At 39.3% G+C, this 288358-nt stretch overlaps 5 protein-coding genes across 10 annotated transcripts; 4 read left to right on the top strand and 1 right to left on the bottom strand.

Annotated features, from left to right (window-relative positions):
• Positions 1-18168: 18168 nt before the first annotated feature.
• Positions 18169-57930, top strand: cdon (cell adhesion associated, oncogene regulated). Of its 2 annotated transcripts, none has more exons than XM_056236779.1 (19): positions 18169-18478; positions 33504-33643; positions 33793-34071; positions 34865-35011; positions 35108-35251; positions 35531-35821; positions 36269-36538; positions 39443-39726; positions 40358-40532; positions 41573-41686; positions 42872-43078; positions 43441-43622; positions 46656-46761; positions 50162-50284; positions 52031-52222; positions 53475-53770; positions 54945-55024; positions 56769-57031; positions 57243-57930. In XM_056236779.1, exons 2-19 carry the CDS (start codon positions 33571-33573, stop codon positions 57395-57397), a joined length of 3381 nt encoding a protein of 1126 aa, XP_056092754.1. In that variant the 5' UTR covers positions 18169-18478; positions 33504-33570; the 3' UTR covers positions 57398-57930. The 2 variants fall into 2 exon arrangements, with proteins under 2 accessions (XP_056092754.1, XP_056092753.1); XM_056236778.1 differs by having other exon boundaries at positions 43441-43634.
• A 34999-nt stretch (positions 57931-92929) lies between these two features.
• Positions 92930-171766, top strand: bcl9l (bcl9 like). Of its 5 annotated transcripts, none has more exons than XM_056236785.1 (9): positions 92930-93280; positions 153072-153136; positions 154741-155145; positions 159633-159758; positions 165731-165905; positions 166204-166288; positions 166677-169104; positions 169620-169877; positions 170054-171766. In XM_056236785.1, exons 3-9 carry the CDS (start codon positions 154830-154832, stop codon positions 171274-171276), a joined length of 4611 nt encoding a protein of 1536 aa, XP_056092760.1. In that variant the 5' UTR covers positions 92930-93280; positions 153072-153136; positions 154741-154829; the 3' UTR covers positions 171277-171766. The 5 variants fall into 5 exon arrangements, with proteins under 5 accessions (XP_056092760.1, XP_056092761.1, XP_056092762.1 ...); XM_056236786.1 differs by having other exon boundaries at positions 92931-93280; positions 159636-159758; positions 170051-171766; XM_056236787.1 differs by having other exon boundaries at positions 92931-93280; positions 166680-169104.
• Positions 171767-172620: 854 nt separating this feature from the next.
• Positions 172621-175857, bottom strand: LOC130071867 (C-X-C chemokine receptor type 5). The gene is made up of 2 exons (XM_056236780.1): positions 175828-175857; positions 172621-173886 (listed from the first exon to the last, which is right to left on the bottom strand). The coding sequence occupies exons 1-2, from the start codon at positions 175855-175857 to the stop codon at positions 172792-172794; spliced, it is 1125 nt and encodes a 374-aa protein (XP_056092755.1). The 3' UTR covers positions 172621-172791.
• Positions 175858-178008: 2151 nt separating this feature from the next.
• ddx6 (DEAD (Asp-Glu-Ala-Asp) box helicase 6) lies at positions 178009-195535 on the top strand. Its single transcript, XM_056236777.1, has 14 exons — positions 178009-178142; positions 181860-182467; positions 182552-182615; positions 186136-186240; positions 188762-188891; positions 189018-189164; positions 189272-189366; positions 189469-189591; positions 192308-192436; positions 192548-192664; positions 192843-192906; positions 192985-193086; positions 193199-193383; positions 193470-195535. Exons 2-13 carry the CDS (start codon positions 182265-182267, stop codon positions 193372-193374), a joined length of 1455 nt encoding a protein of 484 aa, XP_056092752.1. The 5' UTR covers positions 178009-178142; positions 181860-182264; the 3' UTR covers positions 193375-193383; positions 193470-195535.
• Positions 195536-197523: 1988 nt separating this feature from the next.
• On the top strand, positions 197524-214195 carry treh (trehalase (brush-border membrane glycoprotein)). The gene is made up of 15 exons (XM_056236781.1): positions 197524-197600; positions 197992-198092; positions 198187-198334; positions 198600-198687; positions 199264-199364; positions 199770-199862; positions 200174-200290; positions 200405-200527; positions 201749-201798; positions 202709-202909; positions 204420-204637; positions 205063-205174; positions 207395-207507; positions 213340-213393; positions 213831-214195. Exons 1-15 carry the CDS (start codon positions 197524-197526, stop codon positions 213966-213968), a joined length of 1734 nt encoding a protein of 577 aa, XP_056092756.1. The 3' UTR covers positions 213969-214195.
• Positions 214196-288358: the final 74163 nt, after the last annotated feature.

The raw sequence follows: 288358 nt of genomic DNA, 5'->3' as shown, positions 1-288358 counted from the left end.
TCACTAGTCGCTAATCCGCTCCAGCACAGCCAAACCACACAGTCCAGTATTGGCTTACCTGCTGTGACCAGCCCAAAGCAGCCAATGAATATTAGCATGTTTGTTTTATTGTGTGTGGGTGAGAGATCCTGAATTTCATCGGAAACACTTTGGGTCTGTCTATGTGACGGTAGTTGAGGTTTTGGCCATTGCACTACGTTTGACCTCCAGGAAAATATGCACTATATCAATACTGATGTATTAACAAGCTCCTATTTGAAGGTTGGATAACAGCCCATCACTATGTCCCTCTGCACATTTTGGCCCAAAGGGTGTGCCAACACTTTAAATGGACAAAGGACGATTATTATGTCTGAACTGAGGAAAATTACAAGCTAACACCAGTTCCAACTCCATAAACACGATTTTGATCTAAAAAATGCCATTACTTCATCGCACAACACTTTGACACATGTGCTGTCAATACACAGTTCTGACACTGCGCATAAAGTCATCTGTGTGATGTGAAAGCCTTTCTTAAAAGCATTACCTCTACAACCAGGCTACTGTGTACCTGCATATCTGCTACCACTCTTTAGTTTCCGCCACACTAGCCACCAAACATCTCTCTCTCTCTCCATTTATTACCTTAATTTAATGAGGGCTTTCCCTTCGTAACCTTTCCAGACTGATTTATTGCTTGCAATGCTGAGATCAGAGAACCGGGCGCTATAGGGCACTCTAGGACACCCTGCTGGCCCTTCCTGATTCCAAGCACTTGGCCGATGTAGGATATGTGACTGCAAACGTGGTGTAACTCACAGCTGGGCTCAACATGGTGAGAGGTGTGAACACTCGCCTCTTAATGAGGCAAGAGGACAAGCGGTTTAGAACACAGGTCAGAGGTGGTGGGAGCGGGGCCAGAGAGGCTGGCTCTAATAGAGGGGAAGTGAATTAATGGAAAAAGGAGATTAGGACTATGTGCCGTAACTCTTGAGAGAGACACATTGTAGGTGTGGAACCGGACTTTTGATGATAATGCGTGCCAAAACTGCAAAGCAATTTATTTTTCATTTCTAGCAGCTGGAACGCAAGAGAGCTACACTCTTAAAAATAAATGTTCCAGAAAGAGGTTTAAAGCCCTAGGCTATAGGAAAATCATTTCAAGTTTCTATGTAGTTAAAGAAGAACCTTTTCAAGTTCTTTAGTTAGCATCTATATATTGATGCTTCAAAACCCCATTTATCTTACTGAAGAAACTATGTAGGCGTTCATAGTTTTGTCAGCCACACAAAATCTAGTCCAAATCAGAGCACATATTTGTAAAGAACCAACAGCTCAGGACTGAAATGAGAAGTGACTAATCATATGAAGATTCTGGTCAGATTTTGGGGCTGCATGCAACAACCGAGCAACTTCCATTGAGCTACATGGGAATATATATTCTCTGTACCTTCTTAATTTAAAAAAAAAGATCTCAAAAACCTAATGCAATGAGTAATGTAACTTTTTTTTAAAGAGACCATTCTAAAATGTATCTAAAGAAGTTGACCAGATGCATTCGGGAAGAGAATTAGACATCTCTGAAAATGAGAGCCTGTCTAAAGCCCTGGTAAAGCTGTGCTAAAGATGTTCCTCATCAGTTCCCTAAAGGTTAAGTGTGTGATCAGGTTCATTTCTGCTTATATATGGGGGCTGTAAGCTGGTGTAATCGCTAGAGAATGGGGCATGTGAATGCGGTGTTGTTTTTATGGTAGAGGGCTTTGGTTCCTGGCTGTACAATGATCAGCAGGGTTGCCAAGGAGAACTTGTTTGGACAGTCACGCCCCCCAAAACCAAAACTACACCATTGCAATCAATTTTACACTTGAGGAACGTCTGGACGCCCCCTCCATGCATAGATGACACACATTTCCCATGAGCCACTTGGGCTGTGAAATCATGTCAAATCATGATACTTGTGAGACTCATAATCAGACCTAAAAGCAAACTGAGGTTGAAACTTGTGCTGTTTCTGTAATCAGCAACGATTTGACACATAAAAAAAATGGAAGGGGAAAACAGGGATGAGACAGGACTACGTCAAAGGGGCCATGATTCCCTGATTTGTGGGTGCCTGTTACCCTTTTCACCCAGAATGCTTAGCCTCTCGCCCTGGATCATCTCAATAACTCCCTTCCTCTGACGGCTCCCAGCAGCACCATCAATCTGTCCTGCACCGGGATAAGAAACTGTCCTGTCTCCTGCCTTACCTCGTCTCTATTTCACCCGATTTGTGCCGGGGGTCAAATTTCCAATGTGAAAGTTAAAACAACAACCTTGAAACTGCAAAACAGCAGCAACATCTCATTGCCTTAACAACATTTCTTGTAGAAAAAGATTCATCTACCAAGTCATTTTCAAAGGGATAAACATGCTGACCACAGAATGTTTTGTTCAGTGAATTATTGGTTAAAACCATCACAATTCGATTTGTTTTACAACGAACAAATTCCGTACTGTAGGGTTTCCACTTCTCCAATATAAAATCCTGTAGTTGAGAGCAAGAATACCAAAAGAGAATGACAAGCATTGCATTAGGCATTATGAGTGGATTAGCTACATGCTAATGACTTGCCCGCTCGCTAATTTTATTGGAAATGTAGTTATGGTATTAACTTGAGACCCTTATATTCTATACTACAAAGACAATTAGGCTTTGCCAATAAGCTGAAAGACGTTTTTTGGTTGTTGTTTCTCTGAGTATACAACCGGTTGCCGAACAAAGTTGTGTTTAACCGGTTACCTGACCTGACTCTGTAGTAGTTTTACAGAGACGTCAGGACAGCACTGTTTTCGAGAGGAGCAGGGTTACAGCAATAATCACGCTGTGTGGGCTATGAAATACTGTGAATGAAAGCAAAGGCACAAGAGAGAGATAACGAGACTGAGGTACTGAAGGCCGTGAAATACGTGCCTCAGTGGAAAGCGCTCTTTATTTACTTTTAACAGGCCTGTAAACTTACTTTCAATGCCCCAACCAGGACACCATAAGCCTGGGCTACTCAAGCCTGTGTTTCCAGCAGTCGACAAGAGAGTCCGGTCATTGTTTAGTCTGTTCTTGCGCTCGGCCACTGGGCAAGTGATACTATCTCATATGCAGAGATATTATAAAAATACAAGGACTATCAGGGGCTTTTTGAGTTGTTTTTCTTGGTGACCTTCTGTCCTGCAAAACTAATTTGAAACAGAAGCTTCTTCAGACAGTTTCATCTCTTTTTTTCTATGGCCGGCTGTCTCTCTATCCACCCCCAGGGAGCTGCAATTTATGCCCTAGGAACAGGCACAGAGAATGGGGCTGAAACAGGCGCAATGGCCTGGAAGCCTGGAACCGATTGTCCACGGGTTGAGAGGGTCTCTCTGGTGGTGAGTGAGGCGAAGAGAAAGAGAGAAAGCATGGATGAGACCATTACAGAGAGACAGTGGGAGAGAGAGTGAATGGAGATTATTATGAAGACATCAGTCCGGGTCTCCGGTTTCACATCTGCCTAGGATTCCTGCCTCACATCCTGTTGAAGGGAATCTTTTGTCGCCAACATGTTCTAACCCCTCGCCTTACACTTCCTCACGCTTAAAACCCTGACAAAAGTACCACGGTAATACCATTTTATAATACTGTGGACCATAATGACAATGCCTTATTATTGCTTAAAATACTTTCATGTTTAAATGCCATGGTATACGAGTATAGTTATCATACAGTACTATGGTATTTATCAAAATACCATGGTGGTAACACAATACTTTTTACAGGGAAAAATTGTCCATGCAATAAAACATGCTAAAAAATGCAAAAGATAAAAAAGAAACTGAATGTTTTGCAATATGCAGTGGGCTCCATAAGTCGGAGATCACATTGACAATCTCTTTTAAATATATATAAAAATATATTATATTAAATATAATTATAATATAATATAATTTATATATATATAATTTGAAGTGGATCAAAACCTTTCATCAAAGTTATACATGAATTTTTAACAATACCCGTTCTTGTCTTAGGACAACTTTGATTAACTTTTTTGATCCACTTCAAATGTTGACTACTATATATTATATCTACATATTATAATACATATTATATGTATATGTATATACACTCACCTAAAGGATTATTAGGAACACCATCTTAATACTGTGTTTGACCCCCTTTCGCCTTCAGAACTGCCTTAATTCTATGTGGCATTGATTCAACAAGGTGCTGAAAGCATTCTTTAGAAATGTTGGCCCATATTGATAGGATAGCATCTTGCAGTTGATGGAGATTTGCGGGATGCACATCCAGGGCACGAAGCTCCCGTTCCACCACATCCCAAAGATGCTCTATTGGGTTGAGATCTGGTGACTGTGGGGGCCATTTTAGTACAGTGAACTCATTGTCATGTTCAAGAAACCAATTTGAAATGATTCGAGCTTTGTGACATGGTGCATTATCCTGCTGGAAGTAGCCATCAGAGGATGGTGGCCATAAAGGGGTGGACATGGTCAGAAACAATGCTCAGGTAGGCCGTGGCATTTAAACGATGCCTAATTGGCACTAAGGGGCCTAAAGTGTGCCAAGAAAACATCCCACACACCATTACACCACCACCACCAGCCTGCACAGTGGTAACAAGGCATGATGGATCCATGTTCTCATTCTGTTTACGCCAAATTCTGACTCTACCATCTGAATGTCTCAACAGAAATCGTGACTCATCAGACCAGGCAACATTTTTCCAGTCTTCAACTGTCCAATTTTGGTGAGCTCTTGCAAATTGTAGCCTCTTTTCCCGATTTGTAGTGGAGATGAGTGGTATCTATCAGCTTGAATCAGTCGGCCCATTCTCCTCTGACCTCTAGCATCAACAAGGCATTTTCGCCCACAGGACTGCCGCATACTGGATGTTTTTCCCTTTTCACACCATTCTTTGTAAACCCTAGAAATGGTTGTGCGTGAAAATCCCAGTAATTGAGCAGATTGTGAAATACTCAGACCGGCCCGTCTGGCACCAACAACCATGCCACGCTCAAAATTGCTTAAATCACCTTTCTTTCCCATTCTGACATTCAGTTTGGAGTTCAGGAGATTGTCTTGACCAGGACCACACCCCTAAATGCATTGAAGCAACTGCCATGTGATTGGTTGATTAGATAATTGCATTAATGAGAAATTGAACAGGTGTTCCTAATAATCCTTTAGGTGAGTGTATATATATATATATATATTATATATTAATATATATTTAATATATATATAATTTAAACCTCGAAGTAAACAGGAAATTTTAGGATATTGAAAAAGTTAAAACAAAAAAAATTTATGTAAAATGAAGAAGAAACGTTTATGATTCTGCACTAGGTCATTTATCAAACAAGCACATTTGTGGCATTGATCATGTGGCTTCCTTTGTACAGACGGTCAGATGTTCTTGTTTCCATTGCTGCTGTCGTTAAAGCAAAAGAGACAAACCAAATACTAAAACATTCTGAAATCTACGTTATATTTGTTCAAACGTTTTCACAAATGATGTCGCTATGTTTCTGTTTTCACTCACACTCTGTGCTGTAACAGTTTTCTATTTGCGCTTGCAATATGCTATGCATGCATTCATGTCTGTATTCTCAGTCTCTGCAATGCCTGCATGTTTGCATATGTTATTGCTTCTCAACCCCATCCAACGTGCCATATCCCTGTCCAACCAAAACTCTGAGCAACAGGCCTGCAGCATAACACTGAGTAAACACGCATGACATTCACTCAGCAGCTGGGAATACTGCTACCAACGCCACAGACCGGAGCAAGAACCATATTTAATGGGCAAAGAAAACATTTGGTCTCACTTGGCAAGCAGGGTGTGTGCAATGCATGAGAAGATGTCTGTTCGTTATGAATATATTTTCATACCAGAGATACGTAATATAATAATACGATTTTATAAAAAATGTCAAAGTAAATTTTAATCTGCAGATAATATGCTTTACTTGTATATTTTTATATATTTTACGTATTCATTTATATTTAATTTAATTTATTCCTGTGACACAAAGCTGAATTTTCAGCATCACTACATTACAGTCTTCAGTGTCACATGATCCTTCAGAAATCATTACATTTATTTGTTAAATTTATTAAAGCATTTATTAAATAGGAATATTTTGTAACATTATATAATTGTCTTAAATGTCACTTTTGATCAATTTAATGCATCCCTGATGAATAAAAGTATTAATTTCTCTCTTTTTTAATCTCACCACAAATGTTTGAATTGTTTCCACCCTTTTCAACATTGATAATAATAAGTGTCTTGAGCATCAAATCAGCAAATATAATGATTTCTGAAGGATCATGACACTAAAGACTGCAGCAATGATGCTGAAAATACAACTTTGCATCACAGGAATCATTTTTTTTTAAATTGATTAAAATAGAAAACAATTATTTTAAATTGTAATAATATTTCACAATATTCCTGGTTTTACTGTAATTTTGATTAAATAAATGTGGCCTTGGTGAGCATACGTTCTTTCAAAAACATTAAAAATGGTAATTTCCAAACTTTTGACAGGTACTGTATATAGTTTGTACTTAATAAAATAATAATAATAATAAAAAACCCACCTTACTAAATACTAAAGTTATTCAATGATGTAGTAAACCTCTGCTGATTGACAGACGTCACAGTTCAGTGCAGTAGATGCGAGTTCCTGGACTGAACTCTCTTCCCCCATGCAGTCCTTCACGGAGCGACACGATGGAAAAGCCATTGTTTGTTTAACTACTGTTTTATGGAATACCTAGTGACAGGAAGTTCTTAAAACAGCAGCAGTTACTATTTATATAGTGTCCCTTTTGGAGTAAATACTCACTAAAATCACCTCCTCCCCCCCGTCAACCACACACAGACCCAACGGGACACCCCTGCACTGAGGAATGCACCCATTCACAAGCTGGTGGCCATCTTGAAAGCTTGCCTCTCACTTCCTGTTACCATGACAACACCCAGCCGCCTCCGACGGGTGTGAATGAGAGCCGATAAGCCCTCTCTCTCTGAGTGTGTGAGCAGTAATCCCACTCATGTTCAGCCCATTCAGAGTCACAACCACGACGGTATTTAGCCGTGTCTGCCTCCTTTATTGCTTTTATTAGTTTGCCATTGGTCGGCTGCATGACAGCTAGTAAGTGATGTCATCTAATTACTTCACTCGTTCTGTGTGCCCTTCGAATGCACCCTCAGGTTAGGTTCACGCAGAGCAGGTGTGTGTAGCGGGTGTCATCAGCTGACGGATGTGATGAAAAGAAGGCAATACTTCAGTTCGAGGGATTAGCGGTTCAATTAGAAGCGGGAGTCTGAAACAGTATTAGCATATGTGTGTGTGTGAATGTTTGCCTATGTGATGTGCTCTCTAACCAACCAATTACTTGTTTTTTGCAAATGAATGGAGGATTTCAGAGGTTTTAAGAAGAGTTTGTTGGCATCAGCAACGGTGTGAATAAGAGTCGGAATGAGATTATATTTGTGTGTGTGTGTGTGTGTGTGTGTACAGGTTTATATTACTTCATATTACAAGGAGTAAAACCTGATATCACCTACATTGTAGGTGAGGGAAATGGATTAAAAAAACATAAATTATGTTTTTTTATGAAAAAGTAAAAATGCAGAAAGTTGTGTGTGAAGGGTTAGGGTTAGTGTAAGGGGACAGTATACAGTTTGTACAGTATAAAAACCATTACGTTTATGGAGAGTCCCCACAAAAATACAGTAACGAAACAAAGTTGTGTGTGTGTGGTTCAGGTATACCCTACAATATGGAGACATATTGTTCTTGTGGGGAAATTTTTTGGTTCCCATGAGGAAAACAGCTTATAAATAATAAGTTATGTTTTTTGAAAATCTAAAAATCCAGATAGTTTTCTGTGATAGGTAGGTTTAAGGGAAAGAATATACAGTTTGTACAGTATAAAATCATTATGTCTATGGAAAGGCAACGTGTGTGTGTGTTTATGAGCTCCTAATCGAACTCTAATTGGGGGTAAAAATGTCCCCAGAATCTTTTAAAAATCAGAATTTTTATTTATTTATAAATTATTTGTAGCAATATTAATTAAAGTATTAATTTCTTTAAAAAACAGTACAGTAGTGTATATGATTAAAATGAATGTTAATTCAAGCTAATCTTTGTTGACAGAATTGTGACACTTTTAATTACCACAGAAAATAATCAAATCTCCACGTAAAGCGTGTACAGTAATGCGTTACAGTGCGAATTTATAGAGACAAATGTTCTTGTCTTTTTGTTAACGCACAATTCATTGCAAAAATGTATGTTTGTTGAGCTTTTAAAGTTTCTAAATCAGCAGTTTACTGGTGCATTACTTCTCTAGAAGGAACAACCATTGGTGAATACAGTACTTTACTGCAGATATTAAGTCACATTCAGAAGTTAAATTGGGATTTTGGAAGATTATATTACATGATATCCATCTCCAAAAATCAATTACCCATGATGCAAAATTTATGATATATGCATACATGCTAGAAAGAAAAAAAAAGAACAACATAAACGATGGCCCAAACCATGCAAATTTGCTATTTTTATATTTGGATGCTATCAGGGTGCATTTAGTTACATTTTATTTTGTGATTTAACTAGAACCTGGGGAGAAAAAACTGGACTGGAGCATACCAGAAATGGAACAGATTGACACACAAACTGCTAATATACATATTTGTATCCAAAGGACACTGATCCAGATTGTTTTAGCCCAGTTTAAGAACAGTTGACAAGCGAGTGTATGCGTTTATACTCCTTCCTGTCCCCCACAGCTTCCATGTGTGTATCTCCGCATGTTCTCACACACATGCAGCCGTGCGAGTGAGTGTGTTGTGATGTTCTCAGGAGCCCTGCGCTATAAATCAGCGGAGAGGTCAACTCTGCGGGACTGAAGGAGACATTACTGAACCCTGTGACTGTTCACTCTCTTTACCTGCTTTCTTCCCCTCCGTTTCCCCTGTTCCACATTCACTCACTCCATCACGGATGAGCCCTGTTGTGTCATCCCTTTCCAGCTTATCTTTAATGATACCCTGTCTACAATATCCATGTAATGTCCTCCAGAGAGGAAAAGACAGAAACTTTTTTTTTTTTAAAGCTGCCTCATGGCTGCATGTATATGTTACACAGTTGCATTCTGGGAAACTTCCTGATCACACAAGAATATGCCTGTGGTTAAAGTTCACATGTGGATTACATGTGTCCTTCACAGAGAATCCTGAAATGAATTGCAACATGCTCAGTGAAAAAATAAATCCAAGATGGTAGACCAACACACTCTTAATTCATATCTATTTTATGTTTTGGGGAAACTGGTGGCTAATTATGAATTCGTACAATCTCATTTATACGTTTTTGTACAATGGGTTTAGGGATGGACATTCATGATTATTTTCTTCCTGGAAATCTTACTTTTCCATACAAATTCATACAAAATTGCAAAATAATGTTATTAAATGAGAGAAATGTTGATTATAAGCTTATATTTAAGTTACGATAAAATATATGTCAGTGCAATAAGTTTTTGTTTTACCCAATACATATTTGTATTAAATAAATGTATTGGTATTATTGTATTGTGCCTTTAGCTTAGCAACAAGCTAATGCTATAGTCTATTGAAATCAGTTCAGTCTCCTGCTTGGAGAATTATTTGTGTAGCGCAAAAGTTGCTGCCATCTATAATGTTCAGATTCTCTAAGTTTATCACAGTGCATTCTGGGATTGCCTCCTCTTTGAAGGTGAGTAGGTGATGCTTAAAATTTGGCCAAAGCAAGGTAACGTACAATGTAGCATAGGCTAACTTACAGCTTTTGTGAAGAAGCGCACCTATGATGCCTTAAATCGCTGTCTAGAATCTGTCTGGTTTGAAACAGAACAGTTGTTGTTTCTTAACAAAGTGTAGTTGGTCCGAACATAATGATAGGAGGAGGGAAGTACATAAGGCAAACACTCTGCGGACTCTCCAGGGAAAGAAGTGGAGTGTGTGTATGTGAACGAATGACTTATGTTTGAGGCCGAAAGAATGTGTGTGAGAACAGAAAGAACAGAGTGCAGAGAGATGAGTGAATAAGTGAGATGTAACATACTGATGAAATTCCCTGAGAGGCCAGAATGGATAATACAATCTCAGGCAGTGATGCACAAACCAGATGGGTGGGGTGGGGGGGTGGGGGGGTCGTGGTGTTTAAATCCTCTCTCTCTCTCTCTCTCTCTCTCTCTCTCTCTCTCTCTCTCTCTCTCTCTCACACACACACACACACACACCTGTCTGAGTTAAGATATATGGCCTTCCTGAGGGATATTGGTTACGTGTGTTGTACAACAATAAAGGGAGTTTCTTTACATACTGTACTGCGACTTTTACAAAATGGGTTTAATGTTCAAGAACTGAGCTCAATAATTGGGCATTATATGATATGATAGATATGATATGATTGACATATTATATTATTGTCATATTGCAATTGCAAAGATTAAACAGGATTTAGACCCACATTTTGTAATTATTTGGAGCAATTAATACTGTATATGTGTTCAAAAACTAGTACAGTATAATAATATAGCTTTTTATTGTGGGATATACATTTCTTTATGGGTATATTAGTAAATTAACTCTGTGTGTAGTATTTTCCGTTTTTTTTTTGTTTGTTGTTAATTAAGTAATTTTAATAACCTTAAAGGGATAGTTCTGTCAAAAATGAAAGTTTTGTCATTGCTTAGTCACTTTCATGTTGTTCCAAACCTGTATGAGTTTCTTTCTTCTGTTGAACACAAAAGAAGATATTTTAAAGAATTTTGGTAACCAAACAGTTGATGGACCCCATTGACTTCCATAGTAGGGGGGAAAAATACAATACGCTGATTTCACGCAGCTGCCATTTTGAAATGGCTCCGGTGGGAAGAAAACCGGGAGTGTCGCCTTTAATCATAGGAGAGTCATGGCATATTGTTGTGTTTAATGTAGAAATTAGTTATTCTAAAAATGTACATACATTTCTTTCATATTTTAGACTATATACAATGAAATTCATTTATAAATAAAATATTTTTTTTATATATAATTCAGAACGTAAAAAAAGAAGCAGGAACGAACTATATACATATCCTATATTGGATATTAACATCCAATAGTGTAAATCGCGGCAGCAGCTTCAGGTTGGTAGTCCAAGGCACTGTTGTCTATCTGTACTTCCGGGGTTCTTCCCACCGGAGCCTCGCTTTCGGTTTCAAAATGGCGGCTGCGTGAAATCAGCATATAGAAGTCAATGGCTACCGTCAACTGTTTGGTTACCGATATTATTTAAAATATCTTCTTTTGTGTTGAACAGGTTCATTTTTGGGTGAAATATCCCTTTAAAGGGATACTCCACTTTTTTGGGAAATAGGCTCATTTTACAACTCCCCCAGAGTTAAACTGTTGAGTTTTACCGTTTTTGAATCCATTCAGCCGATCTCCGGTTCTGGCGGTACCACTTTTAGCATAGCTTAGCATACATCATTGAAGTGGACAAGACCATTAGCATTTCTAAAAAAAAAAATGACCAAAGAGTTTCGATATTTAAAACTTGACTCTTCTGTAGTTACATCGTGCCGTACCATGAGTGCAGCAGGCGTAATGATATGACGCAGCGCCTGAAAATAGTTCCGTTGTGTTGACAGAAGGTGGCCTATTTTCAGGCGCTGCGTCATATCATTACGCCTGCTGCTCTCATGGTACGGCAGTGAAGTTTCTTGATTATTACGCAGGAATGAGAGTAAAGTTCCTAGCCATATCAGCCTAGAAAATCGCAACTTTACATTTTCCGTCGGTCTTAGTGCACGATGTAACTACAGAAGAGTCAAGTTTCAAATAGGAAAAATATGGAAACTCTTTGATAATTTTTTTTTTTAGAAATGCTAATGGTCTTGTCCACTTCAATGATGTATGCTAGCTATGCTAAAAATGAACCGCCAGAACCGGAGATCGGCTGAATGGATTCAAAAACGGTAAAACTCAACAGTTTAACTCTGGGGGAGTTGTAAAATGAGCCTATTTCCAAAAAAAGTGAAGTATCCCTTTAAAGCCAGCATTAAATGTACTTTAATACACTTAAAGTCTGGTCGTACTGTGCATTATTCATTATTCCAGAAAAAATATTTATATTTGTAGTGTTTTATCAAAAAGTTCCTTTCTCTGCCTCTTCAATGACTTTCCTTCTTGTCTGATGTCACTTTTGAATCACCCTCCTCTGAACCCGTTATATAGTGAACAATTTTAACGATCCAACCAATTTCACATGGATAAAATCATGAATAATCTATTTCACAATGCAAAATGGGTTGAAATGCATTTTATGTTGATTTGACCCATTTCTGCTGCTGCATTCCACTCTAAAAAAATTATATTCAAAGTAACTTTATATTTATATTATTGTATTCCAAATTCATAAACATTGAAATCCAAGCCCGTACAGTAGGATGAGCTCTTCCAGAAAGGATTTAATAAGCTAACCTTTGACATAAGGACACACATTCCTGTGCGAGCTTAAGGATTCTCGCAGGTTTGATTTAGCTGTGTACTCTGACCTCTGACCCCTGAGTCTAACCCAAAGCCCTGATGGCACTCCTGCTATCTCTAATGACCTTTTGATAGTGGGAGAGGAGGAGAGACAGTGGAGCATCACGGCCCCCACTGGAAAAGTAAGGAGGTCTTATTTTGGGGTCTGTTTGTGTTTTACAGTTCCACAAAAGCAGGTGTGAATAAAATAAAATAAAAAAAAAGTCTAGATCATATTTCATTGAATAAAAAAAAAAAGAAAAAAAAAGATTAATTGGCATAAAATCATTGCTGTACTACAATTACTAACATAATGTATAAACATTTTACATTTTAAGTATACTTCATTGTTTTTTTAATTCACATAACTCTAATGAAAATAAGATTCATTAGCATTTTGGTAAAATGTGCGTAATTTTCTTGAAAAAAAAAGGCTACAATTTCTATTTTTAAGCTATTTTTTTCTTCTTTTGATATTGGGGTAAAATATGACCTCAAAAGGTTTATTTGTAAAAATTCAGGGGAGGGGACTTTGATGAGTTCTGTTGACATTGTTATGTTTTTCAGTACATTAATATTTACAAATTTCTGTGTTCTCACTCGAGTACGGCCGTACAAGAAACCAGTGATTAAAGGTATAAAGTTGGAGCCATAGATTACTTTTATGATGGATGGATGTGCTTTTTGGGGCTTCAAAATCTAGGGTACCATTCACTCCCATTATAAAACTTGGAAAAGCCAGAATATGTTTTATTATGTTTTTTTCGTATTTGTCATTCGGTGGCTCTGAATTGTCAAAACACCTCTCAAAAGGCTTTCTACGGATGCGAAAAACGCAGAAAATCAAACTCGATCCAAATTATTTCATGACGGACGAAAGTTTCACAGGCAGTGTGTAAATGTGATTGAAACAACGTGATGTCGTATTTACTTTTTAACGTGTGAAAATTTCGGACTCGGTGTGCAAGGACCTTAACTCTGATTGTGTTTGGCTGAAAGAAGAAAATCATATAGACCTAGGATGGCCGAGGGTGAGTAAATTATGGGATTGGGTTAACTTAATTTTCCAAAACATTTGTTTTTAGAGTGTAGGCTTTAAAAAGTCAAAATGATACCAAACATTTTAGTTTAAGATTAGTCCAGAACTCATATTTATGAATAAAGTAAAGGCTTTTCAGAAGCGCACATGGCCATCAGAATGGTTACTCATTCTGAACTGACATGTTGGTATGAGAAACCGAGACTGCAGACCAGAGGGGAATCTCTGTACCGGCTTCACTTCCCAGCATGGCTCCGGCCTCTCTAAGTCTCTCGCTGCTGTGCCTGACCCCCTCCAAACTCTTTTGAATGAAGACCCCTGCTCGCTGTGGACTGCCCGCTTTCTGGCCTTTCACATGAGACTGTGTCAAATTATTCCCCTCGAACTCCCCCTCCTCTGAGCAGTAGCTCGCTCTTTCTCACGTGCACGCACACACTCCCACCAGCGCAAAACACAAAGCCCGGAGACAAGGAGGGCAAAAGAGAGGTAATGAACTAGAGGAGGAAAGATCTCCGACCTGAACAGAGAGATGTAACATACATGAGCAGTGTGTGGAAAAGGTCTACACTTACTCTCCAGGAGTCTGGTTCATGCTAACAGCTTTTGATTTCATTCCAGGACCTGTCGAATCCATGCAGCCCAACACACAGGCCTTTAGAGTCAGCGCAGGGCTCACGGACAGCATGCTGCTCTTGGCTTGGGCTGAGCTTTCTTCCCTGACAAAATCCCATTCAAGAAGACGAAAAGCTCAGAGAGGTGAGAGGAACGGAACTGTTGTGGGCAAAGGCCGATAATATGGACTGGAAAAAATGTTGAAATCATGTCCAGAACCACAATGTGTGAGGATAATTAAAGGTACATTCTTATAAATAATGGATCCATTTGGGTGTTTTCGCAGCGATGCCATAGAAGAAGGACCGTTTTTGGTTCCCCAAAGTATCTTTCAGTGAACAGTTATTAAAAGAACTTTTTGATAATCTAAAGAATGTTTTTCCCACTATAAAGAACCCTTTGTCCAATGGAAAGGTTCCATGGATGTTAAAGGTTCCTCAATGAACCATAGATGCCAATAAAGAACCTTTATTTTTAAGATTGTAGATATATTAAACATTAAATGCAAGAAAATATGAGTTGTTGGTGGTGGTCATGCAGGTGTTGCCAAGCGGTCAGGTGTTCAACTTCTGAGTGGTTCGAAAGAGCACATCAAAATTCCATGCTAAGATAATAATTGCTATAATTATATTATATTCCTATATGGCTCAGTTTTCATTAATATTTCAGACTGATCTCATGAAATGGCGTATGTATGACACGCCAATTCGTATTTCCATTTTTGGCGTGCTATCAACACGCATAATCGCTTTTCAGCGTGTTTATCAACGCCTTTGACTTAACGTTATATTACTGTATTATGTACATATAAATATATGACCTACCCCAACCCCGTCCCTAAACCTACCCGTCACTGGGGTTAATACCATTTATGAGTCTTCTCCTACCATCCTAGGAAAAGAAATATCGCTCCACAGATGTAGAATATAGATTTTGCTTCGTTTCGCTCGGACATTTAACGGCGTACACATACACGCGGAATCACTCGGACGTTTAATGGCGTAGACATACACGCAAAAGATTTCGGCGTGGACATACACGCGGATAGCTCAAAATGCGTATAGATAACACGCCACTTGAATTGAAAGTGGCGTGTATGTTTACGCAAAGTCATGATGTCATGTTGCATATTTGCCCTTTTCATTGTTACCAGGCAAAAAGTCTTATCACAAGGAATTGGTGATACATTTTACTTTTTGATCCAACATCAAGTACTATCAAGAATTATATAATTGATATAAATACCAATACCTGTATAAAATTGTAGAACATTTTAGTGATTTGTGGGATTAAAATGGGTTATTATGGTCATCAATATTAAAAAACAAATACTGACATTACTCCTTTGTTTTCAAAGAGAAATAGAAAAAACAGCTCTTTTAAATTTTAATCATATTTGACAATATTACTGTTTTAGTTTATTTTTGATCAAATAAATGCAGCCTTGGTGAGTATAAGAGACGTTTTTCAAAAATTTACAAAATAAATCTGAATTATTCCAAACTTTTGACTGGTAGTGTATGTCTATAAGACTATATACACTACAAAAACCAAAAGAAAAAAAAAGAAGAAGAAAAAAGTCATATTTAGCTTGGTTATTATTTACTGGAGTATGAAAATGCTTATTTTATCACTTTGATAAGCACCAAACTGTTTCGTTTATATGAGCCACTGGAAAAATAGTTCCTTCTGAATGCAACTATAGGTCATTTTTTCCAGTTCAAAGTTTATAATATGCATTAACATTCAGGTTAAATAAAAAAGAAAACTCTAGTATTATTTAAAAAATACATATTTTTATGTGAGGATTGATCTGGTCATCCCTACTTCAGCACTCGCAATGTGGGACGAGTTACATGCCAAATGTTAATATACAATCACTATATAGGTATGGGCAATAATAATAGTGCTGCAACCACCACTAACAAGTTTATAAGATTTGATCATTATTTCACAATATGTATTGACAACAGCTGTAAATCTGTTTCAAATAAAAATCAAAATGGGGAAAAGTGGGGAGCTGGGGGCATGTTGGCATGTCCAGATCCTCTCAAGCAGAATAAAAAGCAACAGTTGTCAGATAAGAGGGCCTTCACACTCCAACAGCTCTCTCTCTCTCTCTCTCTGGTGTCAGGAATCTATAGGCTGTTCAGCTTGGCCAAGACCACAAACATTATGTTTCTCTGCAGACCTGGAAGGAACTGAATCACTCCTTCCACTGGAATGGGCTGTCAGAAGGCAGGCAGCACCTGCTGTCCTCCGGTCCGGGTGGGCCGTCCCATCACTGGCCAAGTCCAATTATTACATGTGCAAAGATGATTAAGTTATTTACACATGCCCATACACAGAACAAATGACTGTATCACACACAAGCTCAGACACACAGCACATTCTGGCTGTACACACACACACACACACACACACACACACACACACACACACACACACACACACACAAACACACACCAGCCAGTTATTCCTCCCACACCTGAACTTCTCCCCACACACACACACACCCTCATCTCACAAAATAGTCCCAGCCAAACAACATAAGCTACGTCCAACCAATGATCCTGAGCCCAAAAAATGATCCACAGAATGTAGCTTAAACAAGGCAACACACTCGTTTTAAACAGGCGCTATAAAAGCTAATGCTATAGTGGCATGCTGTTCTTAATCCATGTTATGGTCTTTTTAAACTCTGTCCTTTTTTTGTAACTGTCCTTGTTGGTGAATGACTGAGGAATGTGCTCTGTACAAATATATCACATTCTTCCTGAAAACTCCTGCATTGCTGAGGATTATGGAGGCATGTAAACAGGGACACCACCTGCCAATCGCAACCACATCTGCCTCAGCAGCGCTCAGTAAAAGTTCACCTTATACACAGGCTTAGAGCAATGGAACAAATATGAAAGAAATTAAATGAACTGTAGATGTAAACTGATAGATCAGTGAAATTTTAAAACAATTAGTTGCAAGACAAAAATAAAAAAAAGCTATTTTTAAGGACTATCCTGTTCTTCAAGACTGTTTAAACATTTTAACATTTTAAGGCTTTGTCAAGCCAAACACTTTTCATGTTAAAAATTACACGAGAGAGAGAGAGAGAGAGAGAGAGAGAGAGAGAGAGAGAGAGAGAGAGAGAGAGAGAGAGAGAGAGAGAGAAATACATTTAATAAATGCATATAAATGCTGTTCATTGAACTCTCTATTCATCAAAGAATACTGAAAAAAGTTCTATTTCACTATATTTCCACAAAAATGTTAAGCAGTGATTTCAACACTGATAATAAGAAATGTTTCTTGAGTAAATCAGCATATTAGAATCATTTCTGAAGGATCATTATGATATAATAATGATAATGATGCTAAAAATTCAGCTTTGACATCACAGGAATAAATTACATTTTAAAATATATTCATATCGAAAACATTTATTATGTTTTGTAATAATATTTTGCATTATTACTATTTTTACAGTATTTGTATGTACTTTACAAACGTGTAATTGTTTTGTAATAAACCTTATTGTAAAGTGTTACATTTTTTAAATTAAATATCCTAGTATTGTTTTATTATTTTAGTTAAAACCAAGCATATAAATATCACTAAGTTACATTTAAATACATATTGAAGTGAAAATAATTCCAGTCTGACAAATGCAAGCTGAGGATGATTGGGTTAATGTTGGGCATGGTGCGTAATATTCATTAAAGCGCGCGCGCACACACACACACACACACACACACACACACACACAGAGGCAGTAGAGTAGGGCAACCCCCTGCATACTGAAGCTCTGCCCTGCTGCTGTAGGGCTGGAACATTCCTGCTCTGACGACGAGAGCTCTGCAGAGCAATATGATCCCCTCTCTCACTCTCCGTGTGTGTAGAAAAAGACAGTAGTAGTAGAGAGAGAGAGAGAGAGAGAGAGAGTAAATGTGTGCAGGGGAAAGAGAAGACAAAGTGAAACAGTTAGACGAGTAGGGTTCACTTACTACGAACTTCACCGGGACCTGAAGGTTTGAGTACGTACTTTGACTCGGCTGCGGTCACGCGTCTGTGCGTTCTGGACAGAAAGCAACGCAACGGCATATCGTTACTCCTTTTCCCGTTGTTTTGCACTTTGCGCCCGCGTCTAATGGAGGGCCCCGTACGGATCTGCTATCAAGATAATGTGTTTCATTGCTAGTGTGTCCGGCTGCCCGCAGCTTTTGCCCTCCTGTAAAAGGTAAGAAAATTTGGAGAGGCTTCACACACCGCCACAGTGAAGAGCTTCTTCCGCTGAAGTGTGTAACAGTGCGAAGAGTTCATGTGTATTCACTAATTTATCCTGCACGAGACGCACTGCAAACACATAGATGAGGAGAAAGAAAGTGTTATAAATGATATTTGTTCTGGAATGCATGAAGATCCTTTTCCCCTCAGAACGTGTAGATGTGAAAACAAAGTTTTACACCAAACTCGACGTCACTGTAAACTGTGTAAATGTCAAAGTGTAATGTATTGGCATAAAGTTCCAAGTAAAAAAAAGTTTTGTTTTGGCATACATAAACACCCTCTTTCCATACTGTAAAGAGTGTACAAACAAAGTTTAACGTGTAGAAATCAAGTTTCAAGAGTTAATACAAACTATTTGAGTGTTGCAGGATGTACAGAAGTGTAGAGAAACAAAGTATTTGAATGTACTGTGTAAATTGTAATGGATGTAGAAACAGACATGTAAAAAGGCTGCATTAAACAACAATTTTTTTTTTTAAGTTTATAAACAAAGTTTCAAGAATTTTAAGTTTTTAGTGTTAATACAAGTTTACAGAGTGTACGTTTATAAGATTTTATGTTGGAGTATGAACACCTTTCTACCGAGTGTAAAGTGTGTTGAAAGTTTCTAGACTGTTCAAACTGTTCCTGTATAAAAGTGGCAAGTGTAAAAAACATTCTATCCCATGAATGAAACCACTTCAGTTTTCCTGAGTTGACTTACGTTTTTTTTTCCTGACAGTGACTTTAATCATAACTATAACCGTATGAACACAACATGATGTTCTTGTTGGCCTTGAGAGCACTCAGATTTATCTATGTAAATATGAAAACATAAAACTATTGGAAATGTTTTCCTCTGTGACAAGTGTTTTGTTTGTATTTGTAGTGTGGCCATAAGCACGTGTGTGTCTTCTAGGGAAGGTTTGGCTGTTGAATGCGTAAAACCTTAAACTAGTGTGGATAATCACTTAACATAACTGCTTTTTGCTGGCATTCCTCTGAAGTGTCTAAGTTGTCATCCATCTTATGTAATGAATGTATTTCTAATTGTACGTCTTTATTAACATGGAAAGAAGGTAATTTCTTCACCTCTATTGCAGTTTGATTTGAGCTATTTCTTGATGAAAACAAACCCCACAATATGTATCAGTCAGACCCCAAACACTCGGCTCTTTGAAACGAGATACCTGTGAGACAGAACCCATGTTTTTTTTTGTTTTGTTTTTTGTTTCTGGAAAATAAATAGCAATAGAACGAAATACAATAAAATAGAAAAATGGAACAGAGAATGTACAGAATTGGTTATTTTAGAGATGCATTTAAATAACACAAGTGTCATAATGACCTACTAGTTGAATTTCAGTCCTTGCAGATAAAATGTTTTTTAAACTATAACGCATTGATTGAAATATGCGTAAGATGAAAACATTTAAGTTTTTTTAAAGAGACAAACTGATGGAATTTACTCATATTTTAAGGCGTGCCGATAAGTTGGTTTAAAGTGATTTAAGGAAATATGTCGATATTTATAAAAACCTCTTTTAGAGTTTAAACTAACCCAAATTCATATTGAATGTCTCATAAATGTCACAGTGTAATAGATCGTCTTATATTTGATGGGTTGTCATATCTTTGGTATAGTCATAGGCTTTTGTAGATTATTTAAAAAAGAAAAAAAAGATTGTTTATTTGCATACTTATGTTTATGATTCCGGGAGCAGATAGAGGTTTGTATCTCTGTATTGTTCCTCCTGTGGGCGTAATGACTCTTTTGATCTTCTGCTTCTAAAGAGGCGTAAATGGATGCCTACATGTGGCATGTGAGTGGCTTTTGTGTGATCAAGAGAGGTTAGGACAACATGACTGCTGGGTAACAAAGCCCTCATGCTTTCGGCTCGGGAGAGAAAGAGACTGAGAGATCGTCTCAAGATACCAACACAATAAAAGATTTCAAAAGTGCTTTCCAGGAAAAGGCAAGTGTAATGAATGATCGTAAGAATGTGATTTTTTTTTTCATTCATTTTTTTCCCCGCTACATTCACAGCCTTTTACCAATCCATGTATTTAGCTAAAAAGTGCTGTGCAGTTATGTTGCGGTATTTTATGGGACGTGTGAAAGGCGTAGAGAATCAAGGGATGAGAGACGGACAGCGGAGTGAACTTTTATCATGTCTTTATTTTTGTCCAGGCAGGAATGTTGAGCTTGGTCTCTTTCACCTGTTGGCTCTCTTTTTTTTTTTCTCGACGATTTTCTCAGAGTAAACTATGTCGAGAAAGACAACTATGCTGATGGGTTAAACATATGCTTATCATCTCATCATAAACATAATCACTACACAATAAAATCTCACTTTGCACAGTTGGAACTGTCTAAATTGTTTCCTGTCGCTCTAGTTAGAGATAAAACAATGTTTAGAGTTCATAACCACAAATATATACAGCTTGAGTTGTTGTGTTTTATATGTATTTCTGTGGTAGAAAGTTTAGTTTAGTTGTTTCGGTCATTGGTTTGATCTCAATTCTTATAGCCTAACTGTACAGTTCAGGATGTCACTTTCCCTTCATATTGGGAACTAGCCTAGTTTTTGCTTCTTCTGTTATCAAAGCGAGTAGAAACGTACGGTAATTACTTTTTCAGTAGCTTGATAATGGCTCAGCTGTCTTCAAAACAGTAACTTTTACAGTACTTTCTTTTTTAACGAGTAGCCTTTTATTTTCATAATGCTATACATCACTGTTTTTATGTGTTTGAATTGCACACATAGCTTTAGAGTCGAGTGAGCTGAAATAATTAAACATCATAAAGAATTAGAAATTGATTGATTCAAAGGTACATTCATACCTTTTTTTTTCTTTTAATTTTTTTTCTTTTCTTTATCTGTTTAGTTTAGGCTGTCACTCTGTTTGAGAAACCCTTATTGTTTTGTTGCCAGAAAAATACAGTTCTGATAAAATATTGTATTATTTATATAGTTATAAAAGATAATGCTTATGTATCTACATGTATTACCTTTGAAGAACCTAAAAAGAGAAGGATGAAAAGGAAGTTTTCCGGTGCTATTCCTCTTTCACATTTGATCATTTACTGATAGTGTTTATTAAGCTCCCACATCTCAGATGAGATCTCCTGTTTCTGCCTGGCACTAGAATGATGCCCGTATTTCTTCACTGTTTCAAACTGACATTTCTTACATGGGGGCTGCACTTAGAATCTGGAAGAGTTGATGTTCCAGAAAGCAGATTATATTCCTGAATATTTTTCATTGACTCTTTGGGCCAGGCGGGCACCTTCAGAGAACCCATGCTCAGAGACTCTCAATCTGAGTTTTGCCCTGGAGGGGGGAACGAAAAAGCATTTCCTGTAACTCATCCACTCATTATTTAGTCGGAGGATTACTAGTTTCGAAGGTCACTCTTTTTGCACAACTTAGCATTTATCTTGCTAGATAATTGGAAGTACTCGTCTTCAGTTGCTTTTGCTTTCCCATTTTGTTCCTTTTCATGTTTGTAGTCAAAGTCCTCTTAGCTTCCTAATTAAAGTCCCCCTGTGGTGAAAATCAAGCTTTTAATGTTGTTTATGTCTATGTGGTGTTTTTAATTGTCTTTAAGACAAACTATGTGCAAATTCATAAGTCTGCAGTGAACCAAATACAGTCTCAAAAACGCAGTTTGAAATCGCTGGTGTTTCTGACGTCACAAACTACCTTGTAACCAATCAGGTCAGCGTGTGATCATCAACGAGTGGATCTCTGAGCTGGTGTGAGTGAGTGGAGGCGGGGCTAATTTGCATATTCATAGAACCACGTATACTAAATGAGGCAAGGGTGTAGAGTTACATTCAAGCTATTTTAAGGCATGAATCATTTTTTTTTTCAAAGAAAAAACGTTTAAATATGTCATTTTGGTGATCAAAGATGAGTTTTAAGGGATAACATTTTTGACTGCAGGGGGACTTTAAATGGCTTGATGACATTTTGTGATTGTAAAGTCATGACCCATCAGTGTTCCTTCACTAATTACGAGCATTTATAAATCATTAGAAGGGCATCGGTTATCCAGCGCAGACTGGAGCTAAACGCTGCAGTTCTATTTAGAGCGCTAGAATAATGTTTGGCCGTTTAGAGAGTTCTGGGTAATGATAAACACATGGGGCTGTTGAAAAGGTATGCTAAGTGGCCAATTTGAATGTAAGCATGTGTAATGATTAGGACCTAGTGATGGCCTTTCCAGTCATTCTGGTGGTCTGTCGTATTTTGTCGCAGTTTATGGGTTGAAAACTCTGCTTTAGATCAATACATGGGCAAGCACAAAGCTTGTCTCAGTAGTAAGGACTGTGGTTGTTGTGAAAGATCAGACCGGGGAGGAAGAGGCTGGTTAGTTTTCATAAAAGTGGATTTGGCTTGAAGGTTTATTTAGCTTTGGGCCATGAACTTTGCTCTCAGCGTCATTCCGAGATTAGCTATTGGATGGTGAAATGAAATTATTTTTTGTTTTATATAAGTGATCTAATTTGTTAACATTTGTAACCAAAATACACTTGCTTAATTTTATGAAGGTCAATGTGAGTAATGTATATGATGGATTTTCAATATATTGCCCTGCCCTCATTCCACGCAGACAGGACAGATGTGGTCATGCGGTGTGGCAAGCATACCGTCACACTGCATACTTAATCAGCCTCATTCTGATTAGAGGAACCACCAAACAAATTTGAGGTTATTTTTAATTGCGACCGTGACGTCTGACTTCAAATAGGATAAAGGATATTTCATAGAGTTGGAAGATTTCATGATGGTACATTTCACCTACCATAACTGTAGTGATACTGAGTTGGTCCACCACCCGGAATAATTGCCTTTAATCCCTGAAGTCCAGGTCTCATTAGTTCGGGTTAGCTGACAGCCGCCATCCTTTTTAAAGAGCCATAGGAACTGGAGAAGGATTACGGCTGGCTGCTAAAGCTTTGCTGATGTGATTTAAGGCCCTGGTAGCGGTGATGGATACCGTCCAGCAGCTATGTACATCGGGTGAATGGTATATCTCACAGGTTTTGCCTCTCGCTCAACAGATTGTAACAGATTAGAGCAAATTTTGCTCTAAAAAGATGATCCTAACACAATGGAATTCACTAGACGGAGACACCAAGGTCGTCTCCCACTGGTCTGAGGCAACAATAAGAATTTGTTTCTCATGATTCATTGCCCATCATAGTTTTAATGTCCTTGGAGTTAAACAGAAAATGTAGACCCGTCCTTAAAATCTACTCCTTAGATTTTACGCATAATTAATTGGCATACTAAACAGAAAAGCTGTACCTTCTGCTCACCTATGAGTTAGATTTCTCTTCAGCTTTGTCATTATACCTTTGCGTCACTGCAAATACAAAACTAACATAATTACAACTTTAATCGAGAGCAAAGAAAAAGTCAATGGCGGGCACAGTCTATTAAAATAGTTTAACTTTCAGAGCATCAAAGGTGTACTTTGACTCCTGTATGTAAGTTAACAACACAACTATACAGGAAGTTTACTCCTGTGATAGGTGTTGTCATTTAAACAAATTATGTTTCATTGTGTGTGTGGTAGGTCTACGACTAAACATGTTTTTCATTAAAGAATGACTATATTTTCACTGTAATCTAATCTTATTTTATCAGATTGTTCAGTTTCTGTGACATCTTGCATTGCTTTAACAACTTTCTTTAGTGAAATTTCCAAGCGTTGTTGGTATACCTTTACAGAAGGACACAGTTCTGTTTTGTTTAAGAAACCTCTTGTGTCTTTTCAGATTAGTTTGACAGGTATTTCTAAATAGAAAAAAGTTATAAATTCAAAATAAGCATGTTTGATATTTATTAAATTTGTTTTATTTATTTTGGATAATTATTGAGAAGAATGCACTTCTCATTATTTATCTATGCACCAATCGTCTTTCCCAATATTTGGGACAATTAGAGAATACTCACACGTGGCAATGTTTGAGATGAATTTCTAAACTGTTCACAGGAGAGCCCTGACCTTGTGCAGAATGTAGGAGGGGTTTTCTGCATCCTCAGCACCTTCCTGTTTTTAAGATTATTTTCTCTGAGACTTCCTGAACCGACCCTTCTTCACCAGCTCCTGTTCTCAGTCCAGCCCCTCGAGCAGTCAGAACCCTTTCTTGATTTTAGTTCAACTTGTTTAGTACCAGCCCAGCTACACCACAGCTTTCTATTTCAAACACTACAGCACATAAGCGACATCTGACATGGGTTTTCTCTACAGCTCAAGCAAGGCAACAGATCAGCAGGACTATATTAAGGCAAAAGCGGCCGTGGCTGGCTCCCCCCTTGCTCCTGACAAACAGACTGTTTGTTTGGAAGGTCTGCATAACTGGCAGATCAGAGCCTAAGGCACTGTGGGTACTACTACTACTGTAGTTGCCTGTGGTTGCAAGTGCCATTTTGAGCTTCGCAATGCGGGAAGAGGCAGCCCCTCTGGGGAACAGAGTTAAACGGTCATTTATAGTCTTTTTTACAACTGCTTCAGGAAACAGGAATTAATTACAGGGGTTAGCCCAAAGAAGGCCCTGCATTGTTACGCCTCTGACCCATCTATTTAGGACAGCCCAGATTAGATTAAGATACAGGATGGGAGATGCATAATATTTATGATTCTGAGACAGACAAGCTTCCTGGTCTGTGTTCGTAAAACCTCATCCATTTGTACTCTGAATGAGGCTTTTTATAAGCTTTCCCCATCTGCTGAAACCAATGTGCCATCGCTGTCCTCCCAGTAGTCAGAAGGTGTATTGCAAATGTACCGAATGCAAGCTGTATTATTATTATTTTGACATTTTATGATGGTTATGTGGGTATTGGCACCAACTGATTCCACTGTCCAGAATCTGCTCACACCTCCAGGTTAAGAGAACGGCTGAAGCCCAACATGACTGAGAGTTTAACAATCTGACATGAAGCCAGTGATAGCAATCCAGACAAGCACGTTTGTTGAACTCGCACCACACAATTTGTTTTGTTATTTTGGAAGCGCTAGAAAACATGACCCCTTGGCTTGCAGAGGACTACAAGACAAGCCAGATAAACATTTAGACAACCTAAATAGATTCAGTCAGAAGCGGTGTTTGGAGTAGATATTTATTTCAGAGCTCTCAAGCTTGTACATACAAGGCAGAGAGTTGGCCTTATGATTTTGGGGGGGTTTCAACACACTCAGAAAGAATAATTCAGTCTTCACAGCCTCTTAGATCTTATTTGTTTTTGGTCCAGGAGGATCATTTTTCAATTTGGAAAAATCAATGGTCGAAAAGGCACAGTTCTATACTCTTTGAACTGCCTCTTAGCCTAATCAAATATTCGTGATGAATCTTGGTACAATTACCTATATATTAAAGCTAATAGATAATGTATTGTTCCCTTCAGCTGATACACTTCAGATGCGCTCTGTTCACCATGATGGTTTTGCAGACTTTTGCTTTTCTAATCGGGCTCTCAAAAGATTATATAAAAATTGGGATTTAGATTTATTGGCCAATATATCGGTTATCAGCTTTCAAAAATAAAGAATTATCGGTGGTTGTTATCGGCCAAAATGTTCATGTTGGTGCTTTCCTAGTGAGTTTACAGTACATGTCTACTTATGAATTTATCTCTTACAGTCTTGGGTCTTGGGCCAGCATGAATGTTAGGGTGATGTTCCTGATCTTCATTATTTTCCAGTGATGATTTCAAGTCCTGCTGTCATCTTGTTTTTGTTTTGTGCATGCTCTGAATTGCAGCTTCTAATATATGTCCCTTCCCTGTGAGTCCTTTTGGTACAAGGCCAAAGACCTATCGTTGGGATACTGAGCAGGACCTGTTATGGATGGAGAGGTGATGGAATCCAGGAGGGCGAGGGAGGACTGAATCTAAGCAGAAGCAGAGAGAGAGAGAGAGCTAGGAGATCAAAGATATGCAGACATTAGATGGAAAACCACTAGCTGCCTCCAACTTTTCTGCAGCCTTTTTCCCTTTTGAAAATTAAAGTCTGTCTTTAAATTTGCAAGACATTTAAATTTGCAAAAGAGTATGTACAGAGAATGCAGTACATTCCAAATTCAAACCTGCATTTCCCACATGCGCAACCATAGCTCATCATGTCTAGAACATGTGCAGATAACTAGGCCACAGGTCTGACATGTTACTCTTTTCTCAATTCAAAGCTTTTGGAATTTGAGGGCTTGGCATCTACTGGAGAAGTCATCTAATGCTCTGCTGACTCTAACCTCCACACATACACACTTGCTCTCATCCTCCACTGCTTGCCTGATGAATCAGACACTCTTGGCACATCAACTTTGTCTCTCAGCATACCCGCTGGGCAGACAGAACCGCTGTCTCTCCTGTCTCTAACATTCCACCTCTCTATTAGAATTACCCTTCCTGTGTGCAAACGTCCCCTCGAGGGTTCTGAGTAGCTGTGAACTCAGCTGGAAGGATATTCTTTAGCTCCCACAATTCTGTGGGTGTTGTTAGCTATGCGTGTTGCTTTGCCACAGTTTTGGCTGTGGCCTTGTGTGGTGGGATACCCTGAGATCCATTTCCAGTGTCCGAGACGACCCTATTGAGTTTCAGTCCTCTGCCTAATCCCTGTTGTTGAAAACCTTGGGAAACAGCCCCCCTTACCTCTGCACCCCTCCTCTCTCACCACCTCCCTTTCCACACTACCTCCTCCTTCTATTCCCAGGCAAACAAGACGCCACAGAACAAACTCCAATTAAGAGGGTTCTTCTGTACTGTACTGAGGCTAAGGGTCTCCCTCCCACTCTGTCTCACCGGGTGATCTCTGTGCAGAGTGTTTGTGACCAAGGCCAAGCAGCCCGAGGCAGGAATTAGCACTGTCTCCCTGGTCTGAGGCCTGGCACTCATGGGAAGAAGGCGGAGGTAGACAGGGTTGTTGCTTCTGAAAACCCCCCGGGAGGAGAGAGGAGGGAAAGAGATGTGTGTTCTTGGTAAACAGTGCTTTGTTAGAGGTGACTGTCTGATCCCTGGGGCCTCTGTTCTCATTCCTCTCTTCTATCCTCCCATCTTTCCTTTCTCTGTTAACCACACCGCGGTCTCCCAGGCTGTGCCCTGTCACCCTACGAGTATCTCACCCCAAGGTCGCACGCACTTTGTAGACTCTGATGTGATTTCCTGTCAACAGAGAAAATCTGCGTTTTATGGCTGGGGCCTGCGAAGTAGCATCAGACTCCTGACGTAATGGCTCTACACACATACATGCTGACCCACTCTTTTACAACGCTAAAAACAGCAGTTAACAGTTAACCTCTGTTTGCTTTTTCTTTGGCACTGCAGCCTTTTACTGATAGGCACTGCCTAACTAGTCTGATTCCCATCTCTGTTCACTGTAAAAGAAAGAGCAATTGCTCCAATTTTAATGCTTACCTTACAGATGTCTCTGATTCTCTCTCCAGTTCCTCTTCCTCTCTCTCTTTTTTTTAATAATGTCTGCTCCCTTTAATCACTGCTCAGTTCAGAGGCCCAGTATTTCCATTCATTAGTCCCATCTGCATGGCCTGGAGCTGCCCTCATTCCTGCCACTTGGACCAATAGTAGCCTGTTTTTAGCCCCACTCGGGCCATCCATACTGTGCCTTGTTTCCCACCCCCACTTTCAGTCTCTCAGTCCTTCTCCATCTCCTGACCTATCTTGCTCGCCAGGTCTCTCTGATTGCACCAAGTCAAGACATTGTACTGTCACTTGACTGGGAGGATTACAAGCAAGGTTCACATAGTATGAGTTTGTCTGTCAGGCAGTATCTGGGGGAATGAGCTGAGGTTTGGCAAGTATTCACCTCCTGATAAATCCCCTCTTTTCCCCACTGGCCTTCCCTTCCTCACAGTCTCCCTGTTCTTCCTGTCTCACTTTTTTGTCTTTCTCTCACTGTTGAGGGGCTTACTTCATTCATTCTCACCTCTCTTTTTGTTTCATATTTTTCTTATTTTATTTTTGTAACCTCTGTGCTGCTTAATTTGCTCTCCTTCACCCCTCTCTCTCTCTCTGTGTGGAATGTTTGGAGAGCGACTCCTCTGTCAGTGTTTGTGGGGGGCAAGTGTGGACAGGTTTAGGATATGGCAGAGTATCAACCTCACCACATAGGGTCAGATCAGACTATCAGAAAAGATATTCACTCACTCTTGTGTTCTTCTCCTGCTTTCATGGTGTCTTCTGTTCTTTGTTCTTTCGGTCTCTTTCTCATTATGGTGCCCCACATGTTTTTGCTGTTTTGTGTGTTCTATTTTTGGTTATTTCCTGTAGTCCCTAATGACAATAGCCATACCACTTGTTTTTTTTGTTTCTTAAGACAAGCATTTGTGTTCATTTAGTTAATATTCCACTGCTAGCTTTCTTTGTTTCCTTGCTGTGATGTTCAGGCCTCCAGTTTTGTACCAGTCGTGACCTGTTCTTTAGAGCCTTGTGGGGTCTTTTGTCCATGTTTATTCAATATGACAGGAATCTGGGCAGAGGACTCATCGAGCACTGCCTGCAGAGAAAGACTCATTTATTCCCGTTAACACCTTTTTTTATAGGACTGCAGGTGCCACTTCCCGCCCTCTTTACATGCACACACTTAGGATTTTGTCAGAATGTTTATATTCCTTGCTCTCATCCTGTGTCATTTTTTGCTTACACTGCATCCATCTTGCTGCAAGAGTACCCAGCATTCTAGCAGAATGTTATTCCAGAGGCTTTGTGTCACATACAGAAATGAGGGTATCAGAGCCACCTTTTATTTTCAGGTATGCTATACTACACATGAATTAATGTCTGGAATAGTCTTGGTAAAACTGTAGAAAATATAATTTATTTTACGACAGATGCTTTTAGACATCCCAAGGAGATGAGTCTGTACTTTGGCTCGTCTCAGGTATGACCCTGGACTTACTCCCTCATTCCAGAGAGAAAACAGAAAGGAAAAACAGTTTTTGCTCTGACAACTGATAAGGATAGATTTACGATAATCAACTGCCTGTGGGTTTGTTAAACTGCTTTTGGATCAAGCTCTCTGGAAGCCTCTCAGAAAAGTACTCAGTGTGTGTGAATCCTCTCTTCTGGCTTGAGAAAGTCCTGACTCAAGTTCGTAAATGCAAAAACAGAATTCAGAGAGGCATGTATGAGAGGTCTTCCACAACTTTTGGAGACTCTAGGGAAGCCAACTGACCAGAGATCTGTCCCTGTAAATCAAATACCCCTACTGACCAGCATATGTTGCGTTTTGGGATGGGATGGGATGGGGTGCTGGAGGGCTATTGTCCCCACTAGGCTTGATATCTAGCTTGAGAAGATACTTTTTTGGTCAACCAGCTTCACAACCTAGAGAAACCGGCATGCTCTTGCCCACTAGCTTGACCAATAGCCAACCAGCCTCAACCAACATGGAATTTCATGCTAGTCTTAGCTCGTCTCTTTACAGCACAAAAACTCAGGACATCAGCTGTGCATGATTTACTAACAGTAACACTACCCAAATCCTTAATCTTCAGTAAATTGTTTTATAGAGCTAATCAAGAAGCTAACAAGAAGATTCCTTGTCTGTTAGTGTTTCAGTAGAGGGCTGCTGGTGTAATGAGATGGTTTCTAGTTGGTCAAAGCTGGTAATTTATGGTAATTAGCTGTTCCATACTTTTAGGCAGGTTCTTCCAGCAAGGAATGGATGGCCAAGAGTAAAGCTTTCTCAGAAATAGGTTAAAGAACTGCATTAGCAAGCATTCTTGCTCAAGTCATCTGTAAAGTGATATTACATAAATAGCACTGTCAGGTTAATGTTTGTAATTCTCTGTTAGCCCATTGCTTCCTTCTGCAATGTTTTCCCTTTGCCCTTAATCTTCTCTCTTTTGATGTGGCCTGTATGATGGATATCTTCAGCAGGTATAGGGGACTTCCCTTCCCTTCTGCCATCAGACATGTCTCGGCACTCCGTTACCCTCTCTGTCTCTCTCTCGCTATACTTATATCTCTGTTATTGAAGGCTCTAGACTGATCTAATTCCCTGCTGTCTCTCTTGCCTGCATTTAGTTGTAGCTGCCTGTCTCTCGCTCTCTGATAAAGGACAGCAGATATCCTACAAAGTGTCTCTCTGCCCTGAGCCTAGCACATACAGGCGGATGTCAAAAGAAAGGCACAAAGATAAAACATAGGAATGATGCTTGTGTTTCCTCTTCATGCCAGATCTGTTGCAGAGATAGCAAGAGGCACAGCGGCACTCAGATATCTCGATCCAGGGTTATACCCACCCCTCCAAGGGTACATACCATCACCTTCTAAGCATACACTCGTACACATGGGGCGATGTTGCCCATCTTTGTCTGTGTGTTTCATTCAAGGCTGTCGTTATTGTTGTAATTATATATTATTATTCTGGGAGTGAGAAGATTGTTTCCACTGATGGCATAGGGGCACTGCAGAGGGCTTGTTGGGACTCATGGACAAAGACACGCTACACTTAGAATCATTGGGCTGAAGAGCCATGTACACACACGTTTATAGCCACTTCATGCACATTTACTCTTGAGATCTGCTTAATTTAGACTAACTTTTGTAAAGTTTCTATACAATTTTTGTGTAGATTACAGAAGTGTGTAGATTTATTAATGGCCTGTCTGTCTTGCTCCCCTCTTGCCTGTCGTGGTGTATTTTATGTTTGTCAAGTGCAGACACTCTCCCCTTTTCTCACCCTGCTTTTTGGGGTGACCCCAAGGGGTGGGGCTATGATTGGCAGACACCCACTGACTTTCTGCTCTCCGGTGACCCTTGACCTCTGGTTTAGAGGGGGCGTGAGCAGGAGGCTGGGAGAGTTTATTATTTCCTGTGTTTCCTACTTCGTCTTCCTCTGAGTGGTCCCGTGGGGGGCGGGGGGAGATGATATGTTTGTATATGTTTGATGCTTGGAAGGAGTGTTTTTAGGTCACATTCTAGCTAAAATGCATGTTGGGAAGGTAGATTCATTCATAATGCAACGATTAACTAGATTTTTACATCCAACACTCATCCAAAGCCTGCGTCACAATGTTAAGGTGTTGTGGGTAGTTGACAAGGCATTGCAGTGTGGTCGCTAATGTTCTTGTGTTTTTTAGCACAATGCTATTAGGTGTTTGGGGTGCTATGAATGATTGCTAAGGAATTGTTATGTGGATTGTAGGGTGTTATGAGTGGTTGCCAGGTGGTTGACAAGAGTCCACTCCCTAGTTTGGTCTCAAGATATACGTAACTCATGCTTCAGTGTAAGTTTATGGGATTTTTTAAATTTTATTTAGCTCTTTTTATTGTTTAATAAATAGGACACTTATCCACACTAGGACACTATGCACAGCAATGTGCATAATTTGAGCTATCATGTCTTTAGCACACTATAAGAAATAGTAGCTAATAATGATGCTTGTCATAGCAAGCACTGCTAAAGAAAAATGGTGAAGAGAAATAAGCAACACAGGAGAAGGTATTAGTACGCTTTAATGAGTGTGAGTAAATTTGAGCGTGTGTGTCCTGTCACAGACCTGTTCAGCTCTAGTGGTCTCACCCAGACATCACTCCTTTAATTTGACCCAGTCGAGTGGCCTGTCCTTTGGGGTGATGTTGGGCTGGGCACAGAGCCCCATGGCACCCACAGTGTGAATATCACAGCTGGGTGGCCATTGTCCGCCAGCCCCTGGCCCAAACTACACTCACAGACCAGGAGCCTGTGATCAAAGGCCCTCCGGATTAACGCAGCCCAGATACAGAGGACCGGCGCTAGGGGAGGGATGGGTTCAAAAGCAAAGAAGAATGCTCCTAATTACACTCCTTTCACTTCTTTCCTTGTCTCACCCTTTGGGTGCTCCCCTTGTCTTCCTTTTAGGGCGTTTGATATTGTGTGTGAGTGTGTGAACGCCATGTGTAGACTCTTCAGGCTACAGTGAGTCTGTGAGAAAGCAGTGCACTGTGACAGGATAGTGATATTAAGAGTAGACCACAAGCAGACCCTTCGAATCAGAGATGAGCAGAAATTAAGGGGGCAAAAGAGAGGAAGGGAGAAGACGGATTGTAGGTTGAGGATGGGTGAGGGGGCATAGAGGTTCAGGAATTTCTGTTTCACCAGAGAAGCAGTTTGTGGGAATGGGTCATAGATCTGCAGAAATACATTTCTCATTGGGGAAAGTCTGTGTGAGAGGAATGGCTTGTATAAGGGGATGTGTCATAAAGATAATTAAAAGTATTGTTTAGGATTAACTGTAAAATGTTTGGTGTTGTTATTCCTACAAGCTGAATCCCTCAGCCAGCTACAGATGAAAGATGAAAACGGTGCTACTCGATATCTGTATAAAGAGTAGGCCTATATGTGGGTTGCTTTAATTATTGGTGCTTGTTCAGGCACTACAATTTTAGTGATCTGAACAAACCCCTGACCCTGAGTATTAAAATTCTGGACACTTTATCCCTCACCATTTGTGCTACAGTCATGAATATTACATTAATTTGTGTTTCTTTTTTAAGAGAGGTGTGCTATGACCTTTCTAAGTGATCAGACTTGCGTTTTTCATCTGGTGAACGATAATATAAAAAAAATCACATAGACTTGGATTGAAGGAGTAACCTAAACCATATCTTGGGAGAGTATAAGTATCGTAAAGACTTAAGACCCACAACACCCTATCACCCACTTACTTAAAACTACTTAGAGCAACCATAATTTAATATGGACATTGTTTTATTAGTTATTTTGTTCATTCTTTCTACTAGCATTTTTTATTGTTCTTTCTGATAACATTAGTTCTCACATTTTATCTGATTTAAATACATTTTATGAAGACAGTATTATAAAGATTTTCCTTCACAATCAACACAAAATGTGGCAAAATTCTACACATTCTATGTTTGGCTAGTAACTGCCTTTGTTGTCTTTAACCATGTTCAGCCTTTTCAGTCATCGGCCATGAATGTTTTTTAACATTTCTGATTTGTCTTTATGCATTTCAGGTGTGGAGTGTGTGTGGAGGGGGTGTGTGTTAGGCCCCAGGTCAGTGCACAGAGGTGAAACAGCGTCATGGAGGACGGTGGCCTGAGATTATTGTCCGCTGTGCTGTGTGTGTGCCATACCCTCCTACTCAACTGCCCATGTGAGTAACACACACACACAAAAAAAAAACGTTAGCACACACCTATGTCGAGCAATTGGAATTGAAACCACGTACAATGGTCTAAACTAGTCTTCTCCGCTGGTTTGAAGGAATAATAATTATGGATTATGGTCTGTTGTCTTCTTCAGCTGTTCTGTCTCTCTCTTTTCGTGTGGAGCCTCTCTCTGTGGTTCAGAAGCAAGGCGGAGCAGTCCATCTGCATTGCACGGCGCGTCCAGCTACAGCCAGACTCAGCTGGCTATTTCAGGGTCGACCACTAGACCCCAGCCACCAGTCTGGAGTGGAACTTAGTCCAGGCTCCCTCTCACTGCCATCCCTCCAACCGGCTTTCACGGGCTCCTACCAGTGCATGGCTCACTCCGAGACAGGCTCCATCATTAGCCGCCATGCACGAGTGCTCATTGCAGGTAGGCATATATAATCACACTCATAGTATGCTGACAAATACACTCTCTGCGCAGCTGTAAGAGCAACACTCCTGCAATAATGCACTTCAAAGAGGTTGCTGGTGAAGAAAGACAGGAAGTATCAGAAGGCGGATTTATCGAGCCATTAACACTGTTAGATTGGCCAACCATAGATGAGTGTTTGAAGGGAAGGAAATGGGTCTTTCTTTTCAGTCTGGCACTTATCCAGACACCTCTTCAGCAGTATCCTTAATGAGCCCAGGGTCTTCCTGTGTCGTACTGAGAGCTGATGCCGGGAAGGGCGACCTATCGGACGCAACCCCTCTGCGTTCGACCCAGGGTCTGATCAGGGTTGCAGATAAGGCTGCATTATTCAGTGGAAAGCACATGTTCTCTGCCACTCACAATCCAATATAAACACCTCATTGACAGAAGGTCTTTGTGTGAAGTGCTGCTGCTACGAATGGATATACCAGTTTATTACACAGTTCTCACAAATGTTTGAATCTGATTGGTCAGTTGCCACATTTTTGGTTAGATATTTTGTATAATGATTGTTGAACTTTATAACTTACCATCTGTGCTAGTTTCCGGTCTCTCATATAACTCCACAACTTCCTCCTCCTACTTAAAATCAACATTTTATGTTCATTTATTGGTTTACTTCATAGGTAGTCATCTAAAAAGCAGGATAATGTTCAATCAGCTGGTCATCTTGCAAAATAAACCCCTTCAGAGTTCTTTTACACATTGCTGTGAAGTGATTGAGTACTCTTTTGATTTCTTCATTCAGATATTGAGGAGTTTGCGGAGACCCATCGGAGATCATTTACTGTAAATAAGGGAGACACTGCTGTTATTGAATGCCCACTTCCTCGCAGCAATCCGCCTGCTCTGCCACGCTACCGGATACGTGGGAAATGGCTGGAACAGTCTACAGGTACAGATAAGACTGCCTCACATGCCAAACCCTCCAGAAGCACATGAAGAAACAATTGAACAATTTGAAAGTTTGTTTCTTTTGTCTATTTTTCAGATGAGTATTTAATCCTGCCCTCCGGGAACCTTCAGATTGTGTCAGTGTCTTCAGAACATCAGGGAATGTATAAGTGTGGTGCTTATAATCCTCTAACCCGAGAGACTCAAGTAGAAGCTCATGGCACTAAACTCATAGTCAAAGGTTGGTTGAGGGAACTCTATTAGTTTTTTCTCTAGGTATCACAAAGTTTTGAGAGTTTAACATCTGATTTCCCACATAGTTCATAGTTTTTATAAATTATGATGCTGTAAAAATGAGCAGCTAATATATTCTGAATATTTTTTTTCTGGGTGTGTACTGTAAATTAAAATTGAATGTAATATATCTGAAAGAATGAAGAATTATGTGTTTAGTAGAACAATCTTGCTAATATGATGGGAAGATGACTAATAAAACCATCGCATTCTTTCTTTCATGTAGATTCAGAAGGCTCTTCACCTGTAAGGATTGTCTATCCCATCACCCCTCGCAATCTTACAGTGGACCAGTCTGGATCTCTGACCCTTGAGTGTGTCGTATCAGGAAGTCTTTCTTCAAAAGTCAAATGGTTTAAAGATGGGGCGGAGCTTTCATTGAGCTCCAAATGGATGTTGTTGCATAGAAACCTGGTGTTGAATGACGTTCAACTGAGTGATGGAGGACATTATTGCTGCTCTGTTCTGACTGACCGTGGAGCTGTGGTCAGTTTCAACTACTCTGTGAATGTGCTTGGTAAGGAAATATTATTAATAACCCGTCATGTTTCCAAGGTTTAGGGTAGCATAGTCCATGTAGTTCAGGTTCCTCTCAAGTTCCTCAACCATTTTATTGCTCACTGCATGAAGGGCCTTAATTATTATTTTTCTATTTTTCTAATTATAAAATTTCCAATTTCCTACTTGGAAAATATGCAATAAAATAAAACATTATGTCAAACTTGGAAACTTGTCCATATTTGCTCAGTAATAAAACCTGTTAGCAAATGTTTGTACAACTGCACAACAAATGGAAGCATTGCCATTTTGTTTCTTTATACATAATTTCCGAACAACGACCAACAGAATGATTGGATGACGGTAATATTCAGAAGAAATATCCCACATCCCATCAGCAGTAGTTCATGTGGAGTATTATTTCATTATGTGTATAATAAATCCAGCACGCTTCTCCTCTTTACAGCGCAAGTAATCGTCCTGCGAGGTTTGTCAGATCAGGCTGTGACTGTGGGCTCCTCTGTAAGATTTACCTGTGCTGCCAGTGGTAGTCCAACCCCCAAAATCACATGGCTCCACAACTCTGCCCCTCTCTCGTCTTTACCCCACCTTCAAATCTCTGGCCTCTCCCTTCATATATCTTCAGTAATGGTTAAAGATCAGGGAATCTACCAATGCCTGTTTGACAATGGCATTAGCTCTGCACAATCGGCAGGAAGGCTCAGTGTTCAATCAGGTAAGCCGATACTCCACTGCACTCTATAGCAACTACCCAGAACACCCTAGCAAATAAATATATATATATATATTGCTTTTAACTAATTAATCACATTTGTTTTGTAATTAATTGCAAATAAATTGGACTGAAAACCTTCCCAGAGTAGTGAATTCGGGTTGAAGGGTCACTATAGAAATTTCTGCATACCAGGGTTACAGTGCTTGCGCCATTGTAGATGCTCAGTGTGTCCCAAGTTCATCTAACAGTGTGACGTTAATGACACAATTTCACGTGCTTCAGTAATTTATTTGCGTTAACTGATTTTGAATTAATTGCATGCGTTAACTTTGACAGTCTTAATATATATTATATTATATAATTATATATATATACACACACACATTTAAAACAGTGTTTTATCAGCAGAAGATACAGGTTTACCGTACAGTGAGTTGGGACAGTATATCCTTCCATCAGGGCAGAGAGTTTAGCTGGAGTTTGGTTGGAGAAGGGGGAGTTGGGGTGTGTGTATTTGCCTGGCAATGAGAAGGCTGTGAGAGTGAGCTTTGTGCGTGCTGTTGGGGATAAGCTCTTGGACAGCGGAATGTAAGGAGTAACTACACAAGGTTATGACGAGGACCAGACCACCCAGCTGTCAACATCACACACAACTAGCTCTATATTTATTAATACACATCTCTCTCACACACAGCCCTCCCCTGACCTCCTCTGAGGCTGTTCCTCAGCCTTGTTTTGTGTCTCCAAACATGATTGATAAGCTTAGAGATATGCAGACTTCAGAATAGATAAAATATGATGGAGGTCTTTTCCAAATGTTGGCTGTTGGCTCGTATCACTTTTTTCCTGGCTCAGCTACAAGAGTGATTTATTTTGCACTGATAAAATTCAGGTCAGTGTAAAAGCAGAGTTGTTTATGTTTAACGGCAAGATTTGAGATAGATATGTGATCCGTAGGCTGCTGGAAAAGGAATAAACAGCATTAGACGTGATCTGCTATTTTGCGATGGATGCTGATTGGACTTGTGTTCTTAAAAAAGACCCCATGAAATGTCTTGACGTGTGCTGTTTAATTTCCTGTTCTTGACGTGGTTTAATTTCCTTGTTGTTTTATAGGCTTCAGTTTGTCACAACCATTGACAATGCTATTCCTATAGCCTTTGCTATTCAAAGGCAGGCGGAGGGGCATAATTAATGTAGAGCGCATTTGATTGGACAGAAATGTGTATATGCCCCAGTGAACAAGTTTGTTTCAATGTTCTGCCCTCAATGTTTTCCTAGTAGATTATTAAATCAATTTTAAGGCCTCCAATATGCCTTCCTGGTGAGTTTGGATGATGTACAGCCCGAGCGCAGTCTGAGCCCTGACTGTTCCTCTCAAACTCGCTTTCTGTGTCTCTGTCTCTCCCTTGTAATGTTTATATACCCTGCGCGCCAATCATTAATGATCGTGCACATGTGAGTCAGAAAAGAGAAAGACCTACTGTACAGAAAAAGAGACAAGATCAAAGCATCAGAAAAATATTTACTGTATCTTGCTTTCATTAGTGGTGCTTGCTAAGGCACCATAGGTTTTTGAACAAACCCGTAACTTAAGTAAGTATAACCTAAGATTTGGCTCCAGTACTGTTTGTGCTATGGAAATGAGTACCTCATATCGCCTGGTAGATGATAGAATGACTGTGGGCCAGTCCCAATACCCACACTTGCAGTCTTTGCACTTGACCACTTGTTTACATACATGTAGAATTTAGTCCCAAGTGTTTAAGTAGTTGTAAAGACCACATGTGTGTAGAACCTTTGTGGAGCTAGTGTGCATTAAGGGCACTGAGCTTCTGTATTGTCTGACCTAGGACAGTCTTGCACACTTGTTTCCTGTTGCATGCATGCTCTTTCAAGTGGCCTCGGCCCCAACTGTGGGCACTGGGACAGGTCCATAGACTTATTTTGAAGGAGGAACCGGAGTCAGACCAGACTTGGAGGTGAGCGGGGTGACTCGTGCCAGTAAAAAGCTACACAATGTCCCAGTAGCAACCATGCAGATCACCCTAGCACAGGGGTGGGCAAACTCAGTCCTGGAGGGCCACTGTCCTGCAGAGTTTAGCTCCATCTCTAATCAAACACACCTGAACAAGCTATTCAATGTTTTCAGGAAAACCAGAAGGCTATAGGCAGGTGAGTTTTATCAGGGTTGTTAGAGCTAAACTCCGCAGGACAGTGGCCCTCAAGGACTGAGTTTGCCAATCCCTGCCCTAGCAACACCCTGGCAACCTCAAACAGAGTCCTAGCATTGTTAGTATTACTCAAATTCTGTTCATTCTTTTTAAATGCCAGGTGTAAGACAGTGGCTTACCCTTAAATAATCCAGGGCTTGCCCTATGGCTCAAACAGGACATGATTGGAAGGTGGTTATGTTGAGCTGGTGTATTCTCTCTGGTATTTTAATGGCAGATGGGTGGAATGTGTGGTGGCTGGCTGCAGGCCCAGTTTGAGCTCTAGTGTTACTGACTCTGAGGCTGTTTGTTTTGTAAGGTAAACCAGTGCCACACACCCAACAACTGAGAATGAGACCCCAAGAACCAGCAAAAACCTCACCTCTCCTACAACTGCTTTTCAGCTGTTTAGCTGGGATTATTCAGTTGCTATCTGACTCTTACTCTGTAGTGACTTGAATATTATAATGTGTATACAACACACACACAGTGCACAATTCTTAACAATTCTATATACAGTACAGTACTGTGCTTTTAATGTGATGTAGTTACACATTACATGTACTCACTATAGTAATAACAGAAAATTATGCCTAAGTTCAAGCAACTAACCTTAAACCAAACTCTAACCCTAACCTTACCCTACAAGTAGTAAGTAGTTAATTAATATTACATTTTTATTCCTCTACAGAACCACAGTCTAGTTCCATGTCTGGGTTTCCAATGGAGACACAGCCTTCTGTCCTCCCTATCCAGAGTGATGAGGGTGACGAACTGTTCCTCTCCATGGGTGAGGAGGGGCTGGGAGAAACTATAGGACAGCCCACTAAGAGAATCAACGACAAACCTACCCCAGAAGCACCAATCATAATCAGCCCACCGCAAACGCACAAACCCAACATGTATGATCTAGAGTGGCGAGCAGGTCGGGACTGGGGCATCCCTATCAATGCGTACTTTGTAAAATACCGCAAGGTAAGAAATCATAAAGTATGCTCATATATTTTCCGTTATTAATGTTTTACTGATGTACTTCTTAAGAGGGGCACAAAATGTAGACTATTATTACCCCGTCAAGAATGACTGAATCTCGCTCCACCCTCTTCTTTTTCCTTGGCGTTAGTTATAAGGTCAGATTTATAGCTATTAGATTTGAGAATGAGCACATAACTCATAACAACGCCCTGTGCCGTTTACTGCAAAGTCAGTGCTAACACAATTCAGCAGTCTTTGCCAGCCAAGAGCGTTTTGGTAAGAAGTTGGTCATTTCCTCTTTAAAAGCCTGTGTTTTCTTCAATAATAAGCTCCCTTGACTAATAAAACTGCTCTGGTTCTTTTCAAGATTGCATTGGCAGCGCTTGTCACATTGGCTCAGGAATAAATGACATAGCTTGTGCTCTCAGGAATAGTTGAGTGGGTTTATCTTTTGTTATGATTTAGAGTAGGACAACAAGAAAGAAGTTACTGTTCTTTGTTGAACTTTATGTGCAGTATGTGCAAAGTCAAACACAGAATATGAGGGTTGAAACGATACGGCCATGTGCTTGAGGTCTCTGCACACGGTAAGACTGTTCCCTGATTGCGCATGTGCTGTATGCCCCTGTAGGTGGACGACATGGGGAATGTGGTGGGGAACTGGCACACAGTGCGGGTGCCAGGCAGTGAGAAGTCTCTGCCCCTGTCTGAGCTGGAGCCGTCCAGCCTGTATGAGGTTCTGATGGTGGCCCGCAGCGCTGCAGGAGAGGGTCAGCCCGCCATGCTGACCTTCCGCACTGGAAAGGGTGAGAACATATACATAGTACTTTGAAAAAAAAAAAAATACAATACTGTGCAAAAGTCTTGCCCATGTTAGTATTTTCACCAAATTATTTTCACACTGCCCGGCCAAAAAAAAAAGATTTTTTTTGTTTTAAATAAGCAAATGCTCAAGAGTCTATGAGTGGATCATTATTGCAGTGATTATGTTTCTAGCATGTTAGATGTTTGGCAACAGTTCATCTAACTCTAATTGATGGAGTGTGTAGCTTTTCATTTCTTAAACAACCATGTAGGAAGACACATCGTGGCCATATTCCAGGATAACAATGCCAAGATTTATCAGGCTGAAATTATGAAAGAATGGTTAGGAGGGAGCATGAAGAATCATTTTCACACATGAAGCGGCACCTCTGAGTCCAGACCTTAAATTCATTGAAATTCATTGGGATGTGCTGGAGGAGACTTTACAGAGGGCTTGACTCTTGCATTGTCAATACAAGATCTTGATGAAAAATCGATGCACCCGATGAAAAAATGTTGTGATGTTATTTACATCAAGAGGATACATTTTTGGTCATTATTTTTCTTCATTTGAAAGAAATAAATATATTGATTAAATTGATCAAAAGTGACTGTAAAGATGTTACTTTATTTCAAATAAATTATCATTCTTTTTTTTTATTCATCAAAAAATCCTGAAAAAAGTGTCATTATTTCCACAACAATATTAAGCAGCACAACTGCTTTCACCATTGATAATAATAAGATAATTGATTAATAATAGATTTCTTGCTTACCAAATAGGCATATTGGAATAATTTCTGAAGGACCATGTGGGCACGTGAGCTTTGCCATTACAGGAATAAATTGCTAAATATATTAAACTAGAAAACAGCTATTTTAAATTCAGTTACTGTTTTTATTTTATTTCTGAGCAAATAAATGTAGCCTTAGTGAGCATAAGAGACTTCATTAAGAATTGTATTATTAATCATAAGGATCATGCTGTATCAGCATTAGGAATCAAATCGATTTTATTTTTCTTTCTTTCTCACTCTCTCAGAGAGAACTTCCCCCAGTAAGAATCCCTCCAAGGCTCCAATTGTGTCTGTTCCAGAGAAAGTGCCGGAAGATAAAACCACTAACACTTATTATGGAGTGGTCATACATGACAGAGGTAAGAGGACATTCCAAAACCATATTGTACCACCTCTGCTTACTAATTATCAGAAATTTAAATCCTGTCATGTGTCCCCTGTTGAACATAAAAAAGATATTTTGAAGAGTGTTCATGCTGCTTTTTTCTCCATATAGTGAAAACATATGGTGACCAGGGTCTGTTAAGCTCCTAAAAAGGACTACAAATTTAGTCTACACAACCTATGTTTTTATTTTATTTTGAGTCTTCTGAAGCCATAAAATAGCCTTATGGTCACGATAGAGTGGTGCAGGGATGACAACACGGGTTCTTCCCTCAATCCCTCGAGATTTTCCTATGGGGTTTTCTAATTATTATTTTTATTTATTTTTATTTATGAGTAAAATAAAGCCTGTGGTAAAAATAACTAGACGTTACTTTGACGTTTTATTCTACATCGTAAATTACACCCATACTGAAAACGCAAATTTTTAAGCAGTTATGTTTTGTTTCTTTTTGAAAATGTATTTTGCTTATAAGTAGCTAGATAAGAACGTTTGGGCTGTGAGTGTGTGCAGTTTACGTTGTTGAACAAAACGTCAAAGAAATATCAACGTCAAGTTAAGTTTACCACAGGCTTTATTTTACTTATAAAATGAAAAATCCCGTTATAAAACCCCGTAGGAAAATCACGAGGGAACCAGCGCCGAATTAGTCTTTCAGGTTTTGACTTCATCCCTGCACAACTCTGTAATAAGAGTGCATAAAGGTTCTTCAGAGTTTCTGCTTTTGTGTTCCATTACAAAATACGACATAAGAGAAAGTAAACGATGATGACAGAATCATATTGGGTGAAGTATTCTTTGTGTGTGTGTGTGTGTGTGTGTGTGTGTGTGTACACATTTAAATCCTAATGGGTTTGGGCCCACTGTTATTTGCCACATAAATTTTGCTCTGTCTTTCTCTCTTTGCTTGCGTCTCTGTGTCTATGGCTCAGAGCCCATTCAGTAAGTACTCAATTGACTCTGGCATGCTGTGGATCTGTTATGTGTGTTGGTTTATTTTATCTTCGTCTGCTCTTTTGGTCTTTTCACTGATTGGATGTTGAGGTCACATTGTGCACTTGACATAAAAGCTGCTGTTTATTTTTGGAAAACAAAATAATTAGGGTTTAGATTGCATTTACTTTTTACTAACTTCTGATTGGTTGGTTTCATCCCTAAGTTCCCGAGGCCCCAGATCGGCCAACTATCTCTATGGCAACAGAAAGCTCTGTCTATGTCACATGGATCCCACGGGCCAATGGTGGCTCTCCAATCACGGCCTTTCGAGTGGAGTACAGGAAACAAGGCCGCAGTGGTGACTGGATCGTGGCGGCCGATAATATCTCACCACTTAAACTGTCTGTGGAAGTGCGTAACCTGGAACCAGGTGAGGGGAAAATTTGTGAAACTGATTCCCAGGCCTAATTAATATTATTTAATAATATGATATTTATAGTTTATAATAACAATTGTTAATTAAATATTGTTATTCATATTTATTATAGTTTTGTCAAATAATAATAAGTATTAAAAAGTCATGGAAATTACATTTTAATATATTAATATAATACTAGTAATATTTTTTTTATTGACTTAATAATTAAAAACTGTGTGTGTGTAAATCCTGTTACATGCACTTGAAAATGTGAATACCTGAGAAAAAACATCCAAATCTGGAACATCCAAATTTGTATAAAAGTGGTTGGGGACATAAATGTATGATGGGCTTAATAAATCTTTTCATGACAGGTTCCACATACCGCTTCCGTGTCATTGCCATGAATAACTATGGTGAAAGCCCTGCTAGCGGCACCTCCAGGCCATACCAGGTCTCCTCGTCGAATCCACCCGTCTCAAACCGTCCGGTCGCTGGCCCTCACATCTCTTCCACTGACGCTGTCAGTGATACTCAGATAATGTTACGCTGGACTGTGAGTATACTTGTAAGCAACCACACGAATGCATTAAAATCACATTCTGTAACTGCCAAATAATCTAAAATGACTAAAATTGATTAGTTCTGACACAACCTGAGCTGCCCATCTAGCTTTTAATGCAGCGCATCATGAAGTCCAATGCTGACACAAAGGCTTTTACTAACAGTAGGCAACAAAATATGTTTTGGCTAAAATAAAGGCAGCTGCCTATAGAGGCGGTAGACAGCGAGGCAGCTCACTAGGTTTTGGAACAGTTTCTGTCAGGCACTCAATAACTCATCACTGAATAAACTGAGTTTTTCTATCATTCTATGCTTCTGTATGTGTATTATTAGCACATTAATCTTTAAAAGGGCCTCGCCACTTGTACAAACAAATGTTGTCGGGCCTGTTGAAGGAATAACACTGAACCTCACATTAGCAGCTCAGGGGTTTAAACTAGTGTGTGTGTTAATGGTTTAGACATATGCCTTTTATATCTAATGGCCAATTTAATTATACTCACATTTCACGCTTAATTCGAAAATGAGAGTGTAAAAACTGTCCAGAACTAACCACATAACAAGCCTCCCCGGTTTGTTCTTCTCTGCGGTGCCAGTTGTGCCGAAGTGTTTTTCAGCACGTTAGCAGAGTGTTTGTGCGTGCACTTTTCCAGGCTCTGTATAGTAGCTTTTCCCATCAGCCCCTGAGAAAACACCCCAGAATGCCCAATCAACTTACAAACTTATAATTGGCAGAGGTAAAAAGTGCAGTTTTTTTCCTGGAAAAAGTGTGTGTGTGTGTGGGGGTGGGGGTGGGGGGGTTACAGATTAGGAGGGCTTATCCAGCTCTAACGAGTGGAACGGAGTGAGTGAGATGAGCTATTTTTAGAAGACATGCATGAGAAAGAAAAGGTTTGCTGTGTCTTAAAGGAGTAGTAGTAGGAGTAAGTAACAATTTGCCATTTACTCATCTTTGTTATTTGACTTTCTATTGTGGAAAAATCAATCAATTTGAGGATATCATAATAGTATTCAACTTCTGCAGTATATTCCAGGTCTTCTGAAGTCATACAACAGCAAAATCTATGTCATTATTTACTGAAAACCAATCCAAACTTAAAGGGGATAGTTCACCCAAAAATGAAAATGATGTCATCGTTTAATCACCCTCATGTCTTTCCAAACCCATATGAATTTTGTTTATCTTCAGAACACAAATGAAGATATTTTTTATAAAATCTGAGAGATGTCCATCCCTCCATTGACAGCTACTCAACTACCACTTTGACAATTAAAAAATTATACTAAAAAGATTGTAAAACTAATCCATATGAATTAAGCAGTTTAATCCAACTGTTCTGATGAACAGATTCAATGTAGGATTCTGTTCACATTTAAACATTCATCAAGCACACATCAGATATGGTAAATGGAAGCTCAAGCATGCTTGCTTGAAGTGCGACAACCAATGAGGTTCATTCTCGTGTTACGCATCACATCTGAGCCTCCTCAAGAACCAATGAGGTTTGGTCTTGCGGGTCAAGCAGGTACGGTTAAAGCTGCAGTCCGTAACTTTTTTGGGTTAAAAATTTTTGAGCAAGTACATAACCAGCCAGTGTTCAAAACTATCTGCTTGCCGTAGCTCGATTCATAACGATTAGCTTGTAATGATGTTTTTAATTCCAGTGGTACTGGTGGATTTCCGCGGGAGATTCGAGCATGTCTTTGCGTCATTACGTCACATCTGTACACATAAAGAAGGAGTCTCGGCTAGTAGGCTATATTGCGTGTGAGGATGTTGGAGGTGGAGATGTATTGCCTTTTCTCACAGCACTTGATATAATTAAACAGAAAGGTTCAAACGACAATCACCAGTGACAACTGGAGATTCACCCGCTGTAAAATGCAAAAGACTTCAGACTTCGGGAGTGGCTACAAAAAAAAAGAGACTGCAACCGGACCCATGCGAAAACAAGGATAATATCAGAAGGTCATTAAATGTAGTCACGCAATGCTGATGTTGAACATTAACAATTTGAGAACAAAGTATAATTTGCACGGTTTGACGTGATATGATAAGCGATTGTTAGATTTAATCAGCGCGATTTACTGCAATGCTTTTTTCCCCTTAGTTGGTCAGAACAAAAGTGGATGTTACTTGCTTGTTCAGATGACATTTTCCAGTGAAAATTATTATATTGGTCATACTTCCAAAAAGTAGAATCTGTGATTCTGAATGCCAGTATCCACACCGGCGCTGACAGCCGCACAAACATTGGATTCATCCGCGCTGTGCCGTGCCGAGGCACAACCCACGTAAAGTTGATAATTCCGCGAATAACTGCGATTGCAGATTTCGAACAGAGATGGCGAAAAAAGAGGAAAAACTACAGACTGCAGCTTTAAGCTTCTCTTTATGTTCACTGATCAATGTTTTCATGTTAATAAAAGCATAAATTTAATCTGTTCATCATTTATACCGAACGTGTCTCTTCAGAAAACTTGGACTAAGCAACATCGTTTTGTGAATTAGGTCAACCGATTCTTTAAAAGGATCAGACTGAAAAGAATGAATTGTTTTTACTAATGGGACATTGCCTCTGACCGCTCCATTTTGATATTTTTAAGGTGCTTTTTTTGTAGCGTCCTTTCCCATTCACATTCATTGTATGTAAGAGAGCACCATGACAATCAGCAAAACATCTCCTTTTCAGTTCCTTGAAAGAAATAGTCATGTATGGAACGGGATGAGGGTAAATAAATAAAAACTGAAATTTTATTTTTTGGATAAACTAACTCTAAAATGTTAGCTATAAGGTTAGCCAATCATAACAAATGTCATTGACGTCTAGAAGTCTTAAAGGTACAGTACCCCAAAAAATGAATTCTAAGGGTCAAAAGTATGGCCTCTTTAAGTAAAAATGGATGTCTTGATTCTAGTAAACCTTTAGTTAAGTTCTGATTTTTGAGGGCATAATTGTTAGCGAGTGTATATTGAGGAAACAAAAAATATATAATTTGCTTTTTCTTTCACTCTCTTTCATAGTACACTCCCTCCAGCAATAACAACACCCCCATCCAGGGATTCTACATCTACTATCGGCCAACAGACAGCGACAATGACAGTGATTATAAGAGAGATGTGGTGGAAGGTGAGATCATGGTGTCTGTCTTTGCTCTGTTGTTGCTTTTATTACACGGCTACTTGCACAATAAATAAATAAATGTGCATGAAATTTTGACATTTTATTATGTGAGAAGACTCTTCAAAAAAGATACGAGAGACATGAAACAAACACAGCCGTAGAGTGCATACACAAACGCCCACTTTTTGTTCTGGAAGTAATTTTTCCATTCATTTTTCCCATTGGGATTTTAAAAGAAGTGTTACAAGCCATGAACCAAACCAACCAGCTATGAGGTTTATCACAACATTAACAACTTTTATTTGAAGCAAAAAAAAAAATTGATAATCAGACAAAAAGACAAAGGTATATATAATATAAAATATAAAACTATTCATTTAAAGTTGTTGATTATATCTAAATCTATAAACAATATATTTTAAGTTTATTGAAAACTATTCTTATATATATATATATATATATATACACAAATATTTAAGTATTTTGTGAGCATAGGGAGGTTAACTCGAAAACTTATTTCACAGTGCTTCATGGGAGTGGGCGGAGCTAAAGAGCTCTTTTGGCTTAATTTGCTCCCTGCGACTCTCTGATTGGTGGAATTTCCTGCACAGCATAATGGCTAATATAGTTCTTCACCATAAATTGTACTGTTAAACGTGATTAATTTTAAAATAAGTTGAAATGTGGACAGATTGCTTGCACAAAAGCCTATACCATCGATTAACAACCCCTGAACTCAAAGGTCTGACTTTAAACATTACATTACAAATCCCTGTGGAGTTTTTTCTTCTGAAAACTGATTGCTACGCTCTGCAGGAAATCCGTTGCGTGGGACAATGGTCAGTTATACAGTTTAGTAGTCATAACACACAAATATTTGACAGATAAGTGCTACGATTGACCAATCAGAATAAAGCATTACAGAGAGCCGTGTAGTATGAGCGTTTAATGTATATTCTGTCTCAGAGGGGGAGGGACAAGGAAAGCGTAATCTGTTGATTGATGTGTAGTGAGTCCTGCGCTCAGAGTAATGAGTCGGTGTAAAATGTGTTTTTAATAAATGGCTGCCGTACTAATGGGCCTGAACTGAAACCCAACACTGACCGTTCAGAGAGGGATTCGAGTTTCTGAGAGGAATGTTAACTGCCTCGCCTCTCCTCCGCCTCCTATTTTTACTTTTTGCACCTTTTCTCTCTATTCACATTGGCCCCTCAAACCTCTCCTCGTCCATCCAAACACGCTGGGCAGATAGGATGACCTCATAAGTCTCAGCTTTTACAGAAGTATCTCAGCAGTGTGTTGTATAGATTGTTGGTCTTAAAGTTAATGTGAAATGTTGTTTGCAATCCATTTTGCTTACATCATCTGAAAGTTCTCAGCAATCTACATGATCAAAACTGGAAATACAACTCACAATAATGTATACAATCTACTACATGCCTTCTGTCATTTGATGGATAGTTAATACTTTTTTAGCAAGAAAAGGCTTTTTCGTATAATTCTAAATATGTTTATCTTCAGATCATGGTACACCTGACTTTTTTCTTGTGAAATTTTACTGGTTTTTAGTAAAGATAAGAATAACTGTTGTGTGTGTGTGTGTGTGTTTGTATAAAATATATATATATCAATGACGATGTGTAGGCTACAGCTGCCCCATGCTCTCACACAGATTTTTGAAGGAAATCAATGAGATCAGCGGGACTTTTGCCTTCAAAATTAGTCATGGCATACATTACAGTCAGTCAGTTATGTTATTACCCTGACAGACCGAATAGAGTTACGTGACTCTGCGTTAAGCTGGATAAGGCTGAATAATGGATTTTTTCCGGTACGTTTGAACCTGCTGGGAGTCGAGGAGGGAAAGAAACAATAATTTGTGGGTTAAAAAGCTATTGAATCTACAGGAATATATTTTACTTTATGCAGTTCGCTACAGATGTGGTTAGCTAGCTCTGACTACCAGTAACAGTACGCGCTCTGACCATCCAATCAAAGGACGTGAAAATGCAGACGTTATTGTACGCCTGCTAGATGGCCCCGATGCAGTCAAATCGAAATCTGATTGGCTGATTAAATCTGACTGATTATCTGATTGGTTAAAGCAACAGTTTCATTGCCATTCATTTTAAGCTACAGGCGCCGCGCTATTGATTCTGAAGGCAGATTTCTTTGGCCATGGCAACACATGATGGCTGAAATATGATTGGATAAAAGCTCTAACATAAACATACACTACTGGAAGCAGCGCAACCAAGAGGAAAGCTATGAAATTAAGAGAATGGACTATTGGGAGTAATTTAATACTCATTCATGGAAAAAATATATTTAAGTGAAAGTCAGTGATTCTGATAGTGTTTAGGCCAGCAACGGCCCACCTTTGCTGTATACACAGACATTATGCAAACAAAAACTTTTATGTTAGATGCGAAATAATCGCATTTAATCGATATGACATTGTCTACAGATTCAATAAACTGTTCTATTTTAGAATATCAGGCTTTCATATGTCAGGGTCAGTTTCAACAGGGTTAACTTCAAATGCATAGGAAATAAGACTCAAACCTTGTGAGTTTGTGAGTCTTTTTGAGCGATTCATCAAAATCGGTTCACTAGAGTCATTTGTTTCTGAATCAGACTTCACTCGCTGTGATGTATTTTTTATTTTTGTGAACAGCCACCAAAGACAATGCACAAGAAGACACTTTTATTTATTGTACTTTTTGAGATACTCTAACGTTTTATCAATTCAGACTGCAAACTCACAATTTATATATAATTTATTTTATCATGTTACAGTTGTTTTTGCCAAAACACTGGTATATTATGTGTGCAACGGAAAACAAACTGCATCAAACAGCCTGCAATGCTTTTCTTATGTATGTGTCAGTCTGTAAGTGTTTGTTTTGTGTTTTCCTCTTCCATTATGCAGTACAGCAGCTGTTCGTTTAGTGTACAGTATGCCTTCACTGTATTAAAAAGAGAAGTGAGTTACACAAATAAAATATTGTGGAACAAACTGTAATTAGAGAGCTGGCTCTCAGCATACATGTGTGAGAGGCTGAGGCGAGCGGCTGCTACGATCTGTGTGTGTGTGTGTGTGTGTGTGTGTGTGTGTACACAGGGCCCTGAGTGTGTTCAGTGGGAATACTGGAGCCAGGCCAGAACAAACGTTAAGCTGCCTTATAAGGAGCCTGTCTGCAGCAAAGCAACTGTCTGAATCCGTCTGGGACACTGTGAGAATGAGAGTGCGAGAGTGTGTGTGTGTGTGTGTGTGTGTGTGCAAGAGAAAAATGAGATTGAGCAAATGAATTGTGGTTTGGAGAGAACAACACATGCTTTGAGAAAAGCCCTGCTCATTCAATAGTCACTCTCATTGCCTTCCTTTTCCCGCCTCCTCCCCCAGGCTTCAAATTCTTGCATATGATTGGTCAACTCCAACCTGAGACGTCCTACGACATCAAGATGCAGTGCTTTAACGACGGTGGCGAGAGCGAATATAGTAACGTAATGATCTGCGAGACCAAAGGTGAGAGGCTGAAGTACTGTCACAGGAATGCTATACTTAGCATGTAGACAGGAACCCATAAAGCCCCCGTGGTAATGACAGAGGAAAGCGAGCTATCGTTTTATTAGTAGCTAGACAAAGAGAGACATTGTGCCGCGTCTACTCGACATCATTCACTGATAACTGCCCTTAATGCAACACTGTTGAAATCAAACCAGAGCGTCATTCACAGCCAGAGCAAATACAAATCATGGAGTGCAAACAGACCTGCTGCTACCACAAACTTTAGGACTGACAACGGATGCATTGTTATATGCCAGCACTTACTGTAGCACTTAGTTAGTGGTGCTTTATTATTGCTTATACTTGGGGTCAGAGATTTGAACAAACCCCTAATCCTAAGTATTAAAGCATTAGTATTAAATGGTACAGAATTGATCCCACCCCATTAGTTCTACAGACATGAATGGTACATCAAATCGTGCAGCTTATTGAGGAGAGATGCACTGTTCTAAGCAATCGGCTCAAGATTGTTCACCTTGCGCTCAATAAATGGGAGGAAAAGTAATCCATAGAGTAGAATATTATAGAGACTTGAGGTGGGCTTTCTTGTGATTTAGATAACACTATAGAAATGATATAGCAAATGTGCTAAAGCTCACTCCAAATACTCTAGCAACCACCTAGAACACCTTAGAATTTGCATTGGAAAGTGCTAAAATCACTTCAAACACTAGACCTTATGCACCAGAGAAACAAGCGCACGGCCATCTTCAGTTTATTGTCTTTGAACTTCCTTTTTTGGGATAGCTCTGTATATCTCTATGGCATCACAGTTGAAGAGCAATTAGCTGGTGAAGTGGATTTACTTTATTTTAGAGTTAACGAAAGTTACCATGAGCATTGTAACGTTTGAAGCGGATGTCATAACAAATGTCAGTAGGCCGACAAGCGCTGAAAAGGGGCGGGGCTATATCATGTCTACAGCAGGTTAGCAATGACCTACTTTGATTTGAAGCTAAATTGGACAAAAAGACAAAGGTACAAGACTGTGCACTTAACAGCTTTAATGAGAGAATCCATTTAAGCATTGCAAATGATATAATTAAATAAAAAATGATGGGAAAATATAAAACTATTGAATAAAAGGTGTTAATTATGTATATAGTAACAGCATATTTTATGCTTACTGCAAAATATGCATATTTAAGTAGTTTGAGAGCATAGGGAAACTTATTCTTCATCATTCACAGTGCTTTATGGGAGTGGGCGGAGCTAAAGAGTTCATTTAACGTGATTTGCTTCGCCCTAAATCGCGTACCGTCTGAGTAGGTACCACATTTGAATTTGAATTGACTTTGCGGACGTTAAAAAGTATGCTCTATGTCGTATGATTATGTGTAATAAGAACGAAATTCGGACATTCGCCATGTTGTTAACGTCACATGACAGTTGCGTCGCTTCAGTGCCATTCACAATTCCTCTCCCGTGGCCTCATGGGATAGTAAACTGTCCATCAAATGCACACTTCAGAATCTCGCCGGAAGTAATAGATCATCCAGGGACTTTTCACCTACAGTTTTTGAATACCATGTATGAGTAAAAAAACAAAATATACTTGTTGAGCCCGGGCAAGCATCATTCCCTTCTGTAAATGTAAAAAAAAATTATTAACCAATAAATTTAGAGCTTGTGCTATATTCTCTTGAAAGACATCCAGATGTTTCATCCCCTCAAACTCACTTTGTTCTCTTTCTTTCCCTCCAGCCCGTCAACTTCCAGGTGTGCCCAGCCAGCGCCCCATAACCCCTCCAGGGTTTTCCCCTGCAGATACACCCAGCCAGCCGGGCGGCCTGCTCTACCTGATCGTGGGATGTGTTCTGGGCGTCATGGTGCTCATTCTGCTGGTCTTCATCGTCATGTGCTTGTGGAGAAACCGTCAGCAGAACAGTCTTCATAGTATGTGCCACCTTTCCTGTTTACTTCCTAGTTTTTGGGGCCACTGTGTACTTAGTGATTACTAAGAAAACTATTGAATTGCCATCATTGTAGTGTCCAAAAATCATTACAATATTTTGTTTCCTCATAATGTATATTTTGATGGTGGAACATGTTACTTTAAGTATCAATTTCTTTTGCTGCTGCCGTTATTATTTTATTGAGATATGTAGTAATGAGGCCAGCCGCGCTGTGTTGTTTTAGTTTATGCAGTATTTCTGTAAGGTTAAGAGAGGTTATGCTGTGTCAATAATGTCTTTATGAAATTGAGTTCGAGTCCACCTACTGATCCAGGCCTGGTTTTCATTGCCTCTCCTCGACTGCCGGCCCTTTGAAGTTTTCTTTCTTTCTCTCTTTTTTCCTCTTTTCCACTCTCAATGAGATTGAGTAACAGAGTAAACAGTGCTGGCCACAGCGGTGTGTATAAGTAGTAACACAGACACACCTCCCCCTGAAATAGGCCACAAATGGGCCTGCTAACTTTCATCACACACACTCCAGTTCACTGCTAGTCTGTTTGGCAAAAGAGTTATGTTATGTTTCATATTCGTGCGTTGTTTCTTCAGCATTTTTTGTACAATATTGACTAGTATATTTTCAGTATAGTGTCTACATTTTACTATCCATGTACACTATCGTTCAAAAGTTGGTGGTCGGTAAGATTTTTTAAACGTTTTTTAAAGAAGTCTTATGCTCATCAAGGCTGCATTTATTTGATCAAAAATACCGTAAAAACCGTAATGTTGTGAATTTTTATTGCAATTTAAAATAGCTGTTTTTTTTTTTCTTTAATATATTTTAAAATGTAATTCCTGTGATGTAAAGCTGAATTTTCAGCATCATTACTCCAGTCTTCAGTGTCACATGATCCTTAAGAAATCAATATAATATGCTGATTGTACTAGAAATTATTCCTATTATTATTTTCAATGTTAAAACAGTCGTGCTGCCTAATATTTTTGTGGAAACCGTGGTAATTTTGTTTAAGGATTTTTTGATGAATAGAAATATTTGAACATAAATGTCTTTAGTGTAACTTTGAACAATTAAATGCATCCTTGTTGAATTGAATTATTAAATTCTTTCAAAAAAATGTAATCTTTTGAAGGGTAGTGTATAATAATTACAGAAGAATTTGCAAATAGTTTTAGATGGAGTTTAGCATGTCACACATGCCATTAAAAATATACTAATGTAAGAATATTCTGTGTAGAATACGACCCTCCAGGTTACCTGTACCAGTCTGCAGAGATGAACGGTCATGTTCTGGAATATTCCACACTGCCCGGCTCCAGCCATGTGAATGGAAGCGTGCACACGGGCTGTGGACACACCGCTCCCATGATGCCCCAGGCCTGCCATCACCTCCACCACAAATTGCCCAATGGTCTGGCTTTGCTGAACGGATCAGGAGCCCTCTACCCTCCCGGGCATCCTCACGCACATGACGCCCCTCTGCCCCACAACACTATGGAGTACGATCACCCACACCCTCATCACCTTCGTAATGTGAGTAGATGTTTGTGCATTGTGCGGTTGTATTTAGTTTTTTGGTTCCCGTGCAGTGATATGGTAAACAGTTTTTGTGTTAAAGGTGTCACTATATTGTGGAATGCTGCATTGACCAATCAGCATCCAAGATTACTAAAAACCTTTTCTAATGTGTAGTGCAGTATAGTATGTACTGTAGCATGGCATGGTGCAGCAAGTTCATATTTAATTGTCTGGGTCATATTTTCTTTTACTTTGTGCATTTATGTTCATGGTTGTCTAAATGTACTCAAATTAAGTTTGATTAGACGCATAAGCTTGAAAGTGTTTTCTCCTCCCTTCTGAAAGTTAATATGTATATAAACTGTATATTTGGAATAAATACGATTTTTAATGTTTTTGAAAGTAGTTTCTTATGCTCACCAAAGCTCACTTTGATCAAAAATACAGTAAAAACAGTAACTTTTTTTTATTTGTTAACATTAGTTAATGCATTAACATGAACTGAGTGAGCAATATATTTGTTACAGTATTTATTAATCTTTGTGAATGTTAGTTAATAAAAATCGGCCTGTTTATTCGTATTAGTTAAAAGTGCATTAATTAATGTTAACAGATACAATGTTGGATTTTAAAAGTGTTTTAGTACATATTAACTAAAACTAATACATATGAATAAATATTGTTCATTGTTAGTTCATGTTAACTAATATAGTTAACTAATGTTAACAAATTAAACCTCATTGTAGTGTTACCAAAATCTCTGTTGTCCAATTAAAATGTCTTTTTAAAATATATTTTAAAATGTAATTTATTCCTCCAGTCTTCAGTGTCACGTGATCCTTCAGAAATAATTTGAATATGCTGATTATTATTGGTACACACTTAAAAATAGATCTTTGTTAGTTGTCATTTAATAATATAATATAGTATGTTGTGTTATAATGTAATATAGTGCAGTAGTGTAGCCTGATATAATTTAGTGTAACATGTTATTGTATAGTATGGTGTGATATGTCAAATACAGTATAGTAAAAGGCATTTTAGTCATTTTTATTCAAGTGGTCCATCTTCTCCCCTGTATATTTTTTGCTATAGCATAGCATAGCATTGTGAGACTGAAAGTAACTCAGTCATGTATAAGTGTAGTGTTTGAGTAATGAGAAATGAAATATGGCTTTTGTTGTTGCAGGGAGGGGGAATATACACGGCTCTGCCCCAGAACGATTCGTCCGACTGCATGAGCTGTCAAAACTTCTGCAACAACAACAGGTGAGAGAGAGGGAAATGCAATACTTGAAAAGTCAAGCCCAGTAGCTTGTTAATGTTTGGTGTTTACATGCCTGCAGAATTATGTTTTGCGCAGCACGCCTCCAGTCAGCAAACCAATCATCTGTTCCATCTGGTTCTCATTTCACCCCTGACCTGAGCTTATTCTCTTCTGGGCTAAACACACACACACACACACATACACGCATGGCAACTCCTCTCGTCGAGGCTTGTTTGTGTACTCTAGTGTGTCCGGCAGTAACAGTTTACACTGAACGCACCCTTGCTACAGTCTTAATGAGCGGAGTGTTTATTTAGCCGCGGCCGGCGGGGGAGCAGAGGGAAATCCTTCTGAATGGAGGCTGATATCAGCGCACTAACTGTGTGCATCTGTGCACACTTTATATCCCTGATTACTTCTCGAGTGCATGTGTATTTATACTCGCAGGTATTGTTTGTTTATATGTTTATGTCTACGTATGTGTGTGTTGAAGCCTCTCTGTCTTATCAGCATGCGCAAACACACAGAGACACTGTTGAGTCTGGTCAGGCAGCGTAGAGACTTGCGGAAATAAATCTGTGATCTCAGATGCGATCAGAGTTTGAATAAAGTAGAGGTGCTTGTTGCAGCTGGTGCACGGGCTCGAGCTGTACTGTAAGGAAGAAATTCATAGAAAAATTTAAATGCTCTCATTTACACATCCGCTTACCAAACCTGTATGATTTTCTTCCGTCAAACATAAAAGGAGAAATTTCGAAGAATGCTCATGCTGCTCTTTTGCATAAAACAAAAGTATATTGTGACAAGAGCTGTCAAACTCCACAAAAAAGCACCTTTGAAATATAATAAAGGTAGGTATGCACGATTTAAGTCAATTATTTGTTTACAATTACCATATTTTGACATTAAATTACCTTTGCTGTCATCAAATACTTAATCTTTAAAAGACTTTAATAACTTTAACTTAAATAACATTGTTAAATGTAATCTTTACGAAATATAAAAGGCAATTAAAAAAAATGAAATGGTTAAAATGCAAATCTCAAAATACATTTTTCCATACTGTGCATTATAATGTTGTGATGCCTAAATTCCTAAATTTACTCCAGTGAAGTATTTTAAACAATTGATTTTAATTTATTTACACAATATATTACAGAGTTTGAATATTGCTCATTTATTGGTAATTGGTCATAACATGAAAATAATAGTTTTAATATGTTGTTAAGATCCGTCACACTAGGTTTGACACCAGTCTGTTAAAACCATTCAAAAAAATTGTTACTTGAAGTAAAATAAATGTTAAAATGAAATAAAATTGTGTAAAAACAATGTATTTTATTTCTTGTAGTTTGCCAAGGAAACATTTGTCATTTTCATTTAGTTTTACCTTGATGTACTAAAATAACAAAAAAAAAAAAAAAAAAACTATATAGACAGAAAAAGACAAAAACACAAATTACTAAAACTTTATCTATAATTATAACTGAAAATAACACTGTTTCTCACACACACACACACACACAAAATTTCAATTCCATGGTGCTTTTTGGTCAAAATGATGTCCATGCAAGATTTGAGTAGAAATGCTTCATAAATTGAAATCTTGGCAAGAGGACATACATTTATAGCTTTGTTTTCATGGGAATATCTGGAAAATGTTTAGTTTTAAGTTTGGTTCAAGAAAGTCAAAGTTTACAGTGCAGTGGCCATCATTTATGTCTTGCGTTTGTGTTTTGTGGACAGGTGTTACACGAAAACCAATGGCACTTTCTCGGGCGGCACTCTCCCCCTAATGCACCGCGTGGCAGCGCGCCAACCCGACGGGCTCGAAATGATGCCCCTCAACCCCGTTCTGTCTCGCTGCCGTGGACGTGACAGCCCACAGCTCAACAGCTCCCAGGAGAGCGATTCAGCCGAAGTGGCGCAGGAGGGCAAGACTCCACCCCTTTCCCAGAATTCCCCTTGTCTGCCTGTGGAAACAAAGTCCACCCTCGAGCAGCAGAGAGGTGAGAGAGTTTCAGCGCTATAAAGAGCTCTCTGATTCACTCCACACTCCCTCTGAATGAGGAAAGTCAGTGTTTCCTCTTGCTGTTCAGGAAATTACTGCATTGGCAAACTGTAAATTACCCATCATGCAATATTATTTTACCTGACTAGACTGCTGCATACTGGAGCTGGTGCATAAATCTTTTCTATCTATTTGTGTGTGTGTAACAGGAGTTCAGCCCGTGCGGCATGAAGACTCCGAGGGTCCCGTGGTGTGTTGGGAACGGCTGGGACTGCCCGATCTGGACTGTAAGGAAAAAACAGCCTGGATCTCTACCGGAAGCTTGACTGGAGATTTCATCCAGCCTACAGTGCAGGAGGTCTGAACATATCAAACATGCAGACACTCTAAACAAGAAAGAGTACGAGAGAAATTGGGAACAGGAACATGGACACATTTGAAAAAAAAAGGAAATGGCTAGTGATGGAATGGTCAGAGACATTGTGTGATTTGAAGTGGACACCAAACTGACCGCTTCCAGAGCTGGAGAAGACCGGCGAGGGAAAGCAAGATGGAAATAAATACAATGAAAAGAGACTTTTATGCAAGGATGTGCAGAAAACTCAAAGGCTGAAACGATCCCATTTGTGACTTTTAAAAGTAAAAGCAAAAACTCTTTAGATGACTTATTTATTTTTTTGTAGTAGTAAAATATTATTTCATATGAATGTATCTGTTGTAAGAAAAAAAAGTTTGTCTTTTATATTATTTATGCTTTTTTTTTTTTTTTGGATGAGAAACTTATTTTTTTGTTCTTTATTTGTCTTTATATATATATTTTTTTTTTGTTCCACACAGTGTGGAGTTTAGCCATTGTATGTGTAAAGTTTTGTTATAATATAAAGAGAACATTAAGTATTATGTCTATCCATATCCTTCTCTAATGTTTTAATGCTCTACCTTACTATAGGGCTCTCGAACTACCGAAAATGGATGAATAATAACAGATTTATATGGCCCCTTAAAATGGATTATTGCACCCCTAAAGCACATATGGAACCTACAAATTTGATCGCTTTACTATAATCGATAAAGCAGCCTGAACTGTCCACTAAAGAAATATCAGAAATATCCACTAAAGTGTCCGGCAATTGCGACAGCTCTTTGAAGTTTTCCGGAGTCAATCCCGCAGCCTCCCAGCCACACCTCCTATCCATGCCTCTTTGTTAACCATACACAAACTTAAGTGCTTGATTGACCTTTGACCCTCCCAGAATGTGTTGAAGGGCGCTGGTCGTGTTCACGTCACGTGAGTGTTTTTGTTTGGTTGCTTAGTGGAGCTCTTTTACTGCGGTCTCCTCATTTCAGCTTCAGATGTGGTTTGTACTCAAGTTGACTGTCTACATAAGCAGACTGCCAAAGGGTGGATGGTGCATTGTCATGTTTTGCGGTCTTTTAACAGCTGATTTCAGGCAGGCACTGATGGATGGTTGGATTAAGAAGATGTTTTCATCATCATTTTCCTTTTTTTTTTGATATACAAGAGCTTGATGTACTATGAAAACATACCGTCATTTTCAGATCCTCCCTCATCCATAAAGAGTATTTACAGAAACAAAGCTTCAAAAATGAACTTTTTGCATTGACTTTTTGGCATCAACTAGATTTAAAAACACATTTCCATCATCCACATCAAGGACACCTATTTGGTGTGCACTCAAGGTGAAGTGATAAGGAGGAAGTTGGAGCTAGACACTTATTTCTTTAATGTTAAAGATCCCTCAAGGAACAACCATGATGAGAAAATAATAATTATATATCTCCTCTATGTCGATACCCTATACACATAGTGACTCCAGGCTACACCCTTCCTGTAAAAGCACATAGAAAGTCAAATGCAAACACTCAGAATGTGGTGAGACCATTGCCATTAGTGTGTGTTCAAATAAGTGGCACTGTCAGTGTGGCAAATTTTTTTTCTTTTTTTTTCTTTGCCATACAAAGCTTTCAGAAACTCCATCTACAGCTCTTCCCATATTAGAAAATAAAATGCAAACGTATCAGGTTGCTGATATAAAGTATATCCACTAACTTAGTTAACATTTTTTGTGTATTAATGCAAAAGTTATATTATGCATGATTGCCAAGTATGTGTTGCTTTTCACTATTTCCACAAGGGGCAGTATAGCAGGAATTAGCGCTAATCATCTGTTTTATGGTCGGTTTTTGCTGTTGTCATGGCAGAGCAACAGTTTGGAGAGAATCTTGCTGAACAAGTCAATGTTTATGGCAACGTACATAGATATTAATGCAGACATTTGAATGTTACTTTTTCACAGTACTGAGGTTTCTTACTGCCAGTGCCAGATGAACGCAAGAACACACATCAAGTATGTTTAACCAGGCCATGTGTTTACCGAGCGGTTGTGTTCACGTTTTTGCGTAAACATTGCTAGAAAAGAATTGCACCCACAACTTGCACTCATTTAATGTATTTTTGAAACTGTTTTAATTAATATTCACATTTCACAGCTAATTCTAATGTTATTAACTCTTTCCCCACCAGCGTTTTATAAAAAGTTGCCTGACACCGCCAGCATTTTTTTTATCATTTTCACAAAATTTTCATGGCCCCCCAAAATATTTTGTTGTGTGCATATCTGTCTGAACATGCAATATATCAAAAGAAAGAACAGTCTCTGCTTTTTAACAAAAAAAAAGTTGTATTATGGCTTTATCAACTCTTGAATTCAACAAGTTTCATAAAAAAGCAACATTTTGAGCAAAAGGCTGAGAAAAACTTGTTTTTCGGTCCGCTGATAGACGCTTGCTTTCAACGCTCTCGTGTGTATCTGTGTAAGCGCTCAGTGAAGAGCGTCATTGATGTATATTTACAACATGTTTTTGAAGCGCTGATCATTGTAGCCAATCACAGACATATTTTATATGCGCGTGAGAACAATGGGCAATCAGAGGTGTTTACGATTCCGCTCAACAGTGCTCAAAGTGTCACATTTTTTAGGTTTCAGAACCGAGTCGGTACTTTCGACAACACTAGACTATGCATCTGCTTAAATATGCTATCGCTTGTTTCTGCATCTTCTTCACATGTCTTTTGATCAGGAGATTTAGTACTCTTTCAGAAGATGCGTCATAGCACCCCCTACCATATAACAGTGAAATCACAGAAAGCGTTGTTTCATAAAGGGTGGAAATTTCCATCAATGGCAGGGAAAGAGTTAATAAATCGTTGATGTTCTTATTGTAACTTGGAAATAAGCTAAATGCTCTATGCAGATAAGGGGATAATGGCATGTTACCTAACTTTATATTCATGAGTTAACCCTTTGTCATGTCATGATATCATAACTTGCTCACTCATGACTGAGATGTTGTAGGCTGGTTCGAGTGGTTAACAGAGCTGGCAGCTTTTAGTCTCTCAGTCCTTGGTAAACCACTTCACTATCCTTCCATTATAGTGCCAACAGACATCCAGGCCTGCTGGATTGTTCCCCACAAACCCTCTGACACCATGAAGCTTCCATCTGTCATTTTTGGTTGGAAAGAAAAATGAATTGAGGAAAGACAGAAGGTCTTGCTGTTTTCAGATTGTGGCAAACCGTTTAGCGCACAATCCAGGCCACTTCAAGCTGGTTTCTTGAATTCTGGCTGAGCTTGACAGTGTCTGGACATTAAAATATCCCTTCTGCTCCACTGGGCTTCAGCTGGAAAACCAAAGTCAGGATCTAAAGAACAGGCATAGGTAGGCCCAGAGATCTGAGTCGTATCAGATCACACAAATGATATCGAAGCTTATCCTCCTGGACCTGTGAATTTGCTTTAATATGGTGAAGATGACTTTTAGAGTGGTGTCCTGTATAGCTTGAGCCATGAAGTCATTCCTGTAGCACAAATAGTAGAGGAGGATGCAAACAACACCAAGGTCATGGGTTCAATTCCCAGGGAATCCAAGAACTAAATGCAATGTGAATCGTTTTGGATAAAAGTGGCCAAGAGAATCAGAATTGGTGATTCTAAAACCAATTGATTCATTAATCCTGTCAGTCATATCCAACTCTTGGTGAGTTGTGTGATTCTATTCACAAGAGACTATCCATGAATTTTCTTGTTGATGACTTTTTCCAGGGTAGGTCACCAGGTTTTCCCCAACCCCTCCCTATTACATGGCTTAGGACTTACACATACACACACATTCACACCTGCGGGGAATTTAACGTCTCCAAATCACCTATACTGCATGTTTGTGGATTGGTGGGGAAAACGGAGCACCCGGAGGAAAAGGCCTTCCAAGGACCAAGGACCTTCTTGCTGTGAGGCAGCATTGCTTCCGACTGAGCCACTTTGCCGCCAACCAGTTGATACTAAAACAATTTGATACTGTCCTGCAGGGATGGGCAACTTTGGTCCTGGAGAGCCACTGTCCTGCAGAGTTTCGTTCCATCTTTAAAAAACCATACCTGTCTCTGCAGGACTGTGGTCGCCCATCCCTGTTCTACTTAGAAAGATTCCAGAAACAATGGATGGGGAAAGGACACTGAGAAAGAACAGGGTGACTGTGACAGAGAGAGAAAGAAGAAGGGATGTTGACAGAGGTCTCAGGTCATTTGATGAGATGAAGATAAGTTTGAGGACCTCCTGATAAAGACCTGCTTTTAAGTCGCTCTTTACTTGCCCTGCCTCCACCCTGTCCTTTTGCAAACTGCACCGCACTCAGAACCCTTATTAGGGGCACCATGGGAACAAATGTACCCATTGTCCACCCCAAAAATTCCTCCCCCAGTTTCTGAGTGGACCTGTTAGCGCCCTCTCCAACCCCCTCCTCCGCCCACCATTCTTCGCCTGTCACTTTGGCACACCCTGAATGAATGTAACACTCATGAATTAGGCTGTGTTTCTTTCTCTTTTCTTGTCTCTTGTTCTGAGAGTGGCCTGATTTGACTCAGCTTCCAAGCCGTTTATCCATGAGAGATTACAAAACCGCACAAAGACTCTGGGACTCTGGCCCTGCCCCAACCCTCTATTATTTTAGCCAAATTTCAGCCCCATAATCAGTGTTGAACAAATAAACTACCATTTTCCTCACCATGATCTCCACAGCCAACAGGAAATGTATGCACGACTTATCATGTCAGCTGATGATTGGGTTGTTATTTCATATGGGGCTTAAATTATGTATGGCTATCACTATATTTCTGTTGTGTGGAAGGGATAAAGGTCAGACCTACTTTACACTTCTGCCTTCCACGTGTCTGTTCTCCAGGTCACAATTAGACCAATGACGACAAATCACTTATACATGCGCTGACAGGACCAGCCGTTACCTCAGGCAACCTTCACAACATTTTCCGGTCCCAACTGACGCTGTGTGAAAGTCAATTCTATTATTTTTTCTTACTTTGTGAGGTGGGAGAAAGAGCCTGTCTTTCAGTATTGTTGCTTAGTGTCATTTTGCCAAGTATGATATAATTGTTTATCCTGGAACAATATTAATATCAACTAATCATGTCTTTCCAAACCTGTATGACTTTTTTTCTTCTGTGAAAAAGAAAAGGAGATAACTTAATGAATGAATTCCATACAGTGCCAGTACCTTGTGACTTTCTTTAACACAGAATAAAGTGTGAGGTTTGCTGATAATTTTCAAGTGCTTCAATTGGTTTTTGGTAAAAAAAAAAGCAAATTTAACAGGAACACTTTGGCAGTTACCATTTCTTTACTAAATGCCAGTTAGTGCTTCACACTCCAGTCCAGGAGGTGGCAGAAATGCACTCCTCTTTCTGAATTCTTCTTTTTCTGCCATCAGCTTGTTTGGCACCAAAACTTATAGGATTACGTAAAAAATGACCAGCTAGTCATATGTACTTTTTGTGCTGACTAACTTGGGTGCTTTTATTAAATGGTAAAGTGAATCACAGTGCACTGCAACTTTATTGAATTTACCCAACCGGATATAACCGGCTTATCAACCTATCATTTCCTTCTGATTATGGGTTAAGGTTTGGGTTGCGGTTTTGCAATAGAGTTAGCCTATGTTTGTTGATTCAGGACCATCTTCTACAGTAACTTGCAAATTTACATTCATCAATATGGTGAGTCAAATAAGAGGAAGCAAAAATATTGAAAGAGCAATAAGAACACAAATTTGTTGTTTATAATCTGTAGACATATCATTTTGGATGTGTTACAATTGTGGTGAAATCCCGTTGCTTTAGTATAGCAATTGCCAAGGCTGAATTCCCCATCATAAAAATAGCTGAGTTATGTGACCAATATTTATATTGGTACTTCTGGTTTTCTGACTGATCTATTGCAGCATGGAAGCCCAGACATGGTGGTTTATGGCTCCATAACTCAAGGCCAAAAGCTGTTTATTTCCCACACTAAGGAATAGTTATTTTCCTGGTGGTGTCCTACAAACAAAATATTTAGCAACACAGATATTCACAGACATATATGACTGTGTTATTGGCACCTTGGATGGAATAATGGAAACTTGGAGGACAGCTGTGTATGTGGTAGAGTCAGTTGGATGTGGGTGTTTAGGCCCTGAATTTTAGTTCAGTAGAAAAAAAATATGTTTTGGTTGAAATAAACACAGCAAAGAACAGCATTTTATTCGTATTTAAAACTCATTTAATGTATGTGAATATGTCACTCTTAGGGAGTTGTCTCTAAGCCTAACTGAATCGCAATGAATTACCTTCACGCAAATATTGAATGCTGTCACAAAATACGGTATATTGTCCACTATAAAAAAAACTGTGATTAGTTACATTCTACTGTTCTTGTTAGTTAAACTGCCCCTCAATCACTCTCTGGGGGCGGGGACCCTGACCCCCTGGATCTCTCTTCCTCATCCTGCAGATGCAGCTGGGTGTAGTAAAACATAACCTTAGGCGGTTCATCCATATCGTATAGGGCCTGGCAGGTGTAGACCCCCTCGGCCTCATCTGAGACCCCCTCGATCACCAGGGTAGTTGTGTTGGTGAGCAGGGAAATCTCTCCCAGGGTGCTGGCTAAGGCCAGGAGTTTGGTCCCCTGTCCGTGGTTGTAGGCCAGAGGCTCATTTCTCTCTGTGCCTGGCCTGGAGAAGACCCAGATGAACAGGGTGGGCATTTGGGATCCACAATAAAGGTGCACAGTGCTGTTTACTGCCGCCTGCACCTCTTGCCTGATGTACTCGATTTCATCAGGGTCAGGGATATCTAGACCTAAGCACACACAAACACAGTCTAACTGTAAATTTGTCAGTAAAATTCCAGAAGTCATATACAAAAGTTGTCTTAAAAACTTTTATTGTGAATCTCCTTAAGGTGAATCGCCCTTTAATTGGGTTCGCCAAATTGATATTTATATTGACAGCCTACTTGTTTTATTAAGTACCCTATTATCGGACACTTAAATCTGCGGAAAATTCATTAATAATAGGTGACAAATGCAGCTATGAAAAGGATATTTTCGCATTGGCAGTGCTAACCTAAAACTTGAGAAAGCCTAAAAAGTGCAAGCCCTGTTGTATCGGTCAGCAAAACAAAATTAACACCATCACAGATATTAGTTCCATATATTATATAATATTACATGATGGACATAAATGACAGTCTCCCTCATTTTACCAGGTTTGCAACTATTTAAAAATTGCTGAAAGAATGGCTGAATGTGCATTACCTTATTCAAATTAGGATTACATAAATGCACTAAACTAAAACCTGCGAAAATACAAACTAAAACCTGTGATGTTCTAATTGGCTCAGTTTGGTTTCATCATTAACAACATTCTCCCCAAGCAAATATTATTGCATCAATAACTAACAGGCATATCCAGAACACCCAGTTCTTTGTTTCCCCATTTATGACTCCACTTCAAACACGAACACTCTCTCCTCTTGCATTGTTTCAACAACTTTCTTGAAACACAAACCAAAAACAGACATTATCCTCCATCATCGTTGTGCCGCTCCTTACCGTGTACAAAAACCAAGAGGAAGCAACAGAGCAGGAGGGAGAATCGTGCGATCCCCATGGTGCCACAAACTTCAGGAAATGCTGAAAGCAGACCTACAGATGACAACAGGCATTTGGACAGTTTCTCTTCTGTCCCATCTAAACCAGAACCTTCCAATGAAGAGACTACTGGGACTCAGGTAACTGAGAGTACTTCATCTCAGTTACTTTAAATAATTTATTAGTGCCTCGCACTGCCCTGTTCGCATGGTTTCTTTCATTCTCTGCTGGTAGAGTGGGGTATAGAGTGTCTGGAGATGACACTGCATAATTCATTATTGAGCAGGGTGAGGGACAGGACTTTCTGAAATCCCATCTGACTGTTACCTGTTCAAATAAGTTCAAGTTCAGAGGAGTTCAGTGAGAAGAACACACATCTCCACACACTATTTACTTTGGTTGCTGGGTAACAATTTACATTTCTCAAGATAAATTCCTTGTTTAAAAGCCTGAATGTTTAGACCAAAGATAGATAGATAGATAGATAGATAGATAGATAGATAGATAGATAGATAGATAGATAGATAGATAGATAGATAGATAGATGTATAGATAGATAGATAGATAGATAGATAGATAGATAGATAGATAGATAGATAGATAGATAGATAGATAGATAGATAGATAGATAGATAGATAGATAGATAGATAGATAGATAGATAGATAGATACCATAGGTAGGCCTACCATAAAAAAAACTTTTTAAATACATGGTACCTTTCCATTGCACAAAAGGCTCTTTATAGAGGAAAATGGTTATTTAGATTATTAAACTGTACTCTAAGAAAGAAATGGTTATTTTAACCCTATTTTATTTTAACCCAATTGAAAAAAGTTACACATAGATCCATAGATGTCCAAAACTGTCATACAACTTTAAAGCTTGGGAGCACAGACTCAAGTCTGGTCTCATTTTAAAGAAGACCCTTGGCAGATTATTGATAACGTAAGTTCTAAAAAGTTAAAGAAAAAAGTTATAGAGGTTTAAGTTTATGAAAATTGAACATTATTTTATGAAACATGTTGAACTCCAAAACTGCAAGAAAACCAAAGCCATCAAGTTGTGTTCCAAATTTGACGTTGACATCTAAAAAAAAGATTTTGTTTGGGCGTTAGATGCCAGCAAAGCTCCACTGGTACACAGTGGATTTGTGATTTGCAGTAGTTTTTCTCTTTCAAATATTACACGCATACACATATACAAATTTACATACATACAAACCATACTCTGACATCCATGCCAACACACCCACACAATTATAGCTGCATAATTTATCCAATTGGCTCTATAATATGCAGAAGCAGAAAGCAAAAAAAACATCAACTAAGGAATAAAGTGAGTATTTGCCTTATAGGCCAAACCTGAGAAAATGGCACCATTTGGTAAAAAAAAATATTTTTATTTTATTTAGAATCCTTGCCAACAGAATGAAAGCCTATTAAAGACTCCATAGTTGTATAGCTAAATGGCCCTGGAATTTTAAATTGCAGTTTTAATGGGTTTCAATGGGGACATTTTTGTCCCTAAGGTCCAGAGTGGAACTATTTTGTGTAACTACACTCTTAAGAAAAATGGTTCTAAACAGTACCAAATTAGGGTTCTTCGGCTTGTAACAAAAACAGAACCCTTTTTTGGTGCTAAATAGAATCATGCTTTGAAAGTGCTATATAGAACCTTAATGGTGTTATAAATAACCTTTTCAACAATATTTATTTTCATTACTATTAGCATATTATCTTCATATTATTAATATTAATATTATTTTTTTTATAAATGTTTTATTAATATTGTTGTTGTTTTAGCCCTCTATCTGCCTGGACTTATATCTTGTTGCCTCTGTTTGGGTTTTACGCTTTAAAAAAACAGCATGTTCTTGTTCATGTACTTTTATTTTTTATTGACATGACAGATTATAGCAAAAATGACAGTGCTCTAATAACAGTTCTTAGCTGAATACATTAATAAATAACAATTGACATTGAACACGATGTGGATGTAATGGTGACCAAGTTCCAGTGAAATATCTTCACAATCCTCTCTATGATGTATTTAGTTACGTCCTTCATTATGTGTGTATTCTGAGTGGCAGTTTCTCTCTGCAGATGATGAGGTTATGATACATGGCAGCATATGAATTACATTGAGTTTAGAGTTACATTGTGTCTCTTCCATTTGATTATCTAAAAACAATTATGTTCATGAAGGCCAAAATTAGCAAAAATGGAGAGAATGAGCTCTTATCCATGTAAAAAGGAAACAGTGATATAAAGTCAAGGTAGCTTTAATGTTTTTTTGTGACTGGGTATCTTTAGGAGAAAAACATTAAACAATATGGATCATAAATTCCATATCTCTGTTACTTTGTGGAGAAGAGAAGATGAGTATCCTTAATTGAACAGAGCTGCTCACACTACATGTTCTGTTAAACTAAAGAGAAAAATACATGATTGTTATAATTTTTAAAGTTATAATTTATAGACATTTTTAGAAAGAAATAACTGACCTGTTGAGTAGGCCTATGTTGACAGTCTGTGTAGTAACTGTAGTTGTGTAGCTGAGCTCCAGCTTTGACAGTTACAGATTTGAAAAACAAAAAGGCGGGAATAAAGAACCCTAAACTCTAACACAAAGAACCATTTCAGCATATAAAGGGTTCTTCAGGACGATACAGTACTAAATAGAACTGTTACTACATGTAAAGAACCATAGTTTTGTGTAGTGTAAAATAGATTTATTAAAAGTAAATAGAAAAATTCCAATAAAAATACACACGTGCCAAAATGTATGTATAGTTGGCATTAATACAGGCAAAATGATACATAAAAAAAAAACATTAAAAAAGACAAAACCTGTTCACTGAAAGGTTCTTCGGGGAACCAAAAAATGGTTCTTCTATTGCATTGCTATGAAAACCCAATTTTGAAACTTTTATTTTTAAGAGTTTAAGTAACTTTTGACCAATTCCTTCAATTTTAGTCATGACATGTTTATATCAGTTTTTGCGGAGATATGCTTAAGTCGGTTGATTTGCACATATTGTATTGAACAAAATGTACTTTGGCAGGAACGCCACAATTCTGCAAGTTTACAGAAAAAAGCAACCCCTGCCGTTTTATTACAGCAGATGCTGCATCACACAACGACAATGATGAAAGGTAGATAAAAGGCAGAGATTCCAAAGCGGAGTTGATTTGTGATGAGTAGGATGAGTGGGCCTGCTTCAGATGGGGCGGACTGGCTGACCGAATTCCTTACCGGTGAAACACATCCCTTATTAAAGCAGTCTGAGACTGCGGAGGCCAGACACATCTGCTCCTGCAGACCTACAGCCCTGGGAGAGAAAGAGTGAGAGAGAGAGAGAGGCTGGAAAATGTGAGCAGTAGAAAAACAAAATGTTTTGGGGGTGTTTTTTTTTTTTTTCAAGAGGGGGGAATGGCAATGAGAGAAGATAGGATTGGAGAGATTGGAGGGGAAGGTACAAGTCTTATCTGAGGCCTGTTTGCTGGGTAAAAGCTTTCAGGTGTGGCGCTCCTTCAACACAGATCCGGCTGTGCCTGGCAGGGGGGTTGGCGGCACTGTAGAGCAGGCACGGCGCCAGGATTTCAGGTTTGGATGGGCCAGACCAATTGTGGGTGGGCCTTAAATTAAAAACGTTAAAACGTTATCCAATCACTGTTTAACCTAATAAAAGTTACTGACTAATATACTGCTATATTATCTGTACGCAGGGCCGGCTATACATAATATAGATTTTAATAGCTTGATGCTCTTTAAATATTTTGTTGCATTGTTAAAAAGTTTCGGTGCATATGGACGGAACTATCCGCGATCGCTCTCCTTGGTTCTGACCAAAGAAGAGCGCTTTGGAATCTCCATTACGCATTTACCTGGGCTGCGTTTCCCGATAAAAGAAAAAACGATGCTCTTTATAAAATAAGCACTTCAGAAATAGTTGAAATTGCATTTATTAGGACTCATGGGATATTATAAAAAATAATCTAAACTATAATAGCCTATATTTAGACTGTAAAAGAGGTCAGGAATGTAATATTTCCCCAAAACATAGTTTAGTTCTGCTCCTATAACATGAGGCCGAATATTTCACAATTCTTAATTGTTTTAAGTTTTCAACATGCTACATTACAGATCAACAACACTGCCCGACAGTTTCAATCAATAGCCTACTCGGGAACAGAACTTGTTCATTAACAACGTCATCTGTCCATTTATTTATTTTTTAATCTCACAATTCTGACTTTTTATCTCAGAATTACATGATATAAAGTGGCAATTGCAGGTTAGCTATAAAGTCAGAATTGCGTGATATAAAGTCGCAATTGTAGCCTATGTTATTAAGTCAAAATTGCGTGATATAGGCTAAAAGTGCGAGAAATATAGCTTGAAATTCTGGCTTTTTTCACATAATTGCATGTTTATCTCGCAATTCTGACTTTATAATAGGCCTACGTAATTGGGAGATATAAAGGCAGAATTGCAAGATATAAAGTGCGTGTTACAAAGTCAGAATTGTGAGATATAAAGTAAACTATGGGTAAAAAAGAGAAGCAATTGCGACTTTATTTCACGCAATTCTGACTTTATTTCACGCAATTCTGACTTTATAACATGCAATTGCGGCTTTATTTCACGCAATTGCGACTTTAGTTCACGAAATTCTGATTTTATATCTCGCAATTCTGACTTTTTTTCTCAGAATTGCGAGATATAAAATCAGAATTTCGTGAACTAAAGTCGCAATTGTGTGAAATAAAGTCGTAATTAGCCTATCTTTTAAAATGTTTTATTCTATGGCGGAAACAAGCTTCCATACTAGGCTATAGCCTGCCCTATTTAAGTAGCCTAAGGCCTTATTCCACATTATCTTCGAAGTTCGAACCAGCAGGCCATTCTGGGTTGAGCGCACGAGCCTGCAGAATGAGCGAACAGAGCGGAATATTCAGAAATGCGCTCTCCGCTCACATCCTCTGATCGGAAGAAAACCCGAACACCGTCTGCTGAACTTGCGCAGAAACATCAAGAAATAACCAGCTTAAAATTGTTTTTAAAAGTAAACATTTAGACTATTTTAGCACAAATTATGAGCTTAATTGGCGATTTTTTATAATTCTTGACAAAAAAAATTGAAGAAAAGTTTTGGGTGGGCCTGTTGAAAAGAGGGTGGGCCTAGGCCCGTCAAGCCCACCCATAACGCCGTGCCTGCTGTAGAGTGAGGCCCGAATCCCTATGAGGAGCAAAGGTCTGTGGAGATGATATAATGATGAATCATTATTAATTCGTGAAAATGTTCATACACAAATTTGTGCAAACGCATGCTTAGTGAATGAGACCCAGTGAATACTATGGGAGGCCTACTGGAAGATTGCTATATTCATATACCATTGATATTTACTTTAAGGTACCTCAAAATGCCATTGTATTACTATGGTAAAAATGTTTTTTAAAATGGAGACAGTTATTTGATGCAATGTACTAAGAGATAAAGTCAGCAAGACCTATAGCACAATCTCTGCCATTGATTTCCTTTTCAGTGATCACATAATGATTTCAACGTCTGGCCTCAGCTAAAAGGATTGCATCAGGATCTGTGTTTACACGGAGTCCAGAATGCCGTATCAGGATCAGATGGTGTTTGTGCTGTAATTGTTGAGTATGTGCAGATACTGTGTGTGTCATTAATGTCTCAGGCTGAGCTCTGTGTGTAGTTAATAATGTGCTGCGCTGCACAATCTCCCTCTGTGTTCTTCAATATGTAACCTGGCATTTCCTCCCCTAGCCGAGAGCTCAGTGCGTTTTCTCCTTCTTTCTTGTATCCCTCAGTACTTTCATTTGGGTTTGCAGTGTGCGTTCACACATCTCCTCTCATTTTCTCTCGTCTCGTCTTGACTTACTTTTTTGATTCAGGCTTTTAAACAAGGAATTCTTTTTTTGTCTCATCTCATTTTGTTTCGTCTCTTCTCAATTTTTCCCTCTCCTCTCCCCTCATCTTGTCCTTTCTCATTTTGTACCTTGTTTTCTCATCCTATCTCCTTTCCCCTCATCTTTTCTTGCCTCTCCTCAACTCATGTCAATTCTCATATTGTCAAATATCACCTCCCTCTTCTCTCCTCACGTCTCAACTCATTGGCATTGCTTCATCTGGCTTCTGCTCTTCTCATCTTATGTTTTCTCATCTATTCCCTTCTTTCCATTCCTCTTCATTGTCCCATCCGGTCTCCCTCTCACTTCTCATCTTGTCTCATTTCTCATGTTCTCTCATCTTGTCTACTCTCCTCTCTTTTCTCATCCATCTTCCTCGTCTCACCTCATCTCATCTGTTCTCCTCTTCTCTCCTTTTTGTGTCATTTTCTCCTCTTATTCTCATATTGTCTAATCTCACATGGTTTTTTTGTTCTCTCCTCACTTCTCTGATCCCCTCTTGTCCAGTTTCTTCTCATATTGTATCATCTTGCATGGCCTCCTCTTGTCTGGTTTCTTCTCATCTAGTCTCTTCTTCTCTGCTTGTCATCTCATTTTGTTTTATATATGTCTCGTCTCGTCTTCATTGCCTCATTTAGCTTCTCTTGTTGTCTCTTCTCTCCACTCGTCTCTTCTTCCCTTGCCTCGTCTCGATTTTATTCAAATCTATTCTCAAATTGTCTCGTCTCCTTCTGTCTCACCTCACGTAATCTCCCTCTTCTCTCATCTGATATTGTCTCCTCTCTTCTCATATTGTTTTATCTCTCGTAGTTGCAGTCACCAGCTGTGCTCTGGTTCGGTCGTCTTGGCCCAGTGTTTGAGGTTAGGGACAGAAATACAGGCATGATGAGAAAATAGAGGACGCTTGACGGCAAAAGTGGACGGCACAGCAAAGGCGGAAAAAAATAGCACAAATGTTCATAACTTGTGGCCACAGAAGGATTACAGAGGAGCCTGATGGGACATTCCAGCAGCATCAGATTAATCCAGACTAGCTTCAGGGAGAGTGGCGGACAGACCCTGCTTTATTCATTCCTAATTCTGTCATTACCGTAGCTGCTGACAGCTTCGTGTTTTGTTCTTACTGTACACACAAACCACATTTTCCCAAGCTCCACGCTCAAAGTTAGAGTATATTGCGTAATATCTTTGGCTGTCACATCAAGGGCAATACCGTTATATCTTCTCACAGGCCCTCTCAGCCTCCTAACGATGGAGAGGGGCTTGTGGCCTGTCAACAAAGTGTGTCAGGCTCTGAATGGATGAGCTTGACTGCTTCTCAAAGTGCCGTGGATGTTTTTTGTGGCTCTGCCAAGCGCTGGACACACTAGAGTGAGTTTTACAGGTCAGCTGACCTGCCACAGAGGGAGCGAGAGACCCGTGACACAGCGAGACCGGCCTGTGTGCGTATATGCGCGAACCACAAAACCCCGGAGACGTTTGCTTATGTTTCGGTGGAGCGGCTGTGAAGCGGAACGCAGGTTCACGTCAGGGATCGTGCACGATGTGTGTGTAAGAGAAGGGGCGGTCCAGCTGACCTAGAAAGAGCCAGATGGGAAAAAGCACCACAGAGGCCTTCTGCAAACAACATGTGGAAAGGCTTTGGCTTCTAATGTAGCGTGGAGCGTTTATATACTTCATGCAGACCGCCCTACTGTCCATCAGAGAGAAGAAGCCTCGGCGCTCGCAATCACGCCCGCGGTCGAGTGGCCGAGACGACCTCATCTTCTGCTTCCTGCTTCCTCTTAATCTTCCCGACCCCCAGTCGGAGAAAAAGACTCCCTCAGGGCCGTTTGCCTCAGCGGCTCCGCTTCAGCTGTTCAGCGTGCGGAAGTGCTTACCCACAATCCTCCCTGAGCAGGTGGCCCTTAACAGGCCTCTTTGTTTTCCCGTGTCTTGCCAAAAGAAGCTGAAGGAGAAGCTTGTGAAAATTAATTTCTCCCAACCCTCCCCCCTTTGGTTCACATCTTGGCGCTCTGCTCTTGGCTCTTGCCGGCCCAAATGTATACGAAGCATTCACAGGCTCCAAAATAGGATTTCCTGCACTTGTGTGATGTCATATTTCTCAGGATCCAAGGAAAAACGAGAAGCTCAATTTGAGAAACGCAAAGCAGCTCCGCTGGGACGTGGGCATAAACGTTTTGCGAGCGTGGCCGGTTTACTTAATCTTCAATACACTCCACAGTCCACACACTTTTCTCACATTCTCATTGACCCCTTTGTGATCCCTCAAGATGGGAAGAGTTTTACAATTCCTCCTTCGGTCAGTAGGAAAATATGGTATCTTTCTGTAAATGACTTCCTGAACTCTCTCTGATGTCTATCTCGTATCTCCTCAGCTCAGTGGCTGTGTTTTGCTCCCAGAGCTGCTTGTTTCGGTCTCAAAGCCAGTGAGCAATTATGTGCAATTGGCCTTTACAATCCAGTGCTGCTTCTGATGATCTCATGGATAAATGCCATTGGGATAAAGAGAGGAGATTAGGCTTCATATTGAAATCTGAAGGATAGCTGGACGGAACGGCCTTCAAAGAGATCAGGCCGGTGCTGTCCTCTCAACACCTGGCTAGATAACTGATGGAGGACACCATAAGGAGACATCAAGGACAAAGCTGAGAACAACTGGCACATCGACAAGGCAATGTGCATTCTTCCAAAGACACAGACAGGAGTATTTCAGGCTTAAATACATCTGTGGCATGCTGTCGGTTATTGCAGAAAATAATTTGCATTTGCATTTACAATGGAAGCATATGGGGAAAGTATACAGAAGCATGACTTAACGTTTAAAATAACAAAACTGTCAGTTTGTCCCTGATTCAATGCATGCATTTATGTGCGCATGAAAAGTTGCAGTTTGTACATACCTATACAGACTGCATTTTTATTTATTCTTAATCAGAAATAATTAACATTTTTAGAGTCATTAGTTTTACAATTTACAATAGTGTATACTGTTAAAACTTTTGAATGTTCCAAACTTTTGAATGCTTCATGTTTCTGAGGCCACTGTGAGTATGTGATTGTATATGTAACCATATTAAATTTTTTTAAATAATTTTTGTGCAAACATATTCATGGGCAATCATGTGTCATTTCTGAGGAAACATCTGTACGCAGATTTTATGCAGAAATATCCATGTACGCATGGTTCGTAAATGAGACCCACTATTTCAACACTTGTTAGCATGTACAATAAAATTGTTTACTAACCTTGTCTGTGGAAAGTTACATGCAAAATTTGAAATTGTGCCATAACCATAAGGATACAAACGTTATCCACTGTCTGTGTTTTGTATTTTGTATTTGGTTCCTGATTTTCCTTTAAAATATCTACAACACTGCATACAAAGTTAACTGCATAATAACTATCATAGAAAATATTAAACATCAATTATTTTACTGCACTCTATACTGCTTTTTACACTTTTTTAAGTTTAAAGAACTGTAGTTAAAAACGTGATACATTTTTGATAATTTTTACATGATTTACTGCAAAACAACCCAGAACTTACAATATTTCTGAAATAATTTATACTCCATTTCAGTGAATTTTGAAGGTAAAAGGCTATAGACGTTGCTTTGTTGGATTTGTAGCTTTGGAACGGTTTTGTTCAGAATATCCGTCTTGCCATTGAACATGTCTATAAGTTTTACCACATTTGCTGACATTCGAGGAGTGAAATTTTCACGTCAGTCTTTCAGGCTGCATACATTTCATCACACACACAACACACTCCAACGCCAATGGAACTGCCCTGGAAAGCCACCATCACAAAGTTTTTTCTCTCAATGGAAAGCAGACCACATCGCTAACCATGACAGTGTTTGAAATGTACAAGGATAATATGCTTTCTTAACACTTAGGAGAGCAAACAAACAATGGTGAACAAACAAACAGACGAGTAAACTAATTATCCTCAGGAATGCTGCTCAAGAACACAGCCACAAAGAAAAAAGGACATTTTCACTTTTTCTCTCACTTTCGCTCTTCCCATCTGTCCGAGGTTAGAGGTACTCATATACAGACCTGTTGCTTTATGCCTGTTGCTTTTTTTTTTTTTTTTTGGGAGTCAAAGACATTATAGCATTACATTTTCTGAAAAACAAACTTGAACCCTGTTGTGCCTTCTCCATCTGGAAACGGTAGATGCCTTGTCTAAAAGATAAAAACGATATGAATCGCTTCTGGCAACGCAAACAGACAATCTGGGATCAATTACAGGGACAGCGTTCTGAAAGTAAAAAGGGAGGAGGGGGTAGGAACCAAGAACTTAGTGCTGCAGTTTCGTCCACACACACAACGTTGACTGCTAATGCTATCTGTGACCTGTAGCATAAATAGTGTGTCTATAAAGTCTGGCTGTGGATTGGCTGATCTTTGGGTAGTTGCGATCCCTCCCCGCGGTACCGGTCCTCGTAATGAGTTTCTGCAGAGAGTTTTAAAGCGAGACATCACAGGCCAGCTGCATTAGTTTGTAGGATCGTTCTTGCTATTTTTCGATGTCTCGTCGTCCATTTTATAATACGTCCCAGCTAACAGGTAACATTCTGGAAAGGTTCTCTTAAATTTAAGCCCAGACAATATCAAACATGTTTGATATTTAGGATTTTAAATTGGGATGATTACAACTATGATTACATCAGTACTTCCACAATAGCCAATGAGAGACAAGTCTACAAGGAAACGGAAGTGACGGATCTTTTGAAATGGCGACCGCGAAACAACAAGCAGCTGTACGGGTCCGGTGGACAATGGAAATGGAGGAACGGCTGGTTGAAACGTGGCAACAACACGACTTCCTTTATTATGTCTACTTATATAATATCTACAGGAAGTTGCTGCGACACAGTATCCATTTTGTTTGCATCCACTTCCCTGTGAGATCCCGTGAGGTGCTAAATCCGCCATGATAATCTTAAGAATATCTTGTAGTGTGTAATGCGCCACGGTTTTCAAATCTTGTAGTGTGTGCAGGTTTGAGATTTGAAAGAAGAAAATCTGTGAAGATTCTTCTTATGTGCGTGATAGCAGCCAGATTTCACAATCGGATAAGATTTAAAAACTCCTGTAGTCTGAGAATGGTTTTACACACAAACGTTCTTCCAGTGACGTTAATAGAACATTTGTTCAAAGTTATCTGGTCTTTATGTTCTCAAAACGTTAGCACAGAAACTTTATCTTACATCAATCATGGAATGTATTTTCCCCCTGATGTTACTTGTTTCAGAATATTCAGAGCTCATTCAAAAGTAACGTTCCCAGTCTGCAAAATATCCTTAATGTTCGTATAACCAAGAAAAAACGTTTTTAAAACATTTTTACAAACTAGACATTTTGAACGTTTATATAACATTCAGAATTGGCGTTTTCATATGACTTAATGGGAACATTAGCAAAATATACTTAGAATATATTTTTGTTAGCCGGGGTTTGGTTAAAATTAAAAACATGTCCGTAAACTTGCAGATGTTAAATGTGTGCAAATGAAAATCATTAATGCTTCATTCTAAAACCAACACATTCATTCATGCCTAAAATCTAGGAAAACTCTCTCTCTCTCACACACACACACACACACACACACTGATCGAACTTACTGGTGCCACAAACTGTGAAACATCTGCCAGGCAGCCCAGGAGCAGTGCATTGTGGGAGCAGCAGCAGCGCTTAATGAAAGGAATATGAATAGCACAAAGTAAAAACAGAAAGAAAACAGGAGGGAAAATGAGGAGAGGAAAGGAAGAAGAAAGGGTGAAGAGAGACAAAAGGAAGAATCTAATGGAGTCCAGATTGTTAGGAGCTCTCGTGTTCTAGTCCGATGAGGCGTACTGCGACAAGTAGGTTTGTTTGAAACCTAAGCAAAGCGACTTAATTTATCATAACAAAGATAGTCACGTTCAAATTCATATTTTACAAGCACATTTTTGCACCTTGGTGTAGGTTTAGTGCTCCCATGCTGGATATATTTAGCCTACTGACTTATTTGTCTTTCCGAAAGCATGCAGTGGAGATGTAGGCTATGTTTGAGAGAGTGACACATAATGTCGTTTTTTAACCTCTCGATGTGCACTATAATGTTACCAACCCGCATAAAATTGTCAACAATATGTTTCAGATATTTATTTGGGCATTACAATCAATAGGCCTATTACCGCTCAATACCCGCAATTATAGTGTTCTTAAAAAGTGCCGTTTTGGGAAAGACTCTGGCACCATCTTGTGGTTTCACATGTAATCTGGGTTATGGCTACATTGATTTGGTTTTGGAGAAAAGTCTGGCAAATTAAAAATGTTTTTTTTTTGGTGTAGAAATACCTATACGTATTCTGTTTTGAGATTTTGATATATGTATATTTTTAGGTGTCTGTTTATTGATGCATTTATTCCTGTTTTATTAGAAAAATGAAAAACGTTGTGTGATTGATTCTTATGATGAATATACAGTTCATTTTAATTGGTCATGTGGTGTCACAAAAATCATTTTTAAAAGTAGAAATAGTTGTACACCTATTCTTTTAATTATGATGAGCTTATATATTTATAATAAAATGCTGTTATACCACAGGACTTGTCAGGACAGCTACCCATACTATTACCATATTCTACAGTTGTATAAATAGATATATCATCGATGCTTTTAAATTTTAAAGTCTAAAATGGTTAGTTTCTCTGATACTCTGCACTGTCATGCACTGTCAGCGTGATTTTGCCAAGTAAGACATGTTCCTGGATCAACATATTTTGTTGATCCTGGAGCAACATTCCTGTCTGAAATGTTTTGTAACCCTATCCCTAGTCCTAAACCTAACCATACCCATAACTTCTCCCTAAAATAAGAGGGGAATAATGGGTGAATAACACTGACTTATAAGCACTTAACCCTGGTTGTAAGCCTAAACTTGACATAAACTGTAAACTTGTCCCTCAAATCTGATTGGTTGATTGAATGTTGTTCCAGGAACATGTTGGACTTGGTGAAATAGTTTATGCAGTATTATTCAACTATAATTTCCCTCTGATTTAGGGAGAAGTTATGGCTAAGTTTGGGTTTAGAGGTATACAGTTAGGACAACATTTTCAGCCAGAAATGTTGTTCCAGGATCAACAAAATATGTTAATCCAGGAATATGTCTTGCTTGGCAAGATTAGTGCAATAAACTCTATTGGTGGAAGAATTGTTTGATTATTAACCTGATTATTATTAATAATTAGTTAAAACTGTTGCTGTCTCTCACTATAAAATGAACAATTCTGCAACATTTTTGAGCGTTTCAAACCAAATCAGTTCCTAATGTAATATTCATTTACAAACTAGCAGGCTCAGAAAGAATGTTGTAATTTTAATACGTATATAAAACTTGAAACTATGAAACTTAGGGAGCTGGTTTCATTGAACAGATGTTTTAACTAGTTATGTATTGATATTGAAATTTGATTGGATTTGCTTGTGTGTATGTATGTAATGGATGTTATCTCTTAGACTCAAACGAGCTGTGTCTATCAGTCTTGGCCGGGACACTCTTGTAAAAGAGATTCTTAATCTCAATGTGCTTCATTTCCTGGTAAAATAAAGGTTATAATAATATGCAGGTAGCAGAACATCTCCCACCTTCGATAACAGGGGCATTGGGGATTCATGAATTATTTAGTGCCTCATTAGCCCTGCAAAACCTCACATTAGCCCAATTAACACTACAGTGCATGAGTGTTAACACGCCAATCAACAGGTAATTTTACAAGAGCTGGTCAGGAGTGAAGAACACGTACCACCCATGTGCCATTCTGCACACCTCCACGTATAACGCATCTCGATGTCTGGTGTACATTCTGATTCTGAGAGAAGTTCAGATGCTTGAAAATGCAGCTTTGGCTTTTATGTGGCAGCGGATACGCTAATGCAAGGTTCTTTCAGAAATGAGGGTCATTCACGACGAGGAGCAGGTTAAGATGACTTACAGACACAATGGCAGGGGTATTGTTGTCACCACGGAAACCATTAGTTGCCAGGCAACTGACCTATCAAGGCAAGACTGTGAGCGTGTCAACTAATGATGGGATTCCAGCAGCTCAGAGTGTTAAAATACATCTGCGTGATGTTGGAGTGTGTGTGTGAGACAGAAAGAAAGGTAGGGTGGCAAGCTGTGGGAAGAGTAAAGTATTGCTTTGAAAATGTAAAAAGATCAGAGATTGAACTGAAGGTATTGAAACTGGAAACATGCAAAAATGTGCTTTCACTCATTGAGGAGAATGAATTTGTGGGAAGTGACTCACTTTGCCTTTAGCGAGTGTGTTTTGACTAAATGTCCATTAACACCAGACTTTGTATGAAGTGTACCTGGCCTTGGAAGTGTTCCAGCCTTGAATGAACCCTACACGTCCTTCGCTATTTGAGGACAAACTGCAGCGAGTGTCTGCCATTTCTCATCAAAGAAACAATCACAGAACAGAGACAAAGTGGCAGACGTGATTAAAGCACCGTGACGCAAATTGATCTATACAAAGTCTTTATTGGTTGCTATAGATTTCCATATAGAGTCACCATGGAATCAAAACGAATGCTATTTACTTTTTTCCTTCGTTTTAGGTAAATCGTGCACTGTCAGAATGCACAGATAGATTTGAATGGTGACAGAAGCTCAGAGTTTGACGTAAATTTCATTATTAGCATAATGCACATGCACAGACAGATTTTTATTACCACGCATGATCCATACGCACAGCTCACACTTGTGCCTTTTTTTTTTGGGTACTAATTAGTTTGCTCACAAGGTGCACTAAGACAGACGGAAAATGTAAAGTTGCGATTTTCTAGGCTTAATGATATGACGCAGCGCCTGAAAATAGTTCCGTTGTGTTGACGGAAGGTGGCCTATTTTCAGGCGCTGCATCATATCATTACGCCTGCTGCTCTCATGGTACGGCAGTAAAGTTTCTTGATTATTACGCAGGAATGAGAGTAAAGTTCCTAGCCATATCAGCCTAGAAAATCGCAACTTTACATTTTCCGTCGGTCTTAGTGCACGATGTAACTACAGAAGAGTCAAGTTTTAAATAGGAAAAATATCGAAACTCTTTGGTCATTTTTTTTTTTTAAATGCTAATGGTCTTGTCCACTCCAATGATGTATGCTAAGCTATGCTAAAAGTGGTACCGCCAGAACCGGAGATCGGCTGAATGGATTCAAAAACGGTAAAACTCAACAGTTTAACTCTGGGGGAGTTGTAAAATGAGCCTATTTCCAAAAAAAGTGGAGTATCCCTTTAAGCCTCTGGTCAACGTCGGGCCATCGTTGAGGGTCTGTCAGCCCAGTTATTTTGCTGTGTGATCGGACCCCATCTGCGGCTTTTTGGCCGATTGAGCACGGTGAATCTTCGTCCGACAGTCGGTGAAAGAGATCACTCTGATTGGCTGTTGAGCCAGTGAGCGAGAAGAAAAACATTGATTGTGATAAAAACTGGCGGCCTTTACAGACGAAAAAGAAATGGAAGAGATGAAACAACATCAAACTACCGGAGACTCACCAGGCCGTAACTAACAGGGCGAAAGGCGGTGACGATTCTAGGGGCCCCCGTACTTAGAGGGCCCCGCAATTTCAACCAAGGGGACACAACCCGGAATGAGATTTCAAATGAGGAGTACAAAGACGTTCTTGACGGTAATAACTTCTGGAGAGAAATAGCACAGACCCTAGCCTGGTTAACACCAGACCATTCTCAGTTGTAACTGAGTTATGGTCTGGCAAAGCGTCATAGACAAATCATTTCCAGAAGGGCGTCACCAACGGACGTCGCGTATAGACCTAAAACCAATCAGAGCGATGAAGGAGATGACGTATGCAGAGCGGCCGAGTGTTGTTCTTTGCTCGGTTTTTAACTAAAAGGAAACGCTCAAATCGCTTAAAACAGACGCGATAGCTGATTCGAACGAGTGATGTTCGACGGCGGCATCCATCTTTGTAATGTAGGCTACAAAATCTGCTTCAAAATCCCAGCGCTGTCGTCATCGTGTAAAGCCCGCCCCAACGTTTCTGATTGGTGCCGCGATTTCGACGGATTGGAAATGGGTTTGAATGAGCTCTTTGCCAGACTAACTTTCAGAGCAAATCTAAATTTGCCGGAAGTTGTCTGGGTTTTCCCAGGCTACACAGACCCTGGACAAACATGAAACTTTTTAGGGCGCATATTCTGAGCACCTGTGTCGGTACACGAATGAATTATACTTTGAAAGGTTATGCATCCGGCTGTGCACAATCATGTGAAAACTGAGGCCTTGTCCAGACTAATATGTTTTCGTTTGAAAACGCATCTTTTTCTCTCTGTTTTGGCCTTCAGTCCACACAGAGACAGTGTCCTGCGAAAAAGAATCTTTTTGAAAACACTTTCCCAGGATAAATTTGAAAACGCAGTTTTCGCGTTGTAGTGTGGACTGTGAAAACAGAGGTAAATCGAAAAATGCATCTTTAGTCATGTGATGCATATTGAACCGATAGATGTATGTTAATACCGCTATTGTGCCTATTATGTGCTAATCACTTTCACACCGTTGTTAAAGATATGTTACTTTGTTCACTCTTCATATCGCAGTCCTGGAAAGATGACAGAAAATGTACTTGCTGTCCTGCGACAAAACATGAGAGCAGTTGCGTTTTAGACCAAACATATGAGTGAGTGCGACCTGGACGCATCAGTGAATGGTGAGATATTTTGCTAAATAAAATGATCCTGCCAGAAGAATAGCATAACTTTATTATGTCTGTTCCATCTGTATCATCAGGGCCGGCGCTAGCCATTTGGGTGCCCTAAGCACAAATGCTTGGTGGTGCCCCCCCACTCCCAACCACCCACCCACCCAAGGAATAACAAGCATTCAGAATTTCTTAGTTGGGTTCTCTTTACTTCCAAAATAACTGCTGCAAATAAATCATTTTACATTTACAATGGCACCAAATATGAAAATAAATAAATAATATAAAGGTTAAAATTATAAATACCAAAAACCACCACAATTACTAAAAACACAGATTTGGAACATGAATGATATATGTGTGTACTGTGCATAATTATTTTGTATATATAAATACACATTTGCATGTATGTATTTAAAAAATATTTGTTATTTATATATAAAATGTTTAAATTTATATATAATATAAATGATATATAATTATATACAGTATATACATGCAAATATTTCTTAAATATATACATGCATATGTGTGTGTATTTATATAATATATTTATATAAACATTTTATGTACTGTGTATAATTATTTTGTATATTATACAAAATAATTATACACAGTACACACACATATATCATGTAGACACAAACTTTTATTTTGGATGCGATTAATCTTTTCCCAGCCCTAATAATTTGACAACTCTGTGAATATGAAAATATACAAACACTGAGATTGTGTTTTTTTTCTTTTTTTCTAATTGCAGTTTCACCAACAGATGTCGCCCCAAGGGGGTAATCCATCGACCGGAAGTTGAAGCCGGCCGGGTGCCGCCATCTTTTAGCAGAACTTCACTTGCGTTAGCATCCCATTGACTCCCATTCATTTTGGCGTCACTTTGACAGCGAATAACTTTACATCTGAGGCGTTTAAAGACTCCATTTGTCCATTATTTATTTCTAAAGAAACACGACAATGTATAAAGTGCTCCATTACTTTCTATGTTACATTATGGCCCCGTAGAAACAGTTTTAGTAAAAATAGGCTAACGATTGCGTCAAAACCACTCGACTCTCTGTCGCGCTGTACAGAAATTACCGTACAGACAGGAGAAGAAGCTCACAGGCAATCGGGGGGACGTCCCGTCAAGGGAGAAGCCCATAGATAATGAGTCCATAAAAGCAACGGAATACTTACTCCTGCTCACTCACGCCAAAGAACTCTTTGCTCAAGTTCCCCGTCTCTGCAAGATTAACGTTGGCAATTTTCACGCACAGCTACTGGAAGAGTAACGTCTGTCAGACAGGTTGCTCACGTCATCAAGCTTAGTTTGAGTCGGTTTGAGTCTGCGCGTCAGGAACGGAAGTGCTCAGAAATCGCTAAAAATGGGCTTTAACTGTCTCAACTGAGTTCCAATGAGATGGCTCTGTCCATTTCTTATACTGTCTATGTGTCGCCCTTGGGCCTTGGCCTATGAACCTCTTGAAAATTATCCGCATAGAACAACAACGAAAAAACGTATCTAAGCGGTCTTCCTTTTCTTCTCAAACAAACTAACTGCATCTTAAACAGCCCAAGTTTCAAAATTCGAGAGACCCCCGGACCCCCGTTAAAATAAAAGATTCAACATGCAGGGCTAAAAACGCCCCGGATCATTTGCACTACTAGCGACGCCCCCTGGACATGTATTCACGACGCAAGGGCGCCCGTGCTACAAAACTAACATTTTTATTTAAAACATTGTCTACCTGCAAGCGACGCGCGGGTATCATCCCGCTGTCTCTTCTTTTTCCTTTTTTCCGCCCCCGACTCTTGGTGCCTTTTCGAGGCCATGTCTGAGGTCGGTGTCTGCCAAATTTTACATTGATTGAGGCATAATCGAACAGACCACTGGGAGGTGGGGAAGGGGGGGCACCAGAGGGAGACTGTCACAGGAGATTCACCTTTTTCTCGACTAATTTGGTCTAGGCCTATATTACTTTTGTATTGCTTTTGTATATTAACATGCTTTAGACATATTCTATTTGTTATTTATACTAGTAGCCTATTGTGATGATTTTTCACGACCCATATTTTTTGGTGCCCCCCCAAGCACTTGGTGCCCTACGCGCAGTGCGTGATGTGCGTGTGCGGAGCGCCCGCCCTGTGTATCATCACAGTGAGCTTTTAGGAGGTTTTATCCGGATGTATCCGGATTAATGTAGATGTAGCCAGTAGTTTACTTTGGGCTTTACAAACATGGGCAGGCCTGGACCACATTAAGCAGCCTAACCTTGACCCCTCTTACTTTCAACCCCTCCTCTTCAACCAAGTCCAGCCCTACATTTAGTCAAATTATGGAAGTAAAATGGATTGCAAATCCAAATCAGGAACTTGACCTCTTTAAGAACAACAACGTTTGCTCCCATATTTTGACTCCTCTGTAGATCCACCAAAAAGGGTTACACTTTATTTTGATGGTCCACTTTAGACACTCTACTAAGTAACTTTGTAACTACATGTCAACTAACTCTCATTAGAGTATTAGTAGACTGTTAGGTTAGGGTTAGGTGTTAGGGCTCAGGTTATAGCAATGTAGTTGCAAAGTTACTTATAGTCAGAAGAATGTCTTTTGGGAGAACATCAAACCAAAGTCTTAGCAGATATTAAGAAAACAGTCGTCTAATACTCTAATGAAAGTTAGTTTAGTTGCAAAGTAGTTAGTAGAATATCTAAAATGGACCCTCGAAATAAAGTGATACCCAAAGAAGAATGACTTGGTTCCTTGCATAATAATACCATTTGAGTGAAAGCGATGAAATATCAACCTCCAAATGTTGCTTGAGCCAATTTCGAGTAATTCTAAAAAGAATACACTGGTGATATACACAGTTGATTCTGAAATATTAGTCTGTAACTACTATCAGAGTCTCAATGCTTAATATCTTCAGTGTTCTTTGGGAACTCGTCCAACCTGCTCTCTTTCTCCCCGCCGGTGGCTGTCTGTGATGGAGTTATTTCATTTTTCTATAAAACACTGATGTGGGGGAAGCTCCAAGTCTCCAGAGAACTTCCCACCACTAACAAGCTAAATTAAACTCGCGAAAGACAAACAAGGCAACAAAGAAACACACATACACACAAGCTTCTCTTTAACCCACCTTAGTTCCTCCCAAGGGTAATTAAAAGCACTTCGTAATTACTTAAGTCACTGATTTGGCTGAGTAATTAGATGCTCTTTCTTCCAATTGCTCCTGTTGCACCAACTATTCTCTTAAGCACTTCCTATATATTTGTGGCGTGTGTTGCACAGGTTTTGATTATTTTAGGTTGATTAATACGTGACTTTGACATTCATAACTTTTTCCTTTCCACCTCAATCATACATCACTCTTCCATTTCTATCATTCCTTCACTCTTTTTCTCTCCTCTTGTTATCCAATTCCATCAGACTCGCGGAGGGTAAACCAATTTACATTCTTGTTTTGGTCTTCAGATCCTTTCCAGTTTCCATGACAACACTGCTTTCGCACTCTTTCTCCCCCTTTCTCCTCCTCAGGATCTTTCATTCCCCACTGTTTCGCTCTCCGTCTTTACTCTTGACCTTCCTCTTCTGTCTCATTTTCGTTCTCTTTATATTCTGTTTGGTTCTTGCGTCTAACTCTCATTTCCTTGCCTAATTGATGCGGTTGCCGGCGTGGCACGCAGCGGCTGAGGGTAGCGGTGATGAAGCGAGATGGGCAGGAGGGAGATGCATCCCAAACGTCTGTATTAACACACATCACGCTCTCTGTGTGTTAAATGATCAGTGCCGGGAGGAAATGATTTGAGCGTCTCTCTGTCTCTGTTTCAAAATACTGTCTTGTCTCTGATGCTTTTACTTGGTGCCGTCTGCAGACCGAGGGTCATTTTATATGGGCGATATAATTAAATAACTGTGTGAAAGAAATTAATCATCACATTCACTGGGTACAGGCAATTCATGCGTACAGGATTAAAAAAGAGATGTACTGTTACTGTTCCAGAGACCTTGCAGTCATTTGTGAAGTGAACCTCTTTTCAGAAATATGACCATGTTCATCTAATATTATTACATGGCTCTCTGGAGAACTTGATTCTGATTGGCCAATCACACATTCTGTGTTCAAATATTTGTGTATAATTGCTGTTTTCTACATAGCTCTGCTTCATGTCTGTGGTATCACTGTGGTCTCATTCTCTCACATATTACAATTATTTTAAATTAAAATCAATATTTCATGTCAATATCTGTTTTTATTTGATAAGTGGCCATGCGATAAGCAGGATAATGCTCATTCAACTGGTCATTATTGCAAAATAAACACTTTAAGGATGACATAAGACCACTCTAGGTGTTTTTTTAAAATAATAATGTCCGGCTGACTGTTGTTTCTGTTTCGGGTCAATTTAACCTTAGTCTCGCGTAGCCAGACCTTCAGACTGACGGCAGATGATTCCATAGCAGTTTTAATTGGCCAAGGCCCAGATGCCATCTGACTGACGTGTAAATCAACCAATCACAGTGCACTTTGTTCCTCGTTATGTTTAGGGGCGTGAAAATGTAACATTGATGTCCCTACAATAACAGACCGGTGTGTAAAACTCTTGGACGTATTTTAAGGAGTCTATGCCAAGAACTTTACATACTTCACATACTTTTGTAGTTGATCCTGATAAGCGCTTATTGTCACAGTTTTAAACACAACAGCGTTCTTCTAAAATCCTGAAGTGTTTCCAGTTAAGTGTGCCATATGCATCAGACTCTCATCTGAGGCTGAGAGTTGTTTAACTTCAGCAACACATTAGTTGCATTCCAATTTGCATACGTTTTCACGTTTCACGGTTCGGTATAGGGATGCACCGATACCACTTTTTAAAGATCGAGTACGAGTACCGATATTTTTTTCCTGGTGCTCGCCGATACCGATGCCTGTTGTACTGGGAGGGGGTTCTCGGTTTATGTGGCAATTTTCTAAGAACAACACAATGAGACTAATGAACACATCAGCATCTTTATTTTAACAACTTAAATAAACTTAAAAAAAGAAATCATTCTTATGTGCTTATCACAAATTTTCAAAGCCCAAATTTCACAGTGTCCAATAACCTCCAAAGGGCAAAACCAAGGACATAATGAATTTAATATTTTCCGGCCTGTCACAAAGTTGTCAAAGGGCTAAAGAAATCACAGACATCAAATTTGTCATAAAGTGCCAAAGAAATCACAGAACAAATGTTTATAACATAACACTGAGTAACAATGTAATCACAGCCGAAAGTGTAAAGTGAAATATTAGAGTGTACTATTAAATCTAGCTACACTAGATTTACGTTCTGTCAGTTACGTCACGTGAGGCATCGGTCTTTGGTATCGGGGTATTTTTACGAGTACGAGTACAAGTACATGAGCTTGGTATCGGGCCCGATACCGATACTGGTATCGGTATCGGTGCATCCGTACCTCGGTTTTCCGTACGAGTTCGGTACATTTACATGCCTTGCCATTTACATTTTCTTTGCGCTTAAGAGTTCATTAACATGCGGTGACAATGGCGAGTGCACAAAGTTCAATATAACGCTTTTTCAAGAAATCACAGAAAGATGAACGAGAAGGAGAAAAGGTGGCATCTACATCTGAGCCTACTTCAACTTTCCACGAGGAGACAGAGAGTGAAGCGGCACTTTAGGCTTCCCGTTTCAGCCCAGTCTCATCCCAAGATGTCATCTGTCTGACGCTTTTGACCATACGTCAACATCCGACGTTTTAGGGTACCCTTTAACGTCAGTTAGATGACGCTATCTAATCCTAACCCTACCCCAGACCTAAACCTACCCGCGTCATCTAACTGACGCTAAGGTAATGCGTCAGTTAGATGACGCCCTAGGATGGTCATCTAACTGACGTTAAAGGGTACCCTAAAACGTCGGATGTTGAGGTATGGTCAAAAGCGTCAGACAGATGACATCTTGGGATGAGACTGTGTTACCCGTTTCCAGGATACGCATTTCATCACTAGACTGTAGTGAGACTTCCACGGCACAAATCAGCACAATGACCAATTATTTTGTCTCATTATAACAGTGGAAACAACTTAAAATACTCCGTCAATTATGGTCATACAGATAAGAGAAAGACATCATTCAAAACTGTAAAGTTTCTCAAAATAAAAACGAAACACTGTGCTTTTGTAAAATAAAGAAAACAAACAGACTTTCTGTCGTCCCGGTTTCATTTCCGTGAAGTTTGTGGAGTGCGTCACAAAAATTAATCGAAACTCAGCGTGTATAGGCTACTAGCAAGCTCTTGTGGACCATCTGAACTCTTGTTTTGTGTGTGCACAAGGGGGTAATCCATCGACCGGAAGTTGAAGCCGGCCGGGTGCCGCCATGTTGTAGCAGAACTTCACTTGCGTTAGCATTTCCATTGACTCCCATTCATTTTGGCGTCACTTTGACAGCGAATAACTATACATCTGAGGCGTTTAAAGACTCCATTTGTCCATTATTTATTTCTAAAGAAACACGACAATGTATAAAGTGCTCCATTACCTTCTATGTTACATTATGGCCCCGTAGAAACAGTTTTAGTAAAAATAGGCTAACGATTGCGTCATAACCACTCGACTCTCTGTCGCGCTGTACATAAATGACCGTACAGACAGGAGAAGAAGCTCACAGGCAATCGGGGGGGGGGGGCGTCCCATCAAGGGAGAAGCCCATAGATAATGAGTCCATAAAAGCAACGGAATACTTACTCCTGCTCACTCACGCCAAAGAACTCTTTGCTCAAGTTCCCCGTCTCTGCAAGATTGACGTTGGCAATTTTCACGCACAGCTACTAGAAGAGTAACGTCTGTCAGACAGGTTGCTCACGTCATCAAGCTTAGTTTGAGTCGGTTTGAGTCTGCGCGTCAGGAACGGAAGTGCTCAGAAATCGCTAAAAATGGGCTTCAACTGTCTCAACTGAGTTCCAATGAGATGGCTCTGTCCATTTCTTATACTGTCTATGTGTGTGCATAGACCATCTCTTCTTCTCCTCTTTTTCCTGTTGTGGCAGTTAGCAAACCGCGTTGCATTACCGCGCACGCCCCCTTCTGGATTGAAGTGTGGATCACCTGTGACTGACTGTATTCGTCATCTGACTGTATGCACCGAACTTTGACGTCCGTACCGTGGCGGTTCAGGACGCATACCGTTACACCCCTATTATGCACTATTCTAACACTTTATAGTGTGAGTAGTGTGCTCACACTGAAAAATACAACAACAACAAGTGCACTTTAAATGCTCGGATTATGCACTTATTTAAAGGGGCCCTATTATGCTGTTTTACATTTTCAACTCTCTTTATTGTGTTATGTTGCTGTTTGAGCATGAAAAAGGTCTGCAAAGTTACAAAGCATAAAGTCACTCCAAAGGGAGTTATTCCAACGCTATCTCACGACCAATTCGTACGAATTCGTACGAGTGATTAAAAGGTGGCTAATTCGTACTAATTCACACGACCTCACTCGTACGAATTTGTACGATTTGTCTAAACCCACATGATGGGTAGGTTTAGGGGCGGGGTCAGGGGTAGGTCATTCGTACGAATTCATACGAATTTGGTAACTCGGAAAATATGTACGAATTAGCAAAAATCGTACGAATTTGTACGAGTGAGGTCGTATGAATTAGTACGAATTAGCCACCTCGTAAAATTCATTACGAATTGCCGTGAGATCTGGCTGGTTATTCTCTATATCAGCACACACTGTTTCTGATCTCCCTGCAACACCCTGATTTAGTCTTGAGTTTTCTTCCGGGAACAAACATGTCACCAAATCCCTTATTTAAATAATTCCCCACCCAATGCATACGCAAGAGCAAAAAAAGCGAGGCCTGGTTGAGTTGCGTCAACAGTGTGCTGAAACCATAAAAGAAATGGACACAGCGACCCCATTGATTTCAACGGAGAAATTTGAAGCCTGTTAAAAGCTGATAGCCAGGCGTATACTGCGCAGGCTCAAACTGAGCCTGTCACGTGAGCAACCTGTATGTCTTCTAGTAGCTGTGCCGAGTGAAATCTGAATAATTCCCTTTCGAATCTCACAGAGACGGAGAGAGTGAGTATTAGCTGTCCATGAGCTAGCAGCAGGAGCAACTTTATGACTCTCTATGGGCTTCTCCCTTGACTTTACCGGACTTTATGCCTCCACGTCCCCCCGATTGCCTGCGAGCTTCTCCTCCTGTCTATACGGTAATTTCTCTACCGTTCGAAGGAGAGTCGATTCGTTATGACGCAATCGTTAGCCTATTTTTATAAAAACTGCTTCTACGGGGCCATAACGTAAGATACAAGGTAATGGAGTCTTTTATACATTGTTGTGTTTCTTTAGAAATAAATAATGGACAAATGAAGTCTTTGGACGCCTCAGATGTAAAGTTATTCGCTGTCAAAGTGACGCCAAATTGAATGGGAGTCAATGGAATGCTAACAGCAGGTGATGGTCTGCTACAATGGCGGCTCCCGCGAGGCTTCAACTTCCGGCTGATGGATTACCCCCTTGGCTGAAACTCATGGTAAGGGGTGTGACATTTCCTGAGATACGCTCGAATTGGGTGACCAATCTCAAGACACTGTTCCAGCTGACCAATCAGAGCACATTGTGCTTTTCAGAAGGAGAGGCTTCATATAAACCGGAAACAGAGCGTTACTGACAGACTGGGGAGAGAGGTGCTGCAACAATGTCAAATATGTGAAAAATAATGTTTTTTTTTTTAACATTCAAGCATGAAAACTTATTCTAGTCACCCCAAAAACATTATCAAGTTTTTGAAAAGGGGCATGATAGGTCCCCTTTAACTGAAAAAAAAGCAATGTGGAATTTTGGACTCTTCATGCAAGCAGAATGGAAGTCTGATAACAAAATAACCTTCTAAAGCGCATACACAAGATGGTTGAGGACATAATTGCATGGTGTAAAGTATGTCATTCGGGACACAACTTTTGTCTCATCCTGAAACCTCAGTGTTAAAGGGATAATTTACAATAAAAAATTACAATTTTACTCAGCCTTATGTCATTCCAAACCTGTAGGAAACCCCCATTGACTTTTACAAAAAAATCTTCTTTTGAATTCTCCACAAGACAGTCATACACGTTTGAAAGGAAATGAGTGAAAGTAAATTATGACAGAATTTTCATTTTTCTGTGAGCTATTCCTTTAAGTGTGTTTTTCAAGCAATGGACTTTGTCTATCGAATGCCAAACAGAACATGATGGCTAAATCCAATGTACAATTTTGTATCTCTACAAAGATGCTGACTGTCTTCTTGGTACATTTCATTCATTCATCTCTCTCTCTCTTTCCCACTTTCTCCTCCAGGCTTGGCATTTGAGAGTGTAACACAACACCAGATCTGGGAGACAAAGAGAAAGAGCCCAGGAATACACTTTTGCCAGTGCAAAATATCCCATCCTAAATTTTTTTTTTTTTTTTTTTTACTTCTCAACCGTACACCACTCTGTCCATTTGTCAGGGTTTACTACACAAATTTAACAGCACAATTAGAATCCTGCATTTCTCAAGGTTTCATCATGTATATGAGATTATAAAGCATGCTTCCTTGGGGTAAAACATAAACACAACCAGCTCATAAAGGAGCTATTTGTATGCGCACAATTAGATTAGCTTGTGCTTCAGTTTTAGAGAGGGGTTGATTTCTCAGTGGTGCAACTTTTGGTGCATTTTGTGCAAGTCTGTCGGATATGAAACTATGGATAATTCACTTTGGGACACATATGATTTGCATAATCATAGTTTTGTTTTAGAAGGTTTGCCTGCTTTGACAACCTAAGAGTAAAATAATAAATTCATCAGGGCTTCACTAAAGGGACTTTTTGGACTTTGAACAGTTTCCTGCACCACCAGAGGGAGTGCTCACCTGTGAAATGATGACTGAACAACCAGCGCTGAGGGTCCAAATGTATCAAAGGGTATCATGCCTCCCAGGGAAAGAGTACTGATCTTGGCATACGCCAGGTAAGGAGTGATCTAAGAGGTTTGATACATCTGATACCTCTGTTGTCAGATCAGGTTATGTGTCTGATGTCTCAGACAGAGCAGACGTGAGCTTCGTTCACCAAATCACAATCGCATAACTGTGTTCCTCAAAGTTTTAGGGCAACACACTCTGATCAGTCATGAGTGGTTCCTGTGTTATTTTCAAAGTGAATTTAAAACATATTCATTTAATAAAAGTCAATTATAGTTAGGCCATATTTTACCAGTCTTAAATAGTCATGGATATTTGAAAGGTTTGTTTCAGTGGCAGACAAAACATGAGCATAATCAAGATCATATAAAAATAATGATTTGTTTACCATGTTTAATATGGCGTATAGCCGTATACACCTTACACATGAAATATTTTTCCCTTTTATAACTCTTTAATATATAAATGCTCATGTATGTATGGTAACACTTTACAACACGGTTCATTAGTTAACATGAACTAAGAATGAACAATACTTCTACATCATGTATTAATCTTAGTTAATATTAATTTCAATAAAATCAAAGGTTGTATTCGTTAACATTAGTTCATGCACTGTGAACTATGAACAAACAATGAACAACTGTATTTGTATTAACTAACATTAACCAAGATTAATAAATACTGTAACAAATATATTGCTCATTGTTAGTTCATGTTAGTTAATACATTATTAATGTTAACTAATGAACCTTATTGTAAAGTGTTACCATATATATATACATTATATATATATATTTACATATATATATGTGTGTGTGTAGTGTGTGTGTATAATAATAATAATAATTACTAAATAATATAAATATAGCCTAATAAATAATAAATAGAAAAAAATACTTATATATAGCCTATATATATATATATAAGTATTTTTTTCTATTTATTATTTAATTATATATATTATAAAATAAAAAAATATATTATATATCTTTTTGGAATGCCTTGTTCTTTATTTATTATTTTTTCTTGTGATTTTTCTTGTGCAATCAAATATTCTACATTTTAAACAAACACATTTTAGACTGATATCTAACAATCTATGACATTATGAATAATATTTGTTATTATAAAATAAAAATAAATTGTTCTTATATAGCCTACTATTCTTGGTGTATTATTATCTAATATGAAAGGAGCTCATTGAAACAGTTCTGGGTGAGTGAGTGAGTGAGTGAGCGAGCGAGCGAGTGAGTGAGTGTGTCACTCATATGTGTGTACAGTGAGTTGAGTAATGAGCGCGAGAGCGACTGTCTGTCTGAGCGCCTTCTGCTACCTCTACACTACTAGCTGGAATATGCAGACAGCGTCTCCAACAGCGGAGTCATGATCTGCTGTATTCCCCAGGACTCGTCTTCCGCTCGGAGCCGAACCGAAACAACGTTTTAAAGCATCTGATATTTAACCAACGGCTTTACTTCGGGGCATCGCATTGGTCGTTTAACAGCCGCGGAGGATCTTGCGCAGTGGCGGCGGACACTTCGGGTGATGTCGGCTGGTCCGTCACTCTTGACATCGGCCTCCGCTCGCAGACACACCGCGGAATGGGGTAGGAAAGCTCCCCGCACACGCACGCACCCACACACACGCTAGGCGTATAATGCCGTGACAACGCGGCGCGTACTAAACGCCAAACCGTCAAACTGTCAGTTGTCTGCATGTATCGCGGCGCGTGTGTTGTGTATCGCTCCGGTGTGCTGAACTCGTAGTCACAGCAGCTGTAGGGGATCCTGGAGTTAGCCTCGCCTGCTAACTGCCTCTCTTCAGTGCAATGGATGCTAATGAGCTGACGATAGGCTCTGTGTAACGTAGGGCCCGTCTCCATGTGACCGTAAAAAGACACGAAAAGCCAGGAAGGACTTGTAGCTGCTGTTTAAGAGTGAGTTAGGGCGTTTTGACTGTCGTTTGAAGGACTGGGTTAAGGAAAACGAGCTACAATGTCGCGAGTGATTGGCAGAAAGAGGCAGGCACTTGAAGAATGTGACGGTGAATGTGGCCGCTGCTCACCATCACATTCATGAAGTCAATGGAAAAGCGGTTGTCTGTAGTAATGCCGTCAGCATCAGGCATGGGATTTACTGTCAGGACATGCATGCAGAACATTAGTTTCTATTTGAATTTTGAATATTGTGCAAACGAGTGTTGTGCTCACATACAGTGGCCCCACTTAAACCACACTTAAATGTCTTGTCCTTGCATGGCACAAAACAAAAATCAAAATATCAAACCAAGAGGCATTTACTGTAAACAAAGATAGCACAAGCACAGTTTGTAAGCAAAACAATACATAATTTATGTTTGGCAAGTTTTAAATTATAAAATACACTGTTCGGAATGAAGATTTTTTTTTTTGGACGTGCTCGTCGTTAGTGGAGACTAAACTTCATGCCTCCGGTTTCACAAACAAGGCTTAAGCATAGTCCCAGACTAAAATGCACGTTTGAGCTGTTTTAACTGAAAGACACTTGCACTGACATATCTTAAAATATGTCAGTGCCATTGTTTTGTCGCAAGTTGCACACAGTAATGTGTTTGTTTCTAAGGTATGTTTTTAAGAGCTACTTGAATGTCCTAATTGAACTAAGGCCTAATCCTGGCTTAATCTAAGCTCTGTCTGTGAAACCAGGCCGTGTTGTTTTAAACCTGTATTACTTACTTCTGTGGAACACAAAAAGGGAATTTTTGAGGAATGTACTGGTCATTCCTTACAATGAATGGGGATCGAAGCTTTCAAGCTTCCAAACGTCCATATGACTTGTGCATGATATTTCGAAGCAATACAACAGCTTTGTGTGAGGAACGGACTGAAATCTGACTCCAGTGAGCTGTTAACCGCTGCGACTGGATCGTTGAGTCATTGAGCTGAAAGCAAGAACCACATAAGTGAGATTCTTGAACAAATCATTCAAACTGGTTTTGTGAACTGGATCTACAGAATCATTGAAAGGAATAATTCATTCATGAACTTTTATGAACGTGCCAATGAGAGCCAGGGCAGATGTTTCGATTTTCAGTTAAATGAATAAAGACTTAAATTTCATTCTGTCTGTCACACAAACCTTTTGTATGATTTTAGAAGTCATAGAATATCGACCACTTTTATGGTACTTCCATACTGCTTTTTTTTGTCATTTTGGCTCTTGATAGGCCTAGTCTTCTTAATTCATGTTCATTAGCCTATATTATAAAGAGAGACCAGGATATGTTTCATGGAAGAAAATGAAATCATACAGGTTTGTAAGGAATGTTAGAATTTTCAGTTTTTGTGTGAACTATCCTTTCACTGTGATGAACTACTACTACACCTTTGGTTACTCTGCTAGGACACCTGTGTGAACTTAAGGGGAACTGATTTTATACATTTTATACATTCACTAAAAATTGCTTCAGGACCAGTAAGTAAAAGTAATTGCACACGCGTTCACGAGAGAGTTACATGGTTTGCGTGAGAGGCGTCTGTTCTCACCTAAGCTGAAGCTACGCCTACGCCATGCGTCCTACAGTACATCATACCTCGGGTCAGAGGTCACCCTTCTACCAGAACTCGACTCTCGTGAGCACGTAGCGAGTTTCCCGGAAGCCAGGCTTATAGTTTATAAAGCTTAAAATATGGATATTTTTCTTAAAAAAAGCTTTGTTTCAGAAAGCATTTATTAACCCATTGGAGTCGTATGGATTACTTTTATGATGGATCGATTTGCTTTTTGAAGCTTCAAAAACTCTTGGCTCTATTCAATGCTAGTACAAAGTTGAGAAGAGTCAGAATATTATTTAAAATAACACCAATTGTGTTTGGCTGAAAGAAGAAAGTCATGGCTTGAGGGTGATTAATTTATGGGATAATTAATTTTCGGGTGAACTATTCCTGTAATTTGATATTTTGTGTCTAATAGAATAAAAAAAAAAAAGTTGTGTCCAAATGTTTTTGGGGTCACTGTACAAAGCTCACCTCAGTATATTATCAGATATTCTGGTAGAAAATTACATGATTCATTTGTTCGGTGACCCTATAATAGCCTGATGTACTTTCAGAGATGATGTAGTCTTATTCATTCTGACCAAAAGACAAGCTATTCTTAAAGCAACATTATTAAAGGAATAATTCAACCAAAAAATAGTCAACCTTTGGAACAAATGGATAGGGCTAGTTGAGCCCCCTCAAACATGGCACCTTAAAAATAGTCTATATGAATTGTCCACTATATTCCAACCCTTCTGAAACTATGGCTGCGTCCTAAAACTTTGGCAGCTGACTTGTTGCCTTGCTGCCCTATCAGGCAATGACTGTGCACAAAGGTACCTCACGAAACTGATTTCGGACATACTTCTGAGACAGCGTAACGGTTTAAAATAATCTACAGCAAAATAGAGAGCGCTTTGGTGAAAACTAAGCGACTATTTAATTACAACAATAGTAATTTCTCGCTAGAAATGACATCAAAAGTGGAAAACGTTAGTCAAAAATGTGCATAAACAAACTGACCACCAAATGCAACTTTCAAACGCCATCTTAATTTTTTTTTAGCCCAACTGTCACAGAATGAAAAGCACAGGATTGTGGGATATCAAAGTATACATCAATGCTGCCTTCAAATATCGATCAGATCAAGGTATCTCGGGAGACAGGAAGTGAGGCTAACATTGGATTCGCATGGGCCTTGATGCCTTCCTACCTTGGAATGCGCTCTCCAAAGGCAGCCTATTCGTGTGGGGTGTCCAATCCTGCTCCTGGAGGGCCACTGTCCTGTAGAGTTTAACCCCAATTAAACACACCTGAACCAGCCAATCAAAGTCTTACGAGGTTTACTAGAAACTTCCAAGCCGGTGTTTTGAGGCAAGTTGGAGCTAATGTAAACTCTGGAGGACAGTGACCCTCCAGGACCAAGTTTGGACATCCCTGCTGTATGTGATAGCTTTGTGTCTGAATCTTGCGTTCATTAAAATAAGGCAAAGCAAGACCCTCGTTTACGTTTGTTGTATGGAAAAGAGTTGCTGGGATTTTCTTCTGTGTTCATGAGTTGGTTTTTGGGTTGAGATATTCCTTTAAAATCAGCATTTCTCAGTGGACTGTGGGATTTGAATTGATTACATCTTTTGGGAATTGATTGGATTGTGAAAGTAGGGGCTTGATGACGTCACATGAACAAGGTTGGCTAGTTATTTCAGGGCTGATTTTTTCTTAGTGTACATTACGATCGATATCAAATAGGGTGATATTTAATACTTCTCATTCTTTATATTTGAATATAAATTTGCATCCCATTCAAACCCTTCACATGCTCCCCTAATTCTCTTTTCCTGTCAGATCTCCAGGGCCTCGGTGACGCAAGCTGATTAAGTTAGTGCTGTGTGTGATAGAAGGAGAGATAGTGATACTATGAGCTGACCCCAGATCAGACAGAGCTGATAATGTTGCGTTTTCTCCTGATAGTTTTGGCACAGCGGTCTGTTTAAATTAAACACGTCTTTTCACAAATTTCCCTCCGTCATAAGAACCCGACAGACCGTCAGTAGTAGTCATCAGTGTGAGCGGAGAGAGAGAATGTGTGAAGTGTATTCTGGCAGTGTTTGGCTGTTCTTTAGCCCACTGGCCACACAGGCCATTAGCTAGTGCTGTGAGCGTGATATCCTACCACGCTATTTTTAGAAGCTCACAGAGTTTGCAACTTGATCTGAATTGTCTTTGAGGCCCAAGGCTCACAGTGTGCTCTGCCCCACATTGGCTCAACACCTCGTAGACTTCAGCGAGTGTTTTAGAGAGAACCGACCAAGGGATCTGGCTTTAAAGTGATCTAGATAATCTATATTGTGTTATGGCTCCAGTTGTGACATCACAGAGATGAGGGAGATGTGACGTCGTTCTCAACTTGAGGTGATGGTGCTTCAGTGGTGGATGGTGAATGTAACGGCTTTGTGTGTGGAAAATTCGCCTACCCATGTCTGTCTCTTTAGCCTTTGCGTCGTCAGGCTGGAGGGACAGTACCGTACAGGCATAATAGTGAATATTAAGTGTTTACCCTATTCAGCTTTGCTTTGTGGCAAGATATTGGGGCTCATTTACAAATAATTGTACACAAGTGAAGTTATGTAATCATTTAAAGGATAATTCCGGTATTTAACACTTTGAGTCTATTTTTTAGTTTGTTTTGGATGAACTAGAGTGGTGGACTTAGAAATTTTGACGATGGGTCCTGTCTCGACTTTTTTAATATTTTAGAATCGCCTCTGAACGCTTCAGAGTGGATGTCTATGGGCATGCTCAAACATGTCCTTAAAACAACCCTTAACGTTCGTTTTCAAAACTGTGCAACTCACCGAGTGGTTAGTGGTGTTCGTTGATGATTAAAAACAAATATATCGGCGCAATGTATGCTTTCAATCCGTGTTATTTGTTATATTGGAACTATTTTTTCAGATACCTCACAACCGCGTATAAACTTCCGCTCGATATTTGAGTCTGAAGCGTTAGCACACCCCCGACCACTTGATGGCGACAACCACTTTGCCGCAGTTGCTCAGCTCACGCTAGCCTTCTGAGAGACGGAGAACCGAGCGAAAAGACTACAACCAAATGTAAACAGACCCCTTTCCGTTTCCGGTAGCGCAGTAATATCAACGAGCACTGAGTCCTCCAGCAGACATCAATGCGATTTAAAAAAATGGCAAATAAAACACGACAGAAACTGTATTTCGCTACGCTACTTGTTTTGGAACATCAACGAACACCACTAACCACTCGGTGAGTTGCACAGTTTTGAAAACGAACGTTAAGGGTTGTTTTAAGGACATGTTTGAGCATGCCCATAGACATCCACTCTGAAGCGCTCAGAGGCGATTCTAAAATATTAAAAAAGTCGAGACAGGACCCATCGTCAAAATTTCTAAGTCCACCACTCTAGTTCATCCAAAACAAACTAGAAAATAGACTCGAAGTGTTAAATACCGGAATTATCCTTTAAGGTTCTCGTGCAACATTTCTGGGGAATTCACAAGTTTGTATGCAAACAAATTTGTTCTTACCATAAGTTGTCAAGTCTGGATCTTTGAAAGAGGGAGTTAAAACTGTAGCCACAGTTAGGTTATTAGCATAATACACATCATTAGCATAAACCATCTCCATATAGGGGTTTTCTGCACAAGCTCTAATGTACAGCCATTCAACACTCTCTGCAAACAGGTTTCTTGAACACTCCCTTCATCTGTCATTGGTTGAACAAGCAGATAGTTCACCCAAACCCACACCACTGGTGCAGTTAGTCGATGTTGCTGTGTCGGACTGGTTGGGATTCTTAAATAAACAGAGCAATGTTTTAATAGCGCCACAGAGTCACAGTGTTTACACATTTCCAAGGGGAATCGACGTGGAAATACCACACTTACTGTATAGTTGTCTCTACGTATTCAACTGGATACTAGGATCAATTATTTGAACATTTTAAAAAACAGTTCCCTAAAACATGGTCTGATTTAAACTAAATTTAGAAGTGTTCAAGCAGTGGTTTGTGTGTTACGGATTTTTTTTTTTTTCTGGAGCAATTGTGAGGAACTGTGGTTAGAGTGACCTGAGTTGACCTGAGTTCAAACCTACAATTCACTTCTCCTTCTGTGGAAACAGTAGAGGATAAACAACTGCTTTAAAGAGAACTTGACTTGACTACATTGTGACGTCACATTTTGTGGCGCCAGGAGGAGCATTTATCTGATCATGCACTTGGATTCTTGACATTCTTTTGGAGAATTTTTTTGAGAGAGTCAGAGATGATGAATGGGGAAATGACGGGGGAAAAAGGCAGGAAGTGAGATCATTGAATGACATGAGCTGGATTCGAACTGAGCACAGCTAGACAGGGGCAAAGACTGGGGAGATTGATGATAAATCTCACCAGCAATATGACACGATTGTAAATGTCTGGTTGGTATATTAGATACCATTTCTGAAAGGTCAGTATGTTTGTAAAATATTGAATAATTTAATTATAAATGTTATAATTGGACCTCAAACATAATTGCAAAATGCCCTTTTGTTTATATTTAATTTAATTATATATATATATATATATATATACACACTCACCGGCCACTTTATTAGGTACACCTGTCCAACTGCTCGTTAACACTTAATTTCTAAGCAGCCAATCACATGGCGGCAACTCAGTGCATTTAGGCATGTAGACATGGTCAAGACAATCTCCTGCAGTTCAAACCGAGCATCAGTATGGGGAAGAAAGTTGATTTGAGTGACTTTGAACGTGGTATGATTGTTGGTGCCAGAAGGGCTGGTCTGAGTATTTCAGAAACTGCTAATCTACTGGGATTTTCACGCACAACCATCTCTAGGGTTTACAGAGAATGGTCCGAAAAAGAAAAAACATCCAGTGAGCGGCAGTTCTGTGGGCGGAAATGCCTTGTTGATGCCAGAGGTCAGAGGAGAATGGCCAGACTGGTTCGAGCTGATAGAAGGGCAACAGTGACTGAAATAACCACTCGTTACAACCGAGGTATGCAGCAAAGCATTTGTGAAGCCACAACACGCACAACCTTGAGGCGGATGGGCTACAACAGCAGAAGACTCCACCGGGTACCACTCATCTCCACTACAAATAGGAAAAAGAGGCTACAATTTGCAAGAGCTCACCAAAATTGAACAGTTGAAGACTGGAAAAATGTTGCCTGGTCTGATGAGTCTCGATTTCTGTTGAGACATTCAGATGTTAGAGTCAGAATTTGGCGTAAACAGAATGAGAACATGGAACCATCATGCCTTGTTACCACTGTGCAGGCTGGTGGTGGTGGTGTAATGGTGTGGGGGATGTTTTCCTGGCACACTTTAGGCCCCTTAGTGCCAATTGGGCATCGTTTAAATGCCACGGCCTACCTGAGCATTGTTTCTGACCATGTCCATCCCTTTATGGCCACCATGTACCCATCCTCTGATGGCTACTTCCACCATGTCACAAAGCTCTAATCATTTCAAATTGGTTTCTTGAACATGACAATGAGTTCACTGTACTAAAATGGCCTCCACAGTCACCAGATCTCAACCCAATAGAGCATCTTTGGGATGTGGTGGAACGGGAGATTCGCATCATGGATGTGCAGCCGACAAATCTGCGGCAACTGTGTGATGCCATCATGTCAATATGGACCAAACTCCCTGAGGAATGCTTCCAGCACCTTGTTGAATCTATGCCACGAAGAATTGAGGCAGTTCTGAAGGCAAAAGGGGGTCCAACCCCACTCACCGGCCACTTTATTAGGTACCCCATGCTAGTAACGGGTTGGACCCCAAAGATGCTCTATTGGGTTGAGATCTGGTGACTGTGGAGGCCATTTTAGTACAGTGAACTCATTGTCATGTTCAAGAAACCAATTTGAAATGATTAGAGCTTTGTGACATGGTGGAAGTAGCCATCAGAGGATGGGTACATGGTGGCCATAAAGGGATGGACATGGTCAGAAACAATGCTCAGGTAGGCCGTGGCATTTAAACGATGCCCAATTGGCACTAAGGGGCCTAAAGTGTGCCAGGAAAACATCCCCCACACCATTACACCACCACCACCACCAGCCTGCACAGTGGTAACAAGGCATGATGGTTCCATGTTCTCATTCTGTTTACGCCAAATTCTGACTCTAACATCTGAATGTCTCAACAGAAATCGAGACTCATCAGACCAGGCAACATTTTTCCAGTCTTCAACTGTTCAATTTTGGTGAGCTCTTGCAAATTGTAGCCTCTTTTTCCTATTTGTAGTGGAGATGAGTGGTACCCGGTGGAGTCTTCTGCTGTTGTAGCCCATCCGCCTCAAGGTTGTGCGTGTTGTGGCTTCACAAATGCTTTGCTGCATACCTCGGTTGTAACGAGTGGTTATTTCAGTCACTGTTGCCCTTCTATCAGCTCGAACCAGTCTGGCCATTCTCCTCTGACCTCTGGCATCAACAAGGCATTTCCGCCCACAGAACTGCCGCTCACTGGATGTTTTTTCTTTTTCGGACCATTCTCTGTAAACCCTAGAGATGGTTGTGCGTGAAAATCCCAGTAGATTAGCAGTTTTCTGAAATACTCAGACCAGCCCTTCTGGCACCAACAATCATGCCACGTTCAAAGTCACTCAAATCAACTTTCTTCCCCATACTGATGCTCGGTTTGAACTGCAGGAGATTGTCTTGACCATGTCTACATGCCTAAATGCACTGAGTTGCCGCCATGTGATTGGCTGCTTAGAAATTAAGTGTTAACGAGCAGTTGGACAGGTGTACCTAATAAAGTGGCCGGTGAGTGTATATAAATGCACACATGTATATATTTAAGAAAAATATGTTATTTATATTTATATAAAATATACATTATATATAGGCTACATTCAGTCTATATACAGTATATACATGCAAATATTTCTTAAATACACACATGCATGTGTGGGTATTTATGTATTAAAAATAATTATACACAGTACACACACACATATATTATGTAAACACAAACTTTTATTTTGGATGCGATTAATCGCGATTAATCGTTTGACAGCCCTAGTAGAAACATTAATTATAGCCATTCAACATTAGTGTAATACATTTTTTATAACATTTATTAAGCTTAAAAAACAACAACTTTTAATTAAACCTAAAACAATCCTCACATAAACCCATAATAAATGTAATTTACCTGTGCCCCCTCCTACCTGTCTAACATCTAAATTGAATAAAGTTATCAAACAGTCTGCACTGCATAAATTATAAATTAAATATGGATTAATCCTTATGAAAGCAACAATCAGTTCCTTAATCAAGAGCAATGAGTAATTTTCTCTGTTACCTTTGTTTTTTTTATTAACATTAATGACAGACAGCATTAGTGGCTGCTGTCACTTTAAGACCTGGCACTGCTGCACATCTCACGCGCTTCTCATTCTCTTACAACTCTTTACGTTCATTTAAGACTTCATTTATCTAATTTAAGACTGCTCATATGCAGCAGATACTTGACAAAGCTGACATTTTGGCATAAATGTGTGTTATTGTTCTTTCAAGCACGAAAGAGATCTCGATTCTGGCGCGCTGTCTGTGCGCATGATACTGGCACATGTCTTTCTGTGCGTTGTGTGTGTGCCACACAGACACTACATTCACAGCCAGCACGTTCTCTTTATCTTGTCGCGCTTGAATGGTCAAAGTATTTTGCATAAATAAAAGATCATATAATGTAATTCTAGCCAAAGAATGACAGAAAAACGGATGCTGCGTTAATTGCGTTAAACATTTTTAACACGTTAAACTGGAAAAAATAATAGCATGCGTTAAACCCATTAATGTTGACCACACTAATATATACACAGTATCTCACAAAAGTGAGTACACCCCTCACATTTCAGCAAACATTTTAGTATATCTTCTCAAGGGACAATACAATCTATCCAAGTTAATTTCTATAGTAGAGTAGTCAATGTGCTGCTTGTATAGCAGTATATATTTACTTTCCTCTGAAAATAACTCAACATACAGCCATTATTCTCAATAGCTGCCAACAAAAGTGAGTGAACATGTCAAAACTGTAAAGGTGTCAATATTTTGTGTGAGCACCATTGTTATCTAGCACTGCCTTAATCCTCCTGGGCATGGGGTTCACCAGAACTGCACAGGTTGTTGCTGGGATCCTCCTCAACTCCTCCATAATGACATCATGGAGCCGCTGGATGTTAGACACATGGTGCTTCTCCACCTTCCGCTTGAGGACGCCCCACAGGTGCTCAATAGGGTTCAGGTCTGGAGACATACTTGGCCACTCCATCACCTTCACCTTCAGCTTCCTCAGCAAGGCAGTTGTGATCTTGGCGGTGTGTTTGGGGTCGTTGTCATGCCGTTCGGCCCAGTTTCTGAAGGGAGGGCATCATGTTCTGCTTCAGAATGTCGCAGTACATGTTGGAATCCATGTTTCCCTCAATGAAGCGCAGCTCCCTAGTGCCAGCAGCGCTCATGCAGCCCCAGAGCATGATGCTACCACCACCATGCTTGACTGTAGGCAAGACACAATTTTCTTGGTACTCCTCACCAGGGCATCGCCACACATTCTGGACACCATCTGAGCCAAACAAGTTTATCTTAGTTTCATCAGATTCAGAACACAGGACATAGTTCCAGTAATTCATGCTCTTGGACAGGTTGTTTTCAGCAAACTGTTTGTGAGCCAGCTTTAGAAGAGGCTTCCTTCTGGGACGACGGCCATGCAAACTGACTTGTTGCAGTGTGCGGCGTATGGTCTGAGCACTGACAAGCTGACCTTCCGCTTCTGCAACCTCTAAAGCAATGCTGGCAGGACTCATGCGTCTGTTTTTTGAAGCAAGCTTCTGCACCTGACGCACAGCACGAGGACTCAACTTCTTAGATTGACCCAAACCTCTGAATGACCCTGGCCTGTATTGTAACTCAGTTTCAGGGTGTTACCAATCTTCTTATAGCCTAGGTCAACTTTGAGGAGAGCAACAATTCTTATTCTCAAATCCTTAGAGAGTTATTTGCCATGAGGTGCCATGTTGAACATCCAGTGGTCAGTATGAGAGAATTGTACTCAAAGCACAAATTTGAACTGCTCTAATACAAGATACACAAATTTGTATGGTCCTGTCAATCAGACAAAAACATGAAAATGATGGATAGGACATGTGGTTTTGCATGGTTAAACGACGTACAGCTATTATCACTTAGGGTGTACTCACTTTTGTTGCCAGCTATTTTGACAATAATGGCTGTATGTTGAGTTATTTTCAGAGGACAGTAAATAAATACTGCTATACAAGCAGCACATTGACTACTCTAAAATATATCCAAGTTTCATTTCTATAGTATTGTCCCTTGAGAAGATATACTAAAATGTTTGCTGAAATGTGAGGGGTGTACTCACTTTCTTTCCTCCCTTAGGACAACTTTGATTAACTTTTTTGATCCACTTCAAATGTTGACTAGCCTACTGTGTTTGTGGGTAACACTTTACTTGAAGGGGTGTGCATAAGACTAACATGACACCTTCATAATCATGACATGACACATGTTATGAATATGAAGGAAGTTGTATGCATGTTTATGACAACTGTCATTAAGTGTCATTCGCTCAGTTATGACATTTTTAATGCAAATATGACATTGTTTGAAATGTCTTTATGACACCTTGACATAAACAAATACATCATAACCTGTCAGTGTCTTTGTCATGACAACTTGACATTACTAAGACAACACAACCTGCCATAAACATGACATAGCAGATTAATTATCAAACTTAAGAAACCACTTAGCTTTATTGGTTAACATTACATTAAACTGTCAGGTGGTTGGTTTTGACATTGGCTGTCATAAAGCCATTATAACTTTTTAATGACAAATTCAATTTGTACCACTGTAGTTGAGGTCACGAAAAATATTCATGACACAGTTATAATGGCCTCATGACAGCCAATGTCAAAACCAACCACATGACAGTTTAATTTAATTTAATGTCAAGTTGTCATGACAAGCATGAACCCTACTTCATATTCATGACATATGTCATGTCATGGTTATGAAGGTGTCATGTCAGTCTTATGCACACCCCTTCAAGTAAAGTGTTACCATAATTTTTATGTGTAAAATTCATATGTATAATTTGTATATAAACATTTAAAATTGATATCATTTATAGAAAATATATTACAAAAAATGGTCAAAGATGACTTGGCATAGTCTAGTCTTCACTCCTCAGGAAGTTAACACGTCAGCTACTCAAGGCACAGGTTTGGTCGTAAATATTAATTTTGACATTTACCTTAACTGATTTGCTGAAAAGCAGGTTTTGATTGGTGTTAGCCATTTACCGCTTGCACATTCATTCAGCCCGCAGCCAAACCAACCTGTTGGCAGAGCCACCTGCTTGATGTTAAAGTCAAGCAAGCACGGTTGAGCTTCCATGTTTACCTGTGTGCGTTTATCACCTGGTTCAATGGATTAAACCGCTCTATTCATATGGATTTCTTTTACACGCAAATTTCGATGAATGTACAGGAGGAATCTCACAGGTCTAAAAATAAATCTTCATTTGTAGATGAAAGTCGACATGAAATGGAAGTTGTGATAGTCTTTTCTTCCATATTGTGATGTATATCCAATTGAAACGGCTTCTCAAACAAGAAAAAATGTCGGGCGAGACTTTATTTTGTCCATCGGGAATTGATTGGATCATTGGGTTGTTGTGGTTTGCTATTACCGTTATAATGGTATTTTTTAACAAATACTGCAATATTCCATAAATAAAACAATAATTGTCATTTTGGATTTCATGGTGACTTTAAGTCATAGAGTTGCAATGACATTAGGATGAATAAACAATGACAGAATTGTCCTTTTACGGTGAACTGTTCCTTTAAGCATGCATACTTGCTAAACCTTTTGGACATGAAGTGGTATTATTATTATTTTTAAGTTACTCTCTGCACTGAATAGAGCTCCACAAAGATCGCGATCTCATTCCTAAAGGACAGCGATTCTTCTGTCTATTAAACCTTTGACAAGTACGATCACAGTGAACATTCAGATCTGTGTTTTTGTGCTGCCGCTGACTCAGAGAAAGCTGTTATCATGTATAGGTACGAAACAGTCTTTTAAACACAGTATCATTATTTCTGTGTTACTAATATTCAAATGATCACAGAAGTACTGGGATAAAAGTTTATAGCTTGGGCATAAATACTGATAGAGCATCCTTTTGAAAGTAACTTGGCACTTCAAATAACAATTGTATCAATTACTTAAAAATGTTTGTCATTGAATCATTCATTCAAGAGATTTGTTCAAAAACGCTGATTCATCCAGTAATTAAACAAGTGAAGTATTTATTAGTGTCATTGAATCATTCACTCTTTTTTTTTTCATTCAAATTAAACTGCAATTAATTCAAGACTGCAGCAATTAACATTTTGTCAGAACCTCTAGTAAATGACGTGTTATTTTGTTTAGTTGTCTCTTGTCTGTTCAGAATCGTGGGAGAATTGTGATCTTTATTTTGAAACAACAACAAAAAAAATATCATGGTACAACATGAGGTGAAAACAAAAGTGTTGCTTTTATAATTTTGTTCAGTGTAGATAAATAAATTGATAAAAGACTAAGAAAATATAGCAGCTGGAGTAGCTCTGAGGCATGTTAAAAATAGAAACGGTGTCTATGAATGGGCTGAAGTCCAGCTCCATCGATTATAACAGAAGCGATCAAGTTTTGTCGTTGCGATGTCTGCACGCATCCGGTTTAGACGTGGTGTAAGGTTTCTGACCTATGCCCTATTCTAATGCCACTTAATTTCTTCTGCTTCTTCACACTGGCCTGTGCAAACTTTTTACTGCCTAACATATGACCTCTCACCTGAGATCATCATGTGATGCCACACTTCACATCACCTCTGCTAAGGGACAGCGTTTGTCCCTATGCTACCGTCTGCTTTCATGTTGTTTGAAAAGTAGTGCATCCTCTCAGGCACAGAGACAGGCGTCCAGGGAATGCATATTCACAAAAGACGTGTGTGTGTGTGTGTTTTTTTAGCACATCAACTGATCATTCCTATCACAGATCATTCCTGCGGTGCATGGCTTTCGGTGTGCTTGTGTGCCGTAACACGCAAGAACCACCGCAGGTCTATGGTATGTCATATAATCCCTGAATACATCACCATAGTGTCACCTCGTCATAAAAACAACAAGAGTTTGGTGATGGTTTTGCTAGGAAATGACATCATTCATCTTATCTCAAGCCAGGGAAGGCTACGCAGAGGAAGGTGAATTGTGTCATCAAGTGTAGATCTGTGTTTTGGGTCTATTAAAGGCTGTTTGTAGTGTGTTGGAAGGACAATAAGATCCAGCGTTTGGAACAAAGTGTTTCTTATCTGGTCAGGTGATCTGAGAGCTTCCAGATGAGTTACAAGTCGCGGTGCTAAGGCGAGCTATGAAAGAATAATGTGATATCGAGAAGCTTTCAGCGCACCGAAAACAACAGCAGCCAGCTGTGAGACTCAGAACACTCCACGCTCAACACAACAAGCCTATTTTTCCTTTAGTACAAACTGAATCAAGCTAGAACTTTGCCCTACATTTAAGGTGGAATGGAAATTATCCTGTGTGTGTGTATGTGTGTGTGTGTGTACAAGATTCCTGTTGAGTTTGTTCCTCCAGCGCTGTAATTGGCTGGATGGCAGAGTGTGTATACACTGGCTTAATTTAAAGCTTAAATATTTAGCTTTGCACGCCAACGATGAAGTGAAATTTCTCTCATAAGAGAAAATTTACTGTATTGTTTCCCCTGTAATGATGATTTTATGTCGTTCATTTAGATTTGCAAAGACTTGGAAATGTGAAATGGTTAAAAGTCTTGGTGTGTACCAAGAATGGGGTAGTACTTACAAAACATTAATCAGGCTTCAATTGACCAGTTATGTAATTGTGAAAACAGCTTGCGATTCACAAAATTAAAAAAGTAATGAATGACAATGATGCTAATCTTTTTTGTCAGGATCTATTAATTTATTTAAAAATGCAACAATTTTTTAAATTTAAACATACAATGACTTGAATACCTCTCTTCTGTGATAAACACATTTAATGGCTAAAATAGTAAGAAATGTCAGGGTGATAAAACTGTCCTAGTATCTTAACAAATAAAATAAGCCCCATTAAAAAATATTGGAAACAAAACCTTTAGCAGTTTGGCATAATCTTATTATTACTATTTCTTAGGGAATAAATATTTGAAAAACAATTTCATGTGGTACAACCACTGATCTATATAATGTCATTCTATATAGATCAGTGGGTACAACCCTAGTGCAGGAACATGCAGGAAAAATACTTCGCAAAACTTCATGATATTTCTTAATTAATAATTAATGATATTTGTAAAAAAATAAATATATATATATACACTTACCTAAAGGATTATTAGGAACACCATACTAATACTGTGTTTGACCCCCTTTCGCCTTCAGAACTGCCTTAATTCTACGGGGCATTGATTCAACAAGGTGCTGAAAGCATTCTTTAGAAATGTTGGCCCATATTGATAGGATAGCATCTTGCTGTTGATGGAGATTTGTGGGATACACATCCAGGGCACGAAGCTCCCGTTCCACTACATCCCAAAGATGCTCTATTGGGTTGAGATCTGGTGACTGTGGGGGCCATTTTTAGTACAGTGAACTCATTGTCATGTTCAAGAAACCAATTTGAAATGATTCAAGCTTTGTGACATGGTGCATTATCCTGCTGGAAGTTGCCATCAGAGGATGGGTACATGGTGGCCATAAAGGGATGGACATGGTCAGAAACAATGCTCCGGTAGGCCGTGGCATTTAAACGATGTCCAATTGGCACTAAGGGGCCTAAAGTGTGCCAAGAAAACATCCCCCACACCATAACACCACCACCACCAGCCTGCACAGTGGTAACAAGGCATGATGGATCCATGTTCTCATTCTGTTTACGCCAAATTCTGACTCTACCATCTGAATGTCTCAACAGAAATCGAGACTCATCAGACCAGGCAACATTTTTCCAGTCTTCAACTGTCCAATTTTGGTGAGTTCTTGCAAATTGTAGCCTCTTTTTCCCATTTGTAGTGGAGATTAGTGGTACCCGGTGGGGTCTTCTGCTGTTGTAGCCCATCCGCCTCAAGGTTGTGCGTGTTGTGGCTTCACAAATGCTTTGCTGCATACCTCGGTTGTAACGAGTGGTTATTTCAGTCAAAGTTGCTCTTCTATCAGCTTGAATCAGTCAGCCCATTCTCCTCTGACCTCTAGCATCAACAAGGCATTTTCGCCCACAGGACTGCCGCATACTGGATGTTTTTCCCTTTTCACACCATTCTTTGTAAACCCTAGAAATGGTTGTGCGTGAAAATCCCAGTAACTGAGCAGATTGTGAAATACTCAGACCGGCCCGTCTGGCACCAACAACCATGCCACGCTCAAAATTGCTTAAATCACCTTTCTTTCCCATTCTGACATTCAGTTTGGAGTTCAGGAGATTGTCTTGACCAGGACCACACCCCTAAATCCATTGAAGCAACTGCCATGTGATTGGTTGATTAGATAATTGCATTAATGAGAAATTGAACAGGTGTTCCTAATAATCCTTTAGGTGAGTGTATATCTTGGGGAAATAATTAAGTTTGAACTTTTGTTAAAAATGGTTTAACATTTTTTTTTTTAAACCATATGAACATTTATGACTGAGTCATTGAATCATTCATTCAAACAGATTTAAAAAAAAAAAAAAAATTTCAAATGAGTTAAACATTTTTAAATATAGCAGCAATCAACATTTTGTCAGAACCTCTAGTAAATTACATGTTATTTTGTTTAATTGTCTGTTCAGAATCAGAAGCATACTCCTACTTGTTACTGACAGATTACTGTTGCAGCATTGCATATTTTGTTTGTGATTTAAAAAAAAAAAGTGTTAAGGAATATCTAGAAACCTGAATATCGTAGTAAGTTGGCGGTTCTTTTGACCCCCTGGAAGATCCTGGCATTGTGGCTGCAACAACACAGGCAAACACCACTCACATTCTCTTCAGACATATATACAACAGTTTACACTCGCATGTCTCACTTTCCTGCATGTCTCTCTCTCTCTCTCATGGTCAATGCTAGATCTACAGTCCACATGAGTACTTCTCCGTCTCACTCTCACCATCTTCTGTCTGTTTGGCTGCAATTTGCTCTTTTTCCTTGCTCTTGTTGGCTGATGGCCCAGAGTGTGTTGGAAAAGATACAACCCTTGACCCCCATGCAAAGTGAGCCGAGCTCTTCCCTGTCTTTACAGAGAGAGAATGAGACAGAGAAAGAGACTGCAGAGCTCACCGAGGGACTGCGGACATACACACACACACACACACTGCTGTTCTGTGGCTATGACAATCTGTTTATGCTGTACTGCTGCCCGCTCTCTCTCACTCTCTGTTTTTCTGTTCTCTTCAGAGTCACGTGGTGTGTGCCTCCAAGAAACTCTGTTCCATGATGTGATCATTCTGTATATACCTAAAATGAAAGCATACATGTTTACCTCATACCCCTTGTAGTCATTTTTGCAGATAGATCTGGGTAAGAAAAAACTATCCTTACCAGCCCGACACGGCAACACTGGCTCAACCAATGGTGTGAGTTTGGGGCAGGATCTGTTGTTCTGTCCAATAGCAGACAAGAGGGAGTATTCAGTGCACCTAAAAACATTATATAGTCTTTTTTTTGTGCAATTTTATTTGTTTGCATTAGTGAAAGAGAATGACACACTTTAAAATGCACACTTTTGTTTTACACAGCTTGAAAATAATCAAGGTATGTTTTCCACACTGTTTTCACTGAAGGAACACAAGGACTAATTATATTTTAATTTATAGGCAGTAAAACAGTATTAGATATTATGGATTTTTTAAAACTAAAACATGGTAATATTTTCTGGAATTTCTGTGAACATTTTTGAGCGATGAGTCACGCAAACAATAGTTTTGGAATCAGATTTTCAGAATTTGAATGGATTGCAAATACTTCTATTGAAATACTTGCTTTACATAAACTTTAGGAATCTTAATGGACAAAATAAAATTGCATTGATGTCATTTTGATATTTACAATGTTCCCTAATTTTATATTATTAGCAAACACTTTGCAAATATTTTCACCCAGCCCTGTTTGCAGACTGTCATGTGTACTAGCATGATGTACACAAATCTCTTTGCTGACTTAATGCACAAATACACATAAATCATATTTATTTAAGGGACAGAGTTTGCACGCTCATGGAAAATCCGAAATATCAGGGTATTTTAAAATGTTTTGCAGGCATGGACAATCATTAGATTATAGAAATTAATAACCTAAAGGTCATGAAAAAGCCATGTAACTTTCTATGGAAAACATATTCCTAATAATTATGTGGCCAGGCAAGCAAATTTACAAATCCCTCTGATTGATTCATTAGAATAAATTAATCAGAATTTGATTTATTTAAAAAAAAAATTTTATCCAATAATGACAAAATTACACACAAATAAAATCTTTTTCATGGCCGATTCCAATTCAAATATTTTTACAATCAAATGGGCCTTTGTAACTGCAAAGTTACAAAGCACAATCCACTTTAAAGGAGTTATTCTCTATCAGTAAGCGCTGTTTCGGATCTCCCTGAAATGCTTTGTTTGTAGTATTGAGTTGTCTTCCAGTACCGTACACTACACGTCACAATATTCCTCATTTAAATAATTCTCGCCCAAAGCATATGCCAAAAAAAAAAGGGGGCGAGGCCTGGTTGAGTTGCTTTGGTAGTGTTTTATAACTTGGTTATGCGGTTATTGTAAGGGGTAGAGCTGCACGATTCTGGATAAACTGAGAATCATGGTTTTCTTTTTTTTTTGGTTCAGTTGCAGATTTTCCCATGATTCTGAACAGACAAGAGACAACTGAACAAAACACGTCATTTACTAGAGGTTATGACAAAATGTTAATCGCTGCAGTCTATTTAAAATGTTTAATTAATTTGAATTGAATGAATGATTCAATGACTCACTCATTAACACTTCTCTTGTTTCATTACTGGATGAATCAGCATTTCTGAATGAATCTCTTGAATGAATGATTCAATGACAAATACTTTTTTTTAGCAGTCACTTGTTACTGGCGTAACGATGTAATTGATACAATCATTATTAAAGCACCAAGTTACTATCAAAAGTTGATTTGCTCTCTTTTGATCGACATCAGTGTTTATATATCTGAACTATAAACTTTTATCACAGTACTTCTGTGATCATTTGAATATTTGTAACACAGAAATAATGATACTGTGTGTGGTTAAAAAGACTGTTTGTGAAGCCGTTTCATTCCTAGATAGCCTTAAGGCTCGTACACACCGGGACGAATATCGGCGCGCGTTATTTGCCAGCGTTTTTAAACGCGTTTTTTGTGTTCACACCCAAGCGATTTTCGCTGACGATGAGCCGAGTGAACATGCCAATTCATTCCCTGACATTAGATGGCGCTTAATGTAAAACAGAAATAGTCATATGTTGTAGTCGCTGTCGCGTTTGTCATATAGTTCTTTATGTTCCGACACCAACGAGACCAGCAGCTCTACATTCATCTTGCCTTGCATCTTCCTCGTCTTATTTCTCCTCGGCAGTGTAGACGCTAGGGCTGTTGGAACGAATTCCGAAATTCGAATATAATTCGAATATTAAAAAAATCAATACTATTCGAATGCTGAAGTTACTATTCGAATATTGTTTTTTTATGTATATTTTATTTTTTATATATATATAAACAGGAAAGAGGCCGCACTATGCATAAATTGTTTTATTTGCACAAACGCGTTTCAAGAAGGCACGCGCCGTTTGTGCAAATAAAACAATTTATGCATAGTGCGGCCTCTTTCCTGTTTAACGTTATATATTCTAATCATCAGGCCAGCATTCTTAAAGTTTAAGTTTAATCATTGAGTGAAGCCTGCTCCTATTCCCATTCATGATTTTTTTTTATATGGAATCTTGCCTTTCTCGCCACCTTGACTTACACACATGTGAAAATGAAATGCTTTTGTTTCGTCTGATGAACAATAACGTTTTTGAATCGTAACACAATTGTGCACGTTATCCACACTGTATCATCATAACAATACTGTCAAAAATGGTAAATGTTTAACAGCGTAAAAAAGCGCCCGTGAAGCGCAAATATCTTGGTGAAAACTCAACGGATTCGGCGAGCACCAAACTCGTTGGAACCGTCTAGTCGAACTGAAAAGAACGATATAAGTTTCAGAATTTTTGGTGGTGTTTTAGCGGAGATATTAGCCGAAAACCATCGGTAGCGCTTCAACCATATTCAGCACGAATAAAATGTTTATTGTAATGTTAGATATCCCTCTAGTGGACAGAACGTGTAACAACAACCACATGCTATAGTGGCATTGGCGATCCATAAGCCTGAGTAATGTCGTAAATATTAATAATAGGATGAATTTGAGCATTTAATATTCGAATATTATTCGAATATTAAATAAAATAAGGAATGGAATTCGAATAATATTATAGAGGAAGATTGACAGCCCTAGTAGACGCTACTTGGCGTATATCTTCTTCGCCGTTGCGTATGTGTGCTCGGCAAGACCGTTTTGTGTTTGAGCGCCCCCAAGTTGTGTTTTACTGTAACTTCAGAAGCTCCAGACACGTGAGCAAAAGCGCCAATCTCATTGGTCGGATCGTTTTTGACGCGGCGCGTCAAACTAAAAAAACGAACCCGAGGCGTTTAAAAAAAAATGACGCTTTTACGTGTGGCGTTTTTCGTGTCGGTGTGCACACTCACATTGGCGCCCTTTGTTTAGTCACGAGGCGTTAAACGTCGGCGAATATCGCGCGCGAAATTCGTCCCGGTGTGAACAGGCCTTTACTGTTCTCTCTGGGTCAGCGGCAAAACGCAGGTTTGAATGTTCTGCTGTGGTTTTGTCAAAGGTTTAATAGACATGGACGAATCGAATCATTTCAGGAATGAGATCGTGTGGGTGTTTGAATCGAGATCGCAATCTTTTAACTGTTTATCGTACAGCTCTACTAAGGGGTGTGACATTTCCAAAACATGCTCTAAGCGGTTAACCAATCACAACACACTGGTCTAGCCGACCAATCAGAGCAATTGGTCTTTTCGTAAATAGGGGCTTCATGTTACTAGCTATACTTGTGCACAAAATGGGAATATTGCATAAAACATTTGCGAATAAAGCAGCTTTTCTATCCACATCCAGTGAGTTGAAATGAACAACATCGTCACTTCATGATGACCTGGCGCTAAATATCACTAAGAACTTTAGGAGTAGCCACTGTATTTAATAATTTTCATATATAATAAATTACTTGCATCTCAGAGCACGCAGACGAAACACAACCCAGATAGCACAAGTCTATTTGATGTGATGTTTACATCTGGAAGACGTATTTTTAAGAGTGTTTGCTCATCTGCAATACGTCTATAGTACGTTTCCTGTCAGATATCAAATAGACGTTTAGAAGATGTCAGTTTAACATGCATTCTAAATCATTACATCTTAAAGGGATAGTTCGGCCAAAAATGATATTTAAACCATGCATTACTCACCCTCAAGCCGTTCGAGATGCATATGTCAATCTTGTTTCAGACGAACACATTTTCAGTTATTTTAGAAAATGTCTTAGACCCTTTAGTGGATATAATGTGAAGCAATGGGGTCCACCTCCTTCAAGTCCCAAAATGTGCATACATCCTTCACAGAAGTAATCCATCCGGCTCCAGGGGGATAAACGAAGGCCTTATGAGGGTAATCCGTGCGGTTTTGTCGAAAAAATATACATATTTAAAACTTTATAAATGAAAATATCTGACTTCCGGCAACGATCGACGCACGTTCACGGGTGATGTTTTGCTCTGCTCTCTGGCTGCGCGGGCGCGTACGTTCTACGTCACGACGCTACGTCCTACCTCGTACGCCGACTTCCATCACCCGTGGACATGCGTCGATCGTTGCCGGAAGTCAGATATTTTCATTTTATAACGTTTTAAACATGTATATATTTACGACAAAACCGCACGGATTACCCTCATAAGGCCTTCGTTTATCCCCCTGGAGCCGGATGGATTACTTCTGTGAAGGATATATGCACATTTTGGGACTTGAAGGAGGTGGACCCCATTGCTTCACATTATATCCACTGAAGGGTCTAAGACATTTTCTAAAATAACTGAAAATGTGTTCGTCTGAAACAAGATTGACATATGCATCTCGAACGGCTTGAGGGTGAGTAATGCATGGTTTAAATATCATTTTTGGCCGAACTATCCCTTTAAAGACATCACATCAAATAGACTTGTGCTATCTGGGAATAAACGCATTTTGGAGGAAGATGGCTGCTGTTTGGGATGTAAGACAGTTCTGTAAGGTAATTGAACTGAACCGCTGATGACAAACTTTGCTCAGGCATTTCAGGATGACCGAAACATTTGAGGTGGTATGCAAAAAGATCGTTCCGCTGATTACTCCAGTTATGCCGTCCTATCGCGCAAAGTCACATGATTTGTTTGATTCGCATCTAGGAATTTATTCAGTAAATGTGTTTCTATTTTAGTTTATGAATGTGCTTTCTTATCGGAAAAAAAAATGTATTCGACCCAAACGACTCAAACTTGATTTTCAGAATGAATGCATATCTTGGCATTTCCATCCAACAGTTTGTGGAAGAAAACGTATTCTTGTAGACTCCAAAAACAAAATCAAGACATTGTAAAAAGGGCATAATATGTCCTCTTTATCCTTTTGTATTCCATGGGAAAAATAACATCATACAGGTTTTGGGATGACATGTTTTTATTTTTGAGGAAACAGTGTCTCAGGCTCCATCTGTAGTGAGGGTGTTTATATTGGCTCCTTTGCCTTTGATTGCTCCACTCCTCCTTCCTTGTTTCCCTTCTTCAGAGCGCTGCAGTCTGTCCTCCCTTCCTCTTAAATAAACAGTATTCTTTCACTTTGTTGTGGCAATGTTTCTTGGCGCAGGGGCACGGGCAGTGTTTTCTAACAAGCCCGGCTGCGAGATGATTTCCCCCTGACTGCGTCCGTTCTCGGTCGCTCTTGTTTGTTGTTGTGTCATCATCCAGTCCGCTTCAGGCCTCGCGTTCTTCACTCTTCTCTCACGCTGCTTTCATTCGCAGAGACCCATGTCATGCGTAGGTGCCACAGCAACCTGCCTAAACCCCCAACAGGCTGATTTTTTTGGCTTCACCTGTGCAAGTCCCACAATGCACTGCACAAGTCGCCTACAGTGCAGCAAAGAACACACTTATGCATGCGTATCATTCTCAAGGTTTTTTTTTTGTTGTTTTGAAAATGCCAATCATATTTATTACAACATGATTATGATTAGTTTACATTTGCAAATATCCTGGCATGAGGTGCATGTATCCAACTGATTCTGTGAAACTAGAAGAGAAGCTTTCGGTAATTATAGATAATTACCAAATTGTCTTTTGAGAAAAGTAATCACCTGACATCGAAAAAGCAGTTTGAGAGTGATTATAATTTGTCGTGAGTTGTTGTTGATTATGTTATTTATCAGAGTTGTTCAGCGGGGTGTCTCGGATGTTCAGTACACACTTGGGAGATAATACAAGTCTCAACTAAGCCCAGAAACATTCTCTACACAAGTACGCAAATGCAGATTTGATTGGTCAATCCATTTGAAGTATTATTTTCTGGAGTGGTTTTCTTTCCTGTGTTGACATATTAATTTTATATGTAGGACGTTTAATTATACTATCTATCTTACTTCCTTTTACTTTACTGTGACTGGGTGGACCATGTTGCTGAACTGGTCTACTGACACACACACATATATATATATTTATACAGTAGGGGTGTAACGATACACGTATTCGTATTGAACCGTTCGGTACGAGGCTTTCGGTTCGGTTTTCGGTACGCATTTTTGAAACGAACGGTTTTTTGGACCATTTTTCCTGCCGACCAAAATTTCGTTATTTCAAATGTAGGCGCGTCACGCGTGGCATATCTCATAATGTAAGAGACGCTGGCGTGACCACAACATTGGCCAACATCAAATGGCTAATGTAAGCGGAACGAAACCACTCGTTATTGTGTGGTTGACGGACCGTTTATCAGTTTGGACCAATGCAGCGCGATCCGATCTTAATCATCAGCACTGTTACTACACAGCGAAATCCAGTAAAGAAAGCATTTGAATTCGCCACTGAAGTAATAACATCGCTGCGAGATCTAGTGAGACACATTCACATTTCTCCGTTATTAACGGATCAAACAGCGCTGACGTGGAAACCAGGAAGAAACATTGTGCCATGAATGAACTATCCAGTGTCCACAGATCAGCAACATTCACCATGGGTTTACTGTAGTAACACTAACTGTAACCATGGAAGTTTGGCAGGAATAGTCGGCTATAATGCTTTCACGTAACATCACGTCGGTTTTATTTTGACATTATGATACTGCCCTCAAATGTTAATCTGAACTAAAATAAACCTTTGTTTATAACTAGCCTACTACAATATTACATTTCATTTTGTCCAAGGAGCTGTTTTGTTTTATAAGCTCCTAAGAAAAGTCAAGTATAGCTCCATCATTGCTTAAAGTTAAAAAATATCATACTTTATGATGTTAGTTTTAATAAAAATATAATTAAAAAAATTAAATCAAGGAAATTTCTCTGGCATTTCTTTCTTTTCGCTGTATCGGAAACGTACCGAATCGTACCGAACCGAACCGTGACACAAGTGTATCGTATCGAACCGAACCGTGAATTTTGTGAACCGTTACACCCCTAATATACAGTATATCCATCCAGCCTTTATCATGACCACAAATGATTGGAAAAGTCATGGGAGTTCATTGGTCAAAAAGCCATCTGTATCAGTAAAGTCACTTTGACCAAGATCATGCAGATTCGATTTTTCGGATGGCTTTCTGTGACGCATCAGTGAGGCTTCGAACAGTGAAATATTCAGAAGAAAATTAGATCAGTGTGAATGAGCAAATTCTTGACGCATGCAGCCTGCAGTTGGCGTCCTAAAGTCTCAGCGCTCCCAAACTGCACTCAGCTTGTCCTGGAGGATGGGAGTAAAGGGTCCGACCCGGCTAATTTCTGATTTCTGATAGTCACACATGCTCTCACCTGCAGCCTCGTCGTTGTCCCGGTTGCACGAATGACAGTTGCACTCTCGTAACCTTTTGTTCTAATCGAGACTGCACTGCACTCACTCCCACGACAACAGGCAACTGAAAAACAGACGGCCTGTTGCAACGGAAGAACAATAGACTTACTGAAGAGAGAAGACTCGCAGCTAGACCGAGAGAGACTGAGAGAAAATTACTAGATAGACACTCTGACAGTGGGAACTTTCTAGGTAAACCCTCTATTGTGATGAAAACAGGATTTAACAATCTGACCCAATTTCTTTTTCTTTTCTTTTTTTTTTAACTAAAAGCCAGACTAGGAGTGTTCAGCTCCATTATTTTCCATATTTACTCATCTCCTAGTTATGCAACATTAATTTGAAAGCCTACGTGCACAAGATCAGTTTACTAGATCAGTTACGTTCAAACATGATTCAGCAGGAAAGAGAATTCAGTGACATACTGACCTCTTAATACCTCTTTACCTAAGCACCTAGATTTCCCATCACCCATTGCAAAAGGTACTACACTTCTACATACAAAAGTTTCCACCTCAATGCTAGGGTGCTGCTCTAAGTTGTTTTCTGTGGTTTCTAATATGTTCTGATAGGTTATACTAAAATGAAAACGGTTTATTTAAAAACATTGACTTTAACGGAAACAAAATAACCAATGCGAAGTAAATAAAAAACCTGAAAGTGTGTAAAACTGAAATTAATTACGCAATAAAAATCAATAATTCCTGTAACTTTCACATTTGATCTGTGTCTTCATGGGATTGCATGACGATGGCGTGTTAATCCAGTGATTCTGCTGAAAATGCACTCAATCCAGTAAGCTGCCCCCGTTTTGTGCCTGATAGGCCAAGCAAGGCTTTGTCCTGCCTCCAATAACACAGTCTTTCTGGAATGGATGAATGGTGTCATGCAAAATCCCCCCCCCCCCTGTAAAATCACTGAGATATGCTAAATTTTAGCCCCATTGGACCCTAAAGCATTTCCAATGGCTGTTTTTAGAGGATTAGGATTTTACATGACAATGACAAATGAATTAGTAAAGTGTAGAGTGAAAAAGTTACATACAGCACCTTTAACATAATTCAGGAAATGTTCTGTCGATTCCTTATCTAGAATTACACTACCGTTCAAAAGTTTGGGGTCGGTACGATTTTAAATACTTTTAAAAGAATTCTCTTCTGCTAACCATGGCTGCGCTTATTTGATTAAAAATACAACAAAAATCAGTTATAGTATTAAATATTATTCCAGTGTAAATCAGCTGTTTTCTGTGTGAATATATAGTAAAGTGTAATTTATTCCTGTGATCAAAGCTGAATTTTCAGCATCACCAGTGTCAGTGTCTTCAGTGTCAAATGATCCTTCACAAATTAGTATAATATGAGGATTTGATGCTCAAGAAACATTTATTATTATTATCAATGTTGAAACAGTTGTTGGTCTGTCAGTTGTACAGTTTTTTTGTTTTTTTTTAGGATTTTTTGATGAATAGGAAGTTCAAAAGAACAGCATTTGTTTGAAATAGAATCTTTTGTAACATTATAAATGTCTTTACTGTCCTTGATAAATAAAAGTATTGATTTCTTTCCTCCAAAAAATGAAAATAAAATTCTCACTGACCCCAAACTTTTGAACGGTAGTGTACATTTTAACACTTTGCTAGCATGATTTAACACATTGCAGGGGTGTAGTAGCATATTGCTAGCGTGCTTGCTTGAGCATGTTTTGCTAGCATATCTTACCACATTTGCTTGCATATTCACTGCAACGAGCAAAACGTTTAATCATTATTACAGTAAATTTGCTATTGAAATAAAAACAAATTTGAAAAAGCAAAACTAACCTTGGGCCCAGCTTTAAAGGGATAGTTCACCCAAAAATGAAAATTATGTCATCATTTACTCACCCTGATGTTGTTCCAAACCGGTATGAATTTTTTTCTTCTGCTGAACACAAAAGAAGATATTTTGAAGAATGTCGGTAACCAAACAGTGGATGGGCCCCATTGACTGTGTATTGAGCATTTCTTTTTCCATACTATGAAAGTCAATGAGTAAATGGTGACAGATTTTTTTTTTTTTTTAGGTGAACTATCCCTTTAAGTCTCTATGATATTTTGGTTCCTAGATATGCTAAACCCATTTCTTTGTCACTTTGTCAAAAACATTACAATCACTTAGAAACGTAGCAACATTTTGAAAAATGTACTGGCTGCTTTTTCCCCATTCAGTTATGATTAATGGCTTCAAAAAGGACAACAACAAAAACAACATAAAAGTATCAAGGAAGTCTATTCTGAAGTCGTAAGACTTTGTATAAGAAACTAGCCAAATTTTGTTTGTCGGCTGTGTGTTCGTTCCTTGCTGTTCCTGTCATATTAGATTAAGTATCTATATCCTAAATATCCTTGAACGGATCATTCTTTGTCAAATCATCAATATGAAATGATTAAAAAAAAACCTGTCCAATCACCTCTTCTCAACAAGCGTACGATGTGAGGTGCAATTCAAACGAGTCGTGCTGAAGTTTATACTACTTTAGAGTTCAAAATTGTAATAAACCTCAAACCATAAGTATGAGCAATTGTAATGCTTGCCTCAGCAAGCCTTACCAACAAGTCCTTTATGTATCATTTATAGAGCTGTCAAACATAATTGATGCTCAGTCAAATGTCAAATGCAATCCTACAGGCTGCATGAATAATGGGTTTGAACATGGTTTAAAACGTGTTTAATGGCTCCCTCTTCACACACTTCATTAGGGAATGAGCGGAACACATACCGAGACCGAAATAGAGAGCGACGGGGAGGGGGAAGTGTTCAGACTGTGTGAAGTAGTCCCCGCTGCAGAGGGAAGAAGGGAAGAAATTAAGGAAAGTGAGAAAGTGTGTTAGTCACCGTTTGTGTGTGTGTGAGAGTGTCCGTATTAGTCAGACTCGGGATGAAAGCATGTTTGACTCAGGTGGTTTCAGCTGACGCGTGGGAAACTGGGTTTTGGCTCGGCAAGTTTCGTGTTCAAACAAGACACGATCCCGACTTCTAACAATTAGGCATCTCTGTCTCTCTCTCATTCTTATGAGTAGCTATTCTGTCGAACACTGAGTCATCGGCCGTCATTTGGGTGTGGGGCGATATATTTTCTATGGCATTGCCATAAGCGTGCTCAATTCTGAGAGATTTGTAGAGTTATTGTGGAAGTTGTTTGTTTTTTTTTCCCCCAAGAAATTGTTAAAGTAAATGTGATAGTTGTCATTTACTCTCCCTCATGTTGTTCAAAGGATTTCTTTAAATTTTTAAGGTTTCAATAGAATACGAAAGGCGAACTTTTGAAAAAAAAAGTGTTAATCACTTTTTTTAAAGGCTTCAAAAGGACACAAAAGCACCATAAAAGTATCACAGAAGTCTATTTGCGCATTGTATTTGTCAAGTCTTCTGGAGCCATATGATTCGTTCGTTCATCAGCTGTGTTCGTCCCTTCCTGTAGCCATGTCCTATTTTTTTTAGTCAATTTTGCCTTTGCCTTAGTGGGATTAGAGGGAAATATGAGGGAAAATACGATCGATTTAGAAAATATCTCTACACATCCCTACCAAAAATATCTAAAAACAAAGTATCAGTGTATCCTTAAAATAAATACTAATCTAATTTTCCATTGTTGAATTGTTCTCAAGGTCAACCAGCTGACTCAGTGATCCAGTCCCAGTGGTTAACAAGTTTGCCTATCAGTAAATAACAGCGTATGTGTTCCATGGAAGAAGGAAAGTTATGCAGATTATAGGGGTCATATAATGGTACATGCACTTTTTCAAGTTGATTGTACTGAAATGTGTGTTGGCAGTGCCTGTACACAACCATCATAAAATGATAAAAATCCATCCAGTGTTTTTGTTTTAATCTCCTTATATGTTTTCCCCTGCCTCAAATTGAGCCGTTCGACCGTGTGACGTCACACGCTCGGAAGCCCCTCCCACGATTGTTGATTGACAGCAGCGTTTCAACACAGACCCGCCCCGAGCGAGCTGTCATCATAGTCCACTATTGTTGATTCACTGGAGCAGAATGGCGTCTAAGCGATTGTGGTGTTCTGTTCTTGGGTGTAATAACGAACACAGTCATTTTAATGTTCCTAAATCCGAACCGCTGAAGACGCAGTGGCTGAGTTTGCTTTCGAAGGGAATATTCCCCACGATCAACGTCAATGCTTTCATGTTTGCGCGAATCATTTCTCACCAGAGTGTATAAAGCTGGTTTTGCTAAGAAGCTGCTCCTGAAAAAAGAATCGGTACCAGCTATTCGTGTTCCTGCTGCACCTCTAGAACAACTGAAGTGAGTGTAACGTTTTATTAACCTTTATATTAATCTTTGCAAATCGCTTGCACGCTTCACGATGAATGCGGCTAAGGTTTACACTCAGAGTACATTAAGGCATGATTTCTATGTACGACGTTCTCAATATAATTCATAATCCCACGTTTATAATGAACAACGCGTTATGGTTATTGTGTTATTACAAACTGAGTACGTATACATCAGTAAACACATAGCGTTCGTACATCTCACTAAGTTACTCTACCCTGCCAGTGCACAAAGATTGATCAAAGTGACATTATGTTAACCTACCATTCAGAAACGTCCTGTTCGAGCCTTAATTGTCGAACTTCTTTGCGGCCGTCATCTTTTTCCGGGTCCGACTCCGGTTAAAACTGATACGCTTGCACAGATGTGTCCTCAGAGACTCCCGCTGCCATTCTTTCTCCAAAATATACCCTCAACTGTTGTCAAGGCAACACTCCATGTGCGTTGTGTCAAAACGCCCGCAGAACAGAGGGGCGGAGTCAACAAAGCTCATTATCATTTAAAGGCATATGCACTGAAACGACGTGCTGAAAACAGAGCTGTTGTTGACGAGGTAATATGAGTGTTTTCTTACAAGACTAATGAGCATTTTTAATTAAAGTATATTACAAACTTTTCATTTAGACCCTAAAGAATCAAATTAACTTGTATGAAAATGCATTATATGACCCCTTTAAGACATGAGGGTGAGTAAATGATGACAATCATTTTTGGGCGAACTGTGCCCTTGTAAAGAAAGAGTATAACTGCACGCTCACTTAAAGCTGCTGTCCGTAACTTTTTTAAAGTTAAAAATAATCCAAATTAATTATTTAAAAAAAAAAACATCTTCAGCCAGTGTTCAAAACTATCTGCTTGCCATAGCTAGATTCAAAACGGTTAGCTTGTAATAATGATTTTAATTCCAGTGGTACTGGTGGGTTTCCGCGGGAAATTCAAGCATGTCTTTGCGTCATTACGTCACACCCGTACACATAAAGAAGGAGTCTCGGCTAGCCGGCTATACTGCGCGTGAGGAGATGTAGAGATAGGCTTTTCTCGCAGCACTTTACATGATTAAACTTATGGCGGATCCAGAAAGATCCAAACAACAATCATCAATGTCAACTGGAGATTAACCAGTTATAAAACCCAAAAGACTTCGTACTTCGGATTTAAGGTGGAAAGAGATAGAAACCATCTCATGCGAACACAAGGATACACATCGGCGGGGCTTTTGAAAAGTGCGTGAACTCCCGAAGGGGTTCGAAACGGAAGAAGAGACGGCTTTTTCTGCTGAACAAGTAAGACATTTCAATAGTTCAATCGTGTAACAGTACGTTTTCTTAATTCACACAGTTATGGAGTTTCCTTTGTTGTGCCTTTCTCGTTTAGCTATTAGGGAGAATATGAATTCTGAACTACACAGGTAATCATAAAACACATTAAATAACGTTAGTCACGCAATGCTGATGTTGTTAACATGAACAATTTGAGAACAAAGTAGGCTATAATTTGCACGGTTGCTGTAAATCGCGTTGATTAAATCTAACGATCGCTTGTCATGTCGAATGCTTTTTCCCCCTTAGTTGATCAGAACAAAAATGGATGTTACTTACTTGTTCAGAAGACTTTTGCCGGTGAAAATTCTTATGTTGGTCAAGCTTTCAAAAAGTGAATCTGTGATTCTGTATGACAGTATCCACACAGCGCGGTGACTGACAGCAGCACTCGCCTCAAAACACTGTGTTCATCCGCGCTGTTTCATGCCGATTTACAACCCACGTAAAGATGATAATTCCGCGAATCACTGCAGTTACAGATTTCGAACAGAGATGGCGACAAAAAGGGAAAAAGCTACGGACTGCAGCTTTAAGTATTTTTATTGTTTCCAAAGTTTATTGGAAATAATAAAACTAATCGGAAATGATAAAAATACTTAAGTGAGTATGCAGTTATACTCTCTCTTTATAAAGTTTTTGTCTTTCACTTGCTCCCCAAAAAGGTGTGCCTTTAACAATAAAATTATCCATCCAGATTGTTGAATCTAAATCATGGACATGGATCATAAATCAATCATTTGTGACCTTTGTGCAAAATAGGTCAGAAATAAGAATCATCATGTGTGTTGTAGTTGAAGCTCAGATCGTTGTTTCTGGGCTTGTCCGAGCGTACAGTAGCTGAAAGACCTGATTGGCGGCAGTGAATGCTCAGTTGTGACCTGGATGCGCTTATGGGCTTTTAAATGCCGGTAGCATGTGAATGATTAGAGCTTTCAGCATGGCAGTCAGCTTGAGCATGTTTAACTTTCCTTTATGGTGCTCAGTGGTGTGAGCAAAGGTCTTGGCATCAGGTGATGTAGTGGGATTAAGTACATTACCGCTGACCCTTTGAACTCCATGCCAAATAGGTGCCAGTCGACAACGTATATGTGTACACAAACTTTTATCACAGTAACTAGCCTTTGTCTGTGGTTTGCATTGATTGTATGAAGTGTGCGAGTAACAGCCCTGGCAAAATCTGTTTATTTGCACAAAACATGAGGTTCATTTGTGGGAATCAAAACAGTTTGCTGAAAATAGTTGCCAGAAGTTTGTCACAGGGGTTTGCAGGGAAAAACAGCCTTTTTAATGCCTGATTTTTCGGGAATGAGTTTTGTTGTGAATTTGAAATATTTCCAAAAAAAAAGGAGATTTTTGTACATCTAATTTTCCATCATTAAAGTCGACATGAAATCAAATTTGACAAAATGTACATAATACATGTGGCTGGTTGCATAAACTGCTTTGACTAGTCTTACAAGTTAGTCATCAAACTCTTTTCTTTAAGACTGGACATAACTTGTAAAAGTCAAAAGTTTCATAAAAAGGTAGATTGCTCTAATTCAAATCCGAAAAGTAAGACTGAATAACTGCTAGTTGGTCAGACTAGTCTTAACATAGTGGCTATGTTTATGAATCTCTCTTCTGGTTTTACTGATTCATTGGTGCATATTTACAGTGTGTCTTTACAACTGTTGAGCATTGTAGACAATCATAATCATATCTCTTAAGTGTGTGAACGCAATGGCCTTTCAGAGGTGCTAGTCTATAAGTTAGTCAGAATTAGCTTAACATGAAACCTGGGCTGAAAATGCACAAGGTTTTATTTTATTAAATGCGAGACGCACGCTCAAATCCTTTCATTATAACCAAAAAAGTGTACTTGCAATGTAAATAAGACATTAATATTTACAATTTTTTTTATTATAACGGGAGTTTTAGAAGAATTCAGTGAGCTTGCACTTTAGAGATTGACAAAAAGGGAGGGCTCTTCTCTTGCTTTCTGTTTATTACCCATTCACAATCTAAATACGAGTTTGGCTTTTCTACACTGCTATTGACAACCGTATATGTATGGGGCAACATTTTACTGAGAACCGAAAAAAATTACTGGTATTGCTGACTGCTGAAATTTTGGTATAGTGACAACCCTAAAATCTATATAAAATGTTCTTGTTCTTTGTTTGGCAACTAGCTTAGCATACTTAGCCTTCCCTCTTAGCCTATACTCTAAGCAAATGTTCAGTTATACAGTGTTGTACATATTATATGATCGGGAATTACAAACGATGACCATGTGGCATGATTCATTGGACAGACTGTATTGTTTTTGACCCCGGTCCTCTGCAAATAACTGCAAACTTTAATGCAAAATTCCTAATGGTTAAAATCTATTCCCAGCCTACATTTTGTTGTTGTTGTTGTTGATGTACATACCGTTTCAGCTGGTAATATCATGTCGTATTGCAGAAGTAAAATGTGTTGCAAATATTATTTCATGTTATTGTATATATTCGTATATCCTTATATTGTGTGTGGATCTGCTATATACACTCACCGGCCACTTTATTAGGTACCCCATGCTAGTAACGGGTTGGACCCCCTTTTGCCTTCAGAACTGCCTCAATTCTTCGTGGCATAGATTCAACAAGGTGCTGGAAGCATTCCTCAGGGAGTTTGGTCCATATTGACATGATGGCATCACACAGTTGCCGCAGATTTGTCGGCTGCACATCCATGATGCGAATCTCCCGTTCCACCACATCCCAAAGATGCTCTATTGGGTTGAGATCTGGTGACTGTGGAGGCCATTTTAGTACAGTGAACTCATTGTCATGTTCAAGAAACCAATTTGAAATGATTAGAGCTTTGTGACATGGTGGAAGTAGCCATCAGAGGATGGGTACATGGTGGCCATAAAGGGATGGACATGGTCAGAAACAATGCTCAGGTAGGCCTTGGCATTTAAACGATGCCCAATTGGCACTAAGGGGCCTAAAGTGTGCCAGGAAAACATCCCCCACACCATTACACCACCACCACCAGCCTGCACAGTGGTAACAAGGCATGATGGTTCCATGTTCTCATTCTGTTTACGCCAAATTCTGACTCTAACATCTGAATGTCTCAACAGAAATCGAGACTCATCAGACCAGGCAACATTTTTCCAGTCTTCAACTGTTCAATTTTGGTGAGCTCTTGCAAATTGTAGCCTCTTTTTCCTATTTGTAGTGGAGATGAGTGGTACCCGGTGGAGTCTTCTGCTGTTGTAGCCCATCCGCCTCAAGGTTGTGCGTGTTGTGGCTTCACAAATGCTTTGCTGCATACCTCGGTTGTAACGAGTGGTTATTTCAGTCACTGTTGCCCTTCTATCAGCTCGAACCAGTCTGGCCATTCTCCTCTGACCTCTGGCATCAACAAGGCATTTCCGCCCACAGAACTGCCGCTCACTGGATGTTTTTTCTTTTTCGGACCATTCTCTGTAAACCCTAGAGATGGTTGTGCGTGAAAATCCCAGTAGATTAGCAGTTTCTGAAATACTCAGACCAGCCCTTCTGGCACCAACAATCATGCCACGTTCAAAGTCACTCAAATCACCTTTCTTCCCCATACTGATGCTCGGTTTGAACTGCAGGAGATTGTCTTGACCATGTCTACATGCCTAAATGCACTGAGTTGCCGCCATGTGATTGGCTGCTTAGAAATTAAGTGTTAACGAGCAGTTGGACAGGTGTACCTAATAAAGTGGCCGGTGAGTGTAGATATCAGCCTTTCAATAAACCCATATCAGCTCACAACACGCTGCTAATAGGACGTACATATTGGTTTGTCATTCAACTCTCATCTCGCACCATTTTCTCTACCAAATGAAATCTGGCAGCAACATTTACGAAGTTAAGTTGGAAAAGTCAAAGAGCTTGTTTTGGAAACAAACAATTTCGTCTGCCAGAGAGACTAAGTCTAAGTGGACAGGCTGGGACAGAGGCGGCCATCAGACCCTTTCATTCTTCTCTCTCTCTCTTCTTCCTCCCCTCCCCACATTTCCACTGGCGCCGCGCTCAAATGTAGTTTGTTAAGCTGGGGCCAATGTCATAAAGCCTTCCCTGTGTGTGCGTCTGTGTGTGTGTTGTTAACGTTTAACTCCTCTGTCACACACTTTGGTCACAGTATTGACCCTGTATTGCCTACAGTACGGCTCTGTGTGCATGTGTGTGAGAGATTTATGCGTTTACGCAAGTATAAGAGAGGGTGAGAGGTGTGTGTGTGTCTGTCTTAGGAGAGGGCCTAGAATTTTCCTAGTACTTTTCTCCTGCTCTCCTTTGGGCATTTGGAGCTATAAATATACCTCAGCATGCTAAAAATGTGCAACAGTGTAAGTTTGTGTGTGTGTGTGTGTGTGTGTGTGTGTGTGTGTGCTTGTCTGTTGGAGACTTCTTGCTCCTAGATTTTAAAACTACATGGATAAGAGTGTTGGGGTTGGTTTCTGCAAGTTTCAAATGTTTTTTGTTTTTTTCCCCTCAGTTAACAGTTCTTTAGTTTATGCATTATTTTGCTGATGTGGAGGAAAAAGTGTCTCAAAATTTTTATATTTTTCCAAATTCCGTTTTATTTATTTTTATTTTTTTATTTTTAATCCGTTCGACTACATTTTAATGGTTAAATTAAATTTTAGTTATCAAAAACCATGTGTAATTAATTAAAAATCATGAAACTTATGCAATTTAACAACAATTTATTAAAGGGGTCATATAATGCCATTTTTGTACAAGCTAATATGATTCTTTAGGGTCTAAATTAAAAGTTTGTAATATACTTTAATTAAAAATTCTCATTAGTATTGTAAGAAAACACTTATTTTACCTGGTCAAAAACAGCTCTGTTTTCAGCACGCCGTTTCAGTGCATATGCCTTTAAATGATCATGAGCTTTGCTCACCCCGCCTCTCTGTTCTGTGCATACACCGTTTGTAACACAATAACCATAACGCGTTGTTCAGTATAAACGTGGAATTATGAATTATATTGAGAACGTCATACATAGAAAACGTCTCTGGTTACTTACGTAACCTATGTTCTCTGAATAGGGAACGAGACGCTGCGGAAAGCGCAGTGGGATATCCTCTGGATGTGCCGATTGTCTGAAGCCCTATAGAATCACGCCAATCCATTGGCTGATGGCGCTCGCGCAAAGCTGGCTCCGCCCCGACGCTCTTACGTCGTAGCATGATGTACGCGCGCGCGCCATCTTCTCCTCAGATTTCTCTGCCGAAAAGAAAAACTGTCGGCAGCGCGAGGAGCTTGGCAGCGAACGCAGCGTCTCGTTCCCTATTCAGAGAACATAGGTTACGTAAGTAACCAGAGACGTTCTCTTTCATAGGTTCACTCAACGCTGCGGAAAGCGCAGTGGGAACGAAATACCAAACTCGCCAAGCTAAGCGCTGCCATAACCGGTACCAGACCAAATAATAACAACCATGATAGGTTCAAGCAGATAGAACCTGGGAACCTGGAGTCATGTCAAGATCCAAATTATAGAACCTCACAAAGGTGTGCGGAGAGGACCAACCTGCCGCCACACAAATGTCTTCCAAGAGGGCCCCTCTAAAGAGAGCTTGAGAGGAAGCCACACTTCTGGTGGAATGCGCTCTGATGCTAAGAGGTGAAGGCAAACCACGCACCTCATAAGCCAGCGAAATAGCGTCCGTTACCCAGTGGGAAATCCTCTGCTTTGATGCTGCAAGCCCGCGGCGGCCAGCACCAAAACATACCAAGAGCTGGTTTGATTTCCTCCAACCGCTTGAGCGATCTACATACAACTTCAAAGAACGGACCGGGCAGAGCAAGTTAAGTTTCCTTTCTTCCTCAGAGGCAAAAGGAGGAGGGTGGAAAGCATTAAGGTTAACAACCTGAGAGCGGAACGCCGTGGAAAGAACCTTGGGTACATACCCCGACCTCGGCCTCAAGGTAACCCTAACCAGGCCAGGAGCGAAGTCCAAGCATGACTCACTAATAGAGAGAGCCTGCAAATCCCCTATCCGCTTCAGTGAAGATAAAGCTAACAAAAGAGCAACCTTAAGAGTCAGAATCCGCTCAGGAGCTGACTCCAAGGGCTCGAAGGGAGCCTCTGTCAAACCCTCCAGGACGACTGACAGGTCCCACGAGGGAACACTAGGGGGGCGAGCCGGTTTCAGGCGCCTAACCCCACGCATGAAGGCCGAAACTAACCTCAGTTTCCCCAAGGGAATCTCATCCGATTCTCTATGAGCAGCAATAGCTGCGACATACACTCTGAGAGTGGTAGCGGCCGCTCCGGAAGCAAACTTTTCCTGCAGGAATTCCAGCACTGAGCCTACTGGGCAGCTAACTGGGTTCCTATCATGTGCTAAGCACCACGCCTCGAACACCCTCCACTTGGAGGAATATAGCCTCCTCGTCGAAGGGGCTCTAGCATTCGCAATAGTCTCCTGAACGTCGGTTGGGAGATCAAAGCTTAAAGCTAACGGCCTCTGATAGGCCAAACGTACAGCTTCCAAATGTCGGGGCGAGGATGCCATATCCTGCCCTGAAGCTGGGAAAGCAGGTCCTCCCTGACCGGTATCTCCCAGGGGGAGGATTCCAACAGAGGGATCAGCTCCGAAAACCATGGCTGGGACGGCCAGAATGGGGCTACCAGAAGGAGGCGGACTCCGCTCTCCCTCACTCTGGACAGAACCGCCTGGATCAGCTTGATGGGCGGGAAGGCATAGAGTTTCTGCATCGGCCAAGGGTGGGCGAACGCATCTATCCCCAATGGAGCTGGAGGGCTCAGAGAGAACCAAAGCGGGCATTGGGACGACTCCTGAGATGCAAAGAGGTCCACTTCCGCTTTTCCGAACACCTCCCAGATCAGGGCCACCGACTGGCGGTTCAACATCCATTCCCCAGACCTGAGCTTCTGCCTCGACAGAAAATCTGCTGCGAGGTTCAGAATCCCTGGGACATGAACTGCTCTCAGAGAGAGGAACTTGTCCTGGGACCACAGGAGAAGGTGACGCGCATGCCTGTCTAGGGTGCGCGATCGTGAACCCCCCTGTCTGTTTACATGGGACACTACTGCCATATTGTCCGTTCTGACAATGACATGGTGTCCTTCGAGGAAAGGGAGAAAGTGGCAAAGAGCCAGGAAGACAGCCCTCAGCTCCAAGCTGTTTATGTGCCACGAGAGGGTCTCGCCAGTCCAAACCCCACACGCTGGCCTGCCCTCGAAAACCGCTCCCCAGCCGGTCAGAGAGGCATCCGTCGTAACCATCTGGCGACGGAATACCGCACCCATACCGACTCCTTTCTGAAGGAAGAGGGGGTCCCGCCAGATTGACAGGGCGCGAAAGCAACTGCGCGACACCTTCAATAGGCGAAAGGCTGGCCCCGTGGGCCGAGCCCCTGAGAGCTTCATCCACCACAGAAAAGGTCTCATGTGGAGCAGCCCCAGAGGTAGCACAGGGGAGGCCGCGGCCATAAGGCCCAGAAGTCTGCGGCAGGTGCTCACGGAAACATGCTGGCCTAGTGCGAAACGGGACAGACATGTCACCAGACTGGAAATCCGTGCAGGAGCCAAACGGGCCTGCATAAGAACGGAGTCCATGCATACCCCCAAGAAAACCGTGTTCTGAGCTGGAGTAAGAACGCTCTTCTCCGTATTCAGCCTCAAACCGAGAGACTGAATATGACGGAGGACAATGTCCCTGTGGTGAGTCACCAACTCTCTGGAGTGGGCTAAAAGGAGCCAATCGTCCAGGTAGTTGAGTATATGGATGCCCTGGAGCCGCAGCGGGGCCAGAGCAGCATCCATACACTTTGTGAACGTCCTTGGCGCTAGAGCGAGGCCAAAGGGGAGGACCCTGTACTGGTACGCTTTCCCTCCAAAGGCGAACCTGAGGAACTTCCTGTGTCGCCGTACGACCTGGATGTGGAAATAAGCATCCTTGAGGTCTACCGTCACGAACCAGTCCCCCCGCCGGATATGAGATATGATGGCCTTCAGCGTCAACATTTTGAATTTTCCTTTGTAAAGAGAGAAATTCAACCGGCGAAGATCTAGTATCGGCCGCAGGCCGCCCCCCTTCTTCGGGACCAGGAAGTAACGGCTGTAGAAGCCCTGTTCGACTTCCCCCGAAGGAATCTCTTCTATCGCCCCCTTCAGCAGAAGGGATGAAATCTCCTGCTGTAGTACAGAAGCCTGAGCGGCGCTGTCGACTACAGTAGGAAAGACCCCGTTGAAGCAGGGGGGGTTGCGACAAAACTGAAGCGTGTAGCCGAGCCGAACTGTGCGAAGGATCCAAGGCGATACCCCTGGTAAACGCTCCCATTCTTGAACGAAATGTGATAGAGGCAGAGGAGTGTTGCAGTGCAAGGGACATACCTGAGGTAGGGTGTCGCGCTGGTTTCCATGGGGAGGCGCGGTTGACCGTGGAGGAGAGCGCTTGGCGTCCTGACACGTATTGGGGGGTACCACCACCTGGATAGAAGTAACTGGGTCCGCCTGCTCCAGAGGAAAAAGAACTGTGCCTCTGAGGAAGCGATTGGCGGGTGTAACGTGCACCGGGAGCGAGGGGAGAAAGCAAGATGCGTCTCCTTCCTCCTGCGCCGGACTGGGTGAAGAGAGTGAAACAGGACCTGCACTTCGAAACACGCTGGGTGGCGAAGGTGACAGGGTTGGATGAGGAGAGCCGGCTGGAGGAGGGCAGAAACGCTTGCGCGGTCTGTCCCAACCTCGTAGATCTGATGAGGCTCTCCTCTTCCTGCCCTGCGGGTCAGGAACGGCTCGAGGAGGCTGGAGCGGCCGATTTGTTGGACCGCTTCAGCTGAAGGCGCTTGTGAGGGCGCTGGCGAGGAAATGGACGACCTCGGGCTCCCCAGACAGTAGTTGGTGGGTGGCGAGCCGGGTCACTCCTGCTAGTAGGGAACTCAGCCCTATGAGCAGAGCGTTCTCGGGTTTGAGAAGGGGGAGGGTTGGAGTCACTGGGCCCTCTGACCCTCCTGGGCATAAACTGCCTGAACGCGGCCGACTGAGACTTAGCGGCGCGGAACTTGTCAACCACCGTGTTGACCGCCTCCCCGAAAAGACCTGAGTGGGAGATAGGGGCATCCAGGAGGAAACTCTTATCCTTGTCTCGGATCTCCGTGAGATTCAACCAGAGGTGGCGCTCTGCAGCAACCGAGCCCGCCATAGAGCGACCTACAGCCCGAGCAGTGTGCTTGGTGGCTCTTAGGGCCAGATCTGTGGCTTTGCGAAGCTCTTTGACAGCTTCGGGCGTCAGTCCCTCTCCTTCATCCATGTCCTTCAAGACGTCCGCTTGGTAGGCTTGAAGGATGGCCATGGTATGCAGGGCCATGCCTGCCTGACCAGCCGCCATGTAAGACTTCCCAATAAGGGAGGAAGTAGTCCTACAAGCCTTGGAAGGAAGAAGGGGACGCGCCTTCCAAGACGGTGCAGACGACGGGGCGAGGTGGTTAGCCAGCGTGTCCTCGACCGCTGGAATAGCGGAATAACCCTGCTCCACAAAACCAACAAGGTTGGTGAAGTCAGCGGCTGCCGCATTAGTTAGGCGTGCGGAGAATGGCTGCTTCCAGGATCTGGAGATCTCGTGATGCAGATCGCTGAAAAAGGGCAGCTTTCTTCGCTCTGGCCTAGAATTAGGGCCACGTAGGAACCTCTCGTCGAGTTTGGACGATTGAGACTCGCGGGGCTCATCAGGCCAGTCAATAGAGAGCTTCTCTGTAGCGCGCGACAGCACCTCAATAAGCTCAGTGTAGGCCGGAGTAGGCCGCGCGTCCTGGCCGCTAGGCGGGATAACGTCATCAGCCAGAGCAGGCCCGAAATCCTCGGAGTCGGAGGCTGCAGTGTAAATAACGTCATCCAGACCGAAAGAAACCGATTCGCGGGCTCCCGGGCTGGGACATAAATAATCATGCGCGAATTCAACCGCGCCGCGTGCGTGCTCGGGAGAGGGAGGGAGAGAAAGGGCGAGGCCCGTCTGCTCATACTCAATATCCTCGAGCTCAACATCCGAACCCCAGGCCGCGGATCCACGAGAGGCCTCAGCAGTCTCGGGAGCGCGACGGGGGGAAACGAATGTCTCCTTCTCAAAAACCGCGAGTCTAGAGCGGAGGGTTTTGAGAAGGAGATTGTCACAAAATTTACATTTCGACAATCCTAATACAGCCTCACGCGCATGCGAAAAACCCATACATTTAACACACTTACTGTGAGGGTCGTCGTTCGAGATGAAACGAACGCATGGCGGAGAGCAGCGTCGATAATCCATGACACTTCACTGTAAGGAGAACAGAGTTCCACTTATACCAGTCGCTGAAGTGTCGAGACGAAAGCTGAAGTTGAATTGAAGAATTCGGGCTCAGAAAAACCGCACGAAGGGCGAGATGTGACCGCTTCGTGAAGGCAGAGAAATCTGAGGAGAAGATGGCGCGCGCGCGTACATCATGCTACGACGTAAGAGCGTCGGGGCGGAGCCAGCTTTGCGCGAGCGCCATCAGCCAATGGATTGGCGTGATTCTATAGGGCTTCAGACAATCGGCACATCCAGAGGATATCCCACTGCGCTTTCCGCAGCGTTGAGTGAACCTATGAAAGAGAACATGCCGTAATGTACCCTGACTGAGTGTAAACCTTAGGCGCATTCATTGTGAAGTGTGCAGCTAGCGATTTGCAAAGATTAATATATTAATATAAAGTTTAATAAAACGTTTCACTCACTTCCGTTCTTCTGGAGGTTCAGCTGGAACACGAATATCTGGTACCGATCCTTTTTAGCAAAGCTTCTTAGCAAATCCAGCTTTATACTGACCCTCGTTTATAAAGCAGTCTGGTGTGTGAAATGATTCGCGCAAACATGAAAGCAGTGACGTTGCTCGTGTGGAATATTCCCTTCGAAAACAAAACTCAGCCACTGCGTCTTCAGCGGTTCGGATTCAGGAACATTAAAATGACTGCTGTGTTCGTTATTACACCCAAGAACAGAACACCACAATCGCTTAGACGCCATTCTGCTCAGACAGTGCTCCGGCACATCAACAATGACCGCGCCGGTCCGGTCCGCGCCGCGCAGACTATGATTGACAGCTCCCTCATGTGCGAGGGCGGGTCTGTGTTGAAACGCTCCCGTCAATCAACAATCGTGGGAGGGGCGTCCGTTTTATTGACGTCACAAAAACGAACGGCTCGATTTGAGGCAGGGGAAAACATATAAGGAGATTAAAACAAAACCACTGGATGGATTTTTATCATTATATGATGTTTGTGTACAGGCACTGCCAACACACATTTCATTACAATCAACTTGTAAAAGTGCATGTACCATTATATGACCCCTTTAAAAGTTTAACAAAAACTACATGTTTAGGGCCCTTTGAAATACATTGAATTAATTTTTTTCTCAAATTCCTTTTTTTTTTTTTTTACCAAATTCTGTTTTCTGCTTTAATTTTTCTGGATTCCATTTTTATGTTTTAATTAAATCTTTATAATAAAAAAAACATGTCTTCTTAATTTAATTCATATAAACAACAATTTTCATATTTTAAAAAAAAGTATTTCTATGAAATTGTGATTATTCCTTAAAAATAAAGTTTTAATAATAATTTATTATTATTATTAGTGTTATTCCATTGAAACTTAGCTAAATTCAACTGTACAACAGTAATATATTTCTGTAACAATTTCTTCAAGTTTTCAAAACTTTTCAAACTTTTATTTTGACGGGTTGCCGTGAAGACCTTTGAATCTTGTTGTTTTTCTCAAATGAAACGGTAAAATGCTGATGTAGGGACTCTCAGCTCTGGAGATGAAGTTCATACATTCATGTCATCGGCGGCAGAGGCTGAAAAACACTACGAGCGTGCACACATGCTTCAGTGTGTGTGTGTGGCAAATGAAACCCTGCACCATTCACTCACACGGAGACATGCAGAACACGCAGGATTTGTATTTAAATAGTCTTTTTGTGGATTAATGTCTTTTGTATTGCATTTTCTTCGCAACACAATTGTACAAGTGTGGCAAGAAAGGTTAGCTTAGTGATTTCTGGAAAACGCTGTTGACATTTAAAATCACCAAAACAAACACACCCCTATCAAATAGGATTACACCCCTATCTTAATAGCTCCGCCCCCAAATTTAAACACGCTATGCAACACCGGCACCTCCCCCCTAATAAGTGTATACGCCCCTTACTGCTGATTGGCTACAAGTGTGTTTTGGTGCTCAGTCCGATCCACTTTCAACAGCGTTTCTCACAAATACCTTACTGCACCTTTAAAGGCCCGCATCCACACCAACAGGTAATAACTCTTTAAATTTTGGTGGATTCTGATTGGCTGTCATTTACTGGAAAAAAAACTGTTCTGAAAATGATTCCAATGTTATTGTTCCTCTGTGTTGTTATCATTATAGTTGTGGTATGTTCTCACGGAATTAGAACGATTGTTAAAAATGTTTAGTTCTCATCCTTGGTGTGAACGGCCCTTAACTGTAGTTTAACTACTTTAAATTAATTAGTGTGGCAAACTACACTTTCAATGTAACAAACTCTACTTTATGGCCTTGCATGTCCACTCACTTTGTTTTTGCTGTTATTTGACTCTTGGCAGAATATTTACCCATTTGTTGCACATTTGTAGAGCAGATGGGAGAGTTTGTCCGTCGACAGACACATATCTGATGTTTTTTTGCAGTTATTTGTTTGGTGGTGATTTGCTAGTTGTGTAATGTACTCAATTTTTTCATTAAACACACACACACACACACACACACACACACACACACACACACACACACACACACACACACACACACACACACTTGGGAATGTCCATTCTGAATCTGTCTTGTGTGTAATCTGGGCTTTATATACTGGTGGTCCCCTCATGACATCAGCACCCCCCAATCATCTCAGATGTTCATTTTGTTTCTGTCAAACAAAACTTGAATCTCTGGAAAGTTTCTTTGGCTGACGTCAGTTTCATGTTCTCAATTCAAATGCCATTTGCTAGAGACAAACTCCCATTTCGAGCTCTTGTTTTCTCATATCATCCTCTTTCTGTTTTGTCCTGGACTGTGTAAATGGGATCAAAGTGGCAAGCGGTAATAGCTGAGTTTTGAGAAGAAAAATCACGCTTTTCACAGGGTTCTCTGGGTCATTCTCTTAAGATGTTCTCTGTTTTTCTCTGTCTGTCTTATGCTCTCTCCCTCTCTCTCTTTCTCTCTCTAATCTCTTTCACACAAACTGTTCATTGGTTTAGGAGGTGTGCATTTAAGACAGAAGTTATTCAGACACACTGATGTAATTGCTGCTTTAAAGACTTCATGGTTAAATGGACACAAACTATGACAAATGTAACGCAACTTTTTACACAGTAAGTTTAGGTTGGACATTTGGTTAAATAGTTGCTGTCACAGGTGGTATCGGGGGAGGGGCATTCTCGTTTTAGAGAGCATTTGATTGAACAAAAATCATCAATACTCTGTTTTGATGGGATCTTTAATGTTCTAGGAAAAAGAAACAAATTAAAGCCCTATTTGGACGGGACTGGTTTTCCATGGGGTCCTTAGAGAAATTCGTGTTTCACAGACGTACTTTGCGATTTTAATTCCGTCAGAATTTGTGTTTTTCTCACACAACCTCAGTAAAAATTCCAGAGCAAATGACCTACTGCTTCCTGACGAACTCAGCGGTCATCTGAGAAATCGAATCCCGTCCGAATTGCAAATGTCTGTGATTGCTGATGTTGTATTATTCTAACGCTTTTCCTCATGTGTTTTTTGACCTACCCGAGCTACCGTTTGCTCACCAATCTTCGGCAAATGTGGATGGTATTCGACAAAAAAATTCATACTATCTATAAATAGAGCCAAATCGTGGAAATTGCAGTCTAGATTTTTCTGCTCACGTATGCAGGATTATTATAAACAGCCACTGCAAGAAACTCGTGAAGTTGACTTAAATAGGTTTTTTTTTTAATAATAAATTAAAATGAACAAATAAATTATAATAGATGAAAATACATATGCATAATATGTGACGCACGCACAGCACATGACCTTCTGTAACGCCCACGTCTAGAAAACACACACTCCCACCTCTGTCATAAACACGGAGAATTGTAACTCAAACGTCATTTAGAAAACTAGTCCCGTCCGAATAGTTTTGCAGCCTTTAGTCTGTGTGAGATTAAATATTTTAGTTGATTGACAGCCCTTCCCCATGTGAAAAAGTGTGCTTAATTGTATTGAATGTGCACTCGTAGTGTACTTCAAATCTTAAAAGTATATATTTTTAAAAACTTTACTTGAAGATAATATAATAGTACTGAATGAAAAGGCCAATTAAAAAGAGTTTCTAAACACACTTTAAAGGAATAGTTCACCCAAAAATGAAAATCATCCCATAATTTGCTCCCTTTCAAGCCATCCTCGGTGTATATGACTTTCTTCATTCAGCCGAACACAATTGGAGTTATATTAAATAATATTCTGGCTCTTCTCAGCTTTGTAATGGCATTGAATGAATGCATCCATCCATCATAAAAGTAATCCATACGACTCCAGTGGACTAATAAATCCTTCTGACGTGAAGTGATGGGTTTTAGTAAGAAAAATATCCATATTTAAAACTTAATAAGCAATCACTGGCTTCCGGCTACGGGTGTATGTTCACGAGCGAGTCGAGTTCCAGCGGAAGGGTGACCTCTGACCCGACGTATGATGTTAGGCGTAGCTTAAGCTTAGATAAGAAATGATGAACGTGGGAGCACAGAGGATAGAGCAAAACAAAACGCCGATCACGAAATAGAAGTCTAAAATAATACGTTTTAAAGAAAGATTTTGGAGGATTTCGATATAAGAGAAAAGGAGCTACGTCCTACGTCGGGTCAGAGGTCACCCTTCTGCCGGAACTCGACTCTCCTGTGCGGCTGATGCAAGTTTTAAATATGTATATTTTTCTTACAAAAACCCTAGGGGTGGCACGGTTCACAAAACCCACGGTTCGGTTTGTATCACGGTTTTAGGGTCACGGTTTTCGGTTCTCTACGGTTCTTGTTGTTATTTTATTTTTTTATCTTTAACACTCCAGAAATGTACTTCAGCATATGATATATAGCTTAATTATCCACAATTTTGGATACAGTATTAAAAAAAAATGTTATATCATGCACAAACTGAATTTGACTTGACTTTAAGCACATTTATTGGGACCATCTCCGAGGAAAGCTAGGTGAGATTTTGATACAGCGAGAGAGAAGATATTGATGACATGCTTTTCGTTTATTTGGCAAAAAAAGGAGAATGTGTATCACTATCACTACAGGAACTTATGTGCATTTTTAGCACACAAAGATTGAAATTAACTTGCATTTATCAAACTGCCAACTTAAGTGTAGAGAGGAACTCTTAAAACTCTGTCTTTTAAACAAGTCAAAATACATGAAACATTATTGCCTATAATTAGGCTATAGCAATAGCAAAGGCCATAATCATAAAGTGAAACATAAGTTCAACCTCAACACAAAAACAGTATCAATAATGCTTCTATTCCCTGAGAGTGAGGATACATTTTTTTCAATCCAAAATGTTCCCACACACCGGACTTATACGACGCTGGCGCATCCTCGTTAGCCTTCCTTATCTCTCCCACTTGCCATTTCTACGCGTGACGTCACGTGACCTGCAGCACTCCATACTCCACCTTTACTGGCTTGTTCAACTTATCAATTTGATGGCGGATCCAGAAAGGTTCAAACGACAATCACCAGTGACAACTGGAGATTCACCCGTTGTAAAATGCAAAAGACTTCGTAGTGGCTACAGAAAAAAAGAGACTGCAATCGGCCCATGCGAAAACAAGGATAATATCGGAAGGGCATTACATGTAGTCACGCAATGCTGACGTGTTAACATTAACAATTTAACAAAGTATAATTTGCACGGTTTGACGTGATATGATTAGAGATCATTAGATTTAATCAGCGCGATTTACTGCAATGCTTTTTTTTTCTTAGTTGGTCAGAACAAAAGTGGATGTTACTTGCTTGTTCAGATGACATTTTCCAGTGAAAATTCTTATGTTGGTCATACTTCCGAAAAGTATAGTCTGTGATTCTGAATGCCAGTATCCACACCGGCGCTGACAGCCACACATTCTCCTCAAAACATTGTGTTCATCCGCGCTGTGCCGTGCCGAGGCACAACCCACGTAAAGTTGATAATTCCGCGAATAACTGCGATTGCAGATTTCGAACAGAGATGGCAACGAAGAGGGAAAAACTACAGACTGCAGCTTTAATATTACATTTAAAGTTCATATATTTTAAACTGACTAGGCTACTTACAGTAAGTGGGTCAAAAAACAAGTTTTCTAAGGTTCAGCTAATTGCATCTAATATCAATTTTAAAAATGATAAATGTTCATTTAATTGCAAATAACACGCACTTAAGTGTCTGAAACCGTTGCACTTATGTATATTCTTTTAAAGTATAGGCTGTAAAAAAGTACTACTTTTCCACTACGGACTATATGTATAATCATCAGCTTGCTACCTTTCTCTCTAGATACTGGCATTGGCATCAGCCATTAAAAAAAACATATCGGTCAATCACTAATTCTAATGATTTTAGTTAGTGCAGTCAACATGACCGGTCCACACTAGAAGATGAGCACAAAGGGTGTTGCGATACATTATCATGAGAGAATTTCCTCTTAGAGTTAATGAGTAATGAACACTGTGTGTTTTAGTTAATGACTAAATGATGTCCAGCGGGTTGTGAGCTAACGCCTCTGAAACGTCAATTTAATGGTAAAGTGTGTTTTTTAATTTTATTTTATTTTATAGAATACTTGTTGCCTATTTTACAGTTTTATGTGCAGCGATGACAATCAGTAAGCCATTTTCAGATTAATTCATCTGATAAATATAAACACTGACTGTATTTGGGGTGAGATTATCTGTAAAATACAACAACAATAAACTGACTGTTTGTGCTACAAACATAAATACAGTAATATATAGAACCGGCCAGAGCACCTTAGCAACCACACAACATGTGTGAAAACACTCTGAGCAACTTAGCAACAGCACAACAATACATACAATCAATTTCAAACACCTTAGTAACCTCACAACAATGTGCAAAAACAGTTCAAAACACTTTAAAGCCACAGTGCATAAAAACATTCAAACCACCCTAACAACCACACAAGTGTAACAATCTCAGAAATAGCATAAAAAATGACTACTGTTTTACTATTAGGTTTTAATAATCATTCTAATTCTTTGAGGAAAATGAAGTCTACACTACAACTATAATGAGACAGAGAAAAAATATCATTGGAATCACTTTCAGAATGATTTTTACCAGATGATGAATAATAAAAACAATGACAACCAATCAGAATCCAGCTGACTTTAAAGAGCTTTAGCATTTAAAGCAGCAGAATACATAACTACGGCGCACGTTTAGAATAAACAATGTTATCGTCCCAGTTTTGCACTGGCAAACACCACTCACATCTTCTTCAGAAAGTTTTGAAATCTAACTATTTTCACATATCCATTTGGTGCCGCTGTGGCACAGAAATGACACACCTTACCTTAAAGAGAAAGAGAAAGGGGAAAAGCGCATCATTTGAGAGCGAGAGGAAGAAAGGGTGTAAATAACTCTCGATGGAGGAAGGAGAGGGTGTTTGTGAACAGCAGTAAGTGGAAAAAGAAAGTTTCCCGTTGAAGAGACAGAGTGTGATGGAGGCAGCGAGAGGGGCAGAGGTGTGCTAGTGAGGGGGTGTGAGAGGGACCGATAATGTTTCATTTGTTTTTGAGGTCAATAGCTTGAATGCCTCTGGGATGGAAATGTGTGTGGGACCCCGTTAGAATCACAGACACACTGACTGGAAGAGTTTGTGTGCCTGTGTGTGTGTAATACGTTAGAGATGCATCAATTGCAATGGTCTTGGCCTGCTGTCACTTTAAGAGCTGCACGTATCCCGTATACTGTTCTCAACTATTTACGTTCCAAAACTGACTGTGTTTAACTGATTACTTGCCAAGACGGGCATTTTGACATAATTTTGTGTGTATTTGACCGTTTTAGTGAAGTAAGCCTCTCATTTTGGTACTTGCGACTCACAAGCTGTTTGAGAGGCGGCTTTATGTATGGACCACTTGATTGGTGGTGCGCGCGCTTTTGGTGTGAGTGCGAAACCTGTGGGAATTAGTCAAATTATACGCAATACAGTATAAGCACTATTTTAATGAGACGAGTGAGTGAGAGGAGGCGGGTGCGTCACCTCGCCGTTGGAGAGAAGAGAGCGAGAACGCGCAGCTGACGTTATTGCCTGTGCCGCTGGCAACAAATGGCTCGCGCACGCGGAAAATCGTCTGATTTCGGTCCATGGCCGGTTGATCGGTGCATCTCTATAATACGAGTGTTGTATCTCTATAATAATGCCTGCTTATGAGTAAATATTAGAATTTTGGTTTTAAGTACAATTTAAAATGCTAGCTTTTAGGGCTGCACGATTAAAGGGATACTTCAGGATTTAGCATTAAGCTTTGTATTAGTAGAAAACCTGTAGTATTTTCAAATTACCGTGCTTTCCACCCTCATATCCCCCTGAGACGAGAGATTTATGTATTTTTTGTCTGGAAAAAATCCTCCGATGACGCAAAAATCGTCATTTTGCGTCATCGGAGGATTTTTTGGCCAGAGGCTAAAGACTACAGTCAGTAGTAGGGGCTGTCCCGCATGTTCTCAACCCGCCCATAGAGGGTGGGATCTCACTCACAGAATGTACACATAGTGTCGGCCATCTTTTTTGGAAGCTAAGCTAGCAGGCTCTTGTTCTGTGGAGAAAGCTGAGTAGTAGGGGTTACCTTTCATCCTCTTTTTCCCGAACATGTCCGGCCGTCGAGATCGTACAAAATGTCCGTTATTCAGCTTTTGCTTTCTGCAGTCGCCATTCATTGTTTACATGCACACCTTTTGTTTCAATCTAACTGAATTCATTCCGATTGGTGAATCTGAATGTAGTGTTTACATGGACGCTAAACAAGTGATCGTTTGCGTTTTAACATTGGTAAGAAAATTCCCGCTCCTCCGTGAGAGATACGAGACCGGTGCGTCTCACCTGTGTCGCTCATCGGTAATCACGCCACCGGCCTCGCGCCGTTCTCCCGCGGCCCTCACTCGTCCTGCTCGCCACAGTAAACATGATGAATGGCGACTGTAGAACGCAAAAGCCGAATCCCGGACATTTTGGGCGATCTCGAAATCACGAGCAGACTCATCACGGAGACTCACTAGTAGCCTAAACTTGTTGTTTAACTACTGCGCTCTGTTACCGGTAGGCGTGGCCTCCTAGGGCAGCGAAGCAAGTGCATTCTGGGAGTTGTTGTCTTTCATCCACATAAGCCAAAAATACATTTTCTGGCTTTTCTCATTTTAGAAAGCTCCAAATTCAAAAATAATTTCACATTTCTTCTACATAAATGACCCATTTTAAATACACATTCATCTTTCCAGAGGTGAAGTATCCCTTTAATCAAAATATACCGAAATTGCGGTATGTACAATGGCTGAAATAAATATATGCGCTCTGTGTTTCAGAATGAAGCGCGGCTTGGTTTGTAGTAAATGCTGCTCCACACGAACCCCATCTCTGCATCGGCTCAGAGTTTAGGTCACTTTAACGTGCATTTGGGAACGCAACTTGTTCACCTAACCATCTTCCCAAACTGGTAATGAGAAGCGCTTATCACCAAAAGAGAAGCAAAATAAAAGTTTGAAAGTTTAATGTTTGAAAATGAAGAATTTTTTTATTTTATTTTATTATTTATCCTTATTTATGTATAACCACAAAATGTTGCCCAAATTGTGCAGGCGTACTAACAAGCACAGCCAACCTAGATTTGTTTTTTATCCCCAAATCGTGCGGCCCTATTAGCTTTTAGAATCTGGAAAATAAGACTGATTTCTTTCGATCATTTCCATGAACGCTGGTGTGTTTTGTTCAATAGGTTTCAGGGCGTCCTGTTCAGACCTGTGTGTGACATGTACCGCATGCCTCTCCTACACGTTCTACATGACAGACCTGCAGCGAGCGCATGGGAACTCCCTCAACACAGACACATGCAGGACAGGTCTGCAGGTTATGCACTGTAAAAAAAAAAAGTTTTTTCACAGAAATATACTGTATTATTTTACAGATATTTTCTGTTTTTTTAACATTACGTGTAAATGTCATTAAAATACAGAAAAAAACTTTTATTAAAAACATTAACCATAAAATAAAAGTAATAATCTGTAAATTCATATAAGGAGAAATTATAGTTTTTTTACAGGATTATTCTTTTGTTTAATTGGCTTGAATGTTAAATTACATTAAATTCTATGTAAAAAGACAAAAAAAATCGCTTATTTAAAATTAAGACAACTATGTGTTTTTTTACTGTGAAACTTTAAATTTAAGGTAAATACATGTAAAAAAACAATCGTAAAAAAACGGTAAAAAGTCTGGCAGCAAAGTTGCCAAACACTTACCGTCAAATTACAGTAAAAAACCTTAAGTTATTCTACGGAATAATTCTGTTTTTTAAAATACAGATATTTACTGTAAACATTTTCTGTATTTTTACAGTTCCACTGCTGTAGAATGAAAAGAAATCTCATTAAAAAAATGTCTGTAGAACATTAAACAAATGAATAAATCTGCATATAAACTGGAAATTATTGCAGGAATACCTTACAATTATACAATTAAAGAAGTCTTCTGTTTTTACACAGTATTCTTTGGTAAATTCATAACATTATCAATTACATCCACAAGAACTCCCCGTCAAAGGACAGATTTTTAGATGTAAAACACGTACTTTTCACATTAATGTATAGGTTTACTTTGAATAAACTTACTTTTATAGTAATTAAACGCAACTATCCAATATATCTACATACTTTTAATTCAAGGAGTTCACTTTATATAAACATTGTTTTATAGTAAATAAAAGCAACTATCCAATATATCTACATTACTTTACCATTAATGTATAGGGTTAGGGTTAGGTTAGCACCTCACACCTATCAAATACAGGGTAATTGTAAAACTTCCAAGTCCCCTGCCACCAATGCAGATATTTTTCAGAGGCAAAGATAAACTTTGCTGGCCACATCAGCTTAAGATTCAACAAGTGCAGATACAAGAGTGATAGATAAAAAATATATACATAAAATAAAAATAAAAAAACAGCTATGTAGGCTATACCTTTCATGCAGATATGCTGTAAATAAAAATTGAACATAATAATTACTGTGTGTTATACTACAGAAACAGATCTAAAAATATTGCCTTGAAAGATGGATGAATACAGTAGGAGATATTGTTAACTAAATATACAGTTATTGTACATGAAATAATTGAGCTTAAGTTTAATATAAAATTAAATCAAGAATAGTCAGTGATTGTTTATGCATCCTATATCCAGTGTTTCTACTGTCAGGTACCACTGACAATTCTGAAGTGTTCTGTAACAATTTCATAAGTGGCAGAGAAAAAATTGAGTGGCAACATTTTCAGACCCCACCCCGTGCACTGTAGCTGCTGCTGTCTGGTGCTGCAGCCTCAAGTCTCGGATCATCATGCTTTGGGACAGTTTTTCCGCAAGACAACCAGGCTAAAAAATGCTGGACACTAACCGCCTGTCTGCCTGTTGGTGTGAAAGGACTCTTGAATCTTGTGTGCTGATATGTCCTCTTTTGGCTTGGCTTTTAAGGGTGACATTGTCCTTTTTGTCTGTTTGAAATGCTGCCCTGACAGTGATTTTCTGACCATATACTATATTGACACATATCTGCTTATTTGAGAAGAAAATATGTGATTCAATTTAAAAGTAAAGGCTGTAAATCCACTTTAAAAACGTTGAAGCATTAAGACACAAAGTCAATCTATATTCAACAAAATTCAAGGCCCTCACTGCAGTGAAATCATTAGGCCACTCCACAATTTTCTCGGTTGATGGGAACAAACCGCCACACTATGAATAAAGCTTTACAATGGGGTGCTATATATTTTTAATTTACAATAGGTGAGCAATGTGTGAAAGACAAGGAATTTATTCTGGGGCTCAAGTTCAACCAAGGCTCTTGTAGCATAAACTTGAGCTTTGGTAAACTGGGGGTGAAGGAATTGAAGACATTAAAATGGTTGAAACATTACACAACGACAACGTGTAAACAAACATCCTAATTGTTTTTCTAGTCTCTGTGCTTTAGATATCAAGAAAGTGCGCGCAGATTCAAATAATTGAATGTTGTACAATCATTGGACGAATCATACGACAGAGGCAATCTCGACCAATGATATTGTTTGACTTTGGGAGGGGGATACGTCATAACTTCGCGCGAAGCAGTAGTAGAGAGCCTGGATAAAGTATGGAACATTTCCACGATATCGGCATTCAGCTTTCACTAAAGGTAGATTAATATACCCAGCCGGCACATGACCGACCTTCAACGTTGAAATATGATTGAAATAATGCCAGTCGTTGAAACGTTTAATGCTAAATGGTTGAAAAAGGTTAACAAAAACACTTTCTAAATCAACGTTTAATTTTTTACAAGATCTGTACGTTGAAACAATTAACGTAATGTTTTCAACAACATACATAAATATCTGCCTTTTAACAGATTATTATGATAATTCATTAGCATTTAATGATTTTTCTGATTTTCATAACAGTTAAAATATAAGTATTGTCATTAACAATAATAGTTTCACCCTCAACAGCAGTGCAGCAGAAACCTTTTGCTTTATGTGATTTTGTGTGAATTTACAATTTTGTATGCTTGCCAATTTTGTCTGCTTGCCTAACAGTGTACATTGCATTATTACATATTCATACACTGTCATGTAATTTGACCAATTAATTAAATAATAATACAGACGGCAACTGCGCAAACTATTGCTATTGTTATTGGTTGTTTCTCCGTTTTACTTTGAGCATGATTGGTTAATCTGTCTGTCTTCCAGGAAACTGTCCAATGAGAATGTGCGCGGCTCTGCGCGCCTATTTTAAGTTTGAAAATACGTCCGTTACTCTCGGTTGGTGTGAGCAGCTGCTGTTTGCGGTGATTACTCGGTCAGACCTGGATTATTTTATATCCGCCTGTTGAATTCTTAAATTCTGAGCGAATTTTAGTTGCTATGTCAATGAAGAACAAAAGCTGGAATATGAACAGAGGAAGGGGTCGTACGTGGTCTGTTGGCGATATCAGGTAAGAAAACATTTTTCAGTCCTTAACAGTCTAACGTTTAGGGACACGGGTAATTTACCTGTCATAGGCTTACTGCAACCTCATAAGATAAATAAGTTATCTCTGTATGTGTTTTTGTACTGCTTCACTATTAACGTAGCGATATTAGCACGTATGTGTTAGTACCATCTAACATTGCTGTGTTTTGTTGTTGGTAAGTTAACATGAGAGGTAAAAAAGCGTGGGAATGAGTAAAGTGATAAAACCGTCATTTATTCGTTAGAAGTATGTTTACATAACCTCTTCAAACACTGATAACATATTGAAAAGATATTTGTTTACTTTATTTTTTAGATCAAGCATTGGAATAAGATGTTTATCGGGGGAGAACACCCAACAGAAAGACCCATTCACCAACTAACGTTACAGTAAGTCAATTTTACCCACGTACTGTTCGAAAACCTACACTGGGATAGTATTAAGTGTGATTTTCATACTGTTACTGATGGAAAGTCTGAGTGACTTTCTGTCCTTTTGTCTTTCTTCTGCTGAAGTGGCGCACTGAAAGGGGAGATTCGTGTCACCTTCATCAGTCCTTTCTTTAATCACTGGAAACATTAAGGGAAAGACCCTCAGATGCAGGTAAAATTATTTGATGGGGTTAGGGTTATTTGATTTTGGTGTACCAACTGGCATTTTTTGTGTGTGTGCTTCCCTTTCTATGATACACATTTCTGACGGGATTGCCATGCTTTGTGTATGTTTACATTTTTAATCATGTAACAACTAACAGTCTCAAAGATGACATTACTCAAAGATAACATTTTTACAATTGAAATAAATTTCATATACATAATATATATATAAATATATATATATATATATATATATATATATATATATATATATATATATTTATGTTTCCTCACAATGTCAAATGTGCTTGTTAAGTGCGGCAGCTTTTATACATTTTACAATTTTAATATGCAAGTTAACATGTCGAGTCAGCAGGGCTAACGTTAAAACTCGCAGTTTGTTACGTTATGTATTAACCTTATAAAAGTCTGTCTAGCTTTAGGATGTAACATGCTGGTCCTAATAAAGTTAAACCGTTATTAACGTTAGCCCTGAATGTGAAACATGCATCAGCCATCATAACATTAACGTTAAATACCTTTGGTTGACTAACATTAATTTAATAACGTTAGCTGTTAACTTAACGTTACATCTTACAAGTTACTGTTGCCTCTTGCAAACACGTAACAGTAGGGGTGTGAAGGTTATTATATAACCGTGAGACCGACGGTTATAGTTGAACACCGTCATTAGAACTCTATAACCGCCAAAACCGTTATTCAAATATTTTTTACAAAAAAATTTTATCATAGAGAATGTTTAAATACTATTATCAGCTTACGAGGGAAACAGAGGTGGAGAGTTAGTGGTGCTTCGGAGGCTGGAGATGATTCGGGAGAGGTCTGTGCACCTTTACCGATCAGAGCGCGCGCTGACACGGAGTAAAGCCTTGTTTATTCTCGACGCGTCCGTTTCTTTTACTGTCTATGGTCCGCGCGCACCTTGCAAAAATGACGCGTTGACGCAAGACCCCATTTCGCTTGGCTGTGTGCACAGGGTTTTTTGTAACAGTGCGCACGGCGCCGCATCCGAGGATGAACGACTTCATTGCAAAGTTTTTTTTTTTTGTTAAGGTTTTGTTTACTGTGCAATGAACGTGCTTTGTTTTAAATAAATCACACAAAGTTGTTTTTTTTCTTAAGGATTTGTTTACTGTGTGTAATTCATTTAATGGAAAGCACATTCACTTCTAGTCGTCTTGCTGTTAATTTTAAATAAACGTAGAGCAAGTAGCTAATCAGTGTCTGCTCGTTTATTCAAACTAAGTTGTCCTATAACAGACGAACGTCGCAACGCATACAGTTCAATTTTCATTCAAGCTCCAAACTGCAATTATTGTTAAGGGGCAACCTAATGGCTCTGCTCTGGCGATTTTTACAAGCATGATACATCTTATCTATTTTTCAGGACAATGCCTGGTGAGAGCCACTACAGAGGATCATAGCCATCGTTGGAATTTTGAAAGGACGTGGGTGAATATCAATCTGCCAAATGAACTTTTTTAGCATGCACATTCACATCTGTATATTAATACTGATTATATATTAACTTTGTTTGTTACTGGAAAGAACTTAGCTTTTAAACTAAGAACAAAGAACTTTTTGACTGAAGGACTTGACCGTATTAGCCTATGTGCATTTTAAAGTAAACCCCATGCCGTAATGGAAAAAGTATGTACATATATTGGACAGTTGCTTGTAATTGCTATCAAATATTGTTTACATAAAATAAACATGTGTATTTTTACATATATTGGAGAAATGCTTGTAATTACTGTCTATTAATGTGTATATAAAGTGAACCCATACATTGAGTAAATGTCATGTTGATATATTGGAAAGTTGATTTTAATTAGTATAAAGCAATGTTTATATAAAGTATACCTCATACATTGATGTTAAAAGTATATAGAAGGTAAAGCCCCATACATTAAAGGTACAAATATGTAGAAATATTGGAGAGTTGCCTGTAATTATTGTCAAATAATGTTTATATAAAGTAGCACACTGTATTTAAATGGTACAAATATGTAGAAATATTGGAGAGTTGCTTGTTATTACTGTCAAATAATGTTTATATAAAGTAAACCTGCATACATTAATGGTAAAAGCTTGTACATTTATTGGAGATGTGTCTGTAATTACTGTCAAATAATGTTTTAATAAAGCAATAACTGTTAAAAATATGTTTCTGAAACTTAATATCACAAGATCTTGTTTTTTTGTACAGGATAAAACCAATATTTAACAGGAATTTACTGTAAATAGATTGAATAATGACATAAAATAAAAGTTTAAATCGATCAATATACTGGTATTAGGCTTTAAATTAGGGTATCTGAAGGTAATTATACAACATTTTCTGTGTGTTTTACATAGAAAAGTCTTTACTTTGACAAGGAGTTCTTGTAGATGGATTGGATTATCCTAAAAATATACCAAATAATACTGTATTAAAACAGAAGTCTTTGTTTTAATTATGTAATTTTAAGGTATTTCTGCAATATTTGTAAGTTTTTATACAGATTTATACATTCGTTTAACATTCAACAGACATTTTTTTATGAGATTTTTTTTTCTTTCTACAGCAGTTTGACTGTAAAAATACAGAAAATGTTTACAGTAAATATCCGTTTTCAAAAAACAACATTTTTCTGTAAAATAATTTACGTTTTTTTTACTGTAATTTGACGGTAAGTGGTTGGCAACTTTGCTGCCAGACTTTTTACCGTTATTTTACGAAAAAATTTTTTACAGTGTGGACACAGGCAGGTGGCTGATGGGATTGTGTGCAGTTTCTCTTCATTCACATGAGAGAAACCCGATCCTTCACACATTTCAGCCCTGGCAGCTGTGCTGAGAGCCTTGAGACATGTGTATGTGTTTTTACGTGTGTATTTGTGCTGGGTCTACAGTAACTCTTGGAATGTGGTCAGTTTGTTTTAACTCCCGTTTTTCCTCAGAAAATATATCTTAAAGTCGACATGAAACGGAAGTTTAGATAGTCTTTTCTTCTCTATTGTGACACATATCCGAGTGAAACGGCTTCTGGATTGAAAAAAATGTAGGGCGGGATTTGATTTCGTCCTTCAGGAATTGATTGGATGGTAGCAAGTTGGGCATTGCTAACTAAATGGAGGCAGGTCTGAATGGCAGTTTGCAGTCAATTGTGGAGGATATACTGTATAACATAAAAGTTTTGGATCGGTAAGATTTTTAATGTTTTTAAAGGAAGTCTCTTCTGCTCACCAATGCTGCATTTATTTGAGTAAAAATACAACAACAACAAAAATAACAGTAATATTGTTAAATACTATGACTATGACTATAAATCAAATTTATTCCTGTGATCAAAGCTGAATTTCAGCATCATTACCCCAGTCTTCAGTGTCACATAATCCTTCAGAAATCATTCTAATATGCTGATTTGATGCTCAAAAAACATGTATTATTATTATCAATGTTGAAAACAGTCGTGTACAATTTTTTTTCATGATTCTTTGATGAATAGAAAGTTAAAAAGAACAGCATTTATTTAAAATACAATCTTTTGTAACATTATAAATGTCTTTACAGTAACTTTTGATCAATTTAATTCATCCATGATGAATTTTTTTTTTGATTTCTTTTATTCCCCCCCCCCCCCCAAAAATAAATAAAAATTCTTGCTGACCCCAAACGTTTGAACGATTGTGTTTAATGTTACAAAAGCTTTCTATTTCAGATAAATGCTGTTCTTTTGAACTTTCTATTCATCAAAGAATCCTGAAATAAAAATGTAAATGACTGTTTTCAACATTAATAATAATGAGAAATGTTTCTTGAGCATCAAATCATCATATTAGAATGATTTCTGAAGGATCGTGTGACACTGAAGACTGGAGTAATGATGCTGAAAATTCAGCTTAGATCACAGGAATAAACTACACTTTACAATATATTCACATAGAAAACTGTTTTACATTGGAATAATATTTCACAATATTACTGTTTTTTTTTTTTATCAAATAAATGCAGCCTTGGTGAGCAGAAGAGACTTCTTTTAAAAACCTTAAAAATATTACTGATCCAAAACTGTTGACTGGTAGTGTATGTCATGGAGGGAACAAGGGTTAGCATATTTGATTAAAGATTATGGGGAGCATAAAAAAAAAAAAAAAAAAAAAGTGCACGAATAAATCATTTATTATGCACTGCAACATTGTGTAAAAAAAAAAGTATAGTCAAATTTGATTTCGCACATGAATGCAGTTTTTCTTTTCATGTCTTAATACATTTTTTAAATAGCCTTTTGTCTTGTTTGCTTTTGCTAGTCATTTGCCAGACTTGAGAGCATTGGACAAAAATGGACACGCCCCTGAGTGCAAGATGACTCATCAGTTCATTTCCAGAAGTGAAATACTGTAAATTTTAAATGGTTATATACCGTACTTATAATACAAGGTTTAATTTACTCACCTTTTCAGAGTAAATCAGCATATAGATGATCGTTAGGATATTTAGGATCTATGTAAATACGTACATTTTCTAAGTAGTTACACATTTAATGAAAGATATAAATATTGCTGTTTAAGTTCTCACAAGGTGTCGTAATATTTTCTTCATTTGCAAAGAAAGAAAGAAAAAGAAAGAACGAAAGAAAGAAAGGGAGTGGGAAATGAGAAAAGGAGAGAAAGAGCGAGGATATGAATTGTTTGTTGAAAAATGAGACAGTCTGGATATTATTATTGAAGGTGGGGAGTTTTTGTGGTTTCTGCTCACTGTGGGTGGAGCAAATTAAACAAGAAACTCACTTCTGGGCATCAGAGGATCCAAACATCATTTACAGCCCCCTTCTTAAAGGGACAGATACACCTCTCCAAAAGCCTCTCTTTCAAAGCTTTTCATTCTCCTCCAGTCAGTATGCTAAAATGGTTCATTATTTTCTTTTTGTGTTTCTGTGTGATAATAGATCATAATTGAGTTCAATTAAAGCGTAATTAAATCTCTCTTGAATGCGTGTGTGTTGCAGATCAGTGTGCGTGCAGTGAGGAGACGTCGGAATGCGCTTGATTGTTGGACCTTCATCCCAATGAGGTGCGTAAATCAAACCCCCAGCATCCTCTGCCATCAATGCCTGACACTGTGTCTGCACTAAACACACTTAGATCAGAGTCCTATACTCTCTGAGCTCCTCATGCAACTCAAATTCAGGATTTGTTTTTATTGATGAGTTATATATAACAACTCACTTTCAAATTGTATATATGTAATGTATATATTAGGGGTGCAACGGAACACAGAAGTCACGGTTCGGTACGCACCTCGGTTTTGGGGTCACGGTTCGATACAAGTTTGGGACAACTGGAAATGCTAGGTTTCGTTTCCTTTATTTAGAAAAGACTGTAGTGCCAATTACAGTTTGTTCCACCTAGCGGCCTTTAGTCCCCCCTGAGGTAGTTGGTACAGTTCAGTGTGTATTGAGCACACACTGTTACCTTTTGAAATACACTGTCATATTTTATGGCTGTATAAATATAGCGATCAATCATATTGAGTTGTATCATCTCTCTTATGAGGTGCATTGTGTTGTTGGCAATGACCTTTGAATCCCGTTGAAGCATTAAGAGTGTTTTGGTGCAGGACAAATGAAGAAATGTCTGAAATGGATAGACTTGGTATATCACAATCTAGCTATTTGTCAAGACATCGAACAATACATTTGAATAGTTTTAATATGCATGTATGAATTATTATCATTATTTGTAATATTAAATAATCATTTAAAAGTAATTCTTTGTTTGGAATAATCCAGCAAATTAAATACTTTTATTTTCTCATTGTATTCAGAAGTTGATGAACATAAACAAAGAAATAGGCATCAGTGCAAAAGACACTTCACATTTTGTAACTCTTAAATTGAAAACAAAATACTAGTAAAACTTATATTATAAAATAGATACTTCAGACCCTAAATTCTGGTTACAATCGTTGTAATATATCCATCAAAAAAAAAAAAAAAAACGCTTTATGCACAATTGTGACTGCGCATGAGGTTAACAACACTCTTTAATGATAACTGTTATAGGGCTGTCACTAACGATTATTATTATTATTATTATTTTTTTTTTTTTGTAATGAAAATAGACCTAAGCAAAGAATAGCTATTAAAATGACTTAAAATACATAATAACAATGAAGCAATAATATTTGGTTCAAATAAAGTATCACAAGCAAGTGATCCTATGGTTTTATAGAACAATACTGTTAAAATAATAATATAATTGATAATATAACTTAGATAGTGTAATATACATTATATAAACAATGAACTTATGTACATTATGTATTATAACAAATGCCCGCGGAGGGCGCCAACGGCCGGGTGTTGTTACACTTTACAGCAGATCAAATCCTTTTTTTAAATTGGCCAAACAACATTTAATTCAAATGTTCACTTAATCTTTAATACTTGGCAACTTCTTTACGATAGAAATACTACAGCCACTGTAATTTCTTGAACAAGAATAATGGACGTCAAAACATGCAAATTCAGCGCAAATTTAAACTTTTATTTTGAAATCGCGATGAACCGTTCGCATATTTCGAAATATATTAACGTATTCTCCTGTGTTGGCGTAAGTTTATACATTTATAAGACAAACTCTTACACTCTTTCATCTTTCTCTTTCTCGCTTCAGCTGTCTGTTTGCAGTCTCACTGACAGACAGACACGACACATCGCTGCAGCCCAACCCCCTCAGTTTCCTCTCCATCACCAGCCAATCAAATGCACTCTGAAAATAAATTATCCAATCATGGCAAGCAAGTGACAAGTGGGGCCCAATCACAGCTCCCCAATGTAAACCAAGCACAGCAGCAAGGACCTGCTGGCAACCAAGGGTCAAAGGGCAGCGGGTCTGGGAGCCATGGAGTCAAATCCAACCAGATTTCTCCTGGAAACCCTACACTGAAGAGCCTCAACCAATCCGGTGGTGGCATTAGTGGGATGATGAAGACCAAGGCAAAGAGGGAAAGGAGCGTCTCCATGGACACAGGAGACCAAAGAGAGTCACTCACCCCTGTTTTGGAGCCAGATGCCAAAGGTAGGCGTAATGAAACTCTCATCCTCTCATCCGAATGTCCACCAGCCGCCCACAGTCCGTTGAACAAAATGCCATGAGGTTTATCAAAACATCAGATCCAATCTGACTGACTAGCTTTACTTTATGTAATATCTGTTAGTTTTCTGAGCCACCTGAGAAACAAATAAGATTAGATTAGATTTAGATTTCCAGATTACAGCCTGAAAAATACAGTATATACAAATATACTGTATCATATCAGAGATTTGAGTTAAAGGAAAATTGAAGATAGTTTGTTTTATGTTCTTGTTGTTGAAATGGATAGGACCCATGCAAGGTGGTGCATATTATAATAAATTTTTATCATTTTTTCCAAATATTTGTAATTTTTTTGTGACGTACAGTACATATGTTAAAACTGAAACCTTTTCCACCTTAATTTTGCTCATAAAATTCAATTTGTTAATATTGATATCTGATATTTGATGTCAGATTCTGACATTCAGTAGAAAGAGAGAGATTGACACCGTTCAGTCCAGATAACATTTTAATAATTTGTTTTGGCTTTTGTAAACAATATCTTTATAATATAATGCTTACTATTTTTACACAGCTTCCTATTTTAGGAAGGAGATCTCTCACAAATGGATCATCATACTAAGGTCCTTGGGATCAAAAAGTTTGAAAATTGTTAGTATATTCCTGTCTAAGTTGATGGGTCTGTGTCTAAATGGCCAGAACATGCTGTAAAGTGGACCAGACTTTTGCCCATTATTAAAAGTCTGGCTATGGGAGACTAGCATACTACAAACACACATCTGTGTACACATAGCATATATGATACTCAATAGGTCATGCACAACCAAATTCAACACTCCACATATTCATTTTACTAATTTTTATGTATCACTGTATCTCTGAATCAACAACATAAAAAAGGCCATACTTCTGGAATTCCCCTTTTAACTGGAAACACAGTAAAGATGAAACTGCCTGTTTTCAGCCACCCCAAAATGTCCTGACCTTTCTGTGTGTGTGTGTGTGTGTGTGTGTGTGTGTGTGTGTGTGTGTGTGTGTGTGTGTGTGTGTGTGTGTGTGTGTGTGTGTGTGTGTGTGTGTGTGTGTGTGTGTGTGTGTGTGTGTGTGTGTGTGTGTGTTTTTTTATGTGTTTGTATCATGTAAGATGTTATGCTCCTGAAAGAACGCACAATGCATGTGCACACATGTGCTTGTGTTTTCCTTTTGGTCGTCCTGTTGTGCAGTGGCGTAGGTTTGATTTTGAAATTGGTGGGGACGGGGACATCAATATATAAATATATTTTAAGTTTTGATTGAAATTATTGCTAGGGATATATCAGTGTCACTGGATATTGGTAGGGACACGTCCCTAGCGTCCCTACTAAATTCTACGCCCCTGCTGTTGTGTGTCACTCTCTAATTAAGTGGGGGTAGAGAAACACACTGCACACACACAGGAAGTAGAATAGAGCAGGGTGGAGAGACTGAGGGGGAGGGAGACTCTATGCAACAAGTTCCTGAATGACAACAGGTTCCCTAGCACACACACACACACACACACACACACACACACACACACACACACACACACACACACACACACACACACACACACACACACACACACACACACACACACACAGTTCCCTAATGTGGTTTGGTGATTTTGACAAAAACCTGTCCAGGTCATATTTCACACCAAAGGCAAAGCAGAAGATATGAAATACTTTTTTGCATAAAGAAATAACACTTTTTTTTTTTGACAATTAAGCACACTTTCCCCTCAACTTATCATTACTATAATCTGTGTTTCACTTTTAAGACTCAAAAGTAACTCACATGATTATTAATGGTGATTCTCATTAAATGTATCTATTGACATGCAATTATTTTTGTTGAATTCGTGTAAAAATGTACTATACATTTGTTAGTTAAAATCATTGTAAAAAGGCAGTGCAAAAATACTACAATGATATATAAATATTTTAGTAATGAAAAAGAATACAAATAAAAGTGATTGTCAATTATTGGGTCACACATTCTATTGAAATAATTTAATCACTTTTTTGTTAAATATAATAAGTGAATGCACTTTTTTTTATCAGTAGGTATTCATCATTACATTTTATTGCTGCAAAAATAAAAATGCATAAACATTTAAATTATCTAAAAAAAATCTAAATGGTTTACAATGTCCCAAAACAAATGAATTAATAATTATAACAAAGTCTAACTGCTTCACCAGGACCATCATGAAAGGAATCATTCACCAAAATGAAAATTCACCAATAGGAATCCCACACCAGTGACTGTCGCTGCATGTCAGCAGTTGCTGTACTGATTGGAGGCTGGTCCGTTTCTACTTCTGGTTGCCCTAGTAACACTTATGAATGCCACTATTGCTAAGATGTTGTACAATGTCATTTCATGTTAACCTGTTTTTATGCCACATAATTGTCAATAAACCTGTCTATGCTGACAGGGCATAAACCTGACGGCGTGCTGCTGTAGATTTAAATGTGTGAAAGCAAACGAGACTGCATTCCGACAATGAGAATTGGAGGTAGTGAGAATGTGCTCAATTGTCATAAAAATGCATAAAATCTATGGAAAATATATGTATTTATTTATTTTGGGTAAAATACGAGCAAAGCTTGTTCCTGACAGGTCTTGTGAGAATCACACAAACAGTTTCTGCCCAATATGAAAAGCAATAACAGGTCTTCTCTTCCTGGATTGCGGAGGCGTGTTTTTCTTTTCACTGTGTGTGTGTGTGTGTGTGTGTGTGTGTATGAACGCGCCGTTTCTTTTTGTTTGCTTCATTGTGCGATTCTTATTTTATTTCCATTTGCCCAGTGCTTTGTGTATGTTGTGTGTGTATTAGAGAGAGAGAGAGAGAGAGATCAGGGGAAATAACGGGGCAATAGTGTGATTTTGAGAAACTGAGTCATCTGGGCTTCCTGTAATAGCACTGAAGCTCCTTTGTGTGTGAATACACACTCTCACGCTTTCACACAAAAACTCACACCTGTTTGGCTTTATAACCGCAAGAAAGGTAGAAGATGGGGTTATCATAGTTGAAAATATCATTTATTATTATTTCAATAAGTGTTTTGATTAAACATTTTATTTGACTGAAATGTTTCAAATCATATGTTTGATATTTTTTTTAAATATGAAATATTTTAATAACATTTAAAATGTGAATAATATAAATATTTAAAAATATCAATAATAATTTATTGGTTTGAATATAGCATTCATTTTAATTTCAGTTAGTGTTTTGATTATTTTACTGAAATGTGTAAAATAATATAAAATATTGTAATAACATCTAAAATATAAATAATAATATTTTAAAATATCTTAAAATAATTAAAAAGAATAATTTATAGTTTTGAAAAATTCATTTTAATTTCAATTAGTGTTTTGATTAAAAATGTAATTTTACTGAAATGTTTAAAATAATATTACAAATTTTAATAACATTTAAAATATAAATAATAATATTTTAAAATATGAATAAATCACATAATATAAATAACAATATTTAATAATATATAAAAATGTTTTACAAATAATTTAGTTTTTAAAATGTAATTTAAATTATTATTTATTTATTTATTTATTTATTAATATATTCGATATTTTAATAACATAAAATATAAATAATATAATATTCATAATAATATTATATATTCAAAAATATAATATAATATAAATATAATATAATCGTTTTTGCGTAATAGTAATACATGAACAACTCTCAAGTCATGGATTTTATCGGTCAAAATATGAGGGAGTGCTTGGTTCTAGTTTTAGGTCAGTTATAGTATAGTTGTGAAGAAAGAGTGGAGAGAATCAGAAATGGGGAGGTGAGATCCTTCCCATCACTATCCAGCTGTGTTTCAGGGGGATTTCCTCTCTCTCTTTCTCTGTTAATATTGTTCACCCAGTAGCAAAGCAAACATTCAAATGAAATGCAATTCAGCCACTTCAGACCACTCCACTGCCACACCTGGAAAGGACCAATGATTAAAGAGAAAGTAGACCAGAGAGAGAGAAAGAGAGCTGACTCACTCATTTACGTAAACTGATGTCTGCTGGGAACAAAAGAGGATGCAGAAAAGGTCAGCTCTTTATCTCTGCCCGCCGCCAACACCACAACCTAACGCTCTGTGCTCTCTTCCTCTCGTTTTCACTCTCTCTCCCCTGTTTTCTCCCTCACCCGTGTCTGGTATTCAAGGTTAGGGGATGTTTCAAGGCTTTGGAGGCCTTGTGTCCTCTCATACCTCTCAAATGCCAAAACATTTCTGGAGTGCGTTGTGTCTGGAGTACGTGACAATACTATCAGTTTAAATGTGCTTTTTGAGGGTGTTTGCTTCTAGCAGTGTGGATAGAAACCGTATTGTCATATATAAACACGTAATTGTTTATTTGAAGTATGTTTACGTTGTTGTGCCTTATGTGTTTTTCTCAATGGTGTCCAGTAGAGGGCGTGATGCGCAGCAAACGCCGGTGTGTGCTGGAGAGAAAGCAGCCGTACAGTGGCGATGAATGGTGTTCAGGGGCCGAAACTGAGGAAGAGGATGAGAAACCGCTTTCTGCCACACACCGTGAGTACACACACACACAGTACTGACAGGCTCTACCTGTACATAAACACTGTCTTATAAACCTTAATGAATGTTTCTTCCTGTAGACTGTTTACACAAACGTCTGGTTGATGATGTTGTCATAAAAACTTGCAGTCCTGTTGATTCAGTGGGGAAAAAAGATTAAATGTTGTAATTCAGCTCACATGTATTTCAGAATTAAAAAAAAAAAAAAAAGATTATTGAACTCGGGTACAATAATGAAATCAATACGGAAGAGGATTAGGGCCAAGCAATTATAAAAAAAATAAAACCATCTGGAGATTAAAGTCATTATAATGCGAAATTAAACTTGTTAAATTTCAAGAAAAAAAAAAAATTACATTTCGAGAATAAAGTCGTTGTTTATTCTCAAGAGTTTATTCTCAAGATTGTATTTTGACTTTTTTCCCGAAATTTAACGAGGTTTTTCTCGAAACACGACTTTATTTGCGATATTTAATGAGTTTATTGTCAAGATTGTATTTCGACTTTTTTTCCTCGAAATTTAACAATAAAGGTATAAAAAAAAAAAAAAAAAAAAGGCTTACGGGTTTGGAACGACATAAACAACATTGATTTACGGAAGAGGATTAGGGCCAAGCAATAATAAAAAAAATAAAACCATCTCGAGATTAAAGTCATTATAATGCGAAATTAAACTCGTTAAATTTCGAGAAAAAAAACTTGAAATACAATCTTGAGAATAAACTCATTACATTTCGAGAATAAAGTCGTTGTTTATTCTCAAGATTATTTCGACTTTTTTCTCGAAATTTAACGAGTTTATTCTCAAGATTGTATTTAGACTTTTTTGCCGAAATTTAACGAGGTTTTTCTCGAAACACGACTTTATTCGCGATATTTAATGAGTTTATTCTCAAGATTGTATTTTGACTTTTTTACCGACTTTTTTTTCTACCTTACGGGTTTGGAATGACATAAACAACATTGATTTACGGAAGAGGATTAGGGCCAAGCAATAATAAAAAAATAAAACTATCTCGAGATTACTTTAATGACTTAATAATGACTTTAATCTCGAGATGGTTTTATTTTTTTTATTATTGCTCGGCCCTAATCCTCTTCCATAAATCAATGTTGTTTATTTAGCCCAAAAATTATTTAGGCCCTTTTCACAGACTGTGATGATGCATTTGTACAGTTATTAACATTTTGTAGCATATTGTAACATTAACATTAGCAAAGTTTTTGGTCTCACTTTATATTAAGTGTCTTTAATATGTACTAACATTTAAATTAAACGGATAGTTCACCCAAAAATCTAAATTCTGTCATCATTTACTCGCCCTCATGTCGTTCCAAACCCGTAAGCCTTTTTTTCTTTTTTTTTAATACCTTTATTGTCATGTGTTGTCATCTTTGAAACACAAATGAAGATATTTTTAATAAAATCTGAGAGATTTCTGTCCCTCTATTGACCGTCCATGCACTTTGACGCTTTACGAAAAGTTCCTAAAGAGATCATAAAACTAATCTATATAAATTGGGCGGTTTAGTTCAAAATTTCTGAGGAGAGACAATCACTTTATATGATGAACAGATTGAATTTAGGCTTTTATTCACATGTAAATTTTGATCAGTGAACTTAAACAGAAGCTCAACAGAACATGCTTGATGCGTGAGAACAAACCTCATTGGTTCTTGCTGAAGCTCAGACGTGCTGCATAACACGTAAACGCTTGATTCATATGGATAAGTTTTATGAACTTTTTGAAGCGTCAAAGTGGTAGTTGTGTGGACTGTCAATGGAGGGACAGAAATAAGAAAAAGATCTTCATTTGTGTTCCGGAGACGAACAAAGTCTCATGGGTTTGAAACGACATGAGGGTGAGTAAACGTTGACAGAATTTTAATTTTGGGGTAAACTATCCCTTTAACGATTTGATCCAATGCACTTATTATGCACATATATGTTTCACATTGTACTTAAATTTAAATAATACATGCAATACAACTTTTTATTCCTCAATGCATCCTGAAAAAAGTATCACAGGTTCCAACATTGATAATAACGGAGCATCAAATCAGCATATTAGAATGATTTCTGAAGGATCATGTGACACTGAGGACTGGAGTAATGGCTGATGAAAATTCAGCTTTACAAAACAAAATGGGAGAAGGAAGGAGGAATAAATATATCTGAGGAAGAATGGACAATAATATGGAGGTATCAATGGAAATGCTCCAGGTCACAGAAATGGAGGGAGTTTGGGTGGAAAAATTTGATAAGATATTTTATTACACCCTCTCAGAAATCCTATCTTGGTAGTAATGCTTCTATATGCTGGAGAAACTGTGGAAACCAAAATGCAAACCATTACCATGTTTTCTGGGATTGCTCCGTTATTAAGAAATATTGGAGAGGAATACATAATGCTTTACAATATATTTTTAAATGTGTAATACCATTTGATAGTAAAACCTTATATTTTGGATATATACCTCAAGAATGGTTAAAAAGAGATAAATATTTAATGAATATATTGCTGGTGGCTGTAAAGAAGAGCTTTACCAAAAAATGGTTGTCACACGAGAGCCCTACCCTAAACGCATGGATGGAAATTACAATGGACATTTACAAATTGGAGAAGATAACAGCATTTGTAAATCATAAACTGGAACAATTTACTTTGTGCTGGGATAAATGGACCAAATATGCAACATCTCAAAGACCTGATTTTATTCTGTAGTTAATATCCAGAATGCCCAGAAAAACTACTCCCTACATGTACATAGTTCTTTCTAATTTTTGTTGTTTTGTAAAGAAAAGAAAAAAAAAGTTTATTTTTCTGATGAATAGATGTACTGCAAACACGACTATATGGTGTTTGTATGGGCATATATTTGTATGTTGTGTACATTTTTTTTTATTTGAGGATACCCGATACAGTATCTGAGGTACATCTGATTGAAGTGTAATGTTTATATGAGAAAAAAAAAAGAAAAAAAAAAAAAAAGAAAAAAAAATTCAGCTTTACATCACAGAAATACATTTTATTTTAAAGTATATAAAAATAGACAACCATTATTTTACATTATAATAATATTTCACAATATTATAGTTTTTTTTCTCTATATTTTTTATCAAATCAATGCAGGCTGGGTGAGCATATGAGACTTTTTTCAAAAACATTAAAACTAGTAATGTTTTCTGACTTCTGACCGGTACTGAATATATATATATATATATTACACAAGAATAATTACATGACTACTTTTATTAAAAATACACATCATTTAGATCTTGGCCAACTGTCAGATGTTAAAACAGTAATTCCTTTTCCACTGCAATACCTCACATTAAACTGTGTGTGTTTGTTTCTGCGAGCATGGCTGTGCATCTGTCAGTTGGTGACCACAAGCCTGGAGAGTGTGTGTTTGTGTGTGTGTGTGCACCCTGTGCTACCTTCTATTCTGTGCAGAGTAGAGCTGAGAAAGAGCCATTTGAAGACAAAAAACAAAACAAAAAAACAAACAGCCATAGTAATGGTTATGAATGACAATACCATTTTTATGCCACTAAAAATGAATGTACCAAAAGGAAAAAAAAGTTATGGTAACACTTTATTTTAGTGTCTTTGTTACACATATTACATGTATATATACATATATTATATTAATAACAAATGATGCATAATTACATGCAACTAACCCTAAACCAAACCCTTATCCTAATGTTATTATTTAATATTACTCCGTACTTAAATGTATAATTAAAATGTAACAAGGACACTCTTAATATAAAGTGTAACCAAAGTTATATGTAAAATGCAGCAGTGCATAATGCATCATATCAAAGATGCAGGAATCAAAACATGCTGAGTTTATCTATGCTGACGCTCTGTGGTGAAAATCACGTTTTTAATGTTGTGTGGTGTTTTTAATATGTTTTAAGACAAACCATTTGAATAACACCAGCTATAGTAACTATTTGTGTAACAAGGACACTGTAAAATAAATTGTTACCTTTTTTTCTTTTGATTTTGTGGTCAAATATGAGCAGGGCATGTTCCTCTCGGGTCTCATGAGATTTAGCCATTGTGAAAGAGGCATACTGTATGAAGAATTTTTCACATAATAAACAAACAAACAACAACAAAAAACAAAACAGAAATAAGTGTCTTAAAGGGATCACTCAACCAAAAAAAAAAAGGAAAAGAAAGTTCTGTTATCATTTACAGACCCTCATGTCTATGAAGTCTAATTCTGTATGACTTCCTCTTTTCTGTGGAACACAAAAGAGAAGTGTAGGTGATTGACAGACATTGTACAGTACGCAATTAAAAGGAATGGTAGCAGAGGCTGTGAAACTTAATGCCTCAATCTCCTTTTTTCATTTTGGAGCAACATCATAAATGATGACAGAATTTGAATTTTTGGGTGAAATATCTCTTAAAAATTCTGTCATGACTGCCACAATTGGCGTATAGTTATTCAAACAACAACCTCCTATAATGTGCTTTTATATATTATATTTTTCTACACCATTGAGTGTACCCACCTTTCCAAGGTTGTTTTTAGCTTAAGATAAACTTATAATAAACTAGGATGTATTTGTAGGATGTATTATTAATTTCGTTGTATACAATGACAGTAAAGGTATTCAATTCAATTTAGTATAGATTTATCAATCACAGCTTATAATGCCATTTGTATCTGGCAAAGTAAATGAACTATTATAAATTAAAAAGTGTAATGTTGACATTGTAATGTGAACTTGCCATTTAATAGCATGCGAGGTATGATATTGAGCTTTCAGAGCTATTGTCCCCTCTTGTGAAGTAAGCTCAGCTTCCCTTATCTGTGTATAGACACGTGACTGAAGGTGTGTCGTGAAACATTACCTGCACAAGGAATGTTTAAGAACAATTAAGAAAAATGTCCAGCTCTGTAACCTTGACCTTGCCTGAGTCATATCAGAATTTGAAAGACATTAGGATGAATCAAAGTTTCCTAATATTTTGTGTGCTGTAACTTCTGTTCACAAATGTACCACTAGATTTCCATTAATTTCATGTAACAGAACATGGCCTATTTTGTACAAATCTTCAGTGTTTCATATCTGCCCACATAAATTCATGACGTAAATGCTTAGCTATCAGACGTTCATAATGGAACTGAAGCTCTGGGAAGTTTTCTGTGGGATTTAGCTCCTCCTTGTGGTTTTCTGGAATATGTTTTTATTTTTTGTAGTAAACAAACATCTGTTTTTGGTTTGAAATCTTTATAGTTTCAAATTTTTTTTTTAGATAGGGTTATAATATATGCTAATAATTGAGAAATCTATGGTATTAACATGGTAATCATTCAGTACTGTGGTACTATGTATTATCATCGGATACAATGGCATACTGATGCCATCATGGCACCTCCTCCACTGAGCTTTTTTGTAAAAGTAGACCCTATGAGTGGTAATGCATACAAGATACTGATATAATAAACCAGTGAGTATGAAGCTCTTCAGATTATGTAACAATTAGCAATCACATGCATCATATTTTCATAATAAACACTAACAGCCAGAGCTATAATCTTTATTATTTAACTATAAAAATGTGTGCTACAAAAACTATAAAATCACTTGTATCAGACAATATTCTGATATTAATAATATTTAAATAATAATAAATAAGATTTCATAAATAAGAATTATTATTGCTTACCTTCTCTTAAAAAGATGGTTGGGCACGGACATTTACAAGTGACTCAGTTTGTTTGCAGAGTTAATTATTTGTCATATGAATGACTGCTATCATTGTTTGTAATGAGACATTTTTTGTCAATAAAACTGGCATTTGACATCAGGTGACCTGACCTATGTAAAACGTTTAAATACTCTATCTATCAAGATCAATTGTCATTATAAATAGTTTTTCACACATTTACCTTTTCTTTTTTATCTTTCTCTTTCTTTTTCAACACTTGCTCAGGTGAGCATGTTATGTGTCCCAGTCAGGGCCACTCTGTTTCATCGGCCACAGGCCATGTTAGTGATCCAGGAGGTCCAGGATTAGGTTCTGGCCATGGACCCAGTATTCGCACAGATCTGCATCCTCGACCCCCTCAGCAAGTAGTGTATGTCTTCACCACCAGCCTAGCCAACAGGTCAGTGACTGCTTTTTTTCTGTCCGAATAGACACTGCAGCTGGACAGTCTGATTTTTAAATGAACAAATGGGATATTTTCCATATATTGCCATGTTTAAGCCATAAACGTTTTGAGAAAGCCACAACAAAGGAGCTTATATGCACGTATTAACGTATCAGATCATTTTCAACCACACACTTGTGACGGATGTAGGAGTGTGTTTTTACAAGCAATTGTCACATGACTGAATAGAAAACTATGAAAATAATAGGAAACAATTATTTTCTTGTTCAACAAACTATTTTTTTCCCCGCAGTGCTGCAGAAGCAGTGATGCATGGTCATGCAGACTCTATCCTCTTGTATCATCAGCAGAATGTCCCTCGTACTAAGCTGGACCAGGTCTGTCTTAATATATAGACACATAGTGTACATACATGACTGCATATTTTTGTTACGGTAGATTATAAAATGATTAGGCTATATGGGTTTGTTTATGTTTGTAATCATTATCCATATGTATATGCTCTTAAAATGCAAAGTAGAGTGGAAAAAATGTATCATAACATCTACACTTGCAGGTGCTACAGGGCATGAGACATTGTATTTGTTTAAATGGCTATTTAAATCACAATGCTCATCTTTGTTCCTGTTTCTGTTTTTATGAGAAACAGTAGAGTTGAAGTCTTTTGAGATTTATTGAGCTGAGACTAATGATGGCATTAACCACACCCCCACCTCTGTCCTTCTTTCTTATCCTGTTTTTTTGTGTGTGTTTTTTTTGTCTGAGCAGTCTACTGGGGTTGGAAAACTCACCAACCTAACAGAGATCAGCTCTAGTCACAGTCCACCCATTGGCACACCCAAATCCCAAAGTGGTACACCCCGGCCAGCTTCCGTTGGTGGAGTTGTGGGAGGACACCTTCCTGGCACCAGTACTCCTTCTTCCACAGGCCATCCAGACAGTGAGCCAGCCCAAACCCACAGAGGTGGAGGAACATCAAGCAGCAACAGCCGCACTGCAGTTCATTCACTGGGCCCAGGAAGTTCAGGTCCACAGTCTGCAGGGGTTTCAGGTACAGAAGGAGTGGAAAGACCAGGTACAATTCCCCACCATGGTGCAGGTGTGTCTCCTTCCTCAAGTCCCTCTGCTTTATCTGTACTCCGTCAGAGTGAACTGGCCCAACGTGGAGGGCCAGGAAACACAGATGGCCTCTCTAAGGAGCAGCTGGAACATCGTGAACGCTCTTTGCAGACTCTTCGAGACATTGAGAGGTTGCTTCTCCGTAGTGGAGCCGGTGCTGGCCATGAAGAACCAAGAGGTCCTAATGGCAATCCTAATGGCACTAATGTCAACAACAACAATAATAGTAATGATGGGGGTAGGGGTTTAGAAGATGGTGAGAATGGTGGAGGGAATGCTGGTGTTTGCCATAGCAACAATGCTAGTATGCCCCATGTCAGTGTAATGAAAAAGTATGAGGAGCCATTACAGTCCATCATCTCACAGACACAAAATCTTGGTGGGCCTGGATTGGATGACTCGCTGATGGGCCCACACCATAGTATGCAACCACATTCCCACCACCTCTCCTCACCGTCAGGGTTAGACATGGGGCCCCTTCTTGGACCTGAGGGTGTAACACCAGAGCAGCTAGCTTGGAGGAAGCTACAAGAAGAGTACTACCAGGAGAAAAGGCGGCAACACGAGATTAACCCCCACCAACATCCCCAGCATTTCCGCATGATCCCAGAAATGGGCATGCCTGGGGGACCTCCAATGCTAATGAGGGGCCCCCCACCACCATATCACAGTAAACCTGTTGATCAACAGTGGGGGCCAGGGCCAATGGTAGGGGGCGGAATGGGAGGGAATTCACGAATAATGGACATGCATCAGGAAGGTCCTCGAGGGCCAAGGTTTCTTGGACAGATGCGAGGTCCTTCAGGTGGGGGTGTTTACACAGAAAGCCCTGGAGGAGTACTAGGTATCGAGGGGTTGGGGCCTCAGAGACCTCCAAGGCCAGGCATGGGTTGGTTAGAGGAAATGCCTCCAAACATGGGTGGTGGAGGCCCATTTCATGGGTGCTATCCTCCAGGGGGTCCTGGGGGACCTCCTCAGCACTTTCAAGGTGATTTGGATCGCCCTATGACACGGGAAGAGATGTTCCGCAGACTCCATAGATTAGACATGCAGCAAATATCCAGACAGCAGCAGCAGCAGCAGGCAGGGCTTGGAGGCCCTAGGATGATAGATAACTCTGGGGGACCAGGCTTTCCCAATCCTGGAATGGGAGGAGGCCCACCCTCCCGTGGCGATCCAATGGACTTTCCTGGTTCTCGGACTATAATGGGCTCACCTATTGGTGGAGTAGGCAGTGATGGTGGCCCCACAATGAGAGACATAGTTGACTCTCCTTTAGGGGGTAACCTCAATATAAATATGGGCATGAATATGAATCCACAGCAGCAGCAGTTGTTGGCTCAGAAGCTGAGGGGAGGTCCTGGAATTGGCGGACAGCTTGGAGAGATGTTGAACCCTGAAGACATTTCCCGCATTAGGGCTTCACAGAATGGCCGGGGTAGTTCTAACAAAGGAATGATCTCTGGGCAAGATGGACCTCTTCAATACCCCAATCAGAGCTCCTTTCCTGGTAGTCAAGGTGATGGCTTATACATGCAGCAGCCATGCTCTGATATGTTTGGACCAGACCAGCCAGGTCCTCCCCACATGAGCAGCACCTCAAGACTTAGTCACATTCCCATAAACTCTGGCTCAAGGGGTACAGACCTTGGTGCCCGACACCCTCCTGACCTGCCGATTAGTGTTAACCCAATGGGTTCCCCAGCTATACCGCCATCTCACCAGCTTAAATCGCCTTCTCTTAGCCAGGAGCCATCACCCCTCATGCCTTCACCCTCTGCAGCAGGCCTGAAATCACCCAGCCAGTTACCACAGAGTGGTCAATCTCACCCTCCTCTACCAGCAGCCTCTGGGGCTGGAACACCCTCTTCCACCTCTATCAAGTCCCCCCAGGTAATAGGCCCTTCTCTTGGTCTTCGCTCACCATCTGGCTCCCCTGGACACCTTAAATCTCCAACCATGCCTGTTGCTTCACCTGGCTGGACTGCCTCACCCAAGACTGCTATGCCTAGCCCTGGAGGGCCTCCTAGTGTCAAGGTCACAGGCAATGGAGGGAGCAGCTCCACTGATACAGGTAAAAAAATGTTCTTAGAATTATGAATCAAAATGATAAAAAAAAATGTGTGCACATCAAAAACCAAAACCAAATTGTGCTCAGGTGCAGGACAACAAAACAGCAACGAATTAACAAAGAAAATAGATTTCCACACACTGAAATTGCAGCTCCAAAGAGTGTATTTACCAAACAGTGCACATTTTCAACCAGCCAGATCTTCATCAGGCACAATACCATTGTGGAGTGAGACTCAATTCTTTATAAGCACAGGCGATAACAAAGATTGGAAACACACACAGAGTCATGTGACAATTGATGAGACACATACATGTGACAAAGAAATAACACCTAGAAATAAAAAAATACAAACTTTAAATTCTTGAAAAGTTGCACTGTTTGGTAAAACTCTTTGGAGCTGCAATTTCAGTGTGCGGACATCTATTTTCTTTGTTCATTCATAGAAATATGAAAGCAAATTTGTTGTATATTTATGCTTTTTTACATGTCTTCCTCCATTTGTTTGTTTACATTAGGTATGTCCCTGCCACCTAGGAGTTCCAACTCAACCCCCATCAGTCAGCCTACCAACTCTATCAATCCTAGCATGCCTTTCACATCCTCACCAGATGCCCCTCCCTCCCAGAATCCTCTATCCCTTATAATGTCTCAAATGTCAAAGTATGCCATGCCTAGCTCCACTCCACTCTACCATGACGCCATCAAAACAATCGCTACATCAGATGATGAGATGCTACCCGATAGACCCCTCCTACCTGGAATCAACATGTCAGGTACAGATATTACATTTGATCACCTGTTTTAGAATCCAGAACTCAATGCATAATGGAAATTATACTATAATAAACGTTTGATGCCCAGTTATATTATTTTACCTTTTCAATTGCTTTCTTTCTTTATTAGATAAGTTATTCATTAAAATCATTACATGTTATCTCTTTTTCAGTAGGCAACATGGGAAATCACCAGTCTACACAGATGCTCCTCTCCTCGCAGGGTTCAATGGGACCTCACAGTGGTCCGCAAAGTCCTATGGGAATGGTTCTCCAAGGAGGCCCGCAGCTATCCCATGATCCCACAGGACCTATGCTCCCATCCCCTAACCCTATGGGAATACCAGGAATGACCTCAGCAATAATGGGAGGTGGACCTCCAGATGGAATAGGGCCCTGTAATGTTTCCCCAATGCACCCCCAAAACCAGATGGGAGGATTCCCTCGTATGCAGGGACCCCTTCACTCCCCTATTGGGGGTATGGGGCAGCAGTACCCCCAGCGTCCTGATGAGGTCTTACCACCCCAACAGATGCATCTTCTAAGTAAAGGCATGCCTCACCAGCGGCCTCCTCACCAACCAGACACTTTTACATCAATGTCCATGGGGGATGGTCCAGACCTAAGTGAGGTCATCAGGCCCTCGCATACAGGCATTCCTGAGTTTGACCTTTCCCGTATCATTCCTGCGGACAAGCCCAGCAGCACCCTACAGTACTTCCCCAAGAGTGAAGCCATGTCCCATCCGCAGCAAAATCCTCACCAGGGCCAACCGCCTCCACAGGCTTCTTCTGCTCAACTGCTCAAACAGCTCTCCTCATCTGGACCTCCCCATAGCAACATCCCCTCCTCCAACCCCCATATTGCTAACCTACAGAATATGATGGCTGAGCAACAGTTGCCCCTACACCCTTCACACTCACATTGTGGGATGCGCCCAGGTATGGGCATGCCTCAGATTGGCTCCAGGGGCATGGGATCAGGAGGTGGGATGGGGCCCATATGCCACCCAGGGCACATGATGGGCAGGACAGGCATGTCTCCACAACAGCAGCTTCAGCAACAACACCACCATCAGCAACAGCAGGCCATGATGGCCAATAACCTCTTACAACACCCGTCCCACCCTCCCCGTGGCATGCTGTCTCCACAGCAGCACCCTCATAATCTTATGGCCCAGCAGAATCTGATGATGATGCAGGCTAAGCAACGGGGCATGGCTCTCCCTGGGGAGCACTTTGGCCAGCAGGGTGCCCTCATGTCCCCTCAAGGACCTATGATGGGACCTCCACATTCACAGTCTGGCATGATGGGCCCCCAGAGTCTTAGACAACGGAGCATGTCACTGGACAGCCCATTGGGCTACGTGCCTGGAAGTATGGCCAACATGCCCTTTTAGACTAGCTTATCTGTAATACTGTAAAAACCTTGTTTCTTAATGGCTATTTCTCATTTGGACGTGTTTTTATTGCCACTGACTAACTGTGGCAATGGAATGCTAAAAACTTTGGTTTAAGTAACAATCTCTTGATGCTGAAGATAACATTGGGAGAAAATTAAACTGTTAAGGGTTATCATTACAGTTAAGTAAAATCTGAAGCCATTTTTTAAGATATTTGTAAAATATGTATATTTGAGATCAGTGTGTTTGATTGCAAAGGTTAAAGGAAAAAAGCCTCTGGGTTTCTATGTTCTAATTACATTCTGGCTACCAAACTGTTGTGGAGGGTAATATATAAATATCTCTATATAAATATAATATATATATATATATACAGTATATATATATATAGTTGCTGTAAATAAGATGCAATTTGTGCTTGTTTGCAACTGTTCTGTATACTGTGTTTTATTAGAAATCTAATAACAAATATGAAAAAAAAAATTTGTGCTTGCCTTCTTTGATGTGTATAATGGGACATTTTGACCGGCGATCACATTACAAAAAAATTCAAGACACCATTAGATCACTCTTTTATTTCCAGTTATTTGTTACAAAACAATTGGTCTCATATTTAATAACAATCCATTCAAAACACAATGCAAAGCATTATAGCAGGTTAGGGATGATGTTCTGTTTTGCTTATTAATGAAATTAATTATTTGACTAACAGATTGTCCCCATTTATATGATTTCATACACTCACATATGTGCTTTCAGTCATGTTTCCAGTGATTGGCTCAGTGCTAAGGTAAATCTGTAAACCGCATAGCTGGCAAGGCGAGACACTACAGGCACAAACAGTGTTTTCATGCATCTGTCAATTTTGAGATTTTGGGCTTTTTGGCCTTTCATAAAGTGTTTTTTCTGACTAGTGGAAAGAAAACATCCAAAATACACTTTATCTATTTGCGTCTGTAGATTTCAATTACAGTATATATATTCAAAGGCCGTTTTCTCAAAATGAGTTTTCCCTCCTACATTGAACCAGAAATCTCCACGTCAGTAGCACTTTCACCACACTTTACAGTTTTATTCTTATCTATATCTTATAAGGCTTTTACAGAGGGGTTTGTTCATATACAATTTTCCTGATTTTATACAACATTTTATTCCTAAAAAAAAAGGGTAACAATTTATTTAGTTTTGGCTGTTGACAGTGATAAAAAGAGATATCCAGAATCCCCTCTGTAAAAACCTTTGATCTAATATAGTATATACAAAAATGAAACAAGAGTTTTGAACCTGGTTTTATCCAATGTTCAGATTTTTGTTCTAGAAATGTATGCAAAATAGTGCATATTTAAACATAACATTTCAGAAAACTTGTAATACAAAAAATGTTTGCAATTATGCATGTAATCAAGCAACTTGGGAAGTATGGTGATATCCAATTTTTTTTTTTTTTGGGACCTATTCACCTGGGGTGTCTTGCCAGAAAAAAACAATATGTAGAAAACCGCTCAGCTGCTTTTAAATGTATTGGTTGCTTGTCGTGGAAGTAACGGCCTCTGTGACCGACATCCTGTTAAGACTTTTTCTTTGCAGACCTGACAGGCATACACGCAGACACTGTGTTCTTGCTAGCAACTGCATGAGGTCTCTTCGGAAACGGACCCCTATGAAGGCGTACAGGATTGGATTGAGACAACAATGGAAAAAACCAATGCTCTCTGTCACCATCACCGCCCGTTCCCGTGAGGCTTGACCATAGCAGCCCCGCTCAGGCATAGCCCCCAAAACCACCAGGGTATCCACGAAAATGGTGATGTTATAGGGCAGCCAACACAGGCAGAACACCAATGTAACCAGTAGGGCCAACCGAATTGCTCCCTGTTTCTCCAGACTTTTCTGGCTTTGGCAAAGAGTGATGACTATAGAAGTGTAGCAGTACCCCATGATCACCAGAGGCAGGACGAAGCACAGCAGGTGCGTGAGAAAGCGGCTGGTCAACATCCAGTTGTTTGCATGTAAGCCATGGTTGTGGTAAGAACAAGAGAACCTGGTATGGTTGCCCTCGTCTTCCTCCACGGACAGGAATACCACGTTGGGAATGGTCACAGATAGGCAGATGAGCCAGAGCAGCGCACAGGTGAGGTGAACCGTCCTAGGCCGACGGGCCTGGAGACTGGGGATGGCGTGCACAATGGCGAGGTAGCGATCGAAGCCGATGCATGCCAGAAGCAAACTCCCACACACCAGATTGAGGCGATTAATAAGGCCCAATAGCTTGCACAGAAAGGTTCCAAAAAGCCACCCGGTTACTCCTTGAGTAACTGCGAATGGAAAGGTGAAGAGGAGGAGCAGGTCAGCCAGGGACAGATGTAGCAGATAGATCTCCGTGATGCGCAGGTGCCTCCGGCGTTTCAGCAGAACTGTCAAGAGGAGACCATTTCCAGTTAAGCCCAGGAGAAACACCACACCATAGACAAGGGGAAGGAACACGGCGTGAAACAGATGCAGTGGGTTCTTTTCGTTGCCACAGGTGTACTGGTCGACTCCATCTGGTCCTTCTGTCATATTTTCATAATCCGGATCCAGATCCAGATCCAGATCCAGATCCAGATCCTGAAAATACACATTTCAGTAATTTCAACAATTGATTTGCAAGTTGCAATATTTAAAGATTCCCTCCAAAAAAGATCAATAAATAATTTGAATCATTAAAGCTTTTTGCTAAATCAAAAATGTTCGTTTTAGGTCTTCATTTGATTACCACAGTTTTTCTAAATCAAATCCGGAATTAAAACAGACAACAAAGACTTTCATTTATGCATTTAGCAGATGTTTTAATCCAAAGCGATGGGACCTTATTGTTCATAGGGCCTTATAGGGGGAGTTTACACAACAATGTTTATTATTTAACAATCAAAAACAGTTAGTTGCATAAAGCAAAGCAGTTTTACATCCACCTGTGGCGTTTACAGGAAGCTATTTAAAGGAAGCGTCTCACTTCCTTTTTTTTTCTTTCTCCGTATTTGAAAATAAAATAAATGGAAATAATTATTAATAATACAATTAATAATAATAATTAACAGTAATAGTAGCAAAAAAGTAGTTATGACAAATAAAATGATTCACAGGAAAACATCTAGAAAATATTTATTGTGGAGATGTAAACTGATCATTTTGTATCTAATACCAATAATAATAATAAGAAATTGATTATGTTTTTACTAAAACACTTTTTTTCTAAAAATGTACAAATCAGTTCATAATTATATATGTTTCTAATAGATATAGCTTGCTTTATTTCCACAGGATGTGAATAAAATCAGTGATGACTACTACCATACTGTAATTTTCTAAAAATGCATTGAGAGTTTAGAAATACTCACAGTAATAATGACTTTTTGTGTTATTTGATCCATGTTTGTCCTAATGTGGATGACCATACAATTGTCTCAGAAATGTGTGTCCTCGTCCACTCCGAGTGACAAAACCTCTGATCAACGACCCATGCTTTGCGCTCAGATTGTCAAGACACGCCTCTTTAAACTTTACCTCCTCAAGAACTCACACTTACCTTATTTGAATTCTTTACACACAAAAAAAAAACAATTAAGCCCACACATTTCCTTTACAGAACAACACATTCTCCACTCTCTGGCAATTCAGTCAAATGTATACAGTATAGGCATACACACTACCATATCAATAAATATACTCAAATCTATTTGAAATAGCATTTATTTTATGCTAACTATACATTTACATATTTATGTAGGCCTACTTAATATCCCTGCAATTGTACTTTTGGTATACTAAATTAGTTTACTTAAAGTCTGCTATATTGGAACAATTAAATAGTGCTGAGGTCCAAATACTTAAGTAGGCCTATATTTGATTGTGTTAAAATGGAACTATTGCAAGTATATAGGTACACTTAAAATATCTTGCATTTTTACTAATCGTGATATTAAACACATAAGCTTAATATTAAGAAATGTGCATTGGGAAAGAAAGAAAAACTCCAAATAAAGTTTATATATAATATTTATATCAGTAAGTCTCAAGCAATATGTCAGTAAATATATTAATGGGTTTGTAGTATGAAATAAATTTAGGCCTATTTTAAATAGATTTCGGCATAGGTTTTTTTTTTTGTGCCTCTGACATGTTTTCTCACCGTCACGCATCTAACGCGGAAACTCTTAAGAACATCCAGTTACCAAAACTCATAATTACAAGTTGTGCTGATATTCATGTGCATTTTATCTTTATGCCATGACTTGAAAACACTGCAACTGCCGAAGCTAAACTTGACCCCATTGGCCCCAACGTCCTACCATTGGTTGAACCAGAAGTTAACACGTCAGACTGCTATGCTTGATCTATGTTTCGAACACGCCATAAAGTCAATGCAATCACACTCGCCAACAATCGTTTTTTCTGTACTTTTGCTAAACAACCGAACTCGCTAGACTGTATTGGGAATCTGTGTTGTTTGGCACATTTGTCAGAAGGAAACCTTTAGAAACTCATTGCAGCTAAAGACGCAAGTCTCACCCTGTATTTCAAATCCAAGTAGGATGACATTATTTTTTAGATGATGTTATGCATTTTTTTTTTAAATGAGACTTTTTTGTGTGCAAACCAAAGAAAATGTGAGGTGGAACTGACACATCTAGTTTGTTTCTGCTAACAGGTGCTGTAAAGGCAGAATTTCCAAACACATCTTTTAATGATGCCATTACACTTCAAGTTTACTTGAAATGCCATTGCAATGTGTTTTAAAATCACTAAAAGTTTGTTATCAGTGTAATATTAATGTATGTTCAACACTCTCACAGTGTAATTGAATTGGAATTGGAATGTCACAAAAATACATTTGATTTATGCTGAGTCAATTCTGCATTTTAAAACTTAAATACAAGAGTGTATTTAAAGTGTGAATAGTTCCACTTTAGTACAAACAAGTATATTAAATACAACTTTAGTTGAACTTCAGCACCACGTTTGGACAACTAAAATGCATTTAGTACAAAATGAGTTGTTCCAATTTAACAGACTTTATACCAAATAGATTTATAGTTCTAAAGTACATACAAATAAATTGTGCTATACTATTTTTTCCCCCTAGGGTACTCTTACATTTTGATTATTTTTCTTGTAGCCTATTCTTTTTTAGCACTTGGCTGACCACAACTTTTGCACCTGACTTATTTCTTAGAAATCTAGCTTGGTTACAGAAATCTCCACTTCAACTTTGGTTTTGGAAGGCTGCCTACACAAAAAAAAACATTTGTGGGCAAATATGAATAAAGAAAAGTAAACAAATATAAACCTATATGAATTACTTTACCTAAATACTATTGCAACTGATTTATTTCAATTTCTTATTTGAATTATTTATCATTGTTTTAAATGAAAGAGTTAGAGCAGACAATAAAAGGAAAAGTCACCGCACTTTGGTCACTATATAATTCCCATCATTATTTAATCACTTTAGCATTTACCAAATGTTTAAGGAACAGTGAATATTTTTGGACAGCAGATATTTGTTTTGTGTTTAGAGGATAAATAACTGGATTGTTACATCTGACCCATGAGCTTGGTTGCACAAAAACTACCCAAACACTGAAAAAAAAAATACAAAAAAAATACAAATGACTCAACAGGTCCAACCCTGCATTTACGTTGACAAAAATAACAAAGGTCACACAATTCAAATTATAAATATTAATGATACATATATAGATCAAAAAAACTTTGTGCAGTCTCAAAATGTTCTATATTTATAACATCTGACATAGATTGCAACCCAGTGTGCTGCTATAGGCAAGAGTCAGTTTCACTATTACTCATATTTTGATGTTCCTTTACATGTTACAGTTTTACATTTGACCACAAGCAACCACCTAACACTCCTTGCGGCGAGTTTTGCATAGATAATTAGCCTACTGCTCCCCTTTTTTCTGGGTTTTAAAAATGTTTTTAAAATGATTGCTACACTCGTGGACCCATTCGGAGTGGGAAGCTTGCTGGAATGGATCTCTTCAAGGGCTTATTGATAACATGCATTGATATTGCGCCTGATTTCACTCTTGTAACCAACATAGCATTCCATTTTCCAAACAACTTATCATGTGTAGGGTATCAGGGAAGCATAAGCCTTAATTCAATTAGGACGGTTTAATTGGTCAGGAGAAAGTCATTCAGCTATATGGCAATTAATTAACGCTGTCTGAATCCCACAGGTGTCCCTATCAACAGATTTCTAACATGTGCATACCAAACATCTTCAACACTTATGAAATAAGTAGTTATAATGAAAACGTATGATTTTAGGGATTCAAATAAATGTCAATCTTCTTTAAATCACATTACATTACCAATTAGTCAAGCACAAACATGTTTACCTGATTAAATGACTCCCATTCACATGTCAGGTTTCTGCCAAGAGAGACAAAAACAAGCTCAGGTAAGAATTAAACAGCACTGCCACATAATTATGATATATATATATTTTTTAAGGGAAAGGTATAATTGTGACTATTTACGCCAACAAAAATTGCAAATAAATAAATAATAATAAATATAATAAACTGCAATGCAAAGTGTTTTGTATTGATAAAAAAATATAAAATATTTGACATGCATTTAAAACAAAGTCCGCAGTAAAGAATGCATTTAATAAATAAATAATTCTAATATGCGCGGTGTTTTTGTGGATTAGACAGGGCTCTCATGTGACTGATTATGGGAGGGTTTAAAGATGACTGGAAGCCATCTTACACACTCGCTTTACACCCCTAAATATATGTCAGAGCTCTACACCTATAATTCACAAACACGCAGAAAGATATACTCAGCCACGTTTGGTAAGTTTCCAGAAAGTCAAATGTATGTGGTACATAGGTAGATTTTTATTCCGTTTTGGGGGTTTCTTTTTAGCTGCGTGTTTACATATTTGTCTGTGGTGTCATGAATATTTTCTTGTCTCAGTCAAGCCATTCAGCTAATTGCTTTAGTAAGCTGTAAATGTTTTCTAACCGATGTCTTATACAAATGGGTGTTTAGTGATTTAGACCGTTAATTGTAATTTGTGAATCAGTGGGTTAATTCGCGTTGGGCCTGTGTTTGGACGCAAAAGCTAATGAACTCTAGCACAGTGTTAATATTTTTTCTTTCACACAGTTCAAATATTCAATTTAACTTCTAACTGAAGCAGCATATCAACATTGTGTTATTAATAGCTGTGTCCCCTAACTGTTTAAACGTTATCCGACTGTTAACTGAAATGAAGCCGCAAGGGGTAGCTGCTAGCCGCTTGCTAGCTAAACATTAGCATTAACTGCGTGACAGCGAATTGCACGTTGTGTTGAAGCCAGACGGTTAAAATTTAAGAGTGTTTTCTAAATAACGACAGAGTAACATTGGTTACATTGAGATACATTGTTTAGCGTGTTCCGTTTGTGAGTTTCGTGACTAGGAGGGACTTTCATTCAACTTCAGCTAACTAGCATTTACATTGTTTCTAATTTTAACCAGATTACACTGATATTTTGTCAAAGTGCTAACGTTACTGCAACCGTTTAACAAACCCACAACGTCAGCGAAATCACCATATTAATGTCTATGTATTCTGGATATTATTTTAGTAGCGGCTGTTTTAATGAGGCCTATCATGTTGACTTTGTGCCAGGTTCAGCTGCCATCATTATTGAGGTCAGATTTGACATCTAAGGTTTACGTTCCTTGTTCGTGTGTTCAAACCATGCATGTTTTTCTCCTTATCAAGTCGATTCCAGTTTGATTACACATTATCTTTGATTTGACAGACTTTTTCTGTGCCACTTCTACCAGAGCTTTTTTCTCTGTATATAATTCCTTCTACAGTGAGTTAACTCTTTTGCTGCTGTAACATTACAATTTAGTGTACATGTGCTGCATTAATACCACATATGCTGAATTACTACTCCAAATGATCTGTATTAATGGTAGGCAGATTGATCCGCACATGTTTTGCCATTTTGAGATGGCAACAGGAGTGAAACTTCACTTGTTAGTTTAAAATTTAGTAACCGTTTTATCAAAGAATTGTGCACATTTGTGAATTAATTAAATATCTTAATGGCTGAATTTAGGGCTGCAACTGATTATTTTGATAATCGATTACTCTCTCGATTATTTTTGGGATATAAATAAATAATGTTATACATTAAAATATTTCTATTAAAAATAAATTATTTTAAACAATATTCCACATCCTACCCAATGCTGTCCTCCAAACATTGTGTAAAATAAAGCTTATGAAAACCAATATAGTGAATGTATCCATGTAGGCTTTGCTGTACATTATAAGCAAAAAAAAAAGTGTTAAAATGCATTCTAAAGCTAAAAACAACATATTGCTTACTATTTTGAAGCAGAAATGAAAACGACTGAATTAAAATGATAATTTTAATTAATTTGTACAAGGTATGAAAACACACATTTACTTTTCTGAACATAGTAATTGTATTACATTAATGGGCTATTCCAACAATAGTGCCTTTAATGTTACGGCTCTCATGAATATTGCTTGTGTTAGGCGTTTTTTAACTTGCACTTAATTTCTAACTTAAGCTCGTTCATTGAAGACTGTGAAGTTTAACAAGACCCTTGTTGTAAGGATATGCAAAATGGAAATACTCGCGGGACTTTCAAACATTTACAGACAAGGATATAACCATGAAATGTAAGTTATGCCCTGTCATTTGCCAGAAACATTAAACATCACACGCATATGTCAAAGCACGGCAGGGCAAGACGCTGTAAATGCTTATGCTTGTGTTTGAAGCACTTACAAATAAAAAGCATTCTCATGTTTCGGACAACTTAGTGTAATGCTGCGGGAAAGGTACATGATCTGTGTCCTCTGCTGTTTTCATTATGCTTTTTGTACAAAGAAATTTGTTATTCACTACTGTAAAGTGACGTGACTGGCTGATGCAGATGTAACTTATTGATAATCTAGTTCTTTGTCGATTTATTTTAATCGATTAGGCCTAGTTGTTAAATCCCTAGTTGAATTAAAATAAATCGTGTCTAATTAATTGAATTCATAAAAATGTATCCTAATTACAATTTTACACTACTTGGGGAACGTTTACACAAGTATTAAAAGTAACGGTTTTAGGGCTGGGATAAACGATTATTTTTTAAACGATTAATCTAGCGATTATTTTTTCGATGCATCGATTAATCTAACGATTAATTTTCCCAGTCCGATTCGATTTCGTATCGATTATCTCCCCATTAATTGACTAATAGCACTATATGTGTTGATTTACATATCTGAATAAAAAAAAAAACATGAATTCCTTAACATTGCAATATATGTTTATTGCTCTTAAAATTCCAAAATAAAAGACTAGCCTATATAAAAGTGCAAAGTAATGCATTCTTATTTTCGTAACATTCTCATTTTCCACTAGATATGTTCCTCTATATGCCGTGCCGCCTTGCACTTCTGAAAGTCTGAGGAGCCACTCGTGTTGCTATACTACTCTCCGGCGCCGCCGTCTTTGTTTTGGGTCTGACGAATCGACGCGAATATTTTGCGTGGACGTCATCGATGACGTCGACGCGTTGTCCCAGCCCTAAACAGTTTGCATTTTCATGTACAGATGACCGACGACATTGTCAAAATGGTCCTGTTCACACGGATCCACGAAAAAACTGACTAAAAGCGCTGTATTATACATGCCTGGCCAGTAGGGCGACGTCACTTTGTAGAGAAATGCTACGCTCCTGTGCACATGTGTATTCTTCTACAGAGTGGTGAATACAAACATTCATGATGGTGAAAGTAGGGCTGGACGATAAAACAGTATTATTATTTATCGACGGTACACCATTGTCGGTAACGATATAAAAAATGTTCGATATAACGCTCAATATTTTCATTCATCGCTGGCGCGACCACCACAACGTTGCCCAACATCAAATGGCAAACGTAATGAAAGCGGAACGAAACTGCGCTACTGTGCTAGCCCACAAAAAATAAGTTGAGAAAATTGTGTAAGGTCCCATCGCTTTGGATAAAAGCATCTGCTAAATGCATAAATGAAAATCTTTGTTGTCTGTTTTAATTCTGGATTTGATTTTGAAATTTATCAATCACTGGTAATCAAATGAAGGTCTAAAACGAACATATTTAAATCTTTTAAAATGTAATCAAAAGATTACATCAAATAGTTGAAGTGCTACTGTATATTGTGTAAAGTGAGCTCTTAAAATAATCAATTTTTTTTTTTTTTTTTGCATATATTGGCATAATGTCAGCAACCCAGGGGTCCCTTGCGTCATGAGTGGCGATATGTTATTTTCTATCAAAATATAGATATTTTTTTTTTCTAAATGTGGGAAAAGAAAGATCTGTTAAGGTAACGTTTTTGAAAAGTTATGCTAATGAGAATCTATTTGAACCATTATAAAGGTTGGAAAACCCCTGTCCTACATAATTTGTATCGGCGTTGACTAAAATCTTGATTGGTGGTTTTGTTTGACACTTCATATTATGTGCTTTAAGATGCTCTTTCTCTCTCACACAGGTGGAAAACATTTAAAATAGTTGAAATTGGAGAGAAAGGAATGGACAGAATCATCAAAAAGACTAACACTGGCTTCCTAGCCCCTGCTCTGTGAAACTTTCCTTTTGCAGAGGAAAGATTCACTCATTCATGGAAGGATAATTGAAGCTAATCCTCCCCGCTTATAATATCTGTGACCTGTTGCTTGAGTGACATTCATATTGAGATGTTCCACAAGAGACTTGCATATTGAGGAACAAGGAACTGGTGAAAAATATTGCTTTAACTTTCTTTTTTTTTTTTTTCGTGCTCTTTGGACACTGCGAAAGCTGTGGGAAGGACAACTTGTGAATTGTTTTGCAAGCCCATCCAGATAAACTTATCTCCACTGTTTTTGTCACATTTGGAGGATAGAAAATTTAAGACATGAGTACAGCCAGAATGGAAAATCCAGTGATTCTGGGACTGTCGAATCAGAATGGCCAAATGCGAGGCTCTGTGAAGCCAGCAGGGGGTCCTGGAGGAGGTGGAGGGGGGTCCCAAACAATGCAACCTACCCAGGTCAAAGCCTCCAGCACAGTCAACAATGGCAACTCCCAGCCTGTACCCACAGCCAACACTATCATCAAGTAAGTCCTTGAGGGAGTGCAGATTATGCAGTGAGTGCTGCTTTATTATGGTGGTGATTGGGAATTTCTTTTCCCCCTTATCAGGCCTGGGGATGACTGGAAGAAGAATCTAAAGCTTCCTCCAAAGGATATGCGCATGAGAACTTCAGTAAGTCCATCTTTAACAGGTTTACTTGTCTGCCTGATATACCTCGTTTCCACCAAAAAAAGAACTGGTTCCGAACTGATGCTGGTTCAAAGTTGGTTCAACTTGCGAACCTTCTCAGAACCTGTTTGTTTTTCCACTGACTAGAGAGCCCAGCGAACGACGTCATTACGTCACTGTGTATGTCGCCATACGTCTCAGCTTTCCCATTCCCGTCGTGTTGTTGTTCACAGTAACCCACCCCCAGCCCCCGACGTAAGCATGACGTGGTAAAAGAACGGTTCTAGTCCAGCAAAGAGTTGGTACCACTTTGGAACCAATTTTCCTGGCCGAGAACCGGTTCTTTGGCTGTCGAAACACAAAGAACTGGTTCGCGAGTAGGCACCGGCTCCGAACCGGCTCTCAAAATGCTTTGGTGGAAAAGGGGCATTAGAGCTGCACGATTAATTGTTAAAAGATCGTAATCTCGATTCAAACACTCACGCAATATTTTGATCACTACTGTACATTTAGTAATAAGAGAGTAAATCACCTTTTTAAACTTGATGCTTTAATTAAAGATTGTATCAATTACGTCATTACACCAGTAGGTAGCAAGAAGTGACTGTTAAAGAGCATATTGCAGGTAAAAAAAAAACCTAAATTAATATATAACCTTGTATTAAAATACCTCATATGAAAAGTTAATGCAGGATTTAAAATGTTTTAAAACGACATAAGGGCACTAATTTAGTAGATAAAGTGAGCGTTTCTTGGACTGCTCGTAAAAACTTTTTTTTTTTTCAAAATCGCGTCATTTTACGTCACGCCAGGGAGCGTCAGCCTCGGCTCAGTGCAAAGTAGGCTGGTGTTCAGTGAGAGCGGCCGTGAGTCAGTGTGTTTTCGGTAGTTTGTCGTATTTTAATTTATCATCGTCATGGTAAATTATTGTTTGTGGATGTTGCAAAAACTCCGGCCTGTCAGGACATCGAGTCCACAGGTTTCCATAACAAGAAAAGGGACGGTGTTGTATATCTTTCGTGCCTGGTGCGGTTTGTGCAGGTGAAGAGACGGGATTTCTCTTCCGCATTGGAAACGCGGTCGTGTGTAGCGTTCACTTCAGATCGGAGGATTATCATCCCGGCGATATGATGGAGTTCAACATGGGATGCCGAAGCAAAAATATTGATCGTCTAATACTGTACCAATGGCATGAAATAGTGTGATATAGGTAACTTAGTCATGCCCTAAATAGAGGCAACTTGTAATTGAAAAACAAAATTACTCAGGTTGTTTAAATATTCAAATCTTTAATTTCTGTTTATGTTATAACCCAGGTGAAAAATATGTATTAAAAATGTACTTGGGTATGTTTTTAGTACAATAGAAATATACTCAAGTATGTTTTTTTATACATTTAATAGTATAAATCTACCCTAAAAATACTAATGTCTGCTGGCCTGATATACGATGGTCATAATCTGTTCAAAATTGTGAGCACAGTGTATATCGTTAGCGAACGTGTATCTATAAGCACGTCTCTCACCAAGACACCTGTCCTGGGCTGTTCTCCACTGGTTCTCACACCACAACTCATGGTGTCTCTGACCGTTCTGTCTGACATTTAGTCCTGGCCTGTCCCCGCTCTCTTGGCAGCATAGCAGGCTCATAACTGTAGGGCTGTGGTCCGTCATACGAGTAAGTACTTCCTCAGCGTCCGAAATGTCATTGCGATCCATTGTTTTCCTGTTGTTTGAATCGACCGCTCTCCCGCCCGTTACGTCACGCCCGCCACGCCCATTTTCAGACGCGGAAGTAAAATTGTCTCTCAAAAACGACTCCAGAAGCTTCTGTAGCGTATTTATAAGTATATTTTAAAGAATCTAGTTCCTACATTATTTTTCTATACATTGACTCGTTGGGTCCTCTAACCTGCAATATGCCCATTAAATGTAAAAAAGAATCGTTCAAAAACGCTGATTAATCCAGTAATGAAACAAGTGATGTCTTTATTAACGAGTCATCGAATCATTTCTTTTTTTTTACAGATTTTTTTTTTTGTAGGGATGTCACAATTCCTTGATTAAATTCAAGTCCTCTTTTTATTTTATTTTTTATATTTATGAGGCTTTTTTTTTTTAGGGATGCACCGAAATGAGAATTCTTGGCCGAAACTGAATATGATAAAACACCTTTTTCGCATTTTATCCCTTTTTTTGCCAATTTTTTCTCCAAAATTGCAATGTAAAAATATTTAACACTGGACATTTTTTTAACATTCCAGCAGACAAATAACAACAATATTACTTAAAATAAATTAGTAAAATAAAATTATTTTTATTTGGCCATCTTTTGCCAGCAGAACTGTGTCTGCAAACGGTAATTTCTCGGACACTTTAAAATGCTTCCACACTCCCGATATGTTTGCTGCGTTTATAAAGTGTGTGCGCCTCTCACACACGCTGGTTGCTCTTTGATCGCGTCATCAAAAATGTAAGTGTTCGGTAAAATGTATTCGTTTATTTTTTATTTAACACCGAATTTCCTTTTTTTACTATTTGCGGTCGAATAATTTAGGTTGCTGAACATTTGGTGCATCCCTAATTTTTTTTATAATACATAACGACATGTTGATTTTATATTATATCTTATGTATTTTAAGTGTTCTATAAAACCATATGATGACTTGCTTTTGATACTTTATTTTGATACCAAATATTATTCCCTCATTGTTATTAAATATGTATTTTTAAGCATTTTAAAGGCCATTGTTTGCCTGGATCTGTTTTTATTACTACCACAAAAAAAAAAATAATCGTCAAAAAAATCGACCGATTACTTTTGATTACCAAAACAATCGTTAGTGACAGCCTTACTGTTTTGTGTAGTTGTCGCATTAGGATTGTGGGACAATCGTGATCGCTTTAATACAAAAAAAAGTGATTCTCATTTTATCCGTAATCATGCAGCTCTAATGTCTGTTAAAGGGGTCATCGGATGCCCATTTTCCACAAGTTGTGATTCTTTAGTTTAGTGTCTTCATGTAAAGTTTGTAATATACTTTGGTTAAAATTCATCAGTGGTTGTGTAAAACACCCTATTTACCTCCTCAAAAACAGCTCTGTTCACAGTGACCTGTTTCGGTGCATGTCTCTTTAATTGATAATGATCAACTGCTCACCCCGCCCCTCTCCTCCATGGGGGGTGTCGAATGGCTGAGGGCAGAAATATGCCAATACGGGACAGTCCGTCAGTGGTCGTGGGCGGAGCATGAGCATTATGACATCATAGTGCTCAGAAAATCCAAACGGCCTGATTGAGTGTTTAGACTTTGAGGATTAAAAAAGGAGTGAATGTATTTTTTTTTATTGTATGGTGGTTGTCCACAATGCCAAGACACATTTATATGAGAACACCATATACAAGTGAATTTTGCATCCGATGACCCCTTTAAGTAAAGGTAGCCTCTGAACCAGAGTCTTTCTCTGTGCTTGTTGTGGTCTGTAAAACTCTGTAAAGTGCAATCATTATCAAAAATTTACAGGATGTGACGGCGACCAAGGGAAATGAGTTTGAGGATTACTGCCTGAAACGGGAGTTGCTTATGGGCATCTTTGAAATGGGCTGGGAGAAACCATCACCTATACAGGTAAGAGGCAAAAAAGACACATGATGGCAAATATTTCAGATGTGTATCACTCCTAGCTAAAGGGATCTGATAATGGTAATTTATTCCTGTGATCAAAGCTGAATTTTCAGCATCATTACTCCAATCTTCAGTGTCACAATATCCTTCAGAAATCATTCTAATATGATCATTTGATGCTCAAAAAACATTTATGATTATTATCAATGTTGAGAACAGTTTTTTTACATTTTTATTTCAGGATTCTTTGATGAATAGAACGTTCAAAAGAACAGCATTTATCTGAAATAGAAAGCTTTTCTAACATTAAACACTACCCTTCAAAAGTTTGGGGTCAGTAATAATTTTTATTTTATTTTTGGGGGAAAGAAATGAGAAATTTAGGTGCATCAAAATATTATTATTATTAATATTACTTTAAGAAGTTCATTCTTCTCTGCAATAGGAATATATTTGTCACAGTTTCCTCAAGTTAAACCAAATTTTTATTTTGATGGGTGTCATATAGACCATTGAGTTTGTGTGTATTTGATATGAGCATTTCACCATTTCTTTTGATAAAACCATCAAGTGCACTTCTGGAGATGAAGTTCATGTCCTCATAGACCGTGAGACTGCAGATGCTGACAACACCAGAGTGTCATGCATGCTTGAGAATTAGTAGACGAAACCGCAGCTCTCATTCAACACAGACATATGCAGAATTCGCATTTAAATTGCAGTCTTATTAGTTGTGCCAATCGAAGTTTATGACTTATTTAGAAGGTTGTATTTGAACTCTTACTATAAGTGAATGATAATCATGTCTCTTACAGAAACTGGATTCAGACTGTTTATGCTTTTTAACCTTTTTGTCTGTTAGTGACCATACAGTTTCCATCTAGTGTAAGGCAAGAGAAGTCTGCATTTAATCTGACCTAGGCATGTGACAGTATCAAATTTTCATGTTGCGAACTTGCGATAATTGCTGAAGCTTATCACGGTAAACGGTATTATCACTAGGGTTGGGTATCGGTTGGGTTTTATCCGATTCCAGTACCTACTCGGTATTTTTTTAAACAGTTCCGGTGCTTAAACGGTTCTTAAATCGGTACTTAAGAAAATGAAACCGTACACACTTTATCAAAAAATAATACCCTTTAATTTACAGGGCCAAACTGGACACAATATTAACTTAAATCTTTAAACAATATAAATACAAGTAACATATGGTAATAATAAAACCAATATAAAATAAAAATTCATATTTACATAATATCAAATGAAACAATATTGTATCAAACAATGTAATAATACTGGAGATTAATAGAGATTACTAGCAGGCAGAGCTGCCAACTCTCACGCATTGACCGTGAGACTCACGCAATTGACCCTTTCACACAGAAAAATCGCGGACAAAGAGGACGCTGACACCGACAGACAAGACAGAGAAGGTTACTTTTGATATGGAACAAATCCACAGCTGTCAGATTCTGTCAATATTTTTACGAGATTCACACAATAAATAACGTTTTGGCTCTTTGAAATGTGACAGATCGCTGTAGCGCGTCAGTAGGCTACAGCAGCCTACAAATACAAATCCACTGCTTCTTAGCTACGCAGCGTTGAGTGAACCTATGAAAGAGAACATCTCTGGTTACTGTAACCTATGTTCTCTCAATAGGGAACGAGACGCTGCCAAGCTCCTCGCGCTGCCGACCAGCTTCCTTTTTCGGCAGAGAAATCTGAGGAGCAGATCGCGCGCGCCAACATAATATGACGACATAAGTGCGTCGAGGCGGCGCCCGCGCCATTAGCCAATGAATTGGCTTGATTCTATATGGGATTCAGACTATCGGCACACCCAGAGGGCGTTCTGACGCGTAATTTTACACGTGAAATGCAGCCAAACCTTGCGAGAGAGCGCGCATGCGAGACAGAAGAGACTGTGCTCCAAACTGTGTAGCACACGCACGGCGGAGAGGGAGAGAGCGAGAGACCTTGCGTGTGTGTGTGTGCCTAATGAAGTTAGGCACCGAAATCAGGCACCGAAATTTTCGTTCTTATTCGGTCTGGTTACTACCGTTTACGTCAGAACCGGTTCCCTATTGGCACCGAGTTTCGGTACCCAACCCTAATTATCACGATATTGAAATAAGTTGCAAAAAAAAGTGTTGTCATACTATAACAGGTTTAATAACTTTTTGTCTTATAACAAAAAGAACTCTGAACATCTAAATACAATAAAGCAATACACATAAATTAAACAAATGTTTAAAAATTATAAAGTAAAATAGGTAACCCTTTACAATAAGGTCTCGTTAATGCATTAACTAACTAGCATGTAACAAATGTAACTTGCACATTGTTAGTTATTATTCTTTGTTAACATTAGTTTAAAAAAACAACAACAACACCATTGATCATTGTTAGCTTAGATCCATTAAACCAGTTACAACTTTTGATTTGAATAATTCATTATATCGTATTACGTATACCGGCACATGTCTACTGCTCATTACCTTGTTCTCGCCCATTCCCGCAGGAGGAGAGCATTCCCATTGCGTTGTCTGGGAGGGACATTCTAGCCAGAGCCAAGAACGGCACAGGAAAAAGTGGCGCCTACCTCATTCCCTTACTTGAACGCATTGACCTGAAGAAAGATAGCATACAAGGTCAGTGACTATCTTGGATTTGACACATTTACAAGTTGTTAGGGATCATTGTTTCACCATTATAGGTTTTATACACGATTTCTCTATTGTTTTTAAGTGACTTCATGCTTTAAATGCTTTTTGCAGCATTGGTCATTGTGCCCACTAGAGAACTGGCTCTACAAGTCAGCCAGATCTGCATCCAGGTCAGCAAACACATGGGCGGGGTCAAGGTTATGGCAACTACAGGTGGAACCAACCTCCGTGATGACATCATGAGACTCGACGAAACAGGCAAGTGATCATAAATGAGCAGGAACCGTTTTAAAATAGTTTGAACTGCTGTAAATATACCTTTCATAAACCCTGGGTCTTATTGGATTAAACTCTTGCCTTTGTAGTGCATGTTGTCATCGCCACTCCAGGAAGAATTTTAGACCTCATCAAAAAGGGAGTGGCCAAAGTCAATCAAGTACAGATGGTTGTGTTGGATGAGGTATGTGAATAAGAGCTTAATCTTGTAGTAATGCTAATTACTTGCTTAAATGCCACATGGTAATACCCATCTCATTGATGTTTTACCCATGTTACCGAGTAGGCAGATAAACTCCTGTCGCAGGACTTTGTACAGATGATGGAGGAGATGCTGAGCTCTTTGCCCAAACAAAGGCAAATTTTGCTGTACTCTGCCACCTTCCCACTGAGTGTGCAAAAGTTCATGGTAAGGTCACTGATTCAGATATAAAAACAAAAAACTTGAATGCTTGGAAGTATGCATTGGATTCTTTTATTTTCAATAATATAATAATTGTGAACCTGTAACTTTCTCGGTGCCAACTTTGTAACAGTCAGTTGTGACTTTAATGTCCACAAGTATTTTTGGCTGCGTTTACACTGGCACATAAAATTGATTGCGACACGTTTGCCCAAAAAGATAGCTTTTGTTATATGAAGACGTGCCTGTATGCACTTGCACTAAAGCCTAGTTCACACTACATGATTTTAAAACGTCGGGCTGAACTGTGCGGTTCACACTACATGACTTGCTCTCTGTGAAATCAGGAGTGTTCAAGTTGTTGAGCTGTTCACACCACACGACACAACGTGATTGATCCGCAACAGGGGGTAACTCACTACATGAGTTGACGACAACTGTCACCCAACGATTCTATCTTGTCTACAAACCACGTTTTGTCACGAAAAATCACGCGATAAAACGAACCGGAAATGACGCGAAACAGCACGCGCGCCAATACCCGGCGAAGAAGACGAGGAAGAACACAACACGCGAACATGCCTTGCTCTGATTGGCTGTAGCTCATGACATCACGTGAGCTTGAGTCGTGCGACAGCTTTGGATATCTAGCATGCTAGATATTTTTCTGGGCTCGGCGACGCGTCTGCGAGCGTCTTTGATGCGTTGTTGGCTCTTTCATACTAACAGATTGGCGAGCGTTCATCGCCCGCTAATCTCCCGCGATTTGCACGCGATAACACCCTGACCTGTCGGCGAGCTCAGCGATTTGCAAATCGGGCTTAAATCGGGCTTAAATCGGGCTTAAAATCATGTAGTGTGAACTAGGCTTAAATCTCACAGCTTATTTTACTGGGGTGGAAACTGCGAGGAAATTGCGCGCGCACAGAAACATTCAGGAGGATAGAATCTGGTTTTCAATCTCTGCCCTGTGAATTTTAAAAATAAAACAAGCTTCGCTACTGAAAGCTGCATTATATGCTATTTCTCAACAACGAGGTGATAAATTAGCTGTTTTTGTAAATAAACTAACAAGCCTCACTTATATAGATGCATGCAGGTAATTCACACTTACAATCTCTCTCTCACCCTCATTAATTCCTTCGAGTTATTTCAAATAAATGAAATCTTACCACGCTACTAAAATAACAAACGAAAATTACCATTATTTTCAGCAGTCAGATTTTGTGCTGGAAACATCCATGACGGCTTTTAACTTATCCATGCAGCCAAATAATCATGGCCACCCGACGTGAATTATACAATCATTTTAGTGCGGCCATTCAGAACCTAAGGGTCAACCATGTCGCATAGTAAAACCACAACGGGACAAAAAATTGGATATGGTAAAAAGATCAGTTCTGTGCATTAAGACTTGCAGTGTAAACAGCCTTTGACAAGGAGCCAATTGTACCAGCTGTGCATAAGGTACAACTTAGTGCCCATTTACATCAAAACTAGGCTAAGTTAAGTTATAACTTGCGCACTACTAAATATTTTTGCGTTGCACCATTAAACTTGGTTGAAGCCTAACTGTGGATAATTACTTTAATGGCCCTTAAATATGAACCTGTCCTAAACGGCGTGTCCGTGTTGTGCATGTCAAATAAATAAATTACATTTCTTATAGTATTGTATTTATTTTTGTCAGTATTTATTGATCGTTATTAATTTCAAATACAGTTTCTTGAATGTGAATGTTATTTACATACATCGAATTTAAGCGAAACGTATTTTTGCCGTTAGTTATGTGTAGCAAAAGAAGTTAGAATGAAGGATAAACTGAAATTCAAACAGCATAAACTAAAGCAGCATTTAAACAGCTTCTGCTAACGTATTTGAAGACTGCTGTTAGATCACTGAAGGTAAACCACTACACATTACTCTAGAGTTTACGACCTACTAGCTACGTTCTGCCTAAAAAACAAATGGTGCAACCGAATAAAGTACAGTAAGTTACAAACTAGGTAGTAGTTACTAAGCTGCTAGTGTGGATTTTATGTTCCAATCCAAGTAAGAACTTATGGCTGGTCCAACGCTACCCAGTTCATTAAGGCTCAAACTTTGTTCATACATTGGCCAGTGTCGCTAGGGGTGCTCAATTATGCCAAAATGAATCATTATGGTTATTTAGTCATTCACAATTATTAAACAGAATGACTTGACTGTGGAAACATTGTGCATTTAAACTTATAAAAAAAAAAAACTTGTCATATTAAGAGTGGATTTTCTTGAACTTTAAATATAATTTAACTTTATATATATAAAAAAAAAAATTTGTTTATAAAAAAATAAATTGAATCAATTAATAACTGTTTCTGCAGTGCACTACAAATTTAGGGACGTTCAGAACCACACCGTTCTAAATTAAGGGTGAGTGTTGGGTTTGTAAAACAAAAAAACAACGTAATAAATGCGGTTTTATTTTCTTAATCGTAGGAAACCAAAAATGTAAATGAAAATATGATTTCATTAATGGTCAGGTCACTTTTTGTGTGCATCCAGAGTCCGCAAATAGAATGGCATGCTTTTTGTTTTGTTGCCTAGTGGCAGAAAACACTGATTTGTACTTTATTGTATGTTTGCTACATTAAGCCTAAAACAAAAATGTTTGCATGTAATTGTTTTGTGAGGCTGTCATCAGTTTTCATAAAGTATTAATTTACACTGCTTTTGTGAACAGAACGCCCATCTGCAGAAGCCCTATGAGATAAACCTGATGGAGGAGCTGACCCTGAAAGGGGTTACTCAGTATTACGCCTATGTGACTGAAAGGCAGAAAGTCCATTGCCTTAATACTCTGTTCTCCAGGGTAAAAGCCTTTTTGAGCCTTGTGCATGCCACACTTGATCTGACTACAGATAAACTGACTGTTGCAGAACATGCGGACATCCTTTTTTTTAAATGTTTGTTTGTTTTTCAGCTCCAGATCAATCAGTCTATAATCTTCTGCAATTCATCCCAGCGAGTGGAGCTCCTGGCCAAGAAGATTTCGCAGCTTGGATACTCCTGTTTCTACATTCATGCCAAGATGAGACAGGTGGGAGTAAAGGGGGCCTGTGGTGGTGTTGCACTGCTATTGGCAGAATTTTGAAATGGAGCAAGTGTTTATGTAACGAATTTACTGGATTAAAAATTTCCATTATTTTGGGCTTATAAATCTATCTAAAATGTTGACGTTGCCAATTTTGCTAATGCGTGTTTTAATTTTTGTTTAGGAACACCGAAACCGCGTGTTCCATGATTTCAGAAACGGCTTATGTCGAAATCTCGTCTGCACTGGTAAGAACAGTTTACCTCGTTTATAATAGACATATTTAATCAAAGTTGGTGTTTTTGACCCCTACTTTTTTTGTTTAGATCTCTTCACAAGAGGAATTGATATACAAGCTGTGAATGTGGTGATCAACTTCGATTTCCCCAAACTTGGGGAGACGTACCTCCATCGCATTGGCAGATCTGGTGAGTAAGGTTTTGTTTTGGTGTCCGCTCTGAGATCAAGCAATGTTGCATTTGGCACTTGCCAAACAGTGACTTTGAATGACATTATGACACTCTCCTTCTCTCCCCACAGGCCGATTTGGACACTTGGGTCTGGCCATTAACTTGATCACTTATGATGACCGCTTTAACCTGAAAGGTATTGAAGAACAGCTGGGTACTGAAATCAAGCCCATTCCCAGCAGTATTGACAAGAGTCTATATGTGGCCGAGTACCATAGTGAGAGTGGGGAGGAGGTTAAACTGTGAGCAGGAGAGGTGAGTTCAAAGGTCACTCACTCAACAGCTTTCAGTTTCTCTGAATGTTTGATTTAACCATCTTTTTCTTTTTCTACCCCTTGCAGATCACCAATCCTTTGTCCCCTATCCCCACCTTTTTTTCCTTCCCTACTGTGTATAGGGAGTAGGGGATAATTTTGTTTAAACTATATCTTCCTTCTGTCTTCCTCTTCCCCCGTTTTTTTTTTCTTCCTGTCTTGTTTGGTGCCACCACAAGGAATGTGATGTTGCAAAGGCACAATAATCGGGAAGGACTCATGGCCTAATAAAGGACTGCTGCACTGAAATTTTCATCCTGAAGACTTCAAATCCCTCGAGGAGGGAAAGAGGGGACACGAGGATTTATCTCCTAAGAAAAGAAATGACTACTTATTGCCTGCAAGCACATTCTCACCCCACTCTCTCTGTCCCTCTGCACATCTTCATGTTTCTAGTCATTTGAAACAAGTGCCTTAACAAGCAGTCTAACTTGTTCAAAAAGTAATAACCTGATATGATTTTTTTTTTTCTCCTTTCATAACTCTTCATTTTAAGACATGATCTTGATTTTTCTATGGCTTTTGGGATCGCTTGTCTGCCCCCTCCTGTTTGACATCAGAAGAATAATTTTGCATTTGCCACCTATAGATTTTTGGGGCAATGAAGAACAGGATTTCACAGTGGGAGAGAGGATGGGGGTGGTGTGTGTGTGCAGTCTCTGGCATACTTGACTATGGTGTGAAGAGAAGCCCCCTGGAGAACTGAGATGATATCAGTGAGCATGATGACAATGATAGGAGCTAATGTTCTTGTGTCAAGCTTTCAAAAGTCCCACAAGGCTCTCAATGGATTTCCCCCCCTTCATCCACTCATGGAACATGCCATGCCTCTAGAGACCCGTAACTCTTTCCCCCTCTGTCTTCAGTGGGCCAACACTAAGAGACTTGACCGGACTCAGACCAGCCTTTCTCCTTGGCCATGAGGACTCCTGCTTTGAGACGAATGTGGATTTCTTTCTTTCTTTCTTTGTTTTTCCCCCCCTCTTTGTTTCTTTTTCTTCCCCCTCCCCTTTTCCTCCTGATTTCAATACAGTTTTGCATTCTTATTGGGTAGGCACTCTGTCCTAAATGTGCCATTTATACAGATTTGGCGCATTGTAAACATTTTGTAAATACTTCATTTATTTTTTTAAATGGATTGTTTTAAAACGAGCTAAAAAGGCTGGATGACCATTTGAAAACAGTGTTTGAAAGATCTTTTAAAATCAGGACTTTGTCAGCACTGGACGGCGGTATTTTGTTTGCTTATTCCATAATTTTCGCCCATGGGAAATAAGTTGAAACCTTTCCAGGTAGTGCACCACCTTTGCTTTGTTATAACAAAAAAAAAAAATTGGGCTCCCCACATTTTCTTTTTAAATCCAAAAACACCGTTCAAATGTTTTGTCAGCTTCTAAGCGTTTCAGCGGGTGGCGCAGTTGTTCAGATTTGCACTTCACTCTAAATTGTCTCTCATCATTACCCAGTGTTGACAAAAGTTCCTGATGTGGGTTGCTCAAATAAATGGCCTCATTTTAGGGTTGAGAAAACTTGAGGCTTATTTGCTTTCCAGCCTTTTGCTTGTAACACTGACTAAGGCACTCTGCAGGGTCCCCTAACTCGGGTGACTCTAATCATAGAGGTAATTTAATATTTTCATCATGTAATAGTGCTTCTCGCTGCAATGCAGCTCAAATTGGCAACGTGCAAAAATGTTGAATTTATAAGCGAGATGTGTAGCTGTTACATGGGTTTGTGTTCTCTGGCACTAGGACATGATGACTTTAAACAGACCGTTTGGGCTTGGAGGATTGAAAGGAACTTAGTTCCCATTGGTGAAAGGAAAAAATGGACAAAAACAACAACTGGATGCCAAGACTTCTAAACGATGGACTGACATAATGTAGCGGCAGAGACATGCAGTGCATCGCGAGTCAGCAGGCTTTTCTTTTTTTTTTTTTTTTTTGGAACAAGACATTGTTCTTAAGATGCTGCACAGATTTAACAGAAGGTTCTAAACCTTTGCAGTGTGGGCTGCACTTAAGTGTGAACTTTAGTTCAAGGGTTGGGCAATAATACGGACTGCACACGTGCTGGGAGCACTTCCTCGGTTAGGGCAGATGTGTTTTTTATTTTTTGTTTTGAGGAAGTATTGTGCAGCGACAAGGGTATTTAAGATGGGGAGATGGGGTATGTGTATTTCATGGGTGCTGAAACCAAATGTTTTTTTTTTTTTTTTTTTGCAGCAGAATATTTATCCCCCTCCCCCAAACACTAATAGCCTTTATAGATTTTTTTTTTTTTCCTGGGGATTGACAGGGGCTTGCTTGAGACACTTTAGCCCTTCTGCTGCTTTTTTGATTAGTTATGCGTTTTGCGGGTTGTAACTTTATGGGGGTGGGTTGGAGGTTGGGAGGGATACAATTTGATGCTTTTTTTTTGTGATTATTGGCACAGAATTTACTTTGAATTTAACGTTGGAGTGTAACATCACCAACGTCCCCATTAGAAAGTCAAATACAGGTGAGATGTTTTTATTTTATTAAACGGATTGGCTTTGTCTACTGCGGAGTGTTGCTATTATTTTTTTCCTGAGACAATTAAGCAAGTTTGTTCTAACTGTGGTTAGTTACCAAATTATGAGCATGTATTTGCCCCATATTTCAGCACTTGCAACATTTTCCCAGTGACATTGCTCCAATCCAAGCTTGTATTCTCTCCTCTATAGGACATGCCCCCGGTGTGCACATAGATGGTCCGCCAGGCTAATCAGCTTTGGTTTCTTTTGGGGGCTTTTTAAACAGATCAGCTCTAGAGGGGAGTATACAAGTTACTGGGTTCTTTGGCAGCAGCCCGGTGTTTTTCAGTAACCACTTGCCATGAAAATCACTGTTCGTTCCTGAGATGCTGTAAAGCAGCGTGGGATTGGATGTGCTGTGGTCTTTGCCATTGTGGTTGGGGTTTTGATTTCATTTTAGGTTTTGTTTTCCTTTTATTTCGAAGAATAGGGTGGAGAACATCTCACCTGTTTAATAGTTTATCTGAAGCGTACAAAAATTGCCATCTTGAAATCCACTCTTTCTTCAATATTTTTTTTCCTTTGCTTTTTGTTTATTTTTATTTATTTATTTATTTATTTTTTGTGTTGGGGTGGGTGGGAAGGGTTTTTTGCTGCCCTGATGCATCTATTGCTATTCCAATACTTTATTATTTTGGGCTGCGTTTCTCAAAAACCGCATAAGCCTAAGTAGATTGTAGAACCATTGACACTAATGGTCTCTACGATCTACTTAGGCTTACAATGTTTTTTGAGAAACGCAGCCCTGTTCAGTGTTGAGAGTGCTTGGATACATCGGTTTGGGTTAATGGGTGGGAGGGAAAGGGAGAGAATTGGTTTCAAAACATCAAATAAACAATTTGGGAGTTCAGGGTAAGGAAAATTTGATCTTAACTTTGCCCTTAAATTAGATTTTTCTTTTTTTTCTTTTTTTTTTGGATACTGCAGATTAAAACGACAAACCAAATTTAAGAAATCCAAAGTATATATATATTTTTTTCCACCTTTTCAATTTGGGTAATTTCAATTGGCATTTTTCTCAGTGATGCTACGTTTTTAAAGATTTGAGATGTATAAAAGTGCAATGGTTAACATCTGTGATGGTTTTTGTTTGGAAATAAAGCTCACTGAAGTTCCATGTGTGTTTAAGGTGTCTTTTTTGTTGAGTTTCTCATGACATGTATTCATTGTGTTGGTGTGTGAATTTAATGTGAAGACTTCCTCTTGTAAGACTTATAATTACAGTATGTTTGTTTGAGCTTTTGTCACTATAAATGTCAGTTTCCAATACTGTTTTGTCTCACTAGATGTCAGTATTTAGATTTTAGATTTAATTTCTTCCCTATTGTTACATTTTAATGCTGCCCTGGTACTAACAATCTGCATACTAATATGCGAGACTAGGTTTATTATTCTCTGTAAATGATTAATCACAATAGCATGATTTTAAACTGACCTATAACGCCCTAATCATTGATAATCCGAGCACAGAGCTTTAAAACTCAGGCTTCAGTTTACTGACTGTTCATTACTACCGACTCCAAGATGCACTGCTTAATTGTGACGATCTTTTCATCCATCCTTTTCTCTTCCGGCGACATGCTTCTGGCACCTTGTGACAGGTTAGTTCCCACAACCCTCTTCTTGATCAAGGCTTCATTGCTGAAATCTGAACAGCTTTTGTGAATTATCCAATGAGAAGACTGCATTAAATATTAAGCCGAATATATTGGTGACTGATGTGTGCACGTAAACGCTTAAATGTGTCTTTTTGTTCCATGGGTTATGTGAAATGATTTGTGGTTTTCATTATGAAGACTTCAACAGCCACCAGATGGTATTCTCATGGCTGAACTTTGAGTCCATGACAAAGCAGGTGGAGTGTTTAATAAAGGTTCAAAGCTCAGCTTCTCAGCATTCAAGAAGAGCAGTAGAGAATGTTATTGATCTTGTTTTTTATGAGCTTAACCCTGTTACTCTGGTGCATCTGCCTGACATGTTTGTTACCACCAGTCTGATCTACTGCACAGGAGAAGTCCTGCGACAGGTCCAGATGGCTAAACTGTTTGATGATGACAAGTACTTTGTAGATATGAAGTTGACTACAGCTCCTGGTGAGTCAAACACGTTTGATTTGTTCTGATGCTCATCAGAAAAGCTCTATGCCTGATTTCGTGTGCCCTCTGCCATTCCCCTGCTTACCCACAGAGGTCGTTGTGGAGGCTTTTGCAAATCTGACCTCGACGTTCCCAAACCAGACCGTCCCATCCACAGAGCTACAGAAGTTCCTGCAAACATACTTTGAAGAGCCGGGTAAGGAGTTTGAGCAGTGGACTCCTACTGACTGGCATTCAAAGTAAGAACATTTTGTGTGGACAATGAGTTATCTTGATGCAACAGAATAGTATTTCTACCTGAAAATGATAATTCTGTCATTTACTCACCCTCCAGTCTATGATTTTCTAGGAATTTTGCATGGTTTGAAAGCTCAGTCAACATTCACTTAAAGTATATGGGAAGAGCAGCCAGGACATTCTGCAAAATTTCTCCTTTTGTGTTCCACTGAAAAAAGTAAGTCGTGAGAAAAAGGCTTTTAAATGTGAATGTTGCCTGTTCCACAGACCAAAATTCTTATCCAGGGTGTCTGACTCAAAATATCGCAGTTGGGCTGAAGAACTGCACGGTTTGTGGAAGTCCCTTGGTCGAAAGGTAAATATTGGTTTTCAACAATGTACAGCTGGGGAAAAAAAATGGTGTTAAAACACTTTACGCCGTGAGACAGAGGGTTGATTGGTACCATTTTGAGGGATTAAACCGCATGGTGATTTTTGTGTTGGTATATGACCCTGTATTTGAAAAATGTGTGATAGCATTAGATTCAATGTAGTTCTTGGTTACGGAGGATGATTTTCAAACATATGTCAAGAAAAAGGATAAATTAATTTATCTTTAAATACATTTTAAATTTTATAATTTTTTTATAAAATATTATACATTTTTATAAAAAAATAAATAATTTTTTAAATTATAAAAGGGTACATTTTTCTCTCTTGTAGTCACTGAACACCTTACCTTGAGGTAGGATGATATAAGTGTTGATTTCTAATGAAAGCTACCATGGATCGGATGCTATCACACATTTTCCAACACTAGAGTCAGTGTCAGATAACACTGAATTAAACATGAAATTTAAGTAGAAAAGCCAATAATATTGATACAATCAATATCTGTTTTATTTACAACTTCAATAATATTTGTCTTATTACTGTATCCGTGGCTGTGCAGATCCGTGATGATGTCCGAGACCATCCAGAGCTGTACTCGCAGATTTACACCCCGCACCCGGTCGTCGTGCCCGGAGGCCGCTTTAGGGAACTCTATTACTGGTTAGTCTCTCTCTTTACCAAATACGTACACACAAGTACACTGAACAAAATTATAAACGCAAGACTTTTATTTTTGCCCCCATTTTTCATGAGCTGAACTCAAAGATGTACACAAAAGGCCTATTTCTCAAATATTGTTCACAAATCTGTCTAAATCGGTGTTAGTGAGCACTTCTCCTTTGCCGAGATAATCCTAAAGATTTAGACAGATTTGTGAACAGTATTTGAGAGAAATAGGCCTTTTGTGTTCATAGAAACACAGATAGATCTTTGAGGTCAGCTCATGAAAAATCGGGGCAAAAACAAAAGTGTTGCGTTTATAATTTTGTTCAGTGTATTTGCACAATAATTAGTGGTACTTGTTAATGCCAGTATCACTGTTATTGCTCATACATTGCTCTCCAGGGACTCATATTGGGTATTAAATGGCCTCCTTTTGTCTGAGATGACCGAGACGGCTCGAGGAATGATTCTGAACTTCGCGTTCCTTGTGGAAAGGTGCACTTCTCACACACATAGATGTACTTCAGCACTAAATTGCATTTTAACCGTTTTTAACAGTCTATTAATGCTGTGCAAAACACTTCACGCACCAGTTTTGTTTCAAAACGGTACCACTAAATATTTCACTTCAAATTCTGTCACTCATTATTCACCCTCACATCGTAATCATTATGCTGTTTTAAAAAAAAAATGTTTTTGGTTGAACTAAGTATTGCCTCAGTTTGTGAAATTTAATTGAGCAATTAAATTAAAATTGTAGTAATATAATGAATTTTATTAAACATTATCCCTTCACTCCCATTTAGATACGGCTTTGTCCCAAACGGCGGTCGAGTTTATTACGAGCGGCGCAGTCAGCCTCCCTTCCTTCCCATAATGGTGGAGAGCTTCTATGAGGTCACCAGAGACAAAGACTTCCTCGGGTAACCTTTCCTACTAAATTGCCTTCCTGCAGGGTTGTTGAATATTGAGGTGTTGCGCTCAAGTGCCCTGAACAACACCTCTGCACCGCATGAGCGCTGTGTGTGTGTGTTTAGGCAGGTTTTGCCAGCACTGGAAAGAGAGTACAGCTTTTGGATGCAGAATCGCTCTCGTGTTGTGGCGATAAATGGACTGACCCACATCCTGAATCAATATAATGTACCGGTGGACAGACCCAGGTGAGACCATGCATTAACACTCAGGGTCACCCCTAAAGCTAAATGAAAAATAAGAACTCCTATTTTGCATGGCTAAATAACCAAATTGGTCCATTATTTCTTTATTATTATATAAAATTCTCATTACAGTAATGCATTTTTTTGTTGTTGTATTTATGATTATATGGGTGATTGTAATCTGCCAGTCCCACTACTTTGTGATAGATAGATAGATAGATAGATAGATAGATAGATAGATAGATAGATAGATAGATAGATAGATAGATAGATAGATAGATAGATAGATAGATAGATAGATAGATAGATAGATAATAGTTTTAATAATACTTTGAATTATTTTTATATTTTCAGGTTTAATTTTACTTAAAGGTTTAGTAATTTCATTGTTTTTTTATATTTTTAGTAGTTTTTATTTTTTAAATCTTGTTTTTTTAACTGTGTGTATATATATTGTGTATATATATAGTATATATATAATGTGTATATATATATTATATATATACTTTTTTGTTATTTTAGTAGCATTGAGATACTATTATAGTTTTAAATAATACTATGTATTAGTTTTTACTTTTTAAGGTTTAGTAATTTCATTGTATGTTTGTTTTAAACATTTTTTTTTTGTTTTTTTTTCCAAATAAAAAACATATATGCATATATATGCTTGCTTAAATGTGTGCTTAAATAAAATGCATATATATGTTTGCTTAGAAACAGTTAAAAAAATAAAAACACAATGAAAATGACTTAACCTTTAACTTTATTTTATTCTATTTTAATGGCATTGAGATACTATTATAGTTTAATAATACTTTGAATTAGTTTTTATTGTTATATTTTCTGGTTTAATTTTATTTTTAGTTAAAGGTTCAGTATTGTTTTTTTAAATGTTTTTTATTAGTTTTTTTTTTTTTTTTTTTAAATGTCTTTATATATTTTTAGGTTTATTTTAGAGAATCATGTTAAACTAAAAGAACGAGAAAAGTAACGAAAAGGATTTTATGGTTTTAGTTAACCATAATAACCCTGCATAAAACATTAACACAATATTTTGTTGTTTACTAATGCAGCTTTAATTTAAGGCAGCATATACCCTCACTTCTCATTGCAGTAATGCAATTTTTTTTAATAAAAATCTTTCTTATTACTGTGATTCTCAATATTGTAATAAAGTAAAACATCTGGATGCATTACAGTATAGAAATCTGTGACTATTTGCAGGCCTGAGTCCTACAGTGATGATGTTGAACTGGCTGAGGGTCTGTCAACAGGTAGGAATCCAGGGGCTTGATTCAGGAATCATCATTCAAGTTGTACATGTACTTACAATAAGTTGCAGTTAGGGATTGGTTTAGGATTAGTTACTTTACTTGTAATTATGCATAATTTACTGTTAGTACTAGTAATAAAATGTAGTAACGTGTAACTGAGTCACCTTCAAATAGTGGTACCGGAGACTCCTACAGATTTGGAAGTAGATGACAGAATTAAAAATGTTTTTGTATACTATCCATTCAAAGTGCCCCTATTATGCTTTTTCAGATATTACCTTTCATGTAGTGTGAAATATAGCTGTTTTTGAATGTAAAGTTCTGCAAAGTTTCAAAGTTCTTGATAAATGGAGTTGTCTCGCAAAAGAAAAAAATTCAATTTAGAATGGCCTGAAACGTCGTCAGCGCTGTTGCCAACTATTTTCAATGGAAAATAACTAAGCCTGCTCAAAAAGTTGATAAATGTCACTAAATGACGTCATGCTCCAGTTGTCGGCATGTTTTCTCTCCTAATCCATGCTCACATACTGTATTTTAATATAATATTGCCGAATGTCCAATAAAGCTGTTCTCATTTACATATTTTGTCATCCATCGGAATGTTATTGATTTAGTGACTGACTACATGTTAGCCAGCAGTCCAACAAGTTGCTATATTTGTCTTTTTTCAAGTCGCAGAAGGGGTCTGAATCAATCACAACACACTGGCCCACCTGACCAATCAGAGCAGAGTAGGCTCACAGAAAGGAGGGGTTTAGAGAGACTGAATCCTTGATCGAACCATTTCAGACTCTGTGAGAAAATAGGTGATGCTGCAATGTATATTATGTGAAAATGAAAGGAACCTTTAAAAAAAGCATAATAGTGGGATCTCCCTTATTATGTGTGTGAATATGCTTGTGTATTACAGAGGCTCAGAAGAGACTTTGGATGGAACTGACATCTGGGGCAGAGTCCGGCTGGGATTTCTCTTCTCGCTGGTATATAGACGGCACAGGCAGAAACAATGGCACCCTGAGCGACACACAGACCAGCTCAATCCTTCCTGCTGACCTCAATGCCATCATGTGCCGCAATGAGCGTCTGCTGGCCTCCTTCCACAGGATTCTGGGTAAAAGAGTAAAAACACACTCATTTCTATATACACACTCCTGATTTGAATAAATATGCATATTCATAAATATTCTTTAGTAAAATGAAAGGGTCCAGCCGAACCTGTGGCCTAGAAATTAGCACACATTCTCAATGGATGATGCTAGTTGGATGAAACTAATCGCCTTATTTCATTTCCTCTCCCCATCATTTGTTCGAACCTTTTTCCAAAATTTGAAGCTGCAATTCGATAATCTTTGTCAGGAAATCATATCCAAAATTGTCCCCTTTATGATGCTCTATATCAGTCCTCGATCATTTTGTAGTATTGTCCGTATTTTGAATAAACAATTTAATTACCTAAAGCATGCACTCTTTTAAACCCATAATGAACTCTTCCTATTACATCTTCCTTTTATTCCTGCAAATTGCCATTCTGGTATTGTTTATTTTATTTTAATATATAGCATTTTTAATAAATCATCAATTATAATTAGTAATATAACAAATATTCATAGAATGGTAATGAACAATTGATTGTAATTCATTTAAATTTTTTAACTTAAATCGCAAGCTTTTTATCTTTTTAATAGGTCACATTATTAAATCAGAAGATTGCACATAGAGGAAATTATACTTTGATTGATGGTTCAAATATTCGTCTATCACCTGTAGTTAACAAATTAATCTAATCAATTCATATTTAATTTAGTAGCTTAATTAGGCTTTAAGGATGGATGATGGTCTTCTCTAAGCACTGAAATTAGTAATTTATTTATTTAATAATGCATAGATATTTTTTTGGACAATTTTTACAATTATTAACATGTATTTATATATATATATATATATATATATATATATATATATATATATTAAACATACAGTGGACCTCATATATTCACTTAATGTGTGAGGTCTCTTTGGCATATGTAAATGATAATGTGTATATATACATTTGTGTTAACAGAGGTGTGGTAAAACTACTGTTCAAAAGTTTCAGGTTAAGATTTATGTTTTTAAAAGAAGTCTTTCATGCTCTGATCTCATTTGATCAAAAATACAGTGAAACCTGTAATAATATTTTACAATATTACTATTTACTATAACCGTTTTCAATTTTAATATATGAAAATACAAAGCTGAATTTTCAGCATCACTACTCCAGTCTTTAGTTGTCACATGATCATTCAGAAATCATTCAGATATTGATAAAATCCTTGAGCAGTAAATTAGCATAAACCGTTGTGCTGCATGCATATAATTTCAAATAAATGCTGTTCTTTTGACATTTCAATGTAATTATTTTGTAACAATGCAAAGTCTTTACTGTCAAAGTATGAATGTCTTTTCAAGAAAAGAAAATGTACTGACCCCAAACATTTGAACGTTAGTGTATATTTGATGAAAATGCTTGTTTAGTTTCCTTAGGTAACATAGTAAGGCAGCAGTGTATGTTCACTGTGGTTTGTGTGTTTTATTAAAAGCCCTCTGAGATTTTTGTTCTTCTGGCGTCTTGTTTCCTGCAGGCAATGAAGAGAAGGCTGCGGACTATGAGAAGGCACTTTCTGCTAGAATTAAAGCGGTTGAAAGTCTACTGTGGGATGCAGAGAGAGGAGCCTGGTTTGATTTCAGCCTGCTGAACGACACCCGGCACCTGTCCTTCTACCCATCCAACCTGCCACCTCTCTGGGCACACTGTTACTCGAAGCCGGAGATGGGCGATCAGGCCGTGCAGTATCTGAGAGTGAGCCTGTCACATTACAAACCTTTCTGTCAGCTATTGACCCTTTAAGAGTGGGTGATGCGTAGACTGTATATAACATAAACAATGTTTCCTTCCTGTAGACAAGCTCCAGATTTCTCACTGCCTGACCTAATGCTGCCTGCTTTCATTAGCACCTTCCATGCACACTCACAGTAACTTAATATTGTAATGTCTTTATATATTATATATACCCTCTTGAGAAACACCACTGTTCGCTTCCCAGTTTGTTCCCTATTGATTTATAAAAGATCTCTGTTTTTAAATTTCACAGGAAGTGAGACCTCAAACAGGGAGGTTGCCATCCCCATCTTGTTACCGAAGCAAACTCCATGCTCAACAGCAGATGGCACTCTTTGCACAGTATTTCAAAAACCTTCTCTCTCTTTTTCTCTTTCTCTGTTTAGGCTAGTGGAGGACTGGACTATCCTAACGGGGTTCCCGCCTCTTTTAGTGATAGTGGGCAGCAGTGGGACATGCCCAACGCCTGGCCTCCGCTTCAACACATGATTATAGAAGGTACATGGTCGCTTAATCTTGATTTTTGTGACTTTAAAGTCAACATGAAATCATATGTATTTTAGTGTTTTCCTTAATACACATTGTTTCAGAGCAGCTTTACAGAAAATCATGATGTTAATGTATATAATATGTACAGTCGCATGTTAAAACTGGGTGATAGTTAACATTTTGAATCAATTAAAGCAATCAAGAGGTGAATATATAATGTATAGAAAATATCTCCCTAAACAAGTATACTGTATGAATGCATATAAAGCTGTACATTTTTATACATCCAATTTTACATAAAGAGCTCGGTGATATAATGGTTACATTTTGACAAAAAAAAAAGGTTAGTGCTTAAACTTAAACTTGTTTCAGTTTATTGCCTATGGAACATTTCCATTCAGTTTAAGTTTTTATATTTAAGTTATATTTTTTTCAGCTTTATTTCAATTAACAGAAATGTTTAGGTAGCACTTTATTGTACAGCCCTGTCCCCCATGTACATACTATGACATTTTTATAGTTACTACAATAACTGGGTAATAACCAGGCACTAACCCTGAACCTTCCCATAATCCTAACTTTAACCCACCTTATATTACCCAGTACTTTCTTAGGGCTATTATTGTTTACTAAAACTATTAAAAACATGTTTGCACTTTATTTTAGACTATGAACACTTACACGTACTTGCCTAATTTGCCAAATAGTATAAATTGCTTTAGAAAGTAAATGGGGTCCATTTAAGTTACATGCAGTACACTCACATAAATACATTTTCTTGGTTTTATTGCACATGATTCATCAGTATATTTGTCTGTATTTTACCTTTTTGTTCAAACTGACATTAATTAGGCTCAATGTGATCAGAGAACTATTTCAGAAGTCATATTCCTGACTCTGTCTCCATCCGGAAGCCATTTTGTCCTGATAATCAGACTTCTCTTTAGTCTGGTTGCTAACTGGCACTGTGATTCACACTTGTTCTCTCATGCAAAGCAGTGTGATGTTTAGCCTTATGTAATGAGTGTGTGTGGGCTGGGTTGTTCTTTGACCTATTAATAGAACAGAAAGTATTAAATAAAGAGCTACATCTGTTGGGCCAAACATCCAGGCTAATTGTATGAACGCATGATTTTCTGGTCACCCTTCTAAGAACGTGCAGGATATTGGTTAATGTCAACCGGTAGCCAATACCTCTATAGGTCATTGTTTATTACATGTTACTTTGGACATAAAGTGGTAAATCAACACAGTATGCCATTACAGTTGCAGTTTCCTTTATTTTTATTTTCTTTCTTTTTTTGGGGTGCACTTTATTTTGAAGGTGAAGGACACATTGTATGATTTTGGGCTGTCCCAGATAAAAGATGACCAATCGTAGCGATTTCTGTGTTTGTGGCTCCTAAACTGAGGTCCTACGTCGTACAGTGAGAGAGGTTCAAAGACGGCCGTTGTCATGATCTTGGGACCATAGATAGCCTGCGATCATTTTCTGAAAGTTTCAGAAATTTAGCATGATCATCTCAGTGTGTTTACTGCTACGAGCTACGTCTACTGACTAGCCAATAAAAATACAACATGAAATGGTGTATTGATCAACGCGACATGGATAAAGACCAGAAATAGGATTGGGCACCAGAACCCCTGGTCTAATAAGTAACTTTGCATCTACATGTCAACTAACTCTCAGTAGACTGTTGGGTTAGGGTTAGCTATTTTTTTTTAATGTAGTTTGTTCATAGTTTTTGAGGACGGCGCCATGTAATGTAAATTTGTTTGCATCTGCCGAATTTGGCTCTCTTCTATCAAGTGGCAGATGAAGATCTGTGTTTTTCTCACTGAAAATCCTGGAAAGCAAATGGTTGGGAGAGAACATCCTTGAAAAAAGTGTGATCATAGTGTAGACAATAACAGTTTGGTTCTCTTCCAACTCCTGACAGCAGTGTACTGTTTATCCAAAGGCACAGGCAGGCTGTAATGCATCAGCATCAAACACATATTTTGCACATCAGCCACTTCAGCTATAACTTGAAGCAGTGTGTCTCAAGAATCTTCATTCTGTTCAATGTGTGAACTAAATCATATTTTTCCCTTAAATTCAATTTGCGTGCTGTCACATCTCGTCTGTGAGTTTTGGAAGTGACTATTAAGATGTGATTAATGATTCTCAGTAGTTTTGCCATTTAAATGACCCACTCACTTCTCACCCCATCCATCATGTCTTTGCAGGTCTCTATGGGCTCGATTCAGCCCACGCTAAAGAGCTCGCCTTCAGTTTGGCCCAACGGTGGATACAGACCAACTGGCGGGCGTACATCAAATATGAGGCCATGTTTGAGAAGGTTAAGTCCACTAAAATTCACTCTGGGCTGTCTCCAAAATCACCCCCTTTACTCTTATATAGTGCAGTATTTGAGGTATCAATATTTACAGAATAAACCATCTATCGAGAGCATTCATTAGATCCCAGAATGCACCACAGTAATGATTGTCCATCTGATGAACGCTCAATTGCTAGCTCCTAGAGAATACCCATGCACTGATGAATTAAGTTAATTTCTGCGCATCGCCAGAAAATGCTGTCCGCAGGGCATTCAGTGTCCAAATCCGCTTAATTTTCATTCACTCATTCACTGAGTATATTAGTGGAGTAATGTAGGTAATAGGAAATTAAATTTTTTGGAATAGGTGCCGATTTCGGATACAGTCCCTCTCTACAGTTTGGCTTTAATTAGTTTCTGCATTTGTTTAAAGTCACCATGAGATTAAAATGGACAATTCTTATTTAATGTATTGCAGTGTTTATTATAAATGGTTTATCCGTGCACATCATTAGTTCTGTAAAATTCCTCCAGGGCTCGATAGTAAGGACTGCCCAATGGCACCGGGCCAGCGTGAAAGATGCTCTGGACAGTTGGCGGATCTGTTAAATTGCGTCATCACGAAAGTTGATCATTTGCATGTTTTTAAGTCTGGTCAATTTAAACATTTAAAGTCCCACTCCGATCATATTTTGAGCTATTTTTAAACATTCCCAGTGGTCTTTAAATTATGATTATGCCATTTTTAGCAAAAATCACAAAACCTGTGCCGTTTTCTGGGACTTCGCTTCAGCAGAGCGGCAGTAGCTCATTAGCAATTCGCCTCTGCGTTGTGGGCGGAGCCGTTGGCACGGAGACGACCCTCCCCCTGCCCGTTGCTGAGAGCTCTGTCTCTCCCGCTAGCTTACATCCCCAATACCGGTGGGGCAACAGTATTATATACACGTTAATTATTATTATCCGAAGTTAATCAAAGTTATCACCGATCATTATTTCACTCCAAGACGTCGCGTGTGGAGACGCCCAGTGGAGTTACTACGTCACAACTCCAGTCTATTTTAGCCGGCATTTTAGCGTCTGCTACTGATTCACAGCCATTTGAATGTAGAAATACTCAGAAATACAACTTTGAGCTTATTTTTCTTAAGAGATGTCCTCTAACATCAGAAAAATGCCACAAGAACATGTTAACACCTTGAAAAAAATTATTTTCATCGGAGTGGGTCTTTAAGTAGTTTTTAACCATTCAGATTCAAAAGCAAGATGATGTGACAGAACTCAATTCATTACTCGTGCGCTATTTTCTGTGCACACACACACACAGAGCGCACTGAAAACAGCTTGCTGAATTGAGTTTTCACGTCATCTGGCACTTAAAAACGAAAAAATGCACACAAAGTATGTCAAAATGTCCTTCTTGGGGAGTATTCACTGTCGTTATGTCTTCTAACTGAACGTAAACGATGAGAAAGAAAATGCGTGTGTAACAGTATATTGGTTCTGTGCATTTGATCTTTAATGACAGCCAGCAGAAGGAATATTAGGCTGCTGTCACTTGATGTTAATCAAACAACAAAAGACAATGAAAATCACTCACTGATCTTTACTGACTTTTGAAAATTTAATTAATTTATATTTAATTTAAACAGTAAACACTATGCAGTGTTATTTCACGTTTGATTATTAATTTCTGTACCTGAATACGGTTACTTGAACCTTTTTTTGGTCTTTCTTTTGAGCTTGCTTTATTTGAGCTGTTGCTTTTAATTTATTTGTTCTTATTTTGTTACTGAAGACTTACTTGTCTTCAATTAAGTTTTAACTTTATATTCCAATTAATAAGCCACAAAATTGAGATACCGGTGAAATTTCACAATTCTTGATTCCAATTTCAATACCTAACCAACAGAATGTTACATTGGCCCAAAAACAAATAAATAAAATGTTTTGTTCTTTTGACCCGTGAACAATTTTTCAGGGCAAGTAAAAACTTCAACCAACTGGGCAAGTCAAAAAAGTCGAGTACACAAGCTTTGGGACATACTATCACGTCATACAATTGCGTCTTTAACGGTTGCTCTCTGTCGCATCCTGTCACAGTAAACTGGCCTGTCAATCATCTTGTCACAGTTAAAAATCATCCACATTTCATTTAATTTCACTTCCTACCATATCGGCGAGAAATGCAGAAGCACGTTGATCTGAAGTCGCGGGTCTGTCATGTGGAGACTCTCCTCATATTCATGCATAATGATGCATTTAAAAGTTAATGGTCAAACAGATCTTTATAAAAGTCCACATTGTTATTGCAGATGAAATATAACACGGATAACATGAAATAAATATTTTTTTTAAACTTTGATTAGTCACTCAAACCTTTATCTAAACCTCTCACCGTCGGTTGTGCATATCTTCCATGTTTTGTCGTTTTTTTTTTAGCACTTTGTGTTTGTAGTTCCTCCAAAGCGCAATGGGTTGTGGGCAATATTAGCCTTTATAGTGTGCACGGATCCACACTTTGAAAATCGACGGGAAATAGTAGACCATCTGGGGACTTCTGGCATACTCTTTTCAACAAACTATGCTTTGGGACACACACTTATTATAATCTCACATACTGTTTAGAATGGATAGTATGGACGTTTAGACCTTCAGAACTGTCTTAATTCGACGTGGCATTAATTCAACAAGGTGCTGAAAGCATTCTTTAGAAATGTTGGCCCATATTGATAGGATAGCATCTTGCAGTTGATGGAGATTTGTGGGATGCACATCCAGGGCACGAAGCTCCCGTTCCACCACATCCCAAAGATGCTCTATTGGGTTGAGATCTGGTGACTGTGGGGGTCATTTTAGTACAGTGAACTCATTGTCATGTTCAAGAAACCAATTTGAAATGATTCGAGCTTTGTGACATGGTGCATTATCCTGCTGGAAGTAGCCATCAGAGGATGGGTACATGGTGGCCATAAAGGGATGGACATGGTCAGAAACAATGCTCAGGTAGGCCGTGGCATTTAAACAATGCCCAATTGGCACTAAGGGGCCTAAAGTGTGCCAAGAAAACATCCCCCACACCATTACACCACCACCACCCGCCTGCACAGTGGTAACAAGGCATGATGGATCCATGTTCTCATTCTGTTTACGCCAAATTCTGGCTCTACCATCTGAATGTCTCAACAGAAATCGAGACTCATCAGACCAGGCAACATTTTTCCAGTCTTCAACTGTCCAATTTTGGTGAGCTCTTTCAAATTGTAGCCTCTTTTACCTATTTGTAGTGGAGATGAGTGGTACCCGGTGGGGTCTTCTGCTGTTGTAGCCCATCCGCCTCAAGGTTGTGCGTGTTGTGGCTTCACAAATGCTTTGCTGTATACCTCGGTTGTAACGAGTGGTTATTTCAGTCACAGTTGCTCTTATATCAGCTTGAATCAGTCGGCCCATTCTCCTCTGACCTCTAGCATCAACAAGGCATTTTCGCCCACAGGACTGCCGCATACTGGATGTTTTTCCCTTTTCACACCATTCTTTGTAAACCCTAGAAATGGTTGTGGGTGAAAATCCCAGTAACTGAGCAGATTGTGAAATACTCAAACCGGCCCGTCTGGCACCAACAACCATGCCACGCTCAAAATTGCTTAAATCACCTTTCTTTCCCATTCTGACATTCAGTTTGGAGTTCAGGAGATTGTCTTGACCAGGACCACACCCCTAAATCCATTGAAGCAACTGCCATGTGATTGGTTGATTAGATAATTGCATTAATGAGAAATTGAACAGGTGTTCCTAATAATCCTTTAGGTGAGTGTGTGTATATATACAGGTCCTTCTCAAAAAATTAGCATATTGTGATAAAGTTCATTATTTTCCATAATGTAATGATAGAAATTAAACTTTCATATATTTTAGATTCATTGCACACCAACTGAAATATTTCAGGTCTTTCATTGTTTTAATACTGATGATTTTGGCATACAGCTCATGAAAACCCAAAATTCCTGTCTCAAAAAATTAGCATATCATGAAAAGGGTCTCTAAACGAGCTATTAACCTAATCATCTGAATCAACTAATTAACTCTAAACACCTGCAAAAGATTCCTGAGGCTTTTAAAAACTTCCAGCCTGTTTCATTACTCAAAACCGCAATTATGGGTAAGACTGCCGACCTGACTGCTGTCCAGAAGGCCATCATTGACACCCTCAAGCAAGAGGGTAAGACAGAAAGAAATTTCTGAACAAATAGGCTGTTCCCAGAGTGCTGTATCAAGGCACCTCAGTGGGAAGTCTGTGGGAAGGAAAAAGTGTGGCAAAAAACGCTGCACAACGAGAAGAGGTGACCGGACCCTGAGGAAGATTGTGGAGAAGGACCGATTCCAGACCTTGGGGGACCTGCGGAAGCAGTGGACTGAGTCTGGAGTAGAAACATCCAGAGGCACCGTGCACAGGCGTGTGCAGGAAATGGGCTACAGGTGCCGCATTCCCCAGGTCAAGCCACTTTTGAACCAGAAACAGCGGCAGAAGCGCCTGACCTGGGCTACAGAGAAGCAGCACTGGACTGTTGCTCAGTTTTGCATGTCATTCGGAAATCAAGGTGCCAGAGTCTGGAGGAAGACTGGGGAGAAGGAAATGCCAAAATGCCTGAAGTCCAGTGTCAAGTACCCACAGTCAGTGATGGTCTGGGGTGCTATGTCAGCTGCTGGTGTTGGTGCACTGTGTTTTATCAAGGGCAGGGTCAATGCGGCTAGCTATTAGGAGATTTTGGAGCACTTTATGCTTCCATCTGCTGAAAAGCTTTATGGAGATGAAGATTTCATTTTTCAGCACGACCTGGCACCTGCTCACAGTGCCAAAACCACTGGTAAATGGTTTACTGACCATGGTATTACTGTGCTCAATTGGCCTGCCAACTCTCCTGACCTGAACCCCATAGAGAATCTGTGGGATATTGTGAAGAGAAAGTTGAGAGACGCAAGACCCAACACTCTGGATGAGCTTAAGGCCGCTATCGAAGCATCCTGGGCCTCCATAACACCTCAGCAGTGCCACAGGCTGATTGCCTCCATGCCACGCCGCATTGAAGCAGTCATTTCTGCAAAAGGATTCCTGACCAAGTATTGACTATTGAGTGCATAACTGAACATTATTATTTGAAGGTTGACTTTTTTTTTTTTTTTTTTTTTTTTTTAAACACATTTTATTGGTCGGATGAAATATGGTAATTTTTTGCGACAGGAATTTTGGGTTTTCATGAGCTGTATGCCAAAATCATCCGTATTAAAACAATAAAAGACCTGAAATATTTCAGTTGGTGTGCAATGAATCTAAAATATATGAAAGTTTAATTTTTATCATTACATTATGGAAAATAATGAACTTTATCACAATATGCTAATTTTTTGAGAAGGACCTGTATATATATGTGTGTGTGAGTTTGTATGTGTGGCTTCAAAGGTGCAGTTAGTCAATAAGCTGCGTGACAGTAGTCGTCATAAACACACTGACACCTAGTGGTGTGGATGCAGCATCACGCAAAAGTTGCCGATGTTAGTGTAGAAATAACAAGGAAAAAGCGAGCAATATTCAGCTGGTCATGTGATCTCAGCATGGCACTCAATGTAAAATTCCATTCTGAACAGCCATTATTTCCTGCTAATGATGCACGCAAATTACACGCATCTTTAAATGGATATTAAAATGTAAAATATTAATGGAAATACTGCTTTCTTAACATATTAATTTACAATCACACAATCAACATATTTTTTATGACTTGGTATTCACTTAACTTCCTCGCTCTCACTCTCTCTCTTTTTCTCTGCAATTCTCTTCACCCCTTGTTCTTGTTACAGTACAATGTCAACGGTGATGGAAAGCCCGGAGGAGGTGGCGAGTATGAAGTTCAGGTATTAATGGCCTGTTCATATTTACATATTCAAATTCATAAATCTGCTTCCGAGCTGGGCACAGCGCTTCGGAGACATTTTTAATCTCTGGAGGAATTAGGGGTAAATTAGAGTTCTTCAGACCAGCAGAACCATTATTGAAATGTAGAATCTAATTTTTTTTCCAAGACCCTGAGGACCAAAAGAGTGCCGTTTCTTCTCTAGACAAATTAATAGAAGCTCAGATAATCAAATTCTAAGTTCATAGAATACATTCCATAAGATGTATCATGGAAAGTCTTTATATCAGACTTTGGCATTAGTGTTGCAAGCATCAGTATTTCTATTGCTGAAACCCTACCCTTATTAAAATTTGGCGAATATATCTGGTCCCACACGATTTGTGCAAAGAAACATAACTGATAATCCAAACTCTCACTCTTGTTCCTTTGGCATAGTTGGGATTCGGATGGACCAATGGGATTGCTCTGCAGCTGCTGGAGCAGTTTGGTGATAGGCTGAGCTCTGGAGGGTGTGTCCTGAATGCCAGCATTATGATTGGACTCATCTATCCCATTTTAAAATCTCTGTTCTGATTCTGATCAATGATATCTGGAGGCTGAAGCAGAGGAAACATGAGAAAATCCCACATCTCTATTCAACAGTTGAAGCTGAAATGATTCAATCGATGTCATTCTGTCTGACTTACTTGCTTTTTTGGGCTCCTGCTGTGTCTTTTGTCTTTAATTTACTGAATCAATTCATCATACTGTACCTGTTGTTGTTGTTAGAAAGAGAAAACTACATGGGTCAATGTCCCATATTTCTTTTTTTGGGAGAAATAGTCATTCTTTAAATACAAATATAATGCCTTGAGTCATTTTTCTCTTACACAAAGAAAATGAGATTATGGTAACATCCATTTGTTAACATTAGTTATCATGAACTAACTAAGACTAATAAAGGCTTTAGAATTGTTAATTGTAACTTTCACTGACATTATTAAAAGCAAAAGTTGTATGTTAATATTATTTAATGGACCTGAGCTGACATTACCTAACAATGACCTGTTGTATGTTTATTAACATTTTCAAGGATTAATAAATACTATATCAAATGAATTGCTTTTTGTTAGTTCATTTTATAATGCATTAATGGTAACTGAGATCTTATTGTATGTTACTAACAGTTTTCTAATTTGTTTAATTATTCACTCACATGAAGAATTTGTTTTCATGAGATTGACCTTGAAGTAACTGTAATAAACCAGTCTGGGAGGGGTTTGATATGAACATGTAGATGATAATCCAATGGAAAATAGTAGATACAATGTTATATTTCAGGTTCATTGTCTTTGGTAGTAATTAATGTCGCTGCAGTGGCAGGATCAGAAGATTATCGTCATGACTAAAACTAAGCTGACATTACAAATGGTAATTTGCTCTAATCCAATTAAAAGGCTTATTGTGGAACTTTGCACATGCTGTGTACGAGTAATATGATCATTAAAAGTGCTACTGTTTGAAGGTGTGTGTGCAAGTGTGTACTAGTTTGATCTACATTATGTGGACACAAAGTCCTTATATTGTAGTGTATTCAGGTTTCAGGCCACGTCCCTTACATTATGAGGACTGATGTCCTTGTAATTCAAAACACTAAATATACATTCTAAACGATTTTTTTAATTAAGAATGTAATAAAACAGAAAGTTTACTGTGATGGGTAAGTTTAGAGGTAGGGTTAGGGGCTAGAAAATATCATTAGCGCAGTATAAAAACCATTACGCTCATGGAATGTCCTCATAATAATGATAGGTGTACAAATGTGTGTGTGTTGACATTTGCTTTCACTTTTATTCTCTGAATTTTACAGTTACCTTCTAAGTAGTGGGTGTGAAGGTCACACAGAACAAATCTGAAGAATGGCTGATTATTTTTTTTATCAAGAAAAGCATTTCCCAGAAGGACAGAAGAAAGAGCGAGCTAAGATGAAGTGATTGTGATTTTGCAGGTATAGCTCATCGTCATACCAGCGGGAACACAATGATGGCTGAAGTGTTTTCATTTATCTCATTACATTTATTCTTGCGAAATTGAAATTGCACAAATAGTTCGATAAGCTATGAAACATTTTAAATAGAGCTGCCTGCTAGGTTGGCGGTCTGCGTCATTGTGGTATTGTCTTTTTAAATTGTGACTGGCATACAATCTCAATATGTCTTAATGTACTGAATAAAAAAAGATAGATGGATAGATAGATAGATAGATTGAGTGAGTGCAGTAAGAGGGAGATTAAGGAAGTGGTTGTGAAACGTATGATGGAAAATGGGATCTTGCCAGAGGAGGGCGAGCTAGCAGGTGTTGCAAACCCAAAACCCAGTTTCCGTGGGTGAGGGAGCGGAGCAGACAAAAACCAGAGGAACCATTCAGCATAGATTCCGCTGAGCTGCCATCTCCACGAGACCCATAGTTGAAGAAGCTTGAGTTGTAACTTAAAACTCAGCGTGTCATCCGTCTGAAAGAGCTGGAGCTCGAACTAAAAACTTAAGTTCCTAACAAGCCTCCAACTACTGGTCCATCTGGCGCGAGTACAGCAGTGTCTTCTCCGATCAGCACTTTCACTCCTACTTTAATGACGTCTTTACTACCTTTCTGTGGTGGTAGTTGCGTAGGCTGTCAATGGAGGTACAGAAAGCTTGATTTCATTGAAAAGATCTTCATTTGTGTTCCAAAGATGAACGGACAGTGTTGGGGAGCAGTTAACTAGCGACGCTACTAACTTCAACAACTACGTTTTTCAGTAGCTTGACAGTAGAACAGTCGCTTTTAAAATCAGTGTAGCATTTCCAGTTGCTATAACTACTATTTTCCAGCAAGTAACATGCATGCTAGACTAGTAGTTGGCGATGTCACTTTGTAAAGAAAGACGCGCTTGCACACACGCATTCTTTTACTACAGCGCACTCGAACCCAACGCATATGACTGTGTAGACACAAATTACATAGGCCTAATTTGTATTCTGGCTAAATTTCATCTTCACAAAGCCAGAAACATTCACTGTAATCCCGATTTTAGAATGTTCTCTCATATAAAGTCCATTTTGTACTTCCTTGAAGAAAATGTCAAAGTTGGTCAAAATTTTTTCTTGCAATATATTTTGTCTTCATGAAAAATGAAAGGTTCCTTAATTTTTCATGATGACAAAATATATTGTGTTGATTTGTGAAATTATAACCATTTGTGATGTCTATATGCCCCCCCCCCCTCCTCCCCTCCTCCTCCTCCCTCCCTCCCTTCCTTCCTTCCTTCCTTTCTTCCTTTATTTCTTACTGTTAATATCTGTATCCTTTCATTTGAAAAAAAAGCCTATTGACTAAACACATAATAGCCGATGAACGTGCGTGATGTCACTGTTTTTACAGATTCACGTTTTTATAAATTACATGGAAATAAGGCTGTCGGTTTCAAAAACTTTGACTTTGTACCCAGTTTTTTAAAAAAGTTTGCGTTTTCAGGCCATTGTTGTGTAAATGAACAGCCAAAACGCATAAAAAGTCGGTTTTGTGTAAACAGCCCCTATATCTTAAAGTCCCACTCCGATCATATTTTGAGCTATTTTTAAACATTCCCAGTGGTCTTTAAATTATGATTATGCCATTTTTAGCCAAAATCACAAAACCTGTGCCGTTTTCTGGGACTTCGCTTCAGCAGAGCGGCAGTAGCTCATTAGCAATTCACCTCTGCGTTGTGGGCGGAGCCGTTGGCACGGAGACGACCCTCCCCCTGCCCGTTGCTGAGAGCTCTGTCTCTCCCGCTAGCTTACACCCCCAATACCGGTGGGGCAACAGTATTATATACACGTTAATTATTATTATCCGAAGTTAATCAAAGTTATCACCGATCACCGATCATTATTATCCCTCCAAGACGTCGCGTGTGGAGACGCCCAGTGGAGTTACTACGTCACAACTCCAGTCTATTTTAGCCGGCATTTTAGCGTCTGCTACTGATTCACAGCCATTTGAATGTAGAAATACTCAGAAATACAACTTTGAGCTTATTTTTCTCAAGATATGTCCTCTAACATCAGAAAAATGCCACAAGAACATGTTAACACCTAGAAAAACATTATTTTCATCGGAGTGGGTCTTTAACTACTTTAACTTACGAGTAGCTTGTAGCCTGTGAAGCTACTGTTTCAGAGTAGCCTCCCAAACACTGCGAATTAAAGTCTTACAGGTTTGGAATGATATGATGGTGAGTAATTAATGACAGAATTATCATTTTGGGGTGAACTAACCCTTTAAGGTGTGATCACTAACTGTCAATAGTGCAGTAATTTATGAAGTACAGCTCACACAGAAGTCACTTTCAAACCAAGCTGCTTTCTGTTGGTCAACGCAGAGAAATCTGAGTCCACACACAACATTTCTGATTGCATGGATTCCTATAGAAATGACTGGATTTCGCACATAAATATTTGCAGAACAATGGTAAATGCTGCTTTAAAAAATGAAATGATCAACAAGTCACGGCAACATATGTTTTAACATTACTTTAACTTATCAAAAAAATGTACGCAATTTCAACGTTCTTTTATAAGTTCAAATCAATTTAACTTCAGAAGCAATTTTTTATAATATAATTTGAAATGACTTGTATGGCCAATTTGATTCTACGTAACTTGAGTTCAGTTGCTGCCTTACATTTTTAAGTTGAAATACTTGTGTGTGTGACTTTGACCACAACTTTACACACTTCACATAAAGGGCACTTAAATGGGCAAAAAAATCCCATAGACTTACATTGTAGGTGTGTTGCTATGTAGTTGCTGTCTGGTCCAAATCAAAGGAGCCCTACCGTCTGCAATCACACAGAACACCTTAGCAAACACATAGCAACACATTGCCACAACATGCTACTATAGCATCATGGCAGCCGATTTACCCTGACAAGCACCACCAAGTTTTAAAATCAAGTTATATTCGCAATACCACTATCGACGCAGAAATGATTTGCTTTAACTACACACCTACACTAATACTAACCATTTGAAAATGAATTTTATGTTGTTGCAGAGGTCAGAAGGCCAATGAGTGCAGTGGTCCATCTGAGATTATAAGGGTGTATCCATATCCATGTTATTAAATAATTTATAATGAGGGTCTTGAACCCTGACAGTCTTGAGTTATATTTCCATTCACCAGTTGTCTGTGGTGGCTCGTGTTTAGAGCAAGCTCATTGTGATATGTCACGCATTATGAGCGTCTTCAGCACAAGGAAATCCTAATCAGAGCGCTGAGAGGAGGCGGATCCTTCTGTGAGGGAGGAAAGGGAACTGAGGAGGGGGGCAATTTTTCTTTGTGGGAACATCATTAGAGTAAACGATCCCTGATACATGGGGTGAATGAGAATAGAGCTGCCTGTGAGGCACCATATCGCTTTAATGTGGAGAGTTCAAGCCATGTCTGATCATATCTGTGTGTATTTGACTGCCAAATAGATCCTTTTATCAACGATGGCCGCATGCTGTTCTCACACCCTAACACTCTAAATCTCTTGAAGTCAGATATTTTATGGTGTTCAGTGTAGAAAATTATGGATTACACATGCATAATGGCCAAACTAGACTAACATTTCTCCACCATGTCTAGTATGTGTTACAACATAAGATACACATACCAGTTGTTCCCTATCAGTCAGTCACGTCAGAACTGAACTGACGAATTGGGATCTCGTCTGAGAGCCCAATCACCTTAGAGTGGTAACAGAACAAGCCAATGGCGAGTGAGATTTGCATCGCAAGCTGCTCCCCTGCTTCCATGTATATAAGGCAGCGTGCCAATATTCACATTAAAGCTGCAGTCGGCAAGTCTGGAAGATTGAGTGGACTTAGGCAAAATTTTGAATGTTTACAACTCTCATGCCCCTCCCCCACTATCAACGGATACCCTCCCACCGAGTTCATGCTCATCAGTGCGTGTGCACCAGATTTTCAGTGAACGCGCCCGTCTCAGCAGCATCCATCAACACCATGGCGTATTTGGAGGTATGCTGTCCTGGCTAATCTACCGATAGATTGCAATTGCTAACGTCATTTATACTCTAAATGAGCTTACTTGATTTGTTAGTGTTTTGAAAGCGAGATACATCCGCCTTCACTCTTCGTTACTGTGCGAACTTCAGGCGTGTGCATGTGATTGTAACGTGCGCGAGGGGTGGCGTGTGCCCGATCTGTGATTGACAGTCAGATCTCACACCCCCCTGCGCTGATTGGACCCGATGATCTGGGAGCTGTGGATTTTTGCAAAACAAATAACATGCTCCAGGTGGAGTTAGAAGCTCGGGTTTTTTTCTAAAACCACTTTATTTATGTTGTTCTGTCGGATTATAGTGTCGATTTCACTGAATATGATCAAAAAAATTTTGCCGACGGCAGCTTTAAGCTTTCGCTTCGGAGCCAAGTGGACAATTGTCTTCACTCTGCTCTCAATCATCGTTTAGTTTCTACAGAACAAGAGGGAAGCTGTTTGTGTGTTGGTGTGAAGGCGTGTTCCAGCGGAGGTCATGGTTGCTGTGTGTGTGCATAGTTAAGTGCAGCGGCTGTTCCCCTGGGCACTTCAACATGGAAAGAGCAATTTTCCCTAAAAGAGTAAACATGGGTGTGATGATGTCTTTTTAAAGATCCCATTCCACCCGTGTGTTGGGATGCGGTCATTTCCTGGCCCCGTCTTACAGCCACGATCTCTGCCTCACGTGTCTGGGCCGTAAGCACGCTGAGGTGGAATTCGTTGATGTGACATGCACCCACTGCGGGAAGATAGCCATTACGATGTTGAGATCAAGACTAAGATACCGTCCCCTCTTGCTTTTCTGGAGCGCTGTGAAGATTACAGTGGGAGCGCTCCTGCCGGGCGAATCCCTGTGGCCCTCCCACTCCTCTTTTCCATCGCAGGCTGTGGAGCTTCTAGCTGTGGTTGCTGGGCCTTCTCATGGAGCTCATTCGGGGCATGTCGATTGCTGCATCAGAGGGCGTGCTAGCGTCCTCTGAGGATGAAGATTTGGCTGCGCTGCCTCCTTCAGGGAGAGTAGTGTTGTTCAAGTCTGACCCGGAGCCTTCGCAGGTGGACGATTGGTATCTCGGGGCGGGGCGTGCTGAACAGTGTCATTCCAGTACCATTGTGCCCGCAAAATACTGCCACCTCGCGGAGTCAACCACATCTCCCATCCAAGGCCTGTAAGTTCTCGGCTGCACTCACAGCGCCGCTGGACAGGCCGCCTCCGCCCTGCATGCCATGGCCCTCCTGCAAGTATACCAGGCCAAGGCACTAAAAGAGCTGCACGAGGGTATTTCTGACCCTGGGTTGATGCAGGAGCTGCGTACAGTGATGGACCTTGCCCTCTGGGTGACGAAAGTCACTGTGCGTCCCTGGGGCAGACGATGTCCACACTAGTGGTCCAGGAACGCCATCTCTGACTGAACCTGGCCGAAATGAAGGAGGTCGACAAAGTTCGCTTTTTCGACTCCCCCATCTCCCAGGCCGGCCTCTTCTGTGACACTGTTAAGAACTTTGCCCAGCGGGATGCTGCTGCACACACCCATCCATCTGCCCCCCCCCCCCCACCCCCCACCCCACCTGCTTGTTGCCGAGAGCATCCCCCTGTGGCCTCCACATCTGCTCCGCCGCAGCCACAGCAACAGCCTTCACCTAAGCCGCAACGCTGAGCTCCCCACAGGAAGGTAAGGTCTCAGGGCCCGTCTAACCTTTCAATCCTTCCTTGAGACGGGCAACCCAGAGATGGAGGGAGCTGCTCTTCGGGAGACGGTGAACGCATCACTCCTTCCCCTGGTGGAGGGCCGGGAGGAGAATCCTTTGTTTTTTCAAAAATAATTTATTTAAGTTCCGCTGCTGGTCTCACAGCCAGCGGTACCCAAAAATCTCAGCAAAAAAGAAGTTTCATCAAACAAGAGGTTACAAGAGGATTAGGTTGACAGTGAGCAACGCAATGCCTTGCCCTTCTCATCCACCTCTTCTTTCGCCAACTGGCAGGAGTCTGTGGTTTGAGGATTAGAAAAGCATTCCAGCGCAGGAGATACCTAAGCGGGAAAGCCTGAGGTTGCATTGTTTTTGCTCCATACGTGTAATATTGGTTTTGCTATGTATCACAGAACCAAATAATGCTTTTGTTATCATGTTAGCTCTAGTAACAGGACAGTTTTCAGTGCATTGTTTGTCTGGAGCTGGTGTGCTACTGGCGACTAACATTGAACTCTTGTTTGTATATACTTTTGTGTACTAGATGGCCATTTTTTGTTCTTCCTTGACGTTCATTCGTCATCTTCGCTTTATTTTTTGTGAAGCATTATTTTGCTTTTTACAGAGTACACTACACGTAGGAACCTGAATTTGCTTTAACACTTAAAAATTAGGTTAGGTTATTAATGTTCATATTTTAGTTAAAATAATCAAATTATACTAACCTGGCAGTGAAATTGGGAGCTGATAAACCAAAGGATGGCAATTTTCCAAGAGGTCCTACTGTATATGCTGAGTGTGAGCCGCTCTGCAACAGAGTCTAGAGTTTTGAAGATTCACAGTTCTTGATTGAGAAGGTCTCCTTCTTTTGACCCTCTGTCTGTTTCCATAATCTCAACTTAGTTCCCAGACGTCCACATGGACCCTATTACATACAGCTGTGGGTCAGGGTTCTGATACAGGAAATATTCCTCTCTCACCCTGCCAGCTCTCTTTCTCAGACCACACAAAAAGAGAGAGGAGGTGAGAAAGAGACAGCTTATCAGGACAAACCAATCGCTATGTACCTCCACAGGCTAATCTGATCAATAGCTCTCTCTTTATGCATGAATACACAAGAGCTGCCGTACAGATTCAGCTTACTACAGTCCTGTGTAAACACACCTGTGCGCAACCATTCATTTAATCACTGGCTTTGCCTTAAGTGCTTTGACCTCAGATGTGTTTGAATAAACCTCACAGCCGCAGAGAGTTCAGGCAGAGCTGCATTGATTGGCTGTGGCCTCTGGACCATTTGGTATTCATTACAATAGAAGAGATAATGGCTGAAAAAATAGATTCTAAAAACCAATTTTAATTTAAATACACGCACTAAATAAAGCCACATCGATCTGGAAAATAATTTGATTCTTTCAGATCGGTTTTCATCTGCATCTGTTCACCCGAGGACTAGTGTTCTAAGTTTGTTGTCGCATTCATCATGTGTTAGTTCAGTTTTAAAATATCAATATGTTTGTGTTGTGGGCATTGACATGCATGGTGTCTGTTTTCGACCTGCTTTTCTCTTTTTGAGGCTTTTAAGTTGACTCTGATTAGAAGCATTGTTATTCCAAAGGCAACTTTGCCTCAGCTATTGCTTTATGTTAGATGAGCAAAACACCATGGGTTGTCCGCTACTATGAATTGAATTGAGTTTGATTCTTGAACTTCAATTTAATGTTAATTTTGGTCGAAAAGAGGATACAGAATTATAGTTTTTTTAATTCGGATATGTGACTACTGTAGTTCTTAGTATTCATTAAAGTGTCTGTTTTTCCTGTTTCTTCTGTACTGTAGCACTGTAGCAAATTAGCTCAAGTCAAGGGAATAATGAATAATTATTTATAACTCGTTATAATTAATTCTAAATATTTGGATCAGTTAATAGAATTAACTTGATGCAGCAGAATTAATAATCAATTAGCCTGTTCGTCCAGCGGACACTTAGTAATAATCGTCTATCAACTCTCAGAAAGGTTATTTTCATGGCCACAGAAAAATAACTCTTTATTAATGGGTGTGGTACGTCACACAATTTTAATTGTGGTTGGTTTTCAAGGACATTAGGCCCTGTCCACACGGACACGGGTATTTTTATAACCGTGACTTTTTTTACGCGGTTCGGCCGTTCGTCCACACGAAAACGCACTGAAACCGAACATTTTTGAAAACCCCTGCCAGGGTGAGGATTTTCAGAAACGCCGGTTACAGTGTTGTCGTGTAGACAGTGAAACCGGGGTTTTTGCCTTGCGACGTCAGAGTGTGCGCCGTTATCAGCTGTGTTTGACATCAGATTTGCGCTTCTGATTGGCCAACGTGGCTTTACGGTTAAGGTTTATATCGCCGCCTGCTGGCGTGGCATGCTCTTGACCGCGCTTGATTGTGTGTTTTTACGTTTTCATGTAGACGGAGACCGAGCATGTGAGGACGGGATTTTTTTTTAAAACGCTGTAGGAAAAACTCCGGTTATAAAAATACCCCTGTCCGTGTGGACATGGCCTTAGTTTGCTTATGGTTTCCTGTTTCCTTTGTTCTCATTTTCCCGCCACTAGTTTGTCACTATGGTATTTGATTTAATGATCACACCTGTTTGTATTCTGTTCATTATCTAGTATTTAAGTCCCTAATTTTGGTTCATTCAGTGGTCTTTATTGTTTGTGCTACGCACTCTGTTTCGTAGACTCTCACTTTTGTTTGTACCTTAGTGGATTTAGTTGAATAAATTTAACTTTGATTTTGATTCTGAATCATTTACATCTTCATTGGAACCTAAAATGTTACACAGTACTACTGTGATTGCATCGTTAAAGGACTTCCAAGCAATGACCCCAGAATCAACACTCACGCAAATGTGCACAAAAGAATAACTTGACTCATGGAAACATGAGTCAGTTAACCACCTGAACAACCTTTATGTGACTCTCTCACCATATTCCTTTGGGTCTCTTGAGTGCCTTTTCTTAGCTGGTTTGTCTTCTTTGTTGGGATGGTAAGTCTGTTCTGCCTTTCGGGGGGTGTTGTTCACATACACCTTGGCATCTAGTTTAGTTGTTAGGTGAGGGGTCTATGGATTTTTCATTAAATATAATGAATAATTGTGTCTGATCAATTCAGGCGCTACATGACGGATCTTTCTTGAATTTTTTACACAGCACAGTGACAATGATTTTGTCACTGTGCTGTGTAAGGTTTTCCAGAAACTTTAAATGTTATTAACAATTAAAGTTTAAAATGCCACAGTAAAAAAAAAAAAAAATCTGCTTTTTAAATTACATAAAATAATACAGCCATTTTATGAACTATGGTGGAAGACTGAAAAGGGTAAACATTTACTGTCAAAAAGATATTTAAGAAATTTCACATAAATTAATAAGCATAATTAGACATGAATAATTAATGATCATTAACATTAATGATGTAACTCTAAACATGTTTTGGACTAATGAAATACCTCCTGAGTGTATTGATTTTCTTTGAATGGCCTATTTAATTTAAATTCACACATGAATTAAAATGAAGTAAATTACGCATTGTGCACCACTCTTCCAAACAACTTTGGGCTTGAAATGGTTGGCCAGCCCTACTTTTGAAACGCCATATTCTTTCTGATACCATCCTGTGCTATCAATCCGACACGCGCATTTCCATTTTCCATCGTCTATATGCAATGCGTTTATCACATAAGTCATTTGTCATTGTTTAGCACCTAAGTTGTTCATGATACAGGGATGATAATTTTCTCCATCATCAGTATAAACATCACTTTCAAGGTAAAATGGTCACCTGTTTACCTTTGCTGCTCGCTCGTTTTGTGCAGGTAGAAAGTTAACACATTTCAGAATGAAGCATTTCCTGTGGACTGTGCAATAAAAATATACACAAATACTTCACATAAAGGATACAACAATATTAAGATAACCAAGCAATGTGCGTAAAGTGGAGTGCAGTGTACTAAATAACGTATCACCATCAGCGTCCTTAATTAAAGTGCGATGTTTTTCATGTGAAAAGGAAAGATGAGGAAAGACGCTCCCCATTTTTCCATCAGACTACAGAGGCGTCTGCCTGTTTGCAGCAGGTTAAATAGTGAGTTTCCAGGGTGGGTGGAGTCCTTGAGGATCTGACTTTGCATCGCCTGATGTGAATGACGTGCAGAGAAGGGACAGCGCTTCTAGTTATACTCTCGGCTACGAGCACCACTCTCTGTAGGGCTTTACGATCCTGAGGTGAGCAGTTCCCGTACCATGATCAGATGAATTGAGTTAAATTAATTCACTTATTACCTAATTAATTAATTTATTTAGCCCCAGTATAGAAAGTTTTTTAGATTGCAGGGGAAACCTAGTCTCACTTGGTATTCAGCCTTTGCCTGGCTTTCTTTACTTGGGCTTGAATGTGATGAGTTCAGGTCAAATCCTCAGAGATGTGCACTCCAAAGTATTTGAAGCTGCTCACTCTCTCTACTGGTGTCTACACATAATTCCCTTTATTGCTGTTAGTGTGAGTAAGAGTGGCATCCAGGATATGGGAGACAGCATCCTCAGCAGACCTATTGGGGCGATAGGCAAACTGGAGTGGGTCAATGTTGTTAGGGATGGAGGAGCACATGGTATTCTTGATAAGCCTCTCAAAAACATTCATAATTTGCGACACAAGTGCCATTGGTCTCGTGCTTCAGAGCTTTACGAACCTCGTCCTCTGATACAGTGATCGCACGCTCGTCTCTAACGCAGCTGTTTATTTCCCCAGTGCTTGTCGGGCCGTCGGCAGACTGGCAGTAGCACTAGAACAGTTTGTCTCGAGGCATAAAAGGTGTTCATTTCATCGGCCAGAGAAGCGTCTGCACTTACCGCAGCAGTGGGTCTTCATCCAAAAGCGCTAATAGTCCTCAATTCCTGCCACATGCGTCGGGAGTCATTCAGTTGGAAATGAGACTCCACTCGCTCTCTGTACCGTTGTCAGAGAGCATAAAATGTCGCTTTTTAGTCGCTCATGTCTCCTGACAAGAGCACTGCATTGTACGCGGTTTCTGATTGGGCGGACCAATGTTTCTCTACCTGCCTCTCCAGAGCTACCCCCACAAGCCTTTGTAAGATTCCGGTATGAGGAAGATTTTGGCGTGATCTGTAAAGAACAGTAAAGTTATCGGACGGTGTTACAGCTATGTCCGGTACTGATGGGTTCAACCATGTTTTGTAAGTATCTTAGGTGGGCACGTTGGGTCGATGGATAAAACGCCACAGAATAGGTGAGTAAAGTGGTTTCTGATGATTAAAAGTGTTAAGGTAAGGTAATCACAGAAGATGTTGTATGTGCGAAGGCAAGAGTAATTCTAAATATTGCGGACCGTCCTGGTCACTCCGCTTAGACTGTGTTTTTATCTAGTATTTACTAGACACAGTCTAAGCGGAATGACCAGGACGGCGTCCGAATATGGCGGAGCCATCGAATTAAACAGTTCAAGCTCTCTAGGTCCTAACAAACTTTTACCTGTCTTTGGGTTCAGCATTGACGATGATTAGTACATCTTTATTTGATGTTATAGCACTCTAGTATTGTTGTCATGAAAGGATTTATGTTGTTTCTTGTTGTTTTTATGAGGTGCATTTCTACAGCCAATAAAACAAGATTATTGATGAGTTGGATTGAGCCAAGTGACCTTGTGCAATTCCTATTCAATGGAAAGCGACTGTGATTTATTGCTGTCTTTGCCCATTTAAATATTTGTCCATTCAACGTCTGTATATGTTAAGTCAGGGAATAAGACACAGCCGTCACATCTAAAACAAGGATTAGTTTATTCCTGACTGAGCCTCAAAGGAGACACAGCATTAATGTGTTCTTTGTTTTAGGAAACAATTCCAATTAATAAAAGAAACTTGCATATAACAAAATAACAAAACCACCCAATTGATTCCAATGAATGCAGAAAACAAAGTAGAAAAAGAAGCATGTATTCAACAGTATTCTAAAGTGTTACTGTATATTCTTGTAAAGTATATTAAGTACTCTTTTTAAAAGTATGCTAAAATGTAGTACTTTTTTCTCAAGGGCCCAAACCTTATGCTTTTACTTATTCAACAGTTACAAAAAAATTATTGAAAATTGTATTCTTAAGGTTTATTCGTACTGTGCTGTTCTCTAGGGTAGAAAAAGACACACTGTTAACTTAAAACAAATTCATATTTTCCAGCTAATATTTTCACCTTTACTTTTTTAATAACACATGTCAGTTATTTAATTTAGGTTATTTATTGATATCTATAATATCTTATTATTTTTCTCAGACAGAATAAATAGGGTTTTATACATGAAAATAATTTCCTGCCTATCCACTGAATAACTTTGCGATTTAGATTGTTAATTGTGCTCACTATTACACTTGAAAGCGTTCCAAATTCAAACTGCCGAGGCCACTTTGGCATCATACAATGTCTTATTTTATATGCCATCACTGCTGCAGAGTGCCTTGTCATTGTGTGGAAAATGCCATGTTAGAACAGACGCTTTTGTATTGTAGCAAACTGGACTACGGAATGCATTGCGGTCTCTAATAGCAGTGTTTACATTGCTGACAACCCATCCCACTGCAGGAGACAATTGCTGTCGAATCATACAGTGGTGGAAGGTGCGTCAGTCAAGCAGGAATACAAGGGGGAAAGGGTCTGGGGGGAACGACAGGGAGGAGACAGAAAGTACTGCACTTATCGCAGCTGCACAGATGGTGCGGCAGATGAGATGGGAGTGGAAGACGGACAGATAAGGAGGGATAGCAAGATGCCAAGAGGGATGAGAAATGGCAAGTATGTGTTTGTGAGACAGCGTACTTAAAGAATAGTGTTATAAAGATCTACCTTGGGAACTGTTTAATCAACAAATTGGAAATGGCATCTACCTAAATTTTTACAAAAATCCCAAAATGGACCTATAGATTCTGCAGTTTCCAGCTGAAATGACCTAGCCTGGTTAAAACCAGACCATTCTCAGTTGTAACTGAGTTATGGTCTGGCAAAGCGTCATAGACAAATCATTTCCAGAGGGGCGTCACCAACGGACGTCGCGGATAGACCTAAAACCAATCAGAGCGATGAAGGAGATGACGTATGCAGAGCGGTGGAGAAACATCTCAGAGTGTTGTTCTTTGCTCGGTTTTTAACAAAAAGGAAACGTTCAAATCGCTTAAAGTGTCTATGTCAGGTTAATTTTTTTTTTAGATATATTAAATAAGGGTTAGATGTCTGAGTGAAAATGTAATTATCATTAAAATTATTACTGTAATTACCCTACAGTAGGGCGGCAGTGGCTCAGTGGTTCATGTGGGTTGTCTACAAACAGGAAGGTTGGTGGTTCAATCCTCGGTTCCACCTGACCAAGTGTCGAGGTGTCCATGAGCAAGACACCTAACCCCGGCTGCTCCCGATGAGCTGGATGGCGCCTTGCATGGCTGCCGTCGCCCGTCGGTGTATGAATGAGTGTGTGAATGGGTGAATGTGAGGCAAATGTAAAGCGCTTGGTGGCCATTGGGTCTGTGAAAGCGCTATATAAATGCAGTCCATTTACCATTTACAGTAAGCTTTATAGACATTTCTGTCAAGATCATATTTTTAAAACACAGCTGAGCAGTGACGTAAGAAGAGGGAGACGTTCCACAAACGTTCTATTCAAGTATGGAGAGTTTTGAGTCTGAGCAGATCCAAAATCCCCCTCAAAATCCCCCCACAGCCATACACTTTTGAGCCTCCCAGGCGTGAGACAGATGAGGAGGCAAGCAGAAATTAAAATAATTCCTATCGAAGAAACATAAATATCTGGTGAAGATAACCAGTGGAGAGTTGGGCAGGTGTATATCATAACTCAGAGGTGGAACGGTGCATGTATTCGTATTGAACCGAAACGGTACGGGCGTCACGGTTCGGTGCATGAATACACGAGTATAAAAATAAATAAAACTCGCGTGCAAATTAATTAATGCGGAACTACTGTTTGATACGCGCAGTAGCACCTTAATGCAGTACATAAGATCCACGGGGAGGAGTCGGATCAAGATCCGAGGGGTGGAGATGGGTAGGATTAGGGGTGGGTTTAGGGATTAGGGGTGTGTTTAGGGATCAGGGGGCGGAGATGGGTAGGTTTAGGTATATGTAAGGTGGGAGGAGTTGGATCTGGATCCGACTCCTCCCCGTGGATTTCATGTTCTGCAGTGAGGACCATCTCGATACGCGGGCTGTTGGTGTTGGTGTGAGAGAGAGAGAGAGAGACGCGAGAGACAGAGACACGCGAGAGATAGAGAGAGAGAGAGAGACACGCGGGCGCGATCGAACAGTGGAAACATAAAAACTGGAAGAAATGTGCGCTGCAAATGACCGAAGTCTTGGATACCGAAGCAGCACTGAAGTCAGCACGTTTGGTCCGAACAAAGTTGACCCAGGCACGGAACACAGACCTGCTTTTTGGGAAAAAGTGGACTCTGTGACCGGTTTTAACTGTGTTTTAGCACCCAGCACAAACGCAGTAATTCACTATTGTGAAAATACGCCTGCGTATACCTAACTAACTACCTAACTTAAATAGCTAACTAAATAAATAAATGTCCTAATCACTAATTCTCTCGCTCTATCACTCGTACAATTATCAACAGCTCACAAACTCACTTTCTCAGCGCCCTGGGAGACGTCTCCCTCTTATGACGTCAAGCGATCCGTTTGGGCGGAGGAGCAGTTTTAAGTGAGTACTGAAAATAACGACCTTTTTCATCGTATATTCTGCCTTTAGGTATCGAAAATCATACAAAACAATACAACAACTTGTCAAACGTGTATTTCCCCTAACTATTTTGTGTTAATCATAATTACAAATTTAACCTGACATACGCACTTTAAAACAGACGCGATAGCTGATTCGAACGAGTGATGTTCGACGGCGGCATCCATCTTTGTAATGTAGGCTACAAAATCTGCTTCAAAATCCCAGCGCTGTCGTCATCGTGTAAAGCCCCCCCTAACGTTTCTGAATGGTGCCTCGATTTCGACGGATTGGAAATGGGCTTGAATGAGCTCTTTGCCAGACTAACTTTCAGAGCAAATCTAAATTTGCCAGAAGTTGTCTGGGTTTTCCCAGGCTAGAAATGACCCCCAGTGCCAGTAAAACACCAACACATTTTATTCCATTTTACACAAATTATGATTACAGTGGCAGATTTTCGATTAATAAAGACTTATCTTTGTGCGGTTCCTAGCACAATACTGTGTTATAAACTCAAAACACTTTTACCATAGTCCAAGATTTGTAAACAAACACATTTTGACATTTGGATCACATATGTTCCGTATCTATCCAAGCTCCATATGTAGTTATTTTCTGACAAAGTAAACCTGCTCTGGCTCACCTGGGACAGTATTGCACTTGCAAACATAGGCCTGGTACAGAATTGCATGGTTGCTTCAACAACGGATTTATCTCACATTTGTTTGTACTGGTTAGGTTTAGGGTAAAGGGTTTAGTGTAGGAGGTATTGTACGTTGTTTTTAAACGATTTTTAATCTTTTAGAGCTGCTCACTGGACATTGCTCTTTGAAGGTGTCATAAAACCTGCAAGAAGCAACCTAATATCATTTTGCAGAAATGTCACCTCAGGCAAAAAAATTTCCCAATAGCCCTGGTTTTAATATTTATTGTTCAGAGAGCTGCTGGGAAATTCTTTTTCCACACATGGTCTCTGAAATTCAGAGTCATGAGGGGGACAGTCTCAGGCTCTTGAACCACCCAATCCATTCACTAGCTATGTTTCCATCCACCTATTTTTATGCACATTTTGGGATATTGCATAAAAAAAGAAAACTCTCCATGGAAACACCAAGATCCGCATAAATTCTGAAAATGTGCATTAAAACTGATGCACTCAATTGAGGCTAAACATTTTTTTTAACCAATAAAAAGACGTGCATAAACTACGATGGAAACCCGTTTACTAAATACATCCCTCGATGCGCAACAAAAACCTCACATGACTACAGAGGATGTGATTGGATAACTGGACTAACCAGGGCTGCGTTCAGCTCCGACAAAACGTTGCACAACGTTTTTTAAACAGAAACGGTGATGCGTTGAACGCACTGTTCTGATGACGCAAGAGTTGCAACTATGGCAGCTGAGAAAGGCCATTTTTTGTGAAGAATTTTCGGAGCCTGATGAAGTCAGTACAATTATGTGTTTAATACTACAAAATATGCCCGATGTTGCAGTTACTGCACTTGCCGCCCAGAACACAAGAGAGCATCCCAGTCGAGTGAAGGGATTTGTGGAAACTGAAATGGAAGCACACATCTTACCTAATTCAGACTAAAGCACATCTATTTATCCTCACATAGGCCTACTAACTTTATTTGTAGTTCATACTGTTTTAATACCCTGTATTTTCTTTCTCATTTTTAGGAAAAGCACTTAATTACAATTGTTTATTTCTATACCAAATGTCATACACTTGCAATGAAGCTAAACATATAAACAACTACATCATTATGTTGATATCCTATATTTTTACAATAAAACTTACGACAAACATGTCTTCTAATATCCTCAGTTGTTGCGTATACCGAGCTGCATCGAACACATTTGTAAATAACTTTCCTTGAACCCATTGTGCGAGTTTACTTTAATACAGCATGCGTTACATACATGTTGCTGCTGATTGGACTGCAGTTCTGACACACCCACCAAACAAGAGAAAACGCATCTCAAACCCCGTTGCACACCGTTTCCAGGAAACAGGACGTTCAACCCGGAAACCGTAGCAAAACGTTGCGCACCGTTTTTAACTTGAACGTGCCCCAGCTGACCAATTTCATTGCACAGCATCTCAAATGTTGGTTTGATCAATCTGAAATGCTGATTTTTTTTCTTCCTCTTTTGAACACATGGGATGAAAAGGCTGCTTTATTAGCTTATGTTTATGTGATATTCCAATTTTGCACATAAGTTAAATTCACAACTGGAAACATAGCTAGTGACTGTTTGATGCATTTTGCAACCAAAATTGTGAAGCCCTTGTGAAAATCTTAAGCCCAAACAGCAATGCAATGGGGAATTGCATTGCGGAGGTTCTTATCAACGATTTGGTTAACAAAATCATGATTTAAAACTACCAGGTTGACATGATGGACTTACTCATAATTTTCTCTTCACATTAAACCTGGATAGGAAGGAAAACTTGACACCCCAAAATTTGACACCACACACTGCCTTATTATTCAGTAAAACTCAAGCCAAGATCTCAGCACATTAAAGCAGGCAAGGACAGGTGCGAGGAAATGTAGTAATACGAATATGACAGAGTTTAATCAGATCCATTCAGAATAATTCAAAGTAATAAATGGAACTAAGAATAGACTACAATGTGATCTAGATCAGCAAGGGCTCTCTTGTATGAGAAACAGAATAAACAGTCCTTTCTCAGCAAGTGTCTGTTTGAACGGAGCTGAGACTCTTGTGCTCTGCTTTTGCACGGGATGAGTGGTGCTCAGCCTCAGTCTCCTCCAGATGTCCACCAGATGCTTTCAGTACTGTAGGCTTATGTCTAGCTGAGATCTGTCTGGGTGTATGCTGACTCAAACATAGACTACATTGAGGAAGATTTTTTGAGTGAAGCTGAGCACACTGGTTCGCTTATGATGACTAGATGTGTTCACTTTCTTAAAAAAAAAGTTTTTTTGTCAGTTCCAAATCCACAACCGTGATGTTTAGGTGATTGCTAAGCTGTTTTAAATGGTTATTACTATTAGTGCATTGTATGTGGTTGCTTATCAGCAGTTAAAAGTTGAGCCTCTATGATATTTTTTGTGTCTAAATATGGCTCGTGTAACCCCTCCACCCGGGTCCCACTTGACCCGCTCCGAGCGGTCCTCGAACCCAGGTCTCCGGCATGAGAGTCAGGCGCTCTAACAAGGAGGCTAAAGACTGCAGCCTCTAGCATCTGTCGCTAGAGCGCCTATTGAGATCAGAGGAGTGAGGTTTACTCGCACAGCGACTACTAGCTGGCCTTCGTTACACTCACCCCCCTAAACCTCACTCCCATCCGGGTCACGGCACCAATAGCCGTGTTTCCACTGCCGGGCTAGGGCCGGGCCAGGGCTAACAGCGAGCCGAGCCGAGTCGAGCCAGTGGCCTCGGGCCTCAAGCACCGGGCTTGCGTTTCCACTGCCGGGCCAGTAGCCCCGCAGCGCTGCCCTAAACCCCGCCCCTAACACGCCTTTCTGGATCAAACGTCATACAACCCAACCCATTTCAGCGGGTATTATGAATTTATTTATTTTTTAAGTTAGGAAGATAGCATGCATTACTCACCGACCGTGGCTGCAATAGTGTCGCCACTAACAGACGGACGCAGCACACCGTCCATCAAGTCGATCCATGGAAAATCCCTTCTCTGAGCTCCGCTTTGTTCATTGTGCGTTTTAATCGCCTTGTACAATACTGCGCCCGCGACTTTAAATTTTTTTTTCCTGAACTTGAAGCGTTGCTCGCTGAATGCTTGGCTTAGAAAGTTCAGCATCGATGTATTTTATAACGTCCTCGTTTCTTCACACGCTGTCAAATTGACGTTGTACCCTTTCTTCTGCTCAAATGCTCAGAAGAGCTTTGGTATCTTCGACAGACCAGTACAGGCGATTCTCCATTTCGAGCAGCGATTATTTTGCGCGACATAAAAAAGTGAAATGTGCATCTTGCTTCAGATTATAACGTTCCATAACACTGATAAACTCCGCCTTTTACCTTGAGCACGCCTCTAGCCCGAGCTGGCCCAAGGTATTCGACGGGCCGGAAATCCTGGCCGTTGGCCCCGAGTAAGCCCCGGAAGTGACAGTGTAAACGCGACTGGCCCTGGCACGCACTAGCACGGCTCGGCCCTGGCCCGGCAGTGGAAACGCGGCTAATGTAACCCCTCCACCCGGGTCCTTCTCACCCCGCTCTGAGCGGGTCTCCGGCATGAGAGTCAGGCGCTCTAACAAGGAGGCTAAAGACTGCAGCCTCTAGCATCTGTCGCTAGAGCGCCTATTGAGATCAGAGGAGTGAGGTTTACTCGCACAGCAACTACTAGCTGGCCTCCGTTACACTCGGATAGTCGGATTTCAGTGTAAGTCTGTGGGAAATTTCGCCCCTTTAATTGCACATTAGGCTGATAACATAGAAAAGTATTTGCACACCTCTCCCTTAAAATACCGATGATCATTCATGCATATAAAGAAACAAGTTTAAAACAAAAATCTTTAACCTTAAACATTTAATTAATTTATGGCTTGTTTTCAATTAAAAATGGTTCCATAAATATATCGCCCAGATTTTAGTGTCAAATGACAAATTATGACACATTTGGACCTCCTGAGAACATCTTTTGTGTTTCGTGGAAGAAAGTAGTGCAGGTTTAGAACAACATGAGGGTGAGAAAATATGATTTCCATTTTTAGGTGAACTATTCCTTTCAGTATGGACAAGTGATGCTTGTCTTAGCAAGTGCTGCTAATTAATCCCTAAATGATTACTGGAAGATTGCGTGAGAAATGGAATATTTAAATGACAGAAAACAGTCTCCCTTTCACTTCATCTGTCTCATTTCAAATGCAGAGTACCTCAGCAGTGAGCTAAAAGTGGTGAGTCAAGCGGCTCCAACTGTCAGAGACCTGCTGCATCCTCATGGGTTTGATTAACATGATGGCAAAGTTGTTTCGTTTCATCAACACTACACAACATATGAATTCTCGAGAGTCTTTTCAGCATCGTCCAAATGATGAGCACCAGAGAGGGAGAAAGCAACAGACAGACAGGGAGCTCACCCACCTTGTTCTTTGATTATGTTTTAATCAGTGCCGTCCAAGTGATAATCTCCTCGTCTTTCTACAAGTAGCCCTCCTCCTTTCCAAGTCTCCTGAGCTTCATTAATTGGAGGTCTAGCCTTGATGAATAAACGGCAAAAAGGAAACCGCATGTATTTGTCCCTCTGATTGAAATCATTCCTTTGGCCGAAATACTCCAAGGCCTAGTTTCATAAAAATTCTTGCCTCCAGCTTACATCTCTGAGTAACTGAATTTAATATAGAGTCAGAGAGATTGAGATCGCTATGTTCAGAATGTTTACACTCAGTCCGGCTTGCTTTAATTGGCTGTATCTGATGTAATTTTCTGTTTCCTGGAGTCATTCGGGAGTTAACCAAGACTTTACTAATGAAATTGTGTTCTTGCCATTAAAAGCGATATTGATTCAGGGGATATCGCTGAAATCCAACTTGTCTCAACGTCAACGGATAAGAATGCAGTTCACCAGCATAAGGAGCTGCTTGATTCTGCCTTGTCATAGCTGAAGCTAGTGCATTTCTGATTTAATGGTGTAGACAGAATCTGCCTGGGGACTATAGCAACTGCTTTTTCCTTTGCAAGGAGTACTTTTCTTAGGGTGTCTCTTCAGATGGTGTTCCACCAGTGTAATGGATTGGGATAGAAATGCTAATGTTGTCTCTGGCATCGACTTTGACTTTAAAGTGGGAGGAAATCCTTCCCTCAGCTAGGTTATAGAGAAAAAGCTTGGGGCAGGACGGATTTTCCGGCATTCTGGCAGGGGTCCTTGCCTCAGGGGTTGATTGACTCGGAGACTGCTGATGTTTGGAACCACTGAATCACACTTCGCATGATCCATGGGAAACTCAAGACAACCATGGCTGGTATGAAGAGCTGATGGAAGTTCCCTCAGGGTACACAAAGGTTGACTAATACCAGAATAGCGCAGTGTGAAGGTTTCTGGCAGTGCTACAGTGATGTTCCAGCAAACACAAAATGTTTTACATTTCACTATATTGCATGTTGGTGGCAGTTAGATTACACCGTATTCGAGCAAAAAAGCAAATTGGGGTTATTTTGAGTTGGTGAATTTAAAATGAAAATGAAAAACTGACTATAGCAGCATGAGGTCAGATAGGACAGATAGGCATTTTTCATTTACAAATCATATCAGTAACTTCAAAAAGGGTAAACATAACAAATGTGAGCAAAATAACACATGCAAGCAATTTAGCCAGAAAGATTTAGCAAATTACTGTTTCACGAGTACACACTTACAAATAATCAGAGAGGGGTAAAGAGTATGCGTCGGAGGGGAGGGCTCCAAGATCGGAATTTGGCTTGAACCCAGAGTACTCGCCCCCATATCCCTGGCTAGGAGAGTAACCAGGCGAGAGTGAGGAGACGGGGTGGAGGAGGGATGCAGAAAACTATCGAGGAACATAGGTGAGTCGGCTATGCACATATTTATAGGCCTCCTCTCGTGCAGATCTGATAGTCAATTTGAACATGTTCCTCCCAAACTTTGTTAATAAAACATCATTAAGTGTAAAAACACATCCCTGGGGTAACACTTATTTTCTTGCAATAGTTTCAGAGTTTTTCTCACAAATGCCACAATAGAAAAATATTTCATGTGAAACATCGCACTCATTCGTCAGTGAAAAACATGTCGTTGGAAACCGGTGAGAAGAGGACTGATGGTTACACTAGTAAAGCTCATACCTCACTTTAGCATGAATCCTAGAACATTAAGCTCCTGGAGAGCAGTGAGCTGGCGTGGGCTCACATTCACAAGAACGTAAGAATGACAGGGTGGGAAAAAAATACAGCTTAAGTAGGTTATGAGTGGTACTAAAAAAGAAGAGCGTGCGACTGAAGAAGTTGTGCAAAAACTTTTGAGTAGTCTGTCAAAAGTAAGTGAATATCCAACCACAAGTGAAGCGCGTTTTGCTCGGAGCTCAGCTCTCAGGGGAATCTGTGATGTGCTGTGCCAGGTGACAGCTCTACATTTATCGTCTGTCTTATTTCATTCAGGTAAATTAAGGTGAGCTTGAGGGCAAACATGTCTGTCTGTTTGGGTGATGTGGTTATTGCTTTGGTGTTGTGTAGTGCTCTGATAACAAGGATGAGCGTCTGTTGTCAAAGCCAAGGAGGTCTATATTACCTGGAGAAACCTGTGTTTTAATCTGTCACTGGCAAAACATCCAGTGTGCATCCGATAAGCAACTGTATGTATGTAACTGTATGTTTCCTCAGAATGCACAGTTGTTTATGAATGACTCAATGGAGAAGGATGCTTTTAGCCTGCAAAATGGCGTAGATATGAGCAGCAGGGGTTGACTGGCCATGTAAATAAGAGAAACCTTGATCCCATGGTCAAGACTCCTATCTAGATTAGCTATGTGAACCAGGATGAAGAGGTTTATAGGGGAGCTGTGTGGAAGCTCAGGGTCACTCTGGAGTATATTAGTCATGAGGCTGAATTAATCACTCTTAATGAGGTTACACTCCACAGAAAGATGAATCTCACGGTCCTCCATGTCTTTCGGAAGCTGCCTTCTTTATACGTACAAATACAGATGATTCCACTGGGTGGTGTATTCCTACACTACGGTTACACGTTTATTTTAAGGTGTCATTGTTACAGTGCAATTATATATTTAAGTACTGAATAATATTAAGCAACTACATGTACTTACTATAGGGTTAGGGTAGGATTAGGATTTGGTTGAGGGTTAGTTGCATGTAATTATGCATAATTTACTGTTATTATGGTAAGTACATGTAACATGTAGCAAGGACACTGTAAATTAAATTGTTACTGACACTACATACTTATTAATCTTCTGTTTGCTGACCTTCTTCAGGTGTCCGTGAAATGCAGCAGAGGTAAGCTTTGCCACCTGTGTATAATGTCAAAACCCAGGACTTTACTTGTCCAGTTCCAGTTTCTAAGCTACTGCATGCCTTAATCCAGATGTCAGACCAGCAGCTTCTACAAGTTCCTTATAAAATGTTAAAATATTGTCAGGTTCTAAAAATATTTTGACTTCTTTGCATCATCTTTTTACATTGGGGTAGCCAATTTGCTAACTTTCAACAACACTGCCGAAGGCATAATGGTTGTTTAGTATCAAACAGCCAATCGTAAACTGTCTCAATCCTCGCTTCATTAAATATGAATGTGTTTTGTAGAATCCATGAAACTTTCACAGACTTTGATGGAAGTTAAAATGCTGAACAGTGACAGGAAATACTCCTTTTTTCCCCTTTATTCTGTCTTTTGTTTTGTTTGTATGTGACATACCCAGGTAAGTTTAAGGGTAAGTAAGTGGATAACCTCAGCTTTCGGTTCAAACTTTCATGCTATTTAAGTAGTCATAGCAACTTAAGCTCTGAACATAACCTGCTCCGGAGGGGGCAGTGTCAGAATTGGGTGGGTGTTAAGACCACGTATTGATGTGTTTCCGTATCCAAATGAATATTTGCGGGAGCATTACCGTTTTTCTAAATAATCGGATCAGCGTTTAACACAGAGCATATTTTTGTGCATTGCCTTTCTTTTTTTTTGCGACAGGGAGTCTTTTGTATAACATAGGCGATGCAGACTATGTGGGGTGTGTAGGGCGTGTTTGTACGCCTTGCACTCAAGCAGTTTCTCTAGACTTTTGTGCAGTTCCCTGGCCATAAACCACTGAGAGTCCTTAAAGAGGAATTCCACAGAGTGGCAGGTTTGTCCTTTCTATGTCTATTGTCCTTCCATTTAATCTATCCATACTGAATATGGATATACCCCGAACCAGGAAGTATGACCATATTAGCCCGGTTCTGTCAACACGGCACTGTATAAACATCGTATACATTTTAAGATGTTCCTGATTACTAACAAAGCACTAAATTAGCTCCCCAGTACTTGAGCGAGCTCTTAAATGCATTATAGTCCTTCACATCTATTGCGATCCCAAAATTCCGGCCAGTTGATAATACCTAGAATATCAAAATCGACTGCTGGCGGTAGATCCTTTTCCTATTTAGCACTAAAACTTTGGAACAGTCTTCCTAACATTTTCCGGGAAGCAGACACACTATGTCAGTTCAAATCTAGACTAAAAACACCTAAAAATCTCTTTGACCTAGCATACACAACACATTATAAACTTCTAGAATTCAATGTTAGGCTGCATAGATTAGGTCAGCCGGAACCGGGAACACTTCCCATGAATCCTGATGTACTCGTTACATCACAAGAAGGATGTTAGCTACGCTAATATTAGTCTCTCTGTTTATCCCGAGGTTTACCGCAGTCCGCTGGATTCAGGCCGTATCCAGATCTGATGAAGGACCTGTGCCTGGACATGACGACAACACAGTCCTGAAGTGTCAACTAGTCTCTCCCATGTGAAAGCCTCCTTCACTTTACCTCTGCACAGATAAAACATTGTCAAAATAAATCCGGTTGACATGGCTACGCGGAATCGATAAATAATTCTCTATTATAGATTTTTAAGGCCAGACAAGTACAACCTGTTGCTATGACAGCAAATCCAGGATGAGCGTCGAAGAACCAAACAATCCAAGATCATGCCAAATCGCCAACAATCAAATCCGAGCCCCTGTTCTATACAAGTTTGTTGGGGTCAATTTGTAAAGAAAGACTACACGCCTGCGCACATATATATTCAAACGCGCATACCTATAGACTAGACACGTCAAGTCAAGTCAAATATATTTATATAGCGCTTTTCACAATACAGATTGTATCAAAGCTGCTTCACAGTATCAATCAAAACAACTTAACAGTGTTTGTTTATTACTGGAAAAAGACATCCAAGTTTGGTAGAGCTGATCAGTGGTATGATGGGTCATTTAATTTGAATATCCCCAACTGAGCACGCCAAAGGCAACAGTGGCAAGGAACCGAAAAACTCCATCAAGTGACCCGATGGAGAAAAAAAAAAAAAACCTCGGGAGAACCCAGGCTCAGTCGGGGCCAGTTTTCCTCTGCCGTTTATGAAGTAGTAATATGTATATACGCACCATCAGCGTTATTGCGGGTTTGCATTTTTGAGGTTTGCGCAGAGATAACCTTTTTTTAAAAAATTTACAAGGCTTGCACCTTGGAACCTGTTTCAAGGTTTGTGTTCTCGAGCCACCAGGCACTGTTTTGTGCGAGTGAGTGGGCCGGAGCGCATTGAGGGTTTCTGTTAGAACGGTGTCATGTTAGCGACCCCTAAGTTTATAACTAATGATCTTTGCAACGGAAGTGAATCAATCAAAACTAACTTTAGCTGGACAATAACTTTATTCTAGAGCTGCTGTAAAGCCAAAACAATCTCTGTTACTCAAATTCCCTTTTATCACTGTAAAGCTGCTTTGAAGCCATCTATATGGTTAAAAGCGACAAAGGAAGGTTACTTGACTTGACTATACAGCCACAATCATTTTAAAATGTTTATAATTATATAACTTTCAATTTCAGGGTTCTCAAATGTGATTGGGTGCATTGATGGAACCCACATTCCTATTAAAGCTCCTTCAGTCAATGAAGGAGACTATGTTAATAGGAAGTCAATCTATAGCATCAATGTGCAGGTAAAAATAGATTTTTGGGTGCTAAATCTTTAAATTATCCTCATTACTGGTCCCCACTAACTAGGTAATATGTGATGCAACCCATCTCATCACTAATGTTGGAAAAAAAATGCCCAGGGTCTGTACATGATGCCAGAATGTTTATATTTGTTCCACAAATTTCAACAGGGTATGTTTTGACTTACACAATGTTTTTTATTTATTATTATTTTATTTATTTAATTATACACTTTAACTACCATTATAGGACACTTCAATGGTTACTTGCTGGGGGACAGAGGGTACCCTTGTCTGCCCTATATGATGACACCCTAACCACAGGCACAATTCAACCTGGACCACAGCAGAACACGGGCCAGGGTGGAGATGACCATAGGCATCCTGAAGGCAAGGTTTCAGTGCCTGCGTGGGCTCAGGGTCATCCCAGAGAGGGTATGTGATATCACAGTTTCTTGTGTTGTTCTTTAATACGTCGCCAAAATAAGAGGTAAGAGGGATACAGTTTGTACTACAAACACAGACCAAATATTTAAATAAGGACAACTGCAGAAGATTTTGAAAGATTCTGTGTGGAGGTACAGTAGATGGACCCTCATCTGCATGTAAATTCCCAGCCATATTCTGTAAAATTACATTTTTAAAAATGCTCTTATGTAATAAAGGGGGAATGTAGGCTATTATTTATGTATACCTCTATGGGCCTCCCAGCATTTTCAATTTCGGTCACAGCAGAAGTGGTCTCTTTATCGTCACCCTACAGTGCAAATAAGTATGGATGCTTGGTATAGCAAACAGAAACCTAAAGACAATAATCACTTACAACTGCGACAGAGTGTGGTATTTCATGAGGGTCCAATAATACAATGTGGCCATCAGCAACTGCAAGACAATAAAACCAAGATACTCAATGTATATTCTCAAACAAATACAACTAATAAACAAAGACATTAGGAACATCTAAGAGTACCAGAATTTAGATTACAGTATACAGCATATGCAGTAAAAAAATAATGAAACAAATAATGAAAAGTGAAACAATGCCTGTAAAATGCATTCAAAATGGAGTGTTGATGATTTTATTAATTAAAAACACATGATTTATTAATGTTATCAATGCTTTTATCAAAGTACTAATATGCTACACCTACATTTTACTAAGCCACTTGTGTTGGTAGCGGAGTCCGACGAACTGCCCCCTGGAATCCCATCGACCACACGTCGCCCTTTATTAAGGGACAGTGCCAGATCCTTAGCCGGGGTGAGGAAAGGTGGAGGTGGTCCCCCACTTGTTTTACGGGCCTCAGCCTTCCTTCTATTGGGTACATAGGACAGAATAAAAATGGCCTAAATTACATGGCTTCAGTAACAGTTTAGTAAGTTAGTTAGTTAGTTTAATTTTGACTTGGGTCAGAGTTCTTCTGGCTCCAGAAGGATTACACCTGATAAAACAAGAAGCCAATATTACTAGCCAATTATGCACATTACTACAGTAATATTAAGAAATGTATGGAGGGCAAAAATTAAATGATTGTCTATTTTTACAACATGCCCAAACAAATTTTGCATCATAATGAAAGTGGATAATGGAATAGCCCATTTATAATTTCATAAACTCATGAATATGATAAATCGGTGATCCATTGAAAATGTCTTTATGTACTCGCCATGCGCACGCATTAACTCTGGGTTACCAATAGGAAGTTGATTGAACAAACTCCTCACAGGTGTTTTGGAACCGACATACCCAGAGTAAGCATGTTTTGGGTTAATCAACCGAGAGTTCAGGTTATATGTGATGGTAAGTTAACCTTGCTTTCTGGAATACCCCCCAGTCCTGCTCCTGGAGGGCCACTGTCCTGCAGAGTTTAGCTCCAATACTAAAAGTAAAACACCTCAAACAGCTAATCAAGGTCTTCAGGACCTCTATAAAAGAAATTCCAGGCAGGTGTGTTGCAGGAGGTTGAGCTAAACTTAGTAGGACATTGGCCTTCAGGGAGCAGGATTGAACACTCCTGGTGTGACATTTCCATATATCAAGGTTATCCAATCCAGCTCCTGGAGGGCCACTGTCCTGTTGAGTTTAGCTTCAGCCCCAATTAAACACACCTGAACCAGCTAACCATGGTCTTCGGGATTATTAGACATTTCCAGGCAGGTGCTTTGGGAGCTAAATCCTGTAGGACAGGGGTGCAAAATCAATTCCTGGAGGGCCACAGCCATGCAGAGTTTAGTTCCCAACCCTGCTCCAACACACATACCTGTAGTTTTCAAATAAGCCTGAAGAACTTGATTAGCTGGATCTTCAGGGACAGAGTTTTGCACCCCTACTGTAGGACGTGGCACCCCTGCTTCAGAACCATATTTGACACATCCCTGCCATAGATGGAAAAGCACTTTTCAGGTTGCATACACATTTAATGTTGATGCTTGCATTAACCACATAAAAATGCAAATAAGACAGTTAACTCAGGGTATGCAAATGTACAGTGTAAAATTCAGACTTAATTGTTAAGTATGAACAATGTGAAACAGGCATATTGAACAAGATGAAACCCAGGATTAAATTAAACCCGTATTAACCATTTCATGGGTGAAAAATAAACAGATTGTAACAAGATTGTAACAGAACTTTAAAGCTTAAAATCCCTAGTTGAATAATTGAATTTCTAGTCAGCACACAACCTGCACAGGTGGCAGAGAAAGTAAGAAAAGGCTATACAGTGTTCTTGCACATGTTCAAGTAGTCTTGTGACAGTAAACACACACACAAGTGCTCAATCCTCACGTAAACAGTCTCCCTCCTCCATATGTTACAGTGGCTCCTGTCCTCATATTCGTACCATGACTTAGCTCCCCGTCCTCATGTCTCATTACCCTATCTGCTGCATTATGGAATGTGTCTCTACAACGGGTGGAGCACAGGGTTGTAAAGGATGCATAGATCAGACAAATGGAGCATCTCCTTATGGCTCTCTCATGACAAGAGCTCTGTTGCGTATCAAGACTTCTGATCTCAGCCAGATGTTTTTTAACGTGCTTAAAGGGAAGGCAGCATTTACCACTTACATTCCCGCCTCATACCTCTGCAGCGCTAGGAAGCTGGTGTGGCTCATTGACAACATTGTCTTAGATAATAAATGTCAAATGCTTAAGGTTTATGATGCAGAATATGACAATTCGCCTGCGAATCAGGAGACTGTGAAATTTTTTGCTGCCGAATGTAATGAGGCCTTCATGAAGGAGTGTTACTTGAATTATGGTTTAAATAATAATTAACCAAAAAAACTTCTTGTCAGTCCATATCATTGACAGTATTTTCTTATGTGGAACACAAAAATAATATAGTGGGCGAAGAATGCTTACTGTTCTGGGCTGCGTTTCCCAAAAACATCGTAAGCCTAAGTTGATCGTAAAGAACATTGGTGCACTGTAAAAAAAAATATGTTCATGATTTGTAATCACAACATTTTTTTCTTTTGTCAAATCAACTTAAATAATTTATGTGGTTCATATAACATAATATTTTGAGTTTCTGATGATTAAATCAATCTCCATTGTATTAACTCAATTTTTCCATTTCAATGAACTTAAAATTAAGGCAACCAGGTTACTTCATTTTTTAAGATAAACCAACAATATTTTTTTTACAGTGTGGCAATTGTTCTATGATAAACTTAGGCTTACAATGTTTTTGGGAAATGCATCCCTGGGGCCCGTTCTTCGTACGTTGCTTAAAACATCCGAGATCAAACGAGACATCCAAGATAATATCATCGTGCTCATCATGATCTGGCTAATTAGGTTCTTCGAACACTCCTGCCGGTTATGATTAGTATAGCTGGATTGGGTTATCTGAGATAATTGCGCGTTCATGCGCTGGGTTAAAAGGGGATATGTATCTATAGTAGAAACATTGATCAGCAACGCTGCTATTGGCTGCTCACCGTGGCCAAAGAGCGCGCTCAGTTTTTTTCTCCACAGAAGAGCAAGAGTTATTGCTTGAAGGATATGCAGAATTTGAAAACTTAATTAAAACGCCAGGGAACACCTCAAAGTGTGCAAAAGCCAAGAGAGAGGGCTGGCAAAACGTATAAATAATTAATAACTTTGTTCATTGTAATGTCAGAGTCACCACCCACTACTAGAACATGGGAACAAGTAAAAGTGAAGTACTAGAATATTCTACATAATAGTAATTTGTACTAACTAATCTCTTTTAAAAAGGCACTGTTCATAAATGTTTGCCTGTTCATAAAAGCAACCAAGAAAAAGGCTGAGAAAAAAAAAGAAAAGAAAACCAAACAGGTGGTGGTCCTGCACCCCCACATTATACCCAGGCAGAAGAGCTGACCCTTGGGTTGAGTGTGAACCTTGTGGAGGGCATCCCTGGGTTCAGCTCTTCCTCAGACCCACAGCCAGGAGCAGCAACACCTTCACTGCTGGGAAATGAACTTTAAATGATCCTAGTACACTGTAAAATAATTTGTTGCTGCATTAAATTAAGTAGGCCTATAATCCAAATGGCTGTCCAGTCATATCAGCTGTTAAACCTTGAGTAGCAATGAATGCCTTTGACTTGTGAAAGTCTACATGAGTGACTGTGAAACTACATAGTTAATGTAAAAAAAAATATGTTGCCTTGAGTTATTGATCACATTTCCCCCCCAGTGTACTTCATTGTAATGAAATTGTGTTTTCCTCTTTTGTGCAGTATTAAACAATACACTCCGACGAGTCGAACATTTATGCGTTTCCAACAAATTAATGATGTAAACGACATCCTCACGAGTCATGAGAAAAGTTATATCTCTCAAAAAGTACACTATCGCGCTGCGCTAAAAGACTTCCCGTATCACCTTCGCGTAAAGCCGCGATCTAATCCTGTTAAGATGAAATAAGCCTGCTCGCGAGCAGGTTCAAGCTGGCGCACCTGTTGCTATGACAGCAAATCCAGGATGAGCGTCGAAGAACCAAACAATCCAAGATCATGCCAAATCGCCAACAATCAAATCCAGCTAACTGAGTTAGCGACGTACGAAGAACGAGCCCCTGTTCTATACAAAGAAAGTGTATGAGCATGGACCACTATCTAGCTCCAAATATGACAAATAAGCACCATACAAGTATTATAAAAAGTTATCCGTGCAGATAAAGTTATCTGTGTTATCTAAAGTTATCTAAAAATCTCTAAAAAATTTGTTTGGTTAAAAGACATGTTGAAAAAAATAGCATTTAGTGTCGTCATTGACATGAAACTTTGTGTTTCTTTGCACAACATCTTTTGGAATAAAGAAAATTTTAAGAAAACAATATTAGGGTGAATAAATGATGACAGAATTTTCATTTTTGGTTGAACTATTCCTTTATGTTATTCTACTCTGGGTTCCATGCAAAGCACATAAATAAAGATGTGAACATTACATTTTTTCAATTGCATTTCTACCTTTTCTTTTGAAAAACAAGTTGTGACATTTCAACAAAAATAAATAAATGAAAAGCGAACCGTAGCTTATTGAAACAACACAGCAGTTGGTGCTGTGACATGGTGTCCTCAACCCGAAAGCAGGCGAGGCATCGTATGCTTGTAAACACACCGTGCTCACATTGTCAGAATGTTCCTAATGCACGCAGAACCTGCCTCATTCACCATCTGTATTATTATGCTCATGTAAATTCTTGCTCAACTGTGTTTCTGCCAAGTGCCTCCCTCAGACTCACAGAACAACCGATCACACATACCTTACCATCTGCACACAGCAGGAGAGATATACCACCAACCCCCCTCCAAACTGCCACCCATCAGAGAGCTGACAGCTCCTTAAGAGAGCGGCGAGGATGAGGCGGAATAGGTTGGTGGATAACGGAGTGGAAAGTGAATTGCGTTATTGATTTAAATGTGGTCTCATGATCTCATTAACAGCTGGAGAAGGTATGATAAAGAGCACAGGGGCTGCACATAAATGTCGGTCTGCTGGTTTCAGATTCTCTGCTCGTATAATGTGCTAGAGAACATCTCGGCTGTGTGCCGATGTGGGAAATGAGCCACAAAATACACCAAGAGTTTGGTTTGATGAAGTGCCTCTGAAGTGCTGCCTTAAATGATTTACAGAATTTTGGAAAATAGGAGACTTGTGTCCTGGATAGAATATTCCAGCCAGGCTCATTCGAAAAACGTACCTGTGGCAACGTGAAATGTCCAGTGATGGCGCTAAAAGCGTTTTTAGTTTTTTTTTCCGTAACAGATGAACGTGAATATGGCAACGTTTTATTACGTCAGTGTTTGTACATATCACTGCAGTTCGGAATTGAAATGTCCGGTGAGTTGCGCTAAAAGATGAATAAATCATCACTTTTTAAAATAACGTACACCTACACTAAACCTACCAGATAGTGTAAACAAAAGCAAATGCTACATAAAAACGTAATTGAAACCATTGCACTTTAACTTGTTTTTAAACTTTGAGCTCTCATATATCGTGACTTTCACAGGGTTCGTACCTGAACTCTCCGCATCACAAGTACAATTCTGTACCAGCTACTGAGCAAGCTTTATAAGTCAGAAAAACTGAACATATGGAGCTGGTTAAGTGATACAAACTCCAAAATATATTCGTTTACAAATAATGCACAATGGTAAAAAGTGTTCCCTTTCGAACGGTCAGTCGTATTGCGTAAACTTGCACAGCGTATCGGTCTTTCATTGCAGTTAGTTAGCAGTTTGGTCACTTTAGTGTAGAAGCTGATTGTAGAAGGTGTTTCATTATTGAACCTGACCTTTTTTTCTTGCACAAGGTTGGACTTTTTGTAGACTCATTATGTTACTTTGACTTTCATTATTTCAAGCTGCATTAGAGCTACGAGGCAACAGGGACTCAGTGTTTCATTACAAAAAGTTCAAATATGGGGGCTTTCAAACTGTCGTCAAAGATATTTGTTTTGTTCATGTGAAAGCACTTTCAAAGTGTATTGTCCAGTAAGTGGCACTAAAACCATGCTTAATTTTCTCAAAAACAGATAAATGTGAATGTGGAAATGAAATGTCCAGCGAGTGGCCCTAAAACTTTAGTGCTTGAACACATTTGAAAATTATGTACCACTACTAAACCCTACCCTAAAACTAACATTAGTGCTATTTATTGGCTGAAGCAATGCCATTTTACTTTCATTCTACAAGTCTTTTAGATCATGTGCGCTGTCAGAAAATCCATATGCAGCTGGTTATGTGATGCAAATGTGAAAATGTTTACAAATCATTCACTATGGTAAAAGTGTTTGGAGGTCATAACACTCTTGTGCAAGGAACCGAGAGAAAATAAGTCTTTATTATGGGACAATCAGCCCTTGTAATCATAATTTGAGTGGAAAAGGAATACAAATTATAGGTATTTTACTGTCACTACTGTTCACTTCAGCAGACAAATGTAGTGAATAGTATACAGTAGGTACATTTTTGGAGTTTAGCAAAAGTGTAGGTAGAGGCATGTTTTTTTCCAATGAGCCTATGTTGCAAAGTGTAGTGTGAACAGAGACCAGCAAGAGGAAGTGTGGAAGGGAGTCTAACTCAGGTTTTGACCAAGTAATCAAACTCATTTGAGAGTGTGAAAGCACCCTCGAGGGGACTCTTTATGCCATTGCGAGACACAGCAGAGGAGAGAGCCATAGACCTGCCAGCAGTTTGTCTCTGCATCTGTCTCTGGCTTGGAGCAATGGCATGAGGAGCCTTGCGCTTGTTGTGCAAGAGATGCAGGATCAGCTTTCAGCCCTTCTGCTGGTCTGTCAGCAGTCTTCAGTCAAATCTTCTCACCAGCTGGCTCCACAGGTGTCCAGGAAATTAACCAGGAGTGAGGAGACACATACTTCCACAGCTTCCTTTACCACAGCAGTGTCACCTCCTCATAAAAAGGCACCATTATGATAGCCGGCAGCCATTTTTTGTCTGGGTCCTGTAAGGACAGTTGGAGACTAAAACAGAATGGCTATTTCAAAATGCCTGCTAGGAAGCCAGTATGTCCCTTTAACTCAGAGAAACTCCACTATTGTCCATCTTGACCAACTTTAAAATAATCTCTCCTGACAAGCACTTTTCTCTTTATAGAGACAATATAATGCTTGGCTACCTTGTTTTTAAAGACCCCATGTGCCTGAATACAAAGTGAAAAAAGTGAAAGTGAAAGTGAAGGCCAAGTATGGTAACTCATACTCGAAATTTGTCCTCTGCATTTAGCATTCAAGTTAGTGCAGGAGTAATGAGTAGTGAACACACTGCAAACCGAGAACACACAAACCTGGAGCAGTGGGCAGCCATTTTGAATAACACGCCCAGGGAGTGATTGGGGGTCAGGTGCCTTGCTCAAGGGCACCTCAGTCGTTTCCTGCTGGTACTGAGAAGTACTGAAGCAGGTTGCGAACCTGCAACCTTTGGGTTAACCAGAGGGCAAGTGTCTTGCTTAAAGGGAACAATGGTGAAAGTCATCGATTTAGGCAAGCAGAGTTTAAACCTACACATTTTCAGTTACTTACCCAGACCATCATATAACACCAACCATACTGTGGCATGAAGCAGGTCAGGGCTGAGAGCCGTGGTAGTGCAGCGAGGCCGGTGGCGGGAGTGTCAATGAATTTCACCTGCACACCACACTTGTCTCGAGTCCCACGGAGGAACTCCGGAAAGATACAAGTAAGAGTGATGACAGTGAGAAGGGAGGACCAGGCCTGCAACTTTAAGTTGTTGTTTTGTTTTCGTGTTTTGCAGCAGTCTCTCCACTTTACTCTCATTTTGTTGTTTGTTCATTTTGTGATTAAACTTATGTTTTACGTTCGCCAAGTTTGGACACACACACACACACACACACACACACACACACACACACACACACACACACACACACAGTGTGACTGTAAGTTAATGCAGAGCCTGAGGTGTAATATCTCAGTAGGAGTTAATGGAGGACTGTGAAAGGCTTTTGTGCTTGTCTCTCTGTGTAATAGCAGCACTTGATTGTCTGCCCGTCTCACAGTGTGAGGCTAAAAGTGTTTCACAGAAAAGATGGTTGCATTTAAAAGATCTTTAATTTGCCATCTTATGGTCAAGCATGTATTTAATTGTTTGTGATGGAATGGCTAATGCACTGCGAACAAAGGCCTGGTGTCCATGTGGAGAGACGACAGACTGACTGCTGATGGATCCACTGATGGTCGTGACTCAGCACGGCTGCTGATACACTGTTTTCCTCACAGAGAAATGTTCTGCTCTTTTTCAGAATCTTTGCTTTTCTTTTCTTTTCTACTGAGGTGAAGTTCCTAATGACTATAATGCCTAGATGGTTAATGAGAGGGACAGAGAGAAAGTGAAGGCAAAAAAGCAAAGTGGATAAGTAGCCTAGGAAGTGCATACATATGTTTGATCTCCGGCCAGTGAAGACGTGGGAGTTTAACAAATGCATGTATCCATGGGGGAATAACCTACTTGATACTCCTCTCAACTCTTTGCTTCTCCTTTCTCATCATCCCTCTTTCCAACTTTCTTCTCATCCTCCGGCCTTCAACTGGACTTAAGATTGATCTTTATTTTCGTTGTTTGATCTCAGTTTATTCATCTTCTGACTTTTCTTCATATAAGGTATCTGACATCAGAGTGATTTTACTAATCTCGCTAGTCCGGTGCTTATGATGCCAAACCAGCTAAGTAACCTACAGCTCTGCTTTGAATTAAGTCCTGTTCACACTTAGAATGATATCTATAATGATAACTGGATTAGAGTCCACATCAATGGATGATAACGTTTTATGCTGCTTTAAATGCTCAAGCTCTTGTGGCGTGTGTGGCTGTGAGTGTTTTTATCATTCATCAGAAAAAAAAAATTTCTGAAAGTGATTCCAACAATAATGTTCCTCTGATTATTATCATTACTGGCGCAGACATTTCTATTCTATTAGAAATGGAATGATTTTAAAATGTTATCGTACTTGGTGTGAATGGGCTTTTAGCAGTCTGTCCGGTAAAAGTGGTTAAACTTTCTTTTCTTTTGCAATTTCCATTAATCGTCTAGTTTTGCAAAACCACATTTGTTATCATCATCACTAAAGTAATGTACAGTTTGCGGCTTATTTTGGTCAGGAAACGCTCATTTAGAAAGTAAGGGTCTCTCTAATCAACATGAGAAGTGTTGGCTCGTCAAAACACTGTTTGTTTTGTTTTGACGTGCCATTTAGGTGAAGGATTATTTGATTTAGTAACAATAGACAGGGGTAGAAAACACTCATTCAAATAATTACATAGTAGTGTCAATCAATGAATGTTCAGTTCTTAGCCCATTGTCTGTCAATCTCTTCATAAAAACACACCCACATCTTTCCTGCTTTATTATTTAATAGCTGAATATGCTTTCGTTTGTAATGAGGGCTGACCAACCAAAGTCACTCACCCAGTCACCACACACCTAAAAGTCACCAAACCCTACATAGTTAACTCTGCACAACAATGCAAGAACACAATCTGCTCTTTACCATCTAAAGTAGCACGAATGTGCAAGAGAACAAGCTCAACATGACATCTCAATTATTATTTTGCATAAACAGCAGCCTGTGCCAACGATTTGTGCAAGCATGCCCAAATGAGAGCGTTGATGAGATCACTGTTCTGTGTGTTGGGTTAAGCTGTGGGCTGCATGTATCGAACAAGCTGGAAACCCACTTAATCACACCCAGCCAATGCTCCTCATCATCTACAAAATCGAGTCAGCCGTGAAATTAAATTGGTTTATTCAAAATATAACATTCGATCAAATGAGCAGTAGAGACCACATTATTCACAAAAGGCTTAGATACTGTTGATTCACTCTTGTTTTTTGTCTTCATGCAGAAGGCATGGCAGCAGGCTTACTACACTGTAAAAATGATTGTAATTTTAAGACCATAAAGCAAGACCATAAAAATGCAACGGTTAAATCCTGTTAATTGGTTAACTGACGGGACATTTCATTTCATTTTTATAGCAAAAAAAAAAAAACTGTTAAATTTACAGCTTCTGGAAGTAAACAATAACAAATCATATGTCATAAAAAAAAGTACATTGTCATTCCCAGAATTTCCTGTTCAACACTTAACATTTGATGGTTTTACATTGAAATAACTATGGTTCTTAGTTTTTTTCGTAACAGTTATGTATATTACAGTTTTATGTTACATCTTATGTTGTTAAATTAAAGGTATACTATGGAATTTATTCCCCCTCTAGCGGTTAAAAAACAAAACTGCATGCATTTTGAGGAAGAACATTGTTTTGGTTGTGCTTCGGCTCTGTGTGACTGTGCGGATGAAAATGGTTCCCTTTCAGTCGAGAACGTCAGACGTAGTCGACGTCGACTGAATGGGGATCACGCCAGGGAGCCAATCATCTTCGAGTACTATTGAACGAGCCAATGGGAATTGGCGTGCGTGATGACATCACACACTCCGCCCCCGCGGCGCGGGTATAAATACGGAAGTAGATGCACGCACTAGTTGCCTTTCGCTTCAGAGCCGATCGTTTGATGTCTCTGAAGAGTGCTGTTGTTTACAACAAGCGAGTGTGTCGGTGTTCTTCTGGAAGACTCTCCCAGTGCTGGTGGTTTCTACAGCGCGAGTGCAGCAGTGATCGCGAGCTTTGAGCTCTCAACTACTGTTTTAATAGGAACAAATTTCTAAAGGTTTGTGTTTGTTGACGGCTGGTTAGAGGGCGGAAAAGTGAGTGCTTCACTGTTTCAGTTCACTGTTCAGTGTTGCCGCGGTCATTCCCCTGTGTTCTCCGGCACTGGTGATGGGTCCTATTTCCTGAAAAAGCAACACGGGTGCTTTTGAGTCTTTTTCAAGATGTCATTCCACCTGTGCGTTTCTGGATGCGGTTGTTCCCTTTTCCTCTCTGACGGTCACAATTGTTGCATCCCGTGTTTGGACTTACAGCACGCTGAAGCAGCTTTTGTGGACGGTTCATGTTCCCATTGCGGGAATATGACTGTCGCGGTGTTGAGATCGAGACTCGCCTTCGTCCGCGAAGCCCGTGTCCCCATTACCATGCCCCAACCCCTGGTGCCGTGTGGGATGGGTGATCGGAGGATAGTGATGGATGTCTCGCCCGGTAACCATTCCCTGTGGGCTCCTCACTCCTCCACCACACCGCAGCCGATGGAATTCCTGTTAGACATGCTGGTCCCTCTGTAATGGACCAATCAGCCAGCGGGTGTTCCCCTGCCGCCGCTCCCACTGGGCCTCCGCAGCAGCCTCCAGCCAGGCCTCAGCATGGAGCCGGCCGCAGTAGGGACGACCAGCCCGCTCCAGGCGCTACCAATCCAGGTGCTAAGCGACAGCGAAAGCATTCCGGAGCGGGCCGCTCAGGGATGGAGGAGGATGCTCTTGGAGTTGGTCACCGATCCACTCCCGAACCCCCATTAGAGGGCCGGGTGGAGTCTTTGTTTGTGTGTGTGTCTGTTCCACCGAACACGTCTGGCGGTGTTCGACCCTGTAAAGCCTTGCACCCCTCAATCCCCTCTTGTTCGCCAGCACGGCAGCTGGGTGCGGTTAGAGGACCCGGTTATCTCTCACGCATCCTGGCCATCTCGTGGAGACAGGTAAGTGTCGTACCTACCGCCCCAGCTGGCCCCGAAACTACCAGCAGACTACGTGTTGAGCGCTGCTCCTGTCCTTTGTGCGCACGTCGCAGTCCTACTGATGAAGGACGCTATGTAGCCTCTCCTCTAGCCGATATGAAGACCGGTTTCTATAAACCCGTACTTCATTGTGCCCTAGATATGTGGTGGGTTATGTCCATCTTGGACCTGTGTCAATTGAAACAGGCCCTTTTTCGAAAGCCTCCGTTCAATTACTACACAGAAATACATTTAAAAATTCTCCGTCCCCAAGGTTGGCCTGCAGCGTTCGACCTGAAGGACAGTACTTCAGATCTCTATCCTTCCGCTCCACAGACCATTCTGTGTTCTTGCGTCGAGGGTACGAAGTATCAGTACAAGTCCTACCCTTCGAGTGCTCCATAGCCAGTTGGGTCTTCAGGTCAACTGGCAGAGAGTAATCTCGAATAAAAATTCTTCCGGCCTGCTCAATCGTGCCGCCAACAAGCCTCACGACGGCTATGGCCAGGGAGAGTGGAGACTCCATCCCCTGGCGGTCCAGCTGAGCAGGGACCACTTCGGGGGCCGCACAGTTACATCTGTTGCCTCTCCGGACTCATCCCTCTGCCAGTTGTGTTTCTGACCCCAGGGCCAGCAGAAATGCGTTCCCCAGTGAGCCTTCTAAGAAAGCGGCTATGCGATTCATTATCACTTGGCGCTGCTGAAGTTCAGTGATTTTCATCACACTCAGGTGTTGAGCAGAAATGCTCCTGAAGCTCAGTGAATTTCATCACACTCAGGTGTTGAGCAGAAATGCTCCTGAAGCTCAGTGAATTTCATCACACTCAGGTGTTGAGCAGAAATGCTCCTGAAGCTCAGTGAATTTCATCACACTCAGGTGTTGAGCTGAAATGCTGCTGAAGCTCAGTGAATTATCACACTTAGGTGTTGAGCAGAGTTGCTCCTGAGCTCAGTGAACTTATCACACTCAACTATTGAGCAGAGATGCTCCTGAAGCTCAGTGATCTTCACATCTAGTGTTGAGCAGTGCTCCTGTCTTGTGCGCGCATGTCGCTTGCACCTACTGTGCTAAGTCAGGAGTGGAACAGGTCTTGATAGTTGTCCCTTATTGGCCCAACCAGATCTAGTTCCCTCGACAGCCTTCCTGACTTCCCCTGAATACATTTCAGGGACGGGGCATGATGGCACCCGCGTTCAAAAAACTGGACGGGGAGATTCAGGTGGCTACCACAAGGATATGTGGTAGTGACCATCACTTCTGCAAGCACCCCCTTAAGATAAGGCATTTGTGCTTCGCTAAGTTAGAAGTGGAACCTATTCGTTGAATGAGTCTTCTCTCCGTGAGGAGATCCTGAGAGCGTTTGGTCATTTCAGTGCTGCTTTCCTGCAAGTTGGGTTGGAGTAGGCTGTTCCTTCGCCCTCAATATGATGACGAACATCATATGCAGAAGCATGGGAAGCACGTCCTGATCGTCAAGTTCCTGAGGGAGCAAGGGTCATCCCTGCACCCCTCTTTATCCTCTTGGGCCTATCTCTGGTGCTACTGCACTGCAGAGACCGCTCCTTAAAAATTCTGTTTTTAAACAGTTCTCCTGCTCGCATGGTCTCTACTAGAGGGTAGGGACTGGCTTGCTTTCGGTCAACGTCTTGTGCCTGGAATTCGGGCCGGCTAACTCTCACTAGCTGAGACCCCGGCCTGGATATGTGCCCAAGGTTCCTACCTCTCCCTTAAACTGGGACCAGGTGGTGAGCCCAGAGGAGGCAGACCCAGCCCTTGCATTCTCTGTCCGTCCACTTCATTGCGGTTATACGTGCACAGAACGCAATCCTTTGGACCTCAGACCAGCTCTTATCTGTTAAGGAAATCAGCAGAGAGGGAAGGCTGTTTCCAAGCAAGGTTGGCCCACTGAAAATGTGGCTGCCTTCATCTTGGTGAAATTCCTGAGATGCACATGTTTACTTAGGTGGTGAGCTCCTCTTAAATGAGTGTGTGCGCTCTCGCTTAGGCGTTGACAGTGACACAGAGTGCTTCGCTGACAGATCTTCTTACAGTTTGGGGCTGGGCGACACCTTAGTCGAACCGCTGCTTCCCGTGAGCTCCCTTCACATGAAGCCAGGTTCACTGTAAGCCCGGTTCGTTGTGTCGGCTTGCTGCGCCATTCCCCTCCTATGGACTGGATATGTACACAATTCTTGCTCCAGTTGAGTTCCCCTTTTTTAGCCAAACCCTGTTGAGTTCCTCCATACCCTTCGGGAACGGACGTGGCGGTACGTCCGAAGCCAGGCCTATCACTCGTATGCACTGGTGGAACCCACCGTTCCCTTAAGGAGGGAACGGAGGACGTAGTCCTTTGCCACTACCGCTGGACCACCGCTGACTCCGAGTTACGCTCGGCTCCTCAGCGAAAAAGCAACTAGTGCATGCATCCACTTACGTATTTATACCCGCGCCAAGGGGGCGGATTGTGAGGTGTCATCACGCACGGCAATTCCCATTGGCTCGTTCAATAGTACTTGAAGATGATTGGCTCCCTGGCGTGATCCTCATTCAGTCGACGTCGACTACGTCCTCCGTTCCCTGTGGGTTGCATATGCAACCAGGACGTTCTTTCTCATTACTTAAAAAAGAGAGAGATTATCCTACTGCTCATAAAACATTCACTACTAGTCTTAATATTTAGATTTAGACTTGGGATTTAACCAGTTTAGATGGAAAAGATCTCCAGCTGACTAGCTGAAGACATTAGCTATATCCATTAATAGACACGGTACTTGAAAATAAATTCCAGCACAGCGCTACAACAACCATAATGAAATGACCCTTACCAACAGATAATGCTTTACAATGAACTCTTTTGGAGAGCTACATATGACCATTTATCTGTTCAATAAAATACTTTACTCACCTGTTGAGGATTAAAATAGGCATCTCTGCGTCACTTATACAACATTTTAAATCCCTCAGTTCTTGCCATCTCTGAAACGCAAAGCCAATTTTGATTCTATTTGTGTGTGTGTGTGTGCGCCACATGTGTATGACACCATGCACACCTTCTATATTTATATATAAGTACTGTATTTACCTTGTGAAAGCTTGTGATGAGCATTGATTCTACATGGTTTGGGGGTTGTCAGTGTATTATAAATGTGCAAAACAAATTTTAGTACTTCAGTAGGTTGGTATATTAACATAATATCAGTTAATGATGAATGTTAATTTAAGCTCAATCTGTAAAACCTAAAATGTTGCTAATACTGTATTTTTTACAGTATAAAATCTGGTACCCAAAGCAGCTGTTTTTTTTACAAGTATCTTTGGCTAAGACTCTTAACCGCGGCTTTGATTCTGAGTTTTGGTAGATCAGTAATTATTCAGTTATGCATCAATGTTTAATGAAATTAATCTGTGAATGCATTGTAAAATGAATTACAAACATCTTAATTACAATAATGTTATTTTGTTTTGATAAATTAGGTATGGTTTTGACAAAAAGAGATTGTAATAGATGCAAAAGTTCAGCGTACAATGGTTTAAGTATTTCAAATTACCTGCATACATGAATATATTGTTTTTTTGATGTAGAGTATTTTCATGCATAACCTTTTGCAGAATCTCATCCAGGCTTGGCTGAGTGTTGTTTATTTCTGCTGTTAGCAGTAAAATGTCAGCATATAGCCATCTCTCAGCCGCCTCTGTAGTTACTGACCCCAATTTATGAGAGATGCAGAGGAGGTGCATGATGTTGGAAACTGTTATTGCGACATATTCAGCATTTTGTAAATCTTATATTAACTGATGATGTGTTTAAAATTATAATTTTGGCATTCATTATACACATCTAAGCCTTTAGGGGTACTTGTATGACCAAGCCCTATAATTTTGTTGTTGTTGTTATATTACATTATAGAAGGATGAATTCATTAAACAGTTGTGCTGCATACAGTATTTGCATACAGTATTTCAGCACAAAAACCTGCATAAAAAAATCATAAATAACATTCAAATATTTTTTGACTGGTGAGTTATTGATATATCATCACTCAAGCCCCTTTACCCGAATCTCTGTACTTAACTGTTGATCATGCACATCCACAATGGTTGTAGTCTTAACTTTTTAGTCATGTTTGTAGTTCTGAATCGAATCCATTTTTGATCGAATCCTTTACAAATGCTATGGGTTGTTAGAGTTTGCATGAATACTAATTTCAAAATGTTTCTATTTAGGACACACTAATTCTATTTTTCAAATATTTTGGATGAATATTAGGCTATGCAATTTGGGATGCAACATATTCATCTGGAAAAGCTTGATTCCCTGGTTCAGAAATGTCTAATTAGGGTTGGAACAGAAATGTCTAGGTAGGGTTCTGTGGGAAGGTGGCCATTCAGGAACAGGACTGGACACCCCTGGTCAATGGGGTCCTGTGTTGATTTGAACCCCACTGACTTTCATTATACACTCTTAGAAGAAAACGTTAAAAGCTTTTAGGGGTCATAAGGACATTTTTGGGATATCGATTAAATTAATTAATTAAGTTATAATTTATTCTTAATTTTAATTAAATTGTATGAATTAAACAGCTTGTAAACATACTTCATCACCAGAAAAACATTGAAAATACCCGTTCAACATGAAAGTATTATGCAACCCTTTAAATCATTTCACCTACCCTTTTGGCATAAAGTTATTTTTGCCAATAGAGTTCTATATAGAACCCAATTGAACCTTTTAGAATGTATAAATAAAAACATTTGTAAAACAAAATACCTCATCTTCGTTTGGATTAACATGAGGTTGAATAAATGATGACAGTTTCATTTTTGGGCGAACTATCTCTTCAAGATAAAAAAAAAAGATATTTGATCAACCCAGTTGTAATAATTTGTTGGTAAAATTTAACATTTTCCAAACCCCTATGTCCCTAAACCCAACCACGAAAAGTCATAAAAACACATTTTTGCCCTCTTATACTAATTATTACAAAGTTTAATAAGAGTGTGTTGGATTGGATGTGACATGATTTAGTATCATCTCATATATTTATAACTGTTTAGGGAGAAAGCTATATGAATGGTTTGCATTCTGCATTTATTTTCTGCAGACGACACAGACCTCCCGTACAGAATATCTCAGAGGAGTGAGCCTTCTCTCTCTATCTGTGATTTCAAATGAAGCCTATCTTTCTCTCCAGGCCCCGCTGCACCATTACTTCACTGATATTGTGAAGATACGTCTCAGTATCTCTCCTCTAAGCAAGGCAAATAGCAGAGCGTGTCTGTGGCGCGTCACTCTAATGGTGCTTTCTGTCACTCTGACACCACTTCATGTCTAATCTTTATTGAGTTTTATTTTCAACTGCCATTAAAGTGGGGACATGTCAGCGGCAGCCAAAAAACACCAGTGGGATTGAATCGCCTTTTTTACATGGAAAAAAAGGGGAAGACGTGAGAGGAAAAAATGACTAGAAGTAGCGAAAACAGCTAAATGTGTTGTGCACGGATGGCAGTCATTTGAACCCTGATCGTCACCGTACGTTTGCCTATGAATATCAAATGGGAACACTTCAGCGGCGGTGCTCACATCTTCAGCCATTACTTCGGAATAATACACACGTTAGCTTCCCCCCCTCACTGGCCCTAGCGACGAAGAGAAATCTTTTCCAATCGTATAAAATCATTTACCAACATAATTTGAACCGATGAATTATTCAGTAGCCATTCAGGAGAATTGCCTCACCATTCAGCGATTCAAAAGTCAACCGAAGTAACGACCTCAGTGTGGACGGTGTGGAAAGCATGGCTCTTCACTGGAAGCGTAGTGTCAGGTGCATACGTTATAGGTCAATAACACTCATTATTTCCTGGTTAAATGCCATGAATAATGCAGTCTTCCCATGTTATATTTAAATCTTTCCAGAGAGCTGTTAGCAAGTGTTTCAGAATACATGCAGGAATGAGGTGCATCTATTTCCATATTTCCAAAAACATCTTTCTTGGAAACATCTCGCACTTCTACGAAACACTAGTTTGCATGTCATTCGTACTGCCTTTTTGGAAACACTTCACATCGAAACCAATATTAAGAAGTGTTGAAAGACATCTTTATATACCACCCTGCTGCTCATCGGGCTGTTGATATTCAGAGTTTCAGTAAATATAAACCTAGAAAGACCCAGAAAGATAATCTTTGGATCAGTAGCTGGGTCATTAATTAAAAAAAGGACAGATTTTTGCTTACAGTAAAATCATGGGAATGTTTTGATCTTCCTCTATATGGCATAATAAATCAATGACGAGATGGCATGTGTTAGTGTTGGAGAGTGTTTATTGTAATCATTTGAAAATAAGTGTAACACTTTGCCTCAAGTCACTAACTGCATGCGGTCCCTACTTTATATAGGTGTCTTTAAGTACTTTGTTCTTTAAAAATGTTAGGTATTGTGTTCATGTATTGCAAAACCCTTTTTTCTACTATTGAGGTGTGACACGGGTAAGGTTAGGGACAGGTTTGGTAATATGGTTAGGTTTAAGGGTGGTTTAGGGAGTAATGTAAGGGTCAATCAACAGTGTAATTATAGATGTAATTACAGAAGTTAATTACAGATGTAATTACACGTAGGTATTTAAAAATATATATATATATTTCTGTCATGACAACTCTCGGAGTGATTGGGATGGTAATGGGTGTGATGCCTATTTATTCATAATGCACGCTACAATCTTTTCTCACATATCTTACTGTTTGACATGTTGGGGGTCAAGCTGGTGAAACTGTTATTAAACCCTTACAATCTCTATATAAACAGACATTACAATTTTTAGATAAAAAACCTAACCATTTTCATTCTTGTAGGATCATAGAGAAACATAATTTTTTAAACTTAGACAATTTTAGACTTTATTCAAGTTTGTGTATGGTTCATAAAATCCTAAACGGTCTGGCTCCTAATGTATTATGTGACTTTATTCATCTTAGCTGTGAAACCTCTGTGAGATCTACCAGACTATCACTTATGAGTAATTGTCTGGTTCCCTTTCGTCGTTCCGCATTTGGACTATCATCTTTCGCAGTGAAAACCACTAATCAGTGGAATGCCCTATCAGAGGACATACAAATCTTTTTTAAAATTGAACCAATTATGTAACCATTGAGATTGCTGTAATTAAATTGATTGACTGATATATTTATTTATGGTTTTTTATGGCCTTGACAGTATGTGTGCATGCATTATTGTATGTGAACATAGGTATTGTCTGTGTAATGTTATGTTAGCTTTGACCTGCCTGGTGGACTACGGATGAAAAATAGCCTTTGGCTAAATCCGGTACAATACATGAAATGGAAATTTTATGTTAAAAATTGTGCATGGTCCCTTTATAAATAAATAAATAAATAAAAAACAGATCTGCTATGCCGCTGTTATTGCTGCTGTAGAGCAAGTACGGAACTTGCTACTGCCAACATGACACGCTGCTGTGACAAAGACAGACATGCTGCTGCTGTACAATATAGTGCACATGAATTACCCGTAGCAGATCTATACAGGTGGAGCTGGGGAAGGTGGAGGGTTTCTGAAAGCGCGCTACACCGCTAAGGCAAAAGCTATCCAAGTATTTGAAGGTTGAGCAGCAAGCTCATTGGCTACTGATACTGCAGGAACCAATCAGCTGTGCCCTATAGATACTTATGTGATTATGAACAAGTGAGTAAAGGACCTATTAGCCTGCACCATCTAGAATTTCATGCCAGAACTTTGTATATATATATACATAAGTACACTGTAAAAACATGTACCGGTAAAATGTTAAGAATAATTCCGATACATTTTTTTTTTTTTTTTTTTAAAGAAGTCATTATGCTCACAAAGGCTGCTAATTAAAACTAAAATAAAGCATGAATATATCATGAAATATTATATTAGGCAGCGTTTTTCAACATTAATAATAAGAAAAAATTATTGAGCAGAAAATCAGCATATTAGAACGATTTCTAAGATCACGTGACTAAAGTCTGGAGTAATGGACATCACATGAATAAATGACATTTTAATATATATATATATATATATATATATTTACTATATTCTTTTATCAAATAATCGCAGCCATAGGGAGCAAAAGACACTTCTTTTAAAATCAATTGTAAAAAAAAAACAATCGGAATTATTCTTAACTTTTTACCAGTGGTGTATGTACACAATAAGTGCACTGTATCAAATGATTAATTTAAACATTAGTAGTAAAATACACTCAATATAAAGTAGGTCCCTTAATACAGTTAATTAACCAAATTAGCCTAACACTCAAAAAACATCTCAAATTTAAAACACGTGTGCGCTTATCAGCATTTTACAATGGCTTTAAATGCAGCATATCCAAACAGAATCATTACAGACCTTTTTCTACATGCAGACTCTGATGATGCTTTTCCACAATTATTAATTATTAAAATCGGAAAGTGGTTGCAATCTGATTGCAAATTGCAACATGGCATATTTTTCTTTGTACTACCTCGGATTGATTGAGTTTGAAGCTTCTGACCTGGTTTCGGATGTTTTGGCCATCAGGATTTAAAGGGTAACCAGTGCTTTGATCATGTAGAGGTGACTGTGGTGCCCACAGGTGTAACTGTGAGTGCTTCAATCTGTTAAAGTGCTCACACCTCACAACTTTTACCCCCCTCTCTCTCCATCTCATTCTATCCATCCCCTTCCATTTCCCTTTTTCTGGCCTTCCACAGGCGCCCTATTACCTCAGAATAAAACCATGAGGTGTCAACACAGGGAAAGCTCAAATCTGTTTTAAAGCACTAAAGCGGGCAGAGGACTGTGAGAGTAATACTAGCTTAAGGCTCACACCTTCTCTCTCTCTTTATCTATCTGTCATTGTATCGCTCCCTGGCACCACCTTCCGTGCCCCTTCGTAATGGGATCCTCTGCTCGAAAATAAATATCTGTGATAGAACTATACTTTTATTCAAGGGAATAGTTCACCCAAAATGAAAATTATATCATAATTTACTTAGTTTTGAATAACTGTTTTGGTCGCTATCTTTCATGTAACTACCGTATATTCATTGGTCAATAATGGGCTGTAATTAATTACTAAGTAATCTAATTACAGTAATTTAATTTCTTTTCCCTTGAATAAGTAAAGTATTACTCTTAATTTTTTGTAATTTAATTACAGTTACTTCTGATGTAATTGCATGAAATACTGTATAACAATTGCATATAAAACAATAGTGGATTTTAACATCAAAATTTAATGTTAAAATGTAAAAATGTATGTTTTTAACGTAACTGATCGAGGTTAATAAAAAACTGGTCGAGGTTGATATGGGATTTAGAATGTACTAGAAAGATCCACTACTTTTTAGACAGAGTAATTAAAAAAAAAAGAAAAAAAGAATGCAAATCTTACAAAGTTCTATATTGTTCAATCGATAGGTTGAGTTGTTCCCTGCGACTGGATCGCTAAAGGCCCCGAAATACTCACAACGATATGCATGACCAGCGGTATACTATACTGTTATCAAAATCTGACCAGACTGCTGAGAGTGACGGTTAGATAAATATGTGCATATGTTCTGTGTGCGGTTTATTCTCAATAACAAAATAAACACACAACAAAACTGAAAAACAGCAAGCATTTTTTAAATAAAGCATAAGAAAAGCATCTGATCATAGCAACGTGGATATGTTTGCACGAGCTCTGCAATTCGACACTCTAGTAAAGTCACGTCACATTTATATATATATATATATATATATATATATATATATATACACTCACCGGCCACTTTATTAGGTACCCCATGCTAGTAACGGGTTGGACCCCCTTTTGCCTTCAGAACTGCCTCAATTCTTCGTGGCATAGATTCAACAAGGTGCTGGAAGCATTCCTCAGGGAGTTTGGTCCATATTGACATGATGGCATCACACAGTTGCCGCAGATTTGTCGGCTGCACATCCATGATGCGAATCTCCCGTTCCACCACATCCCAAAGATGCTCTATTGGGTTGAGATCTGGTGACTGTGGAGGCCATTTTAGTACAGTGAACTCATTGTCATGTTCAAGAAACCAATTTGAAATGATTAGAGCTTTGTGACATGGTGGAAGTAGCCATCAGAGGATGGGCACATGGTGGCCATAAAGGGATGGACATGGTCAGAAACAATGCTCAGGTAGGCCGTGGCATTTAAACGATGCCCAATTGGCACTAAGGGGCCTAAAGTGTGCCAGGAAAACATCCCCCACACCATTACACCACCACCACCAGCCTGCACAGTGGTAACAAGGCATGATGGTTTCATGTTCTCATTCTGTTTACGCCAAATTCTGACTCTAACATCTGAATGTCTCAACAGAAATCGAGACTCATCAGACCAGGCAACATTTTTCCAGTCTTCAACTGTTCAATTTTGGTGAGCTCTTGCAAATTGTAGCCTCTTTTTCCTATTTGTAGTGGAGATGAGTGGTACCCGGTGGAGTCTTCTGCTGTTGTAGCCCATCCGCCTCAAGGTTGTGCGTGTTGTGGCTTCACAAATGCTTTGCTGCATACCTCGGTTGTAACGAGTGGTTATTTCAGTCACTGTTGCCCTTCTATCAGCTCGAACCAGTCTGGCCATTCTCCTCTGACCTCTGGCATCAACAAGGCATTTCCGCCCACAGAACTGCCGCTCACTGGATGTTTTTTCTTTTTCGGACCATTCTCTGTAAACCCTAGAGATGGTTGTACGTGAAAATCCCAGTAGATTAGCAGTTTCTGAAATACTCAGACCAGCCCTTCTGGCACCAACAATCATGCCACGTTCAAAGTCACTCAAATCACCTTTCTTCCCCATACTGATGCTCGGTTTGAACTGCAGGAGATTGTCTTGACCATGTCTACATGTCTAAATGCACTGAGTTGCCACCATGTGATTGGCTGCTTAGAAATTAAGTGTTAACGAGCAGTTGGACAGGTGTACCTAATAAAGTGGCCGGTGAGTGTATATATATATATATAGCACTTAAAAAATAGATTGCTTAAAATCAAGCAGCTATACCGTATAAAACATGAAAACCAGTGTCAGTGTCTCATCTTATCAGAAGTACAACTTCAGTTTCTACTATGAAGCAGCTCTCCAGTGTGTTCATGATTTTACTCACGGACATCTGACCTCGACCGACTGCACAGGCCAAATGAACCAAACAAGATTTCCATGTGAAAGAAGGCGGAGCCACAGAGCCACACCTGCCTATTACGTAATCGCCACGGAGCAATGGTAGTACAAAGGTGTTTACCAGCTGAAGTGAACTTTTCCAGAAAGCAATTTCGAACTCCCAAAATTAACTCCAAACTAAGTTCGTTTTGGCCTGAATTTATTTGAAATGACGTCACATCAGTTCGTTCTTCGATTTCACTTAAAGTATATCGGGGCCTTACAGTCCCCATGAATTCAACATTGACCATACTTACTTTGTTTGCCTAAATTGATCGTTTTGTGGTGAACAATTCATCCATGCAAGTCAATCCACACTAAACAATTTTTTGGCTTCGTAATCTTTAATCAAAATCTGAAATTTCCCCTCCCCTCTGCATTGGAGGACCTTCCCTGATGACGTAGGTTTGACGGTTTGGGTGTCTGCTTAACATCCGTAATCACGCCCCTCCAACTGACAGTAGACAGGCTGAATGAAAACACCTACTTTTCTAGATCCAATCAGGTGCTAGTTGTAAAAAAAGCCACGCCCACTATTTTGCCTCATTTAGTAGACTATTCCGTTTCTCTCGGAAATATGTCACAACACTGGAGAAAAGTCGTTTGCAACTTCCGGATCATGGGGACTTTAAATCAAGAGCCACATCATTCTGCTTCATGAACAAATCATTCAAACTGATTTTGAGGACTGGTTCAACTGATTCAATGAACAAGGATTCATCTCCAAAGAATAATTATTAAATCATGAATTTGATGTCACCAAGGAAAGCTTGGATGGATGTCAAGACTTTCACAATTCAACATTTAAAATCTGTACCCTTGTTATTGTATTGAATGTGATTGTAGTTAACATTCATGACTTCATTCAGGGCCAGTTGCACAAGCAAGCTGCTAAGTTAAGAACTAGTCTGACCAACTAGCAATTAGTTAGGGTTAAACAAATTTCAAACAAACATTTAAACAGATTTTTTATTATGAATATAGGACTGACCTGAAGGAAAATGCTATATATATACTGTAAATGTAGGTCTCGCTTACTCGATCTCTCACAATACTCTACTCTATAAGGTTTAATGAACAATATCAATGAGAACATGTTTAAGTTGCTAAGGGTGGTTGCTAGGGGTGTTGTGTAGTGATACAAACTGTAGGACCGTTGGGTGAAGCGGTCATAGCCGTGTTTTATCGTGAATACAACACAGCTATTAACCAATAAGAATCAAGGACTGGAACTAACCGTTTATATATATATATATATATATATATATATATATATATATATATATATATATATATATATATATATATATATAATTATTAAACCTTTGTCATGGTTTAAAGAAGTACACTTACTATCCTTGTCAGCACATTCGACAATAGAAGTAATTATGAAATTGCATATCAAGATGCACTTAAGTCCTACTTAAGTGGGTCAAAAAAGACTCTTAAATTCAACTAATTGCATTTAATATAAATTTAAGCAAATACATTTTAATTTAATTGTAAATAAAATGCAATTAAGTATCAAAAAGCATTACATTCAGTTCAGACTTAATTCTATTCTTTTAAAGAATATAATTTACATAAGTACTCATTTTAAAAGGTTACTAAAGTGTACATTTTGACATGAGCTTTCATTGTGTTTGCATGGACAAGAATGACCAGCATAGGCTTCGTGTTCCAGAGAGAAATTTAAATAAATAATGAAAGGTTTTTTTATTTTGAGTGAACTAAATACCTTTAAGTCTTTAATCAGAATGAGTCAGTCATCAGAAAATACTTCAGCACTCACTGAACAACAGTCGACACAGCAGAAACAACAACCGGTTTGAAAAGCAGTCATACTCTTAAAAAAACTTTGAACAAAGTTTTCCTTTGGCATTTGTCTTTTTTCAGATAGCAAATGTGTAAAGAAAACACTTATCTCTAACATCAACTGCTGACACGGTGAAACAGAAAAACAGCAGACCATCAGTGTAAAATGATGGTGAATGAACAAAATGACTTTCATCCTTTTTTGCTCGGGGGGGATTGATCATTAGCATGATTTCCTCACACACAAAGTGCTTGATGTTTTTTTTTTCCAGATCATAGATGCGTTGCAAACAAATTCTAATGTGATCTTGAGGACAGACTATTCTCGCTGTCATTTTGAAAATTATATATTTGTTCAGACAATGTAGTGAATCCACAATGGTCTCTAAAGTAATGATGTGCAGCATCAGCACGATGCCAAGACGCTTTCTCCTGCAAACACTGAGAGTGACTGTCAACGTGGAAATCTGCTCATGTCAATTTATAACATCTCGCCACGATGCTAAATCCATGAGGCGTGTGTGAGAACATGCAGTAAGTGACAGAGAAACTTTACACGTTCATGCATGTACTGAATTCAAAATGTGTCCACTCATTTATAATTTACTACACAGTAAATGTCTGAAACCTGTATGAGGAACAAGTCGAGTATGACAGTAAAGTGTTGCATTCCGAAATCCGAACGATTAAAGGTACACTATGTAACTTTTTCTTGTTCAAAATTAACAACATGTAAATAATGAGTCAATACATCATCAATCCTTCGTCCAAAATGTGTTTTTGTCTTACCCTGATTCACTATGGTAAGCCTGTTATAAGTGTTTATATTTTAGACCTATATGGTTTTCATAGGAAATTGCGTACGTCCCTCGTCCGTACAAGATTTTCATCAGATTTCAAAACTCATATGAATGTGATTGGGATTGGGTTTCTAAATATGAATTTTATTTTTGCTGTCTGCAAAAACCTGAAATTTCAAATATGACAAATATCACCTTTTTTTTTTTTTGCCTGTCTCAACAAAACTTCTTTGTGATGTTTACAGACTCGGAACGGTTTGTTTGGTCATCACCTTCCCTTCATCTTCCCATTGTTCTCATCAGTGTGTACAGTACAGTCTATCCCTAAAGCATTTCATATTGAGTGATGGAGTGATAATGTTCCCACAGTGGGAGAGCGGTAAGTCATGTTCAGACTTATAATGTGGCTCTTCTCTATACACACCAAAGCTGTTAATCATTAGCACTTTGTGCATTCAGAGTATTCATCAAAAGTGATATTTTAATGAGGTCATATCGTAAAAGACACTCCAATATCTCTTGCTTTTTAAGGCGCTCTTACAAGGATTGCTGATTGTCATGATAACTACAGCACAGATTCACGGTTCGTGATGATTTCTTCTTGGCACCAGCCATCCACGACTTGGGCTCTTAACAACATTTTAATACAAAGCCCAATCAAGGCATAAACAGAAGCTCAGAGCTATCAAATCAAAAAGCTTTCATAAACCTTTATGTGGCTCTTGGTGCCACCATCCGCAGTCCAATAGTGTCCTCATAACAAAGATGAAAGGAAAATCAAATCATAAACAAGGCCTACAGATACAGCAATAAAAGATAAAATGATTTGTACTGACATCTCAAAAAAGTCTCTGGCATGAAAAACCCAACAGATAGATTAAGTTTGCACTTTAAATCCTAAAATATTTGATCTAATAGCCAGGCTTGATATACATGCCAGTGTGGCCATGCAATCAAAACTGGGTAAAATGAACTATAAGGCTTTTACCGTACCTTTTTGACACCTCAGTCAATTTTTTATCTTAAAATTGTTACCTTTTGTTAAACGTCCTGTGTAAATTGCTAATTATTATAAGGGGCACCATTTGTGTCTACATACAGTAGTGGCCAAAAGTGATATCCGGCCTAGAAAAATGGAACAAATTGACCCTTTATTCAAATATAATTAAAAAACTTGTTAAAGAATTTGTAATACTGTAACATTTAGTGGTGTAGGCAACACGCACGAAAAAGGAATACTTTAAATAGACTTTAATAATAATAAACAGGCGTTCGCCAGTACACAGGAGATAAACAACACATTAAATAAAGATGATAACCGAAAGAGTACTGAAAAGGGAGTATATAAGCAAGAGATAACAAGGAACTTAATGAGATACAGGTGATCATTTTAAGTAACCATTGAAACAAACATGGACATAGGCTACATCCGAAAACTGATAAATGCTGCCTTCGGAGGACGCCTTCCAAGGTAGAAAGCATCAAGGCATGTCCGAATGCATGCTAGTTTTACTTCCTGGCTCCTGAGATACCTTCATCTGATCGATTTTTTAAGGCAGCATACATGTATTCTTCACTGCTTTTGATATCCCAATATCAAAGCTTTCCATTCAGTGACAGCTGAGCCTGAAAAATAAATATGGCATCTAAAAGTTGCGGCTGGTCATCAGTTTGTGTGTAAATGTAAATTTTTGATCAATGTTTTCCACTTATGATGTCATTTCTAGCAAGAAATTGCTGTAGTCATTAAACATTCACTTAGTTTTCACCAAAGCTAGCTCTATTTTGCTGTAGATCATTAAACCGTTATGTTGCCTCAGAAGTCCTGAATCAGTTTTGTGAGGTAACCTTTTGCCCAAATGCTGCCTGCAAAGTCATTGCCTGATAGGGCAGCGAGGCAACAAGTTTTCGGATGCAGCCATAGTCAGAAACCAAGAAACCCTAAACTAAACAGAGCAGGGAAACAGGAACTAAGGGAAGCAGAACAGAATATCAAAATAAAAGTCCATAGAACCAAACATAGTCATTACAAATACATTACATTTTGAAATACTAGCGATGTCTTTGGTTATAGGCAGGTAAACAACACACACTGGAGTAGTGTTACTTAACCTTTCGTTCCTCAAGTCTGTGGAAACATGCGGCCGGTTCGTGACAGGCTCCAATTCGCCTGGCCCAGAACAGGCTCTAGAACGCAAACCATTCTGGTGGAAAAGGGGTATTCGTCTTTCTTTTCAGACGTTTCTCTTATTCTTTCTTAACTTTTTACCATTCAAACTGTATGCTTTGGTTAAGGGAGGGTGTCAGACAGCTCTTGGATTTCATTAAAAAAATATCTTAATTTGTGTTCCGAAGATGTGTTAAAAGAGCTCTCTCTCTCACCGACGGCTCAACGCTAATTCACCATGCTAAATCGGCCCAAAGAAAGATACTTTCTAGCCACTACTTTCAAATACTATTCAAACAGTCCTGAGCTGCCTGCAAGCAAACCAATTTTTTTAAAGGTTGTCTTTGAGGGACAGCTTGGTTCATGTATTAGTGTGGATAGAGTTTGGACCTGCGGGAGATCTATAGGCAGAGAGAGGTAGGAAAACAAGACAAGATAACTGATACCTGCTGTAAAGTCCTGGAATTAAGTAAGAAAGAGTGTTGACACAGTGGTTTAAACAGTGATTTCTATAAAACACCTTAAATTTGTACTTAAATGGTAAATGAATTCCGGGCAATGGAGGCGGTTGTAATTTCTGATGGACAGCTGGTCTCTGTGGACCTGTTGGTATAGACAGAGGTGCCTCAGGCAAGATGGGCTGGACTTTAGAAAGTCGATAGCGGTTGAGAGTATGTACCAGCGGGAGGCTACTTCGGTATCAGCGTCACACATGGACAAGTGGGTAAAGCAGCTCTTTAATCCAATGCCCTCGGTTCAAGTGGCCCTATTAAAGGCTCTTGATGTTGTTTGCCACATCATGCTGTTTACTCCCCACTATATTTGTTGCACCTTTCAGCCAGTCTCATTATTAGGTCGTCGCCCACCAGCGCAGGGACTCCCCGACAAAGCGCTCCGCATTAACACAGTAATACCCACAGCCCCGGTCCCTCATGGTCCCAGCCAATTAATCCTAATATAATTAGAAAGTGGTGAGAAGCAAAGGGTCAGGTATTTATATCAAAATCTCAGGCTCCACTCCAGTTTTCCACCACAGCAGCCTGAGAGCTCTTCTCCAGGCTCCTTTAAATATAAAACACACACTGCTGTTTGGCTCCTGTTCAAGGATACGTCCTCAGACCCTGCAGGGATGCAACAAGGTTGGACAGAAATTAGTTGGTTGTGAGAAGAGCTCTGCGTAACGGTCCTCTTCCTCAGTGGGGGAAAAAAAAAAATGTTTATTTACGGACACATTTAGTAAAGCACCCAAGTGCCATGTCGTACAAGTTAATGTTAAATGACGATATGAAATATTTACAGTGTTCGAGCCCAGATGCAGGGATGCATGAATTGCAAAATAAATTAACAACCAAATGGCGCGTGGCATGAATTTATATGCAGATCGAGTTGCACAGGTGGAATTACCCAAGCCCAGCTCTTGTACAGTCAGCACATAGTTTATATTCCTGAATCCCATCTACCTCTTGAAAATTACACGGCTTCATTTCAAATGTACCTTTTATTCGTTGTGGAAATGGGCTGATTTATATGCTGCTGATATTTGAGAGCTGTGCTGACAGTGTGTGGATTCAACTTATGGTGACAGTGAAGTGAGAATATACTAAAGTGTGACTGACCTGGGTTGATGGGGCCATTTTGGTTGACTAGTACCTCTGGTCCATCATAATGGTGCTGGTGGTGCTCAGCTAGTTTGAATGTACCAGTGAACATAACCAGCCCACAATCAAACATGTTGCATCCCACTATTTGATTATAAGTGTCACAAGTTTTGAGAATATATTTTTTTTTACTTTCAACGTTAAAATATGTCTTTTGACGAAAATATCATTTTAATTTAGTTAAGATTTCATCATGGTGTAAACTTAATGTTAACACTGGCCACAGACGTTAATTGATCCTGGTTTGGGACCCTGCAAAGGTAACACTTTCTTTCAATAGTCCAACAATAATAACTACAAGTAACTACAGTGAATAGGGTAAAAAGTTTAACTAGTAAATATCACCATACTTTTCAAAATTGATTAATCATGGTACATTAAGACACTTGTTCTGTGTTACAAGTTTTTTAAAAGGTTATGTTTAAATTAGTGCATTAAATATGCACTAATTTGCATACATTTCCAGAAAAGAAATCTGAACATTGGACAAAGCCAATTTTGAAATTACATGTCAGCAGTTTCATTTCGCTGACGTAGTAGAGATAAAGGTTTTACAGAGGATTTTTTTAGAGTTCAGTTTTATCACTCTTTCAGAACATATTGTCAAAAGCCAGAAACAAACCAGGCAAATTGTATACTGTATGAACAAACCCCTCTGGAAATGCCTTCAGATTTTAGATTTGAATACAATTGGAAAGTGCTACTGAAGTGGAGATTTCTGGCTCAAAAACTAACTTTGAGAAAATGGCCTTTAAAAATATGTAGTGCAATTGAAATCAATAATGTGTAATAATAAAAAAAAGTCAAATTTGTGTTTTGGATGTTTTCTCTCAAATAGTCTGAAATAAGACACATGAGAGCAAAACAGCCCAAAATCTCAAAATTGACCCTGTAGTGTCTTGCCTTAATTCATTTTTATGTTTTACTAAGACAAAAATAATGGGGGCCATTTTAGTACAGTGAACTCATTGTCATGTTCAAGAAACCAATTTGAAATGATTCGAGCTTTGTGACATGGTGCATTATCCTGCTGAAAGTAGCCATCAGAGGATGGGTACATGCTGGCCATAAAGGGATGGACATGGTCAGAAACAATGCTCAGGTAGGCCGTGGCATTTAAACAATGCCCAATTGGCACTAAGGGGCCTAAAGTGTGCCAAGAAAACATCCCCCACACCATTACACCACCACCACCAGCCTGCACAGTGGTAACAAGGCATGATGGATCCATGTTCTCATTCTGTTTACGCCAAATTCTGACTCTACCATCTGAATGTCTCAACAGAAATTGAGACTCATCAGACCAGGCTACATTTTTCCAGTCTTCAACTGTCCAATTTTGGTGAGCTCTTGCAAATTGTAGCCTCTTTTTCCTATTTGTAGTGGAGATGAGTGGTACCCGGTGGGGTCTTCTGCTGTTGTAGCCCATCCGCCTCAAGGTTGTGCGTGTTGTGGCTTCACAAATGCTTTGCTGCATACCTCGGTTGTAACGAGTGGTTATTTCAGTCAAAGTTGCTCTTCTATCAGCTTGAATCAGTCGGCCCATTCTCCTCTGACCTCTAGCATCAATAAGGCATTTTCGCCCACAGGACTGCCGCATACTGGATGTTTTTCCCTTTTCACACCATTCTTTGTAAACCCTAGAAATGGTTGTGCGTGAAAATCTCAGTAACTGAGCAGATTGTGAAATACTCAGACCGGCCCGTCTGGCACCAACAACCATGCCACGCTCAAAATTGCTTAAATCACCTTTCTTTCCCATTCTGACATTCAGTTTGGAGTTCAGGAGATTGTCTTGACCAGGACCACACCCCTAAATGCATTGAAGCAACTGCCATGTGATTGGTTGATTAGATCATTGCATTAATGAGAAATTGAACAGGTGTTCCTAATAATCCTTTAGGTGAGTGTATATATATATATATATATATATATATATATATATATACACACACACATTATTTTTTCCATATTTTTGTCAACATGTTTTTTATGTTATATATTCTATCATCTGGTTTTGAATATTGTCATGATTAACATTTTTGGTTTCGTCCTTGTTGGCAAAGTAAAAAAAAAAAAGCTCTTTAATTGACTCTTTCCTGGTTTGGGACCTAGATCTTAGTCTGAATCTTATACTTTAGACATTCTACTAACTATAAGTAACTTTGCAACTACATGTCAAATACCTGTCATTAGAATATTAGTACTGTCTGCTTAATATGATAACTCTTTATTGTGATGGTCCCCCAACAGATATTCTACTGACTATAAGTAACTTTGAACCTACATGTCAACTTATTCTACTAATCATATCCCTAACCTAACAGCCTACCAATGCTATAATAAGAGTTAGTTTATATGTAGTTGCAAATTAATGAGAGTTGATATACATTTGCAAATTTAACATTTTACAGACCTGGCTTTTCTGTGGTAGAAACTTTCCAGATTGGACACCAATCCTTGCATCATTTTGGCATAAAATTGACATACAGTAGGGGGCCTATCAGAATTGCAAGTGCACCAACTACGTACCATATTGGATCAAGCTGTGTGAACCGCCCTTCTCGTTTACCCTCTATCAGTCCCTCTGTCTGTCCATCTGTTGTGGGTTGCACTGGTGCGAGAGGTGATTCCTGCATGGCATTGGGTGTGTTGAAGACTGTAGGGTAAGCTCTTTCACAAAAGGGCCATGGTGACATCTGTTGTCCAATGTCCCAGACCAGCTTCCCTCACTGGTACATGGAGCAACTCATGTCAAACAGATAAGTGTAATCTGTCCATCTAATGTGTGAATCTTATTCCTCCGGTCATCGTGTCCAACTTTTCCTGGTTTTTAAGTCACCTAAACCTCAGCTCCTCCCCGAATCTCTCATTACCTCAAAGTCTCATGTCCCAAAAGTGATTAATCATGCTGTTTGGACACCTTCCTCCCCCCCTCCTCTCCCCTGGCAAAAGCATGATTTCCAATTAAATCTCCTAACTGCAAGGTTAAAAGCCAATTTCATGCACCTTACTCTTGATAAATGGGTGATTGACTCAGTCTTTCATTCGCTCTTCTTCCTTGGGTTACCTCTTGACATTGCAAAGTTGAAAGACAATGACCAGATGTGATGTACTTTGTTTAGCTTCGGATTTTGGTGATCCGAAGGCTCCCGCTCTCACTGTATCCCTTGTCTATTATTTTCTTCTTTGTTTATCCTTATCCTCTTCCCATAAAAATAAAAAATAAAATGAGCATTAGTAATTGGACTCATGCCATTATTTGCTGTTCATAATTCGACGCATGCTATCTGACTTTCTAATTATGATTTTCTAAAAAGAATATTAAAAGAACCACAAAATACTGGATGCAAGGTAATTGTTATGAAAACTATTTATTATTTTTTAATGAATATCTTTCTAGCTGGGCACACAAAATATTGCCAATTAAAGTGTTTAGCAATCCACAGAATATAATTAGAGTCTCTCTGCAGGTAGCACAGTATACCTTTAAAATATAATAAGGCCGCTAACAGCCAAGAACACAAAATTGTTTCTTTTGTGGGTTTTAGAACTCTTGAATTCACTTTTAAAAGATGTAGGCCTACAGTCTTTCTTTCCGACCAAAAATATTTAAGGCTCTTGCTGGAGGATTTTTGACCAATAATGGAAATGTGATGTAAATTATGGTGCTATTATTGGCATGTTATAATAATAATAATTATTATTTTAATTTGTATCTTGATAAATGTGGTCACTATGAACTATCTGTCATTATATGCAATAAGCTGAGATTCTTTAAGAAATCTTCTTTTGTGTTCCTGTCCCGAGCAAGGCAGGCTCTCCCTTACTCATTCAGGGACATGACAACGATGAACTGAAAATATTTTCCTCTGGGTTTTTTTCATGTACAGGCGACAACGTCATCAAAATGATCCCCGTTCATGGGGATCCGTAAAAACGACTAAAAACGCTGTGGTATGCATGCCAGGCCAGTAGATGGCGATGTCACTTTGTAAAGAACACTACAGGCCTATAGACTGAACACGTAATACGCATGCGCATGACGTCAACATTTTGCACAAATTTGCATTTTTGAATTTTACATGGAGATGATAACGGTGTTATTTCCAAAAACTTGCAGTTTGAAACCTGTTTTCAAAAGTTTGCGTTTTAAGGCCCCCAAATTGCCATTGTCATGTAAATGAACTGGCAAACCGCATAAAAAGTATTCTGTTTTAATTTGAAAACGGTCTCATGTAAACGCCCCCTCAGCTTTCACAGTCACCAGAGTACTAGCACCTGCCCCTCACCAGCCCTCATAAACAGTGCAATAAAGCGAGCACACACACTCTAGTTGTTTGACCTCGCCATTACCTGGGAAATTCCTAAGTCCTAAAATCCGTAAGCTTCATTGATCTTCTGCATTACTCAATGCTGTTACTTTGTTCCAGATCATCTTCTAGTGATACAAGTCATCTTCATGTCACCCAAGTCGTCTCCTCGTCTTGTCTGCTACCTTGTGTGTGCCCGGAAAATCTTTAAGACAAATCCAGTTTTCATAGTCACAGTCTCCATTGCTCTTTATTTATTATATCTTCAGTTCTTACCTGCATTTGGATTGTGTTTCTGCTGCCTTATTAATAAAACGCACCCATTTGTTATTCTTCAATCTCTGTCTGAGCCTAATCGTGACAGTTTCACTGTAAAATATAACAAGAGAGTAAATGCAGCTGTTTTAAACTGTTTGAATTAGCTATTAATTCACCAAAAACTTAGATATGAATTGCCATGTGATAGTGTAAATGACAATTTTTTGGGTGAACTAACCCAACTAGCCATTTCATGGGCTGTTAAAACGAAGCTCAGGAAGGAGGAAACCTGCCTATGTTTGACAGTAATTACATTTCAGAAGTTTTATTTTAAAGCAGGACCTGAATGAATAGTATAGTGCGGTCCTCGTATCCCGAGAGAAAAGGCCGTGCCTCGGAGCTCTCTGAAACTAATGATTCATTACTTTCCTTCAACCTGGAAAACGAAACATTGATCTTAGCATGTGACAAAGCGGAGAAGATTAACAGTGTTAGCGTCCATTGATTTATGAGGACTGTCCATGCTGAGAAAAAAAGCGAAAAAACAAGTTTGTTTTTCTCTGACACTTTGCCAGTCATTCTGCTCTAGGGATGGTGCTGGTATTTATGGTTCAGTAGACTCTCTATCGGCCCAGCCAGTGTTCAAGCGTGCAAAAGGGCACAAGATCCACCAGGAATTATGCTGCCAATGGAAAATTATGGGTGCCAAGAAATCACTGTGGTGGAACGAGACTCCAACTAACCGACTGCCCCCTTCAGGTCATTTTAACAAGCAGCAAATTGCAAGAGAATAGTGTGATGGTCTTTAAAATACAATGAAAGAACTCACATGGAACAAATGTATTTCCCAGCTGATCTGGTTTTGCAGTCTTTGCATGTAAGTCTTTACTGTTGAACTCACCTCATCCTAATTGGAAGCAAGCGAGTTTTCTGTTCTTACTGAAAGCAAAATGTTACTCAAAGCAACAAATTCACAGCCAATCAGAAGCATGTTTGAAATGTAGTACACAGCGACAGTATGTAATATCAAATTGTTTTGGACCGGTTAGTTTTGGTGCCGTGACCCGGATGGGAGTGAGGTTTAGGGGGGTGAGTGTAACGGCCAGTAAGAGCTGTGTGTGTGTGTGTGTGTGTGTGAGTGTAAAGCTTACTCCCCTGGCCTCAAGAGGCACGTTAATGACTGCTGTCTTTAGTGTCCTTGTTGGCGCCCCCGCCTCCCACGCCAGAGACCCCGGTTCGAATCCTGCTCGGGGGTGCGTTTCCCAAAGCCAACTATGGTCGCAAGTTCCGTCGTTACCTATAGAGTTCAATGGAAATTGCAATCATAGTTGGCCAACGATGCTTTTGGGAAACGCACCCCAGAGCGGGTCGAGTAGGACCGGTTACACCGTCACTGACAGCATTTTAAAGAGCCAAATCACGAGCCTAGATTGCAGTGATGGGGCGCTGCTGCTGTGAATTTTTTTCACCCCTCAGACTAACAAGGAAAATATGCAGTTTATCTGTGATTATGACACCGTGTTAACTAGAAATATGGCCTCTGAAAGTAAAAGTTTTTGTCGTTTCTAATTTTCTTCCAAAGTTGTTACATTATGGCCTATTTCATCCATATTCAAATGAATGATTCAGGATATTCTGTGAAGAGACAGATGGTAATGTGGGGCGTGAAATGCATAAATAGTTTTCTGAGCCAATTAACCAGCGCCAGCATAAAATTCTATGTGATGGGACTAACTCAGTAGAGCAACACATTCACAGCTAACTAAAAAAAAAACAAAAAAAAAAACAAAAAAAAAACTCATTTGTGCCAGAGTTTGCTGCTGGAGAAATCTGGCCAGTTCTGAGGGCTTTTGTGTGCTGAGGTAACGTGCATTAATTCACTTGGCATTTAACGGGACATTCTGTTGATGTAAATATATTTCTACTTTAATTACTATTTGGTTTTGAGACATCACATTACAAAAAATATATTTTAGCTGAAAACCATGTAGACACATGATGCAATATTGAATATTTCACACCAAATATCTAACTGAAAACAAGAAAAGTATTCAAAAAGCTCAACAGATTTCACGTACACTGAACGCTGGAAGCGAAACAAGTGTTTCTAGAGATACTGTTAGGGATTTGTGAGGTGAGAGTCACACAGACGGTTTAAAATTTGCTTTTGAGTTTTCCATGTGACACCAGCCGTTTTCATGTCCAAATGAATTTTATCTGCGCGTCCAGCTATTTGCTGATCATTAACCGTGGCGCTCAAGCCCCTGGATTGCCACGAGACCCGCTTCGGCCTTCACTCCGGTTTGTTTACTCGTTCATTTATTTATGCAATTCATATCTCCGCCCCGTCACTGTTCATTTGGGAGGCTAACAAACTGGTTCAAGGTTGCTGAACCGGGACGTCAAAAGCTAGGGCAGCATGCTGTGCCAACTTGCTTAATTTCCGGGATTTTGGCATTCTCATTCTCCCCTAGTATCCTCAATCTACTTGTGTGTAAAATGTTCATAACATTGTGGAAATTGGAGTCGCTTGCCTGCCAAATGCAGACCAAAAAGGCGACTTGGGGAGTGGGTTGCACTGGTGAACCGGAGAGAGCCACTGCAGCTGGATCCGTATGTGAATGCCAGGGAGCGCGTGCCAAGAACAGCCCTCCACTTAGCACGACTTCTGTCGACACTCGCAGATCTAACAATGGAAAAAGGCCTTCCAATTTGTTTTTGGCCTACAGAGCGCCACTTCTCGGCATAATGAGCCATTATAGCCAGTGCTTTATAATGAAGATGTCTTTGCAAAGTGCTGATTCATTGAGTAATTGAAAACAAAGAGATCATAATTTTGTGCTCCACACTAACAAAAAAAATTACCCCCCCCAAAAAGGCACCATTTCTTTCTTTTCTTTTTTGGGGGGTAATGGCACCTTGCTACTTTATAAATACAAAGGTACATGATTAGGATTTGAGATTAATCATGTGTCTCACAAGCCATGGTCTGTACTGTATGATGATCTTATAAGTGGCCCAAGCAGATTCTGTGAAGTTTTTACACACTCTGCACTGATTTCTGAATTCTGTACTGGATTTAAACATGTTCAAGTTTTGTTATTTATAGCTGAAATACTACACTCTTAAATGGTAGAAAGCACAGTACCTGTCAAAAGTTTGGAAACATTACATTTTTTAAAAATGTTTTTAAAAGAAATCCCTTATGCTCACCAAGGCACCACATTTTTATTATAATATCGTAATATTTTATATAATATAATTTAATATATAGTAATATTTTGAAATATTATTACAAATTAAAATAACTTTTTTTCTATTTTAATTATTTTTTTTAAATGTAATTTATTCCTGTGATGTAAAGCTGAATTTTCAGCATCTTTCAGTGTCACATGATCCTTCAGAAATCATTCTAATGCTGATTTGCTGCTCAACAGTTCTTCTTGTTCTTCTTCTTCTTCTTCTTCTTCTTCTTATCATCAATGCTGAAAACAGTTGTGATGCTTAACATTTTTGTGGAAATGGTGATACTTTATTCAGGATTATTTGATGAATAGAAAGTTCAAAGAACAGCATTTATTTACATTTCTTACGTATGTATTTATTAAATGTTTTAAAGCATTTATTAAATGTAAATCTTTTGTAATATTATAAATGTATTAACGGTCACTTTTGATCAATTTAATGCATCCTTGATGAATAAAATTATTCATTTATTTCTCTTTTTTTTTATCTTACCACAAATGTTTGAATTCGGTTGTTCGTGGTTCCCATCATTGCAATCATTGTTTCCACAAAAATGCTAAGCAGCACAAACTGTTTTCAACATTGATAATACTAACAACAACAACAACAACAACAACAACAACAACAATCAAATCAGCATAAGAATGATTTCTGAAGGATCATGTGACACTGAAGACTGGAGTAATGATGCTGAAAATTCAACTTTGCATCACAGGAATAAATTACATTTTTAAATTTATTAAAATAGACTAAACCATAAACTATTTTCAATTCCAATAATATTTCACAATATTACAGTTTTTTTGCTGTATTTTCTATTACATAAATGCAGCCTTAGTGAGCATAAAATACTTCTTACAAAAACATTAAAAATTTGTAATGTTTCCAAACGTTTGACAGGTTACTGTACAGTTTTATTTTAGTTTCTCTTCATTGTATCAAAATTATGACATTGCAAAACAAATCTAAACATTTATAACTAAAATAATGGCCACACATTAGATTAGGGTCCAACTCTCAGTATTAACATTTGCCTCAATAAACTCCTAATTACTGCTTATTAATAGTTAGCAAGGTAGTTGTTAAGTTTAGGTATTGGGTAAGATTAAGGGATGCAGAATATGGTCATGCATAATAAGGCATTAATATGTGCTTTATAAGTACTAATAAACAGCCAATATCCTATAATAATACATTCTAATAAGCAACTAGTTAATAGTGAGAACTGGACCCTAAACTAAAGTATTACCAACATAATAATTGATAACACTTAACAGTAAGGTCCCATTAGTTAATGAATAACTAACATTAACTAGATGAGCAGTACATTTATTACAGAATATATTCATCTTTGTAACATTAGTTTAATTTGAGTTAATGTCAGCTCAGGTCCATTAAATGATATTAACAGATTATATATATAATGCTTTAGACATATGTTTTACTGTTAGTTAATGTGTGAAATGCACAATATGCATTTATGCAAAATATCCATCTGACTCTCAACCCATTCTGGGTAACTTACTGTATTGTGAAAATGGAAGAAAATGGAACAAAGGAGCTTGTACCAATGTATAGATGAATACCACTAAACAGATTAATCTAAAATAAATCCTTTGTACATAAACTTTTTTTTTTCTTCAGTTCTGTAGTGTGCTGTGTCCCAGTATTTAAGAATCAGTGGCTAGGCTCATTAGCTGTCAGAGATGCATTGAAATGGTGCCATCTTCTTTAGAAAGCCCGTTGAATGATTTAAGCATCTTTTCATAACACGGCTGATCGATTGCTCCTTTGCCAGCTTTCGAGAATCACACCCAGCCATGCTCCCATCTGTGATAGATCAAGCCTGGGGCGAGACACGTCTCAGATGCAGAGCTCACACTGACCACAGAGAGGCGCTAGTGTGCCACTTTAATTTCTCCTGCCAGTCAACTCCTTTTCATTTAGTTAAAGGAATGTTATCACAGCATTTGTCGCATAATGATGATTGACAGAAAATAATTTGGATTTGTCCCTCAATAACAGTTACAGTAAGGTTATTACAATAAAAGTATGCAGTAGCAACTGTATTGTAACTGTATTGTATAACACATCACAATACACCAGTGATATAATTGCCTACAAACCATATCTGTGTAAATTTGATCCAGTCTGCAGCTTTGTTGCCATGACAACACGATATGCACACTTGTGAAAAAGAAGTGTGCTTAATTGTATTGAATGTGCATATTTAGTGTGCTTCAGATCTTAAAAGCACATTTAAAAAAAAGCTGTACTTGCAGATAATATACTATTGATTAAATAAAAGGCCACTTACGCGGCACTTTCTTGACTGTTTCATTTAAAAAGTGCCCTTTGCAATAATGTAAAATTAAAAGTTTTACTTTTAAAGTACATTTTGAACCATTATGTTTTAATAATGTTTTGTCATGCTTTAAAGGTGCAGTGTGTGATTTTTAGCAGCATCTAGTGGTGAAGTGGCGGTGGCCGACAGTAAATTAAGAAATTAGGTTTACTTAATTATTCAGTGAAAACGATATGTTATTGCAAATATTATTGATACTTGTTCATCATTGTGTCAGTGTTTTATTCGCTGACTTTAGCTAGCTTCTATGCACAAAGAACAACTCAGTGACTAAACGCATTTGTCCGTTTAGGGCTACTGTAGAAACATGTCGGCGCATTTCAATGTAAGGGGACCCACGGTGTGTTTAAGGTAATAAAAAACATAAGGTCTTTATACACCACTAAAAACATAGTAATGTATATGATATTGCGTTTCTGTCAACAGATCCTCCTAAATATTACACAATGCACCTTTAAATTACACATATTTTGACGTGTTTACTACTAAAACAAATTATTATAATTTTCACTGGTGTTATTTGATATTACATTTTATACAGTTAATATGTACTAAATTGCAATCGTATTTCAAATGTGTAATTATAAGTATATTTAAATAAAAGACATACATGTTTCAATAGAAATGAAAGACATTTAAAGACGATTAATAAGATTAAAGTATATTTCAGTTTACCATAAATGCGTGCCAGTACATTCAACGGCACACTTGAACAATATATAAGACAAAATAAGTAAGAAAAATAAAATTAGTCAAAAATATGCCCATTCATGCATCATTAAGCTACGCCTTTGTGATTGTTTTGAATAAGCGACCTGTAGCGGCGAAACTTACATACTGTGCCTTTAAGGGTGTGTTCACACTTGGCAAATTTGGTTGGATTAAAACGAACCCTGCGATTGGTCTGTTAGTGCGGTTCATTTGAATAAGTGTGAATGCTGCCTGGTGCGCACCAAACAAGCGGACGAGACCGCTCAAAATATTTAATATGAACACATTAAATATGAACGCATCATGGACCAGTCAGTTATGACAGAATTGTCTACTTCAAGGTGCCATGGGAAGTCAAACTAACTTTACTTAAAGGGATAGTTCACTTTGAAATAAATTTTTGGTATGTTTTAGCTTACCTCAAGGGCATCCAAGATGTAGGTGTCTTTGTTTCCGCAGAAGTTTCAATTTTGATATTTTTAGGTCAAATCGTTCTTATCTGTCAGTCATATAATGCAGGTCTATGGTCACCACCTCAAAGAGCATGCACAGAGAAGTCCAAATTAAACAAAGATACCTACATCTTGGATGCCCTTGAGGTAAGCTAAAACATATCAAAAATTAATTTCAAAGTGAACTATCCCTTTAACATTTTATTATAGGTCTATTGAAATGATGTCCTACTTCTTAACAGTTCACCAGGCTCTTAATGATTTTTGGCAATGTCTCTTAATATCTGAAGGTTTTTCCTAATCGTTAGAACAGAACACATTTTACACATGGGGAAAACCGATTTTTTTATCAATATTTCAAGAAGGTCCAGACTTGAAAGCTCTTGACTTGTACATGCGCCTGATATAAATATTACTAATAATGATATAAATTACTTCTTTATTGCACAAATGCACATTTCTTAATATTAAGCCTAACATGTGTTTAACATCACTATTAGTTAAGGATAGTATGATCACTGTATAATATCAGTCTTTAAATGCAAGATATTTAAAGTGTACCTAAAGTATGCTTGCAATAGTTCCACTTCGACTTAAGTATATTTTTAGTTGAACTTCAGCAGTTTTTACGGATAACTAAAGTACATCAAGTACAAAATGTGTATATTACAGACTTTAAGTATATCAATTTAGTATACTAAAAGTACAATTGCAGGGTATTTATATTAAGTATATATATAATGTATTTGTACTATACTTAGCATAAAACAAATGTATTTCAAAGATATTTTAGTATATTTCTTTTTCACTAGGGTCGCCTCTGTTTGTGTGTGTGACGGAGGGATTCCTGCCGCTGTTTTGACTCCTTTACACATTTTATAAGCTCTTCACGAGTAGTGCTAAAACCCCCAAATGTAATAATGTACAGTATTAAAAAAAATCTACATGGGGCGTTACCACAGCTGTGGTAAACATATTTAAACATGTGTAAATTTAATTAGTGTGATCTGCAATGGCAATATCTGCTGCTCAGCTTTAAGCTTGTTTTGCCATAGCCATCATCAGTGGTGGATTCCTTTGAGCAGATATTCTTCTGCTCAGCTCTCATCCGTGGAAATAGTGTTTTGTACATTGCAAATTGCATTTTTTTTCTTTCTTGCAGAATGTTATATTTTGCTCACATTCTTTTCCATTCCTTTAAGATGGACACACAGAGTCTGAGAGGAAGCGAGAAAGAGTGGGTGGTAAAAAGCATCTGTCTCTGACTTCTCCTCCTCACCCATCTCCCATGACAAGGTAGCTCAGTCTAATTGCCCTAACGCTTTCTCTTCCTCATTAGACCTCTTGAACTTGCCAGTGTGTGATAACCGAAGGTCATTGAGGATTACAACCAAGTCCCATTCATGTCCCTCCATAGCAAATCACGCCTCTCTTTGCTAGATGTTAAATGGTTCAGTTAAAAATGAAATTTCTGTCATCATTTAATCACCCTTATGTCATTCCAAACCTGCTTGACTTTCGGTCTTCTGCAGAACACATTGTGTAAATCCCATGCAATTACATAGCTAATGAAGAAGAACAGTTTTTCAAAATATCTTCTTTTTGTGTTTCGCAGAAGAAAGAAAGCAAAATTAGGCTAAGTAAATGATGACACAATTTAAATTTTTGGGAGAATTATCTCTTCCTTCCAGTCGCAAAAGAGCGATTCCTCGCCTCTCTTCTGCTGCCATGTTTCATTTGCATTTCTTGCTTCAGCATCCAAGTATGGAGCCCCTAAGGGGACATGGTGATAAAAAAAATATGAGATGGGAGGACAAATGATATTTCAATATAAATTTGTGTTCTCTCGCAAAAGTATTGCGTTTCCCCGAGAAAACTTGCGTTCTATCGCGAAACATTTCCATTCTCTCACAAAATATATTGCATTCCCCTGAGAAACACTGCATTCGCTCGTAAAAGTACAGTGTTAAACTAAAACTATACCATATTTATAACTTTATCGACTAAAATAACTAGCTTCCAGCAGATGGCATATGGAAGTCAACTTACGCCAAAAGAGTAACACTTGACGATGTTTTTTTATTATTTTTTTTTAAAAAAATTTTATTGAACAATAGCAATTTACAAAAACAAATAGGGAACAATCAAATACCAATTACAAACACTTGACGATGTATGACGTAGGATGTAGAAGTAGCGTAAGCTCTGACGCCAAACTAACAGGGCTGGGCAACAAACTCAAGCTCCTCCCACATTTCTCTTTAAAAATTGTTGTTTTAGGCGCTATTCACATATAGCGCCTAAAAACGCGTAGAAAACGCTAGGCGCGCCGCGTTCTCCTTTTTCCAAAGCGCTAGGGCGGTTACGCTCCGGAGGCGTCTGTCGTTGCTGTGGTTGGTTCTTGTCACGTGACCAACGGTGCGCTTGCGGCATTCTGAAAAGTTGAGATGTTTTTATCTCGATGCGGCGCGGATGCGCTTGAAAAACAAGGGCGCATCGCACCGCGAGCGCGTCGCTTCCATTATGAGCGCGCATACCGTGCGCCTACATTTGAAATAACGAACTTGAGCGCGCAAAAGACGCGATATGTGAACAGGCCCTTAAGGCCATTGCACACTGAGTCCAAAATTTTCGTATGCGTTTTTTCGTATTCGAGATTCGGTGGCTCTGAATTGTCAAAATATCATTCAAACACCATTCAAACTGATTGCTACGGATGCGAAAAACGCAGAAAATCGAACCCGATTCGATTTTTTTTATGACGGACGAAAGTTTCGGAGGCAGTGTGCCTGCGTGATTGACATAACGTGAGGTCGTATTTATTTTTTAACGTGCGAAAATTTCGGATGCGAATTTCGGACTCAGTGTGCAATGGCCTTTCACGAGTTCACACTTACAAATGATCAGAGAATAGATGGTTATGCGTATTTGGCGTGCTGTCCGGGGGGAGGGCTCCGAGCTCGGAAATTGGGCCCGAACCCAGAGTACTCCCCCCGTATCTCTGTTTAGGAAGATAACTAGGCAAGTGTGAGGAGATGGGGTGGTGGAGGGATGCTGAAAACTGTCGAGGAATATGGGTGAGTCGACTGAGTATATTTATAGGCTTTACTCGTGCTGATTGAGTGGACCTGTTGATTACTGATTGCTGACAGCTGGCTGGAATGACTTGATTGTTTGATCATTAGAACGTGTTCCTCCCGAACCTTGTTAATAAAACATCAATTCACGAGTTCACACTTACAAATGATCAGAGAATAGATGGTTATGCGTATTTGGCGTGCTGTCCGGGGGGAGGGCTCCGAGCTCGGAAATTGGGCCCGAACCCAGAGTACTCCCCATAAAGCAAAGTAAATAAAGGACAGCCGCCTGCTTAAAGACCCCCCGAAAAGAGCGCAGAGATTGGCGGGCTGGCATTTCAAGGAGAGCCTGGTTGTTTGGCTGGGAGAGCTCTCGCGGCGTCCGACGGGAGTTCAATGCTTACGGTGTCGGACGGGTAAGTATGGATGTTCGAACTGGAGGGTTCTTGTGGCAATGGTCACGGCATCGGAAAGGGTAAGCCTCACCAGTCAGGAAAGAGAAAAACGTAGATGCTTGACTGGGAGGGTTTGGCTACGTCCTCTGGGAGATCAATACTCGCTAGACGGAGGAGGAGGAGATGAAGATGCTTGACCTGGGGAACTCTCGCTGTGTCCGCTGGGAGATCAATACTCGCTGGACGGAGAAAGAGAAGATATAAATACTCGACCGGGAAGGCTGTCTCTGGGTCCGCTGGGAGATCAATACTCGCTGGACAGAAAAAGAGAAGAAATAAATACTCGACCGGGAAGGCTCTCGCTGTGTCCGCTGGGAGATCAATACTCGCTGGACGGAGAAAGAGAAGACATGGATGCTCGACCGGGAAGGCTCTCGCTGTGTCCGCTGGGAGATCAATACTCGCTGGACGGAGAAAGAGAAGACATGGATGCTCGACCGGGAAGGCCCTCGCTGTGTCCGCTGGGAGATCAATACTCGCTGGACGGAGAAAAGAGAAGACATGGACGCTTGACCTGGAAGGCTCTCGCTGTGTCCGCTGGGAGATCAATACTCGCTGGACGGAGAAAGAGAAGACATGGATGCTCGACCGGGAAGGCTCTCGCTGTGTCCGCTGGGAGATCAATACTCGCTGGACGGAGAAAAGAGAAGACATGGACGCTTGACCTGGAAGGCTCTCGCTGTGTCCGCTGGGAGATCAATACTCGCTGGATGGAGAAAGAGAAGACATGGATACTCGGAATTTTTTTTTTTTTTTTTTTTTTACCGATGAGGATTTGGTGGGCTTTTTTGATATGGAAACGATTAGTTCTGATGTAGGTTTGGAACGCGTCTGAGGACCATCTTCCAAGCGCTTGGATCTGCTGTTGGGAGAGGCCTTTTTGGGCTGCTGAGGTTGCTGCCCCGATGCGGAAGGAATGGCTGGAGAAATTCTCTGCTGGGATGCCTGATAGTTGGAGAACAGATTTTAGGTGTTTTTGGAACCAAAAGCGTGTCACGGGTTTGTTAGAGTCGTCTATGAACAGGGGTTCGAGATGGGATTTAGCATGAGAGTTTCTCAGTTGGAGGTATGCTAGTATAGTTTGGAAAGGTTGAATTGGTGACGAGAGGTTGAAAATATATATGAAGTGGCCTTTTTTGGTTTGGTCTGTTTTGCTTTGTTTGATCAGAAAAGAGATAGTTTCGCTGTCAAGCACTGAAAGATCTGAGATGTTTGGGTGGATTTTTGGGTCGAATCTGGAAGTGATAGCCAGTTCAGAGCATCTTAGGAAACCAAAAAAGCTAGAATAAACATGGCGTCGAGTGTGCGAGAGGTATTAAGGGATCGGTAGCCTGAGCGGAGGGTATGAATGCATTTAGTAAGAATATCTAACGTTATGGGTTGTCTGGTGTCCGGGCGGGTGGGCTGGGATCGTTGGATGCCTTTAATTAAGAGGGAGGTTTGTGAATTATTTATCTCCGGTGAGGGGGCGCCGTGAATCAATTTGTGAAAAAATTGGATGCCGCTTAAGTAACTTTTGATGGACCCGACTTGGAGGCTCTTAACGCTGTTAAGGTAAAAGATGAAGGAGGTAATTGTAAGGAGGGAAAAAACAGGGAATGGCGTGTTGTAAGAAAGGTGGAAGGCTTTAAAACATCTCCATGCGGTCACATAGGATTGGAGAGTTCTGGGGGAAACTGCTTGGAGAATGGTGTCGAGCGATATGTTGAGGAGGGATTTTTGCGGGTGGGTTATGGGAATATTAATTCCGAATAATGAGGTACTGGAGTTGGTAGCTTGTCTGCCTCTGGAGCCAGCATCCTGAATTTCTGAAACATAAAGCGAGACAGAGAGTCAGCAATTTGGTTTTTTGACCCGGGGATGTGTTTAGCAATTAAGATAAATTGATCACATGCTGAAATCCAGATTAGACGTCTTAGAAGTGGCATCAGTGCGGGTGAATGGGAACGGCCTTTATTAATGCACTGGACTGTAGCTTCATTGTCACAATGCACTACGATACTGCTAGCAGTCCATTCTTTCCCCCACAGGAAGGCTGTTACTACGAGAGGGTAGAGCTCGAATAATGCGGAGGACTGTAGCGTGTCCTGTATTTGGGGGGGCCACGTAGACGCGAACCAGCGTCCTTGGCAGAACCCCCCAAAGCCGACTGAGGGGGCTGCATCTGTGAACAGCTGGATGTCGATGGGGGAGGAAATTAGATCCTTATAGAAAAATGATAGGCCGTTCCACTGTTTAAGAAAAGTTATCCATAGCCTGAGTTCGTCGTGGCATGCTGGAGTTAGGGAAATGAGATCCTCTAGTGCGTGAACTGAAGACGCGAGAGAGAGGAGATGAGAAATGAAAGGGCGGCCTTGTGGAATAATGCGCATGGCGAAGTTTAAGTGGCCGAGCATGGATAGGAGTTCGCGTTTGGAACACTTTGAACTGTCTACGAGGGTAGATGAGATGAGGATTATTCTATCGATTTTTTCCTTGGGCAGGGAGGCCTGGTATTTAACTGAATCTAGCTTAATGCCAAGGAACTCGATGGATGTGGCGGGACCCATGGTTTTTTCCTGGGCGATGGGAATTCCGAGCTCGGCAAATACTCTTTGAACTGTGAGGATCTGGGCTGCTGGA

Source organism: Rhinichthys klamathensis, unplaced genomic scaffold (genome assembly GCF_029890125.1).
Source record: "Rhinichthys klamathensis goyatoka isolate OS25496 unplaced genomic scaffold, OSU_Roscu_1.1 h1tg000464l_1, whole genome shotgun sequence".
NCBI lineage: Eukaryota > Metazoa > Chordata > Actinopteri > Cypriniformes > Leuciscidae > Rhinichthys > Rhinichthys klamathensis.
This window is presented reverse-complemented; position numbering and strand designations above follow the sequence as displayed.

What these genes read in the sequence shown, in the direction of transcription:
- treh (XM_056236781.1), top strand. Translation starts at nt 197,524, where the DNA reads ATGCACTGCTTAATTGTGACGATCTTTTCATCCATCCTTTTCTCTTCC. An exon ending in CTTCTGGCACCTTGTGACAG is followed by an intron (nt 197,601 to 197,991) that starts GTTAGTTCCCAC and finishes TGTTACCACCAG; the next exon opens with TCTGATCTACTGCACAGGAG. An exon ending in CCTACTGACTGGCATTCAAA is followed by an intron (nt 198,335 to 198,599) that starts GTAAGAACATTT and finishes CCTGTTCCACAG; the next exon opens with ACCAAAATTCTTATCCAGGG.
- ddx6 (XM_056236777.1), top strand. Translation starts at nt 182,265, where the DNA reads ATGAGTACAGCCAGAATGGAAAATCCAGTGATTCTGGGACTGTCGAAT. An exon ending in GAAGAAAGATAGCATACAAG is followed by an intron (nt 188,892 to 189,017) that starts GTCAGTGACTAT and finishes TGCTTTTTGCAG; the next exon opens with CATTGGTCATTGTGCCCACT. An exon ending in CATGAGACTCGACGAAACAG is followed by an intron (nt 189,165 to 189,271) that starts GCAAGTGATCAT and finishes TTGCCTTTGTAG; the next exon opens with TGCATGTTGTCATCGCCACT.
- cdon (XM_056236778.1), top strand. Translation starts at nt 33,571, where the DNA reads ATGGAGGACGGTGGCCTGAGATTATTGTCCGCTGTGCTGTGTGTGTGC. An exon ending in CTACTCTGTGAATGTGCTTG is followed by an intron (nt 35,822 to 36,268) that starts GTAAGGAAATAT and finishes TCCTCTTTACAG; the next exon opens with CGCAAGTAATCGTCCTGCGA. An exon ending in AGTGGTCATACATGACAGAG is followed by an intron (nt 41,687 to 42,871) that starts GTAAGAGGACAT and finishes TTCATCCCTAAG; the next exon opens with TTCCCGAGGCCCCAGATCGG.
- bcl9l (XM_056236782.1), top strand. Translation starts at nt 154,830, where the DNA reads ATGCACTCTGAAAATAAATTATCCAATCATGGCAAGCAAGTGACAAGT. An exon ending in ACCACCAGCCTAGCCAACAG is followed by an intron (nt 165,906 to 166,203) that starts GTCAGTGACTGC and finishes TTTTCCCCGCAG; the next exon opens with TGCTGCAGAAGCAGTGATGC. An exon ending in CTCGTACTAAGCTGGACCAG is followed by an intron (nt 166,289 to 166,676) that starts GTCTGTCTTAAT and finishes TTTTTGTCTGAG; the next exon opens with CAGTCTACTGGGGTTGGAAA.
- LOC130071867 (XM_056236780.1), bottom strand. Translation starts at nt 175,857, where the DNA reads ATGTCATCCTACTTGGATTTGAAATACAGG. An exon ending in ACTTGGATTTGAAATACAGG is followed by an intron (nt 173,887 to 175,827) that starts GTGAGACTTGCG and finishes GTGTATTTTCAG; the next exon opens with GATCTGGATCTGGATCTGGA.